This window comes from Microcaecilia unicolor, chromosome 5 (genome assembly GCF_901765095.1).
Source record: "Microcaecilia unicolor chromosome 5, aMicUni1.1, whole genome shotgun sequence".
Lineage (NCBI taxonomy): Eukaryota > Metazoa > Chordata > Amphibia > Gymnophiona > Siphonopidae > Microcaecilia > Microcaecilia unicolor.
Window position 1 is genome coordinate 126,596,957 of NC_044035.1, and position 288,358 is coordinate 126,885,314.

Genomic DNA, 288,358 nt, shown 5'->3' on the forward strand with positions numbered 1-288,358 from the left:
TTCAAAATGGTGTAAGTGGGCCAGGAGTCAATATTCAGCAGCACATAAACAGATGGTGCAGCTGAAAATTGGCTCTGACCACCTTGCAGGGTACAAGGATGGAAGTTTTTCAGGTATCAGCGATATTCAGTGCCAGTACCTGCATAATTAACCAGGCAAGCAGCACCACAGAAAAGACAGCCCTAACTTTTTCCCATTAGCTGTGTGGTTATGGCACTGAATATTGGCCATACTGCATAATAACAGGGCACTGACAATGACCCGGATATTCAGTGATGGGGTGGAGCTGGGAGTTATATGGGCACCAGCAATATTCAGTGTTGGTGCCTGCATAGCTAAGTGGGCAGATTATACCACACAAAAGATGGTCCTAACTTTCCCCGGCTATTTATGTGGGTATGGCACTGAGTATCTGCCAGCATTGTTCCTTCTAAACTGAGCAGGAGTCCTCCAACTGCATAGCTGCCAGTAGGGAGTACTACTACTACTACTTAACATTTCTAAAGCGCTACTAGGGTTACACAGCGCTGTACAATTTAACATAGAAGGACAGTCCCTGCTCAAAAAGCTTACAATCTAAAGGACACGTGAACAGTAAGTCTGATAGTGCTTCAATATTCAATTCCTAGGGACAGGCAGAGCTTGCTTGTCTCCCACTAATGAAAATGTAATAGTGAAACAGCGCTTCTTACTGGCAGGACTCAGTTTAGGAGGAACAGTGTCTGCTAGACTCCCATAACTTTGTGGCACTATTGATGACCTGGATATTGGAAGACTGTGAGGAGTAGATAAGACTACTTACTACTACTACTTATTTCTATAGCACAAGACAAACTGTTACGGTCTGTCCTGGGCTGTTGCGAGCGACCTGAGGGCAGCCACCAGTTGTGAGCCCTTATGCTGATCCTAGAGCAGAAGTTCCAGGCCCGAAGGCATGGTATCAGTTCTAGAATAGGCAGTCAGAAAGCCCAGTGCTTCACCTGTGATAGCCACCATTCCCCAGAGGTTGAGCCCCTGGGTGCAGACGGCCGGCAGGCAGGGCCGCCGAGAGACTAGGCCGGGCCCGGGGCAAGGCCGCCCCCCCCCCTGCTGCCCCACTGCCACACCCTCTGTCACTCCCCCTGCCGCTGCCGCCCCCCGTCGCTCCCCCCGCCGCTGCAGTCTGCGGTCTCACCTGCCTGCCTCCACGGCTCCTGGCCCCCTTCATTCAAAGCGGCAGTCGCAGATCACGTCTCTTCTAGCCTTCCCTCCCTATGTCCCACCCTCGTCTGATGTAACTTCCGGTTTCTGAGAGGGCGGGACACAGGGAGGGAAGGCCAGAAGAGACGCGATCTGCGACTGCCGCTTTGAATGCAGGGGGCCTGGAGCCGAGGAGGCAGACAGGTGAGACCGGGGACTGCAGCGCCGGCGGCCTGACCCTGGCACCGGGCCCCCCTTGGAGGCCCAGGCCCGGGGAATTTTGCCCCCCCTCTCAGCGGCCCTGCTGGCAAGACGTCTGGAGGATCTGGGCAAGAAGGACTACCAGGAAGGGGACCAGACTAGGCAGGAAGAGAGCGAGGCAGATAGCCACCACAGATAGAGTCAGGTCTCAGCAAAGATCCAGGCGGTCAGCAAGCAGGAAGCACAGTCAGTTTCAAGCAGAGGTCTAGGCAGGCAGCAATCAGGAATCAAGGTCAAGACCAAGCAGAGGTCTAGGCAGGCGGTGGTCATAAAGCAAGGTCAGGTTCAAGCAGAGGTCTAGGCAGGCAGCGGTCAGAAAGCAATTTCAGGTCCAAGCAGAGGTCTAACTAGGCAGCACAGGAGAGAACACACCAGTGCAACCAACAAGGTAGTAGCCGAGGCAAAGAAACAGTGCAAGGTTCCTGATTTTAAGCTAAAGGCATCTGACACTGTAGATGCGCCCAGACTGTAGGTGTGCAGACTGTAGACGTGCCCAGACGTAGATGCACTCAGACTGTAGATGCGCTGTAGAGGTATTTCCCTGTGTGTCTCACCTTGCTGGTCTTGGCCTGCATAATCCTATGACATAAAGATGGCGTCTGCAACCTATGACCGTCACAGCAGTGATTTAGCTAATTCAGCTTTCTGGAAAATCACTAGCAGTCATATAACATCCAAGGACATGCTGTGGGCAAACCAGCCCCCCCTTTATCTCCCTGAGAAGCTGAAAGGGAATGAGACATGGCTAGCAGGCCTGGTGAGAAACCGAAAATGCATACCACAATGTAACAAATTGAAGGTCAAGAACAACGGACCCTTCTTTCCATGCAGTGAGCTGAGGAGGTTACAGATTGAGTCCTGCAGTCTCTGGACCGAGAGGTACTGTGAAGAGTGGGAACAAGAAAGAAGTTAGTCGGAATCCTTGGAAGAAGGTGGAGGTGTAAAGAAGACCAGAGTGACCTGATAAGGTCCTCATCTGATGAACTGTGTATCTGGAGAAGTACCGTGTGGTTCAGCTACCTGCAAGGAGTGACCTGTGCCCTCCCTGTCTGCTGCAGAGTACCTGTCCTAGCTCTGACTAAGACTCGCTGCAATCTCAGCTTGAGTCTGTGAAGTATCCTGTGCCCATTCCCGGGAGACGGCCATGGAGGTCAGCCTGGTGAGAGACACGGTGATTTATTTCCTATTAGTATGGGTTTAGTGAGTGGTAATTACCTGAGCGAAGTCTGGGTATAGTCATACCGTGATCAGGAGATACGCTGCTAATAACCGTACTATCTCGTAACACAGTGTAACCTGACCAATCAGTTGTGTAATTTTATCTAGTAACCAGTAAGAATTAGTGTTTAGTAGTGTGACGTATAGTTGGTAATTTTATCAGCCAGTATTTTTGTATTCAGCTAAAGCTTTGCCAGAGTTTCTATTTTGTATACCTTTTCATATATATCTATAATAAAAACTAATATATATTTCAGTCTGCTTTCTCAGTTTCAGTTCTTTCTCGCGGAAGTAATTGGCTAGGTTCCAAGGTTCCCTCCCCTAGACCGAGTACAGAATAATTTGTCTGCAGATAGTTCTGTTTGGGGAACCTGGGTCACAGATAATTTATTACCTGTGATAAATGATCCTACAGCGCCCAGACTGTATACACCCTGGAGGAAAGGGATCAATAGCATCGTGGGTGTATGTGTCTGGCTCTCACTTAACACTCCAGGTTTGTGACACAAACACAGCATTGAACACAAAACACATAAGAGACAGTGTCTGTTAAACAAGCTTATAACTTATTCAAGACAAAGAAATAGGGCAATTAAGAAATTAGGGATTTTTATTTATTATATGAATGATTAAAACAGCCTGGGTGCTAAATAGGTGAATAAAGGATTAAGAGTCAAAAGCAGCCTCAAAAATATGGGCTTTTAGCTTGGATTTGAATAGTGCCAGAGAAAGATCAGGATGTACTAACTTAAGAAGTAGAATTACCAACTAGATCCAGATTTGTCTGACACGGTTAATCCAGTCCTGGTCATACCCCAATGCATGCAGGGACTTGCAGCATTGCTTTTCTTAGGGAAGCCAATGGGGAAATCAGAACCACAAGTCCCTGCATGCAATGGGGATAGCCCAAGACTAGATCAACCCTGTCAGGTGAATCTGGACCTAGTTGGCAACCTTATTAGGAAGTCTAGTCCATTCTAGGTGTATAGTGTAGCAAGATGGAAAGAACAGAGTCTAGGCAGTGGAGAAGAAGCTCACAGGTACAAATAACTTGATAAATGAAGTGTTCTGGGAGGGGTGCAGAAAGAGACAAGAGTGGAGAGATAACGAGTAACTGGAGAATGAATGGAGAGGGAGCCAATGAAATGACTTGAAAAGAGGGTTTATGAGGGAGTAGTGGCACTGGTGGAAGACCAATCTATTCAAAATTCTGCTGCATGACTTAAGGGGAACGTGATGGTTCAGTGGGAGACCTGTGAAGAATGTGAATAAGGGTTTTGGCAGTTTATTCAGAAAGATATATTACATACCATCCTATATAAGAATGGAAAACTAAGATCCAGAAACTATTTTACCCAACAGACTGCACTGCCATTAAAAAAAAAAAAACCTGGGTGAACTCCCCTGGATAGTAATGGGATGAAACTTTATGATCAATAATAAGATATACAATTAATATAGGCAAAAGCATGTTGGCTTCCTCTTCTATGCTTCCACAAGAAGTCTGATATAATTTGAACAGCTTTATAATGTGTGGTAGCACTTGCATGATTACTACACGATATGAAGATAAAATATATTTGTTAAAACATGATACCAGTAGGTCTAGAGCTAACCACATACTGCCTTTTCTATATAGATGATAACACATTTCAGTTTAGATAAACTAAGTAAATGTATTAAAAAGAACTTTAATTTTATGGCCAGTGATTATCAAACTCACTGGAAACTTATTTAAAAAGTAGCAAATTTCAATATAAAAGAACATAAGAATTGCCATACTGGGTCAGTCCAAAGGTCCATTAAGCCCCTCTCCTGTTTCCAACCGCAGCAGGTCACAAGAACCTGGCAGGATCTCAGAATTACATGGATTCCTTAAAGCTTGCCACCAGTGATAAGCGATGGCTGGATAAAGTTAATTTTGGGTTAAATAATTATTCTAATGTTATCTTGATAAAATTGTTTGCTAACAGTAGGTGAACTATGTACTTGATACGAGTTGTCCAGAAACTTTTGGCCAGCCAGTGCTGACTAACTAGAGTTAAACCATGCCCTGGGAATGTCCTCAGCACAGCCCTTTTCAATTGTTTAAATGCAGAGTGAGCAACAATTTGCCCAGACAAAATTTAGCAGGTACTGACTGCGTAAGGGTGAAAGTCAAAAACAAGGGGGCAATATTCTGTCATCCAGACTCCACCTACAGATAAGCATATGACTTATCTGCTTTACTTTATGCCAGATATTCAGCAGCTGTATTCATTTATGAAGAATTCCTGAATATATGGTCCTAAATTTGGATGAATGAATTATGCATTTAAGGGGTCCTTTTACTATGGTATGCAGGAAAGTGGCCTGTGCTGGTGTAGATGCATGTGTTGGACGCGTGCAGGTTCATTTTTCAGCGCACCTGCAAAAAAGGCCTTTTTTTGGCCGAAAATGGATGTGAGGCAAAATGAAAATTGGCGCGCGTCCATTTTGGGCCTGAGACCTTACCGCCACTCATTGACTTAGCAGTAAGGTTTTACATGTTAACCGGGCGGTAATCATCAGCCTGCATATAATGTCGCGTGCCAGAAAATTTCCAACGCGCCTACTGGATGCACGTGCAAAATGAAATTACTGCCTGAGCCATGCGGTAGCTGGATGGTAGTTCCAAAGTGGCGCACGCTAGGTGCATGTAGGCGCCTACACAGCTTAGTAAAAGGGCCCCTAAGTTAGGACAGCTACATTATTTGTGAGGTCCTACTAAACAGAGAACTTTATCTAGATAGCACTGAATATTGGCGATATTGGCATAAAATTTGGCCCTGCCCTCCAGAACATTTCCAAACTTAGGGCTCCTTTTATCAAGTGGCGGTAAAAGAGGACCTGCGGTGGCATTGGCATGTGGGTTTGCCATGTACCGAGGCCACTTTCTACCGCTGCTGGTAAAAGTTTTTTTTTCCTAAAAGTGAGGGAAATGTGCGCTAATCAAAGGAATTTGCATACGGCCATTTCCTGGGGGAGCCTTTACTGCCTCCTATTTATTTAGGAGACAGTAAGGGCTCCACTGGGTGTGCCCCCGCTGCTCAGAAAAAAAACCCTCAATTTTGTCACAACAGAGATGATGAGGGCAGAAACTATCATCAGGCTCCCCTAGGAGCCCAGCGGAACAAACAAATTCCACATGGCAAGCTTGCGGAAGGCTTGGCACATTTCTGTAAAGGGGCCCCTTAGACCATGAGCCCACTAGGGACAGAGAAAGTATCTCACATAATAAATATAAGGACTCAGAAAACAAGTAGGTAAATGGTCCACTAGTCCCAAAAGATGTTAGTTTTAGACGCAGACATCAATAATGGAAGATGTTTTTTTGATTCTCCAATAAAATATTGTTTATCCTCCATTAGCTATGTCTGCTTCTATGACTACCATGTAAAGCACTTACATTGTGCCACAGAAAGGTGGTATATCAAACCCTATTACCCATTGCCATAGGAATCTGCCTCCTTTTAAATTCAAAACTTTTGTCTTTCCTGCAGTCCTATCTGCCTGTTTAGCTAAGCCTGCACTGGCACTGAAAATGCTTCTCCCCGACCCTGCCCATGGATCACCTTGGCACTAACCACATGGTGGACAAGACTCTAGCTAACAAGACTCTTAAGTAGATAGTGCTTATGCTGTGTTGTGGAGAAAAGCCCTCAGAAACCAGAGGCAATCTGCCAGAGCTTTAGAGCGTGGTAACAGATCAATATTTTTTATCCGTAACACACGCTTAGTTTCTATCACTGGGCATAAAACCTCTACAGAGCAACAGAGTATATTTTCTCTTATATATTGGTTTAAACAACTTCTGTACCACTTTTTATACGCGACCCTCTCAATTCAACAGCATCAAAGTAAATAAATTCACACTTAGCTTAATACTGCCGGATAAAGCTACTGGCAGTATTATCCGGCAGTATTAAGCTAAGTGCAAATTTATTTACTTCGATGCTGTTGAATTGAGAGGGTCACGTATAAAAAGTGAAAAAATACTTCCCGACATTACTCCCGAGTCTGCCCCCCCTTCAACCTCAATTCATGTCTTCTAGTTCTACCGCCTTCCCATTTCTGTAAATTTTAGTTATATACCAATACCTTTTAGAAGAATATGCAGCTAAAATTAAAAGCATTATGGGAAAACTCTATAAGTGGTGCCCTGATGCCATGAGGTGAGACCCTATTCAAGACACCCAGATTCTGTTATAGAATACTGTGTAACCCAGTATCAGTGAGCCTCATAATCACATGCCCGCAATTACACCAGATATAGACCTGGTATAATCAGTCATGTACATGTGGCAGGAACCCTCACAACTTACAGTGTTCTGTACATTATGAGTGTAAGTGACAACCCAAATCAAGTTCCATCATACTCCACCTATATGCACGTTCCCTTGCTTTAACGCAATATGGGTTCCTTTTACCAAGCCTTGCTAAAACGTGGTCAGTGTCGATGTCAGCACATGGGTTTCCCACATGTTGTGGCCACTTTTAGCATAGAAGTAAAATGGCTGCCTTGCCATACTTTTTTGTAATGGCCACATGCTAATTTCCCTATTAGCGTGTGGTCATTACCAGGGGAGCTCTTACTGCCACCTATTTAGCAGACAGTAAGGGCTCCTGTGCTACTTCCATGCTAATTGGGTAGCATGTGCCTGCACTACCCAATTAGCGCAGGCATGCCTAATCTCTGCCCATGGGCACATCTTCCACGCTGGAAAATAAAAATATATTTTCCAGCGTGGGATATGTGCGCACTCAGCGTGACGCTACCATGGGATGCCTCAGTATATCCTGTGGTAGTGCCCTTTTAGCGTGCGGTAGGCCCGCATTAGGCTTGTTAAAAGGGCCCCCATGCCACTTGTGCCTGCCATTACAGAACAGTGCTTAGGCACCCTGGTGGCACTTTCAGAGGTAAGTGTTCAATTATACATACAAGTGTATGTGTTCACTCACATTCTTTACACTTAAACACACAAGGAGTGCATAAATGCAGGCACTGAGATTATAGAATTGCCCTATGAGCGTAAAGGAATGATGTTTTATTGAAACTGTCTGCAGTAAACCAATATCAGCATGTCCTGTCCTCATTTAACTTTCTCAGCGATGAGTTTGAATCAGGGGTGTAGCCAGACAACAGATTTTGGGTGGGCCTATGCAAGAAGTGGGTGGGCACCAAGTGTTCTCCCCCTTCCCACAACACCCAAAAAATATCTCAGCTGGCAGGAAAATGCTTCTTTCCACCTTGGCAGTGCGCAGCAGGCATGCACTGAAAACTGAACATGTGCAGGTGCCGGTATTGTGGAAAGTAACATTTTCATTACCATCAGGGGGAAGTCTTCAGCTGGCGGAGCTACTATTAAACGTGTGCTACTGTTAGGTGGGCCTGAACCCTAAGTGGGTGGGCCCTGGCCCACCTAGGCTCAACTGTGACTACGCCACTGGTTTGAAGTGCATTGCATCTGAGTGTCAGTCAGACATCCATATGCATATGAGATCCCTGTATCTGAATTGCCACTACGTGGCACTACACAAAACTTTATTTATTGAGAGAAATCTTTTACATTTGTTTGGAAACATTTTATAGGTAAAGGTAAATAGGTTTCATATATAATTATAAATACAAGTTATACAGAAATAAGCATTAACCCTCTAATTCTATAAAAGTTGCCAAAAATGTCATGCATAAATTTGGGTATATGTCCAATTTGTGCATGGAAATTAATTAAATAGTGAGCTAATTAATTAGTGCCAATAATTGACTTTTTAACAAACAATTATTGGTACTAATTAGATTTAATTGGAATTTGTGTGTGTAAATTTAGGCACGGAATCCGCACCTAAATTTTATGCACAGGATAAAAAAGAGGGCATGGAAATGGGAAGGTCATGGGTGAAAAGGGGGAATTCCTATCATTTATACATGTTGTAATAGAATAAGGGGGAATACACATCTTCAAGTTCTATGTCTCTGTTGGTTGTTTGACAGATTCATGTGTGTTAATAGTTCCACAGCATGGGCATAATTTGACAGTTTCATTTGGGGGGGGGGGGCAAAGGGTGGGGCATGTCTCCCGCCACTGCTCCCCCTCCATCGCTGCTCCCCCTCCTGGAGTCTTCCAGTGGCGCCCAGTATCACCCTCCCTGTCTTCCAATCCCCCAAGCCACTGACAGCCTCAGCGAAAGAAGCACGCACGCTTCTTTAGTCCTACCCCGGAGGCCCTTCTCTCTCTTACAGCTTCCCGCCTGCACGGGAACAGGAAGTTGAAGGAGAAAGAAAGACTTTCCAGGGAGCAGGTCTAAAGTAGTGTGCATGCTGCTTTCTTGCAGAGGCTGCCGGCAGCTCGGGGATTGGAGGATGGGCTGGCAGCTCGTTGGGGGGGGGGGGGCACTACCCCCCCGAACTACGTCCATGCTCTACGGCAAGACAGTTCTGAGGTGATTTGTTATTGTACAGACATTTCCTAGAGGCTTTGCTCTCTGGTTTTGCAGACTGTCTATGTAATGAGAATATATGCCGTATACATTGATACATTAAAGTACTGTGTCTGCATGGTTTTGTTACAGCTGGGGAAATGATACTGCAGTTAATACCTTATTAACTGATCACTACCAACTTCTGCATGTGTCAGCAGCTACAAAAATATCTTTGTGTATAACAACCTGGCTCTAAAGAGTATCAAATCCCAATTGATAGAGCTATTATCCAGAATGATGGCTCCTTTGGAAACTTAGGAGTAATATGTAAAGTCTAATGTTGCCACAAAAGTATCTCTCCTGACTAGACAAAATGTCAGAAATGTAACGATCTTTACTTTTGATAAGTCAAAATGAGAGGGAAAGAGGAAGAAGAATTATGACTGAAACCATTTGTTAGAGACAGAGGACAGTAACTAAAAAAAGGGACATTTGAATTTATTTGCTTCTCTGAGCTCAAACACCAACTTGGCAGGAGAATGTTAGATGCCCATGCAGTTCCAAATGTGAGCTAATTTAATTGCTTAAGGACACAGTGTGATTATCAAATAATACCTCTTTTCTGACATCACACTAGGAGGGGCATTTTCGAAAGGTCATCCAGGTATGAATTAGGACGCCCTTGCGAAGTCGACCAAAATCAGGTAGGTATAATAAAAAAAAAAGTATGGACGTCCTTAGACATTCCATTATCACAGTGCAAAACGCCCAAATCAGGGACGCCCAAAGTATAGTAAAAGGATGCCCATCTTCCAGAACCGTAAAAGGACATCCCTAAAACACTCACTGTACTTGCCAATCAACATCCTTCACCGGTTCTACGAGAAAGACGTCCTTATTACTATACTTGGACTTTTTTGATGTACCTGGTTGTTCCGCAAGTACAGTGCATGTAATTGCGGACATCCAGGTATGGGGAAATATAAGGAACATTCATAACTGCAAAGTACAGTAACAAGGACGTCTTTCTCACAGAACTGCTGAAGGACGTCCATCTTACTAGGCCCACCGAAGGACGGCGGGCTTGTAAGAGGGACGTCCTTCGGCAGTTCTGTGAGAAACATGTCCTTACTGCACTTTACACTTATGAATGTTCCTTATATTTCCTGTACCTGGATGTCCGCAACTACATGCACTGTACTTGCAGAACATGCAGCTGTGGGAAATATAAGGAACAAACATATTTAATTGTGTATATATGAAGAGGTTCGCACACTTGATAATGATTCAGATAAGGAAGACTCCGCACGTGTGAACACGTACTCATACAAATAAGGCCCCGCACACATGACGATGGTCCATGCACGTCATGGACGTCCACGTGGTGACTCATCATATATGGGGCCAGGCAACTAGTCAGTCATAACACCTCTGTCCCAGATCAAAGCCTGAGGTTGCAGCTACCCTCCCAAGAGTGTAGCTGCAACTTCCAACTAACCTCCTCTGAGATGAATGATATGACATGACTCACTTTTGTATCCCCCTTTCTGGGGTGGGTACTGTTTTATGGTATTCCTGCCTGAGGTCCTACTCTTAGTGGAGGAGGTATAGTTTGGGCAGATCCATGCTGCACTTACCTAGGAGCCATCTGCCAGTGATCTCCCCTCGCTCAAACCTGCGGAAGATTCCTGAGTGCTGCAATATATATAGGCGTCATGGGTGGAACCTGGGTATCGGGCACACACATCTAGAATCTCCCCCCCCGGGCATCACAAACAACTTGCATATTGAGTGAGTGGAATGCTTTCCTGTTCCTATAAGTGGCCTCTCGTGCCGGGGGGGGGGGGGGGGGGGGGGGTCTGAGTGTGACATGTGTGCAGTCAATGGCGTCTATGACCGAGGGGAAGCGAGCTACGGTGTAGAAGTCAGCCATGTTGTTGTGCAGGGCCTGGGGGGTGGTGGGGAAGGTCATATACTCAGAGGTGTGGGTAAGAAAGGCATCAAGGAACTGGGTGAGGCAGTTAGAAATGGAAGCCTGTGTGAGACTCGTGTTCACAGATAGGACAGACTGGAAACTCCCAGTGGACAGAAAAGATAGAGAAGCAGTGATCTTTAGGTGCACAGGGATGGGGTTGTTCCTATGGGTCCTGGGCTGCAGGAGGGGTTGGAGCTGGTCACAAAGGTGCTGAATGGCAGCCCTATCAAAGCAGTACCTAGTGAGACACTGCAGGTCAGTGAGGTCTAGGAAACTGCTATGGGGCCTGAAAACTCTGGGGTGTGAGTACCTCCTGTGGTGCCTCCCCTCTTCCTCCAACATGTAAGCCACCTGTACATTTAGTGCCTCCATTTCCCCCACACTACAGGTGCAATGCAGTGCCACCAGTACTCACCTCTCCCTACCAACTTGGTGAAACACAGCAACAACAAAGAGAAGCTGACACTCTCCCACCACCGACACATAATGCGGTCACACACAGCAGAGCCACACTGTAAGCACTCTCTGACCTAGTACAAACTCTCCTGCCACACCCTCTAGCCACTCACTCTCCAAGCAGCAAATGACAGTCTTCACAAACACGCTGCAGCAGTACACAGGACAAAGACAAACAGAGACCACAAACAGGTAAGGGAATGAATTATGATCCAAAATCCAAATAAATAAATAAATAAATAAAGGGGGTGTCTGAGACATAGCAAAGGCATGGTCATCCTTCTCACAGAAACATCCACATTTTGGATGTCCTCAACTGCCCGTTGCAGGGATGGAGGCATAGCGAAGGCGCCTAACACTTGGATGTCCTTCACCCATACTCAAAAAAGAGAAAGACGTCCCTGACGAGCACTTGGATGTTTTCACCTGGACATGTGGTTTTTTAAGGTTGTAGGCAGCTATTATACACGCAGCTTGCCTGTGTGTATGAAGCCATCTTTGGCATGCGCAGAACAGCCACGCATAATGCCTGACTGCTCTGCATTGGCTTCCCCTTCTTAGGAAGGAAATCATGTGCAAATGAGCTAACAGCGAGCAGCTCATTTGCACGCAATTTCCTTCCTGCATGCCTGTTCCTGTCCAAATCGCTAAGGGATCTGTAAGGGAAGGGCTTTTTCCGTTCAGTTAGTGCATCAGTTAGTCCACTGCAGTGCCCCCTAGGGTGCCCAGTTGGTGTCCTGGCATGTCAGGGGGACCAGTGCACTGCGAATGCTGGCTCCTCCCATGACCAAATGAGTTGGATTTGGTCATTTTTGATATGGGCGTCCTTGGTTTCCATTATCACCGAAAACCGGGGACGACCATCTGTAAGGTCGACCATCTCAACATTTAGGTTGACCATCTCTAAGGTCGACCTAAATGTTGAGATTTGGGCGTCCCCGACTGTATTATCGAAATGAAAGATGGCCGCAAATCTTGTTTTGATAATACGGGTTTCCCCGCCCCTTCATGGGGACGTCCTGCAAGGACGCCCTCAGGAAAACTTTGGTGCCCCGTTCGATTATGCCCCTCCAAGTCTACTGTGAGGCTCGTAATCTGTCAATCTGACAACGTCCCATAGCTCCATAAACCAGCAGTCTTTTAATAAACCACCTCCAATGCAGGAAAAAGAAAGAAAAAAAAAATGTCCCTTTAAATTGGTGCTTGGCAGCCTTTAAACTGTATAGCACAATCCTGCTGTTGAGGCTTTTTATTACCATACAAAAACTGTCCCTGGGTTCTAACTGTATTATTTTTATGTATTTATTTGTTGCGTTTATATCTCACATTTTTCCACATATTTGCAGGCTCAATGTGGCTTACATAGTACCGTGATGGCGATCGCCAATTCCGGTATGACAAATGCAGAGTGGTATTGCGTTAGAGTTCATGAGTTACAGAATACATTAGATAATCAAGGAGGAAGAGTTACGTTTTGTCCAGTTCTAGTATGAGTTTCGTTGTGTTGCAGGGTTCAGGCATTTAATTTGGATCGTTAGGGTATGCCTTTTTGAACAAGTTGGTTTTTAATGATTTCCAGAAGTTTGTTAGGTCGTGCATTGTTTTCATGACGTTTGGTAGTGCATTCCATAGTTGTGTGCTTATGTAAGAGAAGCTGGATGCATAGGTTGATTTATATTTTAGTCCTTTGCAGCTTGGGTAGTGGAGATTTAGGTATGTGCGTGTTGATCTTTTTGTGTTTCTGGTTGGTAAGTCTATGAGGTCTGCCATGTATACATAGATTGACACACTCAGGCAAAAAGGGAATATTACCTCCCTTGAAATGTCACTGGCAAATAGTTAAAGCTTCTAAAAAAGAAAATACTTAACATCAGTCTATAGTCAGGGCTTTTAATACTGAAATTGCTTTCAGACCCTGTTTTCCCATCTTCAAACACTTCCTCTTTCTCAGGATAAATTGAAAGAACAAGGTGGTAAGACGCCCACCGATTACAGCATGACAATAAAGTCCTGTTGGAAACCTCGCTCCATGACTCCTAATCCCATTGTTTCTTAGGAACAACTGAGTTCCTTTAAGTTCCTGCCATTAAAAGTTCTATCTCTTCCTGGTCAGCAGGGTGAGTGAAGTTTTCCTCCATAAACTCACTGTTCCTCAGGGGTACAATGGTTGAGATGGGGAACATCTTTAGGCAGGCTGCTCCTCTCTCTCTGGTTCCAAGGAATATGTTATATGCTTCCCCAGAAATTCACTAACGCCACCCTCCTCCCCTGTTTCTGGGCAAACTGCTGAATCATGGTCCTTATCTGAGCAGAAGGTTTCATTTTCTCCAGAGACTGTTTCAAGCTTTAGGGTTATTCTGGCTTCTGGCCGAAGGGGTCTTCTGAAAATCCCCATCATCCTAAGAAAGTGGTAGTGAGTGCAACTTTGGAAATTTTTTTTAGATGGGTTTAATTGTGTCCTGCCTATTCTTCTTGCCACAATTCATAATGATTATGCATGAGACATATTTGCATGCATTATATTTATTTCATATATCAATGAGCTCTTGAGTTTTGTCATATCAGCACTTTGTAATTCAGTTTCTCTTATGAATAATACAGACATAAGCAATTTCATAGCTAAATGAAGACTGCAGTGCATGCATGGGTCTTCAGAGACACAATGCTGCTTGATTTTTTTTGACAATTTTCTTTTTCTCTCCTTCTTATTTCCAGCTCAGCCAGAATCAGGCCTGGAATCAGTGGCGTTCCTAGGGGGGCTGACACCCGGGGCGGATCGCCGATGCGCCCCGCCCCCGGGTGCAGCGCCCCCCTGGAACAGCACGATGCCCCCCCTGGCGAAAGAACCCCCCGATCCTTCGGCGAATGAACCCCCCCCCGGGTGCACGCCGCTGGGAGGGGGGTGCTGCGAGCCTGCCGGCTCTTTGTTTTCATGCTCCCTCTGCCCCGGAACAGGAAGTAACCTGTTCCGGGGCAAAGGGAGCATGAAAACGAAGAGCCGACAGGCGCGCGGCACCCCCCCCCAGCGGCGTGCACCCGGGGCGGACCGCCCCCACCGCCTCCCCCTTGGTACACCATTGCCTGGAATCTAGTTCAATGGCTCATCACTAGCAACCGTCTAGGGATTTTTCCCAAATTTTCTACTGTTCTCCAGTCCTTAGTCTAGTCATTGCTGTTACAGTCCTGAGCCAGAAGTTATGCAGTAGGGCTTCTTTCAAAACCATGAACCTGGCCACCATTTTTCACTCTTACCAATGACAATGCAGGGCTAAAGGCATCTACAACCTCACATGAGGCAGGGAACTGAGGATCCACCATGAAGATCAAGCCAAAGACCTTCTACATAACAATATAGAGGACTTACTCTATAGGACACCAGCTCGGCCTAATAATTACGTTTAAATTTGTTATTCAAAGCACAAAGCAGATAGATATATGTACACTGCTTCAAAAAGAAACAAACAACAGCATAAGGCACAACAAGATCAATGTCAACAGGTACAATGTCTTGAGCTTTACAACCCCAAAATTCCCCCCATCAACCCTAACCCTCAAAATTCTTTCTACCTAAATCTGGGCATGTGCCAAAGATGTGTGTGCAAGTTAATTCATTGAAAAACCCTTAATTAGCAATAATTGGGTGCTAACAGCCAATTTGACACCAATCAGGATTTGCGCACACATCTGGCTGTGTGCTATTCTAGAAGGCATGGCACCTAAATCCCATGGTGAGTATCTCAAAAGGGATCATGGTCAGGGGCATATCACAGGCATTCCAAAAACGTACGTGCACAATTACAGAATACTGCCTGAGTGAGCCCAACTTGTGCACCAGCATTTACACCTGGTTTCAGCAGGCATAAGTCTTGTGTCCAAAGTTAGGCATGAGATTGGTGCTTAAGGGTGATTCTATAAAGGTTGCATGCCTTTTGTAGAATCGCGCTTAGCGCCAATCTTTTCCTGACCTCCATTGTAAGCGTCATTTACTGAATCTAGCTCTATATGTATATATTTTATAAAATAGATGCATATACCAAGATAAAATAGTTTGTAAAATAATAAAGCTATACCACATCCACTCTTCCTGTATATACCGTTTTAAATCATTAGATCATCAAATCTTACAATAGGGGAAATTCCAACAATTTTACAACCAACTTTCACTAATGGGAGTCCGTTCTTATCACTGGTTCCTTAGAGGGAAAAAAAGAATCAGTGTAAAAAAACTCCTATCTTATGGATAAAAAATAACTGGTTCAGAAAAATCTCTCTAACCTTATAAAATAGGATAGAATGAATATGTACTCTTATTTCCAAAAGTTAGGAGGTTTTTTTTTACACTAGTTCTTTTTTTTCCTCTAAGGAACCAATGATAAGAATGGACTCCCATCAGTGATAGCGGGCTATAAAATTGTTAGAATTTCCCCTATTGGGAGATTTGAGGTTCCAATTATTAAATATCATATAGATAGGAAGAGATGATGTGGTATAACTTTATTATTTAACAAACTATTTTATCTTGGTATAGTCATTTTTGTAGCTTGTCATCCCATTGGATGGGTCGTTTAAATAAAATTAGATGCAAACATCTGCCTCAGCTATAACCCTAGGAGAGCCTGTGCATGATATGTATGCTTATACAGGCATGTATGGCTGCACAATGTTGTAGAAAGGGGAATGAATTTGATGTATTGTCTTCATATGGTTACAATCAGAGTGGTTTATACAGGTACTTATTTTATACTTGGAGCAATGAAGGATTACGTGATTTGCATGAAGTCACAAGGAGTTGTAGTGGGAATCAAACCTGGTTCCTCTGATTCATAGACTACTGCACTAACCATTAGGCTAGTCCTCCACTCCAAGCCCTTTTCCACATAACGTAGTAACATAGTAACATAGTAGATGCATGGTCCATCTAGTCTGCCCAACAAGATAAATTCATATATGCTACTTTTTGTGTATACCTTACCTTGATTTGTATCTGTCATTTTCAGGGCACAGACTGTATAAGTCTGCCCAGCACTATCCCCGCCTCCCACCACCCAATCTCGGCTAAGCTTGTGAGGATCCATTCCCTCGCGCCTTTGTATCTCCGGAAAAGGTTCGTTTGTGGATTAATACCTTTCAAATAAACTTTACATATGGAAAATCTTTATAAAATGATCCCCTTTTGTATCACCTTTAATTCTAGTTTATTGGTTCAGTTGTTTCTGTATTTTAGCCACATTTGGATTTCATATCCATTGTGCAAACAATCTGTTGAATACCAATGGAATAGCTTCCAACTAGGCCAATGTGTTCATCAGAAAAAATGTCATTTTTTGTGGTTGACTGATTTCATATTTTATCTAGACTTGTTAGCATAATTCTGGTTCAACCAATCAAAATGAATGGGAAAGAACACGTGAATTGGCTTCTCATTTTTTACAGTGATATTACACAGATGGATAAAGGCTTATACACTGTACAGAGCAATGGGGCTAAATGGGAAAAATCAGAATGCTTTGTGAAACTGATGTATTGATGGATGTTGAAATGTTGCATATGATACAATACAGAAATGAATGGCAGAAAAATAATCCATAGAATAAAATTAAAATGGTAATAGTGTTTCTATAGATTATTAGATCTGTCCTTTTACTTATGTTAGAATATACAAGCAGACCAGAATATGTACTTTAACTGTGTATGCATACCAATCAATTCCTCTTCAGATCCTTCCTAAAGATCAAGAGGAATATACTCAATAGCACAGAGACTGAATAATGGTAAACAGATATATATTATTCATGAAACTGTATATTATTTCAGAGTTCCTATCCATCCAAGTTGCTGAAAACACGCATTTGGCCCTACCTCCAGGCAGACTAGGCATCCACTTAAGGCTGCACAATTCAGGGGACATCACTGTGCCAGCACACAGAATGGTGGCATGCCACTGGCATTAAAGGAGAGTGAGTGTGGAGTAAGGCTTTTGAATGCAGGCACACACTCAAGGCCTGGAGTGAATGCTGTGGGAGTAAGCCTTTGAGTACCTGTATGTGCTGAAGACTGGCCATGTCCTGTTGACTCCATTTTTGTCAGAGGGGGCAGAAAGCTGCAGGCCTAATGCATATCTGGGTTCTCAAAGGCCCTGCATTCACAATGATGGGAAAAGATTGGAGGCAGCAATGGGGAAAGAGAAGGGGGAAATGCTGTACACAGTGGAGGTGGAAGGAAAGCTACTGCACACAGTGGAGGGGAGGGGGTGGAAGAAGAGATGCTAAAAGTTTAAAACATAGTGTAGCAGTGATTCTCAAACCTGGTCCTGGACCACCCCAGTCAGTCAGTCAGTCAGGTTTTCAAGATATCCACAATGAATATTCATGAGAAAGATTTGCATGCACTACCTCCAATGCATGCAGATCTCTCTCATGAATGTTCATTATGGATATTTTGAAAATCTGACTGGCTGGGATGCCTCCAGGACCAGGTTTGGGAACCCTTGTGATGGTGGAAGAAAAGATGCTGAATTCAATGGGAGGGGAAGGAGAAGTGCTGACACAGTGCTGAAGAGAGATGCTAGAAATGGTGGAGATGCAAGGCAAGATTTCATTTTGAAAAACATATAGGGATAATTCTATAAGGAGCTACCTAATTTTAGAAAGCAGGAAGGTGCATAACTGGTACTATTCTAGTCATTTATGCTATAATTAGCATGGAAACCTAACTGAGAACTGTGAAAGCCTGGCTTTTCTCCCAAGCCTTTAATACATAGGGTGACTGACTATACACTCATTCTGCACCTGGTCTAGCTTGCTATGCACACTGTAACTTAGATCAGTTCCTTATCTCCTGCTTAACTATACAAAGAACTTGCCTTGAGTTTAGTCAACCAACAAATAATCCCAACTGACTTTGTACCATGCATCTTGTTCCCATCATATATCTGCTCTTGGTCCCTCAGCTATATGGTAAGCCATATTGTAGAAAATCTTCAGCTCAATGTGCTGCGGCGGCTAAGAAGACAAACATAATGTTGAGTATTATTAGAAAAGGGATGGAAACCAAGCATGAGGATGTTATAATGCCGTTATATCGCTCCATGGTGCGACCACACCTGGAGTATTGTGTTCAGTTCTGGTCGCCTCATCTCAAAAAAGATATAAAGGAATTGGAGAAGGTGCAGAGAAGGGCGACAAAAATGATAAAAGGGATGGGACGACTACCCTATGAGGAGAGGTTAAGACGGCTCTTAGGACTCTTTAGCCTGGAGAGAAGGCGGCTGACAGGTGATACGATAGAGGTTTACAAAATAATGAGCGGGATAGAGCGGACAGATGTGAAGTGTTTGTTTACGCTTTCTAACAATAATAGAACCAGGGGACACAAAATGAAATTAGAATGTGGTAGGTTTAAAACAAATTGGAGAAAGTTTTTCTTTACTCAGCGCGTAGTTAGACTGGAACTCATTGCCGGAGAAGGTAGTGACGGCAGCTGGCCTTGCTGAATTTAAAGGGGATCTGGACAGATTTCTGAAGGAAAAGTCCATTGATCGTTATTAAATTTTGGTTTTTTTTGCCAGGTTCTTGGGGCCTGGATTGGCCGCTGTCGGAGACAGAGTGCTGGGCTTGATGGACCTTTGGTCTTTTCCCAGCGTGGCAGTGCTTATGTGCTTATGTTGAATGTTCTAATGCATGCATATTAGGTGTATCATTAATATTATGCTAACATTGTATTATATCTCTGGTATTTGAATTCCAGTGCTGTTAAATGTGTTTATTTTTTATATTGTTTCATGGTAGTTCTAGTATTAGTTTCAGTTTACTGTTTTCAAGTTTACCTCATTTATTATATTTAGTTTATTCTTGGTTATTTTACTATTGTTATGCTGTAAACAAAATTGTAAGTTGTATGTACTTGCTGTATACCACCTTGGGTGAATCTCTTCATAAAGGCAGTTAATAAATCCCAATAAATAAAATAAATAAAAGTGGTAGTCCTTAACTAGATAAGTGAAACTGGACAAAAATAGGATTGTGTTTTATGCAGGTCGAGTTGTCTGGTTACCCTGTCCGGTTAAATGCTGAATATTAACATTTAACTGTGTACATTTATTTATTTGTTACATTTGTATCCCACATTTTCCCACCTATTTGCAGGCTCAATGTGGCTTACATAGTACCGGAGATGCGTTCGCAGACTCCGATGTGAACAAATACAAAGTGATGTTGTGGCAAAATAAAGTTAATGTGGAACAGTCAGTGGAAGATTTGTGTTGTGTTCATTATGTACTTTGTTGTGTTGCAGAGATCAGGCATTTAAGTTGGATCGGTAGGGTATTCCTTTTTAAACAGGTTAGTTTTTAGTGATTTCTGGAAGTTTAAGTGGTTGTGCGTTGTTTTCAAAGCTTTTGGTAATACGTTCCACAGTTGTGTGCTTATGTAGGAAAAACTGGATGCTTAGGTTGGTTTATATTTAAGTCCTTTGCAGCTTGGGTAGTGCAGATTTAGATATGTTCGTGTTGATTCGGATATGTTTCTGGTTGGTAGGTCAATGAGGTCTATCATGTATCCCGGGGCTTCACTGTATATAATTTTGTGAACCAGGGTACAGATTTTGAAGGCAATACGTTCTTTGATTGGGATCCAGTGTAGTTTTTCATGGAGGGATTTTGTGCTTTCAAATTGCGTTTTTCCAAATATAAGTCTGGCTGCCGTGTTTTGAGTGGTCTGAAGTTTCTTTAAGGTTTGTTCTTTGCATCCCGCATAAATTCCATTGCAGTAGTCTATGCTTACTACCATTGATTGTATCAGGTTGCAAAATGTTTCCCTCGGGAAGAATGGTTTCATGCGTTTGAGTTTCCACATTGAGTGGAACATTTTCTTTGTTGTGGATTTCACTTGGCTCTCTAGTGTTAAATTACGGTTTATTGTAACACCGACGATTTTCAGGCTGTCTGAGATAGGGAGGGTGTAATCTGGGGTGTTGATACTTGTGGGGTTGTCCGCACTGTGTTGGGATGAGAGGATGAGACAGTGTGTTTTTTCTTTATTGAGTTTTAATTGAAATACGTTTGCCCATGAGTCCATGATGTTCAAGTTGAGCTTGATTTTGTTGGTGATTTCTATCAGTTCATGTTTGTAAGGAACATGTGACATCGTCTGCGTAGATGAAAGGGTTAAGACCTTGGTTGGATAAGGATTTGGCTAGTGGGGTCATCATTAGGTTGAAGAGGATCGGTGATAGCAGTGATCCTTGAGGTTCTCCACAGTCTGCTTTCCACGGTGATGATATGTTTGAATTTGATTTCTACTACTTCTACTACTACTACTTAACATTTCTAAAGCGCTACTCAATTTAACATAGAAGGACAGTCCCTGCTCAAACAGCTTACAATCTAAAGGACACGTGAACAGTCAGTCTGATAGGGGCAGTCAAATTGGGGCAGTCTGGATTTCCTGAAAGAGTTAGGTGCCGAACGCAGCATTGAAGAGGTGGGCTTTAAGCAAAGACTTGAAGATGGGCAGGGAGGGGGCTTGTCGTAAGGGCTCGGGAAGGTTGTTCCAAGCATAGGGTGAGGCAAGGCAGAATGAGCGGAGCCTGGAGTTGGCGGTGGTGGAGAAGGGTAATGAGAGGAGGGATTTGTCCTGTGAACGGAGGTTTCGGGTGGGAACGTAAAGGGAGATGAGGGTAGAGAGGTAATGAGGGGCAGCAGACTGAGTGCATTTGTAGGTAAGAAGGAGAAGCTTGAACTGAATGTGGTATCTGATTGGAAGCCAGTGAAGTGACCTGAGGAGAGGGGTGATATGAGTATATCGGTTCTGGTGGAATATAAGACATGCAGCAGAGTTCTGAACAGATTGAAGGGGGGATAGGTGGCTAACTGGGAGGCCGGTGAGGAGTAAGTTGCAGTAGTCAAGGCGAGAGGTAATGAGAGCGTGGACGAGAGTTCGGGTGGTGTGTTAAGAGAGGAAAGGGCGAATTTTGCTGATGTTAAAGAGGATGAAGCGACAGGTCTTGGCTATCTGCTGGATATGCGCAGAGAAGGAGAGGGAGGAGTCAAAGATGACTCTGAGGTTGCGGACAGATGAGATGGGGAGGATAAGGGTGTTATCAACTGAGATAGAAAGTGGAGGAAGAGGAGAAGCGGGTTTTGGTGGAATGACGATGAGCTTGGTCTTGGACATGTTCAGTTTCAGGTGGCGGTTGGACATCCAGGCAGAAATGTCGGATAAGCAGGCTGATACCTTTGCCTGGGTCTCCGCGGTGATGTCTGGTGTGGAGAGATACAGCTGGGTGTCATCAGCATAGAGATGATACTGGAAACCATGAGATGAGATCAGGGAGCCCAGGGAAGAGGTGTAGATTGAGAAGAGAAGGGGTCCAAGGACAGATCCCTGGGGAACACCAACAGATAGCGGTATGGGGGTGGAGGAGGATCCATGAGAGTGGATTCTGAAGGTGCGGTGGGAGAGATAGGAGGAGAACCAGGGGAGGACAGAGCCCTGGAACCCAAATGAGGACAGTGTGGCAAGAAGTAAATCATGATTGACAGTGTCAAAAGCGGCAGATAGATCGAGGAGGATGAGGATGGAGTAGTGGCCTCTGGATTTGGCAAGGAACAGGTCATTACAGACTTTAGAGAGTGCTGTTTCTGTCGAGTGTAGAGGGCGAAAACCGGATTGAAGTGGATCGAGGATAGCATGAGAGGAGAGAAAATCAAGGCAGCGGCTGTGAACGGCGCGCTCAAGTATTTTGGAGAGGAAGGGTAGGAGGGAGATGGGGCTGTAGTTGGAGGGACAGGTAGGGTCAAATGATGTTTTTTTGAGGAGAGGTGTGACTACGGCGTGCTTGAAGGTGTCAGGGACAGTTGCAGTGGAGAGAGAGAGGTTGAGGATATGACAGATGGCGGGGGTGACAGTATGAGAGATGATGTTAAGTAGGTTGGTGGGGATGGGATCAGAAGAGCAGGTGGTGGATTTCGAGGAGGAAAGAAGGCGAGCGGTTTCCTCCTCGGTGATGTCGGGAAAGGAGGAGAAGGAGGCCTGGGTTGATTGGTTGAGGGAGAGGGTTGAAGGGTGAAGAGGAGGAGATGGCTTGGTAGTGAACTCAAGGTTGATCTTTTGCACCTTGTCGCGGAAGTAATCAGCCAGTGATTGAGGAGAGAGCGAGGGGGGGGGGGGGTGGGTGGGAGCGGAGGGCACTTTGAGGAGGGAGTTAAGGGTGGCGAAGAGACGGCGGGGGTTGGAGCTGAGAGAATTGGTCAATTGGGTGTAGTAATCCTGTTTGGCAAGGAATAGGGAGGAGTGGAAGGAGGATAGCATGAATTTGTATGTTCTTGTGGTTAGGAAACCCTTCATCTAGCTAAGTATATTTCCACCAATCCCAAAGTAATCTAGTAGTCTTAGTAGTATATTATGGTTTACCATGTCGAATGCACTAGACATGTCGAATTGGAGGAGAAGGATGCTTTTGCCTGTTGCTATTTCCTGCTTGAATTTGGCTAGGAGAGTAATTAGTACTGTTTCAGTGCTGTGGAGGGGGCGAAATCCTGATTGTGATTCATGTAATATTGAGAATTTGTTTATATAATCAGTAAGTTGTTTGGTTACCATGCTTTCCATCAGTTTGATTACTAGCGGGATTGATGCTAATGGGCGGTAGTTAGTGATTTCATTTGTTTTTTTTTTTGGTATCTTTTGGTATTGGGGTGAATAGGATATTGCCATTATTCTTAGGGAAGAGGCCTTGTTAAAGCATGTAATTTAGGTGGGATGTGAGGTTTGCTATGAAGCGGTCAGGGGCGGATTTTATTAGGTAGCTGGGACAGGTATCTAGTTTACAGTGAGTGTTGGAGAACCTAGTGATCACTTGAGTAACTGTTTCAATGGTGAGTGGAGCGAAGTTTGACCAGGTTCGGTCAGCTGGGTATTCTCCAGAGGTTGGGTCCAACTCTTTGAGGAAGTCTTCGATATCGGTGTTGTCCTGAGGTAGCGTGTTACGTAGGTTTACAATTTTGTCATTGAAGTACTTAGCAAGTTTGTCTGCGGATGGGAAGTCTGTGTTCGTTGTAGTCACCAAGGTGGTGTCTAGGAGTTTGTTCACTAGTTGGTATAATTTCTTCGAGTCTTTGTAATCTGTCCCTATTTTAGTTTTATAGCATGATCTTTTGGTCTGTTTTATTGCGTATTTGTATTTACTTTGTGTTTGTTTCCATGTGTTGAGTGTGTGTTCATCTTTTATTTTTCTCCATGCTCGTTCAAGTTTCCTGGCTTGTGTTTTTAGCTTTTTCAATTTGTCGTTGAACCATGGTATCGAGTTATGCTTACGTGAGGTTCTTATTCATAGAGGCGCTATTTCATCTAGTATGCTTTTGCATCTTTTATCCCATTCTATAAGGTAGTATGCGGAGTCCGTTTGTGCTGTCCATTCGTTATTGTATATCTGTTGCCAGAATGTTTTCGGCAATGCTGACTCTGTACCAATTACACCCCCAGACCACTCACCATATAGCCAGTTTTGGCTTAGGTTGTTAGAGGGGCTATTCAGCAGTACTATCCATTTAAGAGCCACTGAATATCCCTGGATAGCCCTGCATTGCTGATTTAACCAGCCAGAAACCTCACCCGCCCAGTTAAATCACTTTGGGACCCTTTTACTAAGCCTTGTAAGTGCCTACATGCACCCAACACATGCCAATTTAGAACTACCACCCAGCTATTGCATGGCCCGGCTGGTAATTTCATTTTTATGCGTGTCCACTATGTGCACCAGAAACTTTCTGGCACATGGCGGTAATCGGCAGCGTACGTGTGCTAACGAGTACCGCCTGGTTAACATGTGAGAATTTACCGCTAAGTCAATGGGTGGCGATAAGGTCTCAGGACCAAAATGGATGCGTGCCAATTTTTATTTTGCCGCACGTTAATTTTTGGCCAAAAAGAAAAAGGCCTTTTTTGCAGGTGTGCTGAAAAATAGACCTGTGCACATCCAATACACACCTGTACACCAGCACAGGCCATTTTTCAGTGCAGCTTAGTTAAAGGACCCCTTTGTCTATCGGCCCTTTTAATTTTATCATTTATGCATGGTCATGCTAACATCTAGGTGCTTATGCTGAGAGGGAGATTGCATGGACTGAGTTGGACCTCTACCCTGAAGAGGAAATTGAAACGACTATGTCAGCAGAGGTTCCAGTTTTTTCTTTACCTAAGTGGTTTTGATCATATTAAGTTTGCAATTGCAATTAAAAAAAAGTTAAAAATTTGGATCTATGATGAGTTTCAGTGTTGCTTGAGACCTATTGGGATACAGCACTTGTGTTGATCTGTGTTATGATATCTGAAGATCCTTTTAAAAATATTAATACGTTTAAATTTTGAATGTCTGTTTTAGAAATATGTTCTTGGATATGGTGACAGATAATGTGATCTGGTTGCTAGAATGATTTTTGTAGGGCTTTTTTTGAGGGGGTACTTGGGGGTACTGAGTACCAGCACCTTTTCCATTGTCTGCTAAAATTGACCCATAGTCCCCAAGTTTTAATGAAAGAGTTTAGGCTCTACACACCAATTCTGCCTTGTCATAGATTCTGTGACTGGTTGCAGGGGGCCTGGCTATTGTGGGGTGGGTCCCTTAGTGATCACCCCACCCCTGAAGGGTGGCCTGGCATTTGAGTATCGGCACCTTTTTTGCTAGAAAACAACACACTGGATTTTTGACTATTGATGTATATCCCTGTACATTAAGGGGCCCTTTTAATAAGATGTGCTGAAAAATGGCCTGCTCTAGTGTAGGTGAGTGTTTTGGACATGCACAGATCCATTTTTCAGCAAGCCTGTAAAAAAGGCCTTTTTTTGGCCAAAAGTGGACATGTGGCAAAATAAAAATTGGCACATGTCCATTATGGGCCTGGGACCTTACCGCCACCCATTGATTTAGTGGTAAAGCCTCATGCATTAACTGGGTGGTAATCAGGGTTGTAATCATCAGAGTGTACACTGCCAATTAATATCTGGTTAATACCATGCACCAGAAAATAAAAAAATATTTTCCGATGCATGTAAAAAATGGAATTACCACCCAGGCCATGCAGTAGCTGGGCGGTAATTCCAAACTGATGTGCGTTGGACGCACATAGGTGCCTACTCGCCTTTGTAAAAGGGCCCCTAAGTTTTGGTCCTAATTCTAGGAACATCTGGGTGCTGGAATTTACTCCAGCTATAGGGCTGATGTGATTGCCCCTTAATTGTAAGCATGTGTTTTGGCCATGTGCACTAAGTATACTAGAAAGATAAGTAGGTTCTTCCTTTTCTTGATAAAACAAGCTTCAAATAGGCATCATAACCAGTGCCTTCATTACGTGTCCTTGTGATGTAATGCAGAATTTACCTTATTGCTCTAGAACCTGCTCTTTGCAGCATAACTTCCATTTCACATTCAAAGGATAGACTCATACATAATTAATTTAATGGAACATGAAGAATGTCAGAAGTAGTAGGAAAAAAGACCCCTCCTCCCTCACATTCTGTAATGGGAATAATCTTAATTGAATGAAGTCCTTCATGTGACCTTGTAAAGCCATGGTATCTCCTTGCTTATATTGTATCTTTTCTCCTTTCTTCTCAATAGAAAAATATGTACCATCCAAAGCTTCCGCATTCAACATGACAATTTTTATGATAGGAAATCAGTTTTGCTGAAATCGACCTCTCTGTAACAATTGTGCTAATAACTAAACATGGCCTCAATTGTGTGTGTATGTATGACTGATTTTTTTTTTATAAGAACCTCTTTGAACCGATAGGAGCCAGACTCTCATAATCCAAATATGATTTGAATACAGATCAGCTAAATTGCAGGGAACATCACACTGCCATTATTTTGCAGTGATCACAATCTAGGAAATGATGTGCGATTCACTACCCATGTTTAGTTCAGATTGTCACATGTGGAGCACAAAAATTGAATTGACTTATCTCTGCTTAATAACAGGGCTTATTTTTTGGGCAAAAGATTCACTTTGGTGAATTTCTGAGACATTATTTAAGAATTGGAACTTTGCTGTATGGGCTGTGAAAACACTCTCACTTGTCAAGTTCAGTCTTGCTGCACTTGGATTTAATGAAGTAATAGGATACAGATCCCAACGCTTTGTGCATCATTGTAAGAAACACACCATATATCGTACTGTTAAGTTCTTTACTATGTGGTAAATTATTCATTAATTTGCAGAGTGCAATTATTGTATTACCTGCAGCCTTCTTGTTTTCTTCCTGAGCCCACAGAAATAAATTGTGCAAGCCAGAACTTGCACAGAAAGGCGTTGCAGGATTCCTGTCTCTTAGGATTAAATTTAAGGGGTGAGCATATGTGTCTATTTATGAAGTACTGCTAGTGTTGATAATGCTTCTGCTTGTTTAAATTGGATTTTCCCAACTAAAGTAGCTTAAAAAAAATCAAAAGACATGTTTATATCAGTAGCATTTGGTTTCCTTAACTTTCAGGAAATGCCTCCTTAAAAGTGAACAAATACCTACTTGTTAATAGCAAGATGAAAATGGTCATCCACATCCTGACACTGATAAAGTAAGAATGTAACATGGAGGGGCATAATTGAACGGGGCGCCCAAGTTTTCATGAGGGCGTCCTCACAGGACGGCCCCGTGAAGGGGCGGGGAAACCCTTATTATCGAAACAAGATGAGTATCGATCTTTCGTTTCGATAATACGGTCAGGGAAGCCCAAATCTCAACATTTAGGTCGACCTTAGAGATGGTCGTCCCTAGACTTGGTCGTTTCTGATTTTCGGCGATAATGGAAACCAACAACGTCCATCTCAGAAACAACCAAATCCAAGCCCTTTGGTCGTGGGAGGAGCCAGCATTCGTAGTGCACTGGTCCCCCTGACATGCCAGGACACCAACCGGGCACCCTAGGGGGCACTGCAATGGACTTCAGAAATTGCTCCCAGGTGCATAGCTCCCTTACCTTGGGTGCTGAGCCCCCCCAAAACCCACTCCCCACAAATGTACACCACTACCATAGCCCTAAGGGGTGAAGGGGGGCATCTACATGTGGGAACAGTGGGTTTCGGGTGGGTTTTGGTGGGCTCACATTTACCACCACAAGTGTAACAGATGGGGGGATGGACCTGGGTCTGCCTGCCTGAAGTGCACTGCACCCACTAAAACTGCTCCAGGGTCCTGTATACTGCTGTCATGGAGCTGGGTATGACATTTCAGGCTGGCAAAAATATTTTAAAGTTTTTATTTAGGGTGGGAGGGGGTTGGTGACCACTGGGGGAGTAAGCGGAGGTCATCCCTGATTCCATCCGGTAGTCATCTGGTCAGTTCGGGCACCTTTTTGAGGCTTGGTTGCAAGAAAAAATGGACCAAGTAAAGTCGGCCAAGTGATCGTCAGGGACGCCCTTCTTTTTTCCATTATCAGCCGAGGACACCCATCTCTTAATCACGCCCCAGTCCCGCCTTTGCTATGGTGCCAACACGCCCCCATGAACTTTGGTCGTCCCTGCGACAGGAAGCAGTTGAGAATGCCCAAAATTGGCTTTCGATTATGCTGTTTTGGGCGACCCTAAGAGAAGGACGCCCATCTCCCGATTTGTGTCGGAAGATGGATGCCCTTCTCTTTCAAAAATAAGCCTGATAGTCACATAGATCCTCATTTTCAAAGCATAAGAACATAAGTAATGCCACACTGGGAAAAGACCAAGGGTCCATAGAGCCCAGCATCCTGTCCACGACAGCGGCCAATCCAGGCCAAGGGTACCTGGCAAGCTTCCCAAAGCACATAGACTTACAAAGTGGAGAAGCATTTTTGATATGTCTAAGTCCGACGGACGTGTTGCAAAAAATGTCAAAAATCTGAATAGGAAAGAAGGTCATTTTCAAAAAAGAAAAATGTGTATCTTTTTTTTTTTTTTCAAAAATACTGTTTTTGAATAAGGTTTTGTGCTTTGGACGTTTTGTTTTTTGGTCCGTTTTTGAAAAAAACAAACCAAAAAATGAATAAGTGCAAAATGTGGAAAATCAAGCCATTGGGATGTAGAAGAAGACTGGTCATCCCAGGAGAGCAATGGGGCACCCTTGACAGCACTTCTCTGCACTTCATAAAAATGCTCCCAGGTACACATCTCACCTTTGTTCCCTTATCTTGTCCCCTGACCTCTCCGAAAATCACCCAAAACCTACTGTCCCTCCCCCTACTGTACAGCACTACAATAACCCTTATGGGTGAAGGGGGCACCTATCTGTGGGTACAGTAGTGACTTTGGGAGGGGTCACAGTTTCTACCACAAGTGTGACAAGTGGAGGGAGATAGGAACCTGGGTCCCCTACTCCATAATGCACTGCACCAACCACTACACTACTCCTGGCTATAACATCTGAGGCTGTCATAGAAGCTAAGTCAGTCATATTTTGATTCACATTTTTGGGGGTGGGAGGGGGTCAGTGACCACTGGGGGGGTTATTGGGGTGTCATCCCTGATTCCCTCCAGTGGTTTTCTGGTCATTTAGGGCACCCTTATTTGTTATAACAACAGGTCTAGCTCAAAACATCTTAGGTTTAGTTTTGTTTTGTTCCATTATTGCTGAAAAATGTGTAAGTATTAGGAACACCCAAAACCTGCCCTTAACAAGCCCCTGACACTCCACCTTGAGATTTGGATGCACTGCAGACAAACAGCATAGAAAATACTGATTTGGATGTTTTGTGAGAAAAAAGTCCCAATGCTGCTTTATGCCACTTTTTAGACTTTTTTCTTTCAAAATTGAGCTCCATAGTAACATATGTAACATTGTAAGTCTATGTGCTTAGAAAATTAGCTATAGTAACATAGTAAATGATGGTAGGTGAAAACCTATATGGTCCATCCAATCTGCTTGACAATTTGGCCATAGCATAGCTTAATCATACAATGTTATGTGTGAAGTCAACATGCAGAATAATGTGCCATTATATACATCCCTATATTATGTGATCCAACATGTGAGTCTGCATGAATGTGATTTTTGCTTAATCTAACAATTTATCATGCTTTCAGCAGCCTCCAAACAAAAATTTCACTGATAAGAGAACAATTTAATTTATAGACATGAAATACCACAATTTGCAAAACACAAGTCTTCCACAAACTAGAAATAAATATCAACAATATTACTAACATTTAGAGGGTAACTTCATAAGGTGTCACCTAATTTAAGAGGCCAAGCAGGTGCCTATTGAGATGCTGATTTATAAGGGTGCCTATCCACCTTATAATTGAAAGAGAAAACGCCTAGATTTCGACCCAAATTGGGAGATAGACGTTTATTTCACAAAAACGAATAAATCGGTATAATGGAAAGCCAATTTTGGACGTTTTCAACTGCACTCCATCGCGGAAGCGTACAAAGTTGACGGGGGCGTGTCGGAGGCATGGCGAAGGTGGAACTGGGGCGTGGTTATCGGCCGAGGAGAGATGGGCGCCTTTCGCCGATAATGGAAAAAACGTATGCGTTTGTAGCTAGAATTTAGGGCACTTTTCCTGCACCCTGTTTTTTCACGAATAAGGCCCCAAAAAGTGCCCTAAATGACCAGATTACCACCAGAGGGAATCGGGGATGACCTCCCCTGACTCCCCCAGTGGTCACTAACCCCCTCCCACCACAAAACATGATGTTTCACAACTTTTTATTTTCACCCTCAAATGTCATACCCACCTCCCTGGCAGCAGTATGCAGGTCCCTGGAGCAGTTGTTAGGGGGTGCAGTGGACTTCAGGCAGGTGGACCCAGGCCCATCCCCCCCCCTACCTGTTACAATTGTGCTGCTTAATGCTTAGTCGTCCAACCCCCCCAAACCCACTGTACCCACATGTAGGTGCCCCCCTTCACCCCTTAGGGCTGTAATAATGGTGTAGACTTGTGGGCAGTGGGTTTTGAGGGGGATTTGGGGGGCTCAACACACAAGGGAAGGGTGCTATGCACCTGGGAGCTCTTTTACCTTTTTTTTTTGTTTTTGTAAAAGTGCCCCCTAGAGTGCCCGGTTGGTGTCCTGGCATGTGAGGGGGACCAGTGCACTACGAATCCTGGCCCCTCCCACGAACAAATGCCTTGGATTTATTCGTTTTTGAGCTGGGCGCTTTCATTTTCCATTATCACTGAAAAACAAAAACACCCAGCTCACAAATTGTCGAATAAAACATGGACGTCTATTTTTTTCGAAAATACGGTTTGGTCCGCCCCTTCACGGACCCATTCTCGGAGATAAACGCCCATGGAGATAGACGTTTTCGTTCAATTATGCCCCTCCACGTATGTTTATAAAATACTAATGTACGCAGAGGTAACCATGCATACTTTGATGGATGGATAGTTATACCTGCTCAAGAGTGTGTGTAAATATCTGTGCCCAGGTTATTTAAATATGCACTTAAATTAGTGTATTTTGTAGACTACATGCATAGTTATGAACTCTGGATAAATCAATAAAGAAGGAAAAAGACCTCACACAGAGGCTCATTTTCAAAACACATTGACTTACAAAGTTACATGGTTTACTGTAGCCTTCTGAGAAGCAGAACAGTGAGGAAATATTGTCCAAAACAAAAGGCAAAGAACCATATATCTTCGAGAAAATTATTAATACCAACAGGGAAGCACAAGGTACTGTCACTCAACTGCAGATGTTTGTGGCATAAAAGATGAGACTCAAATCCATTTTTGTCACATCTTTATGCCACGAACATCTGTAGTTCAGTGAAAGTACCTTGTGCTTCCCTTTTGGTGTAACTTCTCAGAGATAAATGGTTCTTTGCCTTTTCATTTTGGACAATATTTCCTCACTATTTTAGCTATTTGCAAACTCTGCCCATGCTCTGTCCAAACTGCATCCCTGTACTTGCCTCCCAGCAAAACTCGCTTCATCATATCACTGGCAAACTTAGAATTTTATAACAGGTCATTTGAATGCATATGTGGCCACATATGTGCGACAAAGACTGTCCCCTGGATTCTATATATGCCATCAAAATTTGGGCACCCAAACTAATTAATGAGATGTTAATAAAAAATAATTGGTGTTAATTTCAGCAGCATTCAATACTGTTAGTCATAAGGTTTTGTTGAAATGATTGGAATTTATGGAATAGCTTTACAATGATTGGGTGACCGGAGAATTGAACCGTGGACGTGCTATAGACGTAATCTACTTGGATTTCAGCAAGGCTTTTGCCACGGTTCCCCACAGGAGGCTCTTAAATAAACTGGATGGGCTGAAGATAGGACCCAAAGTGGTGAACTGGATTAGGAACTGGTTGACGGACATGCGCCAGAGGGTGGTGGTGAATGGAGTTCGCTCGGAGGAGGGAAAGGTGAGTAGTGGAGTGCCTCAGGGATTGGTGCTGGGGCCGATTCTGTTCAATACATTTGTGAGTGACATTGCCGAAGGGTTAGAAGGTAAAGTTTGCCTATTTGCGGATGATACTAAGATTTGTAACACAGTGGACACCCCGAAGGGAGTGGAAAACATGAAAAAGGATCTGAAAAAGCTAGAAGAATGGTCTAAGGTTTGGCAATTAAAATTCAATGCGAAGAAATGCAAAGTGATGCACTTAGGGAGTAGAAATCCAAGAGAGGCGTATGTGTTAGGCGGTGAGAGTCTGCTAGGTACGGATGGGGAGAGGGATCTTGGGGTGATAGTATCTGAGGATCTGAAGGCGATGAAACAGTGTGACAAGGCGGTGGCCGTAGCTAGAAGGTTACTAGGCTGTATAGAGAGAGGTGTGACCAGCAGAAGAAAAGAGGTGTTGATGCCCCTGTACAAGTCGTGGGTGAGGCCCCACCTGGAGTATTGTGTTCAGTTTTGGAGGCCGTATCTTGTTAAGGATGTAAAAAGAATTGAAGCGGTGCAAAGAAAAGCTACGAGGATGGTATGGGATTTGCGTTACAAGATGCATGAGGAGAGACTTGCGGACCTGAACATGTATACCTTGGAGGAAAGGAGGAACAGGGGTGATATGATACAGACGTTCAAATATTTGAAAGGTATTAATCTGCAAACAAACCTTTTCCGGAGATGGGAGGGCGGTAGAACGAGAGGGCATGAAATGAGATTGAAGGGGGCAGACTCAAGAAGAATGTCAGGAAGTATTTTTTCACGGAGAGGGTGGTGGATGCTTGGAATGCCCTCCCACGGGAGGTGGTGGAGATGAAAACGGTAACGGAATTCAAACATGCGTGGGATAAACATAAAGGAATCCTGTTCAGAAGAAAGGGATCCTCAGGAGCTTAGCCTAGAATGGGTGGTAGAGCTGGTGGTTGGGAGGCAGGGCTAGTGTGGGCAGACATATACGGTCCGTGCTGGGGCTGGTGGTTGGGAGGCGGGACTAGTGCTGGGCAGACTTATACGGTCTGTGCCAGGGCTGGTGGTTGGGTGGCGGGGATAGTGCTGGGCATACTTATACGGTCTGTGCCAGAGCCGGTGGTGGGTGGCAGGGATAGTGCCGGGCAGACTTATACGGTCTGTGCCAGAGCTGGTGGTTGGGAGGCGGGGTTGGTGGTTGGGAGGCGGGGATAGGGCTGGCCAGACTTATACGGTCTGTGCACTGAAGAGGACAGTACAAATAAAAAAAGTAGCACATTTGAATTTATCTTCTTGGGCAGACTGGATGGACCGTGCAGGTCTTTTTCTGCCGTCATCTACTATGTTACTATGTTACTATTTATGTACTTTCTATCTGATAGAAAGTTTTGTGTAACTGTGGAACAGTGTCGTTCTGAGTTTTTTGAATGTAACACTGGAGTTCCTCAGGGTTCCACTTTATCTGCAGTATTGTTTAATATTTTTTGTTACCATTATGCAAGTTACTGAGAAGTTTGGATGTCTCTTAGAACTTTAGTTTTTATTAAGGTTAGAGAATCCTGTGAGCAGGATATTTGAAAATTTGCGGTTATGTTTAGGTATGATTAATTAATGGTTAAAAGGGAATCATCTGAGACTCAACATGCAAAGAACTGAGATTTTACTATTATCTAGTTGTGTTTACACTGACATGCCTTCAGCTCTTACAATGGATGGGATGGACAACAAGATAGTGAATAAGATGTGTAACTGGGGCTTATCCTAGACACTAAGGGCCCCTTTCAGTAAGCGGCAGTAAGCCCAAAATGAGCTTACCACTTGCTAAACAGGAAGTACTGCTGGGCTACCGCAGCAGCCTGGCGGTACTTCCCACCCCTAGTGCGCCGTCATATCCAGTACTACAAAAATATATTTCTTTTGATAGCGCTGGTGTGTACCCGGTGGTGATCGGGCAGTGATTCATGCTGCCTGGTTACTGTCAGGTTAGCATGAGAGCCCTTACTACCACCTCAATGGGTGGCAGTAAGGGCTCCCCTTGAAATGGCCGTGCAGCAAGTCCTTTACTTGCTGCAGGGCTATTTCCTGCAGGAAAGACAGACTTCACTTTTACTCACTGCAGTAAAAGGGGGCCTCGGCACGCTGAAAGCTTGGTAAAAGGGACCCTAAGTTAACAATGAAGTACCAAGTTGCTAAATTGATCCATCTGATTTTTTTTTCTAAACTAAGGCTTGTAAGGTGATTGTGAGAGCTTTTAAATTCTTTCAGTTTCAGAATGGTTGTCCTGCTTCAATTACTGTAACAGTTTGCTGCTGGGTATTCCAAAGACCTCTTAAAAAGCTTTACAAGCAGCGCAGAATGCTACTGCCAGAATTCGGGCTGGTGTTTCCAGGTATACCCTTATTACTCCTGTTTAAAAAAGTCTGTACTGGTTACCGATAAAGCAACAAATAAAGTTTAAAATTGTCTGTTTAGTTTATAAGGCTCTTCTTCAAATGGTTTCACATATTCATGCATCTAGCTTACATCTTTATCAACCAAATAGATTTCTTCATTCTAATTCTAAAGTCTTTCATGAGGTTCCTTCCTTTCATCTTATTAAACCTGAAGGAAAGAAAGAGGTCGGCCCGTTAGGGAGAGGCCGGTCACAACTGAGCTGAGGGCTAACGAGGGTTAAGGTAGAAGGGAAAGGGTTTTGAGGCTGGAGAGCAAGGAAAGGGTTAAGGTAAGGAAGGGTGGGAGGGGAAGTAGGGGGATATAAAGTAGGGTTGCTGATGTAGGGATTCGTCAGCAGCTGGAAGGAGAGGTTGGTGAAAGGAGCTGACCCGGCCCACCCTCCCACTAGAGGAGGTTGTCGCAGCTGGAGCGGGGCATGGCGGTGATTATCCGGGGACTCTGGTGGTACACAGCAAGTGAGCGCAGAACACTGTTATGTTATTGGTGAATAATTGCCCAAATGTTAAGTGCAATACGAAGTACAATGTTATGCCTGAAGGTCGGGCAGGTTTACAGTTAATTCTGTGGGGATATGGCTTGTCTCCTGGCTTGGACGGCCAGGAGGCCAAGAACTTATCCGGGGCGTATCCTTAAACGGGATACACCATAGTCATCGGGTGCTATAAGAAAGCACAGGTCGGCGGTGGGTGTGCTCAGACGGCCCCACCGGCAGCGGATTGGGGCGCATCATGAAGTAAAGCTGTGTACCCCAGGGCTTGAATTTGCCAAGTTATAAGAAGTTATGTATTACGGTAACATGTTAAGTTGCATTATGTGTAATAGAGTTTTAAGTGCCCGGCTGCGGCCTTAATAAATTCCAAATTTAGTCGAAAAAGTGGCTTCTGAGTATTATTGGGGATTATGGGGTGATGAGAGTGTATGCTGAATGCTCCAGTTGAACAATGTTCAGAGTTTTTTTTTCTCCAGTAACTTTATTAAAATTTTGTCCAAAGAAATACAAAACGTATTAGTCACAATGATGAATATTAACATGTCATAATAAAGAATAGTATCACATCAACAATAGACATAATAAGTTGTTCTAATATGATAAAAATATAATAGGAAAAAAAGGAAACTTAAAACAAATTACTAGCTATGTAGCTGATCCAAGGGCATTGAGGCATTATCGTTATAGTACATACATTGAGAAGGAGAGATAATTTGAAATATGAAAAAGAAACAGTGAGGTGAACAGTATGCACAAAGGCATCACAAAGGAGGTGTTACCCGCATTGCAAGCCAGGAAGTCAGAGGGGACCAAATTTTTTTCTTTAATATAGATCCTGTAATTTTAGCAGAAGCCATTTCAAGTCTATGACAAACTAAGACTGATTGCCACCAAAAATATTAATTCAATATACCATACAATGTTCAGAGTTAAGGGACTGAAATTTCAAAATGAATTGTCTGCATTTTTTTGTAATATTACCTCTTTTGTTCGGTTTAAGAGGTTAAAACATGGTTTCTCCAAGAGGCTTATGATTATGAGACTTATTAACTGTCATATTTACTTAGCGCATTATTTTAGAACTCAGGTTTTTATTTTATTTTATGTGGATGGAGTGGGATATAACTTCATAAAATAAATACAAATAAATTGGCATTCTTTTGGGTTTATGTGTGAATCTGCCCTGCACCCTATTTTATAACATGTGCACCTAAATTTTATAGCATACAATTTTGCCCAGCACAGAAAAAATCATCGCCGGCTTGACCACCAGGACATCAGCATGACCAGACAACATTTGTGACTAAGAGAGGACCCTCTGCACCCCTCCTCTGAAAACCATGCATCCTGACAGTGCTGATGAGTGATGAGGATGCAGCAGAACCAGGGCCGTACCAACACCGTAAGCGGGGTAAGCACCACAGGGGGGCGCTGACCTCTGGAGGGCGCCGCCTGCCCTACCGGCACCTTTTTCCTGAGGTCAGCTCACTTGCAAAATGTTTTACCTGAAGCTGTGATTCTCCTCTCTCCCCTGCCCTCCCCTCTTCGACCGCAGTGCTCACTGAGGCAGGCAGGCTCTGCTGAAGTTGTTTGAAAGAATACAACCAGTGCTATATATGTCTTTGGTGTGGGAAGAACTCCTTATTTAGGGTGAGCTTGAACAACATTCAAATTAAAGAGAACAGCCATGTTTGGAGGGAGGTGTGCAAGTGAGACTGGGGAGAAATAAAAACTAAATAGTGTAATTGTTAAAATCTGTAAGTGGTTCAAAGTTTTTTTTTTTTTTTTGTGAGCATGTACACCGAGAGGAGGGCATGACTGCAATGATGTGTGCATAATTATCAGGTAACCAGATAGCTACAGCTAAAAGCCATTTCATTAGCTGGTGGTTCCAACAGTAGTTTCAAAAGAGGAAGTTTAGCTGACGTGTAGTATAGAAGAGCTGATAAGTGAAAATCTGATTGGTTTTTTTTGGTGTTTGGATAGGAAGAGTCTGTGAGATGTGAAAATATATTTTGCTTTAATGAAATTGCTAAACTTTAGAGTCAGAGACTTATGATCAGAAAAAGAAAGTCACCAGACAACAAAGGTAGAGAAAATCATTTTATTTTCATTTTAGTGTTTGGAATATGTCCACTTTGAGAATTTACATCTGCTATCTTATTTTGCAATATATAGCAATTTGTTTCTAAGAATATTGCTGACAATTCCTGTCAGTGAGGCAAGTGGTGAGCAATCATTTTCACGGTTAAAAATCATAAAAAAACTAGTAAAAAATGCCCGTTTCAAAAGGGAAGGAAACGGGCTCTAGCAAGGCCATCCTCCACCCTCCCTCCCTCGCTGTTCCAGACTCTGCCGTCCCTCCGTTTTCACCCCCCTTTCCGCGACCCAGTCGACCCCCCTTCTCAGCGAAAACCGTCCCCCTCCGCCGTCCAGTACCTGTGCTGACGGGGGACCCCAACCCCCGTCAGCAGAAGTCCTGTGCTGGCCTTCGAGGCGTTGCTTCTTCAATGATTTTGTGTCCAAGTTGCTCTACGTGCGTCTGATGTCAGACGCACGCAGAGGAACTTGAAACGAAGATCATTGAAGAAGCAACAGCACGAAGGCCAGCACAGGACTTCAGCTGACGGGGGTTGAGGTCCGCCGTCAGCACAGGAACTGGACGGCGGTGGGGGACGGTTTTCGCCGAGAAGGGGGTCAACTGGGTCACAGAAGGGGGGTGCAGTGGGCTGTAACACAGGGGGAGGAGTAGGGAAACACGTTCCGTGTGTTTCCCTACTTCTCCCCTTGCTTTGGTATCAGCTGTCACTGACGTCACTGACATCAGTGCATGCCTGCCTAGCAAACCACCTCCAAGGGAGGCACGGTCCCAGGCACATCCTGTTGGAGGTGAGAATTATTATATAGGATTATTTGCGATCAAGTATTTCGCAAGAAAGGCTTGTAAGCCTTGCCATGATTGCTATTGAGAATGATATATGTGCCCAGTTAGATATCAAAGATTTAATTACTAATTTCGTGAACATGAAAGCATGAAAAGCTAAGTCCAATATTTTTTTTGTTACATTTGTACCCCGCGTTTTCCCACTCATGGCAGGCTCAATGCGGGTTGTAAACCCTCTATTTGTTCAGCAATCCCACAAAGATGCACTCCATCTTTCAGCTCCTATTTCCTTTGCATCTTGTGCCACACAGGGGGGGGGGGGGGAACCAACTGATAGTCTACAGGGGGTTACCAGAGACCCTAGGCATGGCCCTGAGCAGAACCATCAGCAGGAGAGTCAGAACTGTTAGCAGGAGACTGAGTAACCCCAGATATTGATGCCTGAACAAACCAGTCTCTTCTAAAAAGACAATCAGCATAGATAAGATAATCACACTCGAGGAACTTTAGATTGAGAAACTCCAGGTAAAACAACCCCCTCCCCCCAAAAAATATATACATATACTACCCTAACCATTTACACCCACAAGATCTACTATTCACACGATCCAAGACCAGACACCTAACTACAACCTGATCACACATATACCTGAAATCAAATAGATTCTAAAGAAACCACATAACAATCACAGGTCCACACCTTCCAAACCTACTGGATCCTAGCAACAATCTCAAGCTTGCACCATCCTAACTTACTGAATCCCAGTAAACACTGACAACTGCACAGAAGGAAGAAAAAAATGCACATCACCAAACTTCTTTTAAGCCTATCCAGTCTAACATTAACCACCACCATGAGAGCCCTAAAACAAGAAGACAACAACATCATACCTACATGATGCAACCTGTACCTCCCAACCAGACACACCACCTTTTATCGGGAAAAGCAATGATCAAACAAAAGAAGAGCTCCATCTTCGCTTCAAACAAAGCAGACCGGAAAAAAAGGACCTACCCAACCCAACAAGCCCAGTGAGCATCAGTTAGTTAAAATTCCCAAAAACCCAACAACAGAGGATAGCCACCTACCAATACCAGTGGGATACATAAGTGCTAGATCAGCTGTAAACAAAATGGAAACAATAAAGGACTGGATAATGGAATACGACCTTGGACTAGTCTTCCTAAACGAAACTTGGATTCACGACAAAGAAGACCCAATCATCTCTGACTTTCACCCTCCAGGCTATAAAATCCTACACTGGACCAGAAATGGGAAAAAAGGGAGAAGGCATCACATTAATATACAGATCCTTCTTCATAGTGGAACCCATTGCTGAATCCATAACACTGCAACTAGAAATTTGCCTCAGTCAAAATGAAAGACAAATCTCTACTCAACCACCTCTGCTGAATACTTTTCTACAGACCCCCAGGAAACTGGAGAATGGCTCAGACAAACCTTATGGATTTTATCTTAAACACATGTGCAGCAAACCCAAATATGATACTAATAGGTGACATTAACCTACATCTAGAAGATCAGCACACAGATACTACCAGAGAATGCAACAAATTTCTCCAACTATGGTAATCCAAATGGGCACAACTGAACTCAACTCACATAAAAGGTCAAACACTAGACCTACAAGCATACAGATTCTCAATGGGCCAGAACTTCTGGATCCACAACAGGAGATGGACAGAGATCCCTTGGTCTGACCACTATAGGCTAGACATGACTCTATATTGGAAAGAACTAGGAATCTGGCAAATGCAAATACGAACCTCATACAAAACAAGAGGGAAAATTGACACAACAACATTCTGGTACTCCATATATGAAAACCAATGGCCACCATCAACTGACTACAGAATTTCTTGCAGAATGGGACAAAAGATTTACTATCATTCTAGATTAAATAGCATCCTTGATAACCAAAACTTCTTAAAAACACAAAGTAGTCGCATGGTTCAATGAGGAATTAAAAGTCCACTGCAGAAGACAAGAAAGAGCATGGAGAAAATATAAAAATGAATCTACCATAGCCACATGAAGGAAAGCACAAAAGAGGTACAAACTCAAAATAAGACTAGCAAAAAGAAAGTTCTACAAAGAACAAATAGGCCCCGATTATAGAGACACAAATAAATTATATTTGCTTGTAAACAACCTACTAGACATAAAAAACTGACAACAAAGAACGATGATCCCCACCAGCAAATGAACTGGCCAAAATTTTTGAAGAGAAGATCAAATTAAGGAAAAGCTTACCTCAGGATGATACCAACCTTGAACCTTTCACGGACAAATTGGATAATCCCTCAGAGGAATCACCAGTGGACAGGACATGGACAACCTCTCATATGAGATAGTATCACAAGTGATAAGAAAGTTCTCAGCCTCCCTCTTCAAGCTTGACACATGTCCCAACTACATTATGAAAGCCCCCCCAAACTACTTCATTGAACAACTCATATCCCACCTCAACTTTATGTTCCAGGAAGGTCATTTCTGGCTTGACAAGAGTAACATTCTGTTCACTCCAGTCCCAAAAGATCCCAAGAAAAACAACAATGACATCTTAAACTAAAGGCCTGTTGTATCCATACCACTAGCAACCAAGATAATGGAAGGTATAGTGACAAAGCAACTCATAGAATACATCAACAAATTCTCCATATTACATGAATCACAATCAGGCTTTAGACTCCACCACAGCACAAATATGGTGCTGATCATTCTTATAGACAAATTCAAACATGAAATCTCAACAGCCAATAACATCCTACTACTCCACCTTGGAAAGCAGAATGTGGAGTACCACAGGGCTCACCATTTTCACCTATACTATTCAACCTAATGATGATCTCACTAGCCAGATCCCTATCCAAACAAGGCTTTAATCCCTTCATCTGTGCCGATGATGTCACAATCTTCATACCCTTCAAAACAACCCTTCAGAAATTGCTTCCAAAATCACGAACAGCATGAATACAATGGAATCCTGGGCATCAGCCTTCAAGCTGAAACTAAATAGGGAAAACACACACTGCCTGATACTCTCATCCCCACACAATACTGTCCACTTCACAACCATCCATGTCTTGGAATCATCCCTCCCTACTTCTGACAAACTGAAAATTCTATGAATTACCATAGACCATGACTTATACCTTCAAAACTAGGCTGCAGAAACTACAAAGAAAGTATTCCAAGACTGTATAAAACAGTACCTCCCAAGAGATGTCTTCCACACTCTGGTCCAAACCATGGTCCTTCCCCATGTGGGCTATTGCAACGGAATCTGCTCAGGGTGCAAGGACCAAATACTAAAGAAACAACAAACAGCACAAAACACAGCGGCTAGACTCATTTTCGGAAAAACTCATTTCAAAAGCACTCAACCCCTACTCCAAAAAGTACACTGACTCCCAATCAAAGCATGCATATTCTTCAAGACTTCTTCTCTCGGGCTCTCACTGGGCTACATGACCAGCCTAATAGACCTACCAATTCATAATGCATCTAGGTACGCAAGATTCTACCTTACCCTCCACTTCCCTAGATGCCAAAGCCTCAAATACAAATCAGCATATACCACTGGTTTCCCATACATCTGCACCAAGCTCTGGAACACACTACTGAAAGACCTAAAATTTATAGACACCTACCTAACCTTCTGAAAACATCTGAAAGCCCATCTATTCAGAAGATTCCTTCTCACTGCCTCAACGTAACCAAAGCAGACCAACGGAAATCAATATATATATTTGACAATGACAGAACTAAACTCCCAGTACTCAAAACGGCCCCACACACCCTAACCTTGACTTCCACATGGCAAACCATTTGCAAGAAACATGCTGTTCTCAAACCCAAAACAAATATAAACCTCAGTGTTCTATACAATTTACAACCACTGTTCTACATAATTTACAACTAATGTATCCTATACAAATTAGTTGTGTGCCAGCATTTCAGTAGGCGTCAGTACGGTGCCCAAAGTTAGGTGCAAGATCCATGTTAAGCTAGTATTATATAAAAGGTGCACTCCCTTTGCAGAATATTATCTTACCGTGGATCTTCCTGGCTCCACACCAATATTGGAAGACAGAAAGAAAGCATACGCCTTCAAGCTAAGTACTTTTACATAAAGTCAATGTAATTTAAGACGGAAGAGTTGAGTGCTTTTCTATGCAAAAAGAATAAATATAAGCGATACAGACTAGGAGGTTTTTCACCCATGATGAAGAAGTCCTAACCCTCCTTCTGTAGAACAGCGGAAGAGGTGCTTCTTGAGGCGTTTTCCTCCTAAGAATTAATTTTCTTTTGCTTACCTTGAGATTGGTTTTCTAGTTATATATGAGATTGTCCTAATGTTGGGTGCCATCTATAAAATTTCCCCCTATATAACTATGGCCTAAGGGGGGAATTCTATATATGCTGCTGAAAAAATTGAAATGGAACCCCCCCCCCCCCCACACGTTTAGCACTAGTCTATAATCATCGCATAAAGTTAGGCATAATTTATAGAATACATGTAGCACCACCCCATGACTAAAATTTAGGCACAGCCGTTTATGACAACTAAAACCTGGTGTAAATTTCCATGCCTACCTTAGACACGGATTGGGTATATTCTATAACAGTGTGTGTAATTTTTAGGAATGCCCATGACTCTCCCATGGCTATGCCCCCTTTTGAGATCCGTGCATTAGAATTTATGTACACCACTTTACAGAAAGTTGTGCGTGTAAATTCTAATTAGTGCAAATTGGTGCCAATAATTGTTTCTTAATCAATTAAGTTGCATGCATAATTTGGCCACGCTGCCAAATTTGTGCACGCAATTTTGGTTGCCATATATAGAATTCCCCACTAAGTGTGTTTTACAGAGCTACTCATCTTATGATGATATCAGCTCATAGTATTGTACTGAGAGTAACAGTGTAATGTTTTTATTACTAACTTCTATTTAATTATCTGATGAAATCCACTTTAATTAATGAAGGTTGAAATGCCGCACTTTTTGGTTTCAAGATCTGCATGATTAGTGAGCAGACCACCCTTTTAAATCTAGTCTGAGGTACCCCCACTGAGATTAGAAACAAAGCCCTGTAGCATTTTTTTTCTCTCATCAGAAGAGATCGGTTCCCAAAAGGAGCTGGAGTTACAGGGATAATACTGGTGTAGTTGTTACTTCTAACCATGACATCACTCAACATTTTAATCCTAGGCACACACTGCTACACAGGAGGACCAGCTCACCTGAAACTGAGATCTTATCACCTGTTCTTTGGATTAATGCGGTTTCCATAGTCACTCAAAAGATACCTAATATATTGCTAAACTGTTTGTGAAGCTACAAGATAACCTCTACCTGTAAATTTCTCTAAGTAGCAGTCATTCTTCACTCACCTTTCTTTTTCCTGTTTCTGCATGTGGACAAGATGCACAATTAATTTTTTTTTAATAATTAAGGAAAGAGAGAGGAACAAGGAACTAAGGAATTAGGAGGCACAGCAAGCAAACTCTCCCGGGCTAAAATCTTTGGGATTATTTCTCGTGTTCAGGTTCTTTGCTTGAGCTCCTTTTCCATTCCGTTTCCTGGAAAGGCTGCAGCACGATGTTGCAACAAATTTTACGTGATATGTACATTGATCCCGAGCTTTTGGCAGAGCTGAATGAAGAACAGAAGCATATTCTTTTCTACAAGATGAGGGAAGAGCAGGTGAGACGTTGGAGCGAATGGGATAAAATGATGGAAATGGAAGAGGCTAAACTGGAAGGGAAAGCAAAGTGCCAGCAAAGTAAGCACTGATAGTGTTTTATGTATGGGGGAAGGGGAAGAGAGATACCAATTAATTTAATAGTCCACATATCACTAATTTACTGCTCTTACATGTAAATAATAGCTTCCCCCTGTCTGATGCTTTCTTTCTGCTGATTGCACTGTATATGGCCTAAGTAATATTTGGTTGGGGATTCAGAATATGCTTTGCAATCAGTTTTCTGTGGGTTTAACTAATTGCCTATTACATCCCTTATTAGTGGCATGAAATGTAATCATTGCCCATTGTAAAGGCTTCAATTTTAAAGAGAATACAATACAGAATAAACAAAAAAGGGAGGTAACTATTAATTCAGCAGTCTACCCATTGTGTGAAGTCTCTCAGATGTGCCAATCATTTTCTGATGAGCTCAACAAAAAAGTATAGTGTTTCAAGAACAATGAATTGGTGACAGGAAAATAACCATTGCAGTTTCCAATAGTTTCAAATGCCTGCTGAAGGAGTATGATATATATATATATATATATATATATATATATATATATATATATATATATATATACAGTGCACTCAAGTGCACGTCAGATAAGCGCATGCTCTAACTGCATGCCGTACTTCGGTCCTGTTTTTGGCGCCATCAATTTCTATGGGGACAAACTTCGGTTTAGCGCACCACTGATAAGTGCAAGATTTGCTTATATGCATGGTTTAAGACCGCTCCTCTGCAGGAAAGACTCCGCATAAGTGCACACACGGATTGGCACGTGAGAAAGGGGCAGTAAATTCGAAATCTCGTTGGTTAACTGCCACAGGCAGAATAAGCGAAAGAATGTTGTTAGAGTGTACACTGGAGGAGTCGTCGTCATTGCGCAACTGTAAGACTTTAACACTGGTTGAATGAATAGAAGTTTTTAAAAAATTAGAAAACAAAGTCAAGTATCTATTGCTAAAGAATATGTTGTCAATCCCTGTCAAATTTCACCTATCTTGAAGCAGAAAGATCAGCTTCTGGAAGACTGGCAAAACAATACAAATCCACACCGGAAATGAAAACGGGCGGGAAAAGCTGAGGATGTAGAAGATGCTCTTCTTTGGTGGTTTTCTCAAGTCAGGAGCAGACAGTTTCCTGTCAGTGGTCCACTGTTTGTGGAGAAAGCTAATCAGCTAGTTGAAAGTCTTGGACTAACTGAATTCAAAGCCACTGTTGGATGGTTGGAAAGATGGAAGGAGAGGAACAACATAAAATTCAAGAAACAGCATGGTGAAAAACATGACGCTGATGACTTTGGTGCTGAAAATTGGGTTGTTTCAATTCTTCCTACCATCTTGAACGAGTTTGCACCTCATGACATTTTCAATGCTGACAAAAACGGTCTCTACTGGCGAGCGATTCCTGATGGAACACTTGCATTCAAACAAGCCGAAACTACAGGAAGTAAAACGTCAAAGGACCAACTGACGATCCTCCTTTGCTGAAATATGGATGGGAGTGAGAAGTTGAAACCACTCGTCATTGGAAAGAGCAAACAGCCCCATTGCTTCAAGAATTTTAAGCGACTTCCTGTGTTATACGAGGCTAACACAAATTCATGGATGACTGGGGAAATTTGGAAGCAGTGGCTAAAGAAGTTAAACACTAGAATGCGGGCACAAAAGCGTCAGATTTTGTTGCTTTGTGATAATTGTGCTGCACACAGTGTTGATGTCAGGCTGTCTAACGTCAAGGTGGTCTTCCTGCCACCAAACACTACCTCTCTGATCCAGTGGTGAAGCCAAGGGTGAGCCTGGGTGCCTATATGTGTATTTTTTTTTTTTTTAATTTCAGTGCTTCCCATGTATAAATGCAGTTTTTTTTAACCTCTGCGGGGGGGGGGGGGGGGGGGGGGGTCCTGGGAAGTGTGCCATGGACCAAAGGTGTGGGCACTCCGGAGCAGCAGACTTATGTTTAGAGCCAAGGAAGGCTCGCTTTTTGTCGGGGGCAGCTTTAAGAAAGGCCCCTGCTCTGCCTAAGCCTCAGGAACTAGTTATGGGGACCCCCCTCTTGAGGTTAAATAAAATCCTGGGGTTACATATGGGAAGTTTTCAAATAAATAATAAAGCCATTAAAAAAACACACACACACACATAGGCAGTTATAAGCCTCACAAGTTTGCTATTGTTTTCAAAAGTGTCTGCAAATGTTTGGGGTCACTCAATATGGCAGCTGCACGGGGGAAATGGCTTCAATTTGGAGACCTACAGGGATGTTGTAGAGAAGTCCCACCTCCAGTCTGGTAGCCCCCTGTGCTACCTTGGAGGAGGGAGGTCTCCTAGAAGGAGAGCATCACCCTGGTGAAGTACGAAGTACTCCTGGAGCCAGGACCTGCACACCAGGGGATGTACTATCCTCTAGCACTGAGGATATGTCTCCAAGTGGTGCTCGGGAGGGAAAGGTTAGGACAGCTGTTGTAGTTGGTGATTCGATCATTAGGCATATAGATAGCTGGGTGGCTGGTGGACATGAGGATCGCCTGGTGTCTTGCCTGCCTGGTGCGAAGGTGGCGGACATCACGCGTCACCTAGATAGGATTTTAGATAGTGCTGGGGAGGAGCCGACTGTCTTGGTACATGTGGGTACCAATGACATAGGAAAATGTGGGATTGAGGTTCTAGAAGCCAAATTTAGGCTCTTAGGTAGAAAGCTCAAATCCAGATCCTCTAGGGTAGCATTTTCTGAAATGCTACCCGTTCCACGCACAGGGCCCAAGAGAGGCAGAGCTCCAGAGTTTCAATGCGTGGATAAGATAATGGCGCATGGAGGAGGGTTTTAGATTTGTTAGGAACTGGGCAGCATTCTGGGGAAGGGGGAACCTATTCCAAAAGGAATAATGGGGCAGTTCTACAAACTGAAGAGTAGCAAATCTCCTGGACCGGATGGTATTCATCCCAGAGTACTAATAGAACTGAAAAATGAGTTTGCGTAGCTATTGTTAGTAATATGTAATTTGTCCTTAAAATCAAGCGTGGTACTGGAAGATTGGAGGGTGGCCAATATAACGTCGATTTTTAAAAAAGGTTCCAGAGGAGATCCTGGAAATTATAGAACGGTGAGTCTGACGTCGGTGCCGGGCAAAATGGTAGAGACTATTATTAAAAACAAAATTACAGAGCATATTCAAAAGCATGGATTAATGGGACAGTCAACATGGATTTAGTGAAGGGAAATCTTGCCTCAACAATCTACTACATTTCTTTGAAGGGGTGAAAAAACGTGGATAAAGGTGAGCCCGTTGATATTGTGTATCTGGATTTTCAGAAGGCGTTTGACAAAGTACCTCATGAAAGACTCCAGAGGAAATTGGAGAGTCATGGGATAGGAGGTAGTGTTCTATTGTGGATTAAAAAATGGTTAAAATATAGAAAACAGAGAGTAGGGTTAAATGGTCAGTATTCTCAATGGAGAAGGGTAGTTAGTGGGGTTCCCCAGAGATCTGTGCTGGGACCGCTGTGTTTAACATATTTATAAATGACCTAGAGATGGGAGTAATTAGTGAGGTAATTAAATTTGCTGATGACACAAAGTTATTCAAAGTCGTTAAATCGCGAGAGGATTGTGAAAAATTACATTACGAGACTGGGAGATTGGGCGTCTAAATGGCAGATGACATTTAATGTGAGCAAGTGCAAAATGATGCATGTGGGAAAGAGGAAGGTTCTACGTTAGGAGTCACGGACCAAGAAAGGGATCTAGGTGTCGTTGATGATACGTTGAAACCTTCTGCTCAGTGTGCTGCTGCGGCTAAGAAAGCAAATAGAATGTTAGGTATTATTAGGTGTCGTGTCCCCTACCTCAACGCAAGCGGCATCCTCGGGCTGCGCAGGGTCCCATTGACACACACACTTGACTGGCACAGCCCTCAGCCATGTGTGTGTAGTTCTTCTCTGGCTGCAGGCTCCTTGATTGCTTTGCTTCCACCCACCTGGGTCTGCTCTTCCTCTGCCTGGCTTCCCTTGTTTCTCTCCTATTGGTCTTCTGGTTCCTCCTTCCCTTGCTCTTGTCCTATGGCTGTGCCCTTTCTCCCTGCTGATGTCAGACGCTAGCACTTTATCAGCTGAGCTCTCCCTAGACTCCTTGCTTCGGCTTCTACATTGGTAGGTGTTACTTGCTCAGTAGTGTGCTTCTCCTCTACTTTGTTCCTCGTTGCTGCCTGCCTACTGACTCTGCCTGTACCTGGATTACTCTCTTGACCTGTTGCCTGCCTACTGACTCTGCCTGTACCTGGATCACTCTCTTGCCTGCTGCCTGTCTGGCCGTCATGTTCATCACCCCGCTTCCTGCTCCATCTCGTAAGCCCTGCAGGCCACCCACATCTAGGGCTCAACCTCTGGGGAACAGTGGTCAGCACAGGTGAAATCTGGGGTTGTCTGACTGCCAAGCAGAACCTGGTCCGAGTACCAGGCTCGGCAGCGCTCTACTTGGTACAAGAACTCACAGGCCTGACATTAGGAAAGGAATGGAAAACAAAAATGAGGATGTTATAATGCCTTTGTATCGCTCCATGGTGTGACCGCACCTCGAATATTGCGTTCAATTCTGGTCACTGCATCTCAAAAAAGATATCGTAGAATTAGAAAAGGTGCAGAGAAGGGCGACGAAAATGATAAAGGGGATGGGACGACTTCCCTATGAGGAAAGGCTAAAGTGGCTAGGGCTGTTCAGCTTGGGGGAAAGGCGGCTGAGGGGAGATATGATAGAGGTCTATAAAATAATGAGTGGAGTTGAACGAGTAGATGTGAAGCGTCTGTTTACGCTTTCCAAAAATACTAGGACTAGGGGGCATGCGATGAAACTACAATGTATTAAATTTAAAATGAATCTTAGAAAAGTTTTCTTCACTCAACATGTAATTACTCTGGAATTTGTTGCCAGAGAATGTGGTAAAGGCGGTTAGCTTAGCAGAGTTTAAAAAAAGTTTGGGCAGCTTCCTAAAGGAAAAGTCCATAGACCATTATTAAATGGACTTGGGAAAATCCATTTTTTCTGGGATAAGCAGTATAAAATGTTTTGTACTTTTTTGGGATCTTGCCAGTATTTGTGACCTGGATTGGCCTCTGTTGGAAACAAGATGCTGGGCTTGATGGACTTTTGGTCTGTCCCAGTATGGCAATACTTATGTACTTATGCCGACTCCTGTCATAAAACCTCCTTAGCTTATGCATGCAAGGTGCAAGTAACTGCACATGCCCAATTATAGAACTGCTGTGATGATGATATTGGACAATAAGCTGAAGTTTAAGGAACAAAAAACAACTCTCTGCTTCCTCAGCTCATACTGTCCCAGGCAGTATGTAAGAAACATGAAGGGAAGTGGAGAGGCAGTCCTTCCCCTCCTGTTTTCCCCCTCCCTCCCTTTCTGTGTGAAGTTAGAATGGACAAAGGGAAGCAAGGAAGAGCTATTTTCCTCCCCTCATTAATACAATCCCTTCTTGTCAGTCCTGCAGGGAACTGGAGGAGGAAGAGTGAGGCTGGAATAAACAAGAATTCAGTTTTCTCTGCTTTGTTCGATTTATTATTTGTATGGGTTAAATTCTATTAATGGTGCTGAAATTTAGGTGCCAGGATGATGCTTACTGAGTATGAACTGTGTAACAGCAGTTCTACGTGGAACTAATGTTATAGATTACTAGCTAAGTTTGCAGTCTTGTCCCTTGGTTTACAGACCACAACACTAACCATTAGGGTGCCCCTCTGTTCTGCCTGGATATCTGTGTGGCCATTTTCTAAGAATGCCGCCATATAGACTTCCATGTCCCTTGTCTTCCCCCATCCATAATTTGGACATGCCAGTTTGTGAAGTGGCTACTCATGCTGGATATCTCCAGCACATGGACGCCCATCTCGTGTATTTTTGAACAGGAAATCTCAACGTATTTCCTGTTTGAAAATAAATGTGAGATACACATCTATTTGGGACATTCTGATGTGGATGTCCCTATTCTGACTTAGACGTCCTTTTGAAAATGTCCCTTTTATCACACAGACTCTCAGAAATCTGAACAATAGGGTGCACTATTAATGACACTGTTTCTGAAATAAAAAAAAGACAAAATAGCCCCGAATAAATCAAAAAGTCCCAAAGTGGCCCACGGGTGAGGGAGCGGCAGAATAAATATTTTCCCAGAACTCAGACAAGTTGCGCAGAAGATGACTATTAAGTAATGCAGAAAAGAAGCCATAAAATCCCAGTGAAAACGTTTAGCCTACCAACCCCAACAAAATAATATAAATAAGGGAGTAATGAAGCAAAAAATGTAGACACAGGGTTTTTTTTTTTAAAGTAAATGAAGAAAGGGCTACACTCTGACACAGAACAAAAAAGCATGAAAAATGGATTAGAGATATTCTTTCAGCAACAAGAATATTTTATTTAGTTCATGCCTTCTCACCAACTGTCCAAGGCAAGATAGAAAACTAAAAAGCAGTCATATAAGAGTATGTATCAGTGGAAAAAACACATTTGATAATCACATATTGAAATAGTTGTATTTTTCATTTGATATGATGATGTGGGGGAGATTATATCAGATGTGAGAGGGCTCTGAGGATGATCATATCGAATGGTCTTAAGGTAGTCAAAAAAGTTGATAAATCAGCAGAAAAATCTGGGAGGAATAACTAGCAGCAAAAGGGAGGTGATAGTGCCATTGTCTGAATAACTGATGAGACCTTGTTTAGAATAGTGAGGGTAATTTTATCACAGGTCACCTAGGTCAGCGGGCCAAGTTAGTATGTATTTTGGTCCTATTTTATAAAGATATGTTTGAGTTAATTCTATAAAGAATGCAGTAACAATTCTGTGCCAATTAAGCATGTAAATAATTAGAATAATGGCAGTAACATGAAAATATGTACATATATGTAAGTAGATGCCAAAATTCCACCTAAGTGCATATCTAAAATAATGTATATTTTGCAGGTAGATGTACAAAAGGCAGAGTCTGGACTAGACTCACATTTATGCAAGTAATTTATAGAATACTGTTATGAGGATATCACTGAAACTTAAATACACAATTAGCCAGCACTATGGCATATAATGTTTTGTATTTTCTAGTATTCTACAAAGGAATGTAGGCTTCTACCAGTTGCCCACTTATATCGTTATAGAATTACTCCCGTGGAGGGGAATAATCGAACGGCGCCGGTGAAATACATGGCCGGCGATGTATTTTGGCGGTGCCGCAAACAGCTGGCCAGACCCGTATTTTTGAAAAAGATGGCCGGCTTAGTTTTTTAGCAATAATGGAAAGTTATGTCGGCCATCTCAAACCCCGGCCAAATTCAAGACATTTGGCAGTGGGAGGAGCCAGCATTTTTAGTGCACTGGCCCCCCTGACATGCCAGGACACCAACCGGGCTCCCTAGGGGTCACTGCGGTGGACTTCAGAAAAGCTCCCACGTGCATAGCTCCCTTACTTTGGGAGCTGAGCCCCCCAACCCCCCCAAAACCCACTACCCACAAATGTACTGCACCCACTAAAACTGCTCCAGGGACCTGCATACAGCCTCTAGCACTTATTGCTGCTATATAACTTTGGCACACCAGTTGACACCTGAAGACTAATCTCTCTGAAAAAGTCCTTTCTTGAAATAACCATGTTTACTCACAGTTAACTGCAGATCAGAGGTTGTGCCCCACTGGCAAAGACTCCCCTGGTACTAAGATGAGCAGTAGGTCAGAGCTGGCACAATGGTGTACAATGCCCTCTTTCAGCACCATTCAAGGTAAGAACTACGTTCTCTAACGTAAGTAACACAGGAAAGGGAACTAAAACTGGCTTACAAAAATGGCCACTATCGCATGGACTACAACAGGAAACAAAACAGGGCACACTCTGACCCAGTAAGCAGGGGGAAAGCACCAGGGGAGTAGAGCCTACCAACTACCAATACCTTACACCCACCACAATGCATTGCTGATGTGACTCTGCAGTGCAAATAACAGAAAAGGTGTCATACTCACCCCAGAGCCACATCACGAGCAGGAAAAGGCTGTTGGAGGACAGAACACATTCTGCTGTCATGGAGGTGGGTACGACATTTGAGGCTGGCATACAGGCTGGCAAAAAAGTGTTTAAAGTGGGGTTTTTTGGTGGGAGGGGGTTAGTGACCACTGGGGGAGTATGGGGAGGTCATCTCCGCTTCCTTCCGGTGGTCATGTGGTCAGTTCAGGCACCTTTTTGAAGCTTGGACCTGAAAAAAAGGGACCAAGTAAAAGCGGCCAAATGCTCTTCATCGCTGCCTTTTTTTTTTCCATTATGGGCTAAAGCCGGCCATTTCGTAACCCCGCCCATGCCTGCCCATGTCCCGCCTTCGCGTCGCTGACAACACACCCCCTTGAACTTTCGCTGGCTCTGCGACGGGAAAGCGGCGATCGTGTTAAAATAGCGGCTTTTGATTATACCGATTTGGCCACTGTTGCGAGATCGCCGGCCATCTCCCGATTTGTGTCGGAAGATGGCCGGCGATCACTTTCGAAAATGAGCTGGATAGGCTCCTATGTATTGTTTAAATAAAATATCAGCATTAAAGTTGCATCATTCGTGGCTAAAATAAACCCACGTACATTTATAACTACATGTATTTTATAAATAAAACAAGTAAATCATCATTTTGCCTGGACACTGATCAAACTATGCCCCTGAACATGCCTGCACATTAGTCTCATAAAAATACATGTCTACTTGTCAATGTATGGCTGGCATCCCAATAATTGTATTGGGTGCCTTAACATGGTTGAGCTGCCCGGGCTCCTCATTAGTAATTTGTCAGGATTACAACTGTGGGGGGAGGGTTATGCACATCGGGTTGGGACAGGCCAATTAAAGAGGGGGAGGATGTGCTGGTAAAATCAGTGTCTTTAGTCCGAGCTGTAGTTGGTCAAGGGGGGATTTTAGAACCAATTGGTAGTCTGTATGCCTCTGAAGCAGCCCTTGGCAAAACATGGCCATGGAGCAACCTGGAGCAAGTGTAGTGGATAAATAAATGAACTTTTCTTTTTACTGGCTTACTGTTGTTTAAAATTTGATATACTGTAGTTTTCTGGCAGGCAAGTCAAAGCAGTTTATAATGTTAAAAATAATTTTGTAAAAGGAAATTGGAACTACAAATTAAAACAGGATCAAAACACAGCAAAATTAACATTCATTCAAATGTTGACCAGGTTTATCACTGCAACCTCATAACCCTTAGCCCCAATACCCGAACATCATCTGAAAAAGATAATTTTTTTGAGCACTTCAGAACCTAGTATAGCATACCTATTTTATAAAATTTGTGCCTCGATCTACAAATTTCATAAAAAATAGGTACAAAATTAGATGGAGCTATTTTCTGGTGTACTCATATACCTACCCAACCAATATATTTTTTTTTTAATTTTTTTGTTACATTTGTACCCTGCACTTTCCCACTCATGGCAGGCTCAATGTGGCTTACATGGGGCAATGGAGGGTTAAGTGACTTGCCCAGAGTCACAAGGAGCTGCCTGTGCCTGAAGTGGGAATCAAACTCAGTTCCTCAGGACCAAAGTCCACCACCTCAATGCAGCTTACATGGGGGAAGGGAGGGTTAAGTGACTTGCCCAGAGTCACAAGGAGCTGCCTGTGCCTGAAGTGGGAATTGAATTCAGTTCCTCAGGACTAAAGTCCACCACCCTAACCACTAGGCCACTCCTCTAGGTTCTGAAGTCTGGGAAATATGTTTTGTGATTACCCAGTTGTGTGCCTCACTCAGTTATATTTGTTGATAGAAACCTCATGTGAAAAATTATTTTCAGTTACCCAGACCTCACAAATCTCTTTTAAGTTTGTTAGCCACATTGGACTCAAAATTGTGCGGGAAATGTGGGGGTATAAATGTCATAAATAAATAATAAATAAACAGGTCAATTCTGAACTGGAACAAAATCATACTTAAATATCATAATAATAACAACAACAACAACAAAACCTTTGGGCAATAATGTAACATAGTAACATAGTAGATGACGGCAGAAAAAGACCTGCATGGTCCATCCAGTCTGCCCAACATGATAAACTCATATGTGCTACTTTTTGTGTATACCTTACCTTGATTTGTACCTGTCCTTTTCAGGGCACAGACCGTATAAGTCTGCCCAGCACTATCCCCACCTCCCAACCACCAGCCCCGCCTTCCACCACCGGTTCTGCCACAGACCGTATAAGTCTGCCCAGCACTATCCCTGCCTCCCAACCACCAGTCCCGCCTCCTGCCAACGGCTCTGCCACCCAATCTCGGCTAAGCTGCTTAGGATCCATTCCTTCTGAACAGGATTCCTTTATGTCTATCCCATGCATTGACAGTTTGTGAGATTTATTACAGTCAAACTTCATAGCTGTTTTGTGATGGTTCATCCATGTTTAGCTGCTGAGCCTATGGATTCTTCACTTTTCTCCTCTGAGCCCCTCTGTCACATTGCTACTTGTAACTGAAAAAAGAATTAGATGTGGAGGGCTTTAATTCATCTCCACTAGAGTAACTCTCTGATATGGAATCAAGAGATTTTAAGCATGTCTTCTTCTATCAGTGTTCATTCAAGGATAAATAAAACTATGTTTATAATTGCAAACATCACAAGCAAATTTATTCATTTTGGATCTACATAATTCAATCTGTAAGATGTTGATAGATTTTTGTAAATCTTCATACTGTGAATTAAACAGATGAACTGCAACCTCTGCTTAATATTAGCTACAGTAGCTTGTCATCTAATTTTTTTACAACTGATTATTACATTTCTTACAGGTCTCAGTTATTAGCAGCATAAAGTCCAGTGAGCATTTGTTCAGGATTGAATTCTACTCATCTCCAAAAACCTCAGAATAATCATACTGGCATTATCTTTTAATGGAGGCAGTGCTGAAGGTTTGTGGGTGGAGAGAGTATGGGTTGGCAGTTCTATTCCTATAGGTGGCCTCATGCCCGGGGGGGGGGGGGGGTGATCTGAGTGTGAGTGTGATGTGTGTGTAGTCGATGGCGCCTATGACTGAGGGGAACAAGCTATGCCATAAATCTGAGCCATGTTGTTCTGCAGGAACTGGGGGTAAAGGGGAAGATGATGTAGTCTGAGGTGTAAGGAAGGCATCAAGTAACTGGGTGAGGCAATTGGAAATGGTGGGCTGGGTCACAGCTAGGACAGACTGGAAGCTACCAGTGGCCAGAAAAGAGAGAGAGGTGGTGACATTTAGGTTGACAGGAATGGGATTGTTCATAGTAACATAGTAAATGACGGCAGAGAAAGATCTGCACGGTCCATTCAGTGTGCCCAACAAGATAAACTCATATGTGCTACTTTTTGTGTATACCTGACCTTGATTTGTATCTGCCATTTTCAGGGCACAGACCGTAGAAGTCTGCCTAGCACTACCCCCACCTCCCAACCACTAGCCCCGCCTACCACCACCGGCTCTGCCACCCAATCTCCGCTAAGCTTCTTAGGATCCATTCCTTCTGAATAGGATTCCTTTATGTTTATCCCACACATTTTTGAATTCCGTTACCGTTTTCATCTCCACCACCTCCCACGGGAGAGCATTCCAAGTATCTACCACTCTCTCTGTGAAAAAATACTTCCTGACATTTTTCTTGAGTCTGCCCCCCTTCAATCTCATTTCATGTCCTCTAGTTCTACCACCTTCCCATCTATGGAAAAAGGTTCATTTGCAGATTAATACTTTTCAAATATTTGAACGTCTGTATCATATCACCCCTGTTTCTCCTTTCCTCCAGGGTATACATGTTTAGGTCAGCAAGTCTCTCCTCATACGTCTTGTAACGCAAATCCCATACCATTCTTGTAGCTTTTCTTTGCACCGCTTCAATTCTTTTTACATCCTTAGCAAGATATGGCCTCAAAAACTGAACACAATATTCCAGGTGGGGCCTCACCAACGACTTATACAGGAGCATTAAAACCTCTTTTCTTCTGCTGGTCACACCTCTCTCTAAACATTGTCTGTAGGAGGGGTTGGAGCTGGTCACACAGGTGTTGGATGGTAGCCTTGCCAAACCGATACCTGGTGAGGCATTGGCCATCGGTGAGGTCAAAGAAACAGGTGTGGAGCATGAATACTTGGGGATGGGGGCATCTCTTGTGGGGCCTCTCCTCCAAAACCTCTTCCACCTCCAGAAAACCATGAGCCAACAGTACATACAGTGCAGCTATTTCCCACCACCAATAACAGAGCGTTATCTGTGGAAAAATACCCCACCATCTAGGACCCTGAAACAGCTACGCGAAATGCTGGCCATCGGTCCACGGGCTAGGAAAGTTTAAAGAAACAGCTCCGACGTTCACTCTATACCCTACCTGTGTTCTACTGAGATAAGTGTCATTATTTTTATACTACCAGTAACTAGTTGGGCTATAAACATTATAGGATAGCGAATATTTTCCATAACAAGAATTTTTCATAAAAGGGATAAATGTTATTGTGGGGAAGATTTTTGCTAATGATGAAGTGCCAATCGCTATGATCAACTCAGCTCTTTAAATCTGCAAAATTTTAAGCTCTTTGAGGATTTTCCTTCCTTATCATAAACATTTTCATACAGTCATTGTTTTCCTACTGTGGATTAGCCTATGTTGGTTTATTCTTTTGAAGCTTGTAAAATAAGCACCATAGTATTACAGTAACTTAAATGATGGCAGAGAAAGAGCAGTGTGGCTCACTGTGTGAACACAGGAAGGCTGTAAGGGTTGTACCTGCTGTTCAATGCAGGTTACTTTCCCTATGATTTCTTAGACACATGAAAGTAATTGCATAGTTAAAGTGCTCTCTGCCAGGTCTGCATACATAGTGGATCCTCTATTATATCCTATTCCTTGTTGAATTCCAGCTTCTATCACATCTTTTGGGAGAGCTTTCCAGGCATCCACTACCTGAAAACATATTTCCTGATGTTGCTTTGGACTGTACTGCCCCATTTCTTCATTCCATGTCCTCTAGTTCTAGAGCTTCTGCTTATTTGTAAAATGCTCATTTGTTCAATAATTCCTTTTAAGTATTTCAAGGTCCTTCCTCTCCTCTAGAATTATATATTCTTAGGACCTGCATTCTCTTCTCATATGTCTTCTGATGGAGACCTCTTCCCATTTTGGTCACTTTCCTCTGTACCGTCTCCAGTTTCTTTGGGGCTAATTTTATACAAATGTGCCTATATTTACGCACCCCTATGGCACCTATGTGGTGCTTATTATATAAAAGAAAGTAGGTAGTCTGTTATTGAGATAGATATGGAGAAGCCCGGGTGGTTGCGTTAATGTAATAACCCAGGTCCCAGTACACAGGAGCAGGAGAGTGACAGACTGAGGGAAGCGCAGATGTAGTAGTAGTAGTAGATGCAGGAAGTTAAGGGGATGGGGGGTGGGGGGTGGGGGCGGCAGCAGTGGCCATGCCTCGGGTCCGGCTCTGTCTCTCGGCAGCCCTGCAATGTATACCCCTGGACAGTTTTACAAGCACCTATTTCTGTGCTTATACAATTATTCACATTGAGCACAAACTTAGGATGGTGTATAGGATGTGAATCAAGTATGGTTAAATGTGATTCAAAAATGGGTTTGGGGGAACCCTATGCATCAGCATCATGTTGGAATGATCCTTATACCCCTTGAAGTTGATCCTTTCCTCCTTTTGGTTGTGTGTGTGTGTGTCCATTTAAGATTTTGTGTCTAGGCATGCATGAAGTGTAAATCCTTCCATGTCTATGTCTATAGGAAGAAATCTTAGTGAATCACGTAGCACTTAATGACATGAAGCAATCCAGTCAATTTTTCAATAAAGCCAGTTTGAAAATGCAGAAAAGTAAGTTTGATAACCTCACATTGACTGCTGCCTGTTGTATAATCAGCTGAACATTTTCATGAAATGTCACTCTGAGCCAGTGGTATTGCAAATAAAAAGTTTAGGAATAAAAAAAAATCTATAAATGTTATGTTTCATACAGAAGGAAAGTCAATTTGTCAAATGGACAAGTGCGACTCATTCCAAAAATGCCTGTTCCTTTTGACTGATTTGAAACTAGCAGAAAATTAAACTTTTTAGATCTAGATACCAAAGCTTATTGTAACAACACATAATCTGCATTATGCTCACTCTTTGAAGAAGACATTAGCTGAAAAATATAAATGAAAAATATTTATATGACAATTTCTCATAGTGTTGACATCTGAATCGTCTTATATAAATTCTATATTATATCTATTCAGTGTTCTACTGCTGGAGACTATTTTCAGGGTAATTAATTCTCTGATTTATAAAGAATGTATAAGAGGAAATGGTAAATGGAATATAAACCATGGAGTTTGTGTCAGAATATACATTTTATCAGACAAGCTCCTCAAGTTTTGTCACGCATCAGATTTTTATCATAGGTTTTTATTTAGGGAGTAATTTTATAACTGCCTAAAAGGTGAAAAGTCTATGTGCACATTTAACTACGCAGATTTTGCTGGCATTTCAAATTGGAAGTGTGCATCCTTTTCACTTTCAACATTACTTCAGATAAAGAACCTCTCACACATTTATACCTTGTAATCTCTGATATATTTGAAAATTCAAAAACATGCATATAAATGAAAAACCCCCTCAACGCCATCCTGGGAGTGATTTTTCACTATGCAGGGAAATTTACATATGTACAGCCTTTGTCCACATAATTTACATATCTAGGAGGTAATTCTATAACTGTGAACCTTTACATAAGTACCCAGAACAGCCATTCCTACCCACGCTTAGTGCACACCTAGTCCCATCGGGTTTTCAGGATATCCACAATGAACATTAATGAGTTAGATTTGCATGCAATTGAGGTAGTGCATGCAAATGTATCTCATGCAGTGGTGTACCAAGGTGGGGGCGGTCCGCCCCGGGTGCACGCTGCTGGGGGGGGGGGGTGCTGCGGCACGTGCCTGCTCTGAGTTTGCTGACTTTGTGCGTTCGCTGCAGCTCCCTCTGCCCCGGGTGTCCGCCCCCTAGGAACGCCACTGATCTCATGCATATTCATTGAGTGCTATCCTAAAAACCTGATAAGACTATGTTCCGAGAACTGGGTTGGGAATGGCTGGCCCAAAGGGTACCTGGTAGGAGCCCATTCTATAAAGGAACACAGAGCTAGTGCAAATGCTCATACCTAACTGCCAGGGATACACATGTAAATTATAGCATTCTATAAATTTATTTATTTGTTGCATTTGTATCCCACATTTTCCCACCTTTTTGCAGGCTCAATGTGGCTTACATAAAGCCGTAATGGCGATCGCCATTTACAGAATGAGAAATACAAGTACAAAAAGTACTAAAAGTACAAAAAGTATTAAAATAGATTAAGGTAAGTAGATAAACAGTTCATTACAGGCGTAAGAGATAAGGGGGTAATGAATAACGTTCATTGGTGACAAAATAATTGAAGTAAACAGGTATAAAGAGTTCAATGTTATCTTGTTCTGGTAGAGTATTGGTGTCAGGTCATAATGAAGAATCACTATGATAAGTCTTTTCGAATAGGTTGGTCTTTAGTAACTTCCGGAAGGCTGTCAAGTCGTGCATTGTTTTTATGGCATTTGGTAGTGCATTCCTTAGTTGCGTGCTGATGTAGGAGAATTACACGTATAAATTACACGTATAAACGTGAATCCCGCCCATGCTCTAGTCAAACACCAGAGCAGCAGGGATGTTCTGCTCCAGTTTCTCCCTCCCAGACAGCCTACAAAGAAGAGAAAGGGAGAGGGTGAGCCCAGAGCAGAACAGAGAACAGTCGATCTGCTCCTTAATCCAGTCCCTCTTCCCATGTTGCTCCTACTTCATGCTTGCCTGTCCTCTCCCCTAGTTCCATGGCTCCACTTCCCTTCTGTCTACACATTAAGCCTTAAATAAGTTGGTCAGTCAAATCTAGATGCTGCAGTAGCATGCCTAAATCTGGCTGATCAATGCTAGCGAATCTTTCTCCTTCCACCCCTGGAATTCAAAATTAGCTGTGCTGGTAGCAACTTTTTCAGTTCCCCCTGCTGCTTGAATCTAATAGAACTTATGATGGCTCCTGCTCCAAAAAGGTTCTAATTCTTATTCTCATTGTGTTATGCATTCATTTCAAAAGGAAAGAAAAAAAACTGTATGAGCAGGTCAGCATTCCTGCCCTTGGCTATGTCACAAACCATGAAAAGATAAATGGGTGTCGACAAGGAGTCCAACTGTGGATTTGGAGAGTGTTTGTAAGGAGGAAAGGTTCTTCTGTCTGTCTTTATTTCACTTTTAGAAAAGGTATACAAAATTACTTTTCCCGTACTTTGTAAACAAGCTTTTGAGAAAAATAATGAGTCATTAATTTTAATTGTATGAAAGCACAATTTATTTAAATGAGAAAACACTGCAATTTAGTGTTCTAGAGATCAGTTTTGTAATCTATAAACTGTCTTCTGTTATCCCTTAACAGTCCTTTTGGGTCTATTTCTGTTCCACGTTCTATTTTCATTTCTTTAACATCCCCTTTGTTGTGAATTTTCCCCCTCTACAAAATGCACCCCCTGTTATGTGTATATCCTAATAGCTGTTTAACAGTTTATTATGAAAACTCAGTCTTCTAAGTGTTAGAGCAGGGACACATTTGTTTTCTGCAGTGTGCTGTGATACATTGAATGCACGACAATATAGCAGTATAGATGAATGAACCAATTCAGACAATGGCTCAGGTTTTGCTTGTCTAGTCTGGGTTTTTCTTATGGTTTCTAAATTATACCTTGAACTGAAATATACATTCCATAGACTAGGTTTAAGTTGTCATATTTTTCAGCTGGGACACTTCAATATATAAGATTAAGCTTCAGTTCTGTTGAACCACCTTCTCTGAATAGACCACCCTGTATTCAGATTGGATTGGCACCTTTTTGTTCTGCATACACTCAGAACAAAGCAAAAAAAAAAAAAACCCTCCACGTTGTCGTTCTTTATTGTTATTAGCATTTTAATTTAATCTCACTTATATTGTCAAATATGCCAGCTTGAACAGCATAAGGATGTACACTGAAGTACAATAATGTAATAACTTTTCATAGGTAGAGTAGTAATTTTTTGTAAATCATAATCAGTGTGTCATTTGGAGGGGCTGGTTGTAGGGACACCCTAACGTTTGTTATATTCGTGCAAAGATTTTTTTTCTCCTGGTATAGGGCCACTAAAACAGAGATCATGTTATGAGAATCAGGTGCTCAACATTCAGAGTTTCTATCTATCTATTTATTTACTTATTTATAGTAGTTATATCCCACATTAAGCATGAATTAAGTTGAAACCTGGGCGCATTTAAAATCTTTTTTTTTTCCTTTGCCTAGATCAAAAGAGAAAGATGGTTTGTGGGAACTTGCGCTTTTTGTTTTGTGGAATGCAGTGGTATAAAAATGCACTTAATATTATTACTACTATTTAAAAGAAAGATATTAAATAATGAGGGCAGAGCTACCTTCATGCAGAAGACCAGAGTCAGTCTAAATGTGCCAACACTTTCCAGTTCTGTGATATATATTTATTTATTCTTCAGGTCAGTTTTCAACAGCATTTTCTCAGTTATTACCCAAATGTGAACACAATTATAATGCTAATTAATAAGTTTTGGATGTTACTGAATTATATTATTCTGTCTCACTGTATTTCCAGTTTTGGCATAGTATAAGTCATCACAAGGACAAAATATGAGAAAACCATTGGACTGCATTAGGTGCTTATAGCCCATTTAGTTATGTTTAAATAAAAGAGAGATCTGCATTATTTTTATTACTTTGACTTATGAAAATACTTGTTCCTGAAACATGCGCAAAACAGAATAATGTGAAAATGTGATTCCATGTGCCCCAATGAAAGGAGAGATTAATTTTACTTTCAATTTTTATAACTCTAGGCTTCCCAAGGCAGATTACAATAACAGTTAAGATGACTCCATCAGTAAACAGGATATCCTCACTGAAATTTGGCCATGCAGTACTGTATCGTATAGAACAGTTAGAAAAATGAGCACAAAATACAGCTTTTATTAGTGCTATTTCCACCAGCTACAATACATTTTGAAGCTGTTTTAGTGATATTCATGATATTTATATCTACATATGAGATGCTTTCAAATAAATTAAAAAGCTGTCAAATAAGTTAAAAAAATCTTTTGTCCTCTACCTTTTAAGGCACTGACTATCCAACTGGAACAGCTTTTGACATTTTACAGATGGACCACTCATAGGCAGTCTATTAAATCTAATAATATTTTACTATTGCTTTCAATAGCATTTGCTATTGTTTTGGGTGTACTTGTGACTCCGCCTACTGCTAGCAAGCTACGCCTACTGGCTTCAACCCATGGGCTAGATAGCCTCATACTGTCTCCTGTTCTCAATCTAACCTCCTTGGTTCTATAGAAGACATGTTTGAAGGTACATGGGGGGCAGTGGAGGGAGAAATGTTGGTTTGTTCTGCAGGTGGTGGGGAAGGCAATAACTTTTACAATACTCTATGGAGAATAACCCATAGATAAGACAACCCTGGTGTTTTTTGAAGGCATTTGGAGGCAACATTTCCAGGCTTATACATAAGTATATAGAGTAAGTGCCAGTATTCAGCACTTAATTGCCTAACTTAACTGGACAAATCAATGTGCATAAAATTCATCTTTATCTGGTTTCACATAGGCATTTAAGTGCTGAATATTGCATTTAACTGGATAAGGGATAGCTGGCCATACAAATCTGGATATTCAGTGCCAGTGTCCGGCCCCCAAAACACTGACCACTGCTGGCTAAATATTAACCCCAATGAAAACAAACTCAGGGCCCCTTTTACTAAATGGCAGTAAACCCAATGTGGGCTTACCGCTCACTAAACAGGAAGTAATGCCGGGCTACCACAGCAGCCTGGTGGTACTTCCCACCCCTAGCATGTCATCATATCCGGTGCTACAAAATTAATATTTAGTTTTGTAGTGACGGAGTGTACCCGGCAGTAATCGGGCAGTGTGCTCACTGTCCGGTTACCACCGGGTTAGTGTGGGAGCTCCTACTACCACCTCAAAGGTTGGTGGTAAGGGCCCCCCCCCCCAAAAAAAATGGCCACGTAGCAAGTCCTTCACTTGTCATACTGCAATTACCTGCAGGAAAGAGAGACTTACCTTTTACCCACTGCGGTAAAAGGGGGCCTTGGCATACGTGAAAACACATGCCGATGGCAGCGCAGGCCCCCATTTGCCCCAACTTGGTAAAAGGAGCCCTTAGTAAGGGTGATATTTCCAAGAATAACTGGCTAGAGAAAATGGGCCATTTGATGTTTATCTACCATTAATTACTATGTTTATTTGGGGGCTTGTGTACTAATGTGCATTAACAGTAATAAAAGCATTTCATTTCTTAACACTTGTGCTGATTAACCTCTGTTAGTCCATGCCAATGCTAATGCAGACCTACACATGGCAAATAAAGAAATGATCTGCATAGTATACAAATGCATTCTGAACAATGTTTGACTAGATCGAGTTAAGTAATGCAATTTGGTTAATATGTTGGGACCACAAAATCACATCTCTTGAGGTGTGGCTAAGTTTTTGTGTTAGCCTTGACAGATGGCATGGTTGAAAAGGAAAAGTACACTGGTACTTTCTCTTCAAAACTAGGTGCAAAGTTAGTGGGTAACAAGCACCTGCAGATTTTGTCCCCAAAGCAAACAGTCTATCAATTGGTCTCAGTGGGGACAATTCTGTAATTTTTCACCAAGATGGATGCCACAGTGGGGAGTGATTAGTGCCAATTCAATAACAGCACTTAGGTGCACCTAAGCCATTATAAATTATTAGCCAAAGCTATGATGGCGTGCTTAGTTATGACAGTTCAATGGTGCACTAACCCCTAGATTCTGGGGCGTGCTTCGAGATGTGCATTCAACTTACTTGGCTAACATGCTTTTAGCCATCAATAATTGGATACTAACAACCGATTATTGACATTAATTGGCACAAATTAAGATTTGCACATGCATCTGACCGTGATCTATACTATAATGCTGGGCACCTTAATCCTATTGTGCGCAACTAGAGAATGACACAGGGACAAAGTTTGTCCCTGCCCTGTCCCCACAGACTCTGTCCCTGTCCCTGAAAATTCTGTCCCCTGCCCCATCCTCACTCACCTGCACAAGCCTTGAACATTTACGATTTTATATTTAAATCTTTTTATTAAAGTAACAATATTCTGAACAACTGGTGTTTATAAATCACAAATAGAAAACAGGAATAACAACGAACAACTATAATGACCCACCCGCCACCCTCTACTCTTACAACCACAACAATAGCTGACTTCTACTATTACAAGAAACCCTAATTCGCCCTGTTAAAATGTCCAGGAGGACAAAATACAACTTGCTCTGTATGCCCTAGCAGGGGAGAAATATGCATTATGAAGTACAGTTATGATTTTTAAATCTGTGAATGAATAATAAGTCATCAACAATCGCAGGATTATGTCTAGCTCTCCTGCCTTCCACAGTCCTTCCCACAATAGAAAATGCCCTTTCAGAAGATATGCTGGTAGCAGGAATGCACAAGAGCCCCTATGCAAGTTTCGGCCAGGACTTTTGCTTATTTTTCCAAAAAATCAAAACATCATCATCTGCATTAGAGAATGGCACAGGGATGGGGACAAACTTTGTCTTCCTCCCCGTGGGCTCTGTCCCCATCCCCATCTCTGCAGTTAACTGCATGTCCCCATCCCCATGTGATTCTCTATGTGCAACCCAAAATGGGGCGTGGCCATGGGAAGGGTATAGGTAGGTCAGGGGTGTTCCAAAAAGTTGTGCACAGTGTTATAGAATAATGGGTCTCCGCACTCAGCTTGAGTGCTGAGATTTATACCAGGTTTGATCAGGCATAAGTTTGGCACCCAGAGTAGGGTGCAGGAAAAAGGGCTTAGCGCTGTTCTATAAATGGCATGTACCCTTTATAAAACTGTACCTAGCACTTATCTTTTCCAGCACCCACATTTGAGTGCTATTGATAGAACTGCCCCCTATGCGACTTTGGTGCATACCATAAAGAATAATGCCTACCACTTATGTGTGTAAATGCTAGCATTCTATAAACTGCTCATGTTTATCTCCATAAGTTTTTCAGACAATTGAAGTTGCGGGCTACACTAAGGGGGCAATGAAAGATCCACTGTGAATGAAGAAGTTTTGATTTCACCTCATTTAAAATCTTTCTGGTATCCTCCTGGTCCTAGGGACACTTTGATAGTGGCATTTGAAAAATTGGTGATTAATAGAATTATGCAGATAGAGCAATTATGCAGAGCAAGCAATATGATAATTTATCTGTTCAGCAAGAACAAGCTTTGCATTCATTAATATCAGATCATTCAATTAAAACATTAAGAGCTGTTAAAGGGGGTGGAGTGGTCCTCTTAAATAAGGAATTTTATCTGAGGGAAGCTTATCAGCAATTAGAAGATGAGGTGGTTTATCAACTACTTAATGAAGATACTAGCTTGAATTTTCAACAGCAAGTTCAACAAATGTTAGCAGCTGCTAATTTGGAAGGCACTATTTCCTATAAGGAATAAGTACTTGTTTTGTCAATTTCCATATATTCCTTATATATATTTCTTACTGAAGATTCACAAATCAAGTGTTAATCCTCCAGGACGCCCCATCATGTCATGTTGTGGTTCGTTGTTTGAGCCCTTATCCCCATTTTTGGATTTTTACTTACAGCCTTATGCTACATGTATTGACTCTTATGTTAGAGATTCCATACATTTAATTCAAATGTTGTCTGTGAAGAGATGCTCTTAGTAATGCTAGATACTACAGCACTATATACAAGTATACCACAGACAAGAGCATTGAGAGTAAATAAACATTATTTAATGCAAGAAACTTTGCCCTTGAATAAGATTAATTTGTTATCTCATATAGCTGAATTCGTAATCATAAAAAATTCTGCTTGCAAACCAAGGGGCCCTTTTACTAAGCCGCGTACGCGTTTCCTACATGTGTCAATTTGGAGTTACCACCTGGCTACTACGTGGCCTGGGCAGTAATTTCATTTTTTACACGCATCCACTACGCGCACCATTTCTGGCGATATAAAAACATTTTCTATTTTTGTAGGGCTGTTGCTTACCCGGCGATAATCAGGCAGCGCCGTGTACTGCCTGGTTACCACCGCACACTGCCTGGTTACTGCCAGGTTAGTGCGGAAGCCCTTATTGTCACCTCAATGGATGGCAGTAAATGTTCCACCCCTGAAATGGCCACTTGGCAAGTGGTTCACGTACCGCAAGGAAAAAAAGACAGCCTTTTACCCGCTGCAGTAACAGGGGGCCTGAGTGCATGACAAAAACACATGCTGATGCTAGCGCAGGCCCCTTTTTACGGCAGCTTAGTAAAGGGACCCCTCAGTAAGCACAGGCCTAAGTCTAGTAGGTCTGATTCAGTTGTGCATAGTTAACAGTAGCTCCATGTAATAAGGGACAGACTAATTCAGTCCTGCATGCATGGACTTATAGGGGAATTCAATAAATGACACTCAGAATTAGGCGCTGGAAAAAAATCAGTGTTAAGCGAGATTTTATAAAGGTCACATGGCCATTATAAAGCTGTCTGGTCCAGGCATTCAAGAAGCACTGAATATTGGCTAGATAGTCTTAAAGCGATAATCCACTCTTATTTACCCTGTTTTGAACAGCAAATATGAAATGCAGTTTTTAACTATAACTTTTTAAAACAAAGTAAACTTAATTGATAAAAATGGCAAGTTTAAAAGTGATCATTGATGCAGCATCAAATACACTGCAATAAAGGGAAATGGGACTTGCTATATTGCCTTTCTGTGGTATTTTGCAACTACATTCAAAGTGGTTTACATATGTACAGGTACTTATTTTGTACCTGGGGCAATGGAGGGTTAAGTGACTTACCCACAGTCACAAGGAACTGCAGTGGGAATTGAACCCAGTTCCCCAGAATCAAAGTCCACTGCACTAACCACTAGGCTACTCCTCCACTGTGATTTTTTAATGGGTTAATTGCCTCACTACATAACTGGCAGATTCCGTACACTAAGGCATTTTAATACTGTAATAGTTGACATATAAAATTAAGCAACTGTTAGCATGTAGTAGTCCATGATCAGATATGCTGCAGTTAATCAATTGCAGTATACAGTTTTTATGGATTTTACTCCAGGGGTCAACTCTGGCTATGTTATTATTTAACATTTACGTGGTCATTTTGGGCAATACTGGTTCAGAACATAACCTTGGCTCTTATATCTTTGCCAATGATTGTCACCTATGTGAACAGAGGCTCCAACAAAATAGTTACTGGAATTCAATAGCTGCCTGGATGCAGTATCAAGCTGATTGTTTCAGCATAGACTAAATCTAAATCTCTCAAAATCAGAGGCACTCTGGATTAAGTAGGCTCAAACAACCATTAAAGATAATTGCATCAGTTGTAGGGACAAATATCTCATTAACTGATATTGTTATGACATTAGGTTTTAGACTAGATGTTAAATAGACTCATCTTAGCATCCTAGCATCCTTTTACTATTTACATTATATCTGCTCTCATACCCTTTCTGACTGAAGATGACAAGATTGTTATTATCATAGCCCTTATCTTGTTTAATTACTCAAATTAGTCTTGCACTCCACTAAAGGGGCTCCAGCTGCCCCAGAATACAGCAGGAAGAGTGATCACTTATACCAAGTGATATGAGCATATAACCCTTGTATGCACATATGTATTTATTTATTTGTTCTCGTATTCCACAATTATATAAAAACACGTTTTGGTTCAATGTGGCTTACATTTGACAGTCAGTAGAAATTATAGTGTTTCATTACAGTTGCAAATTTGTCTAGATTTGGAAGAAAGGTGAGAGATCCATTCTGCGGTCCACCCAGGCAGAAAGGCAGAGAGGGAAAGCTTTGGAGCAGCCGGAGGCAGCTTGTGAGGATGGCTGCTGTGCCAGGGCCCCTTTGAGAAGGGAAATACATTTTTAAAGAAGATCGGGAAGGTGAGGAGAAGGAAGGAGGAGACGAACTGTGATGTAGAGAAGAGGAAGAGATGCCTGGACGACTGTGGGGCCCCTTGGAGCTGTGAGGCCAAGGACAGCTGCCCTGTTTTCCCCTTCCCCATAATGCCACCCTGTTGATTGGTTAAATTGGTTGTTCAGGGTTACCCACTAATTTTCAACAGCACTCAACTGGTTATCACTGCTAAAAATTAGTGGTTAGTGCCTAAGTGAAAACCAGGTATTTTGGGGGCATTCTGGGGGCTGAGTTAGAACTTGGCTAGTTAAGTACCAATATTCAGCACTTAACCGGCCGGGTTAACTGCATAAATAGGACTGCATAAAAATCAGTCCTATCTTTATGCAGTAACCCACAGCCGCTTAAGGGCTCCTTTTACTAAGCTGTGGCAAAAGGGGGCCTGCGCTGTCATCAACTTGTGTTTTTGATGTGCGCCGAGGCCCCCTTTTTCCACAGCTGGGTAAAAGGTAGGTCTTTCTTTTCTGCAGGATATGGCCGTGCAGCAAGTAAAGCACTTGCAGTGCGGCCATTTCAGGGGGAACCCTTACCGCCACCCACTGAGGTGGCAGTAAGTGCTCCTGCGCTAACCCGGCAGTAACCGGGCAGCATGCAGCACTGCTCGATTATTGCCGGGTACACACCAGCGCTACAAAAATATTTTTGTAGCGCTGGCATTTACCCAGTAATAATATATTTATTATTTATTATTTTTAATTTTGTAGTGCCGGATATGATGGCGTTGGGCTTACCGACACTTTTTAAAAGGAGGCCCTAACTGCTGAATATCGACTTAACCGGATATGCGTTAGCCAGCTCTGCAAAAACTGGATATTCGATGCCAAAGCATGGATCTACAGTGGCTTTAAATATCTGGGAAAAACACCAGTGGCAGTTGTCAGGATTGCAGGAGGTCAAAATTATTGCTGGACGTACTTATATTAATATGAAATCAGTTTGACAATATTAAACCACCTTCTGACCTCTGATAAACTCTCCCCCCTCTCTGAGCACTATTTGGTCCATTCACCATTTGGTTCATTTCATCCTCAATGGTTCCTGCAGGAGAGGGGGGAGAGTTTATCAGAGGTCAGAAGGTGGTTTAATATTGTCAAACTGATTTCATATTAATATAAGTATGCCCAGCAATAATTTTGACCTCCTGCAATCCTGACAGCAGTCAGCAAAACACTCACCAATGCCAGCTTAGTATTTACCTCATCATATCTGAAAATCAGTGGTAGGTTTTAATGTTTTCTTTCTCAGCTCTTTTTGGTGTACAGGTTGTTTGAGGACAGCCATTGCAAACTACAGGACCTTGCTAAGACAAAATCAATAGTGTTGAATTGTGCTTGTGAGGGAAAATAAATAATACTTTGGTGGGTAGAAATGAGAAGATGATCAAGATGAATAACTGTGCATAGTAGATGAAGCCTTGCAAAAGTAGAATTCAGGCCCAGAATACACCAGAGATCATGAGTTCATGATTTTCAAGAGCGCTAATCCATAAATTTTCAAATATCAGATAAGGATTTCCATGATTAAATGAAATCCTTGAAGCCCTATTCATTAAGGAGGAGGAGTGGCCTAGTGGTTAGGGTGGTGGACTTTGGTCCTGGGGAACTGAGCTCAATTCCCACTTCAGGCACAGGCAGCTCCTTGTGACTCTGGGCCAGTCACTTAACCCTCCATTGCCCCATGTAAGCCACATTGAGCCTGCCATGAGTGGGAAAGCATGGGGTACAAATGTAACAAAACAAATTAATGGTTCTTGTTGTACATGTTAAAGGAGCCCTTTTATTAAAACATAGAGAGGTGTGGTAACCATGTTAGTCCACTCTTTTAAGTTATGTCCAATAAAAAAGGTATCATCTTAATTTCTTTTCCATGTTTTATTTTGTTTGATTTCTATTAAAACACAGTAAATTTGCAGTTACTGTGTCTTAACATGGGGCTTTAGTGTGGCACCTATTGAAAGCATTTCAAGTATTTTCTATTGCAGGTCACGTATTAACATTCACTTTAATACTGGGTACCTGCTCCTAGTTAACGTGGAAGCACCGAGCATCTCATTCATTCATTCATTAGAATTGATATACTGCTTGCACTGCAATTGCATATCTAAGTGGTGTACAGTAAAATAACATAAAACAAATTCAAAGAGAGGCACTCCATTATGTCAGATAGAAAAATGACAGCAGCCATTCAAGAACATAGAAACCAGTCATAACATTCATCCAAGCCACTGGCCATTTGTCAACCAAAGATTATGAGGAAAATGCCAAAGTAAAACAATGAGTATTTAAGTAGGTTTTGAATTTGGTAAACAGCATTTCTCCTTGTAAATGTGAAGGAAAGTCATTCCACAATTTGGTTGCCAAGAAGAAAAAAGGCAATTGATGGGTGGTTTCATACAGTGCTAACTTTGGACCAAGGAGAACAAGTCTGTTGGCATCCAAAGAGTGTAATGATCGGGTAGGAGCATTAAGGATGATCAGTGAAGATATATATGCTGGTTCACCAGAATAGTACATTTTATGAGTAAGGATTAGAATTTTATACCAAATGCACTACGGGAATGGTAGCCAATGGAAACGGGTCAACAATAGAGTGACATGATTGTATTTCTTTGCTCTACGTGATAGTGCTCTAGAAGGCAGTAAGTGCTCCTGTGTTAACTCTGTGTTAGTCAGTTAGCACAAGGTAAGTGCAGCGCATTAACTGGCAAACATCTTCCACACCCAGTCACCCACTCTCTGCCCCTGATACAAAAGCACTTAACATGCAGCTTACTACATGGTAACTGCTAAATTACCACAAAGCTCCTTAACACAGCTCTGCGCAACCAATTACCGCATGGTAAACCATGCATTAAGGTGGGATGTTATCAATGTGGACTACTACTAAATTGCCCCTAAGTCCTTAATGTGGTTTAGAAAAAGGGCCTCAAAGTTTAGAAATTATTATTAAATGCAATCCTTAACTTCTTGTAATAACATCAAAGTATAATTTACGGGAACAGCAGATGAACTACAGTTTTTGTTATTTAAAAGAGTTTTTATAATTTTGAAAAATGTACTGGTATTAATTTGGTCTTCAAATGACTAACACTACAACTTATTTTAAATCATGTTGATATTTTGAAGTAAGCGTCTGAGGAAAAGTAAACCTCTGATTTAACATGTCAAACTGTGCTTTTCTGCTAAATTGTACTTCCTCTGTTGTTGCTGAGGGGGGTCTTTCCTGTAGTTTTGTACAAGGCCATCCTGCTGAGTCTTATTCCTTGACCATACAAATGTAACATGTCAGAGAAAGTTTATTCCCTGACCCCCTGATGGAAAAGTCTATTAATCATTTGGTAATTCTGACCATTCATCTGGTTCTAGGCACAGATGCAGTTTTTGCATTTAGTTTTCCAGTTACATTTAAGTGTGCTTTTAAGAACACCACAGTTAATAAAAAAAACACATCCTAAACAAAACATCCTGATAATTTAAAGAGCAAGATCACATGGCCATACAATAAACATTGTCATGCTTCACTGATTTATTGCTCATACTGGACTACTCTGACCAGGAGTTACTTTATCGTTCATTTAAAAAATCATTACCAAAATAAATAGACCATTTACTAAAGGTGCATGATAAGCCTCTCTGAGTTATATTATAAAATAAATCAGCCAGGCACACGGTAACGTTCTAGCACTTAGTTTTGTAGATCTGGAAGTTCAAAAAGCAATTACAAGTCCATATATAGATCAATCATTATATAAAAACCTAAAAAAATACTATTAAAACATTCAAATGTTAGCAGACTCCATTGTTTTGATATTGGTTAACAAGTTGTTAACTAAATACATAAGAAGTTGTAGGAATATTCAGGAAGAGGTAAATATTGATGCAATATCTTGTAGTGATGAGTTTTGAGATTATATCATACCTTTTACAGGGCTCTGAAAGAGAAAATTATGTGTCAGAGGTATATGGCTCTGTTATCATCTCAAGATTTTCACTAAAGCAGGACAGCTGATGGAACCCTCTTAACTTATATGTGACTAGTAAAAAAGGCCTGTTTCCTAAACAAATGAAACAGGTGCTAGCCAGGTTTTCCTCATAGTGTGTATGTTTGAGTGAGTGTGTGTGTGAGAGTGACTGTGTGAGAGAGAGTGACTGTGCGATTGTGTGCCAGAGAGAGATTGTGTCTGTGTGGTTGTGTATCTGTGAGTGAGTTTGTGTGTTTCAGAATGACTGTGTGCGAGTGCGTATGTGAGACACAGTGAGTGTGAGAGAGTGAGTGTGTTCCCCCCTCCTACTCTTCTCTTCCCCTTTGCCCCCCCTCTCTCCCCCCTCTTATGATAGCTAAAATAGCATCCCTTCCCTTACATGCGAGGGCAGGGAAAACACTCATGGGCAAACTTTGATCTACACCCCCACAGATTTAGAATGTTGGGACTTATGGAGGCTTCATTAGAATGTTGGAGGTGCGTTTTATATATAGAGAAGATTAGGGACATAAAACCCACTTGAAGTCAAGATTGAACCTAGCAGAGTCCAGTCTGGTTCAATTTTCTTTAACTCTTTGGGCCCTGTTAATTAAGCCTCGCTATCGGCGCTAGCTTACGTTTTTAGCGCACGCTAAAAATTATTGAGCACTAAACACCCATAGGAATATATGGGTGTCTCTAGCATTAGTGTATGCTAATTTTTAGCGTGCGCTAAAAGCGCTAGCTTACCTTAGTAAACAGGGCCCTTTATTTTTGCAGTCACTAATGTACATCAATAAATTATTGCTGAAGCCTCATTATTGAAGGAAAGTAAAGTATAGAAAATGACATAGAGAAAAAAGGGATGCACATCAGAAGCCTGGGTCAAGTTTGACAAGAACAACACATTTCCCATAGATACACTGGGAAAATCTATCAGGATTTTCATGACAGACCAGGGGAACAATTTGGATTCACTGAACTCAATAAACTGCATTTGCACTACTAGTCCAAATGTTAGTCCTACCTCACTTGGATTACTGTAATGTTCTATTTCTTGGTATTGTCAATATCAGAAAAAACCCTCAAATCATAGGCGTAGACTGGGGGGGGGGCGAGGGGGGGCAATGCCCCCCCAAACGACGATGACGTGAACTGGCGTTAGAATGAAAAAAAAAAACAAAAAACAAGCAGGCACGCGCTCGTCTCCGTCCGCTTCGCTGCTTCCCTGCCCTCTCTGTCTGCGTCCCGCCCGAAAGGAAATGACATCAGAGGAAGGCGGGACGCAGACAGAGAGGGCAGGGAAGCAGCGAAGCAGATGGAGACGAGCGTGTCTATAATCTACCCCCTCTCTTCCTACCCTCCGGCGCAGGCAGCACCAATCTTCTCTAAGCCTTTCTTGTTCCTGGCAGCGGTAGCGACGTACACGCTGCCTTCAGCTCTGCCCCGAAGCCTTCTCTTCAAGTTCCTGTTCCCGCATAGGTGGGAACAGGAACTTGAAGAGAAGGCTTCCGGGGCAGACCGAAGGCAGCGTGTACGTCGCTACCGCTGCCAGGAACACAGAAAGGCTGAAGAAGACTGCTGCCTGCACCGGAGGGAGGGAGGAAGAGAGGGGGTAAACGGAGTCACGATCCTGGACCTTGCGGAGGGGGGGGGGGGCAGCAGAGGGAAGATGAATGGGACTGGGAGGGTGGAGAGCAGAGGGAAGGAGTAAGAGATGGATGGGACTGGGAGGGGTGGGAAGCAGAGGGAAGGAGCAAGAGATGGATGGGACTGGGAGGGGTGGGTGGGTGGGTGGGGAGCAGAGGGAAGGAGTAAGAGATGGATGGGACTGGGAGGGGTGGGTGGGGAGCAGAGGGAAGGACCAGGAATTGGATTGGACTGGACTGGGAAAGGAGGTCAGAGGGAAGGAGCAGGAGATGGATGGGACTGGGAGGGGTGGGAAGCAGAGGGAAGGACCAGGAATTGGATTGGACTGGACTGGGAAAGGAGGTCAGAGGGAAGGAGCAAGAGATGGATGGGACTGGGAGGGGTGGGTGGGGAGCAGAGGGAAGGACCAGGAATTGGATTGGACTGGACTGGGAAAGGAGGTCAGAGGGAAGGAGCAGGAGATGGATGGGACTGGGAGGGGTGGGAAGCAGAGGGAAGGAGCAAGAGATGGATGGGACTGGGAGGGTGGGAAGCAGAGGGAAGGAGCAGGAGATGGATGGGACTGGGAGGGTGGGAAGCAGAGGGAAGGAGCAAGAGATGGATGGGACTGGGAGGGTGGGAAGCAGAGGGAAGGAGCAGGAGATGGATGGGACTGGGAGGGGTGGGTGGGGAGCAGAGGGAAGGACCAGGAATTGGATTGGACTGGACTGGGAAAGGAGGTCAGAGGGAAGGAGCAGGAGATGGATGGGACTGGGAGGGGTGGGAAGCAGAGGGAAGGAGCAAGAGATGGATGGGACTGGGAGGGGTGGGTGGGGAGCAGAGGGAAGGAGTAAGAGATGGATGGGACTGCGAGGGGTGGGTGGGGAGCAGAGGGAAGGACCAGGAATTGGATTGGACTGGACTGGGAAAGGAGGTCAGAGGGAAGGAGCAAGAGATGGATGGGACTGGGAGGGGTGGGTGGGGAGCAGAGGGAAGGACCAGGAATTGGATTGGACTGGACTGGGAAAGGAGGTCAGAGGGAAGGAGCAGGAGATGGATGGGACTGGGAGGGGTGGGAAGCAGAGGGAAGGACCAGGAATTGGATTGGACTGGACTGGGAAAGGAGGTCAGAGGGAAGGAGCAAGAGATGGATGGGACTGGGAGGGGTGGGTGGGGAGCAGAGGGAAGGACCAGGAATTGGATTGGACTGGACTGGGAAAGGAGGTCAGAGGGAAGGAGCAGGAGATGGATGGGACTGGGAGGGGTGGGAAGCAGAGGGAAGGAGCAAGAGATGGATGGGACTGGGAGGGGTGGGTGGGTGGGTGGGGAGCAGAGGGAAGGAGTAAGAGATGGATGGGACTGGGAGGGGTGGGTGGGGAGCAGAGGGAAGGACCAGGAATTGGATTGGACTGGGAAAGGAGGTGAGCAGAGGGAAGGAGCAAGAGATGGATGGGACTGCGAGGGGTGGGGAGCAGAGGGATGGACCAGGGGATGGATGGGATTTGGAGAGGTCAGGCACAGCACAGGGAAGGAGCAAGAGATGGATGGGATGGAGGGATGGTGAGCAGAGGGAAGGAACAGAAGATGGATGGGACTGCGAGGGGTGGGGAGCAGAGGGATGGACCAGGAGATGGATGGGATTTGGAGAGGTCAGGCACAGCAGAGGGAAGGAGCAAGAGATGGATGGGACGGAGGGATGGTGAGCAGAGGGAAGGAACAGAAGATGGATGGGACTGGGAGGGGTGGGGAGCAGCAGGAAGGAGCAAGAGATGGTTGGGACTGGGAGGGGTAGGGAGCAGAGGGAAGGAGCAAGAGATGGATGGGACTGGGAGGGTGGGGAGCAGAGGGAAGCCTACTGGAAAGAAGACACTGCATAAAACAGAAGACACTGGGATCAAAGCGAATAGAAAAACTAAATGATCAGACAACAAAGGTAAATAAAAGTTTATTTTATTCATAATTTATTAATTGAAATGTGTCAGCTTTTTGAAATGTGCATCTGTGATATTTTGCCTGTAAATTTCATTTCCTTCCTCCATATTAGCATATTCATTTGCATATGTACTGTATATATGCAAATGATATGCTAATATGCTCCGCCCATTCTTTGCCCCCCCAAATGAAACAGTCAAACTACGCCTATGCCTCAAATCATACAGAATACAGCTGCTAGACTAATATACAGATTGAATAGATATACTAGTGTTTCAACTCATCTTAACAATCTGCACTGGCTTCCCATAGCAGAAAGACTCAGATTCAAATCGTACAGGATTTCATCTCTGAACTGCTGACTAAACCACTTCACTATATTTGGTCCAGTCTAACAGACTGAAAGAAAAACTAATGCTAGCGTCACCGTTTCAGAAGACAATTCGAAATCAGAAGATTTTCAGCTCTCTATTCCCTGTACTTGGAGTTAAAATATGGAACTCTCTACTTATTGCTATCAGAACAGGAAACAACTACCTTAGCTTCAGGAAGAGGCTAAAATGGGTGCTAGAAAAATCTGTACTAAGCACTATTCTATAAAGGTGCTTGCCCTTTATGTAATGTAATGTAGATTCTTATATCCTGCTTGCTCCCACTATGAGTTGTTCAAAGCAGGTAACAAAGAAGAAATTACACTGAAAAAAACAGTAAAATAATCAATTAGACCAGAATTTGTTTTAAGTCTTCAATTTCTTATGAAAAGAAAAATAAGTAGAAGAGCTAAGGAGTTCTAGTTGAAGAGAGAGCATGAGAAGCTTGATGACTGAAGGAATCTCTCCAAAAAAATTTTAAAATCTAATATTCAGAAATGATGGTAAAATTAAACAAAATGGGTCTCTAAATCTTATAGTACCTTGAACTGAAGGAAAATATATCAATCTAAATAAATAATCCAGGGATGTGCTATCAAACATTTTAGACTATGCAAGCCAATTTAAACGAAATTTGAAACTGAATGGATAGCAAGTGAAGAAGAGTCAGAGCAGTAGTGGAGCTATCAGGTCTTTTAAGGCCAAGCATTAATTTGGCAGCAGTGTTTTGTAGTATTTGCAGCTTGGAATGTAATTTGAGAGTGATAGACATATAACTATAAAAGGTTGTTAATATCTAAAAGAAAAGATTATTTTTCAAACTAGGTTCAAATAGGTCTAAAAGCTGTGGTCACCACATCTCAAAAAAGATAAAGTGGAATTAGAAAAGGTACAGAGAAGGGCAACAAAAATGATAAAGGGGATGGGATGACTTCCATATGAGGAAAGGCTAAAGCAGCTAGGGCTCTTCAGCTTGGAGAAGAGACAGTTGAGGGGAGATATGATCAAGGTTTATAAAATACTGAGTGGAGTGGATTGTGAAGGTAGATGTGAATTGCTTGTTTACTCTTCCCAAAAATCCTAGGACTAGAAGGCACACAACAAAGCTACTAAGTCATAAATTTAAAACAAATTGGAGAAAATATTTCTTCACTCAATAAGTAATTAATCTCTGGAATTCATGTCCAGCAACCCTCCTCTCTCCCCGCCATCCCCCCATGTCCAGCAACCCTCCTCTCTCCCCTGCCCTCCCCTCCCCTCCCCTCCATCGATCCATGTCCAGCAACTGTGCTCTCTCCCCCCTGTCCTCCCCCCCCATGTCCAGCAGCCCTCCTGTCTCCCCTGGCCTCACCCCGTCCACTGACCCTCCTCTCTCCCCTGCCCTCCCCCCATATCCAGCAACCCTCCTCTTTCCCTTGGCCCCCACCCTGCTCTCTCCCCTGCTCTCTCCCCCCTGCCCTCCCCCTATGTCCAGCTACCCTCCTCGCCGCCGCTCCCTCCCCCCTCCATGCCGGGACCCCTGCACTGACATGAGAGCGCCTCTCACCTCCGTGTGAATGCGCTGAAGGCAGTAGCAGATCGCTCTGCTGCTGCCTGCAGCGCTTCCACACAGTGGCGTAGCCAGACCTGAGATTTTGGGTGGGCCCAGAGCTAATATGGGTGGGCACGCACTGTCTATATAAGTATGCGTAGTGTCTCTTGGGATCCTACAAAATAATGCCTTAGAATTCACTTGATGATGGATTAAGTAGTCTGCCCAACAGCTGCCCTGCATCAGTATAACCACATACATACTTAATGGAAAAATTGATATTTTTAAATATAATTACATTATCCTACAATCTCTCCACTGCAAAATGCTATACACAAACTTGTGCAAAAACACACTCATATCCTTACTAAACCATAACAGCACTAATTCCAAGGACAGGATGATCTACAACCTTATGCTTGAAAAGGCAGAACTGTAATTACACTAGGCTCTAAAACACCAATACACTACCTCGTGAAAAAAAAAAAAGCAAAACAAAAAGGGCTACAAATACTACATGCTATCAGAATACTGCACCTTGATCACACATGAAAAACACATGACACAACAGACATGACACATGGAACTAGAAATAAGAAAATATGAAGGCAAAATACTGAACTGGAAAGTTAACTCGAGAAGTCAGACTCAGCATGCAGCAATACCAGAAAAATTGAAACTTACATGCAAAATATCACAGATGCACATTTCCAAAAGCTGACATATTCCAATTAATAAATTCTGAATAAAATACTTTTTTCTACCTTTGTTGTCTGATCTATTCGCTTTGGTCCCAGTGTATTCTGTTTTATGCAGTGTCTTCTTTCCATTTGATAGTTTTTCTCTCACCATGTTCACCATCCTCCTGTGTCCTTATGCATCCTGTCTACCATCTGTAGCCCTGTCCCTATCCTTCCTCGAGTTTCAGTATCTGCCCTCAACGTGTTCTAAACCAGCCCTTAAACTCAACAGTTTTCCCTCCATCCATATCCAGCATTTCTCCTCACTCCCCTCCATCCATGTGCATCTACTTCCTCTGTCTTCCCACCATCCATGTCCAGCATTTCTCCTCTCTCCCTTCCCCTCCATCCATGTGCATCTCCTTCCTTTGTCTTTCCTTCCCTCCATCCTTGACCAACATTTCTCCTTTCTTCCCTGCCCTCCACTCCATCCATGTCCAGCATTTCTCCTCTCTTCCCTCCCCTCCATGTGCACCTCCTTCCTGACTTCTCTCCCCTCCCTCCCTCCTTCCATCCATTCGTCCAGCAACTCTCCATTCTCCCCTGCCCTCTCCTCCATCCACCCATACCCAGCAAATGTCCTCTGTCCCCTGCCCCCTCCATTCATCCATCCATGTCCAGCAATTCTCCTCCTTCCCCTGCCCTCCGCTCCGTCCAGCAACTCTCCATTCTCCCCTGCCCTCTCCTCCATCCATCTCCAGCAAATTTCCTCTCTCCTCTTTCCCTTCCATCCATCCCTGTTGTCCAGCAATTCTCCGCTCTCCCCTGCCCATCCTGTTTCTGTCCATCCCCTTCCCCTTCTATCCAGCGTCCCACCTCTCCCCCTTCACAGCTTCTCCCAGTCATCTGTAAAGAACGACAGTGTGGATGCAGCAGCTCACAGGTTTGCTTGCTGTTTTTTTAACTAACGTCAGATTTATTGTTTTAAGCTAATCATGCAAGAAAAAGCCAAACCATTTATAATAGTATAAATAAGTCATCTTGAGTTGTGTAAGTCAAATAATTGAAACAACCAAAATGTTTTTTTTACTTGTCCAGTGTTTTAAAAGCAATAGTGTCATATTATAATCTATATTCAAAATTATTTAGATTTAGAACTAGCTCTTATTTTAGTTCTAAAAAAAACATTGCCTCTGTTTCACTAGTTGTATGGTTTTGTTTTACTTCTAAATCTAACAGTCTGCTTCTCTCCACTTTCTCCATTCAAGTGAACGGCGACGGCTGCGCGAGGGAGTGGAAACTATGATTTCAAATTACTTCCTTACTTATAGTGGACGAGATAGGCTGGCTCACTTCGATTCCACTCCCGAAATTGCAGCGACGAATGGGCGGGCAAGCGGCGGTAGTAAAAGCAACAAGGAGGCAGGTTTGACTCCGTCCTTCGCTTCCCTGCCCTCTCAGCGTCCCGCCTGCCCGAAAGGAAATGACGTTACAGGAAGGCGGGACGCAGAGGGCAGGGAAGCGAAGGACGGAGTCAAACCTGCCTCCTTGTTGCTTTTACTACCGGGTCCGCAGCGCTGCCTGGCCCGCCCGTTCGTCGCTGCGACTTCGGGTAAAAGTCGCTGTTCCAGTCATTTGGGTGGGCGTGAGCTGAGATTGGGTGGGCCTGGGCCCATCCAGGCCGACCCGTAGCTACGCCCCTGCTTCCACATGGAGGTGAGAGGCGCTGTCATGTCAGTGCAGGGGGGCCGATACAGAGAGGAGCAGTGGCGACGACGTCGGGGATTGGGGGGGGGGTTGGAGGTTGATGCCCAGTGACATTCTTCCTTCATCTCCAGGCTCCAGTGGCAATGGCAGCGTCCGTTTCCCTCTCTGTTCCGCCCTCTGACGTCATCACGTCTTGACGCAAGGGCAGGACAGAGAGGGAAGTCTCTACTGCGCATTTGCAGGTGAGTCGGTCACTTGCCATTTATATGTTTGATTATAGAGAACATTGTAATAGTCCAAATGACTTAATACAAAAGCCTGGAGCAGAATGGTCATCTGTTTTTTTTGTTTTCTTTTTATTTTATTTATTTACAAATTATCAATTTAAATTCCAAGAATAAATCTTGATAAAGAAAAGAAAAGTAATATTAAACATTAATATATATACATAACAAAAGAGGAAATATTGTATTATTACATCTTTAGTCCACAATTGACTGGAGGAACAAAACACAATTCCTAGGAAAAAGAACACGTGGAGGGGCATATTCGAATGGGGCACCCAAGATTTCCTGAGGGTGTCCTCGCAGGACGTCCCCGTGAAGGGGCGTGGAAACCCATATTATCGAAACAAGATGGGTGTCCATCTTTTGTTTCAAATATACGGTCGGAGATGCCCAAATCTCAACATTTAGGTCGACCTTAGAGATGGTCGTCCTTAGAAATGGTCGTCCCCAGTTTTCAGCGATAATGGAAACCGAGGACACCCATCTCAGAAATGACCAAATGCAAGCCCTTTGGTCATGGGAGGAGCCAGCATTTGTAGTGCACTGGTCCCCCTGACATCCCAGGACACCAACCGGGCACCCTAGGGGGCACTGCAATGAACTTCAGAAATTGCTCCCAGGTGCATATCTCCCTTACCTTGGGTGCTGAGCCCCCCAAAACCCCCAAACCTACTCCCCACAACTGTACAACACTACCATAGCCCTAAGGGGTGAAGGGTGGCACCTAGATGTGGGTACAGTGGGTTTGTGGTGGGTTTTGAAGGGCTCACATTTACCACCACAAGTGTAACAGGTAGGGGGGGATGGGCCTGGGTCCGCCTGCCTGAAGTGCACTGCACCCACTAAAACTGCTCCAGGGACCTGCATATTGCTGTCAGTGAACTGGGTATGACATTTGAGGCTGGCAAAAAATATTTTTAAAGTTTTTTTTTAGGGTGGGAGGGGGTTGGTGACTACTGGGGGAGTAAGGGGAGGTCATCCCCGATTCCCTCCGGTGGTCATCTGGTCAGTTCGGGCACCTTTTTGAGGCTTGGTCGAAAGAAAAAATGGACCAAGTAAAGTCGTCCAAGTGTTTGTCAGAGACACCTTTCTTTTTTCCATTATCGGCCGAGGACGCCCATGTGTTAAACTATGCTTCCGACACGCCCCTGGGAACTTTGGTTGTCCCCATGACAGAAAGCAGTTGGGGACGCCCAAAATTGGCTTTCGATTATACCGATTTGGGCGATCCTAGGAGAAGGACACCCATCTCCCAATTTGTATCGAAAGATGGGCACCCTTCTCTTTCAAAAATAAGCCTGATAGTTTCCATACTATTCAAAAAATATTAGGAGGCTAGAAAGCAGTATTCAGGATTATCTTCAAATTAATTACGGCGTAGATGAAACTACTGCTCTTGGCTGTGAAATTGGAGTTACAACAGTTTTGGAATCCAAGAATGAAGTTAAATGTGTTGGATCAAAAAATACATATTTCACTACTCATTTACAGGGGAAATCCAACCAGAAAAGACCTCCTAGTTGCATCACTCGTGGACAAAGTTTAAAGAAAAGTTGATGCTTCTGTTGGGTTAATTTAGAAACATCTGGAAACATTCTAATCTTATAATTCAGGAAAAGTTCTCTAGGACGGAAAAATTGTTTCAAAATCCAATCTCTGTCAGGTTGTAATACAAAAGTCACTATTAAAGTTGGCTTAATACCCGAATTATCATCTTCAAGTACCTGTGTAAGGTTTAAAGTCTCAAAAGATACTTCAGACCCTTCAGCCACAGGTTGTTCAGTAATTTTCTTTTTTATAAAGCAATAGGTAATAAATTTTAAAGATTGGAGGATAAGCTTGTTCCGGAACCTTCAATATGTCAGACAAATATTTTTTAAATGTTATGAGGAGCAATTAGAGTTTGTTTAGGAAAATGTATTAAACGTAATGTTTTAGACTTCTGTTGATTTTCCAGTTTTACAATCTTATTTTGAAGCAACAAGTTCTCTTTAATCATATTTGCTTGTATTTGTTGGAGAATTTGAACATCTTTAACATTAATTTCAATCTTTTTGTCCATTGTTGAAATTTTATTCTCCAATTTAGTTACTTTCTCTGATGGAATCTGAGTTTGTTGAAACACTAATAGTAATTTTTGAGAGGAAGATGTTTCTAAACCCACTAAAGTTTCCCAAATAGTGTCCAGGGTAATAGTTTCTGGTTTAATAGGCAAAAGAAACTTACTTAGTGATATGGAATCTATCTTGGAACCATAAAGAGTTTGTTTCTCCCGTGCCACAATGGGTACACCAACAGCGCCCTCTCCAATCTGTTCCGCACTCATTTGTGTGGAAGTGCTCGTCAGTCTGCCATCAGAGGCTGACCCCGTTCCAGGAAGCACATCTGCCTCTTCAGGATGTGGCTTCCCCTGCACAGGCCTCTGTTCATCTGCCGGCATGGGCGGCGGTTCCCGTAATTCAGGGCTCAACGATGTTTCAGCTTCAAGCTGGGGGAGTGGGTCAACTCTCACCATTCCCGCCAGCAGTGAAGAAGACAGCCCTGGTATCAATCCTGGAATGGCGAAGCGATCCATAGGACCCACCTGCATCGCTACAGGCGAAGCAGGGCCAACGCGCTGCCTGCCTCTCCTTTTAGGCATAACAAAAGGTACTAAATTTGAATTCCAGAAGTAAGGTAGGTCAGGAGCAACTTTGCACCGCTCCCTTCAAGGCGCCATGTTGTTCCTCCAGTCCTGGTCATCTGTTTTTTTGTCAAAATAACTTTGATTCCCATGCCTAACTGCTGAAACCTGGTGTAGATGCTGGCACCCAAGTTAGGCGACTGAGGCAGAATTCTGTAAGAATGCATGCAACTTTTTGGAATGCCTCTGACACGCCCATGCCCTTCCCATGTTCAAACCCTTTTGAGTTATAAACTATTGGAGATAGGCATCCTGCCTTAGAGAATAAAGTGCAGCCAGATGCTCATGCAAATCCTAAGTGGTGCCTATGATAACTAATGGCTCATTACTCAATTAATTTGCATGTGCATTTTGATCGCCCACCCAAATTTGGGCATGCAAATCTGGGCACCATATATAGAATCCAGGGAAACATGCATTAGTGAGAACCCTTCGCTATGTCTCTCTCATGCTCCATTCCTGTGTTCACCCAATTGCAAATGCTTGCTCTGTACGTTAAGTGGGTATTTGAAGAAAAGTGTTCGGGTTAGTGGTTCCCAAACCTGTTTTGGGAGCTCCCTAGCCAGTCAGATTTTCAGGATATCCACAATGAATATTCATGAAACAAATTTTCATTCACTGCCTCCACTGCATGTAAATCTCATTCATGAATAATTGTGGTGGATATTGTGGAAACCTGAGTAGCTGGAGAGCCCCCAGGACAGATTTAGTAACCACTAGCTTTGCTACTTTGCTAGCACTTACATAGGTATGAGTGAACATACGTATGTGAGTGTTAATAGTGTAAACATTTACCCATGTAATGCACATGTAAAGGTTGGTGCCTAGGTTTTAGAATTGTCCTTTCATTGTCATAATTTGGAGTGGTGCATGTAGTACTCATTTTTTGGGAATATCACTGTCAATTGCATTGGTAACCTCTGTAGTGTAAGAATTTTAATGTTTTGCAAAAAATATCTGTAATAGAGCAATTGGATATACAATCAGTTATAACAGATACACCTAATGGAGCTGCAGCTGTGCCTTCTGACAAATGCTGAATTCTGACACAGATAGATGGATCTTGTTTCCCTTATCTTAAAGCTGACTAGATGCTTAATAACATGTTTGCTGTCAAATATCACGATTGATGGTTGCCTGCTTCTCACAGTTGTGAGACTAGAACAGTGCCTGGCATATAAAATACAGTTTTGCCCCAGATCCCATTGCCTTAATCTTTATCAGAAAAAAATATTTTATGTAAATAGAAACACTGCACAGACATTTATTAAAGACCAGCATACTAGAGTAAACAGTGGATATAATGTTTGCCAGCAGCTATTATTGCCTATTACAATCAGAAGTCCTGACATAGTCTCTTAATTTCTATTTTCCTTATGCTAATAAAAACAATAGCAATCAACACTACTATGTGTTTACTAGCACCACTTTCTTATTGATAAATGGAACCTATCACAACTCTGGAACACTTTGCAAAAGCCCACTATAGACTGTTTTCAAAAATGTCCTGCATCAGGGTTAATACATTGCCAGATACTTTACAAACTATGCCCTGACATCACATTAGGCTCACCTATGTGGTGACCTTCATCTTTTCTCAGGATATCCCTTCTCATAATTTCTACTCCCTCCAGGGTATCCACTCTATTGGCTATTTTCATGTCATCCATAAAAAGGCAAACCTTTCCTTCCAACCCTTCAGCAATATCTCCCACAAATGTATTAAACAGAATAGGCCCCAGCACCGACCCATGAGGAACTCCACTGCTCACCTTCCTTTCCTCCGTGCAGATTCCATTTACTACCACCCTCTGCCACCTGTCAGTCAACCAGTTTCCTATTCAGTTCACCATTTTCAGGCCTAAGTTCAACCCTTTCAGCTTATTCATGGAGTCTTCCTTGGGGGACCGTAACAAAAGCTTTGCTGAAATTCAAGTAGATCACATCTAGCGCATGTCCTTCATCCAGTTCTTTGGTCACCCAGTCAAAGAAGTCAATAAGATTTGTTTGGTAGGATTTACTCATGTGAGTAAAATATTAAGAGGCTGATTTTCAAAGCACATAGGCTTACAAAGTTATGTGGAGGGGCATTTTCGATATGACATCCAATTCAGACTTTGGACGTTTTGCACTAAATGTCAAAATGTCTATTTTTTTTTTCAAAAATATTGTTTGTAACAAGTTTTTGTGCTCTGTGCGTTTATCTTTTCAGGTCATTTTTGAAAAAAAAATGTACAAGTGAAAAACAGAGAAAATTAAGCCATTTTGATGTAGGAGAGACCATCATTTTAGGAGGGGCCATCATTTTTAGTAGACTGGTTTCCCAGACATCTCAGGAGAGTAATGGGGCACTCTAGGGAGCAGTGCTGTGGACTTCATATAAATGCTCCCAGGTACATATCTCACCATTGCTCCCTTATCTTGTCTGCTGAGCCCTCCAAAACCCATCCAAAACCCACTACCCCCCAATTGTACACCATTAAAATAGACCTTATGGGTGAAGGGGGCACCTATATGAGGGGGCAGTGGGTTTCTGGTGAGTTTTGGAGGGCTCACAGTTTCCTCTACAAGTGTATCAGGTAGGGCGAGCTATGGGCTTGGGTCCTTCTGTCTACAGTGCACTGTACCCACCACTACAGTACTCCAGGTAGAGGCAAACTGAGGGTGGTCTGGGCCCCCAGACACTGAGGGTGGTTTGGGCCCCCTGCACGGCCACTGTCTGACATCCCCCCTGCCACCCCTGCCACTACAGCCAACACCCATGGAAAGGGGAACACAAGCAACAATATGTGGAAAATCTAACAGAAGAGCCAGCCTAATTATTTGGCAGGATAAGGTGGTTGCCTAGGGGAACAGCTTCTGAGGGGCAGCAAAGAGCAGCCTAGTCAAAGTGACTCAATGAGTCCTGACAACCACACAAACTAAACGAACCATCAGAATTCCAGCAGCACTTTTTACCTACAGGAAGGGTGAGTAATTGTCAAATGGCATATTCAGTAAATGACTTTTAGAAATAGTCCTTTTTATGATGTCTAATTATATGTTTTTATAAGCTTGTTCTAGGATGTTCATGACTTGAGGGGAGGGGGTAGTTAAGCTAGATACTTGAAAATTAACTGAGGTTGGGTTGAGGTGCTAAAGTTGACACTTGCTTAAGGGAACCAATGCTTTTGCATTGGTCCTGAAAAGGTTAGAACCTCTAGAAGGTGTGGATAACATGAAAAGGGATCTGATGAAACTTGAAAAATGGTCTGCAATTCAACAACAAAAATTTAATATTAAAAAATACAGGATCATGTGTTTGGGCTGCCAAAACCCAAGGGAATGGTGGAAAAGGACAATAGGACATGGAGGTAATCATATCTGATGATTTCAAAAAGGCCATATAGGAAGCAAGGAAAACAACAAAAGTCAGAAGGCTGTGTGGGTGCACAGGGAAAGGAATGGCCAGCAGGAAAAATTAGGGAAGCTCAGGGCAAACATTTCACTTGCTTAGTTTCCCTTATTTATTGGAGTTGTTTTTGTTTGGTTTGGTTCTTATTTATTTGTTTTGGGGCAGTGCCATCAATGCTGCAAGAGAGTGCATACTATTCCAAAATAATGAGCTTGTTATGCTCAAATAATATGCATGTAAAATAGTGTATATTATCGGTGACCCAGGATAAAACCTGAACGTTTGATTTTTTCCCCCCTTTCCTTTCACGTTAAAACATGAGCAATTTAGTTATTTTCTATATCATTTCAAATGAATGCACATCCCTAGGAATAGGGAGGTGATAGGACCTCTTTATAAGTCTCTGGTCAGAGCTCATGTGGAGTACTGTGTACAATTCTGGAGACCACAACTTCAAAGGGAAGTTCTAGAGGGAAGCTGCAAAAATGGTCAATGGTCTGTGCCATAAAGTATATGGACCAAATATAATGAAATAGGACACGGAACAAATGCCCCCAACTTTATAAACCACTTCCAAATGTATACAAACGTTAGAAAGTATCAGAGTACAATACTACTCTCAGTACTTACCACAGCAAAAATGGCTTTTCTCTGGAGCAAGCTCAGGCATCCCACAGCAATTTTATGAACAGTGCATGCTTCCCATGCTCTAAAAATTAGATTTTATTTTTTAGCACTGGGTCGGGTCTGGGGGCAGAGAGTAGGCATGTTCTGTGCTTGTTGGTGGAGGTAGGGGCTCATGAAATAATGGCCACATGCTAATAGAAAATTTAGTATTAGGCCATGATTTTAGTACATAAGTAGTGCCACACTGGGAAAAGACCAAGGGTCCATCGAGCCCAGCATCCTGTCCACGACAGCGGCCAATCCAGGCCAAGGGCACCTGGCAAGCTTCCCAAACGTACAAACATTCTATATATGTTATTCCTGGAATAGTGGATTTTTCCCAAGTCCATTTAGTAGCGGTTTATTAGCATGTAGCCATTAATTAAAAAAAAAAAAGAAAAGAAAATGCAGCCATTTTGCCCACGCATACTTGTCAGTGCTTACCTCAGCTTAGCAAAAGGACCCCTTAGAGCCCTGCTGTTGGCATACATGACTCTGTCACAGAGCTTGAGGTTCAAATGAAGACACATTTCACTCTTGATATGTATGAGTTCTTCCTTAATTTTAAATCACAGTTCAGCAGGTTAGACCTCATGCTAAGAATTAAGGCAAAAAGATTTTGGAAAGAACAGGTGGTACTGTGTTTTTCCCTTTTAGTAGGAGTAATATTAGGCCCTATAGATATAGGAGGAAATAAAGTACCTAAACAAATGAATCTGGCAGTAATCAAGCTCTAGGTCAGCTGTTATTAAATAATGCCAACATAAAAACAATGTATTTTAAATTTGATAATAAGAACTATAATATCATAAGAATAAGACAAAACATGCTATGCCCATCACCATGGAAAGGGATGCACAGAGGCAAAGCTGTTCATGCCTATGAAAACAATGTATGATGGCACTATTATATTGTGATATATTCTAAAAATGTAGAAGTTGTCTTGTTTAAGTAATTGAATATGAAACATATTGCTCTGTTCTTCAGTATCATACCAGTCACACAATTTGACAATAAAGATAAAATTGATTTTTAGTCCAGGTTATTGTCTTTAAATTCATACAGTATGCTGCTATCCTTTGTTCTATTTGTTATGATGGTAAGCTATGATGGTGATCCCAGGACGTTGTCTTTTGTACTCAGTGTCATAGAGGATCCTGAGACAGTTTGCTTCTCTGTATTGGTAACAATAAACCACATTGTTTTGGGAATGTGAGACCTTGCAATTGCAGAGAGACAGGGAGGGATGAGGGGAAATAGAAAGCCAGAGAAAGAGAAATTTCAAGCAATTGCTACAACTGCAATTCTGTTTAATATGGTAATCAACAGGTGAAAGCAGAGCTCGTTAACTGCAATTTTACCGGTTGTTGGACTTAGATAATAAGCCAATCAAGCCTCCTGCTGGTTTTAGGCTAATGGAAAGCTAATAAGGTGCTGCTTTTTCATTTCTTTCTTCCCAGGGAAATTACCAGCACAGATACAATTCTGAACAAGCAGACAGGAAAAACAGGGGCAAACTAAAGGCCCACCCAGCTGGGCGACATTTTTGATTGGTGGCTTCCTCTGTAGAATGAACCTGGCAGGATTTTTGTTGATTGTCTTAATGATTTTTGCTGTAAGTTATGGAAACAAAAGATATAAGTTTTCTCTTTTTAGTGAAAGTTGCTCATTGGAGGTGAGTTTGCTTGAAACAAACATGTTATTTTCAAACTCTGGAGATAGGAAAGATTTTAACATTAGTACCGGGGGGAGGGGGGGTTCATTGAAAACTAAGGTAGGCTCTGAGGGCAGGCCTCAGGTGGGTGGGTGAGAGTGGTTCAGGGGGGTCTGATCTCAGAGAGGCCTGGAGAGAGGGATCTGATCTCTGGAGGGATGGGTTCAGAAGGAGGGAAGAAAATAACAGATACACGTATGTAGGTCAGGATCCATGTAAGGATCCACATAAGCATACGTTTGTGTGGCCACCTGCAGATCAGTCAGACCTGGATACTCAATGCCAGTGCATAGATATGACCCTGGCATTGAATATCCAGGCCTAACTTAGCTGGTGACGGTTAGCATTTTAAAAAAATGCTGACTGCCGCTGGCTGTATATTGACAGGACAATTCATAACATGAGAGAACGATTCTGACTTTTTCTTGAGCACCCATCGAAATAATCAACTGTCAATATGCAGCAATTGGCAGGACTAGGTATATATATAAATGTACCAAACATAAATATATAAATGTACCAAACATAAATATGGCTATAGGTGAGATTCCTGATATTCTCTTTAATTTAATGCTTAGTGCTTAATTAATTTTGCCCTGTGAAACCTCTTATTTTCTTTCTTTTTCTCTTCCTGCCAAGCTCTGAGAGAGAGGGAGGCTGTATTGTATTGGGGCTCTAAAGTGCATTTTACATTGTTGAAACTGATATCATTATTGGGAATATCTGGATTTATATTACAACAAGGAAAGTTTATTTTTTTATATTCTAGGGCAATTTTGGAAGTTAAATCATTTGAAAATTCTGGTCCCATCCAGAGAATTGCCTTAACAGTAGTTAGCTGGCACTTGGGACTTATAATCCCACCCACCCTCCCCACATCTCACCCACCCCAGGGTTTTCCACTCATTTATAGACAAACCAAACCTCATTAACTTTACTCAATCATACACAGGCAGTCTTACAGACTGTTAACCCCCAACTAAGTACACCTGTCCATACCCAATTCAACGAATCAGGATGACTTTTATTCTCTGCAATAATTGTTTCAAGGCCAATCATCTGGAGACTTAAAGCTTGCCCTATCTGTCTTCAACTATCTAGTTTTAAACAAGAGCTCAGTAAAGTAATGCAAGAATTGGATACAATTAAAGCAGCTTCTAGGACTGCACAGAGAAATAGCTTCTCACCACTCCCTCAAAGAATAAAACCACATAAGAACAGATGGTTCACAGTAGGCTCAGGCAGACTTCGTCATGTGACACAGAAGCATCCACCCGCACAAGTGTTGCCACTAAAGAATTCTTTTGCTCCATTACAGCACTGTAATGCTCCTGAAAATAGAACTGAAGCAGAAGAAAAAGCAATAAAGTTGGAACAAAAAGACATGAAGGTACCCAAAGTGAAAAGACACCCCCAAATCACTAATGTTAAAACACATACCAAGAAATATAGGTGGAAAGCAATGGCCACAAATGCTTGTAGTCTAAGCAATAAAGTTCATGACCTTCAAGCCCTGATGTTGGAGGCAGACTTAGATGTTGTTGCAATCACAGAGACATGGCTCAACAGTTCCCACGAATGGGATGCAAGCATACCAGGCTATAATCTATTTAGGAAGGATAGAGAGGGTCGTAAAAGTGGAGGAGTAGCTCTGTATGTGAGGAATGATATCATGGCGACTGAAATGACAGGGACCTGGGGAAAAGAAGAAGCGATATGGATCACCTTAAAAAGAGAGGATAGAACCTCTGTCCACGTGGGTGTTGTCTACAGACCCCCCACACAATTAGAGGAGCTAGATAAAGATCTGATTGCAGATATTCAAAAATTAGGAAAGAAAAAAAGAGGTTCTGTTGATGGGAGATTTCAATCTGCCGGATTTAGATTGGAAGGTTCCGTCTGCCAAATCGGAAAGAAGTAGAGAGATCGTAGATGCTTTCCAAAGTGCTCTGCTCAGACAGATGGTGACGGAACCCACGAGGGAGGGAGCGATGCTGGATCTGGTGCTCACAAATGGGGATAGTGTGTCAAATGTGCGAGTGTTTGCACACCTGGGAAGCAGTGACCATCAAACGGTTTGGTTTGATATAACGGCTGAAGTGGAGGGCGGCCACTCTAAACTCAAAGTCCTGGATTTCAAGCGTGCTGACTTTAGTTAAATGGGGGAATACCTGAGGAAGGAGATGATGGGCTGGGAGGACGAACATGAAGTGGAAGGGCAGTGGTCCAGGCTGAAAGAAGCAATAAATAGGGCCACAGACCTTTATGTAAAGAGAGTAAATAAAAGCAAGAGGAAAAGGAAACCGATATGGTTCTCCAAGCAAGTGGCTGAGAAAATAAAGGCTAAACAGTTGGCGTTCCAAAAATATAGAAAATCTCAAGAAGAGGAACACGGGGAGGAATACCGGATGAAACTGAAAGAAGCCAAGAGAGAGGTACGTCTGGCGAAGGCGCAAGCGGAAGAACAAATGGCTAGAAATGTAAGGAGGGGCGACAAAAATTTCTTCAGGTATATTAGTGGAAGAAGAATAACTAAAAAGGGAATTGTGAGACTAAAGGATACAGCGAACCGCTATGTAGATAATGATGAAGAAAAAGCCAATTTGCTAAATAGATACTTTTGTTCGGTTTTCACTGAAGAAAATCCTGGAGAAGGACCGCGAGGGACTGGCAAAAGTACACCTGAGAATGGAATGGATATAGCACCGTTCACGGAAGAGAGTGTGTATCAACAACATGGAAAGCTAAAGGTGGACAAAGCCATGGGACCGGACGGGATCCACCCCAGAATATTGAGGGAGCTCAGTGAGGTCCTGGCGGGTCCTCTTAAAGATTTGTTTAATAAATCCTTGGAGGGACTGAGGGACTGGAGAACGGCGGAGGTGGTACCTCTTCACAAAAGTGGTGATAGGGAAGAAGCTGGAAACTACAGGCCGGTAAGCCTCACTTCGGTTATTGGAAAAGTAATGGAAGCTATGCTGAAGGAATAGTGAATTTCCTAGAAGCCAACAAGCTGCAAGATCCGAGACAACATGGTTTTACCAGAGGGAAATCGTGCCAAACGAATCTCATTGAATTCTTTGATTGGGTAACTGGAGAATTAAATCATCGACGTGCTATAGACGTAATCTACTTAGATTTTAGCAAAGCTTTTGACACGGTTCCTCACAGGAGGCTCTTAAATAAACTAGATGGGCTGAAGATAGGTCCCGAAGTGGTGAACTGGATTAGGAACTGGTTGACGGACAGACGACAGAGGGTGGTGGTAAATGGAGTTTGCTCGGAGGAGGGAAAGGTGAGTAGCGGAGTGCCTCAGGGATCGGTGCTGGGGCCGATTCTGTTCAATATATTTGTGAGTGACATTGCCGAAGGGTTAGAAGGTAAAGTTTGCCTATTTGTGGATGATACTAAGATTTGCAACAGAGTAGACACCCGGGAGGGAGTGGAAAGCATGAAAAGGGATCTGAGGAAGCTAGAAGAATGGTCTAAGGTTTGGCAATTAAAATTCAATGCAAAGAAATGCAAAGTGATGCATTTAGGGAGTAGAAACCCACGAGAGACGTATGTGTTAGGCGGTGAGAGTCTGATAGGTACTGAGGGGGAGAGGGATCTTGGGGTGATAGTATCCGAGGATCTGAAGGCAACGAAACAGTGTGACAAGGTGGTGGCCGTAGCGAGAAGGTTGCTAGGCTGTATAGAGAGAGATGTGATCAGCAGAAGAAAGGAAGTGTTGATGCCCCTGTACAAGTCGTTGGTGAGGCCCCACCTGGAGTATTGTGTTCAGTTTTGGAGGCCGTACCTTGCGAAGGATGTTAAAAAAATGGAAGCGGTGCAAAGAAAAGCTACGAGAATGGTATGGGATTTGCGTTCCAAGACGTATGACCAAAGACTTGCTGACCTGAACATGTATACCCTGGAGGAAAGGAGGAACAGGGGTGATATGATACAGACGTTCAAATACTTGAAAGGTATTAATCCGCAAACAAATCTTTTCCGGAGATGGGAAGGCGGTAGAACGAGAGGACATGAAATGAGATTGAAGGAGGGCAGACTCAAAAAAGTTGTCAGGAAGTATTTTTTCACGGAGAGGGTGGTGGATGCTTGGAATGCCCTCCCGCGGGAGGTGGTGGAGATCAAAACGGTAACAGAATTCAAACATGCATGGGATATGCATAAAGGAATCCTGTGCAGCAGGAATGGATCCTCAGAAGCTTAGCTGAAATTGGGTTGCGGAGCAGGTGGGGGGAAGAGGGGTTGGTGGTTGGGAGGCTAGGATAGGGGAGGGCAGACTTATACGGTCTGTACCAGAGCCGGTGATGGGAGACGGGACTGGTGGTTGGGAGGCGGGAAATACTGCTGGGCAGACTTATACGGTCTGTGCCCTGAAAAAGACAGGTACAAATTCAAGATATGAGTTTATCTTGGGCAGACTAGATGGACCATGCAGGTCTTTTTCTGCCGTCATCTACTATGTTACTATGTTACTATGTAACAGCGTGCCATAATAGTGAACATACAATCTCTGAACCTGCCACAGGAATACATCTGCGACATTAGCACCCAAAAGCCAATTGAAAAAAGTGGGTTTTCAGTTTAAATTTAAAAATGGATAAAGATAATTCAGAGTGAATATCTGGGGGAAAGTCATTCCAAAGTTTAGGTGATATAAAGAATAAAGCTGAGGATCTGGTTGATCCCAAATAAGCAAATTTAGGTGAGAGTGTTAAGATGGTTAGAGTCTAGAGATCTAGGGTTATGAGAGGGGGTATATGGAACAACCATTCTAAAGAGGGCTCTCCAGAATGAAGAATTTTATGGGTCAAAAGAAGAACTTTAAGCTGAATGTGATAGAAAACAGGCAGCCAATGAAGTTTAGAAAGCAGAAGGGTAACTGAATTGAAACGACCAGCCCTGAGAAGCATTCTTGCAGACGAATTTTGAAGAATTTGTAAACATTGTAAATGAAATTTAGGAAGACCAGCATAAGTTGTGTTACAGTAATCAATGCATGGTAAGACAAAAGCATGGAGAAGAGTGTGAACCGAAGACAAATCCAGATAACATTTCACTGAATGAATCCAACACAACCAAAAGAATCCTCTTTTTACCACCTGAGAAATGTGTTTGTCAAAGGACAACTTAGAATCAATGATAACCCAGAGATAACGGAAAAATTAAACTGGAACAATTGTAGGATCCTGCAATGGCAACGGTGAAGTATGGGGAGGTAAGGAGCCAGTTATCTAACAAGCAGTTATTTTTGAGGGGTTCAAAACCAAGTTATGATCCTCAAAGCACTGAGAAAGAGCAAGTAGTGCATTCTGAAGTGGGGTCAGATTAAGAGAGAGTGGAGAGGTAGGATAAACAATCAAAATGTCATCAGCATAAATAAAGAAGTGAACATCCTGTAAAAGCAAAGCCAGAGGAATGAAAAAGAAATAGTAACAAAGACAGAACTGAACCCTGGGGGACTCCACCTGAACTGGAGCTGTGATTAGAAATGAAAAAAATGTGGCCTTTCAAAAATGAAGTAAACCAAGCAAGAGTACATCCAGACAGTTCAATATATTGCAAACAAGAGAGCAGCAGTGTGTGATCTATAAGGGCAAATGCCACTGGCAAATCTAATGAGATCAGAAGAGCAATCTGACCTCTCTCATGAACTGAATGAAGATCACTGAGCAAATTGGTCACAATTGTTTCTGTGCTATGATTAGTGTGAAAGTCAGTCTGGCTTGGGTGAATAGAATGAACTTTTTCAGTGAAAGAGGAAAGTTGGTCGAATACACTTTTTTCTGTTATACAAAGGTTGGAGGCGGGGCAAAAGTTGTTGAAGTCAAGCGGGTCACCAGAGTTAGGCTTTATTACTGCTTTTTTCCAGGTTGATGGGACAACACCTGTAGAAAGACTAGTAGATTCCTTGTCGAACTATTTTTAACCATGATGAATTAAAAGGGTATCAGATGGAGTTAGTCAGTTTTGTGTGTTGAAGAACCTTATGAAAACAGTCAGTAATGGGATAGAAAAGTGTCCCAAGAGATCGCACAAGAAAAATTGTCGGAGCCATCATGAACAGGGGATGATGGTGAAGAAAGAGCAACTGGGTTATTAGAAAACTTATTCATCAAAAGAATCTTATTACGGAAATGAAAAGCTAAAACATCCCCCAGAGGACAGTGGAAATTCTATGATGAAGTAGAACCAGATACAGTGTGGATCGCTATAAGAGCTGTTGGGAGCTGAATTTTGAATGATAGCTGCTGCTGTGGCTTATAACTACTTTTAATTGTTTGATGAACTTTTTTGGAAGCATCTATAACAGAATGTTTTCTTTGTTTTTTTTTATTTTTTGTTTACCAGTAAGCTTTTGAAGGAGATGCTTGGAGAGAATGGACATGTCAGTAGTCTCTTTTTAATTTGGTTGATTGAAGATTGTAATCTACTGATTCACCCTGCCAGTACTACTAAAACACTTTAGGAAATATCTTCTTTCATTTTCAGAATAAATCTTTCTAACTTGGTAGCCATTTTTTGTTCCAAATTGTAATATTTTTCTCAAGTGCCACACTGTGATTTAGTTAAGATATCTTTGGATTTTTTGACTAAAAGAGTGTTTAATTGTTTTCGGCAGAATGTCTTCATCAGGAATCAGATGTTATTGGTTTATTGAAACAAGGATCTGTATCCCAGCATGTATCTTCTCTTTTCTATAAGTTTTTATTTTAAGCAAGGAACATAATACTATGAGTTCGGGTGTGAGAGCAATATGGGAGGCTAACACTCAGTCTTCAATTACAGTATCTCAATAGGAGTATCTTTGGATGAAAACTAATAGACCTCTTGGCCTCATCAAGAGTCTCTTTACTTCTTCCTACATAAGGCTCTATGGACCACGCTCAAACTGAGTAAACTGAAAAAAAGGAGATTTGAGTGTATGCTGAAAGCTAAGTGCTAAATATATTTTGTTTACATTATAAAGGATAATGTTGGAATTTATTTAAATGGTATTGACCAATGAAGATGTAAACAAGTCTTGAGATGAGTTCTCATGTGAAATGAGTTGCTACAGAGGTCTGATATGATCTATGACAATGTGATAGAGCTTTCCTATTGGTAGTCTGAGCTTTTCTTGTTCTGTTTGTTTCTGTTTTGTAATGTTATTTCCTATTCATAAAACTTAATAATGATTATTTGAGTAAAAAAAGAATGTTTTCACCAGAAATAGCTGCTGAAATAGTTCTGAAGCAGTAAGAAGTACTGATATTGAGTGGCCTTGGTTGAGCCTCTGCTTCATATGCCTCTATTGTACTCCACCATAACTGGAAATCGAAGTATGATGGTTTAAGATTTTATATATGAATGTGTGTGTGTGTGTCTATATCTATATGCATATTATTATTATGAAATTTATATCCCACGTTATCCCGAACAAGCTCAGGTTCAATGTGGCTTACATTCAAGAAAAAATATAATACAGTTAGATAATTAATTATAACATTTTGACATATTAGGATTAATTGTGTATTTGTCATGAAGGTAGGCTAGAGTATTGTTACATTGAAACAAATAAAAGAGACGGCAATATTAGTTTATTGTTGTTTCATAAGATATGTACTTAATAGCCTTTAGTAATTTATGGAAACTCAGATAATCTTCTGAGGGCTCCTTTACTGAGCAGCGGTAAGCCCAACGTGGTCTTACCGCTCGGTATACAGAAAGTACCTCCAGGCTATCATAGTAACCCGGTGGTACTTCCTACCCATAGTGTGACATCATTTCCAGTGCTACAATACCCAGCGGTAATCAGGCAGTGTCGCACGCTGCTCGATTACCACCGGGTTAACGAGGGAGCCCTTACCGCCAACTCAATGGGTGGTGGTAATGCTCCCCCCTGAAATGTGCTTTACTTGCTGCCTGGCCATTTCCTGTCAGAAAGCGAGACTTCCCTTTTACCAGCTGCGGCCCTAAGTACCTTAAGTGCTTGGGTAGAGAATTCCAAAGTTTGGTACTCTGATATGTGAAGCCTGCAACAAGGATTGATTTGTAAGAAAGACCTTTGCAATTTGGATAATGGAGCATGAGGTATTCTCTAGATGTTTTTATTGTATTACGTGAAGGAAAATCAATTAGTTGTTGCATGTAGGAGGGTGATAAACCATAAATGATAAATACATCGGTATCTGACCTTAGAAGATAGATGGGACATGTCACGTGGAGGGGAATAATCGAACGGGGCGCCCAAGTGTTCCTGAGGCAGGACGTTCCCGCGAAGGGGCGGGGAAACCCGTATTATCAAAACAAGATGGGCGGCCATCTTTTGTTTTGAAAATATGGTCAGGGACGTCCAAATCTCCACATTTAGGTCAACCTTAGAGATGGTCGTTCCTAGAGATGGTCGTCCCCGATTTTCGGTGATAATGGAACCTGAGGACGCCCATCTCAGAAATGACCAAATCCAAGCCCTTTGGTCATGGGAGGAGCCTGCATTCGTAGTGCACTGGTTCCCCTGACATGCCAGGACACCAAGGGGGCACTGCAGAGGACTTCAGAAAAAGCTCCGAGGTGCATAGCTCCCTTACCTTGTTTGCTGAGCCCCCCAAACTTCATTCCCCACAACTGTACACCGCTACCATAGCCCTTAAGGATGAAGGGGGGGCACCTAGATGTGGGTACAGTGGGTTTGTGTTGGGTTTTGGAGGGCTCAGATTTACCACCACAAGTTTAACAGGTAGGGGGGGATGGACCTGGGTCCGCCTGCCTGAAGTGCACTGCAGTACCCACTAAAACTGCTCCAGGGACCTACATACTGCTGTCATGGAGCTGGGTATGATATTTGAGGCTGGCATAGAGGCAGGAAAATATTTTAACATTTTTTTAGGGTGGGAGGGGGTTAGTGACCACTGGGGGAGTAGGGGGAGGTCATCCCCGATTCCCTCTGGTGGTCATATGGACATTTAGGGCACATTTTTGTGGCTCGGTCGTAAAAAAAAGGACCAAGTAAAGTCGGCCCTTCTTTTATCCCATTATCGGCTGAGGACGCCCATGTGTTAAGCGTCCTCGGCCGATAATCGAAAAAAGAAGGGCGTTTTTAGCGAGAATTTAGGTCACTTTTCTTGGACCCTTTTTTTCACGAACAAGTCCCCAAAAAGTGCCCTAAATGACCAGATGACCACCGGAGGGAATCGGGGATCACCATCCCTGACTCCCCCAGTGGTCACTAACCCCCTCCCACCCTAAAAAAAACAACTTTGAAAACTTTTTTTTCCAGCCTGTATGCCAGCCTCAAATGTCATACCCAGCTCCATCACAGCACTATGCAGGTTCCTGGAGAAGTTGTTAGTGGGTGCAGTGTACTTCAGCCAGATGGACCCAGGCCCATCCCCCCTCTACCTGTTACACTTGTGGTGGTAAATGGAAGCGCTCCAAACCGCCCCCAAAACCCACTGTACCCACATCTAGGTGCCACCCTTCAGCCATAAGTGCTATGGTAATGGTGTAGAGTTGTGGGGAGTGGGTTTTGGGGGGTATTTGGGGGGCTCAGCACCCAAGGGAAGGGAGCTATGGACTTCAGAGGTAGTTTGCTTTGTTTTTTTTAATTGTTACAAGTGCCCCCTAGGGTGCCCGGTTGGTGTCCTGGCATGTCAGGGGGACCAGTGCACTACAAATCCTGGCCCCTCCCACAACCCAATGCCTTGGATTTGGTTGTTTTTGAGCTGGGCGCCTTTGGTTTCCATTATCGCTGAAAAACGAAACCGCCCAGCTCAAATCCGCACAAATCTGATGCATTTGGCTGGCACAAACTGTATTATCGGAAAAAAGATGGACGCCCATTTTTTTCAAAAATACAGTTTGTCCCGCCCCTTCACGTACCCATTCTCGGAGATAGACGCCCATGGAGATGGGCGTTCGCGTTCGATTATGCCCCTCTTTGTGTACTGGCTAGCTTGGCTTTAGCATACAATTTTGGTGGCACCTTATATAGAAACAGGTTTTGTGCATGACCCTAACCATGCACAAAGCCTAGCACAGACACCACTGCAAAGTACATTTATATCTGGCAATGAAGCTTTTGGCTATTCAGTGCAGATGAGCAAGAGTGTGCAAAAGGCCAAAAGGCTGAGTGCAACACTAGGGCTTAAATGACAGGCGTAAAAGCTTAGCTTGGAACTTCTTCAATAGCATTAGGGAGGATTTAATTGCCAGTTTCTTCCCTTTACTATGATCATAATGATTCATAACCTTTTTTTTTTAGAGCAGGAGGGAGGTGGGGAGTGCTAGTACAAGGAGCATAAGTGCAGGACTGTGGGGAGACACCGATCTATGCACAGGTCTATGCTGAAAAAAAATTGTACTGGTACCCCAGTTGCAAGTGCATATCTGCAAATGTGCTCGAATATCATTCTGGTATCGCAAAAATGTTATGCACAGAATAAAATACTAGCTAATGCAGGCATATGCAACACCAGGGGGTATGTCTACTAAGGCACGTTAGAGTTTTTAACGCACCTTTAAAGTTAAGGTGCGTTAAACGCTAATGCACCAATAAATTCCTATAGGCGCATTAGCATTTGATGTGCATTAGCATTTAACGCGCATTAAAAATGCTAACACGCCTATAGCACACCTTTCTAAAGACAGGCATAGGTGTCGATTTTGGGCAAGATTTAGTGTCCACTAATGGAGACCCATGTGTGTATAAGTCCAGTGCACTCTCCCATGTTAGCACATGATTTTTACAATATTATTTATTGTTTATTCAGGTATTTGATATACTACTATATAAGAGTCTGATCAAAGCAGTTAACAATAAAAAGGGAAAAATACATTAAAACAAAGGAAAAAAATGCCAGTTCTTAAAAGGAAAGCAAACACATTCATATCTTAGAAGAATGGGAAGGGAAAATTAGGTAGTAGATTTGATTAATTCATTGAGGAGCAAAACATTAATGTTACTATCACACAGGGCGTTTTTTTAAGGAGGTACTTGGGGGTACTGAGTACAGGCACTTTTTCCATTGTCTGCTAAAATTGACCCATTGAACCCAAGTTTTAATGATAGAGCTCAGGCTCTACACACCGATTCTGCCTTGTCATAGATTCTGTGACTGGTTGCAGGGGCCTGTGTATTATGGGGTGGGTCCCTCAGTGATCACTTCACTCCTGAAGGGTGGCCTAGCATTTGAGTACTGGCACCTTTTTTGCTAGAAAAAAAACACTGCTCTCACATACGGCAAGGTTTCTGCAGTGGACCCTCAAACTTTGAGGGAGCATCCCTGCTTCTAGTATTTTAGTAAACAACTTGGCTACATAACAGATTAAGTCTTTAAAAAGGTCTTGTAAAAACTCAGCAGGAAGGCCATCATTACTTGAGGTTTAATTATTATTAGTCAGCAGCATAACTGTCTTAATTACATCTTCCTTTATGATTTCCTTATTCTTTCAGCACTGAGCCATTATATGGTATTCACAATCCCCTGCAGGATAAAACTTGGCTTCTCTGCATAGCTTTCCCTTCGTCTAAAATCATCTGGCTAAAGATATTAATAGGGTTGTTAAGTAAGAGAGTGGGCTCATTCCGACCAAAGTTTATCTCATGCAAATTCATTGCAGCTATCCCCCAAAACCAGATTGGCGGAGGGTCCCCCAGGACAAGTTTAGGAACCACTTGTATTCAATGTTGAACAGATGCACACAATAGAAAATCTATACCCCTTGGAGGTTACAATCTAGTTAATACAATCAGAAAAGACACAATAAAAAAAACAAACAAACAGGTTTTGAGTTAAGAAAGCAAGACTATTGTAGAGATCTGAAATAGACGGTTGTAGGTGTGATTAAATTGAAGATTTTTTATTTAGTATCTTTGAGTGTGATATCAGGGCTGTAAATATTTTAAGAGCAAACTCTGTTTATATATATTGTTATGGATTACTCCATTCTGAATAGTTTAAATACTGTAGGCACTATTTATCTTAAGAGGTCATTTGAAACAGTAATATAGAAGAAAGTAAAGTGTAGTTATCTATGTGAGCTACCTTTAAGACATGCTATTTCTCCACTAATTTGTGTTATTTTACTACAAACCCTGTTTTATGCAATGGAATCTTGTTACTAATAACAGGTTAATAATAGGGCTGCAATTAATGGTATTTTATTTCCCACTAAGGTTACCACATTGAATGCAGAATGTGTGTTATTTTGTTATCTGATACAGATCCCCACTTGTTATTTGGTACAGCTCTTCAGTTACACACATCATTATAGTACTGTATACTTTATGGACTTCTGAGGAAGGTGGTTGTGCCGAAACTGGACTCATGTCGAGTCTTTTTTCAAGTTTCTATAATAAAGAGCTGCTACATTTGGATTATGTGCTCGTTTGGTGTCATTACCCGTTGTGGCGAAACAGTGGTTTCTAAGTCTGTGAACTGTATTAATTGTTTCATGAAGTATATTTCCCCTAATCGGCCAACATATTTGTTTTCAGTTTTAAAGCTGTTACAGAGAAGATTACTTTCGATTACAATTTAGCCTTGTAAAAAAAGGGAACTTGCAGTACCTTGGCCAGATACTTTCAAAGTTGATGCCTTGGGCTCCGATTGGCCCTGGAGTTGAATCTAGCCAGGAGGTACTGGATTTTATTTAGTCTCAGTTTCTGGGTATGGAGGAGAAACATCTATGCCCTGAGACCCTGCTCAAGACTTGAGAGCTGTTATTTCCTGAAACTTTCCAGGTGCTACCCAGGTAGTAACAGGTGTTAGATAGTTTTAATGTTGATCCTTGTTTTGGTTATCTGTTATTGCTTGCTGTACCTTTTCACCTGTTTTTTCAAGTGTTCACTGTTTTACTGCAACAATAAACCTATTAATTTATTGACTGCTGTCCTGGACTGACTATGGGGCATGTGAATTTGGACTTACCGCCCGGTTACCGTGAGGCCCGGGCAGTAATTTCTTTTTTTATGTGCATCCGCTATGCGTGCTGGAAAATAATTGTTATTTTCTGGCGTGTGGCAGAAGCCTGGCGATAATTGTCATTCTATGCATGTAGTTTATTACTGCACGGTTACCATGTGGGACCATACCACTAAGTCAATGGCTGGTAGTAAGGTCTCAGACCAAAATTGAACGCGCGCCAATTTTTATTTTGCTGCACTTCCATTTTCAGCAAAAAATTTTAAAAAGGCCTTTTTTACAGGTGCACTGAAAAAGTGGATCTTTGCATGCTCAAAACACGTGCCTACAGTAGCACAACACATTTTTAGCCCACCTTAGTAAAAGGACCCTTAAGAATCCTGGTGGTTTGTGTTTTGGGTCTGTGAGTACTTTCTAGCAACTGTGGGACCCCTGGGAATGTGGTCCAAGTGTTCTAGAAATCACTGAGGAATAATTTGTGGGTGGGAGACTCGCCCAGAGGCAAGTGTAACCTATTGCATGGGGTGGAGGGTTAGCTAGTATAGAGCACGTGCCCAGGTGCAGGCAGGCTTGAGCAGTGCTGGGGACAGACTCTCTAGGTGGCCGAGGGGTTAACCCCAGGTGGTTGCTAGGTGTTTCGTGACACCCGTGTTTGTGGATTTCCTTTTGCTTTTCTCTTTTTCTGATTTTATTTCCTACTATGTCCGGATTTTATTTTCTTGGACTACTGTAACGCTCTGTATGCAGGCTGTAAAGAACAGATCATCAAAAAACTCCAAACAGCCCAGAACACCACAGCTAGACTCATTTTTGGAACACCTAAATACGAAAGTGCGAAACCCCTAAGAGAGAAACTGCACTAGCTCCCGCTCAAGGAACGAATTGAGTTCAAGATATGCACGACTGTACACAAAATCATTCACGCAGATGCTCCACTCTATATGTTAAACCTAGTGGACTTACCGTCCAGAAATGCCAAAAGATCGGCCCGCAAATTCCTCAATCTGAACTTCCCCAGCTGTAAAGGAATGAAATACAAACAGGCTTATGCTACTACCTTTGTGTACAAAAGCACACAGTCTTAGAACGCACTACCCATGGCCCTGAAAACCATGACCAATCTAACCAGCTTTTGCAAAGCTTTGAAAACACATCTCTTCAACAAAGCCTACAAAAGTCACCCCCAATGAAACAAATCATTCCTTAAACCACCCAACCTTACCTTACCTAACACCTTCCATCTAAATCCTCTTTCACCTCTGCTTATGATCGACTGTTGTTAAATCATGTAACGACGTTATCATATCTATACTCTGTAAGCCACATTGAGCCTGCAAAAAGGTGGGAAAATGTGGGGTACAAATACAATAAATAAATACTGCAGCTCCTTGAACCCTTGGCTAGTCACTTAACACTCTATTGCCCCAGGTACAAAATAAGTACCTGTATATAATATGTAAATCACATTGACTATTACCACAGAAAGGTGGTATATCAAATCCTGCCTCCTCTGACATCACTTCCTGTTTCTGCATGGGCAGGACAGGTCAGAGGAAAGCTTTGGACCAGGCCATAGGCAGCATTTGTTCAACGCTGCTGCTGCTGTGGACCAACAGAAGACCACCTTTAAGGCAGACTGGCAAGGGGTGTATGTGATGTTGAATCACAAGTGTTTGTGTGTGTGTGGGGAGGGATGACAGATCACACTGAGGACAGTAATTTTTTTAAATTGTGATTTTTAAAAAAAGTAGTGATTAATAATGCATTAATTGTAGAGTTAACTGTGATTAACTTGCAGCCCTGGTTAATAATAACCCTTAATAATAGTCCACATTAATAACTACACCCCTAAATGACAGCAGGTAGAGAGTTTTTTGATCCATCCAGTCTACCCAACAAGGTGGCCAGAGTTATATCTGTTGATCTATGCTTGAATATCAAATGGTAGTACAATCAGACTAATGCTAGGAGTCAACTGAGGGCCAGTTTTAGATATGGTGGGGCCCAGAGCAGAAATTAAGGAGGGGGCCCCTGATCCTCCTGATCTCCCCACCTGCATTGCTACTACGCAGTGGCATAGCAAGGGCGGGGCAGTGGGGGCGGTCCGCCCCGGGTGTCATCGGGTGGGGGGGGGGTGCTCCGCTCCCGCTGCTCCGCCTTTAAAACTTTTTTTTTCGAAGCGCCGGAGAGTGGCAGGCAGCGCGCCTCGCGTCTGCCCTGCTAGTAAAGAAGATCTCGCTGACATCGTCGCCCTTCCCACATTGAGTCCCGTCCCCCTCTGAGGCAACTTCCTATTACCGCGAGGGCGGGCGGGACTCAGTGTGGGAAGGACGACGACGTCAGTGAGATCTTCTTTACTAGCAGGGCAGACGCGAGGTGCGCTGCCTGCCACTCTCGGCGCTTTGAAAAAAACAGCTGTGGGGGGGGACTCAGAGGGGAGAAGGGGATTGGGGAGGTGTGGGGGCGCTCAGAGGAGTGCTTAAAGGGGATTAGGGAGGGTGGGAGAGCATCAAGGAGGGGAGAAGGGGATTGGGGAAGGGTGGGGGCGCTCAGAGGGGTGCTTAAAGGGGATTAGGGAGGGTGGGAGAGCATCAAGGAGGGGAGAAGGGGATTGGGGAGGGTGGGGGACCTCAGAGGGGTGCTTAAAGGGGATTAGGGAGGGTGGGGGAGCATCAAGGAGGGGAGAAGGGGATTGGGGAAGGGTGGGGGCGCTCAGAGGGGTGCTTAAAGGGGATTAGGGAGGGTGGGAGAGCATCAAGGAGGGGAGAAGGGGATTGGGGAGGGTGGGGGACCTCAGAGGGGTGCTTAAAGGGGATTAGGGAGGGTGGGGGAGCTCAGAGAGGGGAGAAGGGGATTGGGGAAGGGTGGTGGAGCTCAGAGGGGTGCTTAAAGGGGATTAGGGAAGGTGGGGGAGCTCAGATGGGTACTCAGGGAGGGGAGAAGAGGATTGGGGAGGGGGGTGCTCAGAGGGGGGAGGGGAGTGCTCAGATGGGAGAAGGGGTCTGAAGCTGGAACTGGGGGTCTGACAAGGTGGCAGGAGGGAAAATGGGTCCATGCCTGGGGCAGGTGGGAGAATGGGTCTGGGGCTGAAAGGGGGGGATGCAAGGCATGTGGTGGATGAAGGGGACTGGAACTGGGGGCTGAAAAGAGGGGGCAGAGAGAGAGGGGACAGATCCTGGATGGAAGGGGGGCACGTGAGGGAGGGCAGACCCTGGACGGATGGGAGAGGGAGGGCAGACGGATTGAAGGGGCAGAGAGAAAGGGCAGATGGTGGGTGGAAGGGGAGAGAGAAAGAGGGCAGACTGGGGCAAATGGTGGATGGAAGGTGCAGAGATAGAGGGCAGATGTTGATGGAAGGGGGAGAGAGAGATGGCAGACTGGGGCAGAAGTGGATGGAAGGGGCAGAGAGAGAGGGCAGACACTGGATGGCAGAGAGAGAGTAAATACAGATGCTGGATAGAAGGAAGACAGTGAAAAGATGAGGAAAGCAGAAACCAGAGACAACGAACTGTAAATATATATTTTTATTTTTTTGCTTTAGCTGTGTTAATAAATGTTTATAATAGAACATGTAAATAAGGCAATCTTTTTATTGGACTAATTTTAATACATTTTACTTTCGGAGAACAAAACCCCCTTCCTCAGGTCAGGATAGGACACTGTAACAGTACTATACTGAATTGACCTGAGGAAGGAGGTTTTGGCCTCTGAAAGCTAAATGTATTAGTCCAATAAAATGATATTATTTGTTTTATTTCTATTTGTTAATTTGTAAAGTGGTGATTGGTATTTGTTAGTTTTTTCAAATTTACATCTGCTGTCTTTATATTTTGCACAGTACTAGAGGACATTTTCTGTTTCTGTGGTGTTGCATTGTATGCAGAGTCTGGCATCGGGGGTTCAGTTTAATTTTTGTCAAAATAGAAAGTTTATGATTACTTATTCTATAGTGGATTAGGGTGTATCTATTTGTGAAAAAGACATGGCTTTCGGTTGGCATTGACTGTGCAGGATCGACGATCTGTACTAATCTGTCTGTTTTCGTTTTACAATAGGTGAATTGATGTTCTAGTGCTCACTGTAGTGTTTAAGATGCTTTCCTTTTCCTTGTGTGACTCGTACAAATTACTGCTTATGGTATGGTAGAATTGCTCTATAGGTCCTGAGTGTTTTGTATTCTCGGTATGCCTAGTACTGGATTTCGGGGGGGGGGGGGGGGTTTATAAAATGACCGGCCCCGGGTGTCAACTACCCTAGCTACGCCACTGCTACTACATGGTCTGGGCATTTCATTCTCTTCTCCTCACAACAGTCTGTTTCCCTCTTTCCCTTACCTTGCGGTGTTCTTTAAAACTTTAATTTCCCTTCTCAGAGGAGCTCCAGCACGGCAGCCAAACTCACAGTCTGCCTCTAGCTGTCCCAAAGCTTTCCATCTCTGCTGTGATCTGCCCAGGTGGAAACAGGAAATTGCATCAGAAGGGGCAGATCGTGGCAGAGAGGGAAAGCTTCGGAGCAACCATATTTCTGTTAAAGCCGTGGTTGCCATGCCAGGACCCATCTGAGTCACAATATTTGTGAAACAGAACCATCATTTTAACAATTACCATTATTCCAAGATCCCCCACCCCCCAACCACCTACACTATCCCACCCCCATGCTACTCAGCATCCAAGCTGTGGCCCAACTACATAAACAAATATCCCTAATTAAGAAGGCAACTGTGAGCTACTAGAGTGAGGGAGTTCCAAAAATGCTCCCAACAAGATTGAAACTGATGGCCAAGTGTCGAATCCATCGAAGTAAACAGGCTTCTCTCCATAGCAGCAAGTTTTAACATAGACGAGTGTCACTGAGCCACTGTAGGAGGCTCCTCTTCCAGCCACGTTTGTAGTATACATTTCTTTCCTAACAAAATAAAACATTTAACAAATCCCAAAAATAACCTTTGGTGCTGACCGCACAAGACCCACAGAGTGAAGTAACATAGTAGCAGTCGGGTTCCACCACCATCGTCAAAGATGACCAACATGCGATGATACATTGTTCCAAAACGTCAATATCAACAGGCAACTCCAAAACATGTGACCTAAAGTTGCCTTATCTTGCAAACACTTTAAACAGACATCATCAGGGAGGAACGTGGTTAAAAAGACTCTATGAGGGGAAACATATAATCTCAAAATAAATTTATCCTGCAGCTCACCATGCGTAGCATCTTGTGTGAGTGCCCCTTTGTTAAGCACACATCTTTTAAATTGTTCTTCAGAAAGAGAGATCCCCAAATCAGCATTCCATTTCTCCACGTGCCAGTGTGCATAATTGAGTTCAGATACAAATTCTCTGAGATATTTGTGATAGCATTTCAGAGGCACAAACAATTGTGCTTCTAACCAGTAGGCCTCAGTGTAGGCTTCATGAGCAGATAGAGAAAGTGCCTCAGCTGGCAGTGAGGCCATATAGTGCCACAACTGATAATACTGCAAATGAGCTCAAGCTCCCAAATGATACTCACCTTGTAAATTAGATAAGACTTTCATCTTACCCATCTCAGTAACCACATACAGAAGGTATATAATGCCTAAAGCAATCTAATGATCAAAGTACATATCAGAAAATTCTGGAGGAAAAGCCGCGTTCCTGGTCAGGGGCAAGAAAGGTGTGACCTGGGAATTCACAACTAGCATCCTCGCCACCTTCTTCCAAACAGCTTGCAATAGAGTATAAAAAAGAGAGCAAGCACAGTGAGATCTCAAATTTATAGAGCTTGCATGCAAAGGTAACTAAAATGCCAAGGACATCCCAGGCCAACTTCCACCTCATGTACAGAGAAATAAGATGTATCCCAGAACCAGTCTGATATATGGTGCATTCCACTAGGCAGAGAAAATAAACGGAGGTCTAAGAGACCCATACCACCCTTTTCTTTCGGTTTATATACAACTGCCAATGGTAAGCGTGGAGGCTTCTCTCTCCATAAAAGAAATGCAATATGGGATCAGTAATCTTACCATGTGAGACTAAAGAGGATCGACTGCAAAGGTTAGGGCACTCAATCAGGCGTGGACGTTATTAAAAAATGCCATCTTGAAAGTTCATTCCAGATTTATTCCACGTATTTGCAAAAGTGGAAAGAAAATGACAGCCAGCATGGTTAAAAGTTGAAGTAAAAGAGGCCATTACAGCCAAAAGATTGTCCTTAAAAGAATGGAAAAAAGACCCAAATGAAGAAGAAAATAAGAAGCAATATAAGCACTGACAAGTCAGATGCAAAGCATTAATAAAAAAGGTTAAAAGAGAAAATGAAGAGAAACTTTCCGCAGAGGCTAAACCTCACAGTAACAACTTTTTCAGGTACATCAGAAGCAAAAATCCTGTGAGGGAATCTGTGGGGCCATTAGATCATGAAGGAGTAAAAGGGGCGCTCAGGGAGGATAATGCCATAGTGGAGAAACTGAATGAATTCTTTACTTCTGTCTTTAGGGAGGAAGATGTAAGAGATCTGCCTGTACCGGAAATGGTTTTCAAGGGTGATGATGCAGAGGAATTGAAAAATATATTGGTGAACCTGGAAGATATACTGAGCCAAATTGACAAATTAAAGAGTAGTAAATCACCCAGACTGGATGGCATACATCCAAGGGTACTCAAAGAACTCAAGCATGATGAAATTGCTGATCTGCTGTTAGTAACATGTACCCTGTCATTAAAATCATTCATAGTACCTGAAGATTGGAGGGTGGCCAATGTAACGCCAATTTTTTAAAAAGGGTTCTAGGGGTGATCCAGGAAATTATAGACCGGTAAGCCTGATGACGGTGCCAGGCAAAATAGTGGAAACTATTATAAAGAATAAAATTATAGAACATGTAGACAAACATAGTTTAATGGGACAGAGTCAGCATGAGTTCAGCCGAAGGAAGCCTTGCCTCACCAACTTGCTTCATTTCTTTGAAGGCGTGAATAAACATGTGGATAAAGGTGAGCTGGTTTATATACTATAATATAGTGTATCTAGATTTTCAGAAAGCTTTTGATAAAGTTCTTCATGAGAGACTCCTGAGAAAAACAAAGAGTGATGGGATAGGAGGCAAGGTTCTGGTGTGGATTAGGTTATTGGACAGAAAACAGAGGGTAGGGTTAATGGTCATTTCTCTCAGTGGAGGAAATTGAACAGTGGAGTTCCACAGGGATCTGTACTGGGACTGGTACTATTTAACATATTTATAAATGATATGGAAATCGGAATGATGAGTGAGGTGATCAAATTTGCAGATGATACAAAACTATTCAAGGTTGTTAAAGCACGTGCAGACTGTGAAATATTGCAGGAAGACCTTAGGAAATTGGAAGACTGTGCATCCAAATGGCAGATGAAATTTGATGTGGACAAATGCAAGGTGATGCACATTGGAAAGAATAATCTAAATCACAGTTACCTGATGCTAGGGTCCACCTTGGGGGTCAGCGCTCAAGAAAAAAATCTGGGTGTCACTGTAGATAATACACTGAAATCTTCTGCTCAGTGTGCGGCGGTGGCCAAAAAAGCAAACAGGATGCTAGGAATTATTAGAAAAGGGATGGTAAATAAGATCAAAAATACTGTAATGCCTTTGTATCACTCCATGGTGCGTTCACACCATAAGTATTGCATTCAGTTCTGGTCACCATATTTAAAAAAGGTATAGCAGAATTAGAAAAGGTTCAAAGAAGAGCAACTAAAATGATAAAAGGGATGGAACTCCGCTCATATGAGGTTAGGGCTCTTCAACTTGGAAAAGAGATGGATGAGGGGAGATATGATTGAGGTCTACAAAATCCTGAGTGGTGTAGAATGAGTAGAAGTAAATTGATTTACTCGTTGCAAAAGTACAAAGACTAGGGGACACTCGAGGAAGTTACATGGAAATACTTTAAAAAAAATAGGAGGAAATATTTTTTTACTCAATGAATAGTTAAGCTCTGGAACTCTTTGTCGGTGGAGGTGGTAACAGCAGTTAGCGTATCTGTGTTTAAAAAAGGTTTGGACAAATTCCTGGAGGAAAAGTCTATAGTATGCTATTGTGACAGATATGGGAATCAACTGTTTGATCTGGGATTTGTAGTATGGAGTGTTGCCACGATTTAGATTTCTGCCAGGTACTTGTGACCTGGCTTGGCCACTGTTTGGAAAACAGGATACTGGGTTAGATGGACCATTGGTCTGACCCAGTATGGCTATTCTTATGTTCTTATGAATAAGAAAGTAAAACCGGTAACATCTGTAAAACATATAAACACCATGGTATGAGCAACATATTATACAAAGCAATATGACTGGACAAAGGCAATGGAAAATTTTGCCACAATTGCAATTTATGTGACAAATGAGACACAAAAGGATTAAGATTCAGAGTAAAGACGCATCAAGTCCTGGGGAATAATAATACCAAGATAAGTGATGGAATTCAGGGTCTATTGTAATGGAAAGGGACCCACCCACGAATGACGGACCTCATCTTGCAAGGGAAAGGTCAAGGATTTCGCTAAATTTTAAGAAAAACCAGAAAAAAACCATTCAATAATCACACTAAGCACTCTAGGCAAAGAATTCTGGGTCTGCCAAGGTCAACAGTAAATCACCTGCATAGGCTAAAAGTTTTTTCAAAATATCATTGCCCAAGCAGAGACCACATATGTCTGGATCTATCTGCAGAGTGAGCAATAAGGGCTCTAAATATCATGCAAATAATATGGGGGGGGGGGGGGGGGGTAAAGGGTGCTCTACTACTACTACTACTACTATTTAGCATTTCTATAGTGCTGCAAGGCATACGCAGCACTGCACAAACATAGAAGAAAGACAGTCCCTGCTCAAAGAGCTTACAATCTAATAGACAAAAAAAAAGTAATCAAATCAATTAATGTGTACAGGAAGGAGGAGAGGAGGGTAGGTGGAGGCGATTGGTTACGAGTCAAAAGCAATGTTAAATAGGTGGGCTTTCAGTCTAGATTTAAAGGTGGCCAAGGATGGGGCAAGACATAGGGGCTCAGGAAGTTTATTCCAGGCGTAGGGTGCAGTGAGACAGAAGGCGCGAAGTCTGGAGTTGGCAGTAGTGGAGAAGGGAACAGATAAGAAGGATTTATCCATGGAGCGGAGTGCACGGGAAGGGGTGTAGGGAAGGACGAGTGTGGAGAGATACTGGGGAGCAGCAGAGTGAGTACATTTATAGGTTAGTAGAAGAAGTTTGAACAGGATGCAAAAATGGATAGGGAGCCAGTGAAGTGACTTGAGGAGAGGGGTAGTATGAGTAAAGCGACCCTGGCGGAAGACGAGACGGGCAGCAGAGTTTTGAACCGATTGGAGAGGAGAGAGGTGACTAAGTGGGAGGCCAGCAAGAAGCAGATTGCAGTAGTCTAAATGAGAGGTGACAAGGGTGTGGATGAGGGTTTTGGTAGAGTGCTCAGAAAGAAAGGGGCGGATTTTACGGATGTTGTAAAGAAAGAAACGACAGGTCTTGGCGGTCTGCTGGATATGAGCAGAGAAGGAGAGAGAAGAGTCAAAGATAACCCCAAGGTTTCGAGCTGAGGAGACAGGGAGAATGAGAGAGCCATCAACAGAAATAGAAAACGGGGGGAGTGGGGAGGTGGGTTTGGGGGGAAAAATGAGAAGCTCGGTTTTGGTCATGTTTAATTTCAGGTGGCGTTGAGACATCCAGACAGCAATGTCAGACAAGCATGCTGAAACTTTGGTTTGGATGCAAGGTGAGATATCAGGGGTAGAAAGGTAGATTTGGGAGTCATCAGCATAGAGATGGTAGGAAAAGCCATGGGATGAGATTAATGAACCAAGTGAAGAAGTGTAGATAGAAAAGAGGAGGGGACCAAGAACAGAACCCTGAGGTACGCCGACAGGCAGAGGGATAGAAGTAGAAGAGGATCCACCAGAGTGAACATTGAAGGTGCGGAGGGAGAGGTAGGAAGAGAACCAGGAAAGGACAGAGCCCTGGAATCCAAGTGAGGACAGGGTATCGAGGAGTATGCTGTGATCGACAGTGTTAAAAGCAGCGGAAAGATCAAGAAGAATGAGGATGGAATAGAGACCTCTGGATTTAGCCAGTAATAGGTCATTGGAGACTTTAGTAAGCGCAGTTTTGGTTGAGTGGAGAGGGCGAAAACCAGATTGTAGTGGGTCAAGAATAGCATGTGAGGAGAGAAAATCAAGACAGCGGTGGTGAACAGCACACTCAAGTAATTTGGAGAGAAAAGGGAGGAGGGAGATGGGTCGGTAATTAGAGGGACAAGTAGGGTCGAGTGAAGGCTTCTTAAGGAGAGGTGTGACCACAGCATGTTTTAAGGCAGTAGGGACAGTTGCAGTGGAAAGTGAGAGGTTGAGAATGTGACAGATAAAAGGAATAAGAGCAGGTGAGATGGCATTAAGAAGGTGGGTGGGAATGGGATCAGAGGAACAGGTGGTACATTTTGAGGAAGAAAGGAGAAGTGTAGTTTCCTCTATAGTAACTTCAGGAAAGCAGGAAAAGGAATGAGGGGAAGGAGAGAGAGGGGAACGGACTAGTTGAGGGAGAGGTGGCGAGGTAGAGAATTCAAGGTTTATCTTTTGAACCTTGTCGTGAAAGAATTCAGCAAGGGTCTGAGGAGATAATGAAGGGGGAGTTGGGGGAGGGGGCACCTTCAGGAGAGAGTTCAATGTGGTGAAGAGAAGTCGAGGGTTAGAGCCAAGAGAGTTGGTCAGTTGGATATAATAATCCTGTTTGGCGCGTAAAAGAGCAGATTGGAAGGAGGTCAGCATGAACTTAAAGTGTAAGAAATCAGCAAGGGCCCGAGATTTCCGCCAGAGGCATTCGGCGGAGCGAGTACAGGAACGTAGGTAGCGGATATTAGAAGTTAGCCAAGGATGGCGCCCCGCTCAATAGAAAACCTCTCTGTATTCACCCCATTAACCAAAGCCGCTGCTGGGCAGTAAAGCCAATTTGGCACACGTTGGACTCATGTAGGCCCTTATGCCTTTGTAAAAGGGCCCCTTAAAGATTTTTTTCCAGGAGCGATGATGATGATATTTTTTGCTGAAGTAAGTTTGAGCATCTGGTTTTTCCTTCATTTACTTTAGTTTGACATACTTTAAAAATGCATTTCATTAAAATGTGATATACCCCTTGTTTGGTTTTATTTGATTTAGTATCTAGATAAAAGTTTTCATATGGAGGTCAGCATCTTAAAAAATCACTAACCACCGCAGGCTGAATATTTTTGTGAAAAGAAGGAAATGGCTGTGCAGTAAGTATATGCTTGCCACACGGCCATTTCCCGGGGGAGCCCTTAGGAGGCAGTAAGGGCTTCCGCGCTAACCGGGTGGTAACTGGGCAGCATGTGGGCTGCCCAATTACCGCCAAGTAAGTCCTTGGTGGAAAAAATAAAAACCAATTTCCTGCACACTGGAAATGGCGCATGGTGGGGATGGCACTACCACTGCTTTATAGAAGGGCCTCTTAGTTTTCTGTCCTGTATATATGTTTCTTGCTCTGTTGTGCATGATACACCTAAATTTAATTTCTTGTAATAGGGCCATGGGAGCAAACTTGTCAGAATTATTGGGGGTGCTAAGCCCAGTGGAAATAACCCCTCCCTGGACATTTACAAGGAATTTTCTCAATACTGGGGGTGCTCAAGCACCCACAGAGCTGGCTCCTATGATTAGGGCTATATTGATATTGTAATTAAAACCCTAAAAAAAAATATATATATATATATATATATATATATATATATATATATATATATATATATATATATATATACACACACACACACACACACAGAGTGTGTTTTTTCTAGCAAAAAAGGTGCCGGTACTCAAATGCTAGGCCACTCTTCAGGGGTGGGGTGATCACTGAGGGACCCCCTGCAACCAGTCATAGAATCTATTACAAGACAGAATTTGTGTGTTGAGCCTGAGCTCTTTCATTAAAACTCGGGGTCCATAATTTTAGCAGACAATAGAAAAGGTGCCGGTACTCAGTACCCCCAAGTACACCCTTTAAAAAAGCCATATATATATATATATATATATATATATATATATATATCAATGTTGAAAAATACATGGCAGCACATCAAAGCCCTTTATTAAATCAAAACATTTTTTTGAAACTTGATCTCACAATCTAGGTAGTTTTAGGTGTGTAAAGGCCCCTTGCCAGCTTCTGATTGAGTCTTTTGAGGGGCCACAATATCCTTCAATTTCATTATGCCGTACTTATTGGTAAACAAACTGTCAGAAGTGCTGCATCTTTTTATATCAATGTGGTCCTTCTGGTTTTCATAACTGCATTACTCTCAGTTTAATGTACTTCTGGGTGTTACTTGTGCCCTTTTTGCTATATTTAAACATGGAGCTAGGCTTTTCAGCATTTTCCATGAGACCTGACACCAAATCAGGTTCGTAATGGACTTTGGAGTCATCTCTGTGAAAAATCTGAGGACGGATAACAAATGGAAATTGTCAGGGATGCCATAATTTTTACAACCATGATGAATGAGCCTGAAGGAAGAGAGCTGACTCAAGCAATATCCCATCAACTGCACATATTCAGTTATTTTAAATTAGCAACATGCATACAGATGACTCGGATAAAATCCAGTCTCCTAAAAAAGAAAATTGTTATATGCCTTTTCCCACCTGCCCTAATTGTCAGAAAATGTTAAATAAGTATGTATTTTTTTCAGACTTTAAAATATAAGCTGATTGGACTCTTATCTAGAAGCTAAAAATGATTACAATTAAAAACAGCTTAAACCAGATGTCTGTGTATCACAACAGATCATTTTTATTCTGAATATTTTATTTTTAAAGAGAAGAGTGAGGGGGAAGAGATGAATTTAAAGCACCAGCAATATGAAAAACAATTCTGAAAATAAGAGATGATAGTAGTTACAGCAAACATAGTCATTTAGATATAACTCGGGTCTGATTTTTATTTAGTTTCTGAGATGAAATGAGTATTTAAGGTTGTTTTAAAACACCGTTTAGCCACCATATTATTCACTGGTACTGCACTGCTCATAGGATTTGGCTTCCTAGAGATTTTCATTTTAGTTTTTATCTCCATTTTTTTTTTCTAATTTGTTCTTACTTATGGTCTTATATTCTTAGTCTCCCCAACACCCGCCCACCCCCAGGACAACTCTTCATTTATAGTCAGTTCATGTAATTAGAGTAACAAGCAAGGAGTGCTCTTACAGAGTTTTAAATACATTTCATTACCATCTAAGAAGGAAACACTAAATAAATATACAATATACTATATAAACTAAAAGACACTTTTATATTAGGCTAATATCCTTAATACTGTAGCAAGTTTTAAATTATTGAAAAACTCTGGAGTCAGCAGTGAGAGGGGTGCTATCCAGTCTTTTGCATTGAGTGTCACATGCATTATTATCTCCCAGTTGGTGAGATGTCATATGCGTGTGCCTGATGCAAAGAGCCCCTAGCTCTCAGAGAACGTGTCTGTTCTCATGAGGCTAGAGTAGCAGACTTGGTGAAGTTGAGGGAGGCAGAGAGGTACATAAAGGAGACCTACAGGGATGTTGTAGAGAAGTCCCACCTCCAGTCTGGTAGCCCCCATGCTACCTTGGAGGAGGGAGGTCTCTTAGAAAGACAGCATCACCCTGGTGAAGTAAGAAGTACTACTGTAGCCAGGACCTGCCCACCAGGGGATGTACTATCCTCTTGCACTAAGCATGATGTAAATAGGAACAACAAACATAGTGGAGGAGTGGCCTAGTGGTTAGGGTGGTAGACTTTGGTCCTGAGGAACTGAGTTTGATTCCCGGCACAGGCAGATCCTTGTGACTCTGGGCAAATCACTTAACCCTACATTGCCTGCTGCATTGAGCCTGCCATGCGTGGGGTACAAATATAAAATATATACAAGTGCCAGGAGCATAAGATGGGAGAGTTAGAATTTTTTGCACTAAATGAAAAATTAGATATAATAGGCATCTCTGAGACCTGGTGGAAGGAGGATAACCAGTGGGACACTGTCATACCGGGGTACAAATTACATCATAGTGATAAGGTGGATTGAATTGGTGGAGGGTTAGCATTGTATATTAAGGAGCGCCTTGAATCAAATAGATTGAAAATTCTGCAGGAAACAAAACACTTCTTGGAGTCACTGTGGATTGAAATTCCATGTGTAAAGGGGAAAAGGATAGTGATAGGAGTGTACTACTGTCCGCCTGGCCAGGATGAACAGACGGATGCAGAAATGTTAAAGGAAATTAGGGACGCAAACAAACTGGGCAACACAATAATAATGGGTGATTTCAATTACCCCGATATTGACTGGGTAAATGTAACATCGGGGCATGCTAGGGAGGTAAACTTCCTTGGTGAAATCAAGGAGCAGCTGGTACAGGAGCCGATGAGAGAAGGAAAAATTCTAGACCTAGTCCTTAGTGGAGCACATGATCTGGTGCGGTAGGTAATGGAGCTGGGGCCGCTTGATAACAGTGATCATAATATGATCGGATTTGATATACATAGGAAATCAAATACGTTAGCATTTAACTTTAAAAAAGGAGACTATGATAAAATTAGAAGAACGGTGAAAAAAAACTTAGAGGAGCGACTGCGAGGGTCAAAAATTTACATCAGGCATGGATGCTGTTCAAAAACACATTCCTGGAAGCCCAGGCCAAATATATTCCGCATATTAAAAAAGGAGGACAGAAGACCAAATGACAACCGGTGTGGTTAAAGTGAGGTAAAGGAAGCTATTAGAGCTAAAAGAAAATCCTTCAGAAAATGGAAGAAGGAACTGACTGAAAATAATAAGAAACAGCATAAGGAATGTCAAGTCAAATGCAAGGCACTGATAAGGAAGGCTAAGAGGGAGTTAAAAAAACATTGCGTTGGGGGCAAAAATACATAGTAAATTTTTTTTTAGGTATATTAAAAGCAGGAAGCCGGCAAAATAATCGGTTGTACTGTTAGATGACTGAGGAGTAAGAGGGGCGATCAGGGAAGACAAAGCCGTAGTGGAGAGATTAAATGAATTCCTTGCTTCTGTCTTCACCGAGTAAGATTTGGGTGGGATACCAGTGCCAGAAATGGTATTTGAAGCTGACGAGTCGGAGAAACTTAATGAATTCTCTGTAAACCTGGAGGATGTAATGGGGCAGTTCTACAAACTGAAGAGTAGCAAATCTCCTGAACTGGATGGTATTCATCCCAGAGTACTGATAGAACTGATAAATGAACTTGTGGTGCTATTGTTAGTAATATGCAATTTATCCTTCAAATTGAGCGTGGTACCGGAAGATTGGAGGGTGGCCAATGTAACACCGATTTTTAAAAAAGGTTCCAGAGGAGATCCGGGAAATTATAGACCGGTGAGTCTGACGTCGGTGCAGGGCAAAATGGTAGAGACTATTAAGAACAAAATTACAGAGCATATTCAAAAGCATGGATTAATGAGACAAAGTCAACATGGATTTAGTGAAGGGAAATCTTGCCTCACCAATCTACTACATTTCTTTGAAGGGGTGAGCAAACATGTGGATAAAGGGGAGCCGGTTGATATTGTGTATCTGGATTTTCAGAAGGCGTTTGACAAAGTACCTCATGAAAGACTCCAGAGGAAATTGGAGAGTCATGGGATAGGAGGTAGTGTTCTATGGTGGATTAAAAAATGGTTAAAATATAGAAAACAGAGAGTAGGGTTAAATGGTCAGTATTCTCACTGGAGAAGGGTATTTAGTGAGGTTCCCCAGGGGTCTGTGCTGGGACCGCTGCTTTTTAACATATTTATAAATGACCTAGAGATGGGAGTAACTAGTGAGGTAATTAAATTTGCTGATGACACAAAGTTATTCAAAGTCGTTAAATCGCGGGAGGATTGTGAAAAATTACAAGTGGACCTTAACGAGACTGGGAGACTGGGCGTCTAAGTGGCAGATGACGTTTAATGTGAGCAAGTGCAAAGTGATGCATGTGGGAAAGAGGAACCCGAATTATAGCTATGTCATGCAAGGTTCCACGTTAGGAGTCACGGACCAAGAAAGGGATCTAGGTGTCGTCGATGATACTCAGTGTGCTGCTGTGGCTAGGAAAACAAATAGAATATTAGGTATTATTAGGAAAGGACTGGAAAACAAAAATGAGGATGTTATAATGCCTTTGTATTGCTCCATGGTGCGACCGTACCTCGAATATTGTGTTCAATTCTGGTCGCAGCATCTCAAAAAAGATATAGTGAAATTAGAAAAGGTGCAGAGAAGGGCGACGGAAATGATAAAGGGGATGGAACGATTTCCCTATGTATGAGGAAAGGCTAAAGTGGCTAGGGCTCTTCAGCATGGAGAAAAAGCAGCTGAGGGGAGATATGATAGAGTGGAGTTGAACGGGTAGATGTGAAGCGTCTGTTTACGCTTTCCAAAAATACTAGGACTAGGGGGAATGCGATGAAGCTACAATGTAGTAAATTTAAAACAAATCGGAGAAATTTTTCTTCACTCAACGTATAATTAAACTCTGAAATTCGTTGTCAGAGAATGTGGTAAAGGCGGTTAGCTTAGCAGAGTTTAAAAAAGGTTTGGACGGCTTCCTACAGGAAAAGTTCATAGACCATTATGAAATGGACTTGGGGAAATGCACTATTTCTGGGATAAGCAGTATAAAATGTTTTGTACTTTTTTGGGATCTTGCCAGGTATTTGTGACCTGAATTAGCCACTGTTGGAAACAGGATGCTGAGCTTAATGGACCTTTGGTCTTTCCCAGTATGGCAATACTTATGTACTCATTCTGTATTCTGTTTGTATTCTGCATGTGTAACTGAGGTAGAAGTTTCTTGTTCTAGTTTCCCAATACCTGTTGTACTAGTGTTGTAGGGCCTGATGTAATATTTACAGTGTTGTCCTACATCCTAAAATAAGGAAAGCAACTGATAGGGAAGCTAAATTTAAATAAGAGTTCTGAGAGGAGGTGACAGGAAGAATAGGGGAAATGGTTATCTGTAGTTCTCATCCATTCCTGTTATCACTGATGAACATAACCCTACTTTCTGGAATGACCGTAGGGTTGAGATGGGGCAGTGGGTGGAGCTAGAAGGCAGAGTGGGTGAGGCTGGGATAGAATAGGGTGGGGCTGGAGGGCTTGTGTTAAATTCTTCCTCTCAAAAATTGTGCCCCCCTTGGCATCTCTGCAATTCTAAGTAGGTCCAAAGGATGAGCAGTAATCAAAAGCACTGCTTTTCACACAAATCCTCTAATTCACCATATATTCTCTAGAGGACTCCGACATATGTAAGGACAGGCAACCATTCCAGAAACAGGGATTCTGTAACCTCTCTACTTTGACATGGTATAGTCTTAAATACAGGAGCATAATGAGCTTGTAAGGTTAAAATAGGCACCTTTCTGTCCTATTAACCTAGGTACCCTGTTATAAAACTACCTTTTGTGAGGGAGTGACTGACATAGTAGCAGGCATCCCTAGAAAGACTTCCTCATTGAGGTTACAGTTCAGCCACCTTTCAGCTGGTGGTGTTAGTCTGCTGAGACTGAGACCGTTTGGTCAATCATCAAACACTACGTTTTCCATCATTCAAGGGTGCTCGTTATAAAAAGTCTTTAGAAACCTTTTGTATACGAGTCTGTGCTAGTCTCTATATAAAATGCACCTCCAACGTTCTAATGAAGCCGGAAGCCAGAAGCCTGAAACTGGAAGATGTAGTTGTGTAGATCGCTTTTTGCCCATGAGTGTCTGCCCTGCCCTCGTGTCACAACGTGATGACGTCGAGGGCAGAGCACTGACACTCACCGAATCGCTCACCCGTCACTACGCCATGAAACGTAACGTCACACGCATCACGGACCTATGAGAACGACGGCCATGAAAAAAGTAAGGAGTATCAGCAGCTGCTGGAACTCGGAGGGAGGCGGGGAGGACCCTGGAAATCAGAGGGTGGGGGGACCCTGGTACTGCGAGGGAGAGAGGGAGGAAGAGGGGGGACCCTGGAACTTGGAGGGAGGGAGGGGGACCCTGCTCTGGAACTTGGAGGGAGGGAGGGGGGACCCTGGAACTTGGAGGGAAGGGGGGACCCTGGAACTTGGAGGGAGGGAGGACCCTGGAACTTGGACGGAAGGGGGATCCTGGAACTTGGAGGGAGGGGAGACCCTGGAACTGGGAGGGAGGGGATGACCCTGGAACTCGGACGGAGGGAGGCAGGGAGGGGGGGCACGGCCCTGCAAGTCAGAGGGACGGAGGGAGGGAACGGCTCTGCAACTCGGACGGAGGGAAGGAGGGAACAGCCCTGCAACTCGGAGGGAGGGAGGGAGGAAGGGAGGGTGAGAACACATTTAGTCTAACAATCCCTTTCAAAACTTTAATTGCAGAAAGGCAATACGTTGCTAGAGCCTGTTTCATTGGCTTCAGAAACGGGCCTTTTATCCTAGTGTGGAATAATCTTCCTCCTGCTTTGAAACAAATTTCTTCCTGTATAATCATCTAGATGACTTTGAGGACCTATTTATTGTTGATTGTGACTTTCATTTCTGTAAATTGTGATGTGTTCTGTAATTTGTGATTTGTATTTTATATTATGTAAACTGCTTTGGACCTTGTTGGGAGCTAGCAGTCTAGAATTTGAGATGAGATGAGATGAGATTAGATTTGATTAGGCTGCTTGTGAGGAGATCTGGCAGGTGAAAGCTGGAGTTTTTGCAGTTAGGATTATCAGGTATGACATGAGTAAACTAAGCAGCAAACTGCAAGAGACAGAGGAGGAGTCAAACATGTGGAGGAGCCTAAATCACCTCTACACTCAATCTGGCAGGCCCTGAGCTGAAATCAGAGACCTGGGAGAGGCAGACCATGCAAAAGCTTTTGGCTTGCCCATTGCTTGAGGTTCAGGGATTTGCAGAGTTCAGGGATTTGCTAAAGCTAACTCACAGACATTGCAATGTGCTCACCAGTTAAAGGAAAAAATACTTTTACGGATGGACTGGGGAAGATCATAGCTTGAATCCGAAAAGCTTTTCAAACTGCATCAGGGTAAACAAGATGGTCTAGCTGACTTTGATTACACACTTTATATTTTAGGGTAGCAGATGCCTTTAATAGATATTGACAATTTTGCCAGCAGTTCTAAATATTTTTTTTGGAATAGACTGGTGGGTGTGAAAAAATTACACAGCCATATAGTATGACTTTGACCAGATGGTGCTCTTCTCCTGCCAGATCGTAACACAAAGCCTCTGTCTCTCAGATCATATGCCGGCTTTTCTACAGCAGCAGCTTAAATAGGAACAAGTAGCATTGATCATTTATGAGATTTTCTTCCATGTGAATGAGGCAGACTTTTATGAAGTATGTATATCAGCAGAAGCAGAAGTATTATCAAGATGCCAGTGGACATCCTCAGGTCTGCTAGAGTACTTCTTCAGATGAGCCAAATAATAATATATGGTCTGAACATTTCTTGAATGGCTATGGAAAATTATTATATTTGTCTAATAAAAGGTATCACAATCTGCAAAGAAACCGATCTTCTCCTCCAGTCCATCTGTGAAAGTCATATTTCTTTCCACTGATGAGCACGTTCCAATAGTTGCTGTGGGTGATAGGGGCATAATCGAACGTGAACGCCTATCTCCATGGGTGTCTATCTCTGAGAACAGGTACTTGAAGGGGCGGGACAGACCGTAGTTTTGAAAAAGATGGGCGTCCATATTTTTTTCGATAATACGGTTTGTGCCAGGCAAATGCATTGGATTTGTGCGGATTTCAGCTGGCCGATTTTGTTTTTCAGCGATAATGGAAACCGAAGGCGCCCATCTCAAAAACGAACAATTCCAAGGCATTTGATCATGGGAGGGGCCAGGATTCGTAGTGCACTTGTCCCCTTCACATGCCAGGACACCAACCGGGCACCCTAAGGGGCACTTGTAACAATTAAAAAAAAAAGTAAAATACCTCCCAAGTCCATAGCTCCCTTCCCTTGGGTGCTGAGCCCACCAAATCCCTCCAAAACCCACTGCCCACAACTCTACACCATTACCATAGCACTTATGGCTGAAGGGGGGCACCTACAGTAGATGTGGGTACAGTAGGTTTTGGGGGCGGTTTGGAGTGCTCCCATTTACCACCACAAGTGAAACAGGTAGGGGGGGGTTGGGCCTGGGTCCACCTGGCTGAAGTCCACTGCACCCACTAACAACTGCTCCAGGGACCTGCATACTGCTGTGATGGAGCTGGATATGGCATTTGAGGCTGGCATACAGGCTGGCCAAAAAAGTTGTTAAAGTTGTTTTTGTTTTTGGTGGGAGGGGGTTAGTGGCCACTGGGGGAGTCAGGGGTGGTCATCCCCGATTCCCTCCGGTGGTCATCTGGTCATTTAGGGCACTTTTTTGGGACTTCGTGAAAAAAAAGGGTCCCAAAAAAGTGACCTAAATTCTCGCTAAAAACACCCATTTTTTTCAATTATCGGCCGAAGGTGCCCATCTCTGCTCGGCCGATAAACACGCCCCAGTCCCGCCTTCACCATGCCTCTGACACGCCTTGTCAACTTTGTCCGTTCCCGCGACAGATTGCAGTTGGAGGCGCCCAAAATTGGCTTTCGATTATACCGATTTGGGCGCCCAAGGAAGAAAGGCGCCCATCTCCTGATTTGGGTTGGAATATGGACGCCTTTCTCTTTCGAAAATGAGCTGGACAGCTTTTGAATCTGTAAAACACTAACTAAAGTTGGCAGAGTTGGTTTCTTACTATCAGCCAATACACAACCTTTCTTGCAGAGCCCTCAGGGGGTCCTCTTACTAAGGTGTGCTGAAAAATGGCCTGTGGTAGTGTAGGCATGTGTTTTGGGCGTGCTCAGATCTATTTTTCAGCGTGCCTGCAAAAAATGCCTTTTAAAATATTTTGCTGAAAATAGATGTGCGACAAAATAAAAATTGGCGCATCCATTTTTGGGTCTGAGACCTTACCGCCAGCCATTGACTTAGTGGTAAGGTCTCACGCGTTAACTGGATGGTAATGACCTACATGCGCCAAATGCCTCTTGGTGCACATAGCAGACACGCATGAGAAAATAAAAATAATTTTTTGGACGCGCATATCAGATGCGCGCCAAAATGAAATTACTGCAATAGCCACACAGTAGCTGGGTGGTAACTCCAAATTGACGCGCATTGGGTGCGCATAGACGCTTATGCGGCTTAATAAAAGGGCCTCTAAGTTTCTTGGAGTCTGACTAGAGATTACTCGGTGGAGGGCCTTTAGTTTTGTTGCACAGGCTCTGTGGAATTTTGCTCCATTGAAAATTCAGTTGCAGAGAAACGTTTTAGCATTCTGAAAGGCAATGAAGGTTTACTTCTTTTTTGTTTCAGTTGTTTTGGGGATTATTTGAGGAGTAGTGTGGGGTTTGTTGGCTGCTTTTACTGGGGGGAAAGGGGTTCTGAAAAGTTAGTTGGAAGCTAGACTGAGCGAGAACATGTTTAGGGGTTTTGATGATAAGGAGGGGACTGGGGTTAAGGAGAGGGGTGTTGTGATGTTATTTAATTCATCGCACATATTGTACAGTGCTTTGCCCTTACTTGGAACAGTGGTTTTTCAAATGATGTTAAATGAATAAAGATGGCTCAGGAAATGTCTTGAGCTTATTAGCCTGCTAAATCTCTAAGGATTACTAACTGTATCTATTGATGCATAGTTAATTTTCCAGGCTTATCACAGTTTGGTACATTTTATGTGATCTATAATAAGATATTTTAATGTTAATGAGCTGCTTTCATGCAAGGCAACTCAATAATTGGTAGTCATTGAGCTTGAATTTTATGGAAGAAATAATGCACATTTAGCTACCACTATTTTCTGATAGCGCACAATAACACATTACCATAGCTTAGTAAGCAGGACCCTCAGTTTCTATGAGCTACAATGTAACAGCAATAATACAGTAGTTTGATCTTATCCTTTCTCATTGGCTTCCTGAAACTCTAGCAAATTATGAGACATTTGGTACCGTTATTCAAAAGTTATCAAATGGTTCCAGGCCATCAGGGACTGAGGAGGTAACTTTAACTTTAGTTTCAATGCACTTTGGTTATGTTAGTGTTTTTGCTTTTTTTTTTTGGCTATCTTTAATTTTTTGGAAACCAGAAAACTTGAGCCTACTATCCACACGTGATAGTATTTTATGGGGCTCATTTTCAAAAGAGAAAAAAACATCCAAAAAGTGTCCATTTGGACAGATTTTTTTTGTTACATTTGTACCCCACATTTTCCCACTCATGGCAGGCTCAATGTGGCAATGGAGGGTTAAGTGACTTGCCCAGAGTCACAAGGAGCTGCCTGTGCCTGAAGTGGGAATCAAACTCAGTTCCTCAGGACCAAAGTCCACCACCCTAACCACTAGGCCACTTCTTCTCAAAACATCCAATTTGGTATTTTCAAAACCTGTTTTGCAGATGTTTATCTATGCATTTCATCTGTAGTGCATCCCAATCACAAGGGAACATATTGGGGTGTTTTGAAGGTAGAGTTAGTGCAGGCTTAGGGCATGCCTAACACTTGGATGTTTTACAGCCATAATGGAACAAAAATGGAAACACCTAGGGTGAAAACTTCAATGGTTTGGTCTAGACATGTTTTCAAAATGAATAAGGCATACAAAGGTGCCCTAAATGACCAGATGACCACTGCAGGGAATCAGGAACATCCCCCCCTTACTCCTCCAGTGGTCACTGACCCTGTCCCACCCCCACCCCCAAATATGAATAAAAATAGTACTCACCAGCCTCTATGACAGCCTCAGATGCTATTCATGCAGGTCCCTGGAGTAATGCAGTTGTGGGTGCAGTGCACTGTAGACAGGTTGACCCAGGTTCATACCTCCCCCTACCTGTTATACTTCTGGTAGAAACTGCGTGCCCTCGAAAACTAACAAGAAACTCACAGTACCCATGTATAAGTGCCCCTTTCACCCATACAGGCTATTGTAGTGATGTACAGTTGGGGGTAATGGGTTTTGGAGGGCTCAGCAGAGAAGAGAAGGCAGAAATGGTGAGATGTGTACCTGGGAAGGTTTATTTGAAGTTCACAGCAGTGCTCCCTAGCTTGCCCCATTGCTCTTCTGGGACGTCTGGGGGACTAGTCTGCTAAAAATGCTGGTCCCTCCTAAATCCCAATGGCTTGATTTTCTACATTTTTCACACAATCTTTTTTAAAATGGCTTTAAAAGATAAATGCACAGAGCACAAAACCTTGTTATAAACAGTATTTCTGAAAAAAAAAGATAGACTTTTTGCGGTTTCGAAAATGGTCATGTTTTATATTTGGATTTGGGACTTTTACCTCCCAGATTCTATATAGCACGCTTAGAGTTCCACGCGGTTCCATGTGTGGGTACATTCTATAACTACATGCATAGATTAATTGTTTTAATAAGCTGTTAAGCGTTGTTAACAGCTCTTAACGAACAATAACGAACACTAATTGGAAAAAATTAGAATTTATGCGCGTACATTGCTAAGCGTATTCTGTAATGTACTGCACCTAAATTCTAGCACGCGCAGGCAAAAAGGGGTTTGTTAGGGGGGCATAGAAATGGGCATTTCATGGGCATTCCAAAATCTACACGCATAATAAAATATGGACCAGTGTGTGTAAATCTACATGCAGGGATTTACACCAGCTTTTTGTTGGTGTAAATGGACGCGTATAGATTTAGTCACATAAACTACACCTAAGTGTATTCGAAATACCGTACATTTAGGTGTGATTGCCTATCACACGTTAATTTTAGGCACTATATATATATAGAATCAGGCCCTTAGCGCAAAACGTGCAAAGTATGACTTAGATGTCATATAGAAAATGCCCATCCGCATGTCTGTCTATATTTGAATGAAACAAACTGAGTATAGCAGGAGTGGCCTAGTGGTTAGGGTGGTGGACTTTGGTCCTGGGGAACTGAGTTCAATTCCCACTTCAGGTAGCTCCTTGTGACTTTGGGCAAGTCACTTAACCCTCCATTGCTCCATGTAAGCCACATTGAGCCTGCCATGAGTGGGAAAGCGCAGGGTACAAATATAACAAAAAAAAAGCTGAAGTATACACCTTTCTTATTAGAAAAGCAGGTAGTGTAGGTGTTTTTCTATTGTGGGTGCTCTTATTATTAGATGGGCAGACCTTTTCAAGACTAAATAGCATGACATGGAACATATACTGGTACATTATCTTTGCAGGAATTCAGGGCGCTGAACAGGATGGAGTGGCATGGTCTGATACACGCCAAATTCTTTTTGAAGTGTTGCTTTACTAATTTGTGAATTGATTCATGCATAGGAAAGGCAAAGTAATGTCTCATAGCACTCTTCATTCTCTGAGGCAGGGTTTCATATGCCTAATAAAACCTCAGATATATTGAACAATTGCCTTAAAATAAAAATGCTGAAAACTAAGCTGGTTTTATTCTTTTTTTTTCCAGACCATTATCCTGTAACTTACTGTTCAGTAGACTTCGGGAGATGAGGTCACAGATGGAACAGTCTCTTTTATTTTATCTTTCTAAGGCCTTTAGTGAAAAACAGCTTTCTTCCAATTTGTGCTTACAGGAAAAAGAAAAAAAAAAAAGATCTTTGTTGAATGCTACCCTGAATCTTAGGGGTCAGCAATGTTGTGGTCTTTTTTTCTACACACAAACAAAAAAACTGCTCAATATATATAGCAGTATCTCTCTCTACAGAATCACCAAAATCCAGTCCTTCTATTCTAAACATACTACAGACACTCTTGTCTGCTCCGTAATCCTGCCCTACTTAGACTATTGCAAACAGACCCACTTATCTTTCTACACTACACTTTATCCGAACTTCAGTTGTATAACTAACCTCCCTTCAGTGTAAATTATAACTGTTACCCCACAAATCATTATATTGGCCTTTTGTTCACCTTCATTTATGAATCAAATGATTTCTGCTCACTATGCCACCAAATGCCCTCACTATGTAGCTAAACCATTGGGAAAAGTATATTGCCACAAAAATGATCCTTCGCTTTCTGCATAGAAAATTCAGACCACCAATTTGTGAATTTCTGCATTAGTGAGTTTATGGGAAAAATATTAAACCAGTCTCTTGCTTTATCTATGGAAAAGGGAAAATATTGCTGAGTTCCTGTCCCAGAAAGCTAATCTGCTAATCAGAGGGAGGGGGGGAGGAGGGCTACTACTACTACTATTTAACATTTCTAAAGCGCTACTAGGGTTACGCAGCACTTAGGAAGGAAAATGTATAAAGAGTTCTTCATGGGAGCTCTCCTCTTTTAGATGTCCAACTTGGAACTGACTTCATATGTATCAAATTATCTTAAAAATGTTATTTCTACAATGCAATAAATAAAACTGCCCGATATCACCGGGAATACCTACTTCCCACCTCCATGCTTGGGTTTGCCAGGTGAATGCACACAGGAGCTGAGCTTACCACAAAACTCTTCTGCGCATGTCTCAAGCATATTTGCCCCCCCCCCCCCTGCTTTCACTTTTACAGTGCACACATAATTTGAATATCATATCCTTTGAGCATTGGTGAGCTCGGTTTCTATGCTGTTCCAGTGGTATGGTTTGTGCGCTGTTGGCTTGATGTGGGAGTCCTGAGCATTGGCCTGTGAGGGCTGCTCGTCTTTCTTTGATGTAAATATGAGATATAAATAGCTCCTCTGAAAAATAGTGTTAAGTGAGATTAGTTGTTTCTGATTTTTTTTTGCATTGTACTGTGCTTAACAAGGGTGCAAGATTCCACGTAATGAAATGTTGACATGGTATCATTGCAGGGAGGTTGATCATGAATGGCTCTGAAACTCAAAGATGCAGAAAAGAACAGATCCCAGAATCAGGATTAATTTTTGGCTGTATTAATTTTCCTAAATATTTTGTATTACTACATATTCTCAAAAGCAAACAACCTTCATAGCATGTAAACATCATTTTTAAAAGAGACTCTGGTGTGTATTTTAAAAAGCCTTATTTGAACAATATTTTGGACCATTGCATTAGCCAGATTGCTCACAGCAACATGCTGAGGAGCAGATTTACACTTTTTGAGATAATCCTTAGTGAATAAAGCTGTCTGGCATCCAAACCACAGAACTCATCATTTTTATTTACAAAGGATGTGCAATGTAACTTGGATAGCTGGGAAGAAAAAAGCATAACGAAGATAAGAATGCTGGACTGTAAGTCATGTCTTCTGAAGAGGCATCTGAATAACCCCAAGTATCTAGATTAGCCTAGAAATTAATATTTACCTTTATGAAGAGATTCATTCATGGCAATAGCTACAGTACTGTTACCTAAATAAAAACAAGAAGCTAAAATAGTGTAATACAAATTTGAAAACTGAAAGGAAATTATACGTAGGGTTCTGCAAGAGCTGCCTACCACTAGGCAGACTAAGGGGCCATTTTAGTAAATTGCAGAGAGTTTATGTACTTACCATGCATTAGGTACAAAACCTAATGCACGGTAAGCAAAAAACCTGTGCGGTAAATGCAGGAGATGCCGAGTATCTGCTGTACATCTGCTTGACAGGGCAGATACTTACACATAGACACCATATTACATCCAGTGCCACATAATGGGGGAGAACCTATCTGGTAGAGCATGCAACATGGTGTTGGCCCAATAATGCTCCACATTAGTGATCCCCCTTCCTAGTCAACACACACCCTTGCCATCTCTTTTTGATTTCACCCCACAATCACCACAGTCCGAGCCTCCCCGATCTGATCATTCACAAGCAGAGTTCAATGATAATCTCTCCCCCCAAACTCTAAGTAGACCTGAGGTGAGAGATAGCAGAAAGTGAACAGAGGAGGCCAGCAGGAATAGAGCTCCTTTGAGCAGGGACTGTCCTTCTTTGTTAGATTGTACAGTGCTGTGTAACCCTGGTAGCGCTTTAGAAATATTAAATAGTAGTAGTAGTAGAATAGAGCAGTGGGGATAACCAACAGAGGAAAGTAGTTGAGGGTTGGAGTAGGTGTTAGTACAGAGGATGAAAATAGGGTGATTGGGAGAGGGTGAAAGACAAAGGCAAAACAGGTTGAGAAAAGAGTGAGACTGTGGAAATTAGATGGCTAAACAGAGTTTGAGAGTGGGGACATGGGATAGGAAGGAGAGAAGAGGAGGACATGGAAAGCGTATAGGTAGGTGAAAGGACAAAAAATGTAGATTCAACAATATAGGTGAGAATGAGGGTTAATTTTGAATGGATAGAGGCAGGAAAGAAAGAAATGGAAGAAAAGCTGAAAGAAAACAAAGCAGAGACAGATGAGGGGAGAAACAGAAAAAGGAGAATAGAAGAGAAGAAATGGCAAATGGACAGCAGACCTTGGAATAGGAGTTAGGAGAAGATAGACAAATGAAAGCAGAAAAGAATGCTTAAGCAACAAAGGTAGAAAAAGCATTCCAATGTATAAATTGTATTAAGTTTCAAAAAGAAAGGAAATATATTAATAATGTCATTATTACGAGAATAATTCATATCATACCTAAATATATAGCACACGTCATAAGAGTTGGATTTCATTTACTGGAATCTAAAACCAAAAGGGAAAAATTAACCAGCTAATAGTAAGGGTGATATAAGTGGACAGGAGAGGCTCTGGCCTGCTTAAATCACCAGGGACTGCCCAACTGCCAATATTCAGCAGCACTTAACTGGACAATGCCGCTGAATATTGGCTCTCACCACCCCTAAAAAAATGGGCATGTCAGGGGTGGTGTTGGGAAGAAGCAAGCAGTTATACAGGTGCTGGCAATATTTAGTACTAGGACCCACATAGCTAACCAGGTTAAGATAACAGTTCAAAAGTTGTCCTAAATAGGCCAGGTTAGCTATACGGGTCCTGGCACTGAATATCAGCTGGGACCCGTATAACATTTTCAAACTTTTTTAACATCCTCGATACCCCTCCTGACCCTGATGGAGCCCCCTCTCCTTGCCTTCCCCCCGGTCTAGATAGACCCCCCCTCTGTGGGCCTACCTGATAGCCATTGTGGTCCAATGGGGGCAATGGGGACAGACCAATGCCCACACGTTCCTGCCCCTTGTGGCTGCCTTTATAAAATGGGTGCCATGACTCTTGCGGCAGCCCACGGTAGGGTTGTGTGGCATAGTTGTGATTTTAATATTTCTTAAAGCCTTTTGAAGACTGGGATAGTGGGTACGCTGAATGATGAAAGGGTACTGTGAAGAAGTAGTGTGACTGACGAATTTGAACTCTGGGAGGAGACTTGAGGAAGGATAAATGGGGAAGTACAAGAGGAGAGATCAATAGTTTAAGTGAGAGTTGTAATTTGTCTATTTTTTTTTCAGAAAAATAAGATGCAAGTTCTGTAGCAGAAGGTGAATCCATAATGGAAATGTGAGAAAAATTGTAATTAAATAAAGAATCTTAGTGTTTTCTTGACTAGGGGCTTTTGTAATTTGACTGGATTCTAGTAGATAAGAGGGTGGATTTGTACGTACTAGACAAATGCTTGTAGACTGTCAGGTTGTCAGTTCTATAGTATTTGTACCATTTGCATTCTAAATGCCATAGCTGTCTGTTAAGAAGTCATAGTTGCAGAGTATACCAAGGTTCTTTTTTTGTGTATGAATGAGTAAAACGTTTTAGGGGGTAGCTTTATCCAAGGTAGATTGCAGCAAGTTATTCCAAGTTATGAGTCCTCTTATCTAAGGGGAGAGCTATAAATTCATCAAAATTTCAATCAAATATGTTATCTAGACTTTCCATAGAAATTGAGTGGAGGGCCCTAGATTTATATATATGTTTTGAATGAAGTGTTATTGAAACTGCAAGTGTGAAGTAAAATTTTAAAAGAAAATGATCTGACCAGGGTATGCCATCTGGGTACAGTTGGCTAAAGCTCCAGTGATCATGGATCTACAGATGACAAGATCTAGTAGTGTATGATTCAGGGCCGGTCCTAGGGTCTCTGGTGCCCCCCTGCAGACTATGAGTTGGCGCCCGCACGCCCCCCCTCTGGCACTCGCGCGCCCCCGCCCCCCAGCATCTCCTTTCTCTCTTCTCCCACCCTGCCCCTGTCCAGCGATTCTCCTTCGCCCCATCCCCCACCGCCCTTGGTGCTTTAAATTTTTAATTTACCTCCGTTCCAGCAGCCGCATCATTTGAAAGCCTTGCCCCATCTCTAGCCTTCCCTCCCTTCGTGAGTTCGTTCTGCAGTCCCGCCCTCGAGGAAATGACATCAGAAGGCGGGACTGTGGAATGAACTCACGAAGGGAGGGAAGGCTAGAGAGGGGGCAGGGCTTTCAAATGATGCGGCTGCTGGAACTAAGGTAAATTAAAGATTTAAAGCACCAAGGGCAGCGCGGTATGGCAGCACAGCGCTGCAGCAGCGCCCTTGAAGGCAGGCACCCCCCTGCGGCGCTTACCCCGCTTACCGGGTTTGACCGGCACTGGTATGATCCACTATCAGGCTCATTTTCAAAAGAGAAGGATGCCCATCTTTCGACACGAATCGGAAGATGGGTGTCCTTCTCACAGGATCGCCCAAATTGGTATAATCGAAAGCCGATTTTGGGCGTCCCCAACTGCTTTCCGTCGCAGGGATGACCAAAGTTCCCGGGGGCGTGTCGGAGGCGTATCGAAGGTGGGACTTGGGCATGCCTAACATATGGGCATCCTCGACCCATAATGGAAAAAAAAAGGGCATCCCTGATGAGCACTTGGATGACTTTACCTGGCCCTGTTTTTCTTATGACCAAGCCACAAAAGGTGCCCAAACTGACCAGATGACCACCGGATAGAATCGGGGATGACCTCCCCTTACTCCCCCAGTGGTCACTAACCCCCTCCCACCCTCAAAAAACATCTTTAAAATATTTTGTGCCAGCCTCTATGCCAGCCTCAAATGTCATACTCAAGTCTGTCACAGCAGTATGCAGATCCCTGGAGCAGTTTTAGTGGATGCAGTGCACTTCAGGCAAGCAGACCCAGGCCCATGCCCCCCACCTGATACACTTGTGGTGGTAAATGTGAGCCCTCCAAAACCCACCACAAACCCACTGTACCCACATCTAGGTGCCCTCCTTCACCCGTAAGGGCTATGGTAGTGCTGTACAGTTGTGGGTAGTGGGTTTTTTTGGGGGGGAGGTTGGGGGGCTCAGCACACAAGGTAAGGGAGCTATGTACCTAGGAGCAATTTCTGAAGTCCACTGCAGTGCCCCCTAGGGTGCCCGATTGGTGTCCTGGCATGTCAGGGGGACCAGTGTACTATGAATGCTGGCTCCTCCCACGACCAAATGGGAAAATTCTTTCCACTCAAAGCGTTCAATAAACATTACAAAATGCCGTGGCTGGCCCGGAAGTGTATGGGTCTGTTTTAAATCATGGCGGAACCCCAACTATTACTTTAAATCATCTATGTAAAATCTCCTGCTGTAATAGAAACTGTCACACCTATATAACTACGAAAAAGCCCACCACTCTACTTCTCTATTTGGGTCATATGGTTCTACAGTATTCCATTGGAACCAACCAGTAAAGATAGACTCAGTTCAAGATATGAATTTCAATACTGAATTTTTATACAAGACTGCACTTTAGGGCATATATAAATAATGAAAAAAATGTGCAATGTTTAGAATCGAGTGGACACTATAAGAGCTGAGCGGTCTGAGCAAATCCCTGTTGAAACTAATGAGCACAACAAAAATAATTTAATAAGCACTGAAGTTTGAAAGACAATTCATTTGAGCATTCAGATAGATGGCTTTGTATGTTATCTTGATATCCCATGAGCACACATTTGTTCCCCTTGTATGGTAACATTTTAAAAGTAGTACCATGTAACTTCCTTGAGTGTCCCCTAGTCTTTGTACTTTTCAAAAGAGTAAAAAAATCGATTAATGTTTACCCTTTCTACAACACTCAGTATTTTGTAGACCTCTATCATATCCCCCTCAGCCATCTGTTTTCCAAGCTGAAGAGTCCTAACTTCTTAAGTCTTTCCTCATATGATAGGAGTTCCATCTCCTTAATCATTCTTTTTTGCTCTTCTTTGAACCTTTTCTAATTCTGCTGTATCTTTTTAAAGATACGGCGACCAGAAATGCACACAGTACTCAAGGTGTGGTTGCACCATGGAGCAATACAGAGGCATTACAATATTCTTTGTGCTATCTTCTATCCCTTTTCTAAAAATTCCTAGCATCCTGTTTGCTTTTTTGGCTGCCGCCACACACCTGGCAGAGAATCTTTTTCCTAGGTGTTGACTCCTAAGGTGGATCTTAGTGTCAAGTAACTATGATTCTGATTATTTTTCCCAATGTGCATCACTTTGAATTTGTCCAAATTAAATTTCATCTGCCATTTGGATGCCCAGTCTTCCATCTTCCCAAGGTCTTCCTGCAATTTTTCACAATCCACATATGTTCTAACAACTCTGAATAGTTTTGTGTCATCTGCAAATTCAATTACCTCACTTGTCCTTCCCATTTCCAGATCATTAATAAATATTAATAAATTGACCCCCTCCCCCTCAAAAATGCTTATACACCCTGCTGGCACTTTACAGGTAAATATACACTTATATGCATAAGTACAATTATTTATACATTTACACATGTAAGCGACATGTAAATGTGGGTGCCTAGATTATGGATTTACCCTTTGATTGCATCCTTGCAATATTTGAGGGAACTATTTAATGCCCTGTGAACTGGGACTGGGGATTTTTCTTGCTTGGAGATGTGTGAATGAACAACAGGAAGCTGGCTCTCTTTAAGGCTTGCTAGTCTTTATTCAGATAGAGGAGCTGCACAAAGTTGACTTGGCTTAACCACAGATGAGATCGGAATAGATGCAAAACTGAGGATCTGAAGGAAAAAAACAGCAAGATATTTGGGTATCATCCAGAAGGTGAGTTGGCGCTACATAGTACATCTCATCTTGACCCCTGGTACTGATCCATTCCAATTCTAGAACACAGAGCAGGAGTGTTGAAGATGTGTTTTAAAAGGTTTCTAAGTATTTTGTATTTTGGGGAGAAGTCATTTTCCCTATTTTGTATCTATTTATTTAAGGTATCCCGCACATCTGCAATCCTGAGTGGGGAACAATCCACATTAATAATAATGGGTACACATATCACAAAACATGCAACATAACCATGTTATCTTCTAAAACATCAAAATCTAACAGTAACCTAGTCAATCCAAAACTTGTCATTAGGAAGAAATATCAAATGCTTGCTGAAACAAAACAGTTTTTAAATTTGTCTATATTTCTTAAGGCTCTAAGAGGGTCTTTTATAAAGCCACGGTAGCATTTGCAGCCTGCGGTAGAAATCAGCTGGCGTAGCTGTCAATTATATTCCTTTGGGTGCCTTGGCGTTTACTGACAGATTTCTACCGCAAACTAAAAATGCTACCGTGGCTTAGTAAAAGACCTCCTAAGCTTGGTAGGTAAGGAGTTCCACAGTCTTGGTCCTGTGGCATAAAAAATTGAATTCCTATATTTATTTAAAAAAAAAAAAACAATCTTAAGAGATGGGACATCAAGCGTATTATTAGATGCTGACCTCATGGACCGAGAAGGCTGATTTGGATGCAAACCTGCTGAAATTACTGGAGAGATTTTATTAGTTATCACTTTGAATACCAACTGTTTTGATATTTTTTCTTATCTAAAATCCAGAGAAACTGACATGGAATGAACAATCTAAATTTCAGGGAGGTATTGTGATTGTGGAAAGTGTTTTTTTTTTCCTGTGCAAGGGTCTTGCAGGAGATCCTGAGGAATATTGGGTGCCCAGACTAATGCCTTGAAGAAAAGAAACAGAGAGAAAATCCACTTAGGAGGACAAAGGGAGAGGAGAAGGGAAACTATTGCCATGAATTCAAGATTAAAAATTGGGGCTTTGTTATTTGTTCTTGCCACTTTTCTATTTTGATTTATTGCACTATATATGCTTCATTTTCTAGGTATGTGCCTAATAAAAATGCTTTTGTATAGAATTATGTGGATCTAGCATTATTGCAGGGCATTTGGAGGTTATTTGAGAGTTTTGTGAATGAACCAGTGAAGGCCTTGGAACATTTTGCCTTCCCTATTCACCAGAATTACTTTAATTTTTGTTTTACTAATTTTGTGTACTTTCTGGAGCAAACCCTCGCTCCACCAAGAGATGAGCTATATAGAATGAAAAACAGAATAAAATAATCATATCCCTGTCAGAAGCCAAATAAAGGAGCTCAATAGGTTGTCTCCTTCAAAGAGGACCCCTGCAGGACAGTCAAATTGGCTCTGTCAGATCTCAAAAAATATCATTATTATCCTCTGCTCCACTAGTTTTCCTTACCATTCCAGGACCACGATAATAAACTTGTGATAACAGCAGCAAGGAATTAGGAGGATCTATAATCTGAAGCATATATAACTAAAACAGTTTTTTTTAAAGAGATGTCAATCTACTAATAGGAAAATCAAGTGCTTGCAAATTATACTAAAGAACATTATTTCTATATTCTCTGAAACATTTTTATCTTTCACCAAAGCAAAATTACTTCCCAATACCTCAACCCACTTTCCGCGCTGATGAATTTCAGCTGTATTGCTTCTGATTGTCATTTCTTGTGAAGTTAATGTAACTGCTATCTCCCCAGAGAAACTACATGGTTATGACAAACAACCAGTAAAGATAGACTCAGTTCAAGATATGAACTTCCAGAGCTTCAGGTTGAAGAACTCTGGAAGAAATTGATGAAAATTCCCCACCTCATCCCAGCTGTTTGGGAAAACAAACTGGTTTGATAAGACACTCAAGGTGCCTCTAAAAGGGCACAAATCCAAAGTGAAACTGACTCCAACACAGACTTGTTCTGGCCAGAGTTCTTACCAAACTGACCTCAAAGGAATTCTCAGGAGATAATGCAGTCTTATCACTATTTTTATTAGGTTAAAAATATCCTCTTCAGAGTCCCTTTCTCCCACAGTGAAGCTTGAGTATTTCCAGGTCAAAGCTCTAGCGAGCAGAATCTCTGAATCCCCTCTAAGAGGAAAGAGCAGTGAATAAGCTATAGGACCAAACACTTACCCTGTCAAAAAAAAAAAAAAAAGCCCCACTTGAGATCTGAGGTACCCATGGGACCACATGGACCTGAGATCCTATTACAAATGTCTCCTTATCTTTGGCATTATGGGGGCAATTCTAAAAATAGGTGTTAACATTTACATGCCTTTTAGGTGCTTAAGGGACCCTTTTACTAAGCCATGTAGACACATATGTGCGTCCTACATGAGTCAATTTTGAACTACCGCCTGGCTACTGCGTGGCTGGGTTGGTAATTTCATTTTTTACGTGCATCCACTAACCGGGCGGTAATCAGCATTGTACGCACGTACACCATTACCGCCCAGTTAACACATGAGACTTTACCACTAGGTCAATGGGTAGCAGTAAGGTCTCAGGCCCAAAATGGATGCGCACCAATTTTTATTTTGCCGCCCATCCATTTTCGGCCAAAAAAAAAGGCCATTTTTGCAAGCACACTGAAAAATGGACCTGCCCGCATCCAATACAGGTGTCTACACCAGCGCAGATCATTGTTCAGTGCACCTTAGTAAAAGGACCCCTGAATGTTTGGACTAATTATGTTTACATGTGTATTTGTGCACAAACATGCATAAATGCCAAAATTCTGCCTCAGTACTATTCTGCAAATACCCGCTTAACTTATATGGAATGTATTTGCAAGAAAGTATTTGAAGGGGTGGAGTGTAGGGGTATTTATAGACTGATGTGTAGAAAATAATAATTCACATCTCTAGGGAATAGACATAACAAATATGTGGCTGACAACAAAACTGACCCTTGGGTTTCTATAATAGTAGTGGTTTAGTGATTTATTTTCCAGAGATAAAGACAAACAACAAGCAGCAATATAGATTTAGAAATGAGTCCTATGCTTCCTAATACTAATACTTATGGCCAATGAAAACAAGCACTGAGGTTCTTGGTTTAACACACACTTCACCCAACGCGTAATTAAACTCTGGAATTCGTTGCCGGAGAACGTGGTGAAGACGGTTAGCTTGGCAGAGTTTAAAAAGGGTTTGGACAGTTTCCTAAAGGACAAGTCCATAGACCGCTACTAAATGGACTTGGAAAAGTCCACCATTTCGGGAATAACATGTATAGAATGTTTGTACATTTGGAAAGCTGCCAGGTGCCCTTGACCTGGATTGGCCGCTGTCGGGGACAGGATGCTGGGCTTGATGGGCCTTTGGTCTTTTCCCAGTATGGCATTACTTATTTACTTCACTTTCTGGCAATAACCAGCTATCTAAACCTGGATGTAAGGGTGAGGACAGAACTTAAAACCATATGATCTGTAGGTGGCAGTGCAGTGTTCTCCTTCGATGGTGGTTGGTAAACGGGATAGCAGATCCTGTAGTACAAAGTGATAGCTCTGAACTGGGTCCATGCACAATAATATATACTGTCTGTTATCAGTCAAGTCATTCAAATCAGGGTAGAACAGTGGATGGTGACTGGCTGATGGGTGAAATTTTTAATGGTTTTAACTAATTATTTGATAGACTGCTCTCATGTAGCCTTACAGAGTGGGTTACAACTTAAAAATAGATGACAATAAAATATGGGTTATAAAAAATTAAAGAAGAAACCAGAAATATGATTAAAAATAGGATAGGAGAGATTAAAAAAGCACTAGGTATTGGTTGTTGCAGTGCCCCCCTTATCTGGCCCCTTTGCATGACACCGTGCACTGGGTCCTTTTACCAAACGATGGTAAAAGGGGCCCTACGGTGGCATTGGTGAGTGGGATTGCCCCCTTTTACTCCCACCAATAAATGGTGTTTTATTTTCTGGAAGGAAATGGCTATGCACCAAGCCAAGGCATTGACATGTAGCCATTTCCTGGGGGAGCCCTGTGGGAACTGGGCAGCACCAATTATCGCTGAGCATGTCCCCTGCACTAGAATGTACAAAAGTATTTTCTAGCGTCCTAATTGCCACATGCCGGAAGCCGGAACTACCGCCGGGCTCCTGAGTGAGCTGAGCACTAGGGACGATTTGGTGCACAGTGACAAAGTACTACGGCTACTGCCACTTCATAAAAGGTCCCCTAAGTGAGAAAAGTGGGTTGAGTCAAATGTGTCATGAAATAAATTTTGAGGGCACCTCAAAACCTTTCTACTGAGGGCTCTAGGCATAGGGAAGGGCATTCCAGAGAGATGAACTTAACACACTGAAAATTCTTGAATGAACATGTTCAAAGCAGATGTTTCAATAACAAGGGATCGCCAGATGATTTTGACGAGGAATGTAGAGCTTTAGAAAGAGAATATAGTTTGAAAAAACAGAGAAGGGTATACCTGAGGTGTGGATTTTATTAACTAAAAGAAAAAGTTTGTATGTAATATGGTGTGTAACTGGAAACCAATATTTTTTATTTTTGAAATTCTGTTTATTAGACAATCTTGAAAACACAGCATACAAATCAAGAGAAAATGAAAACAGCACAATATAAATGTTGATAATTCTCCCCACCCCCACACAATGTACTCTCATCCATAGAAGGGTCAAACTAATATCCAAGACCACATTTTGTAACCACAGAAATGAGTAACAACAACCATACCCACATACTACCAACAATCACACAATCCCCCACAGACAGACATCCTCCACCTCCTCCCTATAAGTCATCCATACAATCCAATGAGCAGCCCAGATCAGGTGTGGAAACAAACCCTATCATGCTGACTTAGACGTCATATCGAAAATGCCCCTCTATGTGACAGTGTTAAACTGAATCTGGGCAAGAAGAAAAGGCTTGTCCCCTCTGCCCCCATCAACTTTAGATGTGCAACCAGATCCTCAGGAAGAGGTACCCAGAGATTTAAAAAAGGAAGTTGCTTTTCCACTCTGCTTAGTTTTGATCTGTTTTATGGATCAGTTATTTCATTATTTTGTAACATGCCCTTTCTTTTTTCTATCTTGGTCTGATGCAATATTTTGTGCACTTTATATTATTGAAATGCATAACTAAAAATATTTTAAAAAACATTAAAAATAGAGTTGTTGGGAATCAATCATTGTTTCCAGCAATTGGAGGTCAATGAAAAATGCAACTGTAATCTTTTTGAAATGTTTGTAAGAAAACATCTAGAAACTTTACTTGAACCTAGCCATCTTACTGAACCATTGTATTCAGAGGCGCAGAGAAGAATCTGTGCTCTATATCTTAAGAGCTTCTATGTACAAGGAAAAGAGAACTGGTTTACCATTTTTTGCTAATTCTGCATTAATTTACAAGAAATTTAGAAGCAAGATGGCACATTATTATTCTCCTCCAGGAGGTCAGACAGTTTTATTTTATTAGAATCAGGGGTCCCTGCTACAATAAGATCGATAAGCACTGCCTTAGATTTCAGCAAAGCCTTTGGTACTGTTCCTCATAGGAGGTTCATCAATAAGCTGAGTATGGGTCCCATTCTAATAAATTGATTCAAAAACTAGTTGACTGACTGGTGACAGAGGTAGGATGGAATTCATTAGGATGAAAGAAAGTTGAATAGTAGTGTGCCTCGGGAATCTGTCCTGGGGGGCAATTCTGTTCAATAGCTTTGTGAGCCATATTGTTGAAGAGTTGGAAGGAAGAGTATAGCCACAGAATTTCAAGCTGAGAGGGAGTGGAAAACATGAGAATTGATCACAAAAATTAGAAGCTTGGGCTGATCCTTAAGCCCAATCTTTAACATAAATAAATGTAGAGTGATGCAGTTAGACTGCAGAAATCCAAAGAATCTGTATGCGATCAGAGATATGAGACCAGGATGTACACAGAACAGGAAAGGAATCTTGGGGTGAAAGTACAATATGGCAAGGCAATGGCCAAGGCTAGAAGGATGTTTGGCTGCATAGAAAGGGGCATGACCAGCAGAAAGAGGTGATAATGTTCCTGTACAAGTCATTGATGAAACCTCACTTGGAGTACTTGATAAGTTTTGGAGGATCTATCTTGCCAAGTACATCAGGAGGGACATTTTGATACTTGAGAGATATTGAACAAATAAACCTTTACCAAAACCAGTGTAGCTATAAAACTAGAAGACAAAAAATGAAGCTGTAAGGAGGGAAACTTAAAAGCAACATCAGCCTGGAGTGCTCTTTCATGGGACATTGAAGGGAACAAAACCGGCAGTGGCGTAGCTAGGTGGGGCGCAGGAGGAGCGGTCACTCCCCCAAACAGCTGTTTTGAAAAAATGGTGCCTATGCGCCTCGTGGCAATAAATATTTTTTTCTGTTCCCTCTCTCCCGAGTCTTAATCTTTTCCAGTCTCTTCTGCCCGTCTCTCCCGTCCATGTGGTCACTTTTTACTTCCCTGAAGCCTTCTCCCTCCTGTGCAGCACCGGCGATTCACAGTCAGCCTTCTGCCAACGTCGGGGCCTCTCAGGCGTGTCCCACCTCTGTGGAAAACAGGAAGCTGCAATAGTGTAGGCGGGATGTGCCTGAGGAGAGGCCCCGACACTGGCAGAAGGCTGACTGTGAATCGCTGGTGCTGCGCAGGAGGGAGAAGGCTTCAGGGAAGTAAAAAGTGACCACACTGACGGGAGAGATGGGCAGAAGGTGAAAGATACAATGCTGGGGTGGAGGGGGCTGTAGAAGGGAGAAAGCTGCCCAGGGAGGTTTAATTGACCGGAGTGGAAGTGAGCCTATCTAGTCCATTTTAACAAGGGAGCCAATTTGGGTAATCTGTCTCCACCTCCCCCTACCCCCCCCGCGCAGCTGTTGTTGCCGTTAAGTTCAAAGGAAGCAAACTTATGATCTGCTGCATACACATTGTCGTTCTTTGTTGTTGGTCCATCTGTAACAATGCTAAAACTGTTTCAGTTGGATAGGCAGTGCCTTAAAAGCTGGAGTAAAGAAATAACAGTTGAGTATCACTAAAACAGAGTCAAAAATTATTGTTGCTGGTAGAATATGGTAATACTAGGGCCCAGCTAAGGAACAAGTTATTTTGAGTTAGTCTTCACTGGACCAAACTTGCTTTCCTTGTGCCATCACTATCCAGCAGGATAGGCAGTGTCTTGAAAGGTGGAGGATAAAGGATTAAAAAAATATATTTATATCACACGTTATCCCAAGCAAAGTCAGATTCAGTGTGGCTTACATTTGAAAATACAGTGAGACAGAATAATAGAATTTACTTATATCATGGGAATAAATAGATGGCTATGTCTGAAACATTTAACAAAGTTGAGATTAGCATATATATCCAACTGGGCATTTAAAAGTTTGTCCTTTATTGATACCACATGTTCAAAAATCATAGCAAGTATAGATAGTTATTCAAAGATTATCACATGGGAGGGGAAGGAGATAGGGACACAAAGAGGGCACTACTGGAAAGGGGAGGAGGAGATAGGGACACAGAGGGGCACCACTGGAATAGGGATGTGGGGACAATGGTGAAAAATGGGTGAGATGGGGACAAAGAGGTAATGCTGGAAAAGGGGGAAGATGGGGACACAGGACAATGTTAGAAAAATGGAGTGGTGGGGACACCAGGCCAGCAGATGCTAGAAAGTGGGAGATGAGGAGACCAGGTAGGCTTGTGCTGAAAAAGTGGGGATATGGGGACACAGAAAGGGCAGATGCTGAACTTGGGGGTAGGATAGGGACAAGGGACACAGAAGGGAGATGTTGGACAGGACAAATAGTGGTCCAGAGGAAAAAAGGATGGTGCACTTGGAGACAGAAGAAATGTCAGATGGGCAAGAGACCCTGTAAAGGCAGAAGAAACAGAGAAAAACAGAAAAGAGACAGTGGGACCAAAGCAAATGAGAAAATAAATTGTTCAAACAAAAGTAGAGGGGTCTGAGTGCATTTTCTTAAGTCATTTTGGATGTATTGCAGCACAGATTTTGATGGGTAGAATCAGGGACTGCAAATCCCACATGAATTTGGGATGTGAGTTCACACTAGGACTGGTTGAAAAATCTCCCTTCTGGAACTGGATCACTTGGTAGCTCTATACACAGCTATTTGATAGTGGGGACATAAAACAAAAGATCAGTGCCAACCAGATGTAGAGAACGAAAGGAAGAAGACAAGAGGTGAGAGAAGAAATGGAAGGCCAACCTGGAAACATTTGTAAGGCTGACTCATGAAACATGGAAAAAAAAGACTGGGACCAGCCAAATTCCCAGGCAACAAAAGTAGAAAAATTATTTTTATTTAATACTTTGTAAGCACTGAGATGTACCTGCTTTGTAAAATGTACATTTTTTCCTATTTTTATTTTGCAAAGTACAGGAGAAAATGCATTTCTGTCTCTTTTTTTTTCACCAGTATTGCACTGATTAGAGTCTGGCTTCCTTGGGCATGGGGTCTCTATTTCAATTTTTTTTTTTTTTTTTTTTTTTTTTTGGGGGGGGGGGGGGTGGCTCCCTATTCTGCATTAGATTGTTAGCATGGAATGTTGTCACAATTTGGATTTTCTGCCAGGTGCTTGTGACCTGGGTTGGCCACATTGGAAACAGGATACTGGGCTAGATGGATAGATGGACCATTGGTCTGACCCAGTATGGCTACTCTTATGTTATATAGATGAGGGTCTGTCCATGTTCTGCAGGTGTGACTGAGGTGAAGGATTCTACCAGCATGTAGTATCTGTGTAGGAATGTGTAACACTGCAGCTTGTTCCAGTTTTCCAATAGTAGGTATATTGGTGCTCCAGAGCCCAGTGTATATATATATATATATATATATATATATATATATATATATATATATATATATATAGAGAGAGAGAGAGAGAGAGAGAGAGAGAGAGAGAGAGAGCACTGTCTTCTGATAGGTGGGTTAGGGCTGTTATGGTGTGGTAAGTTTTGTGTTCTAGGGCAGTCCTGGAGTTCCCCCTTGCCAGTCAGGTTTTCAGGATATCCACAATAAATATGCATAACATTGATTTGCATATAGTGCCTCCATTACATGCAAATCTTTATCATGTAGATTCATTGTGGATAGCCTGAAAACCTGAATGGCAAGGGGGTACTCCAGGACCAACAAGGGAAACACTTCTCTAGGTCCCACTGTAATATTTATAGCATTGTCTTTTCATAGGTGGGTTAGGGCTGTTTTGGTGTGGTAAGTTTTCAGTATAGGTTGTGGGTGTCTTTTTGCAGGGGTTTGTGTTATTTCACAAAGTGTTCAGCCCTACTTGAAAGTAGGCTCTGGGGCAAGGGCCCTTGTTACCCAATATAAAAATGCTCAAGACTAGTGTTCTACACATCCTGTAGAGTCGCCACACCAACAAAAGCCCATCTGATTTAAACAAGGTTTCTAGCAGTGGAAGGACTGGGTGTGCTATTCCTGAGGTGATGGTCACAATTTTAATATTTGTATTTGAAGTTAAGAAGACAGGTTGCCTGCTCTGGCCAGTCCAGGAACCTCTTCTGCGTCCTGCCTACTGATGTAACTTACTGTTTCCTTGTAGGCAGGATGCAACAGAAACAGCCTGTATTAATCATTGCCCACCACAGGCCCTGAGCAACAACACAGACACTGCTGTCTAGCTGACACCAGCCTGTTTTATAAAAGTCTGCTCCCCCTGAGATCAAAACCTGGCTACGCCTCTGAAAACCGGTGATAGAATTCAAAAAGTTGTGGGAAAAACATAGGATGCCTATATGGGAAGAGGATGGAAAGCAAAACTTAATTAACTTTCACACTTTAAAAAAAGGCATAGAAGGGGGTAATCTTCACCGAGTGGCAGTTACAACCCCCCCCCCCCAAACAATTTGGTGGATAATCTGAACAAATTGGCAGGTACAAATCTAGTCACCTTTCTGGGCAAATTGAATGGGATTTTCTGGTGTTTATCTGCAATCATTTACTATGTTATTCTCATTACTATGCAAATCTTCACATTTTTCATCAGCATTATCATGCTTACCAAATTTATATTAATCTTTATTTTTTTTCCTGTTTTTCAAGTAATAATAAGCATACATAACTTTTAAAAGTTTTCAGTAGTAGTAACCATAAAAATGTTGATCCATGGCTATATGCAGTGTTGTATAGAATATTTCACAAGATTACAGTGTATCTCAACCAAGGCAGAATCCGTATATGAATGTAGGGAATGTATAGTGGTTTTCTGAGGTTCAATGTCAGGGGTATAATCGAAAGAGAAGGGCGCCCATCTTTCGACACAAATCGGGAGAAGGTCGCCAAATCGTCATAATCGAAAGCTGATTTGGGCGTCCTCAACTGCTTTCCGTCGCGGGGACAGCCAAAGTTCATGGGGGCGTGTCGGCAGCGTAGTGAAGGCAGGATGGGGACGTGGTTAAGAGATGGGCGTCCTCGGCCGATAATTGAAAAAAGAAGTGTGTCCCTGATGAGCATTTGGCCGACTTTACTTGGTCCATTTTTTTTCACGACCAAGCCTCAAAAAGGTGCACGAACTGACCAGATGACCACCGGAGGGAATTAGGGATGACCTTCCCTTACTCCCCCAATGGTCACCAACCCCCTCCCACCCAAAAAAATTAATTAAAATACATTTTTTGCCAGCCTCTATGCCAGCCTCAAATGTCATACTCAGCTCCATCACAGCAGTATGCAGGTTCCTGGAGCAGTTTTTAGTGGATGCAATGCACTTCAGGCAGGCGGACCCAGGCCCCCCCCCCCCCACCTGTTACATTTGTGGTGGTAAATGTGAGCCCTCCAAAACCCACCTGAAACCCCTTCATCCCTAAGGGCTATGGTAGTGGTGTACAGTTGTGGGGAGTGGGTTTTGGGGGGCTCAGCACCGAAGGTAAGAGAGCTATGAACCTTGGAGCAATTTCTGAAGTCCACTGTAGTGCCCCATAGGGTGCCCGGTTGGTGTCCTGGCATGTGAGGGGGACCAGTGCACTATGAATGCTGGCTCCTCCCATGACCAAATGCCTTGGATTTGGTTGTTTTTGAGATGGGCGTCCTCGGTTTCCATTATCGGCAAAAATCGAGGTCGCCCATCTCTAAGGTTGTCCATCTCAACATTTAGGTTGACCATCTCTGAGGTCAACCTAAATGTTGAGATTTGGGCGTCCACGACCGTATTATCAAAATGAAAGATGGACGCCCATCTTGTTTCGATAATATGGGATGCCCCGCCCATTCGCGGGGACGTCCTCAGAGATGGGCGTCCTTAGAGATGGTTGACCCGTTCGATTATGCCCCTCAAAGTTATTTTTAGGATAATTGAACCTGACTCTTCAGATTTGCTGCTGCAAACAGAAGACAATGTGACCCCCTATATTTCTAAAACAAAAGCAATTGTTTTATTCTTTTGGATTAAACAAATGAATGGAGGTGGATAGGATTTTGCACTTTCTAACACTGAAAACTATTGAAACTAACCTTCTGTTCATTATACAATGATCCCCTTATTTCTGGTGAACTTTATAGATCCTGGCAAGCAAATTCAATGGCTTCATGGGAATGATGGCAAGGTTTGGGTTTGGGTGATGGGAGAAGCCCCAGGTGACAAGACATATGAACAGATAGTGGAGGAATTGATGGCAAAAAATGCAAGAGAACAAGCACAGAAAGAGGCAGAGGAACTCTGGTGAGTACATGGAAAATTATTTGGCCCGCTTGCTATCGTTTTACATGGTCTTTTCTGGTTTGAAAATGGCCATGTTTGCTACTGGATTTTTGGACGTTTTCTGCAAAACGTCCAAAATCAGATTTAGATGCCATATTGAAAATGTCCCTCCACATGTGCATTTCTATTGTCATTGGAGATCTCATAGTAACACTAATCTATATTAATAATTCTCACCTCCAATTCTGAAGCTCACAGTGTGGCAGGGAAATACTGAAGCCCTGTACTGTTGTTGCCTGTCAGCACCACTCACTCTCACTGTCACTCATACACCCGCCCTCAGCCACGCCCCCAGCCACGCCCCTTCTGGACATAATTCTCTACTTGAACGTTCCATTGAGGCCACAAGCTCCTGCCACTTCTGTGAAGGGTTCGTAACTTCATGGTGGTGAAGCCTCTGTCTGTCTGTCACGCCCTCGCGTACAATGTCGTTACGTTGGGGGCGGAGCCATTGCGCCAAAAGCGTGATGTCATGACCAGAGCCAGAGAAACAACAGGAAGGCAGGCGGTGCCATTTCACGTTACATCGGGGGCGGACCCATTTCGCGAAAACCGTGACGTCGCGACCACAGCCAGAGGAACAACAGGAAGGCAGGCAGAGCCATTTCGCTGAACGCGTGACGTCGCGGACGCAACCCCCTGCCTCACAATGACCTTCCAGTGCGCCGGTGATACACAAATGGCGCCCACCACGACCTTCCAAAACGTGACCAAACGAAACCTGCTCATCCTGTTTCCCCAGGTATGTTAGGTGCGTTGCCGGGACACGAGGGGGGAGCAGCGGTATTCACGACCTGCATCGGGGTAGAAAGGGGGTGCAGTCGGTGCGGACACTCAAAACCTTTCCCTCAAATCCCCTTGCTAGCGCCCGTTTCATTTCGCCAAGAAATGGGCCTCTTTTACTAGTGTATATATAAATACTTCATATTGTACATAGGCATTAGCTAACATCTGCATTCATGCCCCCTTTAATTCACAGACCATATACCACACACTCAGAGCCAATGTTTATATACTTTCCTTGGAGTTTGTTTAATTATGGTGTATTTTTTTTAAATTTCCTAAAGGAAGCTAAAAGAAGCAGAAATTGAACAGAAATTCCGGGATGCAATGGCAAAAGAAAAAGCCAGAATAGTGGCTGAAAAATGGAAAGTAGAAATAGAAGACCGAAAGGCAGCAAAACTGATGGAAGAAAAATTCCAGGAGGAATTAAAGGTATAAAGAAGTTTCTAATAACTACATTTATTTTGTAGTTATATATTTGATATGTTCCTCATTTGAGGCTTTGTCTGTTCATAGGCACGTCTTTTATTGTTTCCCTCAGTAATCAACACTATTAGGGGGTTTAAGTAGTATTTACGGCTAAATAAAATCTAAATTTATCTTTTATAATTGTAGTACTTTAGACACATATACCTGGTTATCAATGCTGTAGATGGCCTAGCTCTTTTGCTACACAAAAGTTAGAGGCGCAGAAACCTTTGTTCTAATTTGTGCTTTTCTCTGAATAAGAGATGGAAAAGAAAATAAGATGATACCTTTTTTATTGGACATAACTTAATACATTTCTTGAATCAAGAAATGTATTAAGTTATGTCCAATAAAAAAGGTATCTTATTTTCTTTTCCATGTTTTATTTTGTTTGATTTCTATTGATAACCTTAAGAGTGGACTAACATGGCTACCACACTCCTCTGAATAAGAGGAATGAGCTATTGCAGAGGGGTATACAGTCCCAAAATATTTATTTTGTCTAGCTTCCTGTGTTATTTAAAAGAATGTTTTTTTTAATGCTATTCATGAAGAGTTTGCACTTACTTCTGAAGTGTACATGCTCTATTTCTTCATTCATTTCACTGGTTACCTATTTTGTTTTGTGTACAGTTTAACATTTTTTGCATAGAATTCAAGGCTTAACATTTGAGTACTTCATCCTACTTATCCTCCTTAGTTATTTCATATACTCCACACCAATAACTATGTTCTCATGATGCCCATCGTCTTGTTCTTCCTTCTCCCAAATTGGCTTACTATGAATCAACCCAAAATTCAGCTTTTTTCTTTCTTGTCCAAAAGCTGTGAAATGCCCTTCCGCCTTATATTCATTCTGAATTATCATTCCCTAGAAAAAACATCTTATTTTTTTGGAATTGGCTTTTGGTACAACCAATTCTTAATGTGTGTGTGGGGGGGGGGGGGGGGATGTCAGGCTACCTAAAAGACTAGAGAAAAGCTGCTTCACTCCTTTGCATTTTGAGAATGAATGTGTTCAGTCCTATTTATTTTATGGTGTTCTTGTTATTATAATTTGTTTGAATTATATAAAGCGCTTTGACCTGGTTCACAGAAATAGTGGTATTGCAAGAATTAAAAATACATAGAAAAAGAAATATATACTTATAATACAAGGAAAAACAAATGTGGGGGTTTAACTGTAATTTTGGACTAAAATCATGAAACATGGGTTTCCCATGTCATTTCAAATGAATACATAACCCTACTAATGCATAGTTGAGATATATAGCAACAAACCTTTTTTCCATAAGTATATAAATATTGCTATACTGGGTCAGACAAGCCCAGTCCTGTTCCTAACAATGGCCAATCCAGGTCACAAGTACCTGGCAGGATCCCCCAAAATATCAAGATTCAATGCAGTTTTAACCTTAGGGGTATGTTTACTAAGGTGCGTTAGCATTGTTAACGCACCTGTAAATTTAAGGTGCGTTAAACGCTAATGCGCCTATACATTTCTATGGGTGTGTTAGCGTTTAATGTGTGTAAACCATTTACACATGTTAAAAACGCTAAAACACCCATAGTGCCACTTAGTAAACATACCAGCTCATTTTCAAAAGTGATCGCTGGCCATCTTCCGACACAAATAGGGAGATGACCGGCGATCTCCTGAACCCGGCGAAATCGGTATTATCGAAAGCCGATTTTGGCCAGGTTCAACTGCTTTCCGTCGCAGAGCCGGCGAAACATCAAGGGGGTGTGTTGGTAGGGTAGTGAAGGCAGGACGGGGGCGGGATGGGGGTGTGCTCACGAGATGGCCGGCTTCGCCCGATAATGGAAAAAAAAAAGCCAGGCTTGATGAGTATTTCGCCAGCTTTACTTGGTCCCTTTTTTGTCACAGCCAAGCTTCAAAAAGGAGCCCCAACTGACCAAATGACCACCGGAGGGAATCGAGGATCACCTCCCCTTACTCCCCCAGTGGTCACCAACCCCCTCCCATCCAAAAAAACCTTTTTTGCCAGCCTCTTATGCCAGCCTCAAATATCATATCCAGCTCCCTGATAGCAGTATGCAAGTCCCTGGAGTAGTTTTTAGTGGGTGCAGTGCACTTCAGGCAGGTGTACCCAGCCCATCCCCCCCTACCTGTTACACTTGTGGTGGTAAATGTTAAGCCCTCCAACCCCCCCAAAACCCACTGTACCCACATCTAGGCGCCCACTTCACCCCTTAGGGCTATAGTAATGATGTAGAGTTGTGGGGAGTAGGTTTTGGGGGGGGATTTGGGGGGCTAAACAACCAAGGGAAGGGAGCTATACACCTGGGAGCTATTTTTATTTTTATTTTTAATTTTTAGAAGTGCCCCCTAGGGTGCCTGGTTGTTGTCCTGGCATGTGAGGGGGGCCAGTGCACTACAAATGCTGGCTCTTCCCATGACCAAATGCCTTGGATTTCGCCGGGTTTGAGATCGCCAGCATTTTTTTCAATTATGGCCGAAAACCGATATGGCCATCTTAAACCCGGTGAACTCTGAAATTTGGCCAGGCTCAACCGTATTAGCGAAGAAAAAGATGGCCGGCCATCTTTTTCGAAAATATGGTTGGCTCCGCCCACTTGCGGTGCCGGCGCCGGAGATGGCCGTCCATAGAGAAGGCTGGCACCGTTCGATTATGCCCCTCAAAGTGATAAGAAGTTTAACTATAGTAGTTTAAGGACTTTCCTCCAGGAACATGTCCAAATCTTTTTTTAAACCTAACTATGCATGGATCTATATAGAACAAGGAGATCAGGATTGAGATGTTTAGGTTGGGATGTACTTCATTCTGGTTGTATTTCACAAAAAGATCTACCAACATAGATTCTTTTCTTAAATACCTGAAGAAGTGCACATGTATCGGCTGGCACATGCAGTGGATAGAGCTATTTTACAAATACACAAATTGAAAAAATAAACAGCAAGAACCCAGCCACTTCCACATGGAGGTACTGGTACTTACATGTGGAAGTGGCAATTTCACAACTTCCATGTTTAGCTGCCCCATTTTATAAACTTATTTATTTACAAAAATTTAATATACCACCATTTGGAGTCCTTCATGGCAATGAAAAGAAAAATCAAAATTATTGTTAATGGAACAATAAAAATGAAAGCAAAAACCCACATGGCCAAAGGCAAGGGAGAGAGAGAGTATTAACACAACAATAATATAATCTAAAGGCAAAATACTACAGGACACAAAAGGAAAAAAAAAGGTAAAACCAAATAATTATCTCATTGGTGGTGGTAAGCCCAAAGCAGGCTTACCGCTTGTTCTTCTGGGACTACTGCTGGCCCAACACGGCCGCTGGAGGTAGTTCTGCTTTGAGTGTGTGCCATTTCTAGGGGAAAAAGAAATCAAATCACTCTTTTATTGCAATGATTCCATAAACCTCCCTTGACTGGGCTTCCTCCTACCTAGGGCCTCTTTTGATAAGTCCCAATCTAACCAAAGGTTACATCTCTTATACCTATGTCTCTAGCCAAAAGAAGATTATGATCAATAAGGTCAAATGCAGAACTCGGATCTGCTATCAAGGTGACAGATAATGTTATTGACCATGATACCAGAGCTGTCTCTGTCCCATTACCTTCAGAAAAACCAGATTGGTAAAGGTGAAAAGAGTTATTTGAGGTCCACAAGCTAAGCACTTGTGTAAAGGACTGCTTTCTCACTCAATTTAGCTAAGATTGGCAAGTTGGCTATTGGATAAAAATGGGAACAAATAGATCACAATGTTTACACATATTTTAGAATAAAATTTTAAAAATCAGATAAAAACTTTAGAAAAAAAATCATAAATCCTACTTAAACAACATTTCAATATTCATAATCCTTCATAACTGTTTCCAGATCCCTAAACAGGTATGTCTTTAAAACCTTACAGAAATAAGCATAATATTAGATTATTTTCATTTCTTGGGGTAATACCTTGCATATAAATGTACATGTGTAATGCTACCAATTAGCGAGGCCACAATTTTAACTTGGTTTCATTTGGAGGTAGAAATATACAATAAGGGATAAGGGGAAATTACTCCTTTAATCTCACATGTAAAGTCCTGGCTGAAATAATAAAGCTATGTGTGCCTTTAAGCTGGTGTAAAGCCTAATGAAGAATACACACATAGATTTTATATCCCACCCTACACCTGAGACAGTCTTTACTATTTTTTGTACCTTACTCCTTGTTGTTGGCATTCCCACAGAAAGTTACACCTATTTTATTATAGTTTAAGATCCCCTGGGATCTCTTGTAAAGAATTTGAGTCCCTTTCACTCTGTAACACTTGTGTTGCTTAAGAGGCCAATGACCTCTATACATACAACTTTCATATCATTTGATCAAGCTGTTGGTGCTGTCCTTTCTGCCTTTTCTCCTGAAGATGTTATAATTCAGTCTCCAGCTAGGGCTTGTATCCCGAGGGGAGCTGGGATTGCTGGTAGAGGTGTAGCTGGGGGGGGGGGGGGGGGGGGGGGGGGGTGAAAAAGGAGCAGACCCCCACCCAAATGTATTTTGAATGAAATGGTGCCTATACAGATTGGCCCTTCAGCCATGCACCAGCGTCTATTTTACAAAAGGTCTTCTCCCCCTGACGTCAAAGTCTGGTTACATTTCTGATTGTTGGCCTTCCTCAATCTCATGGCTGCATATGACTTGCTCACCATGACATTCTCTTGTCTTGCCTGACCCAGATCTTTGTGCAAGGGAAGGACCTGGAGTGGATGGTCTCATTTTTAAAGGCTAGATAATTTTTCATTGTAGAGGGTGATAACTGATCTATAGCTAGGATTTGTTTCTGGGATTACTGTAAGGATGCCCCCTCTTGCCAATCTTGTTAAATATCTATATACAGTAAAATTGTTAAGGAGTTGGGATGTGTGCGTGTGTATACATACATACATGCACATCTATCTATCTATCTATCTATCTATCTATCTATCTATCTATCTATCTATCTATCTATATAGATAGATAGATAGATAGACAGACAGATAGACAACACTGAGATATTTGTGTCTGGATCAAAAGACCTCGCTATTATCTAAAGTTGCATAAATGTGCAATAATTTTTTAATTTAAGGAGGTTGGAAATAAACATTGAAGAAGCTGAAACACTTTAGGTGAGTCAGAACCCTTTCTAAGTGATTGTTCATGGATTAATATTGCAACAGGTAGGATCAGTTGTCTAGTAGAAGTCAAATGTTTGGATATGATGTTGGATTCTGCGTTGTCATTACTTGTTCAAGTAATAGCAGTAGTGAAAAAAGAATAAACCTAATTATATATGGTATATCAAGTCAGGTTGTTTCTGTGCCTGCAGGACCTTTTACAGCAATATAAGCAGTTGATTAAAGTCATCTGGATTATTAACACAAAATATTTGGGATTATCAAAAAGTGTGTTGCAATGGCTGTAGAAGTTTCAAAATCTGGCAGCTAATGCAGTAGTCTGGAAGGCGGCTTAGGACAAAGTGACCCATTATTTTTTTTACTTTATATTGGCTTCCTGTAGAGTTGTGAGTAAATTTTAAAGATTTTTATATCTAATTTTAAGATTATATCATGGGATTGGATTGAAGCATTTGAGCCATAAACTGGAAACATTTAGGTCTACCCAGGATCTGAGGTCCCAGCAAGGATATAATTTGGTGATTCCAAGTCTGAAGACATTTAGGATACATAGATCCAAGGTTTTCTCTTTTGAGGGAAATGCTCCCAGCTTTGGAATGTATTACCACAAGAATGAAAGAAATCTAATATCATTCTTATTTCCATATGGTTTTAAAGACATACCTGTTTAAGAATCTGGAAATAGTTATGAATGATTATTGAAATGTTATTTAGGTAGGATTTATGATTTCTCTAATCTGATTTTTACATTTTTTTTGTTACATTTGTACCCCACGCTTTGCCACTCATGGCAGGCTCAATGTGGCTTACATGGGGCAATGGAGGGTTAAGTGACTTGCCCAGAGTCACAAGGAGCTGCCTGTGCCTGAAGTGGGAATCAAACTCAGTTCCTCAGGACCAAAGTCCACCACCCTAACCACTAGGCCACTCCAAATATTATTTTAATATATGATTTATTTTTGTAGCCACATTTTTCACGGCAGTGGTGTAAAAAAGTCAATGCTAAATTAAATTAAATTTGCAAAAACAAGCTGTCATTATTCCACTGCTAAAAAGTGGATCCCCAGACCACACCGTACTGTGTAATTTTTGGCCTGTTTCTAATTTAGAGGCGTAAATATCAATGTGGGCTACTGTTAAAACATATTATTTTACCACTAACTATGGCTGGCATAAGTGCTTGTTCCTAAATATTAACCATCTGATAATCAGAGAGATTTAACCGGGAGGAGATTCTCCTGTTTAATAAAATTGCTTCTTCCTGCCTAGCCACTGACATTCAGCAGCACTTAACTCGACAGTGCAGCTGAAAATCAGCTCTAACTCCTCTGCACTGGGGCAGTTCATAGGCAGAAGTTAGGCGGAGTCAGTGCTTAACTGGTTAGCAGCAATATTCAGACTGCTAAATGGTTAAGTAAGCAGATACGACAGCAAAAGGCTATCCTAACTTTATCTGTGCAGCTAACTGGGCACTGGTCTGAATATTAGCCATTGCCTGATGAACTCCCCCAGTTAGTGACATGCGGGATTCCTGCTGCCCCCTTCCTTCCTCCCTCTATCTTGATCCTTCTTCCTTCCCTCTCTCACCCCTTCTCACTCTCATAGGCGTCCTTAGCCTATGTTTCCAACTCTGGTGGTCTAGCAGGGAACTACGGGCAGGAGCGATGCCAGTTTTTTGAGGGTCCTGGATGACATTCAGCCGGAGCCCACTTAAGTGTGTTATGCATTTTTCTGCTGAATAGCAACTGGAACCCACTTAAGCTCCAGTGGCCTCCATATGCTGAATTAGCCTCAGATATTCAATATTGGTGCCCAAACTTGGCCTGACATTGAATATCAAGGGCTAATTCTGCCCGCAAACTCTTGCAGGCTAAGTGCCCCATTTACTAAGCCACGCTAGAGGTGCGTTAGTGCTTTCAGCACGCACTAACCATTAGTGCACGCTAACTGTGTAGGTGCTCACAATATTTCTATGGGCACCTACACAGCGCGCGCTAATTTTGTGCACGCGTTAAAAATGCTAGCGTACCTTAGTAAACAGGGCCGAAAATATTGACTGGTAAATGTGTGTGTACCTGGTTAGGCTGGTATTCTACAAAGGAAAGTAGACCTTACCATTCCTTTAAAGAATAGGTTCATGCCAGCTGCCCTGTTATAAAATGTCCCCTAAACTCTCTCACAGGCTTCATTATTTCAAATGTACCTGAAAAAGTTTTATTATGAGTTTTTGCCTCTATGGCAAGCTTCTTTTCAAATTCTTGTCTTGCCTTCCTTCTCAATGCTTTGCATCTAACTCTCCAAAGGTTAAGCAGTTTCTACATGTCTTTGATGTGTTGTTTTAGCATGAGATCTTCATGTTTATTTATTGCTTGAAATACCGTGGTGTATAAAATGAATCTAAAAGACAAGGAAGGGAAAAAGTAGAAAGAGAAATTACAGTCAGAATAGCACAACAAGAAATAAGGAGTGCATATCACACCCAGTGTTTAATGCCCTCAAACCCATCTTGCCGTAGGGCAGGCTCAGATAACTTTTTAAATAGTGATCAAGTAAATGAGCACACCAGTACCTGTTTAGACCATTGTAAACACCATTGATGATCAGTAAATCGGCCCCTTAATTGGTTCTTTACTAAATATTCAAGTATTCCGTGTCCCAGTCTGTGGGCTATGTTCACCCATTTATATTTTACATAAAAACACAGTCTGTATTCTTTACACAGCACTATATTCTACTCAGTTTTATAGTTGAGATATGCATAAAAACTGCTCCCTCTGTAGATGAATCCTAACTCATGTCGTTTATATCATTAAGACTTAATTTAGTGTTCATTACAGTAACATTAATCATAGTGTTCTAATGTGGTTCTAAATGTGGATATAATGCCACTGATTGCACTATTATATTTAGAGTATTTCTATAAAGCAGTCTAATCCACACATGGTGAGCTCTTAACTACAAGGCTCATTTTATAGCACCCAGGCTCCACACTGTCAGGTTTCAACACTGACAACCTTTTCTAGAAATGCATGTTTGGTTAAGAAAGTCAATGAAGGAATATATTATGCCTCACAAGACAGATGCCATTCAGACCATCAGTGTTTCCCACACTGTTCTATATCACTTGTGTAGCTGCAGCAAATAATTTTTAATTATTATTGTTATTGTTTTGAGAATGTAGGAAACTATCTAACACCAAGAAGAAATACAGGAGAAATGCAGTTTTATTCTTTCCAACCCAGCACATGTTGCCAAGAAATTATAAGAGGTTGAGAATGCCCATCTGTCTGACTAGGGGCAAAATATTCTCCAAAAATGTAATGAAACAGGACCGAATTCAACTTCCTGTTTCATAACAGCAGGACCAGGCAGAAGGAAGGCCCTAGATCAGGACTGTGGGAGGTGGCTTGATAATGTGAAGTAGAAGTACCGTAGCAGGAGTGAGGGAGGAAAAAACATGAAGTGCTGGACCTGGGGAGGGGGGTTGGAGGGAAGACATAAAAGTGCTGGATTCATGGGGAAAGGGGTCTGGAGGGAAGGGAGACAGGTACTGGACCTGTGGGAGGGGGTCTGGAGGGAAGGGAAAGACATGCTGGACCTGCTGGGCTTAATTTAAGATGCTGAGTGAGCTGACTGAATATCAGGCCCAATGATACTACTAATGATCACCATATATGCAATTCTTCTGAATATTGTATAATACTGAAATCTATTGTGTTTTATTTAGAAAAAAGAAGAAGAAGAAAGGCAGAGAGGGGAGGAACAGATCCGTCACCAGGAAGAACTCAGAGCAAAAGAGTTGTACTTGAGCCTCAAACAAGCTCAACAGCAAAGTCAACGCAATGAAACTGAGGAACAGGAATGGCAAGAGCAGTGTGAGTAATAGAAATTATGGTACGGAGAGCTGGGTGATACACTGCTTAGGCCAAGGGACTGGAAACCAGAGTTCAAAACCTGCTTCTGCCACTGACACTTGTGACCTTGGATAAATAACTTTGGGGCTGCTTTACTAAAGGAATTAGCAGGGATCACCGGCTGTACTGGCAGCTGCAGCTTGTGCTCCGGTCCGCGGCTCTAAGTGCTCATCAGGGACGTCCTTTTTGGACGTCTTTGGCATGCACAGAGCAGCCAGCATAACGTTTGGCTGCTCTGCGCATGCTCGACCGGCCGACTGGTTTCCGAGGGAATAGAGAATGCAAGTAAGCTACAACGAGCAGCTCATTTGCATTCCCTTTCCTTGATGCATGGCCGTTCCCTACCGATTCACTATGGAATCGGTAAGGGAACGGCTCTTCCGAGGACTTTAGTGCATCTAGCCCTAAATGTTGTGTGTCATACTATGGGCCATGTGGCACTTAGAGCATGCCAATGGGCATTAGTGTGTGCTAAGCTTTAGAAAAGGGCTCCTTTGTCTCCTATACTCTTGGTTACCTGTTCAGAGTCAATTCATCTTTTCTGGACCAGGAAGGTGGCTAAGATGAATAACTACTAGGGTAAGCAAATAAATAAAATATATTTCCTTTTCAAAACTGGTGTAAAAGGTTGTGAGGGATAGAACCTAGGGTAACTTAATAAGGTATTTTAGGATCACCCTACTGGACGCTGTAGGATATATTTATTGTCTTGCTTGCCTATATATGAGTCTTATCTGTAATGAGACACAAGGAAGGCAATTTTCCGTCATTTATTTCATAAAATGGCACTTTGAATGTGGGTATGGGCATTTATAAAATTGCAGATCTGTTATGTTTTATACAACCTTAAAGGAACTCTCTTTACAGGTACATATAAGTACATGTATATACTACGTAAACCGCTTTGAATGTAGTTGCAAAAACAAACAAAAAAACCCCCACAGAAAGTGGTATATCAAGTTCCAATCGCTTTTCCTTTCCCTTTACAAAGGATCAAATAGTATGTACAAGGAAATTGGCTTTTTTTTTAAATACTGCCAATGCAGTGGCGTAGCCAAGAGTGGGCCCAGGCCCATCCACTTTGGGTTCAGGCCCACCCAGTAGCAGCACATCTCTAATGTGGCTGGCAGGGATTCCCAAGCCCCATCAGCCGAAAACTCCCAACTGTCCCTCCTGCATACCTTTTAAATAGCAGATCTTTACCTGCTTCAAGCAGCGACTGATACATACTGTTCGCACCGGCCCTGCAGCCTTCCCTTTCATGTATTCCTGCTTATGCAGAAACAGGAAGTTGCATCAGAGGGAAGGCTGTGGGGTCATCATGAGCACTGTGTATTAGTTGCTGCTCGTTGCCAGTGAAAATCTGCTATTTAAAAGGTATATGGGGGAGGGGGATGTTTGAGAGACCATATGGCATGCAGGCAAGAGAGAGAGAGAGAGACCAAATTACTTGTGGGACAAGGCGGAGTTCTTCCGGCCACTTATCTTGGGCCCAGGCCCACCCAAAATTGGATGTCAGGCTACGCCCCTGTAGCCAATGGGCTAGAAGAACTTACTTCTTGAACCTCATCTGATCACTAATTATTTGCACTTTGGGAAATTGGTTAAGTCTTTTTTTTTTTTCTGAAGGCTTCCTGTAGACTTGGATCATCATTTTCTGCTTCTGTACTTCCTGTGGCATTTATGTCTTAAGATGTATTTTATTGTTTATAATTATTTATTTTTTACTTCATTTATTTTAATGACGCATATTGCTATTGATACTTTGTAACTGGTCTAGAGTGTCTGACGCGTGCTAAACATGGTCAGACATATAATTAAATAGATAAATATTGGCTGGCACAGTCACTGTTTATGGAAGTAACCATGTGCATATCAAAAAAAATTGGTATATTGGTATATCTGATGGTAGAAGTGTGACTGATGTCCCTCCTTCTTGACTCTTCCCTAACATTCCTTGGATTCACCAAAGAATGAAGGTTGCCTCTTAACTGTTCCAAGCAGCACAGGCTTAGACCCTTCAAATGTTATTAATGCTTCGTAATACAGGTGACTCTGGGCAAAGCATAAAAATACAGGCCTATGCTCATTGCCAGACCATGAAGCAGCATGGCAGGCAGATCTAGCACCTCTGCACATCCCAGGTGCCACTTGCATTCATGCAGCCAGTTTACTAAAATAAAACTGGGAAATCTGGTAAGCCTGGCATGTCATGTACCCAGGAGCATAGCCAGACCTCGATGGGAGGGGGGCCAGAGCCCAAGATGGGGGGGGGGCACATTTTGGTCTGCCTCCCCAGCGCTGTCCTCCTGCTGCCAGTTCCGCCCCCCCCCCCCGTGGCCACTACTGCCTCCCTGCCACTATCCTCTTGCTATCACTTCCGCCAATTCCATCTCCCCCCCAGTTTCATTAAAATGAGTGTGCACAGCGACTGAAAACAGGACAAGGCGCCAGGCAATGTGAGACCAGCGTGGGACAAATGCTTTAGCTGGCTGGGGTTGGGGACCGCCGCCAGCCAAACCGGGGGCCCCAGAGCCAATTTGGAGGGGCCCAGGCTCCTCTGGCCCCCATAGCTATGCCACTGCATGTACCTTGTCATTTTGTGTGAGAAGGGTGAGGCATGCACATGTTGTTAATGAATCCAGTTTGTGCTGTTAGATTGTGAATGAAGTGTATCTTTAGACTAATAATTTGCTTTGCACTTATTTGATCAAGTTCACTAGGTTATTGGAAGCTGGATTTTTAGGAAATATTTTGGAATGGTTTAGGGGTTTTCTCAGGAACAGAAAATATTGTGTTAAAAAGAACAACACCTTCTTTAACTGTTGGAGTCCAGATTATGGAGTACCTCAGGGCTCTCCATTATCACTGATTTTATTTAATATGTTATGAGCTCTTTGGGCCATTTTTAGAGTCACCTCAATATTATGTATCTTCTTATGCAAACTGCACCTCAAATATTGTGTGCAGTTCTGGTCACTGCATCTCAAAAAAGGTATGGTGGAATTAGAAAAGGTACAGAGAAGGGCAACGGAAATTAAAAAAGGGTTGGGATGACCACCATGAGAAAAGATTAAAGTGGCTAGGGCTCTTCAGCTTGGAGAAGAGACGGTTAAGGGGAGATATGATAGAGGTTTTTAAAATACTGACTGAAGTGGAACAGGTAGATGTGAATCACTTGTTTACTCTTTCCAAAAATAGGACTGGGGGCATGCAAAGAAGCTACTAAGTAGTAAATTTAAAATGAATTGGAGAAAATTTCTTCATTTAATGAATAATTAAACTCTGGAATTTGTTGCCAGAGAATGTATTAAAAGCAGTTAGCAAGGTTTTAAAAGGTTTGGATAATTTCCTAAAAGAAAAGTCCATAAATCATTATTAGGATGGACTTGGGGTAAATCCACTGCATATATTAGGATAAGCAGCATAAAATCTGTTTTACTGTTCTAGGATCTCTCCAGGTACTTGCAACCTGGATTGGCCACTGTTGGAAACAGGATACTGGGCTTGATGGACCTTCGATCTGTCCCAGTATGACAATGCCTATGTTCTTATGGCATCTTTATTTTAGTATCTTTGGCATCAAAGGGTGCTACTGCTCATAATCTTGGATTCTATTGAAAAAGTACATCATTGGGCATCTCAACATAAAACTAAGCTATTGTATTTTAGCAATTCCTTGAGTGATATTCCTAAATCTATAACTCTAAGACCTGGAGACTAGATTGATTATGAGTCAACTTCTAGGGTTTTAGGATTCATATTGGACTCTCAATTGTCAATGAAGTGTCAGGTAAATAATTTGGTAAGAACATTTTTTAATTGTGTCAGTTAAGGACAATCCCTTTTTTTCCCAGAACATTTTTGTTTGCTGGTTCAGACCATAATTTTATCTCAAATAGATTATTGTAGCTCTCTGTATGTGGGTATAAATTTATCACTGTTTAACAGGGTACAACGTTTGCAAAACACTGTGGCTAAACAAATATACAAAAGTAGGAAATTTGATCATGTAACACCTTTGTTAAGAGATCTGCATTGGCTACCAGTTGAAGCTCGAGTGGAGTTTAAGGTAGTATGTCCAGTATTTAACGTCATTAATGGTTGTTGTTCACTTGCTGATGATCAACTATTAACTTTCCCTGTGTCCCATTCTGCTCTCTATTTTAGATCTTTATTAAGACTAGGTTTTCCTTCTGTTAAAGGAGTCTCATTTTAAACATGTTCATGAAAGCTCCTTTAATTATCAATCAAGTAAAATCTGGAGCTCTACTCCAGTGTAAATTTGAAGTGTACCCAATTATTTGCAGTTTTGGAAAGAATTAAAGATTTATCTTTTGAGCAAATATTTTGATTTAGTTTAGCAAGTGTTTTGTTGTAGCTGATCCACTTTGATTCAATGTTCATGTAAGCGGGATATAAATGCCGGGAATAGAATAGAATGGAAAGATACAGAGTACCTCTGCATTCCCTTTACACTGGCCTTCAACTATAAAATGTCCAGAATTTACTCAACTTATCATGCTTAGAAACTAAATATTGCAGGAATTTCTCCACCATTCCTCTGGGTAGATACTCGTATTTTTCATTCTTCAAGGATGAAACAGTTTTTTTTTTTTTTTTTTACTGATCCTTACATTCCAGCCATTTGTCATCTTACAAAGACTGTTGAGTATAACACTTGCCTTATCACCACCAACAATGAGGCCTTCGGTATCAATGGCTGCTTTCCTGTAGATAAAGATAAGGAGAAACTAGGCAGCTTAAACCAGTGGTTCCTGTTCAATCTAGTCAACAACTTTCTTTTTCACTATGTACCAAGTTTTTAGTCCCAGTGAAATGTTGAACCTACCCTGCCTGTGCAGGGTTTGCTCACAAAATTTCCTTCCAGTAGAAGTGAATTGGACTGCATTGGATGTATGGATCTTCTTCATAATCCCAAATGACTATCCCTTTATATTTATCAGTTATTCTCCAGATGTACCTTACCATAGTCCAGACCTCTCTCCCTTCATTTCAGTTTCTCAGAAGAAGGAAATTGATTTCTTCTTTCAGTCAGGACCATAAGACCTTCTTTACTACAGCATAGAGACCAAATATTTTACTTGAGATACTTTTCCTCATCAGAAAAGACAGGAAGTTTATGCTTCACACTAGATATCAAAGATTTCAACCATTTCTTTCACAATAAAGGTTATCAATAGAAATCAAACAAAATAAAACATGGAAAAGAAAATAAGATGATACCTTTTTTATTGGACATAACTTAATACATTTCTTGATTAGCTTTTGAAGGTTGCCCTCCTTCGTGAGATCGGAAATCACAATAAAAAAATTAGAATAAATGCTAAAAAACTTAGGTACGATGTAGGTGAATAAAATCAGCACTTAAGTACCCAGAAAAAAAGGAAATGCACTGAGTGGCATTCTATAATGATGTGCCATAGGTAGCAAGTCACATGCATGTATGCATTGTAAAAGGGAGCGTGTTTGGGATGGAGAGTAGTATGAGCAGGGTGTGTCTAGCAAATGATGCACATGGTCCAGTAAACAGCATGCTAGTGTGTGATACATAATCGGTGTACCCATTTGTATACCACCTAGAAATAGTGACTGGACAATACAAGAAGTAATTCTTTTGCCCCCATGCATTGTTTGATGCATTTCACTGCTTGTTGGTGTCCCATCCATTCTCCCAACCTCCGAATCCAGATTCTGGTGCTTGGACAGGTACACCCCAGGTAAGGCATCTGACATGATGATGACCTGCTGTATGCTGCATAACTGAAAGTTCATAGGAGGATGTCAGAATCCACACAAGATATTCTAGCAGAACCAGATAGTGATGAGGAGGGAGGAGGTGGGCAAAACCAGGAACAGACACCACCACAAGCTTTGCAGTGTGCACTGGCCATGAGAAATCAACTCATCCAAACACATTTTACATAGGCTTTCTGCAAATTTTAATACAGCCATCAAAATAAGGTGACTATGATGGTCTTTTAGCAAAAATAAAAAGAGAGAGAAATGGTCACATCAATATAAACCCTCCCCCATTCCCTTATTCCTCCTAGTGACCCACCCTTCCTCCCATCCTGATCTATCCCTATTTTATTTCCCACAGACAAGACAACCACAAATTTCGGGAGAATTATAGTTTATTCCATTTACTATATCGCTTGGCTAATACAAGAACAGAGTGGTGAACAATATTTAAAAAAGATAAAATAGAAATAAAACAGAAACAGAACTACAATATCAATAAGAAAGCACAAACATCCAAGATCAAGGAATTCAACCCATACACACAAGTAGTAAAACACAATCAAATGTAAACTACCGCTAGAGGTCTTGGCCATCATTTTGAATCCAGAGCCAGGAGGGAGGTGGGTACCTGCACTTGGGGGGGGGATTCTTTCTTGGGGTGGGGGCTTACAAGCCCTGTGTTCTGCTTTCTAGATCCCAGATGTTAGACTATGTACACATGGATAGATGGATAGAATGTACGCATGTGTTTCAGAGTTGTTGATCTGGTGGAGTTGCCTCATGGTTAGAGCAGTGGCCTACAAACCATACCTGTTACAGTTTCACTATAAATCATTTTTGGTTCATCTTTCCTAGGCCTCCCTGAATGTCTTTCTCCTGTAGTTTAGGATTGAAGACCTTACTGTGGAACTTTTCTGTGTTCATTCTTTCTACATGTGCTCATTGTTCTGTGTGATATTTGGGTTTCTTCCCATCCTTCAATCGATCTTCAAAACTGCACTTCTGCTTCCCAAACTATGTTAACATGTTTATTTTTCATGACCCATATTTCAGATCCATAGAAAGGTGCTTCCTCTGGCATAAACTTTATAAAACATTAAGCTGCATTTCTCTTCTAGCTTTATTTTCTTCTTAGAAGAAGATGTTTAAAGCTCCCCTAACCTATCATCTCAAAAGAATGAGGCCATTCATTACAAAATAAATGTCTAATGTGGAGCACAACAGTGCATTAATCCACAATAGCACCTGGATGACATCATTTGAGATAAATCCTATAATATATTCTCTATGGAGTTATTTAAATGAAGGGTTATCTGTGCCCAGCGAATGTTTGTGTTCATTCTAGATTTCTTAATGACTCATAGGAAAAGCTTTCAGACCAAAATTTCCCTTAATCTCTTCAAAAGAAAGAAGCTGAATTTGTTACTATCTTGAAAAAGCAGAATGGCACAGCTTACTATTCAAGGCTATTCCATTAATTAATGTTTTAACTTTTTGACATAGAATATAGGCTTTGTGAAACACAGAAACCACCCTCTTCACTGTTGCTATGTAACTTGTATTAATCATTTGCTGCCCTCTGCATTGTCTCACTGCTGGAAGATTTAGAGCCTTCTTTAGAGCTTCAGTTTTCCATAGGCAATGCATCTTAATATGTTGGCTGCAAATATCACACTGTGGGGCTAATTTTTGAAAGAGAAAAAAGGTCCAAAAAGTATCCTAAAGCAGCATTTGGATGTTTTTGTTCTCAAAACATCCAAATTGGTATTCTCAGAATCTATTTTGCAGATGTCTATCTATTCAAATAATAAAATGTTCACAAGTACTAATATATTCTCCCCTATTAAATATAGATTTAGTATATCATGTTTTGCGATTGAATGGAGGAAAAGACTTCAGATGCTCGGCTTCACTAAGTTGTAAAATTCAATGTGAATGCCGGACGAGCTTCCTCATCAGTCTAAAAACCTCCAAATCTACAATCGCTTCAGCTTAGACTAATTTTTGTATTTTTTTGTAATTTTTTTAAATTGATATGATATTACAAAATAATAGTAAAAAACTTATCTATGTTAAAGCACATCTTCTTAGGCGAGATATTGCATGGTTTGATTCAACAGAGAGCCTCCGTTTCTCGCTATGCTTCTTCAGGAAACAAACCTTTATGCTTTTAATATCTTTCCCTGCTGCCTCTGTGAATTATCGGAACATGATAAATTAAATCTATATTTAATAGGAGGAATATATTAGTACTTGTGAACATTTTATTATTTGAAGAGATTCTAAGCAAGACGCAATTATCTAATTGAGTTAATTATACATTGAACCAGATGTCTATCTGCTAGTCATCTTCAGTGCATCCAAATCACAAGGGGGCATGTTGGGGGCATTTTAGGGTGGGCTTAAGGCGTTCCTAACACTTGGACATTTTACAGTCATAATGAAACAAAACAAAGAGGTCTAGGGTGAAAACTTCAACCTTTTGGTCTAGACCTGTTTTTAGAATGAATAAGGCACAAACAATGCCCTAAATGACCAGATGACCAGTGGCGTAGCTTGGAGGGGGTGCAGGGGGAACGACTGCTCCCCCAAATAGATTTGGATAAAAACAGCACCCATTTTTGCTGCTGGGCCCACTCCCTTCACTGGTCTCTCTTCCTCCCCTCTCTCCTTCTTACAGCTTTCAAGTTCGAAGGCAGAGCAGCAGCAGTATCAGCGCGGGACCATTTTCCTGCATGCACAGCTGCTGCTCTGCTGGTCACACCCCCTCTGAAGCAGCTTCCTGGGTCAGAGGGAGCATGACTGGCAGAGCAGCAGCAGCATGTGCATGCACCAGGAAAATGGTCCCGCACATGATTTCACTTTGTTTTTACTACTAATACTGTGCTGCTCTTCTGTGGAACTTGAAATCTGTAAAAGAATATGATCAGGAGAGAAAGGAGAAGAGACAAATGGGGATGACGTTGGATGTTGGGGTGAAGAGACAGACAAAAGGGGCCATGCTGGATAAGGAGGAAGGGATAAGAGATTCAGAAATGAGGTGATGCTTGATGGGAGAAGAAAGGTAGAGAGAGAGATGGGGTGATACTTGATTGGGAAGGGGGGAGACAGAGACTGCACCATGCTGGATGGGGTAGCAGAGAGAGAGAGAGAGAGAGAGAGAGAGAGAGAGAGTAATACTGGATGAGAAGGTGAGATACAGTGATGCTGGGAGGGGGGAGATATAAAGTGAGGCTGTGGGGGGGAGGAGAGAGATAGATAGATAGAGAGAGAGAGAGAGAGAGAGAGAGAGAGAGGATAATGATTAAGAATAAGAGATGCTGGATGGGGGATGAGAGACATGGCGATAGTGGATGGGAAGAGAGAGATGGAGGAATGAAAGGGAGACAGAATGATGCTGTGTGGGGGGCGGGAAGAGAGAGACAGGGTGATGCTGTAAGGGGGAGGAGAGAGAGAGAGGGTGATTCTGGGCCTTATCTTCTCCTCCGCCGGTACCCCCCTCTCTGTTCTCTTATCCCCTTCTTCACACCATGCAGTGCATGTCAATGTGGCCATGCTGCCGATTATTGCCGGTAACACCCCAGCAGTAGAAAATAGAAAAATGTTTTGTATCGCGGGAGTCAGTGGGCGCACATGGTACCCTGGCGGTAGTGCACATACTACCTGCACGTTAGCCCTCCCACTCCTTTGTAAAAGTCCCCTTATTTATTAAGATTTATTTATCACCTTTTTGAAGGAATTCACTCAAGGCAGTGTACAGCAAGAATAAGTCAAACATAAGCATAGACAATTGCAGCAATAAAAGTATTCAAATAATAATACAAAGTATGGTATAGCATGCTATATTACAATGTCAGCACAATACACTATAAAACATTTTAATAGACAGCGTAGGGAGTAAGCAAAGACGGAACATACAGAAAGATATTGTTGTTGTTGTCGTCTCCATGTAACTCAGTATCTGTGGGTGTTGAGGTACTTGAGGTATTCTAGTTCTTGATTTCTTTTCCTTCTTTCGGGAACTGGGACATATAAACAAGGCTGCTGTGAGGGGGATACAAACAGGCCCCAATAATGTTCCCATAAAACAGCTTTGATATGCATGGGAGACTCTTACCGGCATTCTTGCTGGTGTGGCAGGGGAACTATGACATTGCACTTTCAGTTGCGAAGGACAGGCAGATCCATTGCAACCTGCCTGTCCCTTGCTACTGAAAATGCAATATCATTATATCTCCCCCCATTGGTAGGAAAGGCAGTAGAATACTCCCGTAAGGCTCAAAGCTGCTTAGCAGGAACTCTGGTCCCAGGCTACATGGGCCCCTAAATTGTCTGAAGCTGAAGGAGATGCAGCCTGATAGTGGGCTTTGGGACCCTCTCCAAAATATCTGCCCTGGACCTTACATATAAATGCGTGAAAAAAACAAAACAAAACTTGTTGAGCTGAATTTGGTATTTCTTCCACATCTAACTTACAATTATCCCTTTGCCTACCTCAGTTATGTTTGAAATCCTGATTTATATAATCACACTAAATAATATTTTCAACTCTACTTTCCTAGCCATTTCAAAGAGAATATGGAAACAGGGAGATGTAAAGTGGCAGAGGGACTAAAAGTATGCCTTTTAAATTTTAAAATAATTAACTAGTGTATGGAAAATCCCTCTCATATTCAGATATATACTTTTTTTAGTTCTGAAAATTTTATTCAAAGTTTCAGCAGTATACAAAAGCAAAAATACAGTGTAAACATTACACACACTACAACGATCCTCCTCAATATAACACACAGGGAGAATTTATACCTTCATATTGTAAAAGTACTGATCAGAATTTCATTTTACATTATCATAATCATCATCCTAGTAAGTTAAAAGATAGTATCCCAGTAGGACAATTCTTGCATATACGTAGATTATGTTCTCAACAATAAACGTTCCAGCAACAGGCAAATAAAATGGAACATTAATTTAAATAAAGAGGGTATCCATTTGAAATGGTGTGTAAAGCACATAAGTGGGCATACAGTGTTAATAGATCATTGTTACTGCAAGCTTCTGGTAGAAAACAAGATCACAGGATCACTTGTGTATTACCAAATACTCATTCCACTATGAAAGTTAGAGATCTCATACATAAGCATTGGCCAATATTATCTTTGCATCCTCAACTGCCTCAGGTTCCCAGCTTTGCTTTTACTAGAGGTTGAAATCTGGGGGAACAGTTATCTGTCTGTAGACAAAATCATCAATATGAGGAAGAACAATTAGGCCATTTTACTTGTACTGGATGTACAAATTGCAGGTATGCAATTATTATACAACATATAATTTTTAATTTATCTGGTAAGGTATTCTATTTACATTCACGGATGAATTGTGATACTTAGAATGTGTTGTGTAGAATTAAGTGCCCCTGTGATCTGTGGTACATAGGAGAGACAAAAAGAAAGGTTAAGTTACATTTGGCTTAACATTTAAGCAACTTGCAAGTAAACAGAAATGAAGCACCACTGGTTACACATTGGGAAATGTCTCAACATAAAGTGGAGGATTTGAGATTTGTAGTTTTGGTGAAGATTGATAATTATAGAGGAGGAGGAGATATTTCCACTATGTTGCAGAGAAAAGAACAGAGAATTATTTTTATGTGGAAAACGGTTGCTCCTACAGGACTTAATAAGGAAATGGAATGGCCCATGGTATAAATCACATGACAGTTCTTGACGTGTTATTTTGGGGAGGATCGTTGTAGTGTGCATGTCTCAGCCTTTAACGGGACTGGGGCCATGTTGCAGGAGTCCTGTTTATGATATCCCGCTCCTGCCTGCTTAAATTGCTTTGAATATTGGCCTCATAGTTCATATCTTTGGCTTAGGCCTGCTCAAATGGATAGTGATGGTGGTGGCCAGCAGGAAATATGTACATGTAGTACCATTTACTTAAATATAGTAGTACTAAATATATGCACTTATTTAAATGTCACAGTCTGCATTTATATAAATACACTGAACACTGCTGTTGAATATTGACTTTCAGGTTTTTACTAGTTTTCTAAAAACTAGTAGATTCAGGGACAAATGTTGGGTGACAAAGAGGGGCATTTTCGAAAGAAACGTCCAAGTTGCGATTTGGACGTCCATGCAAAACGGTGAAATCCAGGGGCAGGGAAACCTGTATTTTCGAAACAAGATGGACGTCCATCTTTTGTTTTGAAAATACCGTTAGAGTCGTCCAAATCCTTAAATTTGGACGTCCCTAGACAGGGCCGTTTCTGACTTTCGGCGATTTTAGAAACCAAAGACATCCATGTCAAAAACATCCAAATGCAAGCCATTTGGTCATGGGAGGAGCCAGCATTTGTAGTGCACTGGTCCCCCTGACATGCCAGGACACCAACTGGGCACCCTAGGGGCCACTGCAGTGGACTTCATAAAATGCTCCCAGGAACATAGCTCCCTCACCTTGTGTGCTGAGCCCCCCAACCCCCCCCCCAAAACCCACTACCCACAACTGTACACCACTACCACAGACCTTACGCATGAAGGGAACACCTAGGGGTGGGTACAGTGGGTTTGTGGTGGGTTTTGGAGAGCTCGCTGTTTCCTCCACAAATGTAATAGGTAGGGCGGGTATGGGCCTGGGTCCACCTGTCTGAAGTGCACTGCAGTACCCACTAAAACTACTCCTGGGACCTGCATGCATTGTCATGGACCTGAGTATGACATCTGAGGCTGGCATAGAGGTTGGCACAACATATTTTTAAAGATGTTTTTTGACGGTGAGAGGGGGGTTTGTGACCACTGGGGGAGTAATGGGAGATCATCCCCGATTTCCTCCGGTGGTCATCTGGTCATTTCGGGCACCTTTTTGTGCCTTATTCATAAGACAAACAGGTCCGGGTGAAAACGTCCAAGTGTTCGTCAGGGACGTCCTTGTTTTTTTCGATTATGGGTCAAAGACGTCCAAGTGTTAGGTACGCCCAACTCTCGCCTTTGCTACGCCTCCGCCACGTCCCCTTGAACTTTGGACGTTCTTGCGACGGACTTCAATTGGAGACGTCCAAAATCGGGTTTCGATTATACCGATTTGGACGTCTCTGGGAGAAGGACGTCCATCTTCCGTTTTATGTCGAAAGATGGACATCCTTCTCTTTCAAAAATGAGCCTGAAAGTATTTCAAAGAGTTGTCACATCATTTATCATATAAAATGCTACCATTGTACTGTGTCCCTTAGTCTAAATGAATTAGTCAGTTGTCAAATTCATTAGATATGGTTGGAGAAAATCAAGTATTGGGATTAGTCAAATAAAAGCTTATGATGAAACAAGAGGATGCTTTGATATGCAGTTAATACATCAATTATCTGACTCAGACAAATTTTCTTCATAGGCCATTTTATAAGGTCAAACTGCTTTTTTACCTGATTGGATAGCAGATTACTATTCTTCACTTCTGTTTAAGTAGGTTTGAAAATAAAGGAGTATGTCAGGGTCATCATGGTAGGGTCATGGCTGTGTCAGTAACTCATCTAAGTTCAATCTCTATTGAAGAGATTTGTAAAGCTGAGACATGGAGTTTAGTGATTCCCTGAACAACAGGGGGTGTGAAGGATCCATTCTTCAAGACATTTTAGAGGGCTAGAGTCTAACTCCAGGCCTCAACTAGGGCCCTTTAACATGTGTTTCACCTAAGCAATAATGCACGCTGGGGAGAGTCTGTCTATGCAGCTGTTAGTCCATCCATTCATATGCATTGGTTCGGTTGCACATGCAAAATAAAATCAATGCATAGGGTTCTATGCAGATAGTGGAAGAAGATGAATGCAAAAAATGCCGAACAGTGTGGTGGTGGAGGGGGGAGGAGAGATCAGGTCCCACCACTGAAGACAAAGCACAGTACAACTAGCCACATTGAAGACTTGAACAACATGCCAGCAGGACTTATCCTCATATTTAGGTACGAGGAGGAGAATGCAGTATGAGGTACAACGGAGCAGCATGCAAGTGCAAACCCCATTTCTATCAGCACAAGAAGAAGAGGAGGACTGTGCTGAGAGAGAGGTTGAGGTCATATACTGGAGAAGACCAAACCTCCTCTGGTATGAAAAGAGATCCATGCCATGAGGGCGAACAGAGTCATGTGCTGATTAGAATCCCATGAGCACTGACATAAAAAGAGAAAGAAAGCTACTGCACTGAAAGAGGAGTTTCATTGGCAGCTAAAGATGATGGGGCTTCAGGGTGTAACCCCCCCTAGGAAATCCCACTGCTGGTGGACAGAGTTCTGTAAATTTCCTGGGAGTCACTAGAATGACAGTGATGCTGAGGTATGGAGACTATGGGGAGATTTGCCTAGCCCAGACCAAAGAGTTGGGGTGTGTGAGACCAAAGTAGAAAGCAGGAACTTACCAGGCTCTTTGGTTACCTATACCCCGCTGAGACCCAATGGACACGGAGTTGAGGTAGCGATAACAGACTTTAAAAATTACCTCTGTGGTTTAGCAGAGGCACAGGAGGAGAAGGAGTTTGTTTCCCAAACTAGGAGATGAGGAGAGTAGGAATGTGTTACTTGGTGGGGAAAGATCACATTGGGGAGGGGAGAGTGGGAGTGTGGGGAGCCTTCCCCTCTGTGCTGGAGAGAGTGAAAGAGTAGCTAATAAGGTCTGAATAGGGAGGAATTGATGGGGGGCTCTATTCAAGTTTGATATAGACAGTGCACCAGGTCTAGGATGGGGCAGACTTATTACTATTGGAGTATAAGGAAATGACTTTCTATTAGCATTGAAACTAAACAGAAAAGTAATTTCTTGTTGGAGCACTACATATTGGACATTTTTGGAATCACTAAAGTTTATACCTATTTGACCGTTGTTTTACCTGGTTCAGTAAAAGTTGATGAATTTCACTCCTGTGTGTGTGTGGATCCTCAATTTTTTCTGGTGATATAGACCTGAGGAGTGGGTGGGGATAGCTTTATGGCCTATCGGAGGCAACACCAGCCCTGACCTGTGCCCTGAACTAAAACAAATTTTGTGTGCCCTTGCCTGGTGCATGCTGTCAGGAGTGAGAATGGTACTTGGGACATTATGGGCTACATTCTATATACTGTATCATGCCTAAAAAATATGCCTAGGTGTATTCTGTAAATTATACCTAAAGTTAGATGCAGTTTATAGAATATGCCTAAATCTAGGCATAGTTAATAGAATACACCCAGCGCCCATATTTTCTGTGACTATATTTAGTCATGGCCATTTACACCAATGAAAACCTGGTGTAAATGCCGGTGCCTAAACTACATGCAGAATGAGCATATTCTATATCACTACTCGTAAATTCAAGGAACTCCCACGACATGCCCATGCCTCTCCCATGACCACGCCCCCCTTTTCAGATCCGCATTTTAGAATTTATGTGCATCAGTTATGCACGTAAATTCTAATTAATGTTAATTAGTGTCATTAATTGCTTATTAAGTGCAATTATCAGTGCTGATTGGCTTGTTAAGCTAATTAAGTTGTGAACACAAATCCAGAATACAGATGGATTTGTGTGTATAACTTAAGTCACATTATATAGAATCTATACCACATGAGTTGGAGTTACGTTTTTTTTAATATATTACTATTTCTATTTATTTTTAAATTTTTTTTACAAAAACTATACAATGGAGAGAAAATGTATACCAGTAATAGTCACATCAAGAATTAAGACAGAAAGAAGACAATAAAAAAATTTCCAGGGATGTCCTGTTTTACAGATGTTCTGTATTCAGATCCTATCCTTCTTGCTTTCTATCACTTCTGTTCTAAGAGTTGTACTGTACAATTATCAGTCTCTTATGAGCTCTCTTTACCTCTGCCTACAATTCAATTTTTTTTTGGAGCTAGTGCAAATCTAGGCAGACAAATTATTTCACTGCAAGCTAAACCCTCGAAATCCACAAAAGCAAACAGTTTCCAGACTGAAGATATTGCCTTCAGTGCCAATTAGAACTATACAAATGGCTCCTTGTCTCCTCTTAACATCAGAAAGTTGACTTCTATCAGCAGAACCAAACTTGTCTGTAACACATTATAAAAAAACAGAATCTCCTTCCTTTTTTCCCAGTAGCACAATTTAGATAGTCATTGTTATCTAGTAAAAAAAAAAAAAAATACAAAGTATCTGTCAATCTTAGATTTGACTACTTACAGATACAAATCAGTGGGATCAAGCTAAAATATATATATATATATATATATATATATATATATATATATATATATATATATATATATATTGTGAGAAGGGAGAGGCTGTCCTACCCTGGTTAGGCCCCTAGAGGGCGCTGTTCCCCTAAAATGTCCAGGGAGAAGGGCTGGGTGAGTCGCTGAAGGGAGCCAGTAAGGGGAGGTATAGCTGGAGGTCGCTAGGACCGGGGAGAGTCCTGGAGGTGGAAACAGGTGCAGCAGGTTATGGGCTGGGTCCTGTTTGGCCATTAAACACTTAATACCCCACCTGAGTGGTGAGGGGGAGGAGGAGAGCTAGCAGCGGAAGAAGAGGGCTGGTAGCTGAAGCAGGAGGTCCCCATGTGAAGTACTGGCTGAGCCCTTTGGACTGGTGGTGAACTGTGTGCAAAGCAAGGAAGCTGGCTGGGGTAAGAAGGCCCTAGAGTGCCAGGTATAAGAACTGTGTGTTACAAGGACGGACTGGGTGTCCGGGTTACAAGGAAGGACTGGGGTGTTCATGTTACCAGGAAGGACTGAGTGTCCAGGTGCTTAAGCTGGAAGATTGAACTGACTAGGAAGAAATGTTTAAGCTGGAAGGACTGTTTAAGCTTGTAAAAGTGTTTTAAGCTGGAAGAAGTGTGCCCCAGGAAGGGGGAATAAAAGAGTTGTAAGAGAATATCCTGTTGGTGAGACCTGACTGTGTTTGCCTTTGAGAAGCAGGTCACCCTGAGCAGAAAGGAGTAGTAGAGTAATTTGCATAAAATCTGCATACTGAGAACCAGCTCACCCTGAGTGAAAGAGGGACCTGGGATCCTGAGGTGGGAGCTTCATCTTCACAATATATATATATTCAGAACTGACTCTTAATGAGGCCTGACAATCTAAAGCTACCCTATCGCTTTGCAATATGGTAAAAAAGCATCTTTATTTGAACTAATGATACTTGATATTCCAAATATTTAAATGATTTCACTGAAACAATTTGAAACATAACCACAAAACAAGTAGGAAAATAGAATAATACATAAAATAATTTTATATGATAATATTGTATTTAAAAGAATACTGTATACAAATCTCAAGTGAAGTCTTACCTGTCAATATTCAGTCTAAGGCAGTGGTACTGCATGTAGAAATAATTATACCACAAAACATCAAATCAGGAATCTATGCTCATTAGCATATATTAGAAAGAAAAGGCAAGGCAGATAGGTATCAGATCATGTAATAAAGATAGATACGTAGGGTAGAAGGCAAATTGTATCTGTGAATTTACAACCTAGTAGTAGGAGTTCAACAACAGAGTGCAATTTTCAAAGGCTTTTATATGATTAAAACATGTTTTTTGATAATTGCCAAAGCACAGGTAAACATTAGGGCTGCAGGAAGATTAAACATTTTTAATTCGATTTATTGCATTGTGTGGTAAAGATTAATATGTAAGATATTTTTAAAGAAAATACAACAAACACAAATAATTTGCATATATGTTACATCATGCTCTTGCTTTATTTCTGGCCATATTCAAATCCAGACTAAAATCTCACCTTTTTGAGGCTGCTTTTAAATCTTAACCCGTTATTTTCCTGTTCATTACCCAGGTTGTTTTTATTATTCCCATAATAAATGAAATTTCCTAATCCCTTGAATAGATTATAAATTCTGTTGAGCAGGGACTGTCTCTTATGTATTTATCTATAGTGTTTATGTTTATTAAAAACTTTATATACTGCTTAACTTCAGATACCAAAGCAGTTTGCAATCATCATCATATATAATAAAACGCACCTCCAACATTCTGAAGCTGACTGAATGGCTGAGGCATTCCTGCTCTCTGTATCCATCTCCTGAATTGACATCACGTACTTCCGGGTTCATCACAAGCAGAAGTGACCAACCACATGAGGTTTCTCGGCTTCAGAATGTTGGAGGTGCATTCTATTAAATAGGATTGGTCAGTTCCTTGAAGCATAGTCAGAGCTCAGCGTCCTGCACAGTAACGCTCAGACACCAGAGAGAGAGAGAGAGAGAGAGGGGGGGGGGGGGGGGGCTGACACCACAGAGAGGGAGGGGGGGAGGTATCTCTGTCACACACACACTCTGTCCAACCCCTTTTTAAACTCTGCTAAGCTAACCGCCTTCACCACTTTCTCCGGCACCAAATTCCAGAGTTTAATTACACGTTGGGTGAAGAAAAATTTTCTCCGATTTGTTTTAAATTTACTACACTGTAGTTTCATCGCATGCCCCCTAGTCCTAGTATTTTTGGAAAGCGTGAACAGACGCTTCACATCCACCTGTTCCACTCCACTCATTATTTTATATACCTCTATCATGTCTCCCCTCAGCCGTCTCTTCTCCAAGCTGTATAGCCCTAGCCTCCTTAGTCTTTCTTCATAGGGAAGTCGTCCCATCCCCGCTATCATTTTAGTCGCCCTTCGCTGCACCTTTTCCAATTCTACTATATCTTTCTTGAGATGCTGCGACCAGAATTGAACACAATACTCAAGGTGCGGTCGCACCATGGAGCGATACAACGGCATTATAACATCCTCACACCTGTTTTCCATACCTTTCCTGATAATACCCAACATTCTATTCGCTTTCTTAGCCGCAGCAGCACACTGAGCAGAAGGTTTGTGTGTTATCGACGACGACACCCAGATCCCTTTCTTGGTCCGTAACTCCTAACGTGGAACCTTGCATGACGTAGCTATAATTCGGGTTCTTTTTTCCCACATGCATCACCTTGCACTTGCTCACATTAAACATCATCTGCCATTTAGCCGCCCAGTCTCCCAGTCTCGTAAGGTCCTCTTGTAATTTTTCACAATCCTGTCGCGATTTAACGACTTTGAATAACTTTGTGTCATCAGCAAATTTAATTACCTCACTAGTTACTCCCATCTCTAAATCATTTATAAATATATTAAAAAGCAGCGGTCCTAGTACGGACCCCTGAGGAACCCCACTAACTACCTTTCTCCATTGTGAATACTGCCCATTTAACCCCACTCTCTGTTTCCTATCCTTCAACCAGTTTTTAATCCACAATAGGACATTTCCTCCTATCCCATGACCCTCCAATTTCCTCTGTAGCCTTTCATGAGGTACCTTGTCAAACGCCTTTTGAAAATCCAGATACACAATATCAACCGACTCCCCTTTGTCCACATGTTTGTTCACTCCTTCAAAGAATTGAAGTAAATTGGTCAGGCAAGATTTCCCCACACAAAAGCCATGCTGACTTGGTCTCAGTAATCCATGTCCTCGGATGTGCTCTGTAATTTTGTTTTTAATAGCCTCTACCATTTTCCCCGGCACCGACGTCAGACTCACCGGTCTATAATTTCCCGGATCTCCCCTGGAGCCTTTTTTAAAAATGGGCGTTACATTGGCCACCCTCCAATCTTCCGGTACCACGCTCGATTTTAAGGATAAGTTGCATATCACTAGCAGTAGCTCCGCAAGCTCGTGTTTCAGTTCTATCAGTACTCTAGGATGAATACCATCCGGTCCAGGAGATTTGCTACTCTTCAGTTTGCCGAACTGCCCCATTACGTCCTCCAGGTTTACCGTGAAGTCAGTAAGTTTCTCCGACTCGTCCGCTTGAAATACCATTTCCGACACCGGTATCCCACCCAAATCTTCCTCGGTGAAGACCGAAGCAAAGAATTCATTCAGTCTCTCCGCTACGTCTTTGTCTTACTTGATCTCCCCTTTTACCCCTCGGTCATCCAGCGGCCCAACCGATTCTTTTGCCGGCTTCCTGCTTTTAATATACCGAAAAAAAAATTTTACTATGTTTTTTTGCCTCTAATGCTATCTTTTTTTCATACTCCCTCTTGGCCTTCTTAATCTGCGCCTTGCATTTGCTTTGACACTCCTTATGCTGTTTCTTGTTATTTTCAGCCGTATGGGTGGTATATTGGTGTATTAGGTTCTGCCCAGTGTAATATTTATGGTACAGTAAGGTTCAGAGTGTGTTTTTGCACAAAGTTGTGCATAGTGTTTTGCAGTTGAACGATTGTGGTTAGTATATGCTTTGAGCAACCACTTTATTCTTTGACATATGATACATAGCTAATATCTAAATTTAATAAAAGGTATTGTGACATTTATTTTTATTTTTTTTTTCTGTGTGTGATCAGACAATTATGGATTTAAGCTCCACCCCTGCCCCCACCCCTAACCCTGCCCCCTTTAGCCTCCCCAAACAGTTGGGCCACTGACCGCCTATGCAGTCACTCTCACTTACACTCTCTCAAACATACACTCTGAGGAAAACCTTGCTAGCGCCCGTTTCATTTGTGTCAGAAACGGGGCTTTTTTAATAGTATACAATAAAACAAAGTAAATGCTAAAAAAATAGAAAACCTAAAATAAAAGGAACCCCATAGTATTAATAGGAAAGACCTATGCAAACAAAATACATCAAGCATCTATATTCCTCATTCAACTGACAAGAAATTACCAGATTTTTGGCTGGCTGGGCTGGATGGCTGGCTGGGTTCACATCAGGCTCTGCAACTTAGATTAAATAACTACATTTTCTACTTATTTTCTGCTTATTTACAACCCAAACATTTACTGACTTCTGCTCAGTCTGTGTTGAGGCACCAGTCCTCAATTTTACTCTGAACTTCTTCCATTTAATTTTGGCTGGAGAAAGGAAATGTTATCTCCCCTAAATAACTCTCCTTATGCACTGAGATTGGAGCTTGATCCTTATTTACATCTATCCTTCCTCTGGGACAATAAAGAAAAAGCCTACAGCAACCTGCATCAATTGGACCATCCAAGGATATCAGAACCAGAAACTCTAAAGTTCATACCTGCAATCCGTGAGTTAAAACATTTATTTTAACTTCATAATCTACTTCTATAATTCTGAATCTTTTAGATTCCTTAAAACTAAAGGAAACCTATGCACTGTCTCTAAGAATTTCACATAGATATGCTAAGTGCAGCCATTTGTTTCTATGTTTGATGGAAAACTTTGATCACACAGGCCTGGTCTGAATTTACAACGTTAAAAGGTCTGTTCTTTCAGCTATTAAAGCCTTAACCCAGCATTGCCAACTAGGAAAACTGTTGATCTACAGGGTGTACTCCAAAGAGTGGATTACAGCGCCACCCATTGAACTTTTGCCTAACTTGCTGCGGACACAAAAATGTGTCATGCAAGCATCCCAGTGGTGTGTGGGTGAGGAAACCATAACCCTCACAAACCAAAGAGAAAGCAAAAGTACAAGAGGTCAAACACCTACATAACAGTACTTAAAAGATCACCATATTGTCACACCAAAGCTAACCACAGCACCCCCAGACCACTGTCTAGATAAAAGTGGGGGTTTACCACTGGCTGAACTATGCCCAACAGGTTTCAACATCCAACATCAACCAAGACAAGGAAGACAGGGTGGAGGGGTAGCAGTCTTGATTCGAGACACAGTCAAACTGCGCAGAATATCCATCCCCCAGCTACATGGATCAGAATCTCTTTTAATCCAACTTGAAGAGGAGAAGCCAATCTGGCTGCTCATGGTATACAGAGCACCTCGTAACAACACATTATCTGTTCAAGAACTCCTAGACCTGATTACTCAAGTGAACCTGAATTACCCTAGGCTGGTGATCATGAGAAACTTCAATCTACACATCAAAACCCCAGATACCACCACAGCTGCCCTTCTGGACATGATGACAGCACTAGGATTTACTCAGGTGATCAATTCTCCAACCCACGAAAAGGGTCACATACTAGACCTGGTATTCTACAAAGGGGTGGATATCCCAGAATTCTGGGATAACAGTATTGAAATAACACCCCTATCATGGTTAGACCATTTTCTAATTAAATTCTCCCTAAGTGACCACCTGAAACAAATGGTTTTCTCCAGAACTTCGGATCCTTAAACACGAAGGACAAAAACTGGAAAGGAGATGGCGCAAATCTCACCTGGATGAAGACAGGCTAAACTGCAGGAAGCACATGGCAAAGTACCACCAAGCCTCAACAGCAACCAAAAAACAATATTTCTCTCAATGCATTGCACAGGCTGCCAATTCAACCAAGCAGCTGTTAAGTATAGTAAACAGCCTACTGCAAACCCCACAACAAAATCAGCCTGCCCAGTCTAAACTGAACTGCAATGATTTTGCTCCATACTTTGCAAACAAAATTAAAAGTCTCTGCCAGGATTTACAGGCAATCCCACCCAGTGCCCAACCAGTCAACCAGGGGTGCACAAACTAGCCCCCTCCTAACAGAGACAGATGGAACACTTTTAACCTAATGACAGAGGAGAGCCTTGACAAAATCCTAAGAGACCTTCGACCAACTACCTGCTCCCTCGATCCCTGCCCATCAAAGATAGTGCAGCAGGCAAGTATGGGCCTTATAGAAGGCACCACAAAAATTGTGAACATCTCTCTTTCTAATGGGCAACTACCAACAGCATTAAAAAAGGCAGTGGTTTGCCCTCTGCTGAAGAAAAACAACCTTGACCAGGACAAACTTGAAAGTTACAGGCCAGTATCCAACATCCCGTTTCTAGGGAAACTCATAGAAGAAACAGTATGTGTTCAACTTAATGAATGGCTAGAAAAGAGTAACTGGCTAGACCCATGTCAATCTGGATTCAGACCCGGTTATGGAACAGAAACGGTCCTTGTATTCCTGCTAGATGATCTTCACAGAAACCAAGACAAAGGATTCGCCTCGATGTTAGTACTGCTAGATTTCTCAACAGTTTTTGACACTGTGGATCAAGATATCTTGCTAGCACGACTGACAGAAACAGGTATCAGTGGAACAGTACTTGCCTGGTTCAGATCCTATCTATCAGACAGGCAACAATCCATAATGTTTGGCAGCAACTCATCACCACCATGGACACTGACCTGCAGGGTACCACAAGGATCGATACTGTCACCTATTCTGTTCAATATCTACCTCAAGCCACTAGCTGAGCTGATTCTGTCAATGGACACTCAGTTCTACATCTATGCGGATGATGTGCAGCTACTCATACCCATTGAACCAGACTTACCTACAGCCTTGAATAAACTGATTACTTGTCTAACATCAATTCAAGAATGGGCTAAACACAACAAACTTTGCCTGAACCCAAGTAAAACTGAGCTTCTCTGGGTCCCTAACACAAGTGGATACATACTTGACATCAAAATCCCTTTTGGGAAGTATGAACTCCCCCTCAAATCACAAGTCAGGAACCTTGGAATACAGTTAGATTCAACACTTACTCTGATTCCCCAAATCCAAGCAACCTTCAAGAGTTTCTTCTACTATTTGCAACAGCTACGTTGCCTCTCTCCTTATATCGAGATGGTAAATCTTATCCCAGTTGTGCATGCCACGGTAACACCAAGACTGGATTACTGCAATACACTATACAATGGTCTGACTACAAAGGGTCTGCACCAGCTCCAGTTGATTCAGAATGCAGCAGCAAGACTCATAGAAGGTTGCAAGCGATGTGACCACATCACACCATTTTTGCAAAAACTTCATTGGCTACCAGTACAATACAGGGCTAAATTTAAAACTCTATGTCTGATCTTCAAGGCCCTGAAAGGAAATGGCCCAGAGTATCTGAAGAATAGGATGATCCTCCACACACCGCCAAGGACATTAAGGTCCTCCCAAGGACTTTCACTAACTACACCCTCTCCAAAAGACATTACATAATGTGATATCCGCAAGCGAGCCTTCTCCGGAGTAGCTCCCACACTCTGGAATGCATTGCCTGAAAGGCTCCGCTTAACACAAGACTATCTGTACTTCAGGAAGCAGGTGAAAGCTTGGCTCTTCAACCAAGCCTTTAATGGAAGAAGGAACTAACTTTGTAGTCTCACTCACACACACAAGGATTGACTCGGGCTGCACATACTGCAGCGGGACATGTTTATCCTCTCCTACCCTAGCTGAGATGATATTTAACCATCTCTCTGACCTCATGTGCAACTTTCTTCAAATCAGTCACCTTACTTTCTAATTCTTCCTACTTTCTTACTCATCTATATGTTACAACTTTGCCTTACCCTTCACTACCAATTATAATGTTCTATTACTTATTGTGTAGTCAATGCAAGTAGTATACCATCCCATACTTTGTATTGTTACTTGAATATTTTTATTGCTGTAATTGCTTATTGCTCATGTTTGATCCATTGTTACTGTACACCGCCTTGAGTGAATTCCTTCAAAAAGGCGGTAAATGAATCCTAAAAAATAAATAAATATGTCTAGTAGTGTTATAGAAATGATAAGTAGCAGTAGTAGTAGGATAGGTGTACTTTTAACCAGACATGCAAGGCTTGTTTTCAGGCAAGCTGGTTTATCTAGGTCAGTGATTCTCAAACAGAGTGTCTGATACACTGGTGTGTTGCAAGGACCTGGGAACTCGTATTACAGGGCTAGACAAAAGCTTTTCTCTCTCTTTCTCTCAGGGCTCCTTTCATAAAGCGGTGCTAAACCCAATGCAGGCTTACCGCTTGCTAAACAGGAAGTACCTCTGGGCTATGCAGCAGCCCAGCGGTACTTCCCTCCCCCAGCATGCTGTCATAAGTACATAAGTACATAAGTAGTGCCATACTGGGAAAGACCAAAGGTCCATCTAGCCCAGCATCCTGTCACCGACAGTGGCCAATCCAGGTCAAGGGCACCTGTCATATCTGGTGCTACAAATATATATTAATTTTTTGTAGCACCAGGGTGTACCTGGTGGTAATTGGGCAGTGCCGCTCGCTGCCCGGTTACTGCTAGGTTAGCGCAGGAGCCCTTACTGTCACCTCAATGGGTGAGGGTAAGGGATCCGCCAAAAAAGGCTGTGCGGCAAGTGCTTTATTTGCTACAGAAAAGAAAGACTACCCTTTTACCAGCTGCAGTAAAAGGGGACCTCGGTGCGCTTCAAAAACAAGTGCCAACGCCAGCACAGGCCCCCTTTTGCCTCAGCTTGGTAAAAGGGGCCCTTAATGCTGTGTCTGAAGTGGAAGTACCTTCAATTGATGGAAACAACATGTAGACTGCAGCAGGCTGGGAACAGCAGAGTCGTCATCAAGGTGTTTTTAGCCAGAACCGGGGTATAACCAGACGGTGCGCTTCAAAAACAAGAGACAGCTGAAGCACTGCCACCGCAAATACCTTGGCTGCCGGGGGTTCCCAACCCCTTCCAGCTGAAGATTTTGTCCAGCGCTGGTCTCCAGTGCCACTGCATTGCCTACTCTTCTCTCTCTTCCCCTCACGTCCAGTACGTTCCTTTTAGTGAAACTGAGCATTCTCAATTTCACTAAACGTTTGGGGACCCCCGCCAGCCAACCAGGAGCCCAGGGAAAATTTGGGGGGACCCAGGCCTCCATGGCCCCACCTAGCTATGCCACTGGCCAGAACTAAAGCAGTTCTATCAGAAAAATTTCCACAGGTTCCTGAAAAGAGAGACAGAAAACTGCAGGGCCAGGAACACACAGCAATAAGATAAGCAGATCTCTTTGCTCAGAGAATCCACCCTGCTGAATGTTGTTTCTGCTTCCTGTGATATTGGGCAAATTTACTTCACCCTCCATTGCCTCAGGTACAAAATTATAATCTGGGCGTGAAGAGAAAGAAACAGCAGGGCAGGGAATGTGGCAGCGCTGGCGAGGGTTGGGGACGCCCTCCAGCAAAGGTATTTGCTGCTGTGGGGTGTGGAAGGGCGGCGGGGGAGCGGCGAGGTGGTGGTGGTGGAGGGCGAGGCGGCAGGGCGGCAGACTAAAATGTGCCCCACACCTTGGGATCTGGCCCCATCCCACCGCGAGGCCTGGCTATGCGCCTGTGGCTTACTGCATAAAAATTGGCCTGACTTTTATGCAGTCCTATTTAGTAGTTAATCTGGCTGGTTAAGTGTTGAATATAAGCACTTCATTGGTCAAATGCTGACCCCCACCCCCTGGAACACCCCAAAATAGGTTTTCAGTTCAGCACTAACTGGTTATTTTCAGCAGCATTAACCAGTTACATGCTGCTTAAAATTAGTGGTTAGCCCTGAACAGGTGATTTAACCAGTCAGGAGCCATTTCTGCCTAGTTAAATCGCTTTGAATATTGATCCTATATCTATCTATCTATCTATACATACAGTACTTACTAAATAGAAGTAAGTAAGCTATTTTATAAAAATTGAAGCATCATTGTCAATTTTAAATTGTAGATTAACCTTTCTGTTATCAGTGCTCCGCTCAAAAGCTGCAGATGAAAAACGGAGGCATACTGCGCGGCGAGCTCGGGCTGAATATCATCGCCATTCTTTACGAGCTATTCAGAAAGGAAAAGTAGCTGGACTGAGTAATCTGTTCCAGGGTTTTGGCTTGGACAGTGGTCGAGAGATAAGACTGGACAACAACAATCACAGTCCTCTAACGTCATTCACAATACCATTCAGGTAGGTTTCCATGCTAGTGGAGTTTTACTTCTAGTACATCCATTAATCAAGTGAATAAAGAACCAAATGATAAAATCTGAAGAACTATATTTGAATTCTGTCTTCACTATTGACTATGTGACTAGAAGAGAACATACAGGGCAATTCTGTAACTTAGGCCAGTGGTTCCCAAACCTGGTCCTGGAGGCACCCCAGACAGTCAGGTTTTCAGAATACCCACAATGCATATTCAGGAGAGAGACTTGCATGCACTGCCTCCACTGCATGCAAATCTCACTCATTGATATTCATTTTTTTTAAATAAGAACATATAAATAGCCATACTGGGTCAGGCCAATGGTCCATCAGTATTTTGTTTCCAAAAGTGGCCAATCCAGGTCACAAGTACCTGGCAGAAACCCAAATAGTAGCAATATTCCATGTTACAAAATATGTGTACATTCCCTGATCTGCAAGGCTGACACCTGCTGTGGTTTAAACACTACTAGGCAATCCCTGGGAAAGGGAGACTATAGAGCAAGGGGGGAGGGGGAGAAAGGGGGCACCTAAAGAAATATGTACAGAGCACTAAAACACCTGGAAATTAGTGCTGTTTGAAATAAAAAAAATAATGTTTTTTTTCCAGTTTGAAAATTGCTGTGTTCAGGAAGAGAATTTTAGAAGTTTTCACCAAAACGTCTACAATTGGACTTGATTATCATATCTAAAGTGCCCATCATTGTATTCTCTACAATGAAACCTAACAGGCCAGCACTTTGAGTTCTGTCGTTCAATTAACTTCTCACCCACTTATCATTTTTCTTCCTATCTCCAAACTGGCTTGCTTTTTCACCAATTTTCTATATGAAACAGTGTAAAAGACTTTACTAAATTTCAAATAGGCCATATATGTAGCTGATGGGCCATATCACCTGGAACATGGCAGGCCACAAGGCAGCTGATTTGAGTTAAACTTACACTTAAACTTACATGTATTAATGACAGCAGGTAACATTTAACTAGTCATAGACTTAGGCAGCAGAAGTTTAAACTTTATAGTTACTTAGATTATTGCAAAGCTTGAGGATAAGCCATTGTTTGAATACGCAAAAGAGGGCTGCTAGATGCTGGATTAAGAATGGAACCTTGAATGTTAACCTCAGCAGTGCAGACCATAAAAGCTCGACAGACTACTTGGACCAATTGGCCAATAACTGTTGTCATCTAATATGTTACTATACTGTATTACTGTATTATTATTTGGGCCTGGGGGAGTCTGAATTTAGATCTTGGAAGCTACCTGGATAGTGCCTACCTAGATGTTTAACCACCAGGGAATACTGGATGCTGTGAGTTGAGGAAGACACTATTCTACCAACAAAGGGTGGAGGAGCAGCCTAATGGTTAATGGAGAAGCAGCAGACTGAGAACTAAGGAAGCTTGGATCAAATCCCACTGTGGCTGCCTGTGATACTAGACAAGTTGCCTAACTCTCCTTGCCCTAGGTGCAAACTTAGGGCCTTGTTTACTAAGGCGCGCTAATGCTAGAAGTACCCATATATTTCCTATGGGTGTCTCTAGTGTTAGCGCACGCTAAAAACATTAGCGCACCTACAACGCAGCTTAGTAAACAGGGCCCTTAGATTGCAAGTCTTCTAGGGACAGGGAAATACCTACTGTACTGGGATGTAACTTGCCTTGCTCTACAACTGAAGAAGCTACGAGTTAAATCCAAAATTCCACCATGGTGGAATACTGGTCATCTAATTCTGAACATCCAGAAAGGAGAGGAAAGACTATTCTCCTTTATTCCTAAATATGTAGATGATCCTAAAACTAGAGTATAAAAACATTCATGTGCAACTCCTGGGTAAACCTTTTCAGCATGATCCTACTCTTGTTGGTGGTCTGTGGCAACTTTACTAATCCATGTTCACACTATTATATTTTAAGTCACATTGCAACAGATATAATTGTTGATGATTACTGCATGTTTGTAGTGTGCTCCAAATACTAGCCAGTTGAAACTAAATAGTATAAATCATTGTTAGCAGCGTTGTCATACAGGCTCTTATGAAAAAGCGCAGTCAGTTCAAAATGCATTAGCAAGAAATAATTTATGAATGCTTGTGTGGCCCCGGTTGTTTTAAAGAAAATATACCTGCATAAAAATAAAACAGAGGAGTAAATGACCCAGGTCCATATGGTAAATCAGAAAAAGTCCATGGAGGTTGTGCTACTTCACTTCATCAGTGAACGAGCGGTTTCAATTAACGTTACTTGAATGGACCAGCAGTAGCTATCTGCCTTGTACAGCATGCTAATGCAATGCCACAACATAGCTTTCTTTTCTAAACTTTCAGGTTGTTTTAATGACACATTTTTTTGTGTTCTTTCCTGCCAACAAGTCTTATGAAAAAGTCAGGTCATTGTTCCTAAATACAAAGCAGTCCAGCATAACAAAAGTGACTTCTGTCTCTAGTGTCCTTCGGGGTGTAATGCTTTGAGAAGCAAATTCTAGGTCTAATTTACTAAAGCTTTCTTCCCATCCAGTGACTTAGGGATATATGTGGGAGGAGGGGAAGGGGGAAGAAACTTAATAAGTCAGGCTTAGATACAGACGCGCAGACTGAAGAAATTCCCAGTATGGCTACTGCAAGTATCAGATGGCATTGTCTGGCCAGATTCAGAGTATAGTCAATAGTGCATTCTTCTTTCTTATGAAAAGTCTTTATTCTATAGACTCTGTATAAAGACATTAGAATTTATCATCACTTTTCATGACATAGTTTCAGAATACGGACCATGATGTTTGAATAACGCAAAACATTTCATAACAAAGCAAGGGCTTTATTTGTTAAAGTGTATTACCATGTTAACACATTGTAGTAAATAGCAATTGCATAAGATGGAACCCATGGTCAATGCATGTTCGACAACAGTGATAATGTGTTAGCATCTTTTGTAAAATCTAGCCCTAACTCTGTGTTATTTTTGATATTGACTAACAAAAAGAAAGATTTATTTATTTATTAGGATTATTTACCACCTTTTTGAAAGAATTCACTCAAGGCAGTGTACACTAAGAATAAATCAAACATAAGCAATTGACAATTACACCAGTACAAATATTCAAATAACAATACAAAGTATGGCGTGGAGGGGCATAATCGAACGCGAACGCCCATCTCCATGGGTGTCTATGTCCAAAAACAGGTATGTGAAGAGGCGGGACAGACCGTATTATCGAAAAAGATGGGCGTCCATCTTTTGTTTCGAAAATACGGTTTGGACAGACCAAATGCCATGGATTTGGTCCCTTCTGAGATAGGCTTTTTTTTTTTTTTAATATTTATTTATATTTTCCAAATTAACTTTACAAAGATATTTTAACTTTGAGGAAAAATTACAGAGTTCAGGCAAAAGAAAAAAATCTCTAATAAAAGACATATAAACAAGAAAAATCTAATTCCTACGCTCTATTTTAGTCCACAATAAAGTAGATCCAAGGTGCCCTAGGAAATAAACCAAGGGGAATTGGTAGCAGATCAATACATATAGAACACAATTAGGCTTCTTTTATATTACTTAAGGCCTGTTAGTTATACGGGTTGTCCTATTTCCTTCTTGGCCTTTATAAATTCACTCAACTGGTTAACATCATAAAAAACATATTTCTTATCCTTAAATGTTACCAAATACTTGCATGGGAAACGTAATTGAAATCTAGCTTGCAATGAAATAACTTCTTGTCTCAAGTCCAAGAACTTCTTTCTACGTTGTTGTGTCCATTTTGAAACATCTGGGAAAATAAAAATTTTCCCTTCTAAAAAGTCCACATTAGATTTTTGAAAATAAAGGTTTATTAGTGCTTCTTTATCTTGGAGGAATACAAACTTCAGTAGTAGTGTGGATCTCTTTTTTATTTCTTCAATAGTTTGCTCTAAAAAAGCAATCAAATCCAGACCTTTTGATTGATCTTTTAACTGAGCTTGAGTTCCTTGATCCTGGGAAATTTCTTGCTTTACTGGTAGATAATAAATTTTTTGAACCGGTGGGTTGATACTGCTTCTAAATCAGTTTTCATGCTTTTTATTTGCGTAGCATTACTTAAGGAAACTGAAATAAACGATAGACAGACCTTATGAAGGTTTTCTAGGGCAGACCATATAGCTTCCAATGAAATCTCAGCCGGTCTCACCAGCAGTGGAGTTGCCGCCAAACATAGTAACATTTCAGCCGATGAAGTATCTGTCTGTTCCAGAACCACTGCTGTGGCTTGAGGTCGTTGGTCACCCTCCATTTCTTCCCGCACCTTCGCTTTTTCACCCGGGACCTGCCTCTCTTTCAGAGACGTCGATATTCCTCTCTCCGGAACTGGTACACCGGTAGGCTGCGGGAATGGAGGGGTTAATGGGCCGGCAGGACTGAGTGAAAAATCACTCTCCAAGTCTGTGCACTCCCCTGCACCGGCAGCGGAAACGCCCGTAGGTGTCGAAGCCAGGAACGCAGAGATAGATGTTTGATGAAGTGATGGAGTTTCCACCTTAGGAAGTAGAGGTCCCTTAGGTTTCCCCTTTCTTTTCGGCATATTCCACTAAATGAAAGGTAAGAATACCAAAGAACAAAGTAAAAAGGAAATATTTTAAATTTCTTTAGGGAGCGAATTTCTCTGCTTCCTACACGTCGGCCATCTTGGATCCCATTCTTGGCTTTTTTTTTTTAGCGATAATGGAAACTAAAAACGCCCAGCTCAGAAATGTCCCAATCCAAGCCATTTGGTCGTGGGAGGGACAAATGTACAACACTACCATAGCTCTTAGGGGTGAAGGGGGCAACTACATGTGGGTACAGTGGGTTTTAGAGGCCTCCCATTTACCACCACAAGTGTTACGGGTGAGGGGGGGGTGGGCCTGTGTCTGCCTGCCTGTCTTTTCTGTTCACTAAGGCCATTTTTACCACAGCCAGAAAATAGCCAATTTTCCATTTTCCCAATTAATGACCATGTGCTAATGTTGCCATGAGCATGCAGCCATTAACAAAAATTAACACATGAGCACTTACATAAGGACTCACATGCTAATCCTGTACTAATTAGATTGTAAGCTCTGTTGCGCAGGGACTGTCTCTTCATGTTCAAGTGTACAGCGCTGCGTATGTCTAGTAGCGCTATAGAAATGATAAGTAGTAGTAGTAGTAGTAGTACTAATCAGTTAGTGCATGGTATTGTGGCTGCACTAACTGATTCATGCAGTCACGCCCACTCTCCACCCCTAGACACACGCCTTTTTAGAAAAATTCAGGAATTTATTTTAGCGTGTGTTTTGCACATGCAGATTGGGATTTTTCTGCAGGATGCCACGGTAAACCCTTTTAAATTGTGGTAAGTGTGTGCTAGCATTTACCGCAGCTTAGTAAAAAGACCCCCTAAGTAAATTACCTTAACAAGACTGACAAGTTCCTAGTTTGAAGTGAAGGAATCACTCTTTTCTAAGCAAATCATCTAATGCCAACCAACATTCAATTAGGGGTCCTTTTACAAAGCTGCACTAAAAAGTAGCCTGCAGTTGTATGGGCTTGTGAAAATTGGTGCACATCAAGGCCACTTTTACCGCAGCAGGAATTTCCATTATTTTAAATGGAAATTGAAAATGACCGTGCGCTAATAAAAAATATTGTCATATGGCTATTTACTGGCTGAGCCATTACTCCCTCCTATTTAGTAGACAGTAAGGGCCCATGCGCTAACCCAGCGGTAATCGGACAGAGTGCGCCCATGGCTGATCACTGTCGGCATGCTTACTCTCAGCCCCCTACTCTAGAAAATAGAAACATATTTTCTGCTGTGGGAAATGACACGTGTCAAAAGCACAACACTTCCGCAGGATGTTGCGGTATACCACGCGGTAGTAATTTTTTTCCGCATGATACCCACATGGTAGCCCTACCTCACCTTTGTAATAGGAACCCTTAAGGAAACACAACCAGAGCAAAGAACTCCATGTATTAACTTACTGGCAGCTAGCTATTAAAATACAGTGAAACCTAGTTACTAATAACGCACTTTGATGGTACTACTGTGCACATTAGCAACTATCTGTGAATTTGGTAATTGCTATTATTTCCATAAAATTATTCATTTCTGTGCATACAGGGTTTTTTTTGTACTCTCAGTTTAATTAAATATGTAATCTTATTTCTGTTTTTGACTATAGTAAAACTTGGGAACGTCCACCTAGACCATTCTCTAGAGATGTCATCATTCGCTGGTTTAAAGAAGAACAGATTCCAAGGCGAGCTGGCTTTGACAGAAACATAGAAACCATTGCATCTTGGTTTCATGGTATAAATCAATTTAAATTTTTTACATGTCATCACTTCTGCCAGAGTAGAATGGAGGTTACTTATCATTTTCAGACTCATATTTGACAGATAATCTATTAGGGGAGATTCATTACTATAACTTGAGCAGCTGAACCGGATGATATCCAAAATATTGTTTACATAAAATGAAACATATAAAGGGAACAATAAACTCTCCTGTGGCATCTAAAATATATATAGTTTCCCACATTATACTGTTAATAACTGTAAAAAAAATGCCTGAGTTTAATTTTATGGTATCATTGGAGAGATCTTATTGATGATGTCTATGGTAATTATGTTAATTTTGGAATATTTTGGTACCAAGGATGCCACTTTTGTTTTCCGTTCCTGTCATATTAGAATATCAGTTCAGAGCAGAGGTTCTCAAACCAGTTGTCAGGATACATCAAGCCAGTCAGGTTTTCAGGATATTCACAATGAATATGCATGAGAGAGATTTGCATACAATGGAGCTGTCATGGCTCTGTTGTGCCCCCCGCGCCCTGACTCACCTTGTTCTTTGGTGGTTGGGGTTCTGAACATCTTTGACCCACTTGCTGCCCTCTCTGCTGTTCTGAGCCTCTGGCATGGCAGTCTCTGGTGGCTCTGTGGCCCTCAAAGTCTCGCCTGCCATGCCACTGTCTCATAGGCGTATGTGTGAGCCACGGTCCGGAATTTAAAGGACTCCCCTGGAGGCACCGGGAGCTGACGTCATGGGCCTAGGTGTATTTAAGAAAGGCCCAGGCTCACCTCCTTCATCTTCTCAATGTCTTCCTGGTCTCCTCAGGTGTGTTCCTGTTGAGGCCTACCTTGTTCTAGTGTCTGCCTTGCCTTGACTCCAATCTCCTGCCTTGCCCTGACCACAAGCTCCTACCTTGCGTTTTCTCCAAGTTCTAATCCTGCTTTGTTTCCGAATTCCAGTCCAGCTTTGTCTCCGAGTTCCAGTCCTGTCTTGTCTCTGAGTTCCAGTCCTTGTCCTGCTTGTCTTGTTTGTTCCTAGTTCCTGCATTGCCTTGCCTTGTCTGGTTCCAGTTCAAGCCTTGTCTGCCTTGTCAGCCCTGTCTGTCTTGTCCTGCCTAGCCCTGTCTATCAAGTTCTGCCGGTCTTATCTTCAATCACATCCAGTTGTCTCCCTTGTCTCCAGTCAAGTCCTGCCTGCCTTGTCTTCTGTCAAGCCTTGGCTAATGCTGTGCATAGTCCGAGTGACTCACCTGCTATAGTCAGTTCCTGGCTGTGGCCCAAGGGCTCACTTCTTGAACTGTGAAAGGAACCATTGCATGCAAGTCTCTCTCATGCATTTTCATTGTGGATATCCTAAAACCCAGACCAGCTTGGTGTGCCCTGACGACTGGATTGGTTTAGGAGGTCATGTACTAACAGTTAATAAGTGTTAAAACTGTTTTTTATGCAAAAGCCCTAGTTACCAAGCTGGGGGTAAACTACCACAGAAAAATTACTACAGGATTTAATAACCTGTGATACCTCAGTTTATATACTTTTATGTTGCTGCAGGTGGGAATTCTTCATTTCTAGGCTGTAAGAATGCAAAGACAGCGGGATCCAAGTGAGGACTGCCATATATTAAAGGGCTGGACTAATGTTTTAAAAAAGCAATCCTCACATCATTGATCCCCCTATCCCTGATCTACTTTTCAAGAACACTTGATCCCCTTTTAAAGAAAAAAAAAAAAGAAAAGCCTCTGAATCTCCTTGACTCCTACTGGGTGTTTCTCTTGTGGGTAGTAGAGAGGAGCAGGAATGATTCTTGGACACTCTTGCAATTTTCAGTCTCCTAGTGGTAGTCTAGGAGGTCAGGCTCCCTTATTTGGCACCTTAAAACAACTCTGGCCCTAAGCATATTAACAGTGCCTAGGAGAAGATGCTAGACTGCATGCCTTCTTGCTAAGCCCTCGATGTGCATCATCTTTTTCCATTATACCATATGCATCAGAAGATAAATGTTTGCTACCAGAATTTAGTGATGAGAATTATATAATCAAAGCTTCTTTTGAGATCAATCAAAATTTATTTTTCAATGTATGTTCTTCTTGTGTTTCTACATTCCTTTAAGATTCAGTTTATGCATCCTGATGTTATTTAATGAATTGAGTTTATTGTGGAGTAAACACTCTCACAATAAAATAAAAAAAAGTTCAAAAATGAGAGTGCAGAATTATGTTTTAATGTATTTTATTTGCTGAAGGTCCCCTTTTCTGCAATGGGAACCATTTACTAGTAGCATGGTAATAACTTTAGTAAGTCTAGGGCTGTATTTATTCATGTGCAGTAACATTAACGAACATTGACTTGCATTAATGCAATTTAATGCACCTTACATAAAGCAACTGCCTTATTCTTAGTGGAGCCTATTTACTAATGTGTGTTTAACTTGAATTAATATGTGTCAGTCTTCATTAATAACCATTAACATGTTAGTGCATGTTACTAAATAGAAGCCATGATCCTTTGGGCCCTATTTACTGAAGTGTTTTAAGGTTTAGCACATACTGCACATTAATAAAATTAATATGCATTAACTGTAGAAACCTCAATGTAAAAAGTAATCATTTGATTTGTGTTCCTGCTACTTGAGAATCCCAGAAGGCAGTTAACTTTTTTCTCTTGCTTGAACTGTGAACACAAGTTGATTTTTCTAATAATGGAGTAGCAGTAATAACATTTTTTTGTTTTTTTTAACTCCTTTGATATTGCCTAAATAATAGCTGGTACACTGATTGCCACTTTTCTTTATTGAATCAACTTCAGATTTTATTCCTGGAGCACCCTAATTTTCCAGGACAGAGAAGGCATTATTCAGGAGTATCCTTTGGGGGTGTGGGTGTTTCTATGTAACAAATCATATGCTGCCAGAACCTGTGGAGGGGCATAATGAAAAGGGACGTTCTCGTTTCGATTTGGACGTCCTCGCAGAATGTCCCAATCCAGGGGCAGGGAAACCCTTATTTTCAAAATAAGATGGACGTCCATCTTTTGTTTCGATAATAACGTCAGGGACGTCCAAATCCTTAAATTTGGTCGTCCTTAGACTTGGTCGTTTCTGATTTTCGGCGATAATTGAAACCAAGGACGTCCATCTCAGAAATGACCAAATGCAAGCCATTTGGTCGTGGGAGGAGCCAGCATTTGTAGTGCACTGGTCCCCCTGACTTGCCATTACACCAACTGGGCACCCTAGGGGGCACTACAGTGGACTTCATAAATTGCTTCCAGGTACATTGCTCCCTTACCATGTGTGCTGAGCCCCCCAACCCCCCTAACCCCCCCAACTCCCCCCAAACCAACTACCCATAACTGTATACCACTACCATAGCCCTTACAGGTGAAGGGGGGCACCTAGATGTAGGTACAGTGGGTTTGTGGTGGGTTTTGGAGGGCTCGCTGTTTCCTCCACAAAATTAACAGGTAGGGGGTGGGGATAGGGCTGGGTCCGCCTGCCTGAAGTGCACTGCACCCACTAAAACTGCTCCAGAGACCTGCATACTGCTGTGATGGACCTGAGTATGTCATCTGAGGCTGGCAATCAATATTTTTAAAGATGTTTTTTTAGGATGGGAGGGGTTAGTGACCACTGGTGGAGTAAGGGAAGGTCATCCCCGATTCTCTCCGGTGGTCACCTGGTTAGTTCGGGTACCTTTTTGTGCCTTGGTCGTAAGAAAAACACGACCAGGTAAAGTCGTCCAAGTGTTCATCAGGGACGTACTTGTTTCTTTCAGTTATGGGTCGAGGACATCCTAGTGTTAGGCATGCCCAAGTCCTGCCTTCGCTACGCCTCCGACACTTCCCCTTGAACTTTGGCCATCCCTGTGACGCAGTGCAGTTGGGGACGTCCAAAACTGGCTTTCGATTATACCGATTTGGACGACCCTGTGAGAAGGACGCCCATCTTCCGATTTATGTCGAAAGATGGGCGCGGAAGATGAGTGTTCTTCTCTTTCGAAAATGAGCCCAATAATAATCCATTTATTCCTGTGTTATTTGATTCTTTGTTGGAATGGGGGTGGATTGGCTTCATAGCAATCATAGAGGAGGCTCCTTTTAATATGACTAATTCTGGGTCAACTCTTTTTTTCAAAGCAAAGAATTGGAGACAGATGGGGCAAACTTTAAGTCTCCTGATTCCCTTAAGAATAAAGGCACAACAGCTATTATATAATAACCGTTTTGATTATTTGATTGGGTATTGATCGGTTATAGAAAAACAAGACAAATTAAAGAGAATGACACTTAATTGAAGGGAATAAGCTATGAATTAGGCATAGTATTATCTGCTGGGAAATTGTGTTCAAATTTGGGAAAAGGTGGAACAGGAGTTAAATAGGTAATTTCAGTGTCTTTTGTATATTGCACTGCATAATAGTATAGTGGGCTGAGAGCATGGGGAGCTGGGCTTGATTCCTACTGCAGCTCCTTGTGACCCTGAACAAGTTACTTAACCTTCTATTGTCCCACGTAGAAAAACTTAGGGGGTCTTTTACAAAGGTGCTCTAGTTCTTTTAGCATGCACTGAATAGTGTACACTAAATGCTAGAGACACCCATAGGAATATATGGGTGTCTCTAGTGTTTAGCACATGCATATTTTTAGCACAAGCTAAAAACACTAGCACACCTTTGTAAAAGGACCCCTTAGATTGTGAGCCCACTAAGGACAGAGAATGTACCTGCATATAATAAAAATGTAAATCCCTTTGGTTGTTCCACAGAGAGGCAGTATAACAAATCCATGGCCTTATTTTCTTATATACTGGCTTCAAACCATTGAAATGGTGTATATTTAAGTACAATGGTCTCTTCTTTCTATTTCAACAGGGCTCACAATCTTTGAGTTTGAATGTGAGGTAATGGAAGGTTAAGTGACTTGCCCAAGATCACAAGGAATGGGATTTGAACTGGGATCCCCTAGTTCGCAGCCTTTTACTCTAAGAGTTAGGCTAATCCTTCATCCCTAGCAAGGCAATATCATTTCAGGTGTAGTTCAGCAGTTAAAGTCACTGATTAAAGCAGTTAGAGCCTAGCATAGTGATTATTAAAGTCAGTATTTAGTGTTTGATTATGAAAGCAGTTAAAGCCTAACATAGCAGTTATTAAAGTCACTGTTTAGTGTTTAATTATAAATGCAGGAAGGATAGCAATTATTAAAGGCCCTTATATGGAAACCTGACCCCTAATGGTAGTATTACAAGAATACATGTAGCAGTCACTGGGATAAGTTTAAACCCAGTGCTGGCAAAGGCAGGGGGTACTAGGGATCACTCTGGCTGGAAAACACTAGAGATCAGGGAATGTTGAAAGTAGGCTTAGGGCAGGGAGAGGGCTATGGGAAGTTGAGGGGGTTCTTTGTGATGGAAGGTGGACTTCCATTTGAAGGGTTGTGAATAAGGGGATACCACTAAGTGGGTGAGGGCTGTAGTTAGGAGGGTACCCTTGGGTAGGAGGGTTGTGATTGGTGGATGCCTTGTCATGTGAGCTTTTCGTGAAGATGATCGGTCCCTTTAAAGGTGAGCTGGTTGATGTAGTGCATCTAGATTTTCAGAAGGTATTTGACAGGGATCTGTACTGGGACTGGTGTTATGTAGCATATTTATAAATGATCTGGAAATTGGAATGAAGAATGAAGAAATTAAATTTACATCTGACATAAAAATTTTCAAAGTAATCAAAACACATGCAGATTATGAAAATTGCAGGAAGACTTTAGGAAACTGGAAAACTGGGAATTCAACTGGCACATGAAATTTAATGTGGAGATATGCAAAGTGATGCACATAGGGAAGAATAATCCAAATCATAATTATCTGATGCTAGGGTCAACCCTAGGAGTCAGCACTCAAAAAAAAGATCTAAGTGTCACTTTAAACAATATGCTGAAATCTTCTGCCCAGTGTGTAGCGGTAGCCAAAAAATCAAACAAGATGCAAGGAATTATTAGGAAAGGGATGCAAAATAAGACCAAGAATATTATAATGACTCTATATCACTCCATGGTGCTATCTCACCTTAAGTATTGTGTTCAATTCTGGTTGCCGTATCTCAAAAAAGATATAGCAGAATTAGAAAAGGTTCAAAGAAGAGTGACCAAAATAATAAAGTGGATGGAACTCCTCCCATATGTGGAAAGGCTAAAGAGGTTAGGTCTCCATCTTGGAAAAGAGATGACTAAGGGGGATATGATTGAGGTCTACAAAATCTTGAATGGTGTAGAATGGGTAAAAATGAATCAATTGTTCACTCTTTCAAAAAGTATGACCACCAGGGGACACCCAATTAAATTACATAAAAATACTTTTAAAATAAAAAGAGGAAATATTTTTTCACTCCAGAATAGTTAAGCTGCGAGGAGGATGTGGTAACAGCGATTAGTGTATCTGGATTTAAAAAAGGTTTGGACAAGTTCCTGGAGGAAAGTCCATAGTCTGTAATTTAGATGGATTGATGGAAGTCACTGCTTGCCCAGTGATTGCTAGCATGGAATGTTGCTACCAATTGGGTTTCTGCCAGGTACTTGTGACCTGGATTGGCCACTGCTGGAAGCAGGAAATTGAGCTAGATGGACCATTGGTCTGACCCAGTAAGGCTATTCTTATATTCTTATGCAGCTCAAAAATTTTGGACCATAGCTTTGCAGTCTGATGCTCCAAGATAGAATATCACTGTTTGTAGGGTACTGTTATTCATATACAGTAAGAGTAAGTAACCTGCAGTACTGAGATACCACAGGTTGATGGCTCTCTTAGGATGCCCTTTTATCAAGCTGCAGTAGGGGCATAGCCAGACTTCAGTGGGAGGGGGGTCCAGAGCCCTAGGTGAGGGGGCACATTTTAGCCCCCCCACAGAAACCCTTCTCACAGCTTTCCATGATTCTATTAAAACATCTCCAGATCAACGCTCTTCAGTTGTGGTAGTTTCATTGGACCTACCATCCACTTTTGATCTGATTGACCCTCTCTCCTCTTATGTCTGTGTTCTATCAACATCTCAGGCACTGTATTTCAATAGTTTTGTAATTATGTTTCTGAGCGCACCTACCAATATGCTCACCATCAAATCTAATCTTGCATCTTCTCTGTCATAACCGGTTTCCCTCAGGGTTTTATCTTTGCCCCAACACCCTTTAATATTTTTCTAGCCCCACTCCTTATCCTTTTCCAGTCAAATAACTATCTACCTTTCTGTTCCGCTGATGGCATCCAAATTCTCTATCAAATTCCCCCTTCTCAGTCTGATTTATCTGAACTTAACCTCTTCCTTTCAAGAGTCTCCACGTGGCTTCACAATCACTGTCTCTTTCTCAACTCTCAGAAATATGAGGCTATTCACTTCCTGAATCCATATTCTTCTATTCCTTCTTGTCCCATTCTGGTCCAGCGTTCTTTGACCTTTCAAGAAACAGTTAAGATCCTTGGGGTATTTTTTGACAGTCTGCTCATTTTCAAAACTGAGATTAATGCTATTGTTAAAGCTAAATTCTTTGCACTATATTGCATATGTGCATCCGTGCCCTCTTTCCACTCTCCTCTATTCTCTCCCTTCTCCTGTCACTCATAATTATTCATCTTGACTATTGCAGCTCATTGTATGCTGGCTTACCACTTCACTCTTTGAAACGACTTCAACTGGCTCAATCCACAGCTGTCAGCCTTCTCTATCATGTGAAGCCTTTTGATCATATCATGTCTCTGCTTTACCAAGAACACTGGTGGCCCTTCTTGGCATGAATCCAATTTAAACTTTTAACCCCAGACTACCTCTCCCACCTCCTTATACTCCATATGCCCTCCAATTCACTCTGTTCCACAAATGCTGGTTTACTCCAACTTCCTCCCCCCCCCCCCTTTATTCGACTTGAATCTACAACATCAGCTATGCTGGTCTCAGACTCTGGAACACATTGCCTTTTCACATCTGCTCAGAATCCTCGTACACTAAATTCAAGTCTGCTTTTAAAACAGTTGCCTATCCTACTCACCACTAAACTCATCCTGCCTCTTTTAGCAAAGTGTCATTGCTTTTTATTGTAAACCACTTTAAAGCCATCTTTTGGCTTATAGTGCTATTATCAAACTCTGTAAAATAAATAAAAATAAAACTTGTAGCAAAATGATCTAACTTAACAATAGTCCAGGTTGATAATGCCCCCCTCCCTTATTTTCTACTTTACTGTACCTGTGAAGTAACAGGCTTCAGTATATTTGTTTCAATAACAAGTTTTGCTTTACCTTGGTAACTTGAATGTCTTTATCTGTGAAGTCCCACGCTCAACCCTATCACATATTTTATAACTATCCCATCTTATTTTTTAGGCTTCTAGCATTTGCATACCGATATTTCAAAATGTGGATTTAAAAAAAGATTTACAAACTGCTTAACAGGAATGGCGTGGAGGGGCATAATCGAACGAAAACGACTATCTCCATGGGCGTTTATCTCCGAGAATGGGTCCGTGAAGGGGCGGACTGAACCGTATTTTTGAAAAAAATAGACGTCCATGTTTTATTCGACAATTTGTGAGCTGGGCGTTTTTGTTTTTCAGCGATAATGGAAAATGAAAGCGCCCAGCTCAAAAACGAATAAATCCAAGGCATTTGTTCGTGGGAGGGGCCAGGATTCATAGTGCACTGCCCCCCCTCACATGCCAGGACACCAACCGGGCACCCTAGGGGACACTTTTACAAAAACAAAAAAAAAAAGGTAAAAGAGCTCCCAGGTGCATAGCACCCTTCCCTTGTGTGTTGAGCCCCCCAAATCCCCCTCAAAACCCACTGCCCACAAGTCTACACCATTACTATAGCCCTAAGGGATGAAGGGGGGCACCTACATGTGGGTACAGTGGGTTTGGGGGGTTGGACGACTAATAAGCATTAAGCAGCACAATTGTAACAGGTAGGGGAGGGATGGGCCTGGGTCCACCTGCCTGAAGTCCACTGCACCCCCTAACAACTGCTCCAGGGACCTGCATACTGCTGCCAGGGAGGTGGGTATGACATTTGATGGTGAAAATAAAAAGTTGTGAAACATCATTTTTTTGTGGTGGGAGGGGGTTAGTGACCACTGGGGGAGTCAGGGGAGGTCATCCCCGATTCCCTCTGGTGGTAATCTGGTCATTTAGGGCACTTTTTGGGGCCTTATTCGTGAAAAAACAGGCTCCAGGAAAAGTGCCCTAAATTCTAGCTACAAACGCATACTTTTTTTCCATTATCGGCGAAAGGCGCCCATCTCTGTTCGGGTGATAACCATGCCCCAGTCCCGCCTTCACCACGCTTCTGACATGTCCCCGTCAACTTTGTACGCTTCTGCGATGGAGTGCAGTTGAAAACGTCCAAGTTCGGCTTTCGATTATACTGCGTTATTCGTTTTTGTGAGATAAACGTCCATCTCCCGATTTAGGTCGGAACTTGGGCGTTTTTCTCGTTCGATTATAAGCAGGATAGTAGCCTAATGTTTAGAACAGCGGGCTGAGAACCAGGTAAGCTTGGTTTAAATTCCACTGCTGCTCTGATCTTGGAGAAGTGGCATAACCCTCCATTGCCTTAGCTACAAACTTAGGGGTCCTTTTAATAAGTTGTGCTAGTAAATGGGCTTAGTGTGGCCTAATGTGGGACTTTTCCATGCACTAAACACATTTCCAGTGCAGCCATAAAAGAGACATTTTTTCTACAAGGAAATGACATCACCAGCGAAGATGGACACTTGAGCTTGGGGCTCTTGGTGAGTCTGGTAAAAAATAGGCACGGAAAGACCTTTTGAGCGGTGGGGAGTTAATAGTGCAGCGGATTCCCTCAAGCAGCTAGAGGGCTTTAGGTACATGGTGACATGGAGATTCGGCCATACCTCATGGCGAATGAAGGAACACGGTGGTAGCAGTGGAGACTGCGGGCTTGGCAGGTGAAACTGCTGTGAATGCTGGGCTGCTAGACGAGGTGATCACCAAAAAGAGTATGAAAAACTGGATGCAGGAATTAAAAGTGCAAATGCTGGGTTAAAGGAGGAAATTATGCCGGTATTGGAGGATATGACATTGCTGGGATGTTCATACGTGCGAGAAGGGCCAGAGGGGGGCTTGCTTTGAGGAGGGATTTCTTGGGGGACTACCATCAGGTGGCATCTGCTGTGTAATCCAGTGGGGGAAGGGTTTGCTATTGGGGGGTGTTATGGTTTGGGAGATATTTGCAGTTGAGGGGGGGGGGATCATCCAGGGGGATCTCAGGGGGTGAACCTATGGGAATGGAGGTTGCTATAGGAAGGGCTAGTGGTTCCAGCGATTTAGAAAGGATTTCTCCCCTCCCCCTTTGCAATTTTCTACAATTGTTACTCCTTCTGGATGTGGAAGGACCTGGATATGCAGCCCTGTTTCTATTCTACAAGAGACTCTTGTAAAATACCTTGAGAATTCCATATGTCCTGACTTGGATGTGTAAATTCACCTCTCCCAGTTCTATCTAAAATCTGCCTCTCTATATTAATAGATAAAGAACTACTGTTAACTTGTAAAATCTTACATAAGACTACTATTATCCAATAATAAAACAATATATATATAAATCACAGCACATAAACACATTCAGTTAATCTGGATAATACAGTATTTAAATCACCCATTTTTTTTTAGCTATCACTGAACATGATATACCATAAACTATATTATCCTCACTGGTATATTGCAAGGTGCATTTGAAAAATGCTATTTCTAGCTTATAATTTATTTCAAGGTAGGATTGTATGGTTGAAAATATTTTCCATCAGGCCCTTATGTCTGCTCAGGATGTTCATCTGATTCATTCCTTCAGCCACGGAAGTGAGATCTGGAAATGTTGACCGTAGCTTAGCTCATGAGTCCCTGATGTGATTTTGAGACTCCGCTGGTCCACCAGGCATTAGAAGAGCTATAATCCCTAGTTACATTTAGGTGATTCCTGACCATAATTTAATAATATGTACAATCAATTTTGTTTTGAAAAATTGTCTGGTTGTTGGTTAATTGTGAATCTGGAATACATTTGATGGATCTTCCCAAAAATGTATATCTATGACCAATAGTACATGTCGCTCTGCAACATACATCAGCTATAATATGATTAGTCAAGGCATAAGACTATGGCAAGCATGGTGCTTAGTAATTACTTTAATCCATCAGTTCTTTTCTGAACTACAAGAATGTTTCCCATGCCATTACAGTTCAGAAGTGTCTGCATAAAGAAGTTATTAGAAAACAAAATAAATGTTTTAGAGCTTTCCTTTCCCATCAAAGAGAGTGGAATATCAGAGATAGGTAATATAAGCCTTAGCTTTCAGTAGAGAATAAAAGCAGAAAAGCAGAGAGCCCTAGTCCTTTGAAACCAGAGAGTGTGGAAACTGAATTATTCATACAAATAGTCTAATTACTAATGTGAAAATAGACTACTTTAATCATAGACTATAAGTCATATGTGTTGCTTTTTGTTTAATCGGCAACAGATGTCAAGTGTGAGAGTATGTTACAGGATGTAGATTGATTAAAAGAAATATTAAGTTAATGCTACTTTACATCTTGCAAACATAGAACATTATTGGAAATCTTCATATCTCCCACTTCCTTCTGAAATCAAAACACCTTCCATCTTTTATATCATGGCAATTAATTTTTATTCTCTGCATATAAGACTTTTAGAATCATGTCTCTCTATCACCAAAACTGTCTGTCAAATTAGAAAAGCTACCAGTTGGCACTGCTCCTCTTTAATTTTTAATCTCAGTGTCCCAGACCTCTGTGAGAATAGAGCATGTGCTACCATAAGTTGGTATCGATGGAAACATTCAGTCCCTGCTGTACTGCTGTTCTTACAGTATGTGTGCGTGCGTGCGTGTGTGTGTGTGTGTGTTTAAAAATTGAAGGTTGGAAATAAACATTTCAAGCAATACAAAAGAAACATAGGCTAACTTTGCCAAATGTGCAAAGGAAAAACACAAATCAATCCAATTTATCTATGTGAAGTCCACATAACTGGGGGAAGGAAGAAAAATAATGAAAGAAATAGAGAAAGGAAAATAAATGGAAGACCACTCTAAAAGTGCAACCCTAATATTCAAAGCAATGTAAGCAGGCAGGAGATGCTCCTTTAGGCTGAAGTACTCAAAACTTTAGGCTATCTTCTTCCAACAATTCCAAACTAAGGAGACCTTTTACTAAGGTGCGTTTGAAAATTGCCTGCGCTAGTGTAAGCGTGTGTTTTGGACGCGTGCAGATCCATTTTTCAGCACAACTGTAAAAAAATGCCTTTTTTAAAATTTTGGCCGAAAACGGACGTGCGACAAAATGAAAATTGGCACTCGTTTATTTTGGGTCTGAGACCATACCACCAGCCATTGACTTAGCGGTAAGGTCTCACACGTTAACTGGGCGGTAATGGTCAGAGCACGTAGAATGCCTTTTACCGCCCAGTTAGCGCCATGCACAAAAAACTAAAAATTATTTTCCGGCATTCATAGGGGACGCGTGTAAAAAATGAAATTACCACCCGGGCCACGTGGTTGCTAGGTGGTAATTCCAAATTGACGAGCTTTGGGCACGCGTAGGCACCTACATGTCTAAGTAAAAGGGTTGCTTAATTCCCATTTAACAACCAGGGCAGTTTCCAAACTAAGGGCCCCATTTGCTAAGGTGCATTAGTGTTTTTAGCGCTCCTACACTTAGAGCATACGCTAGCCATGTAGGCACGTACAGGGATATTGTAGGCACATACATGGTTAACGTTTGTTAAAAATGTTAATGTGCCTATAATGCTACTTAGTAAACAGGGCCATAAGCCCCTTTCACAACCAAGGCAGTTTCCCAACTAAACTCACTTTTTTACAACCAGGGCCAGGACTTTGGGGCAGAATTAGGGGATCTTGCTGAGAGTTAGAGAGGGAGAGAGCTGCAGTTGGAGTGAGAGATGGACTGGGGAGGCTGGAGCCTGAGGAGGGAAAAGGTTGGAAGGACATTCAGGCCTTAGGATGTGGAAATTCTGTGCAGAAACACTAGAAATAATCAATGCAGGATTTTTAAATATTGTGCACAGAAATTTTTAACATTTTGTGCAGAATTCCCCCACGAGTAATTTGTGACATTAGAGGGCTTGCTTGCATGAACGGCTCACTCAACATTTCAAATGGGTTTGGGTAGAAACTTTGACTTGAGCAATTCACACAAGGCCCTATTTACTAATGGGTGCTAAGCAATTAGCTGAGAAATTAGCATGCACTCACTGCACAGTGTCTTGACAGCACACACAAATGCCTACACTAACTGGATCTGTATTATCTGCAATACAGTTAATGTATGGACAATATATTTTTACTGGATTAACTGTACAAGAAGATGCTGAATGCACTCCCAGTACTTAACATTGAAACTTTGCAGTCACTGTATGTTAAGTTTGTAAAACTTTATTGCATTTTAGTAAATATGACCTCAAATCTCTTTTTCTTCAGGTATTCTGTAGTTGACTTATTTGAATGTTTAGGGTTGTGCTGCAGCTCAGCTTTAGATCATGGACTGTTGGAATGACATTCTCCTCTGGAATGTTCTCATGCAAAACAGAATTCATTGTTCCATCTTTGATGACAAGCTGACCCTAGTGCAGCAAACCACAATAGACCCACCACCATGTTTGACCATTGTGATTAACAGGGGGATTCTATAAATGGCATGTAAATTTCCACGCCAAAACTGAGTGATATTCTTTAATACACTATCAATTACTGGCATTAATTAGCAACAATGTGGCTTTGCACTCACATCTTGCTAAGCACTATTCTATAAAGAGCCACCTGCAAATGCAAATTTTATAGTACATAATGCAAAAGAGGGCATGGCCTTGGGATGGGCATGGGTGGGTCAGGGGTGATCTCTAAAGTTGCGCACAGTATTATAGAATTTGAGAGATCTGCACCTAACTTACATGCCAAGATTTACACCAGGTTCCAGTTGGTGTAAATCCTCACATATAAAGTTGGGTACATTTTCCAGTGCTATGTGCTATTCCAGTGGTTCCCAAATCTGATCCTGAAGGCACCCCAGCCAGTCAGATTTTCAGGATATCCACAATGAATATTCATGAGATAGATTTGCATGCAGTAGAAGCATTGAATGCAGATCTCTTTCATGAATATTCATTGTGGATATCTGTCATGTTCCTTACCTCAACGCAAGCGGCGTCCACGGGCTGCGCAGGGTCCCATCGACACGCACACTTGACTGGCACAGCCCTGAGCCATGTGTGTGTAGTTCTTCTCTGACCACAGGCTCCTTGATTGCTTTGCTTCCATGCACCTGGCTCTGCTCTCTCTCTCTGACTGGCTTCCAGGCTCCTTGATTGCTTTGCTTCCACCCACCTGGGCCTGCTCTTCCTCTGCCTGGCTTCCCTTGCTTTTCTCCTATTGGTCTTTTGGTTCTTCCTTCCCCTGCTCTTGTCCTGTGGCTGTGCCCCTTCTCCCTGCTGATGTCAGATGCCAGTACTTTATCAGCTGAGCTCTCCCTAGACTCCTTGCTTCAGCTTCTACTTTGGAAGGTGTTACTTGCTCAGTAGTGTGCTTCTCTTCTACTTTGTTCTTCGTTGCTGACTCTGCCTGTACCTGGATTACTCTTGTGTCTGCTGCCTGCCTACTGACCTTGCCTGTACCTGAATTACTCTTGTACCTGCTGCCTGCCTACTGACTCTGCCTGTACCTGGATCACTCTCTTGCCTGCTGTCTGTCTGGTCGTCACGTTCATAACCCCACTTTCTGCTCCATCTCGTAAGCCCTACAGGGCGCCCGCACCTAGGGGCTCAACCTCCGGGGAACGGCAGTCAGCACAGGTGAAACCCGGGGTTGTCCGGCCGCCAAGCAGAACCTGGTCCGAGTACCGGGCTCGGAAGCGCTCTACTTGGTAAAAGATCTGACAATATCCTGAAAACCTGACTGGCTGGGGTGTCTACAGGAGCAGGTTTGGGAACTACTGTGCTATTCTATAAATGGTGCCCAACTAGTAGCGCCATTCATACAATAGCTCACGGCGTGTATTTCTTTTTGGTACTCAGATTTGGCCACCATTTCCTGATCTAGCCCTGTCTTTACTCTGGAAGGCAATACTTTTTTTGACAAACAAAATTTCTGATGTTGTGTCTGAAGAGTTAAATGTTTGACTCACTGTCAAGAAAACTTATAGAAGTTCAGTGGCTCATCCAGATTCTCTTTAGCAAGCCTAAAATAGGTGCACTGTTCTTTGCACTATGAACACCATGCCCACTGATTTTTTTTCTGATGGTTTTTCACTTCATGAATGTTTTTTCAGCTTGCTCTTGGGGTGATCTTGGCAAGATGATTGCTCCTGGGTAGCTATTATGAGGCAGATATTCACTGGGACATATCCAGGTAGGAGCAGCTACTTCAGGATATGTCCCACTCACTAGATTTTCAGCAGCATTATCCAGATACCACTACAATTCTGGACTAGACTGCTTCAGCACTATCCAGGTAGTGTCAGGGCGGTCCGGGGGTGAAGTTTCCACTTACCCACTTACTGCCAGATTCTATATATTGCGCCTTAATTTCCGCACGGAAATCAAAGTGTATTCTATAATAATGCATGTAACTTAATTGGTTAATTAGCTAATCAGTGCGGTCAATTGGATGTTAACAAGCAATTATCAGCACTAATTGGTATTAAGATTTACACACACAACTCGCTAAGTGTATTCTGTAACATGGTATGTATAAATTCTAAGTTGCATAGTTGAAAAGGGGTATGGCCATGGGCAGGGCGTGGGCATTTCTAAAATCTATATGCATTGTTATAGAATACACCTGTTCTGCACCTAATTTAGGCATCAAGATTTATGCCAAGTAATATGTGGCGTAAATGGCCACAACTAAATGTGGTCACATGGAGAGCATATTCTATATACTGTGTGGAAATTTGAGCCTATTCTACAATATTTAGGCATACTTTAGAGAAAACACATAGGCATATTTGTTTCCTTGCAGAATCTTCGGACACCATATATAGAAACTAGCCCTTAGTATGATTTTCAGCCCACTAATTGGGTAACTGCCTGGCTAATGTTAAGACAGAAAAAAGGCTGCCCTAACATTATCCGGTTACTTATCTAGCTACTGGTCTGAATATCGCTGGAACCCAGATATTCAGTGCCGGCTGGTATCCACATACCAGTACTTAATATCCAGGCATGAATTAATCATGGCAGTCAACATTTAAATCAAATGCTGTCTGCCATGGTGGAACATTACCCCTATGCTTTTTGAATTTTAGCTCATTCCTTTTTCATTGGCTGCTCCAGAAGAATTACAGTCAAGTACATTAGCTAGTTTCTCAGAGGTGCTTACACTCAAAGGATAGGGAATGTACATTAATTTGAAATGACATGGGAAATACCAGCAACATTTCCCGTGCTGTTTCTTGTCATTTTTAACCAGAAACAACAGGAAATAAAACCTGAAATTTTCCCTGTCATCAGTGGTATGCACTGTTGCTCATTAATTTGTACTATTTATCAATAGGCACATTATTATTATTATTTATTACATTTGTATCCCACATTTTCCCACCTTTTTGCAGGCTCAATGTGACTTACATAGTACCGTAAATGGTGTTAGCCAATTCCAGTATGAACAAATACAGGTTTGAACAATACAAGGTGAAATTGTGGTAGAATGGGTTGCATGTATGGTAAATACAATTGGGGGAACTACTGAAGTATGGCAAGTACTATTATGCAATAAAACAAATGTGTTAACTCACACCCCATTATTGTCATCTACTAACCAAACACGTCATATGAAAATGTTAACACACATTAGTATACCTAGCCCCTTTGTATGCATGAGATAAATTTGCATACAAAGGGGCAATATATGAAAACCAATGTCATGTATATTAATTGTGGATATCCTGAAAACCAGACTGGCTGGGTGTGCCCCAAAGACTGGGTTGAGAACTAGGCTACTCCTTCACTCTGGTGCTCCAAATGTGCAGAAATGGTATTGCAGCAATATCCAGACAGATGAACATCAACCACCATTTGTCATAAGTCCTCTGAAATTTGATTATGGGATGATGAGTTTCCACTAACTTTTGTGGGGAAGGCCAAATTAAAAATCCTTTAGACCTTTATATGAGACAGGATGCAGAAACTCAGCTATGCAGATACTCTGTGTACTTTGTACCTTATTTTGTGTTATCTCTGTGATACTCTGTACCATATCCTGTAAGCCGCATTGAGCCTGCTATCGAGCGGGAAAGAGCCATAAATAAATGCCATAAATAAATAATAAATAAATATTCTGCAGGCGCTTACCTGGCGGTAATCGGCAGTTTACGTGCGAACGCTTATCACCCAGTTAGCACGTGAGACCTTACCGCTAAGTCAATGGGTGGCGGTAAGGTCTCAGGCTGAAAATGGATGCACGCTGGTTTTAATTTTGCCGCACGTCCATTTTCCGGCACAAAAAATGCCTTTTTTTTCAGGTGCACTGAGGAAATGGACCAGTGCATGTCCAAAACATGTGCCTACACCAGTGCCGGCCACATTTAGGTGTGCCTTAGTAAAAGGGCCCCCTTGATTCCAATTAAGCAATGAATTATACTATGAAAAGTAGCAGTTCTCTTACTATGTCAGATATTGATTCTGAGTTAGCCTAATTGTTATTAATTGCACATTTTATATATAAATAAACAAGGAACTGTTTAATTTATACCCTTTTCATTGCATAAGAAAAGACTGGTTTTCACTAGACAATGGTATCATGCTAAGAACTTGTAATTCTTATTATTATACTTTGGCTTCACAAACTTTTCATTAGCACTGTATGAGGAAAGAGGAAAAGACAGGAAAACAGTTGAAGAGTGGTTTCAAGAACAGACTGAGAACCAGGGATGTCAGGATTCAAATCCTGCTGATCTTCTTTGTGATCTTGGGCAAGTCACTTCACTCTCTATTACCTCAGGAACAAACTTTGGGCATGTTTACAAAAATGTGCTAAGCGACTTACATGGGTTTTAACATCTGCTTTCTGGTAGTGGTAGCATGCACTAACAGCTAGTGTACACTATAAAAGCCAGAGTGCCAAAAGTCCAGAGATAATTGTTTAGGGTGGGATGAGATAGGGACTAGGCAAAGTATGAGTGGCGATTGGGGGTGGCCTACAAATTGCCGTCAGGGCACGATGGGTAGTGCATGCTAACTGGCAAATGTGCAGTTAATACTGTTTCCTTTAATGCCACCTCAATATGTGGATTATTTTATTTATTTATTCATTCATTCATGACATTTATACTCCACATTAGCCCGAAATAGACTCAAGTTCAATGTGGCTTACAAATAATAAAGGGAATAAGACATAATAATGTACAGAATATAACACAAATTACAATAAGTTCAAGAAGCAAATTAATGCATGTGCAGTAAGTAACCAGGGATTTAGACTATCTCAAGGACAAACGAATAATTAAGGGTGGATAGGTGAGAGCATAATTAGGCAGGACTAGATGGGAAATGAGATTAAGAAAAGGTTGTGGGTAAAATTCACATATAGTTCTTTGTATTCAGAAAGGCTAGACTGAAGAAATGTGTTTTTGAAGACTTCTAAAAGTTAGGTAATCATCTGTAAACTTGCTTGATTTAGGAAGAGAATTTCAAATTTTGGTGCCTAGATAGGAGAAATTTACAGAGTGAATTGTTTTAGATATCACATTCTTATAGATTGAAATGTAAGACAAGATATTCTGTAGATGATGAAACAGCATTACGAGGGGGTAATTCAATAAGATTATTCATATATGATGAGGTTTGACCAAATAGAATTTGGTGAATGAAAAAGCATAATTTGAAAGATATTCTATCTCTTACTTGTAACCAATGTAGCTCATATAAAAGAGGAGTGGCTTTAGTATATCTGCATTTATAGTGCCTGAACATCAGGCCTGTTACGGAACACGTCCTTTTGGAAATTACAGAGGGAATGCTGGAAACGCCCCCCACAAAGCCATTGCATTTAACATGGGTTAATTAAGGCTGTTAACCCATGTTAAGTGCTGTAAACATGCCCCCTAGATTGTGAACCCTCAGAGGACTAAGGGCTAGATGCACTAAACCTTAACAACCCTCTAACAACCCTTTAACGAAGGAAATTCCTAACCATGCATTAAAGGCCTTTTTCCTACGAAGCAAGCAGCTAACGAAAACGGAATGCAAAGGAGAAACTACCATTGAAATGTAGACAATTCGGAATGCACTAACCATACCGACGATTGCAACGAATCATTTACCGTCAGAAATTTTATGTGCGCTCAGACCTGTCGTTAAGGCCTGAGCTATCATCTCCCTGCTGCCCCCTGCACCATAAAAATCCAAGCCAGCATGTTTAAAAAGAAAAGTGAGATACAAACACGTGGCTCTCCGCTTTCCCCTGCATCATTACAAAACAAAACGTACTGCTTCTTCCTGCAGCTTAAAAATCCTGTTTCTCCCCTTCTCCCACAACTTTGAAAATTAACACTCTCTGCTATCCCCTGAAGCCAGTTTTCCCAGTATTGTAAACAAGCTGCAAAGAGGTCTTTTGTTACAAAAGGGGATTTACGAGGGTCGTTCTTTTTAGAGTTATCTTCAACTGCACTCTTCTGCTAGATCAGACAGCTAAAAGACTTGCAGGTCGCGATCCCCCCCTCGCACGCCCCAGTCTGATGTAAGCAACCTACATAGGTTTAATACGTTTGTGGCTGCTCTGCGCATGCTTAAGGGGCAAATTAACGACGGGGATTACGAATGCTTGATACATTGTACTTTTCAATACTGCACCAAACATTTCTGAGCTGGTTTTGTTTGTGCATTCTTTGTTGTTTCAAATTCGTTAAGCACTTTTACGATTTAGATTTTTTAACGTTTGGTTGATGCATCTAGCCCTAAGTATCCGAATGTAACTCATCTTAAGCTACCAATGATCCCCCCCCCCAAAAAAAGAAACACTATAAAACCATTAATGAGGCAGAAAAACTGAGAGAAAAGGAAAAGGAGAAACCATTGTGATTAGAAAAGGCAGAAAGAACATGCTATTTCAGAATGTGACTTTTTGAAAGATTCAGGGCCCAATATTCAAAGGTATGGGGGTAGCAGCATTTGCTACACAAATAACTAATGCTCACTGAACCCAGTCAGGGATTTGAAGCGACATTATCCAAATTGTCTGACCAAGTCAACCCTATCCAGGTAATGCTTGGATGGTCTGGGGATAGAAGTAAGGTAGAGCCAGAAGTTATCCGTGCACTATTGATATTTAGTGCTGGTACCCCGATAATGATCCAGACATAGTGGGACAACAGAGTGTTGTGTTAGGCATCTTTAAAGTACAGAACACAACTTTGCTAAAAATCACATTTTTTAACAAAACTTATGACAGGTGATTAAATACAAATCAGAAGCTGAGTCATTGGTGTTTACAGTGTTGGCTGTCAAACGCAAGTATGAAAATTATTCTTATGTAAGTATTTTCCTTATTATTTTTACGCTGGCATTAATATACCACCCTAAATCAGGTTGCTCTACATCAAACTTCATAAAGTTTAATCCCTTTCCCATAGATTTTAATGTTTAAAGCAGGGGTCCTCAATTTTGATCATTGAAGACAGACAACCGGTCTGTTTTCAGGATTTCCATTATGAATATGCATGAGAGCTATTTGAATGCACTGTCACAACTTGAGAGCTCTTATATAAGGGTACCCAAGGTTATGAGTTTCATTGGAAGAAACAAGGCCTGGATCCGGTTCTTCTGGTTTTCATTCTATCATTCTAAGCACTAGGCTACCTACATTCCCTTCCAGCTTTCTTCAGATAACATTTAACAGCCTTTTCAATACCACAGTTTAATTACTCATTCACCATAAACTCTCTTAAAAGAGTTAATGAGTCATGCTCCATAGCTCTCTGAAAATAATTCTATCAATAGTTTTGTCTCTGATCATTTACGCTCCACATCTCCTCACAATAAATTGACTCATTTTGCAAATGAAGTCATAGGAAAGGAGTAAATAATTGAGGTGACTGTCATGCAGTACAGAGAGAGAGAGAGAGAGAGAGAGAGAGAGAGAGAGAGGAGGAGAGAACCACAGTGAGAGAGAAGAGACATGTGCTGATTATCACCTGTAGCACATAGCATGGAGACAGGAGATACCATAGTGGCTGGCAACTATGGCGCATGGAGACGGGAAGGAATGGTGGCAGTCAACTCCTGCAGGCAAATAAAGAGTGGACAAGAAAAAGAGGGAAAGTCAGTGCTTTCAGGGTATAACAGAAGCATGAAGAGTGCACACAAGCAAACCGTAGGGGCAATTTCTATGCTTGTCGGAGCCTGTTAGAGAGCTTGATCTGAAAACCATCAACATGTTTCTCCAAACAACTTTTTGTAATCTCAGAAAGCTACAGTATTTGCTCATTTCCAAGGACAAACAGGATATACTTCATCAGGATCTGCAGCCCAGCCACACTTTAGGACTTTAGGGATGGTTCCTTCCCTTGGAGCCTCCTTCCAGGAGATCTCTGCTCTCTCTCTCTCTCATCTTTCTCTCTCTTCTCTCTCTCTCTCCTCTGAAGACTTCTACACTGGGATCTCTCCTGGAGACCTCTTGTCTCGAAGCCTCCCTGATCCACTCTGCTCCAGGGGGCATTTATCACCTCCTGGCCTGAGCCCTGCCCCTCTGACTCAGCCTCTGACATTGCAGGTTTATTGCCACCTGCTGTAAGGTGGCTAACCTACAACCTCAGTGAGGGAGTGCTCTTAGGGACACCACCTGCCATTATACCACTCACTCCTTCGCATTGTTTGAAGTCCACTGCACTGACCACTAGGTTGCCCCTCTGCTCTACAGGGATGTTTGTGGACATTTTTGTACAAATGATGCCAGACAGATGTTTTTGTGCCTGCTGTTTTGGCATTCGTATTTTGGAGTGAAAGTACAGACATGGTTTCCCTAGGAAAGACTTCAGGCAAAAAGTACCCACAGTCTTGATATCAATGTTAGTAGGTTAAAAATTGCCTTCTAAATTACGGACATGACAAGAGACAAGCTGGCATACCCCTATTGTTTCTCATTTATGCTGTTTACACAGCTATAAACTAGCAAGCACAAATTCTATTTTCCAGAGTAACTATTTCTTTATTTTATTTTTAAGTGCTTCTGGCACAGAGGTATGTGGACTGTGGAGGCGGCTTTGATTTGCAAATCTACATATGTAAATAATTATGAATAGAAGGTTCATCGTGTCAAAAACAACAAATCCATCTGGAGGAGGATACATGGATGGGATTGTCTTTAAATAAAACGCCAAACTTTTCTCCATTATCTAAATTATGGAAACAAGTACTTTGACAATTTCGCACATAGTATAATAAGGTAGAGCCATGAATTAAACAGATTATCTCGGCATCTATACAGCTATTAAAAAAATGTGCAATAAAGCAGAAATGTTTTAGGTTAATGTTTGTTTTCACACTCAGTAAGAGCTGCAAAGTGAAGCAGATTATCAGAGGAATGCTGTGCATATTGTTTGTGGCTTAGTAGAAAATTAATTCCCTGTTTTATAGTTTTGTCTCCATTATTAATTAGTTGTATTTATGAATTCATGTCTGACTTCCTAGTGTGATTTATTTAACCTTGCAATAGATTTGATCCTTATATGCATCTTTTTTTTTTTAAATATCTTTAATCATAATGGATCTCATTTGAGGTGACCAGGGTAGGGCTGCAATCCCCAACTTTGTTTAAAGCAGTGCTGCTAAGCATTTCTTTCATAGCAGAGTTTGGTAATGTCATATTTCTGAACAAAGTAATATAGTAGATGATGGAAGATAAAGATCTGCATGGTCCATCCAGTTTGCCCAATAAGATAAACTCATAGCATGTGTTGCAATATAACACATACAGGGTGAGGCAAAAAAAAAAGTAACACCCTAGATTGCATAAGTTGCTGAGTTAGCTTCAAAGAGCCTGTTTAAAAAAGACCCCTTAGATTCAAAACTATATAAAGAGGAAAGGTCCCACTGAACTTTCTTTTTGAGAAGTTCTGAGAGAAGAGGACATTTCTCTGGTAAGTGAACACTATTTTGCTTTGTGCTTTGGGAACTTAAAGATTGGGGTTTAAAGGAGGAATTGTAGGTTAGTGATAGGCAAAATAAAAATATAAAAAAGCAAATTTTATCAACTAATTTCCATAGTCTTTTCCCCTTAGTTTTAAAAACGTTGTACCACAGCATTAACAGACTCTAGCAGACACTGCAGGATCTAGTTTAGTCTTCCCACTCAGCCCTAGGACAAGGCTTCATTTATAGTCAGTTATTCTAATTAGGGTAACAAGCAAGGAGTGCTCTTACAGAGTTTTAAATACATTTCATTACCATCTAAGAAGGAAACACTAAATAAATCGTAAAATATACTCTATAAACTAAAAAAAACATTTTTATAATACCCTTAGTGCTGTAGCAAGTTTTAAATTATTGAAAAACTCAAAAACACTAAGATGGAGTCAGCAATCCAGCAGCGAGAGGGGTGCTATCCAGTCTTTTGCATTGAGTGTCACATGTATGATTATCTCCCAGTTGGTGAGATGTCATATGTGTGTGCCCAATGCAAAGAGCTCCTAGCTCTCAGAGAACGTATCCGTTCTCTTGAGGCTAGAGTAGCAGACTTGGTTCAGCTGTATCAGTTGCTCCAAAAAGCAGTCCTTGATTTCATCAAGGAATTTTACCTCCCTAGCGTGTCCCAATATTACATTTACCCAGTCAAAATCGGGATAATTGAAATCACCCATTATTATTGTGTTGCCCAGTTTGTTTGCGTCCCTAATTTCCTTTAACATTTCTGCATCCATCTGTTCTTTCTGGCCAGGCAGACGGTAGTACACTCCTATCACTGTCCTTTTCCCTTTACACATGGAATTTCAATCCGCAGGGATTCCAAGAAGTGTTTTGTTTCCTGCAGAATTTTCAATCTATTTGATTCAAGGGTCTCCTTAATATACAATGCTACCCCTCCACCAATTTGATCTACCCTATCACTACGATATAATTTGTGCCCTGGTATGACAGTGTCCCACTGGTTATCCTCCTTCCACCAGGTCTCAGATGCCTAATATAGCTAATTTTTCATTTAGTGCAATATATTCTAACTCTCCCATCTTATTTCTTAGGCTCCTGGCATTCGCATATAGACATTTCAAACTATGTTTGCTATTCCTATTTACATGATGCTTAGTACTTGACAGTATTAATTTGCAATCTTTTGTCTGATTTTTATTTTTATTTAGGGACACCTGATCTACTACGGTCTCTTTTGCAACCTCACTATCAGGATACCCTATCTTCCCTGTTTTGGTGATATCTTTGAAAGATACCTTATCCCGAACCATGCGCTTTTGAGCGACTGTCAGCCTTACCCCCGTTTCTAGTTTAAAAGCTGCTCTATCTCCTTTTTAAATGCCGATGCCAGCAGCCTGGTCCCACCCTGGTTAAGGTGGAGCCCATCCTTTCCGAATAGGCTCCCCCTTCCCCAGAATGTTGCCCAGTTCCTATCAAATCTAAAATCCTCCTCCCTGCACCATCATTTCATCCACTCATTGAGACTCCAGAGCTCTGCCTGTCTCTTGGGCCCTGCGCGTGGAACTGGTAGCATTTCAGAAAATGCTACCCTAGAGGTTCTGGATTTGAGCTTTCTACCTAAGAGCCTAAATTTGGCTTCCAGAACCTCTCTCCCACATTTTCCTATGTCATTGTTCCCACACGTACCAAGACAGCCGACTCCTCCCCAGTACTATCTAAAATCCTATCTAGGTGACGCGTGAGGTCCGCCACCTTCGCACCAGGCAGGGAAGTCACCAGGCGATCTTCACGTCTACCAGCCACCCAGCTATCTATATGCCTAATGATCAAATCACAAACTATAACAGCTGTCCTAACCCTTCCCTCCCGGGCAGCACTTGGACACATATCCTCGGGGCGAAAGGATAGTACATCCCCTGATGGGCAGATCCTGGCTACACTAGTACTTCCTACTTCACCAGGGTGATGCTCTCCTTCTAGGAGACCTCCCTCCTCCAAGGAAGCACAGGAGCTACCAGACTGGGGGTGGGACTTCTCTACAACATCCCTGTAGGTCTCCTCTATGTACCATTCTAGACCTAGTCCTTAGTGGAGCGCATGATCTGGTGCAGGAGGTAATGGTGCTGGGGCTGCTTGATAACAGTGATCATAATATGATCGGATTTGATATTAGCTTGAAGTAAGTATACATAGGAAATCAAATAGGTTAGCGTTTAACTTTAAAAAAGGAGACTATGACAAAATGAGAAGAACGATGAAGAAAAAACTTAGAGGAGCGGCTGTGAGGGTCAAAAACTTACATTAGGCATGGATGCTGTTCAAAAACACCATCCTGGAAGCCCAGGCCAAATATATTCTGCGCATTAAAAAAGGAGGACGGAAGACCAAACGATAGCCGGCATGGTTAAAAAGTGAGGTGAAGGAAGCTATTAGAGCCAAAAGAAAATCCTTCAGAAAATGGAAGAAGGAACCAACTGAAAATAATAAGAAACAGCATAAGGAATGTCAAGTCAAATGCAAAGCACTGATAAGGAAGTCTAAGAGGGACTTTGAAAAAAAAGATTGCGTTAGAGGCCAAAACACATAGTAAAAACCTTTTTAGGTATATTAAAAGCAGGAAGCTGGCAAAAGAATCAGTTGGACCGCTAGATGACCGAGGAGTAAGAGGGGCGATCAGGGAAGACAAAGCCGTAGTGGAGAGATTAAATGCATTCTTTGCTTTGGTCTTCACCGAGGAAGATTTGGGTGGGATACTGGTGCCAGAAATGCTATTCAAAAGTGACAAGTTGGAGAAACTTAATGAATTCTCTGTAAAACTGAAGGATGCAATGGGGCAGTTCTACAAATTGAAGAGTAGCAAATCTCCTGGACCGGATGGTATTCATCCCAGAGTACTGACAGAACTGAAAAATGAACTTGTGGAGCTATTGTTAGTAATATGTAATTTATCCTTCAAATCGAGTGTGGTACTGGAAGATTGGAAGGTGGCCAATGTAACGCCGATTTTTAAAAAAAGGTGCCAGAGGAGATCCGTGAAATTATAGACCGGTGAGTCTGACGTCAGTGCTGAGCAAAATGGTAGATACTATTATAAAGAACAAAATTACAGAGCATATTCAAAAGCATGGATTAATGAGACAAAGTCAACGTGGATTTAGTGAAGGGAAATCTTGCCTCACCAATCTACTACATTTCTTTGAAGGGGGAACAAACATGTGGATAAAGGTGAGCTGGTTGATATTGTATATCTGGATTTTCAGAAGGCGTTTGACAAAGTACCTCATGAAAGACTCCAGAGGAAATTGGAGAGTCATGGGATAGGAGGTAGTGTTTTATTGTGGATTAAAAACTGGTTAAAAGATAGAAAACAAAGAGTAGGTTTACTACTACTACTACTTATCATTTCTATGGCGCTACTAGACATACACAGCGCTGTACACTTGCACATGAAGAGACAGTCCCTGCTCGACAGAGCTTACAACCTAATTAAGACAGACAAACAGGACAAACAAGAGATAAGGGAATATTAAAGTGAGAATGATAAAATAAGGGTTCTGAACAAGTGAATAAGGGTTAGATATTAAAAGCAGCATCAAAAAAGTGGGCTTTTAGCTTACATTTGAAGATGGCCAGAGATGGAGCTTGACGGTCAGTATTTATATATTTATAGCATTTATATCCCACAATTTCCCACCCATGGGCAGGCTCAATGTGGCTTACAACAGTCTGTAAAAACATACATCAAGTCAGCAAACAATCAATTTCTTAGAAGTGTAAGAGAGAAAGGGTAAAAGCAAAGAAGGGGAAAAAGAGAAAGAGTAGTGGTGATCAATATGACGCTTTGACAGAGACAGTTCAGAAGTAAGAGATGCTATGCAGGATTTGAGTGTAAGCTTTTCCAAATAAAAATGTCGAGGCGTTTTTTGAAGGTCAGGTGATCAGGAGTAAGTTTCTCCAATTTAGGTAGACCATTCCACAAATGAGCACTAATATAGGAGAAGGTGGATGCGTAGGTGGCCTTGTACTTGAGGCCACTATATACTGGGTAATGGAGATTTAGGTACGAATGAGCTGATCTGTGAGAGTTCCTAGGTGGCAAGTTGATTAGGGTGTCGATATATGCTGGGGCTTCACCGTAGATGATTTTATGCACCTGAGTGCAAATTTTAAAAGTGATTTGGTCCTTGACAGGAAGCCAGTGCAGTTTCTCACGCAGTGGTCTTGAACTTTCGAATCTCGATGTACCATAAATTAGCCTAGTAGCTGTATTCTGGGCAGTTTGTAGTTTTTTTAGACGCATATCTTTGCACCCTGCATATATTTCATTGCAGTAATCAAGGCAGCTTATGACTAGTGATTGAACCAAATTGCGAAAGACTTCTCTAGGAAAATAAGGTTTTATATGTTTTAGTTTCCAGAGAGAGAAGAACATGTGTCTGATAGTAGAGTTTGTATGTTGCTCCAGTGTTAAGTTTCTATCAACAATCACTCCTAATATTTTTAGGGTTTCAGAGATTGGTAAGGCAAGCTCAGGAGTGATTAATGTTAGGGGTGTGTATTTGTTATAGGGAGATGCAGTGGTGTACTGGAGCAGGCTCTCACAGGCTCTCGAGAGCCGTTTGTTAAGTTTTTAAGAATTTTGGGAGCCGGTTCTCCATGGCTACTTTAACAAATGGATCCCAAAATGTGGGCTTGGGCCCCTCCTGAATTCTCTTTTACTTTGCTGGTGAGAGAGAGCCCCCTGTTAACAATTTACCAGCACACCCCTGGAGGAGAGTATTAGGCAATGAGTTTTTTCAGTATTGAGCTTGAACTGAAATGAGTTGGCCCAATCTAGTATTGTGTGCAATCCAAGTCTGATTTCATTGGTGATCTTGCTTAAGTCTTTTTTAAAAGGAATAGAGATTGTGATGTCATCTGCATAAATAAACGGGTTGAGACCAAGTTTGGATAGGGCTGTGGCCAGAGGAATCAACATTATGTTGAAGAGAGTTGGCAAAAGTGGGGAGTCCTGTGGCACACCGCAGTCTGCCCTCCAAAGAGGAGATAAGCTTGAACTGGAGTTCACTTGGTAGGTTCTTGAGGTTAAAAAGCCTTTCAACCATGCTAATACATTTCCACTGGCTCCAAAGTAATCAAGGAGCTGCAGTAGGATGCAATGGTTCACCATGTCAAAAGCATGTCAAATTGTAATAGCAAAATACTCTTTCCTAAGGCTATTTCCCTTTTAAAGTTGGTCAGGAGTGTGATGAGCACGGGCTCAGTGCTATGGAGCGAAAAGAATCCCAACTGTGAGTCATGCAAAATATTGAACTTGTCCAAATACTCATTGAGTTGTTTGTTCACCATGCTCTCTGTTAATTTCACAAAAAGTGGAATAGCTGCAATCAGCCGATAGTTGGAAAGATCATGGCTTTTTTCTTGGCATCTTTGGGAATCGGGGTGAGTAAGATGTTTCCATAGTTTCTCAATGAAGAAGGGTAGTTAGTGGTTTTTTTCAGGGGTCTGTGCTGGGACCGCTGCTTTTTAACATATTTATAAATTACCTAGAGATGAGAGTAACTAGTGAGGTAATTAAATTTGCTGATGACACAAAGTTATTCAAAGTTGTTAAATCATGGGAGGATTATGAAAAATTACAAGAGGACCTTACGAGACTGGGAGACTGGGCGTCTAAATGGCAGATGACGTTTAATGTGAGCAAGTGCAAAGTGATGCATGTGAGAAAGAGGAACCCGAATTATAGTTATGTCATGCATGCATGCATGCGATGAAGCTCCAATGTAGTAAATTTAAAATGAATCAGAGAAAATGTTCTTCACTCAACGTGTAATTAAACTCTGAAATTTGTTGCCAGAGAATGTGGTAAAGGCAGTTAGCTTAGCGGAATTTAAAAAATGGACTTGGGGAAAATCCACTATTTCTGGAATTAGCAGTATAGAATGTTTTGTACTTTTTGGTGATCTTGGCAGGTATTTGTGGCCTGGATTGGCCACTGTTAGAAACAGGATGCTGGGCTTGATGGACCTTTGGTCTTTCCCAGTATGGCAATACTTACGTACTTATGTAGAGTTTTTTGCCATTTTCTCAGCAACCACTTTGAATTTCAATGAGAAATTTTACATACTTATTTATCATACTTTTATATTACTATTAAACAACATTAAATTATCTTAAAGTATGATGATGTTACTAACATGTTAGTGATACTACCTAGTGATTTTTGCATATTAAAAATGTTCAAGCTAAAACACAATAACATAACATCATTCAAATGATACAATTAACAATGTGTTAGAATTTTGCAGTTACTGTGAATGCTCAAAGTGCCCTCCTCCATCTTTAACACAGGTTTTCAGTCTCTTTGGGAAGCTTTGAGAATTTCCTTGAGTTTGGTGATTGTTTATGGCTTTGGGTGGAGCTTGTGATAAGCCTCCAATATTGCTTCCCAGATAAAAGTATATGTCAATGTGATGCCATTAACAGTAGGCTGGTACCCCATTTTTTTTTTTCAAATAATGGTAGTTTTACAGTGCAAACATTTTTGAATGCATGAAAATTGCAGGGTGGTCACAATTAAAAGCTTGTAAATTCATTGTAATTAAATATAAACTCATTTCACTCAGCAAATAAACATAGATAGAAATTACAAATAAAGCTGTAAAGCGACAATTAGAGCCTGGTGGGTGGGTGGGTCAGCGCTGTTCTCCTCCTGCTGTCCTAGTTCAAAAAAAACCTCCTTCACCTCTTTTCCCTTTCTTCTCTCTCTGCCCCTCCCCTCCCCTTCTTCCTCTTAACCCTTTACCTGCCTCCCTTACCATTCTAGCTTTCCCTACACTCTTCCCCTCCCCCTCCCATCCCTGTCCTCACTGGCCATCGGCCCGATTGTGCCCAAGCCCCCCCTTTAATGGGTGTGGCTGGGTTCTTTCCTCAATGCACCCCTAGGAACACATCTTAATTCTAGTTAAAAATATGTGGACTGTAGTGGCCTGTATTTACTTTTCACTGAAATGGGAAGGGTTATTTTCAGACAAGGCAATTTATCTAGGTACCTCAGCAGATTAATGACTTTGAAAATTGTCCTAGTAGAGGTGCACTTTCAAAAAATGCTGAGAGCAAGACCTAGTTAAGTGCTGAAACCTTTTGAAAACTGACCACTTAGGTTCTCTCTTTACCTTTGCTTGCACAGCTGAAGTTTAAATAAAAAAAAAATCATATTCACAGGAATCCAGCACTTTAACCTGGCAACAGTACAATCCATTTGTGCTCTGTTGGAAAGTTCAGTTAAGTAATTTCACCACTGTTAAACTTTTAGGATCGTGAACAAAGCAAATCTACTGCCTTCTTCTATATTTGAAAAAACAATAGTACTGCCATTGTGATGCTTGCTGTTCTCTTTCAAAATCACATGTTTAGATTATATATCTGAAAAACATGAGTCATAGGTGTCACTCATAGGGAATTGCTCATTGTCATGTTTTTCTATTATTTGGTTTATTTTAACTGTCATAACTTTACCATGCTTTTGTGTTTTTTTTTCATAAGTAGGGACTGATAATCATGTACTTGCTGCAAGTCTTTCCACTTTTTTTTAAAATAATAGTAGTTATACTGTCTCACAATTTTAAATAGGACATATGATTGACACCTGAGACCATTTCATAAAGAACTGGCACCTTTAATGGTCACAAGTACAATGGCAATATTGTAACTTAAAGGCAGCCAAGATATACTATATAATCTAAAATGTCTTTCATCATTCAGTCAGGTAGTTTGCTAAAAATAATGTTAACTATAATGACTCACCATTTCATGATTTCATAGATGCTTGCAAATAAGAACTACTTAGAGTATCTAGTATGCCAATTTCCACCTTCCAACTATTCTATAAAACATACTACTCGGTCCCCACCAGTTTCCATCACTTGCTCTGCCATGAAAGTCCCAATGTGCCCCAACCATGCTTGAATTTTATAATAGATGTTACAAAATGACCTTATGTCTGATCGAATATGACATGTATTATGCTCTTATGTTCTTATGCATGACAATGTGCTGTATTGCCCCCAAGGCACTATATGCAGGACCTTCATATGTATTTTCAATTGCCTAATAAGTTAATATTAAGAGGGAAGCTATCAACGTGGGCTATGGTTAAGATAGTTTATAGTTTACTTTATTTGCTATACTGCTAAGCTAAATACATAAGATCACAGCAGTTTATAGTCCAATAAAAGCATAAAATCAATCCAGAAATGGAACTCCATTAAAATAGGACAGAGTTACATACACAAAAGAATAGAGCAAACAATCTAAACAGATCCCCAGCCCAATTCCCTCTAATCACCTGGAAGGGCTACATCAAATGCCAGGCAGAAAAAATGTGCCTCCAGCAGGCACTTAAAAATGTGAAAGATGGAAGTCCCCTCAATATTTGTAGAAGAGAGTTCCACAATGAAGATGTATTATTTTACTGCTAACCTCAGTTATTAGTTTCAAGTATAAGCAGTCTGCTTTTAGAAATGCATAGTCTGTAGGGGTATACTTTACTTTAAGCTGTATGTCTTCCAGAAAAATGCTGCCAGGGGCTGAATGTCAAAAGATTCTATGTATTCAGATTTTTGAATGTTTTCTAAGGGCTGATTTTCAGTGGAGAGAAATGTGTTTAGAGCTAACCAGATACATTATTTGGTTATTCTAAGTGAATTTTCAGCCACCTTATCCAGTTCAAAAAAATGAATTGGATAAGTTCTAAGTTAGTGCAGCTACTGTATTCATATAATTCTATTTACCTGGATAAAATTTGCCAGATAGCACCAATATTCAGCCCTATCTCACTAACCTTATCCCTGCCTGGAAAACACCCCTCACTTCTCCCAAACTCCCAAACTCCCAATGTACTGCTCGTTGGCGCTGAAACTCAGAATTGCAATAATTTATAGTGAACTCACCCTTAAATTTTGTCTGTGTAATTGTCCAAAGGACATTAATAACAAGTACTATTACCCATTTACTTTTAGATAAAACAAAACAACAACCCCTCCCCCCAAAAAAACCCCAAAGGGCCCTGTTTACTAAAATGTGCTGTAGGTGTGCTAATGTTTTTAGTGCACGCTAACACTAGAGACACCCATAGGAATATATGGGTGTTTCTAGCATTAGTGCACAGGACCCAAACTGTGTTGAACTAATGCCCTGGTTTTAGGATACCTCAGCAGATGTGAGAAAACATGCCTGCGACTCAGTATTTTATAATTATTTTAACATGCAATGACAGCAGTTTGAGAGAAAGGCACTGCATCAATGTTAATTTGTTGTGTTTATATATTGAAACATAGTACAAACAAGTCTTTGGGAGAACTAGAAGCTTGGATGTCAGTCTCAACAAATAATTTGTAAACCAAATTCACTGTATAATTCTTGGCAAATAATGTCCCCTATTAGGATAAAGTAATGCAGTTTTATGTAAGATGATGCCTATTGTAAGATATTCTGATGTTTCTTTTCCTCTCAAATTTTCAGTTGTCTATTTCAGTATTACCCACAAGCCCATATTTTTTGAGGTGATTTTCATTTCATTAATTTAACTTAATATTCTGCCATTCCCCAGAAAGGCCCAGGGTGAATTACAAAGAATCAGCATAATTACAAAATATAGCATAAAAAATAATAATTTAACTTTGCATAACCTTATATATAAACCTTCCTCAATCATACAGTCCCCCCCTCTCATTGTTTAGCAACTCATCATTATTACAAGCAAATCATCATATAAGCAGGCAATAGGTCTAATTACAACAACTGTGAACCAAAATAGCCTTAGGCCTTACAGGGGTGCACCCCTTGCACTGGAAACCCCTCCCAGATTTTAAACTGCAGCTTCAGCAGACAACCCCAAAGGAGGGGCAGCAGTGGAGGAGCTGAAAGGTCTAGCAGCTCAGAGATACCTAGAGCAGAAACTCTTCCAGGTGGGAGAGAGGTCTAATGTAACCCATGGTTTGTTTAAGAACATGATAGAGTGAGTCCCTGGTGGCAGGTCACTGGGGGAGTGACTGGAGGATACAGGAGGAGCTCAGAAGGGTATAAAAGGGAAGCCCTATAGGTTGCTGGCAATGGTAGCAAATTGTTTATCCTGATTGCAATCTGCCTTTGGCACCTTCTGTCTGCTATGTCCCATGCTAAGCTAGATGGGAATTAGAAGAACTGAGACTTAGTGATTGAGTGGAAGAGTGTTGGGGGGGGGGGGGGGGGGTGAGAGCAAGGAATTATATATGGGAGACTGAGTGGAAATCTGGAAGTACATAAGTATTGCCATAGTGGGACGGACCAAAGGTCCATCAAGCCCAGCATCCTGTTTCCAACAGTGGCCAATCCAGGTCAAAAATACCTGACAAGATCCCAAAAAAGTACAATACATTTTATGCTGCTTATCCTAGAAATATAATTGACAAAACAAACAATTGTGCCTGTGCTCTGTCGAGCATCAAAATATAACAAAATGTTTAAACACACATGAATACAAGTGTATTGCTTCTTCAGCTTATTGAGAGTGGAGTAGTCTCATATGTAACACACGATAAAGATTATTTGATTTTTCACCCAATGACTGGGTGTATTATCTGTGTGTATTGTCTAATCATTGACTGAACCTCCACCACCCTTTGCTAATCTTATATATAAAGATATATTTCTGTTTGTCAATATGCTAACATCTAATTTTATGTAGCACTTAGCTTGAACAAGTTGGTGCTCTTAAAACCCCGACAGGTCCCCGTTTCGTGGTTACTTTCTCAAGGGGGAGTCACCAGTTCAAGTAACAGTCTCAAGTGCAACTGCAGTAATGCTGCAGTTGCACTTGAGACTGTTACTTGAACTGGTGACTCCCCCTTGAGAAAGTAACCACGAAACGGGGACCTGTCGGGGTTTTAAGAGCACCAACTTGTTCAAGCTAAGTGCTACATAAAATTAGATGTTAGCATATTGACAAACAGAAATATATCTTTATATATAAGATTAGCAAAGGGTGGTGGAGGTTCAGTCAATGATTAGACAATACACACAGATAATACACCCAGTCATTGGGTGAAAAATCAAATAATCTTTATCGTGTGTTACATATGAGACTACTCCACTCTCAATAAGCTGAAGAAGCAATACACTTGTATTCATGTGTGTTTAAACATTTTGTTATATCCTAGAAATAAGCAGTGGATTTCCTCCCAAGTCCATTTTAATAATGGTCTATGAATGTTTCCTTTAGGCAATGAATTCCAGAGATTAATTACACGTTGAGTGAAGACAACTTTTCTCCGATTCATTTTAAATGTATTACTTTATAGCTTCATCGCATGCCCTCTAGTCCTAGTATTTTTGGAAAGAGTAAACAGACGATTCACGCCTACCCATTCCACTCCACTCATTATTTTATAGACCTTTTTCATATCTCCCTTCAGCCATCTTTTCTCCAAGCTGAAGAGCCCTAGCCACTTCAGCCTTTCCTCATAGGGAAGTCATTCCATCCCCTTTATCATTTTTGTCGCCCTTCTCTGCACCTTTTCTATTTCCAATATATCTTTTTTGAGATGCGGTGACCAGAATTGAACATAATATTTGAGGTGTGATCATAGAGTACAGGAGAAAATGCATTTCTATTACTCTCTTTTACCAGAATTGTAGTACTCATAGAGTCTGGTTTTCTTGGGTGGAGGGGAAAAGTGGGTCTCTATTCAGTTTTTTGGCTGCTTGTTTTTTGTGGTCCCATATGTTGTATCATGTGAGGGTCTGGAATACACAGAGCTAATCCATCTGAAGACATTATTCTGGAAGGTATTGTAACCCGCCCTCCTGGTAAAGGCAGGTGATGTCGGCTGTAGGTTCTCTGAGGGTTAGTTATCAGTAGTCGTGGCTCACCCTCAGGAACTCTCTGCCCAAACTGGAAGGGGGTACAAATCAATTAACCTCGTCTCCCGTCCTCAAAGGGTGGGAGAGGAATTAAAACTAGGTTTAGGATAGATTCTGAATTTGAAGAATACCAGTTTGAATTAATGTAAACTATAAATTTTATTCATTTTATTCATTTCCAAAAGAGTTTTTATACCCTTTAAACAACAAAACTTTGTATTTAACTTAGCTCTAAACATTTAAATAATCTCATAGCTGTTTCGCTACCACCTCCTAATAACGCTCCTGATATTTGTCAAAGTTTATTTCTCTTTCACTTAGCTGTCCGCCTCCTACTGGGATTGATGCAGCCCTTTTGTTGCTGGTCCGGAGTTTCCACCGGTTCCTTTTGGTTCCTCTTTTGCAGTACTTCTCTTCTTCCTAAACCTTTCTAAAAATAAAACCAATTTGGGAAAAAAAACCCTAACTTCCTTTCTCTTTCCAGGAATCCTGACGAGAGGACTGTAGGGACTTTATATGTATTTCATAATACCGTGGCCATCTCACTAATTTAAATAAAATTAATTAAAGAATTACTAATTATCAAATCTGTGCTTCACTGGGTCATCCCTATTCTAATGCGCAGGAGATGCTTCTGCACAGCTGCTGAGCTTCACTCACAGTGTTACATTTTATTTCTTAGTCAGACACCAACATTCCATTACTCACTAAACATATAGGACTATGGTTCTCTCAGACCCTCAGACTCACCAACACTCAGACCTGGTACCATAACAGCATTCTCCTTTCCAGTTTACACACTCACTCTCACAGTTTTCCCTGTTACACTCAGAAACCTTTCCTCTTTTCTCACCCCCCAGTCAATTTCAACTATTTCTCATTCAGAGAGTACTTGCAGACTTGAAACACAATCAAACTTCCTTCCAAGTCACTCTCAGTTTAATCCTCAATTATTCCCTCCTATGCACCAATCTATTCCCAAATCACTTAACCACTTTTTCCTGTTTCTCTCTCAGACCCTTCAAAACACATCCACTCCCACTAAGTGCTCAGCTTCCTCTGGCAACTGCCAGCTGCTGTTGCCAAGCCAACAGAAGCTCAGCCCTCAGCAAATTCCAAAGACCTGTGCTGCTAGCCACAATGGAACTTTGGGACAACTCAGATAATTTTATTTATTTTATTAACCCATATGTTTTTATGAAACTACTTGCTATCACTGTCAGCCATTTTGTCTCCCCAATACTGCATTTCTACATGTAGAACCTGTGTATTTCTAAGGTCCACATTGGTATGGTATAAGAAAGGTGGGAAGTGCTGAATAAAAAGGGAGGAATGGCAAAAGACCTGGGCTTTGGAGAAGAGAAAAGGGGAAAGTACTGATGTCAGGCCTAGGGAAGAGACAGGGAAAGTGTGCTGTCCATTTACTAATTCATGTGAATGTGAGAGGGGGCATACTGAGAGAAATTTCCAATTGCTGGCTAATTTCAGTTTTAAAAATATTTTATAGATAAATTGTGAACTTCTCTCTTTCTATTGGGCAACTACCAACAGCATTAAAAAAGGGCAGTAGTGTGTCCTTTGCTAAAGAACAACCTTGACCAGGACAAACTTGAAAATTACCAACCAGTATCCAACATCCCATTTGAAGGGAAACGTATAGAACAAACAGTCTGTGGTCAACTCAATGATTGGCTAGAAGAGAGAAACTGGGTAGATCCATGTCAATCTGGATTCAGATGTGGTTATAGAACAGAAACACTCCTTGTTTCCCTACTAGATGATCTTCATAGAAACCGAGACAGGGAATTTGCCTTGGTGTTAGTACTGCTAGATTTCTCAGCAGCTTTGGACACTGTGTTTCATGATATTATGCTGGCATGACTGGCAGAAATAGGTATCAGTGGAATAATACTTGCCTGGTTCAGATATCATCTATTAGACAGGCAACAGTCCATAGTGTTCAGCAGGACTTCATCACCACCATCGGCACTGACCTGTGGGGTACTACAAGGATTGATACTGTCACCTATTCTATTCAATATCTAGCTCAAGCTACTAGCCAAGCTGATTTGGTCAATGGACACTCATATCTACATCTATTTGGATAATGTGCAGCTACTTATATCATGACTTACTCACAGCCCTGAATAAACTGACTATCTGTCTAATATCAATTGAAGAATGGGCTAAAAACAACAACCTTTGCCAGAACCCAAGTAAAATTGAACTTCTATGGGTCCCTAACACAAGTGGGGACATACCTGACATAAAAATCTCTTTTGGGAAATATGGACTCCCCCTCAAATCAGAAGTCAGGAACCTTTGAGTACAGCTCGATTCAACATGTACAGTGGTGGAAATAAGTATTTGATCCCTTGCTGATTTTGTAAGTTTGCCCACTGACAAAGACATGAGCAGCCCATAATTGAAGGGTAGGTTATTGGTAACAGTGAGAGATAGCACATCACAAATTAAATCCGGAAAATCACATTGTGGAAAGTATATGAATTTATTTGCATTCTGCAGAGGGAAATAAGTATTTAATCCCTCTGGCAAACAAGACCTAATACTTGGTGGCATAACCCTTGTTGGCAAGCACAGCGGTCAGACGTCTTCTGTAGTTGATGATGAGGTTTGCACACATGTCAGGAGGAATTTTGGTCCACTCCTCTTTGCAGATCATCTCTAAATCATTAAGAGTTCTGGGCTGTCGCTTGGCAACTCGCAGCTTCAGCTCCCTCCATAAGTTTTCAATGGGATTAAGGTCTGGTGACTGGCTAGGCCACTCCATGACCCTAATGTGCTTCTTCCTGAGCCACTCCTTTGTTGCCTTGGCTGTATGTTTTGGGTCATTGTAGTGCTGGAAGACCCAGCCACGACCCATTTTTAAGGCCCTGGCGGAGGGAAGGAGGTTGTCACTCAGAATTGTACGGTACATGGCCCCATCCATTCTCCCATTGATGCGGTGAAGTAGTCCTGTGCCCTTAGCAGAGAAACACCCCCAAAACATAACATTTCCACCTCCATGCTTGACAGTGGGGACGGTGTTCTTTGGGTCATAGGCAGCATTTCTCTTCCTCCAAACACGGCGAGTTGAGTTCATGCCAAAGAGCTCAAGTTTTGTCTCATCTGACCACAGCACCTTCTCCCAATCACTCTCGGCATCATCCAGGTGTTCACTGGCAAACTTCAGACGGGCCGTCACATGTGCCTTCCGGAGCAGGGGGACCTTGCGGGCACTGCAGGATTGCAATCCGTTATGTCGTAATGTGTTACCAATGGTTTTCGTGGTGACAGTGGTCCCAGCTGCCTTGAGATCATTGACAAGTTCCCCCCTTGTAGTTGTAGGCTGATTTCTAACCTTCCTCATGATCAAGGATACCCCACGAGGTGAGATTTTGCGTGGAGCCCCAGATCTTTGTCGATTGACAGTCATTTGTACTTCTTCCATTTTCTTACCATGGCACCAACAGTTGTCTCCTTCTCGCCCAGCGTCTTACTGATGGTTTTGTAGCCCATTCCAGCCTTGTGCAGGTGTATGATCTTGTCCCTGACATCCTTAGACAGCTCCTTGCTCTTGGCCATTTTGTAGAGGTTAGAGTCTGACTGATTCACTGAGTCTGTGGACAGGTGTCTTTCATACAGGTGACCATTGCCGACAGCTGTCTGTCATGCAGGTAACGAGTTGATTTGGAGCATCTACCTGGTCTGTAGGGGCCAGATCTCTTACTGGTTGGTGGGGGATCAAATACTTATTTCCCTCTGCAGAATGCAAATAAATTCATATACTTTCCACAATGTGATTTTCCGGATTTAATTTGTGATGTGCTATCTCTCACTGTTACCAATAACCTACCCTTCAATTATGGGCTGCTCATGTCTTTGTCAGTGGGCAAACTTACAAAATCAGCAAGGGATCAAATACTTATTTCCACCACTGTACCTTGATACCCCAAATCCAAGCAACCTTCAAGAGTAGCTTCTATCACTTGCGACAACTACACTGCCTATCTCCTTACATTGAGAAGGCAAGCCTTGTCTCATGTGTGCATGCCATGGTAACATCAAGACTGGATTATTGTAATACACTCTACACTGGTCTGACTACAAAGGGTTTGCACCAGCTCCAATTGAATCAGAGTGCTGCAGCAAGACCAATAGAAGGTTATAAGTGACGTGACCATATCACACCATTTTTGCATACTCTTCACTGGCTACCAGTACAATACAGAGCCAAATTTAAAACTCTCTGTTTGACCTTCAAGGCCCTTAAAGGAAATTGCCCAGAGTACTTGAAGAACAGGATCTCCCTCTATACACCTTTATGGTCACTAAGGTTCTCCCAAAGAGTTAATTTTCTTACTACTGTTACTCTATCTTATCTATCTGTATGTTCCATCTTTGCTTACACCCTATGCTGTCTATTAAAATGTTTTATTGGGTATTGTGTTGGCATTATAATGTAGCATACTATGCCATACTTTGTATTGTTGTTTGAATAGTTTTACAATTGTATTGTCTATTGCTTATGTTTGACTTATTCTTGCTGTACATCGCCTTGAGTAATTCCTTCAAAAAAGGCAGTAAAAAAATCTTAATAGATAGATAGATAGATAGATAGATAGATAGATAGATAGATAGATATACTGGCTTCCTCTTCAGTTTATTTTAGCTGTTTTATTTTTTTGGAATAACCATAATGAATATGTATGAGATGTATGTATGCTAGGTGGGCTATATAGACTCTGGCACTTAGCAACTAACTTTTAGCACCCTTTGTAAAATTGCCCACATATAGATAGTGCCTGGGTGAAGCAAGGGTAGGCATTCCACATAAATCTATAGGTAGCCAGTGACGTTCAACTGCTATTACTATAGTTATGCATATAAATTTAGGACAGCTAAAGGCTGAAACACTTTCTCTAATTTTCAGGTATTATTAGTCGTCAGGCAGCAGAAGCCTTACTCATGAACAAGTCTGAGGGTGCATTCCTGGTCCGTGTCAGTGAGAAGATTTGGGGATACACCTTATCTTATCGGCAGCAATGTGGCTTCAAACACTTTCTCGTGGATGCATCTAGTGATTTCTACAGCTTCCTGGGTGTGGATCTGAACAGACATGCAACTCTAACAGACCTTATCGACTTTCACAAGGTATTACAGTATATTATTTCTAGATCAAAGATTGACTGTTAAATTCAGGAGATTTACATAGCAAAATGTAAAACCTAATGTTGATGGCAAACTAGCTGTTGAGGATAGTAAAATGGAACTATTTAAATATTACCAAGGTAGTCTGTAAGGAGATTCAGGTGAATTGGATAAATGCCTTTAAATTCTAGGTTTATTGTATGTTCATGGCTGTGGCAATACACAGAGGTAGTAAAGGAAGAAATGGATCACAGAAGATGAGCTAGAGAACACTTTTATTAAAATAGCCCTGAAAAATAAATATTTGTTTAGTTCTTAATAGAATTATGTCTATGTCTCAAGTGATACGACTTCCCTGTGGTTGGATGCATTATGGTTTTAACAGTGGCATTGATTGAGCAGACAAAGCAGTCTCCACATGGATAGTGTCCTAAGACAGTGGGTTTATATGTATCACTTGTACTTGAGTCCAAACAAAAAAACAGCACCACGGGCCTTTAAAAATGGAACACAGTTCTTTAATGAATGAGCCTTGACAAAAAGACCCGACACGGGCCATGTTTCGGTGACTAGCACCTGCGTCAGGGGTCACAGTGATGACGTGGAAAACTTGGGGAATAACTCGAATATATTCCTCTACAATATATTATTCCTTACCCCACGTCTCATATAGTAAAAGCTACAAAGTGAAAGTGCCTTGTTGCTTTGAAGCTTTTACTATATGAGACGTGGGGTAAGGAATAATATTTTGTAGAGTAATATATTCGAGTTATTCCCCAAGTTTTCCACATCATCACTGTGACCCCTGACGCAGGTGCTAGTCACTGAAACACGGCCCGTGTCGGATCTTTTTGTCAAGGCTCATTCATTAAAGAACTGTGTTCCATTTTTAAAGGCCCGTGGTGCTGTTTTTTTGTTTGGACTTTAGTTTGTACTTCGTTCCCTCTCCTTTGTTATATCCAAGTCACTCGTACTTGAGACATTCCTAATTGTTGAGCTGAGAGAGTCATTTATGCAGAACTTTGCTTCTGTGGCTTGTTGTATATTGGTAAACCAAAAGAACTCTCAATGCTAGACTTATTGAACATCGCAGTGTGATAAAAAAAAGAAACACCTAGAAGAACTCCTAATTGAACATTCACTTCAGTTCAATCATCTCTTCGAAGATTATAAGTTCTTTGTTCTGAACAAGTCAAGGATACCATGGAGAGTGGGAGACACAGACATAATTCTGTTAAGAATTGAACAAAGATTTATTTTTCACAGCTTTTTTAATAAAAGGGTGCTCTACCCCATCTTCTGTGACTCATTTTCTTCTTTTGCTACTACGATAAATTGGATCATACCTGCCTCTTTCTATGTTGGTACCAATGCTCACAGGTAGCCATGTTTTGTGTAGACAGCCTATATTTAAAGAGACCCCTTTAGGTGCCCAATTCCTAATAGGCAGGTATTTCAAGTATGCCCCCCCCACCCATGGGTGGCTCCAAACAGTAGAAGCAAATGACCTCTGTTGCAAGTTATGTCCTTTATTGAGGTCCTTTAACTAAGCTGCAATAAGCACTAATGCATGCTTATTGCAGGTTAAAATCCACTACAGTGGGGAGTGCTCAGGCATCCCTTGGTAGTTTTAAAATCTGTCTGTGCTTCCATATGCTAAAACAATACTTTTAATAAAAGCTCCTGCTCTAATGGCTATGTGCTAATGGGGAAATTAGCGCATGGTCATTAATTAAGAAAATGGGAAATGCGGCCAAAATGTGATCTCAGTGCATGGGTGCCGACTCCTAAAGTGGATCTTAGCATCAAATAACTATAATTCGGATTATTCTTCCCAATGTGCATCACTTTGCTGTTTGTCCATATTAAATTTCATCTGCCATTTGGATGCCCAGTCTTCCAACTTCCTAAGGTCTTCGTGCAATTTTTCACAATCTGCATGCACTCTAACAACTCTGAATAGTTGTGTGCCGTCTGCAAATTTTAATCTCCTCACTCTTTCCCACTTCCAGATAATTAAATATAGCAAAGATACTTACCTGTAGCAGGTATTCTGTGAGGATAGCAGGCTGATTATTCTCACACATGGGTCGATGTCCACGTCGGCCTGGGAACCGGCATTTTGCCACAGCAAAAAACAAAAAAAGTTTTGCTGGAGTCTTCTGGTGCACGTGAACCGACTGACTTCCAATCCGCCATGCGAGCGCGTACCTCAGTTAAATCAAAAAGCAGAAGACATAACAATAACAACTCCAAAGGGGAGGTGGGAGGGATTGTGAGAATAATCAGCCTGCTGTCCTCGGAGAATACCTGTTACATGTATCTTCGCTTTCTCAGAGGACAAGCAGGCTGCTTATTCTCACATGTGGGGTATCCCTAGCATCCAGGCTTACTCAAAACAATGAACATTGGTCAATTTGGCCTTGCAACAGCGAAGACATAACAATAGGTTAACTTGAAACTATATACAGCTAGCTGAGAGTGCAGCCTGTACAAAATAAAAAAGGGCCTAGGGGGGTGGAGTTCGATTCTAAACCTCAAACAGATTCTGCAGCACTCACTGCCCAAACTGACTGTCGCGCCGGGTATCCTGCTGAAGGCAGTAGTGAGATGTGAATGTGTGGACTAATGACCACATTGCAGCTTTGCAAATCTCTGCTATGGAGGCTGATTTTAAGTGAACTACCGACGCAGCCATGGCTCTAACATTATGAGCTGAGACATGGCCCTCCAGAGTCAGCTCAGCTTGGGCATAAGTGAATGAAATGCAATCTGGTAGCCAATTGGAGATTGTGCGTTTTCCGATGGCCACTCCCCTCCTGTTGGGATCGAAAGCAACAAACAACTGGGCAGACTGTCTGAAGGACTTCGTCCGCTCCACGTAAAAGGCCAATGCTTTCTTGCAGTCCAAGGTGTGCAAACTGCTAACACCAGGGTGGGCATGAGGTCAGGGCAAAAATGTTGTTAAGACAATTGACTGGTTCAGATGGAACTCCGACACCACCTTCGGTAGAAACTTAGGGTGCGTGCGGAAGACAACTCTCTTGTGATGGAACTTAGTCTAAGGTGCATCCACTACTAAGGCCTGAAGCTCACTGACCCAAAAGCTGAACAGCCACCAAGAAAATGATCTTCCAGGTCAAGTACTTCAGATGGCAGGAATTCAGTGGATCAAAAGGAGCTTTCATCAGCTGGGTGAGAATGACGTTGAGATCCCATGACACTGGTGAGGTTTGACAGGGGGCTTTGACAAAAGCAAACCTCTCATGAAGCGAACAACTAAAGGCTGTCCAGAGATAGGCTTACCCTCTACACACCGATGATAAGCTAAAAAATACTTTTAATAAAAGCTCCTGCGCTAATGGGGAAATTAGTGCATGGTCATTAGTTAAGAAAATAGGAAATGCGGCCAAAATGTGATCTCAGCGCATGGGAAAGCCCTGTAATAGTAATAGCAATGGCCACTTTTTTGCAGAGCTTAATAAAAGGACCCCATTTAGTCCTGTCCTCTTAAATTAGCTGGCAAAGCCCCTTATGGGTGCCTACGATCTCATAACTTACCCCAAAGACTGTAGAGTACAGGAGCAATTCACACTCACTCCTGCTCCACTGGCACATCTTGGTAAATTGTTTTTCTCCATGAGTCTTGAAAATGGAAAACAATATGAAATGATTAGTCACTAGATCTTGTCCCTCATGTTTCCTTAAAATACATGGCATAGGGATTAACTTTTCACATTCCTTAAAAAAAAAAACCCAGAAACTAGACAACAAGAGTTTTTGAAGTTAGAATGACATCTACTGTACTATGTACCAGTTTACTCTTAAGAAGGATCTCTCTGTATAACACACGATTAAATATGTGAACAACCATTACATTTTTTATGATCCCAAAAATCTGAGAGTTTTCATGGAAAATAGATGACCGGTAACAATTTCCTCAGGAAGGGGGTAGTAGGGAATATATGAAGTAAACAGCAGCTTGATTGGCTGAAGGTAGCCTGGGAATGTTTACTCTATGGGGAGGAGGGGAATTTTGATTTTGTAATCATTTCTTTAAAATAGATGTTTTTCATCTGCCTCTAATTTTTCCTAATGGATCTTCTCCTACATATTTGGGAGCTTATAGGGACTTGTGCAATCTATTATTATTTTGGGTAGGATGTTCTTTTTCTTTTCCTGATTCTTGTTTTTCTTTTATTTATAATTGCATATTTCTGGCTGTATATGCTTGCAAAATCTGAAAATCAATAGAAGAAAAATAAAATAAACATTAAGGATTTCTCTGTATAAGGACTTGCAACTTTCTTTAAATTAGTCCCATATTTTCTTACTCCTGTTACTCTATTTTATCTATCTATATGTTCCATCGTTGCTCAGACACCCTTTCTAAAATGCCGCACCATGTTACTATGTATTTTATTAATATTCCACCTAAAAAACTAGGTGGATTACAATAAAACATCCATATCAAACAATATACATAAAAAAACAATCAAAGAAATGTGCTGAAAAGCTGTCTTCACTATACCTGTTCCACGCATCACAGCAGTGGATACACCAACATAAATAAACAAATCTTCAGCAGTCTCTTAAACTGAACTACCTGCATAGAAAGACATAAATATTTGGGCAGGAGATTCCACAAATATGGTCCTGCAGTGGAAAAAGCTGCTGCTCTTGTTTCAGCATAATGTATCTTCCCCAGATTTATTTTTTTGTTACATTTGTACCCTGCGCTTTCCCACTCATGGTAGGCTCAATGTGGCAGGCAATGGAGGGTTAAGTGACTTGCCCAGAGTCACAAGGAGCTGCCTGTGCTGGGAATTGAACTCAGTTCCTCAGGACCAAAAGTCCACCACCCTAACCACTAGGCCACTCAACTTCCAAACATTTTGAATCAACTCATTGCAGTGTGGATGCTGGTTGCTATACCCTCAGATCCTGCCGAAAATACTAGGGAGCTGTTTCATGAATTGCCTGGCAAATTAAAATGAATACTTTAAATGAAATCCTATTTATCACCGGCAACCAATTGGAGTCACATGCACATACATAGATACCCCAGTAATCAAATGCACTGCAGTATTCTGTATCACCTGTAATGCTTTACAGCAGAAAGGAGAAACCCTCTAGTAGAATGCATTACAATAGTCCAACTTACTGGGCACTAAACTCTGAATTACAGTTCTAAAGTCATAACCTAACATCAGTTTCAATCTGCTCAACAAGTGAAGCTGATAAAAAGATGAAAGTATCACCTGTCCTAACTGCTCTTGCATACACAAACTAGAGTCCAATACAACACCCAAGCTTTTCACACGTCATTATCAGTCCCCCAATATCTTAATCTTCTTTGGCATCTCCAGATCTGTATCTCTAACTACCAACATAAGCGCTTGACATCTAATCTTATATATACTTTGTAATGGTATAGTATCAGAGCTCTTGAGAATTTGTTAAACTGTGCTGAAACCATACCCCCTCTCCTTTCTTTAAGTAGGACCTAGTAATAGTTTTGCTATTTATCCACTCCTACCCTAGCTGAATAATATTTAACCATCTCTCTGACCTCATGTGCAACTTTCTTTAAATCAGTCACCTTACTTTCTAACTCTTCTTACTCTCCTACCTATCTATATGTTACATCTTTGCTTTACCCTTCACTATCAATTGGAATGTTCAATTACGTATTGAGTTGACATAGTAAGTGGTATACACGCCATACTTTGTATTGTTATTTGAATATTTTTACTAGTGTAATTGCCTATTGCTCATGTTTGATCTATTCTTCTTACTGTACACCACCTTGAGTGAATTCCTTCAAAAAGGTGGTAAATAAATCCTAATAAATAAATACAAATATTATACTCCACCTCTGACAGTTCAGACTGCAACCCTCTCAAAGGTATCCCATCAATGATGCAGACAATGAATGCACTGTCTGTCTCCATTAGCTCCATTAGTATGTCTCAGCATAATGAGGTCATTTTTGTGTTTTTTTCATTCCAGGAAGAAGTCATCACAAGTTCAGGACGGGAACTACTGATAGAACCATGTGGACAACAGAGTACACCACCTGATTATAGCCTGTTGTTTGAATGACTCTTTCTATGTAATCATCTTCTTAATTTATAGATTAAAGAATAACTTATTGTGTACACAAGCGAAAAATACTTTGATTACATAATATTTGAAGTCACTAGCCAGTGTTCAACAAGCTGTATCTAAAAGTGACTTATTAATAATACCATAGCTAGTAATTCAAAAATTGGAAAATAATGTACACTTTGACTTTACAACATTGATTGTTGATTAGGTCAATGCATATTGTATAATACAGTTTCTCAACTCGGATGCTGGTCGCATAAGTGCCGTTTTTTTTAATTTCCTGCAGTTTTGTGGATTGACTTCTGAATATTTATATATTTCTATATGGTTTCTAGATCATTGGATATCATCCCCTACATGTCTATGAGTTAGAAAGATACTGTTATATATGATAATATTATATATTCAGGCCTAAATTGCTAAACTTCAAAATCATTGGCATACAGGTGCTTAATTTTTAATGTGCAAACTAATATTGTATTTTCTCTGTGATTCACTAAGATAATGGTATACACATTTTATATTCTTGCTATGAAAAGTGCTCACATTTGTTAACATGTGTGCTAAAATGGTTGCATGCACGCTAGCAGAAAATTAACCATTGAGTGTTAATTTGTCTATGACTGGCAATGATCACCAGTGGGCATTTCGACATATATATCATTCTAATACATAAGAGGTAATAATGGTCTACTTGATATTCAGCCTGTAGAAATCAGCAGTTTTAAAGCTGCTGATGAAATGGACTGAATCTAACCTGGATAGTCAATGAGTGGGTCATGTGTGACCTGGAAGTTATGCAGGTGCCAGCCAATATTCAGTGCTGGCATCTACATAATTATGTACAAAAATAGGGCTGCTTTTTGTACAGTCCTCTCTGCTGACTTAGTTATATGACACTGGTACTGAATATGACTGGAGCCATCGTAACTCTCAGCTGTTCCCTGACTACACACACTGACTTCTTCAATCTGTGTCCTATATATGGCAAAACAATAGTGGAGATCAAGAGCCACTTGAGGAACCAAAGGGACTTTATTGCCAGCATCAACAGCATATACAAAATGACCCAACACGGCTATGCTTCAGCATGAACATTGCCTGCGTCAAAGGTCTAAAACGCTCTATAAAAACAAAAAGATAAATATCAATGCATATAAAAACTTACAATAAAATCATAAATGAACAATCAATCAGAGATATCTAATAAATAAATCTTAAATATCAGTGACACGTGACCAGTTAAAACAATTAAAAGTGAAAAACATATATAAAAGGTTACTCTAATAAAACAAAATAGAACCATATATACTATTCATATAAAATGATATGATGCAGAAGAGAATAAAAACTCCTAAAAGGATACAAAACTACTACTTGGAACATTTGATGTCAAAAGCCTACTTGAAGGGGTCCAACAAAATAACGTTTTATCTCTCAAAATGAATATATGTCATACATAGGTCATACTTTAATACACAAGGTCATTAAAAATGCAGCTAAAAGTGAACATTGCATAAAAAGCACAAGGCAAGATGTAAACACAAGGGTGATTGCAAGATAAAAGAATTGCATTCTTATCAAATACATGAAAACAGCATACCGTATATGGCAAGACAGATTAGAATGCGCTGGAGAGGGTTTTGATGGCAAGTCCGGTAGTTGGAACGCGAGGACAATGCCAGGCAGACTTCTACAGTCTGTGTTCCATACATCAATCAATTGCCCAATGCCTTAAATATTGAAGAGACTAAGAAGTATACACAACAGACAGTAGTTAGATCTTTGTTGATACTATAATTTTTTGATTAATTGGTCCCCAGCTGCATTTCCGTATCACCAGAGCCAACTTGCTCATGGGTTGCCTGCTTCTTCATTTGCCCATTTAAATCTGTTTGATCTTTTTAATCCCACATTTTAAATACTTCACGAAGGCATCCTAATTCATACTTGGACAACCTTTCGAAAATACCCCTCTAAGTGTGTCACCATGCATGTAACAAGTATGTCATAAATGCGAAACAGAGCTGTAAGCTACTTCCGCTAATAATGGTGACAGTGTTCACACATCACTGTGACATCTTGTGTGAACAAATAATAAAGTCTGTACATAATACTAATGTGGATATTTGTGTCCATAAAACAATACAATGTATAGAACTTATTTGCCCAATAACAATATCACTCTAATGTGCAGTTGATTTTCAAATCATTCTGTAGCTTAGCTTTGGCGTTATTTCAATAGACTGCAGCTCTAGGAGGTGCCCCGTTTCATTTTCCTTAATCAGGAGCTATAAGAGCGGTCAGAATATGTAGTAACATCACACCATATGTGAGACACATTTGGCAACCTGTTGAGCAGTTTCTGGAATCTGTATGTTAAGTTATGAATATTTTATTTTTTATTTCTGGACAGTTTACTGTTTTTGTTTATCTTTTTTGTATTTTACAAAATTAAAATCTTAATAAAATTCTAGAACTAAAAAAAATGATGATGAAGCTGAAAGACACAAATGGAACAAATATTCTAAGGCTAAGATAGAACAAATTATTTTCCTTTTGTGGTGGCAGTGAGGGAGAAAGAGAAATGGGGTGACTTGAAAATAAAGCAGAGAGAGAGGAAGAGGTACAGGATGAGAAGGTGAGAGAAAGGAGGGCTTGAGGGACAAGAAATCTGAGGGAGAAAGTTAAGACAGGGTAAGATGAGTAGGGAAGTAACTTGGATGAACATGTGATGGCAGAGATGGAGAACGGGAAAGAAAGGAGAAAGAGGGACAGAGGAGTGTTTCAATATAAATGTATTTGTCTATAAATGCTTTGCAGGTTTCAGCAAATACAACATATGGTTCCCCTAAGCTAGAAGAATAAATTCAAACATTCATCAGCTTTTACAGACAGCACACATTTAGCAATGAAATGCTTTACAACAAAGAGCAAAGAATCACATTTTACAACCATAACCTTGACACATATTTGTAGCATTTCTGATTATACAAAGAGGTAAAAACTAAGGCTATGAATTCATATTCAAGTTTAGTTTAGCCTGGAAATGATAGAATAATTTGTTTCTATAAGAACAGACAATTTGCATGATCTGTCTAAATTTTGGGGTCCATCTCATGTGGTGCTTGGAAAGAATTAGTCTTTTGCCGATTAGTTCTGTCATTCATATTTAACATGCTTGAGACTGCAATCATTTTGTAACATAACAATATGTCATGTTCTGTATTTCATGTGTGCTGTATTGTTTTAGATTATTACATATTTTAAAGCAGAGGACATATATATTACCATGGTAATGGAATGTCTGCCTTGAAAATTACCATTTTGAGATTTCAATATTCTGAGAAATGTCAAGACTCTCAAACAAGATTTATGTCTTCTTGAGACCAAAATAATTTAAAACAGTCAGGCAAAGTAAAGTATAGCATTAAAATAAATTCAATAGTATACACTATGTATTGATAATAATGACAAAACATTACCAGGTAACAAATGGATAATACATTTCAAAGGAACAAAAAAAAAAGAGAGACATGAGTACTACCAAGCAGAAATTAAAGCAGACAAAAAGTTGATTTCACATGGCTTGTGATATCCAGGTATGGTTTTTGACACAAACCCATAGGGGATGATTCATCCATTGAGGCTCAGAAACATTTCCTGCAGAGAGATAGTCATGAATATCATGTGTGGGGTAATTATATAACAAGACACTTCTGAGAAGTTCTAAAAAGTGCCTACTTAAGCCTGTTTTCTAAAGGCTTGTGGAAATTATTTTTGAAACATCTCGGCATATAAAAAGAGGCATATATGCCTATAGATTGCATATGTGTAAATGACAGCTTCAGAAAGACACTATTTTACACGTAGAGATCCATACCACACAGATTTCCAGGGGGCATGATAAGGGATATAATTTGGGCAGACCAGAAACTTATACATGAATTCCCCATTAAACAACTGGCATACATATATTCGGGGGAAAATTCATCACAATAACAGAATCAGGCAGGAATAAATTCAGGAAAAATCAAAGCTAATTTTCTGTCTTAAAAAGTCATATCCTATGGCCACAGCACCTATTTAAACTATAATGTGATATTAATCTTACAATCAAATATTAGTGGAGAAAAGACCTCAGAACTAGAGCTTTTATCATGCAAAAAGTGCATTAAAGTGTGCTCATTTCAATTATTGGTCAGAAATCTTCACCATGTGTAAATCACTTTCAATTAAGAAGGGTAAAGGAGCCAAAACGATAGGACCAAACATTGAAAAGGTGAAAGTTAGGTCAACTGCTCAATCAAATGTTTCATACATGAATACTAACCCCCCCCCCCCCATAAAAAAAATCCCATCAGGTTTTGAACTAACTGAGAGGGATGCACAGATTTTTAAAAAGTGCTTGTTTCAGTCAGGGCTTTATATAAAGAATTAAGGAAGCCTTTTGCTAATGTGTGTTTAAAGTAAAAATTAATGTTCAGTACATTAAAAGCCTGCTTAGTGAAGGCAGAGGGCAAGCCCAGCATCTGCCCTGCTAAGTTGTTAACATACACCACCATGTTATCTGGAGTGACAGCACAGGAGTATCCTGCTACTATTTCAGATAATGCGGTACAGACCCACTGAAATAATTTCCTTCAGCAGTACCTTGGTAGTATACCATCCCCCACATCTCTCCCCAACAGCTAATCCCCCCTGACACAAGCCTGACCTTATGATCACAACCCTGAACCATCCTCATGACAGCCAATCGGGGCTGCTGACATAACAACCCTGTCCCCTTCAATAAACCCTATTTCCCTAACAAAAAAACCTTGCCCTCCAGAGCCCAACACTTTCCCCCTCCACCCCCTCCCCAGAGACTCCCTGGGGGGACAGAATTGGTGGGGCAGTGGTCCCAGATGGCAGCAATCCTAATCCTGTCAACCAAGTTGGTGCCTATGATCCCTAATGGTAGTCTCATTCTGCAGGGTGGGGTTTTTATATCAAAAGGTCAGAGTTTATTGAAGGGGGTGAGATTGTTCTTTCAGTAGCCTGGATTGTGAACTGGGCTGTCATTAGAGGGTTTAGGGTTGTACTGGGGTTGTGTGTGTTGTGGGGGTTCAGGATTACATCTGGGGTTCAGGTTTGTGCTCTGGGGTTGGGATCTGTATTGGAGAAGGATTATTGTCTCTGGGAGTTCAGGGTTATGTTGAGGAGGTTCAAGGTTTGTCATGGGGATTAAGAACTGTCTCAGGGAGATGGGGGAAATGCTGCCACACCTCCTAAGACAGCGTGCTGTGATACTGGACTGTTATCCAAGAAAATAAGTAAGCAGATATCTGAAAAGCCCAACAGGACTGTGTTTCGCCCATGCAAGGGCTATGTCGGGCCCAATAAGACCAAGTGGTGTGTGGAAGCAGTGTCACCTACTTGGTAAAGGCAGCTTTCAAATGAATAGCAGCCTACTCTGGCAAAGCACTGGGTGAAACACGGCTGTGCCAGGCTTTTTAGATATTTATTGAATAAAGCATTTTAGGACTATTCTCTGTTTGATCTGCTGTTTGTCTGCCTATCAGCAATCGTGACAACTTGAGTGTGCTACTGACCTGTTTGACAGCTGTCACAGTTGGCTTCTCTGTCTGCCCACCCATGTCATTCAAATCTTCTGCCCACTCCCATGTTAGGCAGCTAATGTGGAACTTTTACCATGCCCTGCTATTTTTAGCACAGGAGACATTAGTGCAGGCTCACACTACTGTATACCGCATGGCAAAACCTATGTTAGCTGCTTAACGCAACTTGGTAAAAGTGCCTCTATGTGAGTAATTATCTTTAATCCACAATTTTCTTTAGTTTTGCCTATAGAAAGAATAAAAATAAATAAAGATTGTGGCCTCAGTACTTAATGGCACTTGTATATATAGGTTTGTAAAAATGGGCTGGCTGTATGCGGAAGTGATGCCATTTATATATGGAAATTGCAAAATTGCTGCTTCCATATGGAAGCTGCCAAATTAGTGCTGTTCCTTTTTCCAGTTGTATATTTGCAAAAATACTGTTCTCATTGTATGTGCTGGCAAATGCACAAGCATTCTTACAGGTTCTTGTATGTGGTTTACAGAAGGTTCTGTGTTCAGCAGATCTTTTTGCTCACATCCCAACCTGGATGTGTCAATTACTACCTCAACTTTCCGTCCTTCTCTTAGCTCACAAGGTATAGTGCAATGGCATTCCAATGCATCCTATCTTTCCAGTATGCTTTTCCACATCACCTCCTTGCAGTTGACACAGTCTCCGTATGAATACCAGTTATCCCTCCCTTCCTCTTCTGCTCACCAACGGGAATGCACTAGGCAGACATCTTTATTCTTCTTTGGCTCTTATTACTGCAGTTCTCTTCCCATGAACTTAGGGGCATATTAAGTTATGGCTATAGGGGATTCAGAGAATCTATAACCCTGTCATGACACTGTGTTTTTTAACTTTGTTGTTGCTTCTTCTGGAATGTTTGCAGAGGTATCTTTCCCCTTTTGCTGTATTTGCTCTTCCCTACCCTAGCCTTGCAGATCCAGTATCTTGCTCCTTCCTACCCTCCTCCAACCCTCCCCTGTAGGTCCAACACCTTCTCTTCTTTCCTCCCATCACAGGTCCAGCATCTCTTCCTTTCTCACCACCTGCTCCATCAAACCTACTCTTTTTTTTTGCCAATGGCATCAGTGCCTAAGAATCTTACCTAGCTCTGCTGCCTTTTAACTAAATATGATGCCAGGAAAGAGAAAGAGAAACCTGTGCACATCTCAATGACAATGCTGTGACATCACCAAGGTATGTCAGATAATCCAGAATATTAGGTGAGGCTCTACAATATTACCCTTCAACTATCCAAAACTACCAGTTTACTTGAGACAGCCTAAAATGGTCAAGCACCCTAATAAACTTTACATAGAAATGTTTTAGTTCCAGCAAGACAATCGGTCCATTTGCCTCGAGAATGATGGAATGGTGCACAGCTCCAGCCCTTTGAGGTGGGGGACGCTGAAAATATGAACTGTTAATTCCAGACCTAAGCCGATATCTGATCCAGCACCAGAATCTGGCTCATATATGTCACCAGATTCAGAAGATTCCCAGGATGAGATGGGATACACCTTTATCTCTCAATCTAATGTTGGATTAGATCCTATTGAACTGTTAAGTAAATTCACCCACAGTACTCCTTAGTTACTCCTTTGAGTGCTTTGGGCCCCCAGTGCCACACCATCTTGCACCTGTCGGTTTGTCCAAATAGTCCCCTGACTCTCACATTAGGTTCATTGCCAATAGGCACAGATGCAAGTGATGGCACAAGTAGTCTAAGGGAAAGTGATAATGTACCCTGTAGTTGTTTGAATAAAAATAGTGCTGGTGCCACTAGAACAACACATCAGTCCTTGGGAAGAGGAAGACAAAATGCCCCTTACACAGTCAAAGAGAGCTGTTAAACATATAAACAACATTTTCTGTGCTGACCCTGCAGTACTAGCTGATATGCCCTTAAATACTGTTTATAAACACACATCAGTGGTGTTTTTGGCCATGGTCAAGTATTAATATGCTGTGATATATACCCATCACTGTCATATACAGTATCTAAAGGACGATATATAGTTAGGATGGGTTGTATGTTTGGTATTTACAGTGTACCTGCCTATCCTCCCAATTGGAAAGAGAAAGGCAATGGTCTTGTGGGGAGAAGTATGACCAATTGACTGAGATCTAGGCCACACTTCCTTTGCCATAGCCCTTTGTCTTATGCTGTTTAAATGGGATAGCTGTGTTAACTGTGTATTTATAAGAGGGCATTATAAAAACATTTATGCATGATAATACAAATGTAAATAGTGATTTTAGAACGTTGCTATTTTTCTTTGAAGATCTACAGAGCACAGAAATTTCAAGGGGATGTGGTTTGGGTGGGCCAAACAAATATTCATATGCCCCCAGATTCTAATAAAGGTTGCCAAAATTTGGGCACCCAAATTTGGGCATGTAGACCAGATGTGAGTGCAACTTAATGAGTTAATGAGGTGTTAACAATCAATAATTGGCAACAATTTGTATTTGCACATTCATCTGGCCTAGTTGCTATTCTATAACATCCGCGCCTAAATTCCTTAGCATGCAACTCAAAGGGGAGGGGGGGTGTCAGGGGTGTTCCCCAAAATTAGTTGCAATATTATCGAATATTTGGATTTGTGTGCCCAACAGCCCTCAGTTGGGTGCTTGAATTTACACCAGGTATCAGCTGGTTTAAGTCCTTGTGACCAAAGCTGGGCATGGGAATCTGCTCTTAGCATTAGTCTATAAAGGGTGTTTGCTGCAAGCATATATGAGTTTACCACTGATCTTTCTGGTGCCCTCCTTTGGGTGCCATTTGCTGAATCTGATCCATGGCTCAAATTTTGCATTGGAATACACACACATACACAAACACACACAAACAAACACACAAGGTAGAAACTTCAATTCCAAAGATGACAATTCAAAAATGTTTCTAAATTTTAGATATGTAAGACCACTCAATGAATACCCTTCTAATAAACTCAGCTTAAAAAAAAAAGTGAAGAAAGAAGACCTCAATTTGCTATATATAACCTCAAGACACTCAATCTTTACCATAAATCAAACCATTATGGGTAAAAAAAACTCCACTACCAATGCAAACTATTCATGAAAATACAAAACATTAATATAGAACTTGCATATACTAAATGGAATAGTTCCTAGGCAGGCTTGCCAAATATGTTGCATGCAGTGTACATAGCTGTTTTTCATGGAGCCATCTATCTACTTCATATCACAACAATCTTCATTCATATAACCACACAGCTTATCATGATTTTGCAATTGATTCCCGACAGGGTTTCTGTTTCACAAACTACTGAATCAGAAGATACTCCACTATTCTTTGACCACAGCACCTTCAAAAATGGTGGTAGGTTCCTCTAAACACCAATCTATAAAATCTTCATTTCATTGTGCACCTCCCATAGACTCAATGGCAGGAAAGAACCACCCATATGGAACTCAAGACTAAAAAAAATGCAGACCACTCCAATCTGGCATTTAACCCTTGAGGTTGCACTGATTCAAACAAAAATATATTCATTTTTATTCTTGCTGCCTAAGACATCTTCTATTGTCTTTGCGACACTTCGATCTTTGTAGTTATTCCAATATTACACACCATAGAGATTCAAATGAATGCTGTTTCTGCCTACAGTGTGCAACCAGTGGTTCCTCCAACTTCTCAACATTAATGCAAGAATGATGTTCAATAAGTCTAATCTTTAATGATCAAGACATCTGGCCAATATATGGAGACCCTCACTGTTTTGACAGTGGGGGTAATAACATTGGCTGATGCCGAAGGAAGTAAGGGATGGAAAAGAAAGGGGAGGGGGAAGGGTTGTGAGAAGTGCAGGGTAAAGTTAGGCAGGATAGCAACAAGGGGAAGAAAGGGGATTGGTTGGTAAAAGGCAATGGGATTGGTGGAAATAGAGAAGGGATAAGATTGGATAAAGGGTTTGGGCGGTTAAAAAGAGAGGAAAAAGTATTAGGTGGGTGGGTAGGTGAGGGTGAGGTTGGATAGGAAGGAAGTTTGGCTGTAAATTGGTTTGGGGGAGAAAGAATTGGTACCTGCTAGTCGGGGGCACGTTGTGTCCTTGCAGTTTTCTGATGCGGAACGGCTGGCGAGTGGACTTCCTGTTTCGCGTTTTTGAGACGGAGTGAAAGCGAATGGAATCGGGAGGAAGAAATTGTGAAGCCTGAGGTACATTTGTGTGGGTCTGGGAAGGGGTGAGGGGTGACGGTCAGGTGGCGTGATAGCTGACGAAGTGGAGCGGGCTGACGAAGTGGAGCGATGATCGTGAGGGTGGGGTTTTCAGTAGCGTGAAGCGGATGGGGACGGGCTGGAGGGGCAGTGAGGGTGTTTTGTAGGTTCGTTAGTGTGCAGGGCTGAAGGGTAGTGGGGAGACGTTAATGAATATTGTCATGGGGCCTGAGAGGTGAAATGGTGGAAGGTGGCATTTCGGCAGTGCAGGAGAGGCCAGGTGGTTTGCAGATGAGAGAGGTGATGTTACAGTTATTGAAGATGCTGGCAAGGATCCATTACTACTACTACTACTGCTACTACTTAACATTTCTAAAGCGATACTAGGGTTACGCAGTGTGGTACAGTGCAACAAAGAAGGACTGTCCCTGCTCAAAGGAGCTTACAATTTAATAGACAACATGTGCAGTCAGCTTACAATCTAAGGGACAACATGTGCAGACAGTCAAATTGGGGCAGTTCAGATTTTTTTTGGATAGAGGTGAAATGGTTAGGTGCCAAAGGTGACATTGAAGAGGTGAGCTTTGAGCAAGGATTTGAAGATGGGCAGGGAGGGGGCTTGGCGTGTGGGCTCAGGAAGTTTGTTTCAAGCTTAGGGAGAGGTAAGGCAGAAAGGGCGGAGCCAAAGAAGGGAGGTTTGGGAGGGTGCAAGGGAGAGGAGGAGTCGTGCTAATGGGGTGAGTGGTGGAGGTTTAAGGAAGAGATTGAGGAATAAGAAATTGTTGTGTAATGTGTGTTATGTGGTAAAGAGATTGGATAGTAACATAGTAGATGATGGCAGAAAAAGACCTGCACGGTCCATCCAGTCTGCCCAACAAGATAACTCATATTTGCTGCTTTTTTGTGATTTGTACCGGTGCTCTTCAGGGCACAGACCGTATAAGTCTGCCCAGCACTATCCTCTCCTCCCCACCACCAGCCCTGCCTCCCAACCACCGGCTCTGGCACAGACCGTACAAGTCTGTCCAGCACTATCCCCGCCTCCCAACCACCAGTCCCGCTTCCCACCACCGGCTCTGGCACAGCATAGATAGTGAAAAGAAGCAGAGGAGGGAGTGACAGGCGACCCGATGCAGGTTTGGGAGTCATCGGACTCATGATAGTCATCTGGGTCAAAGTCATATTCTTCTGAGGAAGAGTTATGGGGACTGGGGTAATGGGTGTGTGGAATACTCAGATGGGGAGTGAATGCGGGTTCAAGAATGGGTCATACATTATTCACTATTGCACCTTTGGATTGTGGTAAGTGGCGACAGAGAATTTTACGGGGTGCATATATAGATTTATTTGTCCTGCTGGTGCAGGATTAGGATGGTAAGGCAGGGAAGGATGGGGGGAAGAAGGAGGAAAGGGAGAGTTCCTCAGACGATTTTGAATTGGTTGCTGAGTTTTCATGTATTTGCCAGTGTTTTAGGGCAAGGAAACCAGGTCTTTTCCGAGATTGTTCAGCTATTGGGATTTAATCTAAGAGCATACAAAATGTATGGGGGTTAGTGTGGCAAGTGACAAATCAGACAATTATCCCCTTTCGTCGGGAGACTATGCTGGATGTCCTGGATATGGTAGTGGTACAAGGGCAAGCATCGGGGGAGTTGGGGGGTTGCGAGTGGGTAATTTTGGCCCAGCAGGAGGAATTTGAAGGCAATTTGATTTTGACACATGTTTGCCTATGTTTGCTCGATTTCCTGTAATTACTTGAAGCATTGGCTACATATTTTACATTGGGTAGTGGAACAAGTGTGTGGTTTGGATACTATTGTTATTACTTGAATGATTTGGTATTTGGGGGTTTGTAGAATTTGGGTCAGTATGCTGATTTGATGTCAGCATTTAGTATAGTGGCTAAGGAGGGGATAAAAGTGAGGGAACAGTTACTACTTTAGTGTTCGGGGGAATGGAGTGAGACTTTGTGAATGGAGTGGCATCTGGCCAGGCAATAGATTATTGCTTTATGAGAAGAGATTGATAGGATTTGCAGTAAGCGGAAAGTGACCTTGAGGGAGATTCAATCTTTGCTGGGTCAATTCAATTTTACAATGAGGGTGATTCCATTGGGAGGAGTATTTTCAAGAAGGTTAGCATTGTTGTCAGTCGGTTTGAGGAGGGCGTATTTTAGACTGTGTTTAACGCAGGCAGTGCAGGCGCATTTGCAGATCTGGAGGCAATTTTGGCAGTGTTTAATGGAATGTGTATATGGCAGCAGGTAGTGGTTCCAATGTGAACCGGGAATTGTTTGCTGACGCCTCAGGGGAGATAGGATTGGGGATCTATTTGGGAGATGAAGGGTGTGCGGAGGTTTGGCCGCAAGGGTGTAAGGAGAGTGGTTGGTGTGCGAATATGGCTCTGTTGGAATTATTTCTGATAAGGATTGTCTTGTGTTTATGGGGGAATAGATGGTATAATAGGTGGATTGCTTTTATTCGGATAATATGTTAGTGGAATGGGCGATCAATAAGAAATATGTGCGTTGTCCTTTGTTAGTTGAGCTGTGAGGTTAATAGTGTTCAACTGTACAACTGTATGTTATTGGCTAGACATGTGCCTGGGGTGTGGAATGACATTGTGGATGCTTCTCTTGTATACAGTTATATCGTTTAGAGGCTGGGCTCCATTAGCCGATTGGGAATCTACGAGGATGTCGGAAGATTTGTGGTACAAGTTTAGCACTTGTGAAACGTTGTTGATGAAGGCGTTAGCTACGGATACTTAATGACAATACTTCACCACTCCACTCTATTCTGATAATTATCTCTCTTTAACTTTGTTCAGATCTTTTCGTTTTCTTCATCCATGATCTGGTTGTTACACCAACTATATATCTTTCTCTGGGACTGGCGATGACATATCAGGTTTTGTAGGCCACATTGAGCCTGCAATCAGGTGGGACAATGTGGGATACAAATGCAATAAATAAATAAATACTTGGAAGGCTTAGGAGTTGGCTGGAGTCGCTGTTTAACCTTCTTGAAAGAAAAGAATAGGGAATTGGTTTTTCCGATTGTGGAGGAGAGAGTGATCCGATATATTGCTTTTGTGGTTCATAAAAAATGGTCGTTTGGGATGGTTTCCCAGACAATGGCCGCCATAGCATTTGTTTTTAAATTGGTGGGTTGGACAGATCCAGCTGTGACATGCTTGATAAGCAAGTTATTTTGTGGGTATTCAAGAGCAGCGGTGAAACCACGGATTAAGAGGGTGAGGCGGCCTCTGTTCTATGTACAGGTGGTGCAGTTGTGTAAGGTGTGACCGAGGATTTGTTTTGCGAAAGATGGTAGTGCTCAAGTGGCATTTGTGGTGGCTTTCTTTGCAGCTTGCAGAGTGGGGGGAATCGGTTGTTTCATCTAACCAGACAGGAGATGAGGAAGGTTTGCAGTGAAGGGATGTCATTTTGGGAAAGAGAGTGTTGCATTTATATTTACGCAAGTCAAGAATGGATCAAGGAGGGAAGGGCACGTGGATTATTTTAAGGGTATCTGAGTGTTTGGAATTCTGTCCGGTTCAATGTGCAATTGATTATAATGTGGTAAGGCCAGTGGGTAGGGAGGTTTGGTTGGTTCACAGAAACGGGATGCCATTGACTCGTTATCAGTTTGTAGCAGTGTTTCAGAAAGGTTTGGGGTATATGGGTTGGAGCCTAAAGAATATGGAACACATTCGTTTAGAATTGGAGCAGTTTCAAATGCAGTGCAGGAGGATGGTTCGGTGGCTGTAATTCAACGTTTGGGGAGATGGCGTGCTAATAGATATAAAGGGTATATTTGTGAGGGGAACTTGAATACTGCATGTTAATTGTTATAGTTTCTTTTGCAGATGCATTGCCACCGGACATATGTGTGTGGAGTGGTGGACATTCATATGTGTTTGGCACATAAGCATGCTCAGGAATCAAAGTGGGATCCAAATTGGGATTGGTGGAATATGGTATTTGAATCCGCTGGTTGAGCATACGAGCCATTGACTTGGAAGCTGATGTTACCAGCATTACTGCAAGCTTGTAGATTTTCATCACCAGTTTTGATTTGTATTCATTTGGGTGTAATGATTTATGTAATGTAAAGGGTGTTGATGTAACTCGTTTAATGAAAACAGAATTGTTAGCTGTGATGTGTCATTTCCTGAGGCACTCATGGTATGGTCACAGGTAATTTCAAGAAGAGTTTGGAGGGGGGCAAATAATACAAAGGGCATTGAACGTTTGCGGCGTTGGGTGAATGGGGAAGTGTCAAAATTCATGGGAAGAATGGGGGGTTTGGTGTTAGTGCATGAGCGGGTTATATAGAAGGGATGGAGTGCATCTTTTGGAGATTGGGCTTGATATAATATTGAGTACAATCCAAGATCTGTTGGAGGATTGTTTAAAAACAGGATCTGGCGGCAGCTTCGCTTATGGGGAGCGGTGACAAGATATAATCTGCCACCGCTTGTGGCCTGTTTGAGGGGAATAAAGAGGCACCAGAGGCGGTTAAGTGAACAGTTGTTAACGATATGGAATGGAAAGAACTCGGGGGCGGAACCGCCACGAGTAAGATGTGGCTTGACAGAACCGTAAGTCACATGGGTAGAAGGGGGTAAGGTGGGGAACGTCAGAGCCAGTTTCGTTACCGAATGGCTTATCAATCTTGAACCGCTGTGGGAAGTTGTAATGTGGGGAAAGTCAGAGCCAGTTTCGTTACCGAATGGCTTAGCACTATTAAACCGCTCTGGGAAGTTAACAGGGTGATAAAACTTTGATTGTTGCTAAAGAAAAGTGAAGTTGCGAAGCTGAGTTATATATTATTTGTTGAATAAAGCTGCCGCCAAATTTTATTCCAAACAAGGTGTTGTGGTGTTATTTAAATCTCTAAAGAGGTGTGTGGTGATAGACTGACTGAAGTGCGAATGCCAATGTTAGGAGACCCTCACTGTTTTGACAGTGGGGGTAATAACATTGGCTGATGCCGAAGGAAGTAAGGGATGGAAAAGAAAGGGGAGGGGGAAGGGTTGTGAGAAGTGCAGGGTAAAGTTAGGCAGGATAGCAACAAGGAGAAGAAAGGGGATTGGTTGGTAAAAGGCAATGGGATTGGTGGAAATAGAGAAGGGATAAGATTGGATAAAGGGTTTGGGCGGTTAAAAAAGAGAGGAAAAAGTATTAGGTGGGTGGGTAGGTGAGGGTGAGGTTGGATAGGAGGAAGTTTGGCTGACCCTGCCCAACCCGCCCGTTTTTGGGACAGTGAGTGAGGTATTGGGAAGAGGATAGGGGTAGTTAGAGGGGGAGGGGTGGGAAGGGGTACAGGTAGAGTTTGGGAGATCGGTAGCAGCTTTGCAGGGCAAGGGGCCTGTTTGAGGGGAATAAAGAGGCACCAGAGGCGGTTAAGTGAACAGTTGTTAACGATATGGAATGGAAAGAACTCGGGGGCGGAACCGCCACGAGTAAGATGTGGCTTGACAGAACCGTAAGTCACATGGGTAGAAGGGGGTAAGGTGGGGAACGTCAGAGCCAGTTTCGTTACCGAATGGCTTATCAATCTTGAACCGCTGTGGGAAGTTGTAATGTGGGGAAAGTCAGAGCCAGTTTCGTTACCGAATGGCTTAGCACTATTAAACCGCTCTGGGAAGTTAACAGGGTGATAAAACTTTGATTGTTGCTAAAGAAAAGTGAAGTTGCGAAGCTGAGTTATATATTATTTGTTGAATAAAGCTGCCGCCAAATTTTATTCCAAACAAGGTGTTGTGGTGTTATTTAAATCTCTAAAGAGGTGTGTGGTGATAGACTGACTGAAGTGCGAATGCCAATGTTAAGCAACCTACACAGACACTGGATTAAACACCTATAGACTGGCACATAATAGAATCAGATTTATATGCGTACATTTATCTGACCAATGTTAAACATTAATGCTGCATGCCTAAATGTTTAATGCATCTTGAAGACTTGCCTGTTTTCTGCAAGTATGTCTTATGTGCAATGGGTGAACACACTAAAAACACAAATACTGGATCAATTATACATCTAATCTACTCCAGGATGTGAAATATATATATATATATATAAGTGATCATACAATCACACAGTTCTAAGATCTCTTCGGTGTCCTCCTACCTAACTACATTTTTTAATTTAAATTTCTTTAAAAAGGTGGAAAAAGAGTCATAATTTATGGAGTTTTTTTGAGACCAATGATAGAGAACTGTGAGCTGTCTATGAATTACAAGTGTCTACTTGATTGCAGATCCACCTGCTTTTTTGGTTAGGTAAGACAGTCACAGCCAGTTTTCCTCTTTTTAAAAGAAATTCAAAGAAAACAAACAAACAAATAATAAATAAATAAAGTAATAAAGTAATTAGGTAGAAGGACATTGAAGAGATGTTATAAGAACTGTATGATTTTATGATCAATTTGTGTCGGAAGATGGCCACCCTTCTCCTTCAAAAATAAGCAGGATAGGTGCCTGTTTTCACCCATGTTTTGGTGTTTAAGGTCTGTTAACTGCCATTTTGGCACACTGTATAGAATTAGGGGGGTGATGATTTACCCAAACAGTAACATTTGCCCACTGAGAGGTTGGGAAGGAGGGAAATTTTAATCTGAAAGATTTGTCTGACCCCAAAGTTTAGCTGGAGAAAGTGTTTGAATGTTGACACTTTTGTGTGTGTGTGCTTCAGTGTACTTAGTTGTGGTTGGGTATGGATAATAATATCCCCCCCCCCCTTTTGGAAATCTTTTATGAAGCCCAGATGACAAAATTGTTCTACCAATTATTTTTATCTTGTACACTTCTTATGCTTTACACTGTGAACAAGAGTGGTTTATACAAAAGTCACATCCATCCTCTACAGCTATGTATATTCTCAGGTAGCAACATTTTAAATATCTGCCTAGCTGGCAGGACTGAGAATTTCCTAAAACAGGCATGAAGATTTAAAATGAAATCTTGGCATGTCACTTGCAGATCCTATCTTTTTGTGGTGTGGGCACTTTTAATGTGGGAGAAGATCCGCCAGAAAAGCGGAGAACTCAAACACCCCACGGTAAACACAAAGTTGCAGGAAAAGTGGGAGAGCGACCAAGGATGCCAGAAACTGGAGGATGTTGAACGATAAATAATTTTATTGATAAATTTGAAGACTCGACACAACGTCGTGTTTCGGCCGTCAGGCCTGCATCAGGAGTCTATAAAAACATACATTTATATAAAGAAATGGAAACATAAGATTATAATACACGCAAAAAAAAATATATATATATAAAAAATTGTAAATTAAATAAATTTATGAATTATAAAATTAATGAATTAAAAAAATTGATGAATTAAAAAAATGTGTTAAGATCTTTTCAGAAAAGCACACAAATATACGAGCATAAAAACATACTATATATAGAATAGTGATATGATAGATTTGCTGAAAAAACAAAAAATATGCATGAAAGCACAAAAAATTGAGCGAAGAATGACAAATAAATATAAAGCAAACATATGTATTAATTAGAAAAACAAATGAATTAAAAGGTCTTGACATATTAACATAAAAACTTAGGTGCCATTATATATGCCGCATGAAAATAACATACATATTTAAAACTATTCAATATAAAATACATATAGTATGATGTCACTTAAGCGACAGGATACAAAAAATAATGGGTAAAATTGTGTGGAAAATGGCAAATTTAGATATCTAAGATGAGGGTGACATCTGATAAAAAATAGTAATAGAAATTGCAAATATGGGGTATATTTTCGGGATTGGTTACAGTTAGTGATGCTGGCGGTCGGAGTGATGCTGGCGTTTGGAAAGTAGGATGCTGGCGGTCGGAGTGATGCTGGCGTTTGGAAATAGTAGGATGTGATTTTCGGCTTCGGGGATATTTTAGTTTAGGTTATCTTATGTATTTATTTTTGCATTTGTTTCCCACTTGGTATTGATGGGTGTACTTTGTATTAATTCATGTGATTGGGCCATTAGGTTTCGATATATGTGACGGCTTAGTGTTTAACGATGTTATAGGTAGGGGGTGGAGAACAGGTTAAAACAGGGGTACAAACTTTATTTACATTTTGTCCTATTAGTTCTGTGTTGCAGATATGCCATCTCAGCGTAAATCCAGATCTGCAGCGCCAAAAAAGGCCACAGTTCCAGTGCCCACGAAGGCTGTGGCTAAGAGAGGCACGGCTGTGTCTGGAAGGAGCAAGCAGGCTGCGGGAAGCTCCGGGAAGGAAAAAGAAGGTTTGGACGCATTGATGACGGAGCTCCGGAAGCAAATAGAACACTATGGAATGTCATCTGTAACACAGAGATTACAAACTATGGGTGATCCGGTGCGCCCATCTGACTCATTGGCCGATGACTTTGCGGAGGCAGGGCCGTCGTCCAGGCCGGATGGTGCGGCTCCGCTGCCGTCGGCTGGTGAGTCTGGGTGTGGCGGTGTTTTGCCTACGGGTCAAAGTACTACTGTTGCCACCCAGGCGAATGTTATGAATAATGATTTATCCTTAGCACAAGGCATTCGCAATGCATTGTTGGATTATGAAAGGGGTAGGTCCTTAGGAATGCCGGGAGGGCATGTGGGGGGGCCAGGGGTAGGATTAGGGGTTCCGGCAGGGGGGGCAGGTGAGACGGGAGTACTGCTGGGTCTTAGTCAAGAGACGACAAAAAGTGTCATAGATCCAAGAAGTGATGTGCTATGTGGGGTGTATACTTTGTCTTCTTGTGTTTCCAAGAATCTGAAAGAAAAGATTTGGAAACGAGAATTCATAGATATCTTTTCCCTTTTGTTACGAGAGGAGGAGGATGAGACTGCTTCTTTGAAAGATAAGATGACTCTCTTCTTGGAAAGGGAAAAGAAACCCAAGATATTCCGGTCTATTGCCAACTGGACATCGGCATTTCATATATTTATGACAGTGGTTATTGAAAAGGAGCCGGACATGAGTCCTTATTTAATAAGGTACATGGATTCCATCATTCGGGCACACAAGAGATATGGGGGATGGGCTTGGCTAAACTATGATATTAAGTTTCGGAAAAGCATGGCCGATAATTCTGATATCTCTTGGAAGCATCGAGTGGTGGATCTATGGCTGGATGAGATGTCCGTACAGAGACCTTTCACACAGGATAGAGGGTTTAATTACATGGAAGGTACGGGGTGGCGGGGCAGCCAGCCCTTTCAGTCTGGGCCGGCATCTCAAAGGCAATTTGGGGCGCCGGCAGGAAAGCGAATTTGTAGACAATTCAACAATGGACATTGCGCATGGCACCCCTGTAAATTCAGGCATGTCTGTGCAGTGTGTGGGGGGGGACATTCAGCAGGGCAATGTCGGCAGCAAAGGGACAGGAAGCAGCAGCCAGGGTACTCGACTATGCCGTCGGGATACACTGGTCAGTAGTTGGGGTCAGCTGGCGCCTTCGCCAATTAAGTTAGAGCGTATGCAGGTATGGCTGGCACGTTACTATGATAGGGTAAGTGCGGAGGCCATCACAGCCGGTTTTACTTTGGGTTATGTTATTCCTTATCAGGGCCCTTTATTGCATTCTACACATTACCCCAAAAATGCTGTCTCATTACATGCTCATCATCAGATTGCAGCAGAGAAAATTCAGAAGGAGTTGCTTAAGGGTAGAATAGCAGGGCCGTTTCGTGAGCCACCTTTTGAAGCCATGATAGTTTCGCCAATTGGGATTGTTCCAAAAAAGGAGCCCGGGAAGTTTCGATTAATACATAATCTTTCTTATCCCGTGGGGCAGTCGGTTAATGATTTTATCGATCCTATAACTTGTTCGGTGCACTATGCTTCTGTGGATAAGGCGATAGAAGTAATCAGGGGTCATGGGAGTCAGGCTTCTTTAGCTAAGGCTGACGTGGAGTCGGCTTTTCGCTTGTTACCGGTACATCCAGATTCTTTTCCTCTGCTGGGGTTCCGTTTCAATGAGCACTTTTACTTTGATAAATGTCAGCGGAAAAAATTAGACGCTTGCTGGAGGCAGTGCGGGCGATGCAACAAGTTAAAAAAGCTACTCTTAAACAATTTCAGTAGCTTTTAGGTTTGTTATGTTTTGCTACCAGGGTAATGCCAATGGGTCGCATTTTCGCCAGAAAGCTGGCTTTAGCGACAAGGGGGGTACTGAAAGCTCACTATCATATTCGAGTGACACAAAGTATTAGGCAGGATCTAGAGGTCTGGGGTGTATTCTTAGAGCAGTTTAATGGTAGAACTTTTTGGCACGACCTTCCACAGCCCGCAGATGCATTGGAACTGTTTACAGATGCGGCAGGGGGTGAAGGTTTTGGTATATATTTTCAAGGAGCGTGGTGTGCTGAAAAGTGGCCGGAGGCATGGATTCAGGCAGGGATTGTACGGGATATAACCTTTTTGGAGTTATTCCCCATATTAGTGGCTTTACATATTTGGGGGTCGGGTTTGGCAAATAAAGCTATTGTCTTTAATTCAGACAATATGGCAGTAGTAGAGAGTTTGAACAGATTATCTGCCAATACAGTGCCAGTTATTAATTTGATAAGAGCGATAGTGTTGCAGTGTCTGCGTTGGAATATATCCTTAAAGGCGAAGCATATTCCTGGGAAGCAGAATATTATAGCGGATGCTCTTTCTCGCTTTAAGTTTGCAGATTTCAGATCCAAGGCTCCCATGGCAGACAACAGGCCGACACCAGTGCCAGACATCGTTTGGACTTATGGCCCCGTGAAGTGTGGGAGTTAGCTCTTCAGGCATTGTCGCCAGCAACAAGGAAGAAGTATATCTCAGCTTTTCTGTTTTATATGCAGCGCATGATGGAGTCTGGTAATGGAGGGTTGTTCACCACGGATGCATTAGTGGGCTTTATATCAGCGGCTCGAAGGGAGGGTCGCAGCAGGGCACAGGTGGCCATTACAATTGCTAGTATTAATTTTTTCTCCAAATTGTTTGGCTGGGAAAATCCCACCAAGGCTTTTATAGTGTCAAGGATGATGAAAGGGTGGCACAGGGTAGTGGGTTCTTCAGTGGATAAGCGTCAGCCTATTTTACATGGTGATCTGGGTGCCTTGTTTGCAGTTATGGATGAGGTGTGTGATTCGCCATTTGAGGTACGGCTATTCCGCTGTGCCTTCGCATTGGCTTTTCATGGGGCCCTTAGGGTGAGTGAGTTGGTGGCCCAGTCTAAGTCTGCGGGGCCTGACAGGGGTTTGTTAATGCGGGATGTGACTATTACACAGACGGGGATTGATTTACTCATACGGAGCTCAAAAACTGACCAGTTGGCTAGAGGTACACACATGTGGATTACACCACACTCACCGGAAACTACATGTCCTTTATATAATCTGCAGCAGTACCTGCAGATTAGACCAATGGGGGGTGTCTGGCTGCTGCTTCATGCTAATACGTCCCCATTGACTCGATTTCAATTCATCAAAGTATTGCAGTTGTGTGTTACTCGGGCGGGCTTGGAATCTGCGACATTTAGTTCGCACTCATTCAGGATTGGGGCGGCGACTTCGGCTGCTCTGCATGGGGTTCCAGGTGAACAAATTAAACGGTTGGGCCGGTGGGGGTCGAATGCGTACAAAAGATACATTCGGCCTCCACGTTAGTACCCCTGTTAAGGTTAGCCCTGTTGGGGTGGTTGGTTCTTTACTGAGTTTGGCTTTCCTGTTGTTGCCATGGCTGATGATATGTTAATTGCATGTGACTTGCTATATTTGATAATATGTTAATTGCATGTGACTTTGCAGGTGACGTGGTGGAACAGTACCAGATATGGATCTGTGGTCACTCTTATGTGCATTGGGCACATAAGAGGGCGGCTGTACGGCCTGATGGGGTGAATTTGGGCTTTCCGAAGGGGAAGGTGGCTGTACGATGGTTGGGTAAGAGAGGGATGCTGTGGGCTGAATTGTTGCCAACCATAGAGTGGGAGTTGATGACTTCCAGTGCGCCACAGTTTCTCATCCTGCATTTAGGGGGCAATGATTTAGCGGGGATGAACAGTGTGCTATTAGTGAAAACAATACAGAATGATTTATTAAAACTGGCATGTTTGCTGCCCCGGACCAGACTCGTCTGGTCGGATATTATTCCACGACGAGTTTGGAGGGGCGAGAGGTCGCATACAGCGATCGATGGCACACGCAAAAAAATTAATAGGTGGATGGGTAAATTTATGGGGTCAGTTAAAGGGCAAGTGATTGTGCATGAGTTCCTTAAAGAATCTTGTGCGGGTTTATATAGATCGGATGGGGTCCACCTGGAGGAGGGGTGAAGAAGGGCTGTGAAGGGAGACACAGCGCCATTTGGATTTCAGCAAGCAGAGGGAGCAGTGTTGAAATTGGTGTGGTATCAGCAAGCTATTGTCCATTATCTGTGTGTGGCAGTTGGGACAGTGAGATAGCGCTTTCTGTATTTGTGCTGTGTGAAGCTGTCAGGTATAGTGTGGGCAGCAAGTTTAAATTAAAAGGGGAGAGGTAAAATTAAAAAAAAATAAATAATAAAAAAAAAAACCCATTCATTGTGTCTGTGGGACCATAATAAGGGTAGGAAAGGGTTACAGGGGGGGCGTGCGAGTGATGGGGGTGCTGCTCGGTGGTTTTTGGGAGCGGGCTCAGTGATTGGGGATTTGGGAGCGTTTTTCGATTTGGGAGCGTTTTTCAATGCTGATGTGCTTAGGGGAAACAAATTACAGCTCTCTCGGGTCTCTGGGTCTCTGCAGTGCTTAAGGGAAAAAATCTTACCGGCTTTTTTACAGCTCTCTCGGGTCTCTGGGTCTCTGCAGCATTTTTCCTGGACTCTGAGAGCGGCGTGGAGCGTTTCGCGCCCCTTTTCCCGGGGTTTGGCGGCGTTCTTTGTTGCGGCGGCCATTTTGTTTCTCGTGTCTCGTCGGCCATTTCGGGGGGGAGCAGACCACAACTTTCGCGCCTATTTGCGCATCGGGCCTGCACCTTGGCACATGTTTTCACATGTTTTCGCGGGGGACTTCAGGTTTTACCATCTTTTCGATGGCGAGTTGATCAGTCGCGTTGTTTAAAGTATTCGGGTTCCATATAGATCGGATGGGGTCCACCTGTCTGATGTGGGCCTGGATATATTCAACTTTGATTTACATAATTTTATTGAAGCCATTACGCTGGTGGTAGGTCGCAGCCAGGGTTTGGGGGGAGCCCGCGGCGAACGAGGAGTCGTTGCCGTGGGCTGTGGCATAAGCTATGGAACTTAGGTAACATTAGCGACGAGTACACAGCACCTCAGCGGATAATATGCCAAAGTGAGTTACTATGTATATGTTAATGACCTGTTGAAAGTTACAATACTGAGCGAAATGTTATGCCTGCATGCGGGCAGGATTACAGAACAAGATGGACACGGCTAGTCTCCTGGCTTGGACGGCCAGGGGGCCAATAGCTTTGGTGAAAGTGGTAAATGCATCCTTGTACGGGATGCATTTGATTGCACAGCGTGCTATAGCAGACAGCACTGAAGAGGAACAGGGTGCTTGGACGGCACAGCCTGTAGTAATATAACAGGGTGCTTGGACGGCACAGCCTGTAGTAATATAAGCAAGAAGGGCTGTGTACTCGGAGGGAGATGTTTATCAATGATGTTTATCAATGATGTTTACCAATGATGGTTTATGTGAAGGTTTACGGTAAATAAAATTTTGGGACCTGGCTGCGGCCTAAATAAATCCACATTTGTTAAAGAAATTGGCTTCTGGTGTGGTGTTTGGATAGAAGGGGGTGACTGAGTGAATGCCGAATGCCCGTGTTGATGGAAAGGCTCACCCTTTAAGGGGAGCCGATTACAACCGGGCTGAAGGCTCAGGAAGAACCTGGGGTGGGGGGGGGGAGAGGGAGGGAGGAGTGGGAGGGGATAGGAAGGATAAGAGATTGAAGGGTGATGGGTAAAGGGGCGGGTAGGGAGGAGGGGTGAAGAAGGGCTGTGAAGGGAGACACAGCGCCATTTGGATTTCAGCAAGCAGAGGGAGCAGTGTTGACCCGCCCTCCCGCCCATGAGGTACGGGGGAAGGGTCGTTGTCGCAGCAAGGCATAAGCTATGGAACTTAGGTAACATTAGCGACGAGTACACAGCACCTCAGCGGATAATATGCCAAAGTGAGTTACTATGTATATGTTAATGACCTGTTGAAAGTTACAATACTGAGCGAAATGTTATGCCTGCATGCGGGCAGGATTACAGAACAAGATGGACACGGCTAGTCTCCTGGCTTGGACGGCCAGGGGGCCAATAGCTTTGGTGAAAGTGGTAAATGCATCCTTGTACGGGATGCATTTGATTGCACAGCGTGCTATAGCAGACAGCACTGAAGAGGAACAGGGTGCTTGGACGGCACAGCCTGTAGTAATATAACAGGGTGCTTGGACGGCACAGCCTGTAGTAATATAAGCAAGAAGGGCTGTGTACTCGGAGGGAGATGTTTATCAATGATGTTTATCAATGATGTTTACCAATGATGGTTTATGTGAAGGTTTACGGTAAATAAAATTTTGGGACCTGGCTGCGGCCTAAATAAATCCACATTTGTTAAAGAAATTGGCTTCTGGTGTGGTGTTTGGATAGAAGGGGGTGACTGAGTGAATGCCGAATGCCCGTGTTGTTGCAAATCAAAGGCACCAAATATTCATTTAAAGCTAAACTGCTTTACACTGTGCTACGTAGCAATAGACCTTTTGAAGTTTTACTGTCAGAAGATATGCAACGTGAAGTATAGAAATGAATAACGCCTGGTGATTTGATGTAAGAGTTGTATGATATTATTGAGAGACACTGACCTCTGGGACAAAATATTACCAAATAACGTTGAAGATAATTGTTCAGACGTAACGTTGTAGTCTGTTGGGAAAAATAGATGAAGGATTATGTGTACAACTGAATGTGCTTGAAAAACAGAGAATGCAAAGGGTTAAGAACCGGGGCAATCAAACGTTGCCAAAATTGTGAGAGAACGGGGAGGATGGCACAGAGCTTCACATAAGGTCATATGATGGTACATAAACGACAGTGAACATGGAGCAATGAAAAAAAGAATATAACACTTATACGTAACTACAATAAAAAGGTGCAGAGAAATAGAGCGTTAAGCAATAAACATGATTGCGATCTCGATCTTTAAGAAGTTGCAATACTAACCTTTAAAAAGACTGTGTTGGAGAAAAAGTTGCCGTTAGGTGCACTGCGTGCGCTGTTCGTAATGCAGTTCAGAAAAAGGTGCATTGGGAAAAGCCAGCATTATAAATAAAAAAGGCGCCAAAAAACAAAAAAAGCCGAAATGCATGGAAGCCAATGACTCGCTACCGGAAGTGACGCACACTGCTGTGTGCCGTTGATACTAAGGAAAAAATGAAAAGATAAAGAATGAAAAAAAATGAAAAGATAAAGAATAATAAATAATGTCAAAAAAAACAAAAAGAACAAAAATAAAGCATCAAAAATGTGAATGAAATGATATCTTGAAAAAAGTGTGGTAAAAAGAACAACGCTGGAGCGGAAATGACGTGAGCAAGGAACAAAACTTAAAAAAGAAAAGAAGTGGATGACGTAACATACTGAAATACGAAAAATAATTTACAGAGAGTCTTAATGGTGCTAAAAATGATGCAAAAATAAAGAGGTAAAGGATAAAAAGGCGAATAAATGTATTATAATGCATAAGTCTCAAAAATAGGAAAAACGAACGCTATCTGAATTGAAGATGACGGAGGCTGCTGTCTGGGAAATGAAAACTGGATGAAATATAGTGAAAAGGCAGCACTGAAACAAAAAATAAATAAAAAATAAAAAATAAAACGTGCACTGAAAGGAGAGAGGCAAAAGTGAGAGAACAATGAAAAGTAAAAATAAAAAATAAGAAATAAAGTAATATAATGGATAATAAAGAAATAAAGAAATAAAATGAAGAATGGAATTTGAAGTGACAGAAGAATGCCCAAATGAATGAGGTAGTTGACAGTGCTCCGGTCCTGGGAAAACAAAACTAACAAAATTTAAAAGGTGTGCTGAGGACAGTGGTGATAGTCTGAAAAAAGAATGTGAAATCAAAAAATGAGAACTCACAACAAAAGCAAAAATGAAAAAAGATGTTGAAATAATAAATAAAAAGTGAAAGGACTGAAAACACTCAAAAATACATGTGTAATGACAAGATGATGCATGAATGAAAATGAACATGAAACAATGAAAGAGAAATGACAAAAATGTTACATTTGGATTATTTATTGAAAAAGGAATTGGCTGGAAAATAAATATATGATGAAATAATGAAAAAATAATAGAAAAAATGGTGGAAAAAATAAAGGAGGATGAAGACCATCCTAAAGCTTAAGGATTTGGGCACTGATATAAAAGATGTGATCATCTTATTTGTTAACATAAAAATAAACTGTGTGAAAAAATGAGAGACAAAAAGGTTGAAAAACAAAAAATGAGGAAAGAGAATGAAATAATAAAAAGAGGGGAAAATGCTGATGAGAAAAATACTTATTTTATATGAGTATTCATGTTGAATATTAACTGTATTAAAGAAAGTGTTCATAAAAATGACCGGTAGTCAATTTCATTGTTTAACCCATCAGGTGCCAGGGTATTTAAATCAAAAATGAGTTTCTGTTCTTCCTGTAGCAGTTGTCTATCCAGGTCGCCTCCTCTCCATTTCTTAATCTTGGTTTTGAAAACGAGAAATTTGAGATCTGAAATCAAATGATTTGCTGCATACCAATGTTCAACAAGAGGAGCAGACTCGATCTTCCTTTTGATGCAGCTCCTGTGTTCTATAATGCGGGTCTTTATTGCTCTAAGGGTTTTGCCAACGTATAACATAGGACAGGGGCAAATAATAATGTAAATAACGGAAGAAGTGTTGCAATCTGATGTATGATTTAATTTGAAAGATTTCTTGGTTTTAGGATGAATGAAATTGCTGGTTTCAATACAATGGGTACAGATACTGCAATGGCCACATTTCCGAAATCCAAGTGGCAATGAATCTATAGTCACATCAGGTAACGTAGAGGGCACGAGATGTTCTTTCAGATTTTCATTCCTAGAATAGGCAATAACCAATTGTTTATTCTGAAAGCATTCTAGTCCTTCTAAAATGTGCCAATGTTTCTTGATTGATCGTGAAATATGTTTGGCTAGAAAGGAGTATTTTAATGTACACACTATGTCTGGTGTGTTCTTGATTGCTGATGACTCTAGTAATTCTTTACGGTCTTTCTCAATGGCTCGATTGAGACCATTGTTAATGTGTTGTTGTGGATAGCCCCTGATTATGAATCTATTTTTCAAAATTTTGGCTTGATGATGAAAATCATCAAAATCTGAGCAGAGGCGTCGGAGACGAAGAAATTGACTTAAAGGCAGATTACTCTTCAAGCTAGGGTTGTGATAACTTGAATAATGCAGAAACATATTGCGGTCTGTAGGTTTTCTATAAATATTAGTTTTGAAAAAATAGTCCGTTTTGGTAATTGAAATATCGAGAAAGTGGATGTTGTTGTTGTCATATTCTAAGGTAAACTTGAGATTTGGGTCTTGTCTATTCAGCCAATGGTGGAAAGAATGAAGGCTTTCCTCATTTCCTTGCCAGAGGATAAAGACGTCATCTATATAGCGTCGATAGATTTTGATATGCTGTAGAAATGGATGATTGGTGAGAAATATTTCTTTGAATTTTCCCACGTACAGGTTGGTTGCTTAACGCTCTATTTCTCTGCACCTTTTTATTGTAGTTACGTATAAGTGTTATATTCTTTTTTTCATTGCTCCATGTTCACTGTCGTTTATGTACCATCATATGACCTTATGTGAAGCTCTGTGCCATCCTCCCCGTTCTCTCACAATTTTGGCAACGTTTGATTGCCCCGGTTCTTAACCCTTTGCATTCTCTGTTTTTCAAGCACATTCAGTTGTACACATAATCCTTCATCTATTTTTCCCAACAGACTACAACGTTACGTCTGAACAATTATCTTCAACGTTATTTGGTAATATTTTGTCCCAGAGGTCAGTGTCTCTCAATAATATCATACAACTCTTATATCAAATCACCAGGCGTTATTCATTTCTATACTTCACGTTGCATATCTTCTGACAGTAAAACTTCAAAAGGTCTATTGCTACGTAGCACAGTGTAAAGCAGTTTAGCTTTAAATGAATATTTGGTGCCTTTGATTTGCAATTTCTATTATTATTTTTTATCAGATGTCACCCTCATCTTAGATATCTAAATTTGCCATTTTCCACACAATTTTACCCATTATTTTTTGTATCCTGTCGCTTAAGTGACATCATACTATATGTATTTTATATTGAATAGTTTTAAATATGTATGTTATTTTCATGCGGCATATATAATGGCACCTAAGTTTTTATGTTAATATGTCAAGACCTTTTAATTCATTTGTTTCTCTAATTAATACATATGTTTGCTTTATATTTATTTGTCATTCTTCGCTCAATTTTTTGTGCTTTCATGCATGTTTTTTGTTTTTTCAGCAAATCTATCATATCACTATTCTATATATAGTATGTTTTTATGCTCGTATATTTGTGTGCTTTTCTGAAAAGATCTTAACACATTTTTTTAATTCATCAATTTTTTTAATTCATTAATTTTATAATTCATAAATTTATTTAATTTACAATTTTTTATATATATATATATATTTTTTTTTTGCGTGTATTATAATCTTATGTTTCCATTTCTTTATATAAATGTATGTTTTTATAGACTCCTGATGCAGGCCTGACGGCCGAAACACGACGTTGTGTCGAGTCTTCAAATTTATCAATAAAATTATTTATCGTTCAACATCCTCCAGTTTCTGGCATCCGTGGGCACTTTTAATCACATTGGGGGGGGGGGGGGAATTTCGGTTACCAGTTTTACTCTAATATTTGCTTATTTACCAGAATAAAATTGATTGAAAATTGTCTTCTTGGGATTGCAGAAGAATCACCAACTATTTCCCTTAGATCTGGTGGAGGAAAAGTATGTGAAGTTCATTCCATTTAAGCTATGGCAACCTCTGCCCCAGGCTCTCTCAAATTAAAATTAAGCAATTTCACTCGCCATGAAAATGGTAACAGAATTCAAAAATGTGTGGCATAAACACAAAGGAATCCTATTTAGAAGGAATGGATGCATACAAGCTTAGCAGTAATTAGGTAACTGGGAAGCAAAGCCAGAGCAGGGTAGACTTCTACAGTCTGTGCCCTTATCGTGGCTGGACAGATTTAGATGGGCTGGAGTGGGACTTCAATAACAACTTCAGAAGTTTTAGAACAAGGACAGTGCTGGGTAGACTTCTGCAGTGTATGTCCTGAAAAAGGCAAGGACAAATCAAGAGAAACAAAAAAGCAACACTGGGCCTTCAGGGTAGGGATAAATGTCGTCCTTTGTAAAAGACCCAACACGGGTTGTGTTTCGGTGCACAAGCGCATGCCTCAGGGGTCAAAATGATCCCTCCAAAATCTAGACAGATGAAGATATTCAAGCAATCCAAATACATTAACAGAAACTGCTAATTGTCCATTTTGTCAAACCAGACGCTGCCGGTGTTGCTTTTTTGTTTCTGTTGTATGCTTGTATGCTGTTTTACCCTCTCTTTTGTGACTCTGTAAGGACAAATCAAGATCAGGTATACATATAAAGTATCACATTATATCTCACGAGTTTATCTTTTTGGGCAGACTGGATGGACAGTACAGGCCTTTATCTGTCATCATCTTCTTTGAAATCTGAACTTAATTGGGCCTCATCTAACATCTCAATTCAATAAGACAGTTGCCAAATGTTATATATTAGGTCACACAGCTGCTTAGATTCTAGCTGAAGCAGGAAGATTGGATTTCTAGTTGTGTCGCTGGTTCTGAATCAGCCTCCAAGCCAGCTCTTGGCTTACTTGTCTGTGACTTTACATATCCAACAAGTGGAGCAGACTCAGTCTGACTGATACAGACTGTCTGCAATAAAATATTCATAAGATAGTCATACCCAGCAATAATTTTATTAATCAATGTTTGCTGATTGGGTATAATTTAATTTAGTTCATTTTTTCTCATGCATACTTGCAAAGCTTTCATTTCTTGTTCAAATATCTATTTACTGTTGCTGATTAGTTTTCAAAGTCTTCTGTGTTTATCTTACAACCTTTGGCTAATGCATGCTTGATCTTGTGCATGCATATTTTTGTTTAGTTCCCTTAATGTAACTTCTTATTGATGTGTGTAGCATCTTGGATGAAACGTACCCCAGTAAATCCATTAATAATATATTTTGAAAATTAAGATGTTGTAATTTGGTTCAATAGTTGCTACAGATGTCATGCAGATTTCCTATTGTATAGTGATGTCTGTATACTTTTATCTGCCAGTGATGTAAGTTCCACCAAAGTATCTCCTGAAATTCAGGGGACCACTCCTGTATCTTTTAAGGTGGGTCCTTTTCCATTGTTTTCCTTGGTGGCCCTTATCTGGACATCTGCCACTGATCTATATCCTTAATATTAACTGTATTTTAATTACATAAAACATTGCAGTGATCAGATCTCACTTGTCATAAGTACATACGTATTGCCATACTGGGACAGACCAAAGGTCCATCAGTGGCCAATCCAGATCACAAATAACTTGCAAGATCACCCCAAAAGCACAAAACATTTTATGCTGCTTATCCCAGAAATAGTGGATTTTCTCCAAGTCCAATTTAATAATGGTCTATGGACTTTTCCTTTAGGAAGCCGTCCAAACCTTTTTTAAACTCTGCTAAGCTAACTGCCTTTACCACATTTTCTGGCAACAAATTCCAGCTTAGATTTGTCTGAATTTCTGGAGAGACCTGGTTCTGCGAGTCCAGTTACAACATCACTATTAGTTACGTTGGCATTAGAATCAGACTGGCATCAGAACAAGGGGAGCCATGGGTGCCATGGCACCCCCCAGAATCTGGAGAGAACAGGATGCAAAAACACACTCAGAACCTTACTGTACCATAAATATTACACTGGGCAGAACCTAATACATCAATATACCACCCATACGGAAAATGCAGACTGTCAACAATATGAAACAAGGGATCATATCATCACAATTCTCATGTAGAGCCACAAAACACCCTAATTCATGTTTAATGTGGGATAAAATGCCATAAATAAGTAAATAAATATAAACTTTTAATGTTGAGCACGTGATTCTCAAAGGGGACATATTCCAAACACTATAAACTCTGCTAAGCTAACTGCCTTTACCACATTTTCTGGCAACAAATTCCAGCTTAGATTTGTCTGAATTTCTGGAGAGATCTGGTTCTGCGAGTCCAGTTACAACATCACTATTAGTTACGTTGGCATTAGAATCAGACTGGCTCTTAAAAATGTTCTTTAGAGCATAGGTATCAGAACAAGGGGAGCCATGGGTGCCATGGCACCCCCCAGAATCTGGAGAGAACAGGAGGTATACCAGGATCTCCTCACTCCCACTTAACACCCTGCTTTTGCCACTGTTGCTGTTTCAGCAGTGGCGGCAAAAAACAAACAAAAAGAGATCATAAGTCCACACTGTTCATACTCGGGGGGTGCTGGCTCTGCCCCAGGACAGGAAATAATATCACAGGGGACATGACCAGTGGCATTGAGTATGAACAGAGGGGTCCCATCATTGCTGTACCTTTGTTTCACTACCATCGCTCCTGTTGGTCTGGAGAAATAGCAAGGAGCGGAAATGGAGGTGCTACATAGGAAGGGGAAGAGAGGGGTAGATGCTGGATATTGGGGGGGGGGGGCAGAGAAATGGGCAGACACTGGATGGAAGGGGGAGAGAGTGACAAATGCTAGATGGGAAGGGAGAGAGAGAGAAAGCAACACTGGATACAAGGATCCAGAGAAAGAGGGCAAATGCTGGATGGAACTGGGGAGAGAGAAGAGCCAGACTCTGGATGGAAGTGAGGAGAGAGAAGGGTCAGATGCTGGATGAAGAGAGGAGAGAAAGAGGACAGTCACTGAATGGAAATGGGGAGAGAGAAAGGAAGCAGATGCTGGATGGAAGGGACAAGAGAAAGAGGGCAGATACTAGAAGGAAATGGGTAGAGAGACGGGACAGACTCTGGCTTGGGGGGAATGGGTCAGATGTTGGATAGAGGGGAGAGAGAAAGTGGGGAGATGCTGGCTGGAAATGGGGAGAGAGGACAAATGCTGGATAGACGGGAACATAGAAAGAGGACAGATGGAAGGAGAAAGAAAAGTACCAGATGCTGGATGGAGGGGGCAGTGAAAGGACAGATGCTGAGTGGAAAGGAGTAGAGAAAGAGAGTAGATACTGGGTGGAAAGAGGAAGTAGAGAGGGGGACATTCAGGGTTAGCAATTAATTGGTTATGTTCATATTTTTCAGAACACACTTTCAAGTATCTATGAATAACCATCTCTCTTCCACTCAAATGTTGATGTTTGGGGTTTGGTATTTGCTCCAACTTTATTTAAAAATTTTTATATCCACTTGCAATATTTCAGGATCATGAACTCAGTGCACATTTTCATGCTGATGATATTCAGCTGGTGGTTGCTCACGACTCTTGAAATTCCATTTACTAGATTCATTTAGAAAATAAACTGGAAAAAAAATCTATTGGTCAGATGATCATAATTTGTATGAGGCATTATGGGTATTGAGTAAGAACAGTCTTCTTTTTTAAAAAACCACAGAATGAACATCATTTGTTTATGTTAACTGTGCAGTATTTATTTATTTTTTTGGGGGGAGGGGTATGTTAGAGTTAGAGAATGTGTATGGAAGCACTATTCAGCTCGCGCATTGTCCTCATTGGCTTGATAACTGGTTAGTGCATCCATAATATGGGAGATATTAATTGGGCTTATTTTCAAAACAGAACAATGTCTAAAAAGTGGCATAAAGCAGCATTTGGACATGTTTCTCACAAAAACGTCCAAATCAGTATTTTCAAAACTTATTTTTATATGTTTTTCTATGAAGTCCGTCAGAAGTGCGTCCAAATCTCAAGGGGACGTTTCAGGGGTGGGTTCAGGGCGGAACATGGGCGTTCCTAAGCCTTAGACATTTTTCAGCCATAATGCAACAAAACAAAATTGTCCAGGACTAAAACTAAGACGTTTCGAGTTAGACTTGTTTTTATAATGAATAAGGCACAAAAGGTGCCCTAAATAATCAGATGACCACTGGAGAGAATCAGGGATGACCTCTTCTTATTCCCCTAGTGGTCACTACCCCCTCTCACCCCCCCCCCCAAAAAAAAAGTGATGAAAAACATTATTTGCCAGCCTCTGTGCCAGCCTCAGATGTTATACTCAGGTCCATTAGAACATCATGCAGGTCTCTGGAGTAGTTTAGTGATGGGTACAGTGCACTACAGACAGGTGGACCCAGGCTCCTATCTCTCCCCACCTGTTACACTTGTGGAGGAAACTGTGAGTCCTCCAAAACTCACCAGAAACCCACTGTACCCACATATAGGTGCCCCCTTCACCTGTAAGGGCTATGGTAGTGATGTACAATTGGGGGTAGTGGGTTTTGGGGGGCTCAGCAGACAAGGTAAGGGTGCAATGGTCAGATGTGTACCTGGGAGCATTTTATGAAGTCCACTGCAGTGTCCTATTGCTTTCCTGAGATGTCAGGGGGACCAGTGTACTAAAAATGCTGGCTCCTCCTACATCCCAATGGATTGATTTTATGCATTTTGCACTTGTACCTTTTTTTGTTTGATAATGAACCAAAAAACAAAACGTCCAAATCACAAAACCTTGTATTTTTGAAAACAAAAGATAGACATTTTTCTTTTTTAAAAATGACCTTCTTTCCTATTCAAATTTTGGACATTTTTTGCAAAGTCGAACTTAGATGTCATATCAGAAATGCCCCTCCACGTCTCTTAAATGGGAAGTGGAAGTACTTCCGCATTAATTTTTTTAAATGGCTGCATATTAATGCTAACATTAGCACACAACCAGAAATTCAACAAATAGAAAAATGCCTATTTTATGGCCATGTTAAAATGGTTTTTGCACATGAGAAAGTCCCACATAAGGTTGCACTAAACCCATTTACTAGTTCAACATAGTAAAAGGGCACCTAAGACAGTTAAAAGTAATTTTGCTTGTGAAGAAAATTAAATCCTTGAAATGTTTTTTTTTTGGCTATTAAAGCCACTAGGATATTGCTTCATGCTTTAGTTATTCAGGGGCCCTTTTACTAAGCTGTGGTAAAAAGGGCCCCCTGCTAGCGGTGGAGGCCATTTTTGCCACACTCTGAGGCCATTTTTACTGCAGTGGGTAAAAAAGCAAAAAAAAGACATGACCATGCGGTAAGATTGCTCTTACTGCATGACCAAGCGGGGGGGGGGGGGGGGGGGGGGAGGACTTACTGCCAACCATTAAGGTGGCGATAAGGGCTCCCACACTACATAAGTACATAAGTACATAAGTACATAAGTAGTGCCATACTGGGAAAGACCAAAGGTCCATCTAGCCCAGCATCCTGTCACCGACAGTGGCCAATCCAGGTCAAGGGCACCTGGCACGCTCCCCAAACGTAAAAACATTCCAGACAAGTTATACCTAAAAATGCGGAATTTTTCCAAGTCCATTTAATAGCGGTCTATGGACTTGTCCTTTAGGAATCTATCTAACCCCTTTTTAAACTCCGTCAAGCTAACCGCCCGTACCACGTTCTCCGGCAACGAATTCCAGAGTCTAATTACACGTTGGGTGAAGAAAAATTTCTCCGATTCGTTTTAAATTTACCACACTGTAGCTTCAACTCATGCCCTCTAGTCCTAGTATTTTTGGATAGCGTGAACAGTCGCTTCACATCCACCCGATCCATTCCACTCATTATTTTATACACTTCTATCATATCTCCCCTCAGCCGTCTCTTCTCCAAGCTGAAAAGCCCTAGCCTTCTCAGCCTCTCTTCGTAGGAAAGTCGTCCCATCCCCACTATCATTTTCGTCGCCCTTCGCTGTACCTTTTCCAATTCTACTATATCTTTTTTGAGATACGGAGACCAGTACTGAACACAATACTCCAGGTGCGGTCGCACCATGGAGCGATACAACGGCATTATAACATCCGCACACCTGGACTCCATACCCTTCCTAATAACACCCAACATTCTATTCGCTTTCCTAGCCGCAGCAGCACACTGAGCAGAAGGTTTCAGCGTATCATCGACGACGACACCCAGATCCCTTTCTTGATCCGTAACTCCTAACGCGGAACCTTGCAAGACGTAGCTATAATTCGGGTTCCTCTTACCCACATGCATCACTTTGCACTTGTCAACATTGAACTTCATCTGCCACTTGCACGCCCATTCTCCCAGTCTCGCAAGGTCCTCCTGTAATCGTTCACATTCCTCCTGCGACTTGACGACCCTGAATAATTTTGTGTCATCGGCGAATTTAATTACCTCACTAGTTATTCCCATCTCTAGGTCATTTATAAATACATTAAAAAGTTGGAAATGCCACTAAACTGGTTGTAATCAGGTAGCATGCGGCGCTGCCCGATTACCGCCAGATAACCTACTGCAGGCCCAACGCAGGTTCCAGCGGTAGCTCCACCCCCAGCATGTGGCATTTCCAGCATTAGTGAAAATATTCAAACTAAAGTAGCACATACCATGTAAAATGAGTTTATCTTGTTGGGCAGACTGGATGGACTGTTCAGGTCTTTATCTGCCGTCATTTACTGTGTTACTATGATGGCATGCTACGGGTGGGAAGTACCGCTGGGCTGCTGTGGTAGCTCTGCGGTACTTCCTGTTTAGCCAGTGGTAAGCCTGCGTTGGGCTTACTGCCGCTTAGTAAATTTTAAAAAGCAATTTTGGATATTTACTTTAAACACAGTAGAACCGCATGGACTAAATCATGAAATTGAATGGCAGACACTCATATGAATGTCTTCTGTAATCAGTGGGGTAATTGCTTAACTGTTTCATCTACTCATTATCAATTAGTTCGAGTCTCGAGTTGGGATAGGTGCTCTACGTCATATGAGATTGGATTGGCTATAAAATCAAGTGAAACGTATCAGCGGCCATCTTTGTTGCCATCTGTCAGAAACATTCTTGGTGAGTAACGGTCGAGATGTGTTCCAGGACATAGTAATTCTATTTTCTGTTAAGCACTATTGTTATTTGTTTATAGGAGACTACCTTGAAACAGCGTTGAAACGCGAAACATGGATCTATGTCGGTGACAACTTGTCTCCAATATTGAGAACTTAGTAAAAGCTAAGTATCACTGTGAAACCATTATATGGATGTAGTATATATGTATACAAAAATTGAAAAAATGAAAGTAAAAGGCTGAAAATGCTAAAGAGCACTAAAACATTATAAGCATAAAGAGTAACATCTCAGGATTGATGAGGATTGCGATACTACCCTTGAAAGAAATATGCTTGGCTCATTTTAGCCAAAATAGGGGTATGTACGCTGATCTGAGAGATCCTACTATGATTCCTGGACTCAATTGACCTTTTGAATGTTTGTGGTTAATATGATGAAGCAGAGCATATTTTGAATTATATGCTTAGTAAATGGGGCCATAAATCATGAATATGCACAATTTGAGATTTCTAAGATCAATTTTCTGGGTAGTAAGCCTGAATATATGATTCAAGGAACATAGTTCATAAAATTCTTTGCTCATGATTGGATAGCCATTGTATTTTTATATAAACCAAACAAATTTGAGTGTTTTGTTTTAAAAAATGTGCTGTGAAGATACATTTTAAATAATATGGCATGATTTGGCTAATGTGTGCCGTATATGAAAGGCTGTCAAAAATTTCTGAATACCTGACTGCGTTGCAGTTCTGTTTTAACTTATAACTGCCACTTGTCATGGGAATTTGGTGTTAATAATGTGTTCAGTGCCAGTCAGACCCAATACACTATACTGACACTTCTGTAAATTAGATTCTGAAGTCAGCCAGAAGTGCTGTGGCAGCACAAGGGAAGGTATGAGATGCATGTCAGTGGAATCGGCATCCTTGTCTCATGCATTACATCTTAATACCTCATACCTTACTCTGGTGTGCCACATTGGATAGGTACAAAAGACAGATCTAGAAAGCAACCCTGAAAAAAATAATTACTATTATTGTAAGCAGAAAAAAACTAAAAAGTAAAAACAAATCAGAAAATAACAAATGTTTACAATAATTGATTATATTTAGAAATATGTTTTAGTGTTTATATGGTAGTTAATAAGGTATGGAAACACCCTAATGATTATTGTATATGTATGCTTTAAAATAAAGTTCAATAGAACCTTTGCCTGGAAAGGCTAATGCTCTTATTTTAAAAGCCCATATACATAGAAATACAGTTACTTACATGAATATATAGAATAAATATATGAAAAAGATGTTAGAAAGACTGGTATTTCAGCATGTATGTTCTACCTATGTCCATACTCAAAAGGGGTGTGGATTGAGCAATCTATGGGTGGGGTTGAAACAGGACAGAATTTTATATGTGTTTTCTTCACCTCAGGAGTGGAATAAACATGTATGGCCCAATACCTTCACATCAAGATTTACACTGCTCCAACCCATGTATATATTGTTTAGGCAGGAGGTAAGGTTGCAGGAAAATACCTCCTGCCCGAATGAGTACCTTGCCATATTTACTGAGCCAAAATGACTCCTCTCCAGGCATCAGATCCCCCCTGGTTCAGAAGCCATTGATCAGAACTCAGAACCCCCTCACACAGGCATCAGACACCTCCAGTCCCACCCCTCAATCACAATCACTCCCACAGCAATCAGACCCCCACAAACAGAACCCCTCCTACAACAGAACCTCCCAGGATATGTAATTTATCCTTAAAATTGAGCATGGTACGGGAAGATTGGAGGGTGGCCAATGTAACACCGATTTTTTAAAAAGGTTCCAGAGGAGATCTGGGAAATTATAGACCGGTGAGTCTGACGTCGGTGCCAGGCAAAATGGTAGAGACTATTGTTAAGAACAAACTTACAGAGCATATTCAAAAGCATGGATTAATGAGACGTGTGTCAGCATGGATTTAGTGAAGGGAAATCTTGCCTCACCAATCTACTACATTTCTTTGAAGGGGTGAACAAACATGTGGATAAAGGTGAGCTGGTTGATATTGAGGGGCATAATCGAACGAAAACGCCTATCTCCATGGGCGTTTATCTCCGAGAACGGGTCCGTGAAGGGGCGGACCCAACCGTATTTTCGAAAAAAATAGACGCCCATATGTTATTCGCTACTTTGTGAGCTGGGCGTTTTTGTTATTCAGTGATAATGGAAAATGAAAGCGCCCAGCTCAAAAACAAATACATCCAAGGCATTTGTTCGTGGGAGGGGCCATGATTCGTAGTGCACTAGTCCCCCTCACATGCCAGAACACCAACCGGGCACCCTAGGGGGCACTTTTACAAAACAAAAAAAAAAGGTAAAAGAGCTCCCAGGTGCATAGCACCCTTCCCTTGTGTGTTGAGCCTCCCAAAACCCCCTCAAAACCCACTGCCCACAAGTCTACACCATTACTATAGCTCTAAGGGGTGAAGGGGGGGCACCTACATGTGGGTACAGTGGGTTTGGGGGGGTTGGACGACTAACGCATTAAGCAGCACAATTGTAACAGGTAGGGGGGGGATGGGCCTGGGTCCACCTGCCTGAAGTCCACTGCACCCCCTAATAAGTGCTCCAGTAACCTGCATACTGCTGCCAGGGAGGTGGGTATGACATTTGAGGGTGAAAATAAAAAGTTGTGAAACGTCATATTTTGTGCTGGGAGGGGGTTAGTGACCACTGGGGGAGTCCGGGGAGGTCATCCCCGATTCCCTCCAGTGGTCATCTGGTCATTTAGGGCACTTTTTGGGGCCTTATTCGTGGAAAAACAGGGTCCAGGAAAAGTGCCCTAAATTCTCGCTAAATTCGCATATCTTTCTTCCATTATCAGCGAAAGGGCGCCCATCTCTGTTCGCCCGATAACCACGCCCCAGTTCCGCCTTCGACACGCCTACGACACGCCCCCGTCAACTTTGTCCGCATCCGCGACGGAGTGCAGTTGAAAGCGTCCCAAATTTGGCTTTTGATTATACCGCGTTATTCGTTTTTGTGAGATAAACGCCCATCTCCCGATTTAGGTCGGAACTTGGGCGTTTTTCTCGTTCGATTATAAGCAGGATTGTGTATCTGGATTTTCAGAAGGTGTTTGACAAAGTACCTCATGAAAGACTCCAGAGGAAATTGGAGAGTCATGGGATAGGAGGTAGTGTTCTAGTGTGGATTAAAAACTGGTTAAAAGATAGAAAACAGAAAGTAGGGTTAAATGGTCAGTACTCTCAATGGAGAAGGGTAGTTAGTGAAGTTCCCCAGGGGTCTGTGTTGGGACCGCTGCTTTTTAATATATTTATAAATGACCTAGAGATGGGAGTAACTAGTGAGGTAATTAAATTTGCTGATGACACAAAGTTATTCAAAGTCGTTAAATAGCGGGAAGATTGTGAAAAATTACAAGAGGACCTTACAAGACTGGGAGACTGGGCGTCTAAATGGCAGATGACGTTTAATGTGAGCAAGTGCAAAGTGATGCATGTGGGAAAGAGGAACCTGAATAATAGCTACGTCATGCAAGGTTCCACGTTAGGAGTTACGGACCAAGAAAGGCATCTGGGTGTCGTCGTTGATAACACGCTGAAACCTTCTGCTCAGTGTGCTGCTGTGGCTAAGAAAGCGAATAGAATGTTGGGTGTTATTAGGAAGGGTATGGAGTCCAGGTGTGCGGATGTTATAATGCCGTTGTATCGCTCCATGGTGCGACTGCATCTCGAATATTGTGTTCAATTCTGGTCACCGCATCTTAAAAAAGATATAGTGAAATTAGAAAAGGTACAGAGAAGGGCGACAAAAATGATAAAGGGGATGGGACGACTTCCCCATGAGGAAAGCCTAAAGCGGCTAGGGCTCTTCAGCTTGGAGAAAAGGTGGCTGAGGGGAGATATGATAGAGGTCTATAAAATAATGAGTGGAGTTGAATGGGTAGGTGTGAAGCGTCTGTTTACGCTTTCCAAAAATACTAGGACTAGGGGGCATGCAATGAAGCTACAATGTAGTAAATTTAAAACAAATCAGAGAAAATATTTCTTCACTCAACGTGTAATCAAATTCTGGAATTCGTTGCCAGAGAATGTGGTAAAGACGGTTAGCTTAGCGGAGTTTAAAAAAAGGTTTGGATGGCTTCCCTAAAGGAAAAGTCCATAGATGATTATTAAATGGACTTGGGGAAAATCCACTATTTCTGGGATAAGCATTATAAAATATTTTGTACTTTTTTGGGATCTTGCCAGTATTTGTGACCTGGATTGGCCACTGTTGGAAACAGGATGCTTGGATTGATGGACCTTTGGTCTGTCCCAGTATGGCAATACTTATGTACTTGTGTAACAAGAAATGACAACCAGGAGAAAGACAAAATTAACTAATTCTAAATCCAAGGAAACAACTAAAGCATAAAAATTCACTATCACAGGAAAAAATGGAAAGGAAGCAAGAATTATCACTGTAACCATATCAAAGCCAACCTCCCCCGCCACAGCAAAAAGACAAAAGGATAATAACTGTTAAGAAAATCTCGACATAAGAATAGTTTTAAGTCACATTTGAATTCCCTTAAATTCAGCATGAAGAAAAGCAAGAAGAGATTTCTATAGTGCAGGAGCTAAGTATGACAATGCAGTGGAGTTAAAGTAAATGACTCTAGAAGAACTAACTGAAAAGTAAATGATGTACTAGAAGCCAGGTGGGCCGACAGAGAAATGTGGTGTTAAGCAAGGTGCCAGATATAAAGGTGTTTCAGTATCAAATGTCTTAAATGCTAGTAAAAGATAGTTGAATTTAATTTGGTAATGAACTGGAAGCCATTTATTATATCTCATTCCATGAATTTATTAGGGTCCTACATATATACATATAACATTGATAATGGCATAGAGGGGCATAATCGAACACAAAGCCTATCTCCATGGGCGTTTATCTCTGAGAACGTGTCCGTGAAGGGGCGGGCCAAACCGTATTTTTGAAAAAATGGACGTTTTTGAGCTGGGCGTTTGTTTTTTTTTAGCGATAATGGAAACTAAAAACGCCCAGCTCAAAAACGCCCTAATCCGAGCCATTTGGTCGTGGGAGGGGCCAGGATTGGTAGTACACTGGCCCCCCTGATATGCCAGGACACCAACTGGGCACTCTAGGTCAGTGCGGTGGACTTCAGAAAAAGCTCCCACATGCATAGCTCCCTTACCACGGGTGCTGAGCTCCCAACCCCCTCCCCCAAACCCACTACCCACAAATGTACAACACTACCATAGCTCTTAGGGGTGAAGGGGGCACCTACATGTGGGTACAGGGGGTTTTGGAGGCCTCCCATTTACCAGCACAAGTGTTACAGGTGGGGAGGGGGGTGGGCCTGGGGCCACCTGGCTGAAGTGCACTGCAGTACCCACTAAAAGTGCTCCAGGGACCTGCATACACGCAGGCCTCTAGGACTTGTTGCTGCTGTATAACATTGGCACACCAGTTGACACCTGAAGACTAATCTCTCCGAAAACGTCCTTTATTGGAATAACCACGTTTACTCACAGTTAACTGCAGATCAGAGGTTGTGCCCCACTGGCAATGAGTCTCCCTGGTACTGAGATTAGCAGTAGGTCAGAGCTGGCAGAATGCTGTACAATGCCCTCTTTCAGCCACTTTCAAGGTAAGAACTAAGTTCTCTAATGTGGCTAACACAGGAAAGGGAACTAAAACTGGCTTACAAAAATGGCCACTACCGCATGGACTACAACAGGAAACACAACAGGGCACACTCTGACCCAGTAGGCAGGGGGAAAAGCACCATGGGAGAAGAGCCTACCAACTACCAACATCGTGAGACTGTAACACAAGCTAATGAAATCACGGAGCCCAATACCCTACACCCACCACAATGCAATGCTGGTGTGACCCTGTACTGCACCCGAGAGCCATATCTGACCCAGGGAAAGGCTGTGACAGGATCAAACACATTCTGCTGTCATGGAGGTGGGTACAGCATTTGAGGCTGGCATACAGGCTGGGAAAAAAGTTTTTAAAGTGGGTTTTTTTTTGGTGGGAGGGGTTTACTGACCACTGGGGGAGTCCAGGGAGGTCATCCCCAATTCCCTCCAGTGGTCATCTGGGCAGTTGGGGCACTTTATTGGGACTTGTTCGTGAGAAAAAAGGGTCCAAAAAAAGTGACCCAAAATCGCAGTCAAAACGCCTTTTTTTTCGATTATCAGCTAAAGATGCCCAACTCTCCTCAGCTGATAACCACGCCCCAGTCCCGCCTCCACCACACCTTCGACACGCCCTCATCAACTTTATTCGTTTCCATGATGGAGTGCAGTTGGAAACGCCCCAAATCGGCTTTCGATTATACCAATTTGGGCGCCTTTGCGAGAAAAACGCCCATCTCCCGATTTGGGTCGAAATATAGGTGTTTTTCTTTTTCGATTATAAGCTAGATAGTACACTAGGGAGCCCTTTTACTAAGCCACGTAGGTATCTACACATGTGCCCAATGTGTGCTAATTTGGAGTTACCACCTGGCTACCATGTGGCCCGTGCAGTAATTTAATTTCTTACTTGCGCCCGCTACGCGCACCAGAAAATATATTTCATTTTCCGGTGTGCAGTGAAAATCGGGCGGTAACTCTGACTTGACACGTGTGGAGGGGCATAATCGAATGGAAACGCCTATCTCCATGGGCGTTTATCTCCAAGAACGGGTCCGTGAAGGGGCAGGCCGAACTGTATTTTCGAAAAAATGGAGGTTTTTGAGCTGGGCGTTTGGTTTTTTTAGCGATAATGGAAACTAAAAACGCCCAGCTCAAAAACATCCTAATCCGAGCCATTTGGTCGTGGGAGGGGCCACGATTCGTAGTACACTGGCCCTCCTGATATGCCAGGACACCAACTGGGCAGCCTACGTCAGTGCGGTGGACTTCAGAAAAAGCTCCCACATGCATAGCTCCCTTACCAAGGGTGCTGAACACCCAACCCCCTCCCCCAAAACCCACAAATGTACAACACTACCATAGATCTTAGGGGTAAAGGGGGCACCTACATGTGGGTACAGTGGGTTTTGGAGGCCTCCCATTTACCAGCACAAGTGTTACAGGTGGGGGGGGGGATGGGCCTGGGGCCACCTGGCTGAAGTGAACTGCGGAACCCACTAAAAGTGCTCCAGGGACCTGCATACACGCAGGCCTCTAGGACTGGTTGCTGCTATATAACCTTGGCACACCAGTTGACACATGAAGACTAATCTCTCCGAAAACGTCCTTTATTGGAATAACCACGTTTACTCACAGTTAACTGCAGATCAGAGGTTGTGCCCCACTGGCAACGAGTCTCCCTGGTACTGAGATGAGCAGTAGGTCAGAACTGGCAGAATGCTGTACAATGCCCTCATTCAACCACATTCAAGGGAAGAACTAAGTTGTCTAGCGTGGCTAACACAGGAAAGGGAACTAAAACTGGCTTACAAAAATGACCACTACCGCATGGACTACAACAGAAAATACAACAGGGCACACTCTGACCTAGTAGGCAGGGGGAAAAGCACCATGGGATAAGAGCCTATCAACTACCAACATTGTGAGACTGTAACACAGGCTAATGAAATCAGCCACATCTGACCCAGGGAAAGGCTGTGACAGGATCAAAAAGTTTTTAAAGTGGGTTTTTTTTGGTGGGAAGGGGTTAGTGACCACTAGGGGAGTCCAGGGAGGTCATCCCCGATTCCCTGCAGTGGTCATCTGGGCAGTTGGGGCACTTTTTTAGGACTTGTTCGTGAAAAAAAAGGGTCCAAAAAAAGTGACCCAAAATCACGGTCAAAACGCCTTTTTTTTTTCGATTATCAGCTAAAGACGTCCATCTCTCCTCGGCTGATAACCACGCCCCAGGTCCGCCTCCACCACGCCTCTGACACGCCCCCATCAACTTTATTTGTTTCCGCAACGGAGTGCAGTTGGAAACGTCCCAAATCGGCTTTCGATTATACCGATTTGGGCGCCTTTGCGAGAAAAACGCCTATCTCCCGATTTGGGTCTAAATATAGGCGCTTTTCTTTTTCGATTATAAGCTAGATAGTACACTAGGGAGCCCTTTTACTAAGCCACGTAGGTACCTACATGTGTGCCCAATGTGTACTAATTTGGAGTTACCACCTGGCTACCATGTGGCCCGTGCAGTAATTTAATTTCTTACGTGCGCCCGCTACGCGCGCCAGAAAATATATTTCATTTTCCGGTGTGCAGTGAAAATCAGGCGGTAACTACTACTACTTAACATTTCTAGAGCGCTACTAGGGTTACGCAGCGCTGTACAGTTTAACAAAGAAGGACAGTCCCTGCTCGAAGGAGCTTACAATCTAAAGGACGAAATGTCAAGTTGGGGCAGTCAAGAGTCAACTCTGACTTGACACGCATAGGAGATTACTGCATGGTTAACACGAGAGACCTTACCGCTAAGTCAATGGCTGGTAGTAAGGTCTCAGACCCAAAATGTATTTGCGGCAATTTTTATTTTGCCGCATGTCCATTTTTGGCAAATTTTTAAAAAAGCATTTTGTGCAGGTGCGCTGAAAAATGGATCTGCACGCGCCCAAAACCCACGCTTACCTTACTGCAGGTCATTTTTCAGCACACCTTATTAAAAGAACCCCTAGGTTTGTTAAATATAACTTTGTTTACCTTTTGTGATGACTCCTTATTGGATGATTTAGAGAAAAGGTTATTCTTGGGGCAAATTTCAAAGTGCTAAGAGCAAGAGGAATGTTCCTTCCCACTTCATCAAACTGGGTTCACCAAAGAAGTGGACTACACTGAAATGTCAATAAAAATGTGGACTTGAAATCTTAAGAAATCTAATGCTAACTTGGTAACTAGAGATTAAATCTGAGATTTGGGAGATACTATCTGAGCCATCATATGAGTAGGAACATAGGCAGCTTATTATTCTCTGGAATCAATGTTTTGGAGATGTGATTCAATTGTCTGTATAACATAGGAAGAAAGGGAGGGGGAGTGGCATTATAAGTTAAAGATAATAATAAAGCAACATAATTGTAAGACTTACAGGGTAAGGAAGAGGCACTGTGGATCAATCTGGAATGATGGAATGGCAGCATTGCTGTGATATACAGGCCTTCTTCTCTGGTAGAAGTGGTCAGAGATTTAATTGAAACATTCAAAATATAGATATCAAAGGGACATACTATTGCTAAGTGATTTTAATATGCCGGATGTTAATTGAGATATCCCTTTTGCAGGGTCATTTGGAAGTAGGGAGATCCTGGATTCTCTACAGGGAGAACTGTTCCAGCAGCTAGTAATGGAACCCACGTGGGAAGTGGCCATACTGGACTTAATGCTTATGCATAGGGGGAGTGTTTCTGATGGTATAGTGCAGTGGTCTTCATTCATTTTAAAGCTGGAGCCACTTTTGATATTAATGAGCTGAAGGAGATCCGCCAAATATCATCCTACATGGGGCCATTAAACTGGTGGCCAGTGTGTATCAATGAAATCCAACCCTACCAGCCAATCTTCAGACTTTATTGGGGGGGGGGGGGGGTATCCTCAAGGTTGTGAGAATTTCCAAAGACATTTTTTATTTTATTCAGAAACTAGTAAAAAAGGCCCGTTTCTGACACAAATGAAACGGGCGCTAGCAAGGTTTTCCTCGGAGTGTGTATGTTTGGGAGATTGTATGTGAGAGTGACTGTGTGAGAGACAGAGTAAAAGTGTGAGTGTGTGTGTGTGTGAGAGAGAGAGTGAGTCTGGGTGTGAGTGTGTTTGTGAGAGTGTGTGTGAGAGAATGAGAGTGTGTGCAAGTGTGTATGTGAGACACAGTGTGAGAGAGAGTGTGTGTGCGAGAGAGAGAGTGTGTGTGAGACACAGATTCTCTGTGAGAGTGAGTGTATGAGACCAAGCGAGTGTGTGAGTGACTGTGTGGCACATAGAGAGTGAATGTGATACAGTGTGAGACAGAGTGTGTGAGAGTGTGAGTCAGAAAGACATTGTATATGAGAGAGAGAGTATGAGCCCTGCCCTCCCAATCCATGCCCATCTGTCCCCTGCCCCCTCCATTCATCCTTTTCCAGCAATTCCCCTCTCTCCCTGAGCCCTGCCCTCCCAATCCATGCCCATCCATGCTCCTCTGTCACCTGCCCCCTCCATTCATCCCTATCCAGCAATTCCCCTCTCTCCCTGAGCCCTGCCCTGCAATCCATATCCATCCATGCCCATCTGTCCCCTCCATTCATCCCTATCCAGCAATTCCCCTCTCTCCCTGAGCCCTGCCCTCCCAATCCATGCCCATCCATGCTCCTCTGTCACCTGCCCCCTCCATTCATCCCTATCCAGCAATTCCCTTCTCTCCCTGAGCCCTGCCCTGCAATCCATATCCATCCATGCCCATCTGTCCCCTCCATTCATCCCTATCCAGCAATTCCCCTCTCTCCCTGAGCCCTGCCCTCCCAATCCATGCCCATCCATGCTCCTCTGTCCCCTGCCCCCTCCATTCATCCCTTTCCAGCAATTCCCCTCTCTCCCTGAGCCTTGCCCTCCCAATCCATGCCCATCCATGCTCTTCTGTCCCCTGCCCCCTCCATTCATCCTTTTCCAGCAATTCCCCTCTCTCCCTTCCATGACCCCCCCTCTCATCCATGCTCCTCTCTCTCCCATGTCCCAGCCTGGCCCGCCCTCTTCTCCCCCCCCCTTTCGCATCCATGCCCCCCCTTCGCATCCATGCTGTCGTTTCTCCCCTGCCCTCCCGCTCCCATTGTTCAACTTTACTGCCCACCCTCTTCTCTCCCCCCTCTTTTTTAAAAATTTACCTCCGTGGCGGTTCCGGCAGCGCAGCGTCAGGGAAGGAGGCGGCGCTCCCGACGTCTAGCCTTCCCTTCGCTGTGTTCCGCCTTCTTCTGACGTCATCCTTGATGTCAGAAGAAGGCGGAACACAGCGAAGGGAAGGCTAGAGACGTCGGGAGCGCCGCCTCCTTCCCTGACGCTGCACTGCCGGAACCGCCACCATGGAGGTAAATCTAATATAATAAAACGCACCGTGCGTAGGTGCGATCCGTTTGTTTGTTTTTTTTTTCCGCCCTCAACGTCATGACGTTTTACGCGAGGGCGGGGCAGAGACGGCTGGCTGGCTTCACACATTGAATCCACGAACCCTACAGCCAAAGAGTGTTTGAGTGACTTCAGAACGTTGTCTTCAGAACCTTCACGGTGCGTTTTATTATATTAGATTCCTTTTCCATCAAGCATGTGGCTCTTGAATAAGTACATAAGTGTTGCCATACTGGGACAGACCGAAGGTCCATCAAGTCCAGTATCCTGTTTTCAACAGTGACCAATCCAGGTCACAAGTACCTGGCAAGATCCCAAAACAGTGCAATACATTTGACGCTGCTTATCCCAGAAATAAGCAGTGGATTTTCTCAAGTCCATTTTAATAATGGCTTATGGACTTTTGTTTTAGGAAGCTATCGAAACCTTTTTTTAAACCCCGCTAAGCTAACTGCTTTTACCACATTTTCTGGCAAAGAAATCCAGAGTTTAATTACACATTGAGTGTAGAAATATTTTCTCCAATTAGTTTTAAATTTACTACTTTGTAGCTTCATTGTGTGGCTCCTAACCTAGTATCTTTACAAAACACTGCTACTCATCTCCTGTTCAATTTGTAGTATACTGATCATGTGGCCCCAGCAGTTAAACAACACTGTTGGCTCCTTGTTGAATATTGTCTTCACTTTAAATTAATTGTTTTGGCCTTTAAGGCTTTCAGGACAGGGACACCATCTTACTTAGCGTTGTTAACTATTCTAAATTCACCCACTTATCTTTTCTTTAGCATCTCAATCACAATACAGGACCCCTTAGGGGTGATTGACCTGCTTCAGAAAAGATAAGTGTGCCAGTCATTTAATTGGTTGAATTGAAATGTTTTGGAAGGACTTTAAGGTTGCAACTAATTAGTAATTCGTAAACAATTTATAAATATGGTTAAAAATAATAAATATGCAAAAAAAGGTGTTTGACGTATGACGATAAAGGAGAATCATGTGTGTCACATCACTGATGTGAAATGAGTCACCACTGAGGTCTAAGATGTGACATTGTAAAATAAAAACATGGTTACATTTCTAAATGAAACTTATTAGCAGCATTGAGATTTTTTAATAATATACATTTAAGATGTGATCATTTATCTCAACACTATGGCTGGTATAAATGATCACGCCTATAAGTTATGTGTGTATTTGCATGTTCCACCAAGTCTCCATTCATGTGCACTCCTGCTGGGAAAGTACATGCTATGAAAATATGATGAATCCTTTTTTGTTTGTTGGTATTCTATAAGAGGTGGTTAACATGCATTCCTGCTGCCTTACACTAGGTGGTTCCTTATAGCACTGTTTCCCCAAGTCTGGTCCTGGAGTAGCCCTTGCAAATCAGATTTTCAGGATATCCACAAGGAATATGCATGAATTTGATTTTCAAAATCAAATTATTGATCCCAAATCTTTGAGCGGGAGCCACTACAAACAATTCAAAATGTGTCCAATGCAATATATTCAACAATCAGGAAAATGCAGACATATATCTCACTAATCTTCCAAAACCTCAGGGGTAACTTGTTTACCCATAGAAACCCAGTCCTATGGCTTAAATAAGACTAATGAAGAGTTGGGTAAGCCATAGGACTGGGCACATTTTGAATTGAACTTGATCTGCATGCACTGCCTCCATTAAATGCAAATCTCTTTCATGCATATTAATTGTGGATATCCTGAAAATCTGACTGGCAAGGGTACTCCAGGACCGGACTTAGGAAACACTGCCTTATAGAATATATGCTCAGTTGAGCACCCCTAATCTTTTTGAAAAGTTGGCTCCTATATAGGCATACATATGATACTATTCTAATGAAATACGCGACTAATTAGTGCAGAACAGTGAGCATAAACTTTATAGAACTGCCTTGCACAAGTACACAGGATCAGCATTTGTTGGGTGTAACATTTGCATAACTGTGTTTAAAATTAATTGATTCTAACAGTTCCAAACATAATTTATTACAAGAGGCTGTTCTGTTTTTATGCAGTGCCAGAAACAAAGGGAATGTATCTTATTCATGGTTGCTTTAGAAATTGTGCTCTGTTTTGGTTTCTATATTTAACTTATGGCCCAAGCCGACTGAAAGAATTTAACAGAGAAAGATAGCACTCATTATGCTGCAATCAGGGAGTAATTGTAGGTTTGATTATCATTGCAGTGCATGAAGAAAAAAGAAATGCAACCAGTCTATATTATGTATGCACAGAATTTATCACATGAACAATCAGAGATACTTGTGTTTGTAGATGTCTCTATCTGAAAATGTGTACATGTGATTTTGTAAATATATCTGAATATTTCAGGGATTATGTGACTGTGAAAACAAGTCAAATTCTGGAAATATTTTCCATGATACTCTGTAATGATGTGAACACTACATTATAGACATATCCCTGGATTCTATATAGCACACCTAGCATTCCTCGCTGAAATCTAAGCATATCCCATAACAACGTGTATAACTTAATTGGCTTAATAAGCTAAGAATTGATAACAGCACCTAACCAACAATAATGAGTACTAATTGGCAATAATTAGAATTTACGCTCACGACTTGCTAAGTGTGTTCTGTATTGAACTGCACCTAAATTTTAATGCATGCATTTCAAAAGGGACATGGTTATGGGCAGGACATGGGCGTTTCGTGGGTGTTCCAAAATGTATGCACATAGTTGTAGAATATTGCCCAGTTCACGTAAATCTACACACAGAGATTCATGCCACATTTTCATTGGTGTAAATGGAGGTGTAAAGTTTAAGGCACTGGGATATCAACTAAGCATATTCTATAAATCATACCTAAATCTAGGTGCCACTTATGGAATACGCATAGCCGGAAATGTTTACCATGAGGATTTTTAGGCACCTTATATAGAATCTAGCCCATAGCGCCTGATTTTTAAAAGGGTTTAGCCAGTGCTGCTGAATATTTCCTGTGACTGCCTAGGCACTGTCTGATTAGGGACGGTCTAGGGATGGAGCCAGAACTTAAGTGGTTAGCGGTGACATTCAATTTGTTAACCAACTAAGTAAGCAGATAAGGTTAGGGCAGGGAAAAGACTGTCCTAACTTTATCAACCAAGCTAACCAAGCACCAGTCTGAATATCAACTGGTGCCCAATTAATTTCCGGGTGAACGCACATACCCAGATATTCAATGCCAGAGCAAGGACATGGCCCAACATTGAATATCTAAGGTTAATTCAAACCAACATGACTTAAAAACCACTAACCACTAACCAATAGTGACCTAGGATACATACCAGTGTGATACTGTAGGTTTTGTGCTGGGTTTCCTGTGCCTCCTTTGGACTGATTCTCTACAGCAGAACATAGCTCCATCCCTGGAGAATAAGGACCATAATCCATCCTTTTCTACAATGATGGAGCCTTCTGGTGAGGAATAATGTTTCATTCTGGCTCTTGAGTTTGGAGTTCTGCCTTTCTGCTTCCTATCAACCAGTGCCATGAAATTTAAACACCGTGCTTAGTGTTAACTTCAAATGCTGATCAACACATTTAATTTTATGCCAAATGCTCAGTGTTGGGCTGTACCTGGATAACAGTGCTGAATATCCTTTTTATAAGGCAGCTGCGAGAAGCTATCTGAATGCTGCTGACATTCAGCCCTGGTACCTGAATATCTAGAGACATTAGGACGGCAAAATGCCTTCTGGTTACTGGAGCAGAATATTAGCAGCACCTGGATAACTTCTGACTCCCACATTATTCCTAGAGTATGAGGGTGGTCAATGAAGATTTTCAGGAGCTTAAAATCAGTGATTGGCCCTGATGAACAACACATATCTGGGTAGAGCTGAAGCGGTGAACACTTAGAGGTCTTCTCCAATGCCTATCACATCCTGGCACAGCAGAGTAAAATGGTCCCGCTATCTTCCTTGAGGCTTGCTCTAGCTAGGGTTTAATTTGTGGACAAAAGGAAGTGGAACAAGTGGAGCTGGAGGGGAAGCAGGTGGGCCAGGGGCAGGAGCAACAGAGAAAAGGAGCATGATTGTAAAGTAAAGTTAATGTTCTCCACTTCACCTACATAGCATGTATTTGCAAAACCAGGGATGGCTAGGAGTTTAATATATGATCTGCTCTCTTAGAGGTCTTCTTACTAAGGTGTGCCAATTAATTTAGTGCGCACTAATGATTAGTATGCATTAATGATAAAATGCCCATTGTATTTCTTTGGGCGTCTTATTTAGAATGTGCTAAATCTGTTAGTGCACCGTAGTAAAATGAGCCCTTAGTTTGCAAGCAGAACATGGTTTTCTTAAGTGTTTTATTTCATTGTTTTACAATTCTGTTTGGGGTCTTCCAATTGTGGAATTGACCTATCTGCAACTTTATTTATTTATTACATTTGTACCCCGCGCTTTCCCACACACAGCAGATTCAATGCGGCTTACATAGTAAATAGTATTACAAAGTATTGTAAGGAGAATATTACAAACTGTAATAAACATAGTAATAGTTTTGCTTTTCCTAAAGCATTTTTTCTTTTTCCCTTCTATCACAGCTTGACTATGCAGGTTGTTATTACTTGATTAAGTGTATTGAAATTCAATTAAAAAAAAAGTAGATAAAATCACACTTTTAGTAGTTGCATCCTTATGGTGGTACCACTCTCTTAGGTCCAGTCCTGGATCAGGATCACTTTGAGTGTCAGCAAAAGTCCTGCCAGAAGTGAGTCTCCTTTGATCTCATTTCTCCCACCCGAGGTGTACTTTTCCCTAGACAACTCCTTTCCTTAAGATGTCCCACTTTGGGAAACCAAACTGCGGACACCCTCCGCCCTCTTTCAGGGGTTTTATTCATTGTGCACTGCAAATTTATCCTCTGCAGTTCCGAGACTTCCCCCTCGGTACTCAGGTCTCGTTGGGGGTGAGCAACTAAAGATCATATTTTCAAAATGAGAAACTCTTTTACTATCGCCTGGCCTTGCCCACTAGGGCTGGCTCCTCCCACGTCCACCCACTAGGCTGGCAATCTCAGCCACAGTTGTCTTAGTGACCCCCAGAACATCCTTCTACTTTCTAACAGCAGCAGAGGCACTTTTTTTTGGGGGGGGGGGGCGGCAGGGTGGTCACCTTAAGATCAATTAATTTATCAAGTTAAACCAGACTGTGTCATTAAGGAGGAAAGCTCTCAAACTGAACTACTATTAAGATGAGTTATTTTACTATAAATCATGCTATTTTAGCATAGGATCCCATTTTATGCAATGAGACCCTATACTAAAATAGCCCATCTTAAGAGCAGCCCATGTTGATAGCTTCCCCCTTAACCTTAGAATTCATACTCTAAGATCCACTGCTGTTCTTTAAATATATGGCTTAAATCACTATCCTGAAATGAGGGACATTGTGCTCAATAACTGTCCATTTTAAGTTTTCAAATTGCTACACAGTGCTCCACCATAGAAATCGGTAAAATCTTTTTGGCAGCTATTGAAAGCCAGTTATGCATATACTCCCAGATTCTATACATAGTTCTTAACATGGCATGTAGAAATTTGGGTGTGTGCCCAAATTCCACATGCAATTTAATTGAATAACGAATCAGTTAGCACCGATAGTGTTAAATGGTCAATATTTTCAATGAGGAAGGGTAATAGTGGGGTTCCCCAGGGACATCTGCTTTTTAGCATATATATAAATGACCTAGAAACAGGAGTAATGAGTGAATTGGTCAAATTTTCTGATGATACAAAGTTATTAAATACAAAAGGATTGTGAGAAATTGCAAGAGGACCTTACAAGACTGGGAGACTGGGCATCCAAATGACCAATGAAATTTAATATGAGCAAATGCAAAGTAATGTACATAGGGCAGAGAACCCAAGCTGAAAAATTCCACATTAGAAGTCACTGTCCAAGAAAAAGATCTAGTGGTAATCAACGATGATATGTTGAAATCCTCTGCTGAGTGTTCAGTGCCAGCCAAAAAAAAGCAAATAGAATGTTAGAAATTATTAGGAAAGGAATAGAGAATAAAACAGCAAATATTATAATTAGAGCTGTACCGAATATTTGGCTGAATACAAATAATGAAAAATATTATTTGGCTGAATATGAATACCTAATATGAATAATGGGCACTAAGCTTTAACATTACAAATAATAAAAGAAACAGTGTGAAATTAGAGATCAAATATTTATTTCAGTAGAATTTAGAACAGTAGAGCACAGGGTTATTCATATTTGAATTTAAATCTCTATTTTGCTGAATATGAATAGTATATTTGGGGCAGTATTTGGGGCCAAATTGAATCAAATACACATATTTATTTATTTATTTGTTTGTTGCATTTGTATCCCACATTTTCTCACCTATTTGCAGGCTCAATGTGGCTTACAATATTCCATCATGGCAATCACAATACAAGAGCAAATAAACAGTTGGTATTACATAAAGAACAAGTGTAATATAGTAGATATAAGCAAATCGGTATATAAGATAACAATCATATTATCAGGAAGTAGAGATGTGCTAAAATTATTAATATAGGTCATTATGGCATGCCTTGTTGAAAAGAATATTAATATAGGTCATTATGGCATGCCTTGTTGAAAAGAAAAGTTTTTAGTGATTTTTGAAAGTTGAGTAGGTCGTGAATAGATTTCAGGTCAAGAGACAATGCATTCCATAGCTGCGTACTCGTGTAGGAAAAGCTGGATGCATGTGTTAGTTTGCATTTTAAACCTTTACAGCTTGGGAAGTGAAGATTTAGGAATGTGCATGCTGAACTGTTAGCATTCCTAGGTGGCAAGTCGATAAGGTCTGACATGTAGGCCGGTGCATCTCCATGAATGATTTTATGAACCAGTGTGCAAACCTTGATATTCAGTACAATCCTAATTATAATGCCTTTGTGTTGCTCCATTGTGCGACTGCACCTCAAATATTGTGAACAATTCTGGTAACCACATGATAATGGGGATGGAAATACTCCCCTATGAGGAAAGGCTAAAGAGGTTAGAGCTTTTCAGTTTGTAGAAGAGAATTCTGAAGAAAGATATGATAGAGGTAAATAAAATCATGAGTGGAGTGGAACAAGTAGATGTGAATTTCGTGTTTA

The 288,358-nt window shown here is 41.9% G+C and overlaps 1 protein-coding gene across 1 annotated transcript; it reads left to right on the plus strand.

Annotated features, from left to right (window-relative positions):
* Nucleotides 1-43,336: 43,336 nt before the first annotated feature.
* On the plus strand, nucleotides 43,337-234,188 carry SH2D4B (SH2 domain containing 4B). The gene is given in 12 exon segments (XM_030204876.1): nucleotides 43,337-43,454; nucleotides 128,294-128,315; nucleotides 138,842-138,860; nucleotides 142,949-142,976; nucleotides 144,625-144,784; nucleotides 145,891-146,038; nucleotides 154,958-155,105; nucleotides 181,354-181,564; nucleotides 186,898-186,906; nucleotides 187,759-187,886; nucleotides 227,866-228,086; nucleotides 234,096-234,188. Coding segments are annotated over 12 exon segments (1,305 nt in total).
* Nucleotides 234,189-288,358: the final 54,170 nt, after the last annotated feature.